This window comes from Megascapheus bottae, chromosome 27 (assembly GCF_031878675.1).
Source record: "Megascapheus bottae isolate mThoBot1 chromosome 27, mThoBot2.hap1, whole genome shotgun sequence".
In the NCBI taxonomy this organism is placed as follows: domain Eukaryota; kingdom Metazoa; phylum Chordata; class Mammalia; order Rodentia; family Geomyidae; genus Megascapheus; species Megascapheus bottae.
Window position 1 is genome coordinate 441630 of NC_143535.1, and position 288358 is coordinate 729987.

A 288358-nucleotide genomic window follows, 5' to 3' on the forward strand; every position below is an offset into this window, starting at 1 on the left:
AAAATCGGTTGGGCCAGGCCCTTCTGCTTGCTTCTGAGAGTGAAAACAATAATGTGGATCATCATACAGCAAAGGTACCTCTTCACACTGACTTTAAACGGTGAACTAACATTATCCCTAAGTACATGGGCAAGTATCCATGTTTCTGAGTCAGTGAAACAGGAAAACCCCTACTCTATCTTAATTACCCTTCAATGGGATTTCATATATTTGCCATAAGTTCCTTACTTGATAGCATTCTATAGTAAACAGACTTTCATTTGATCAGTGTATCTGGAAGTGAGAAGGATAAAATCCAGGCTCTGCTAAGAAACCTTTAGCTGTAGGCCTGAAATCCAAGGCAGGGGCAGGTAGGGAGATGGGCATGTTTTGATGTCCGACCTGGGACCATTTATGGACAAGTTTTTTCTTTCCTTGTGTTGATCTGCGGGATGGTGTTCCACTGAGATCAATGCATGGAACTGCCTTTCCTGGAGCATGGGGGAGGGGGTAGGTGGGGGAGGGGAGGTCTCCTCTGTTCTCAGTGGCATCTCTATAAGCAGCTGAAATGTCTCCCTGGCGCTGGCTCCTAGCAGTCAGGCCAATGGATGCTGCAGTGTCTGCAGTGCCCAGCCCCCTTATCCTTCCACGGAGGAGTGGACATGACTTCTGGATTCCCCAACCAAACTGCCCATGACCTGTAAGTTAATTCCTCGCTTTAAGGTGTTTCTGTGAACTCTCTGAGATGGTTTGTGTGTCCTTGGTTAGAAATCAGAGTTGTTTTCTGAGTTACTCTAAAGCTCTTGTACTCTAAGTCAGCGGTGGGACCTTCTAGCAATCAGTATGACTGAGACCTGAGAGAAGGCTGACTGCTTGGTCACTTCCCATAGACAGGCACAGGGGTTTCCATTGGAAAAGGTAGCTGCGGTGCTGGGAGGGGAGTTTTTAAAGACGTCCTTCCCTCAGCCGCTGATTTCAACACTCAGAGGCAGAAGTCTTCACTCTTGTTTAGAAGGATGTGATCGATGGATCTATCATCCATCTATCTATCTTCTATTCATCTTTCCCTTTTAATTTGTGAGCCTATTATTTATTTCATTAGTATTGATATTACTTGTTCACTATCTAATCTTCCAATTTTTTCCATGATATTTATGCTCTTGTGGTGATGAAGGGCTGGCTACGCCTGGGGCAGTGGGGCCCCACAGTGACCTGTTCAGACTATGAGCAGGAGAGTGTGGAATGCACATTCTTACCTCCTGTAGAGGTAAGATTAAAGAAGGGTATTAAATACGGTCCTTCAGGCTGTGTTGAATGAACCTGGCACCCTCTGCCAGGTCTGACCAAATGCCACAAAGCAAGCCAGGCAAGTGACCCCAAACAAAGAATCAGGCAGCTTTTCCTCAGTGCTTAGTAGGAGATTCAATACAAGCAAGCAAACTGATCTGGGCTGACAAGAGACAGGTCAGCATTTTGCTAGCACCGGAGGCTTCCTGTGGTATAAATTTGCCTCTAAGTACTTATTGGTATTAATGATTTCCCAGAGCTTTCTGTAATGTAATAATATTGTTGGTGGCTGAAAGTATGACTTCATACAACAAAGCCATTTGTGAGTTTTTAAGCTATTTTTTTTTTACACAGAGAGTCACACACAGTACAAAATGCTTGTTTATAAGGTGAATCTTTGCAGTTATGGGTACAGTTACAGCAGTGCAGGTGCATTGGTGCATTCACATGGAGTAGTTATCTTCATTGCGCTTAACACAAAGCTAAGAATGAATCATTTGTCTAAATTGCTTTCTAATCTCTGAATTAAAAAAAGAAAGAAAAAAAGTACTTGTCCCTCCTGTATAATATGTCAGGATGATAAACAATATCTACAATTAAGTAGTCTGGAATCCATAAATGGGAGGTTGTATTCTAATAGCTTTTAAGTCATAAATCATTAAGGTTCTGACTAAACATGTCCATCAAAATGTCATTATCTCAGCTTTCAGGAAAATTACGTCATCTTTGGTAATTGGCTGCCCAACAAACAGAAACTATAGATTACACCATTTTTCCAAAGATTCCTGTATTTTAATGAATAGCTGAATAAATAGACATTAATTATGAAATTCACATTAAGGTAGAAGAAAATCCAAACATTCTGGTTGCTTTATCGTTTAAATTTGACAGGAGTGTGGCTGGGAGATGCTGGCAGATGTATACAGTAACTTGGAAGAGCCACAGGATAAGAGTGTTTATATGTACATTATTTTCCTCCCCTCTTTGCATGGAGAAACACTGTTTTATAAAATAGGAAGACACACAGTAGACAAAATGCAACATGCACAGAAAAATAATCAAATCAGACATGAGAACTATGAGCTTAATAAAGAATTTGGAGCAGGAAACAAAAAAGGAAGGATTGAAACCTGGAAAGCTTTCTTACTGAGGTTTCAGTATATAAATTTGTCTAACAATTCTCTTGAGCGTTTCCAGAAATTCCTACTTGCCCACCCATACTTTAAGCTAAAAATAAACTGTCATATTATACAAAACTTTGTATATTAGCATACAAAAGGTAACAATTTACTTTTTGTATAAAATATAGCCTTTTGATAGTATATTTATTTCACATATGTATAAATATAACCCAAAGAATATGTTTTAAGTATTTCTACCAAAATATTCTTTACAAAAGTGTACAAAACAAGTAACTTGTATTTACAAATTAGCACAGAAAAGATCCTGGGCCTTGGTGCTGAGTAGGGAAAGCACCCTTGAGGCGTCTTTAGACTTGGAGGGCTTCACAGAGCTTTCCAAATGTGTTCTTGTTTCTGCTCTAATTTGCACGGATACTAACAGACGTGGACTTTTAACTGGTTTCCGTGAAGTTGCTGAGCGTATCTTCTGCCATTCTGTAACCTGGAAAATGAAACCAGTATTCTGCAGTGAATCCATCGATTCATCTTCTCGCTGTGCCCCTTGTGTGTACGGAGGCTGGCTCCTCCTCAGAGATGCACTCAGCTTGAGGAAGAAAATCTAGGTGTGGGGAAATGACAGAACACATGGCAGGTGTCACTGTGTCCAACAGAGAAGAAGCGTGTGTAGACTGACGCTAACAGACTGTATTCTTTGTGGCTCTTCAACCAAGCCAAAGAAGGAACCATCATTCTTTCTCCCAATTATGCTTTTCTCTAAACAGCATGAAAAACATTTTTTCCCCACTTATACCTGACATTCCTGCTTCTTATCTCTAATGAAAATACGATCCTTTCTAACTGCAGTTTGGGCCTCTTAACTCTCTTTCCTTATAAACCAGTTTCTTGTCATCAAAAATAATAGAAAGACGAGGCTCCATTTCCATCAGCTTGTGAAGCAGCCAATGGATGCCAGTCCCATAAGGAAAACTTCAGGCTATTAATGGCTCCATAAATTGCCTTTATGGTAGTGTCCAAGTTTTTAGATGAAATCTAATGTAGACAGTGTGCCTCCATATTCCAGCATGATTAGGAGAGGTCTTGGTTGTGGAAGTCTACATCAGGTCACCCAGTTCTGCATTCTTCTCTCATCACTAGATATAGATCCCACGGAAACATGGGGCATGTCGGGAAACTGAAAAAATGAGGGATGGATTTAGGGGACAAATTCTACAATCCACTGGGTGTTTTCTAAGTCTCTTAACTTTTTCTTTCCTTTCCAAATAAACGTGTAACATTTTGATATATCCTGCAAACTTTATGAAAATTAAATGATAAGACAGTGGAATATTAAACCACACTCATCTATGAGGGCAAACTAAGCAATCTGTTGTGATGGAGTGGAACTAGTGTCATGGGGTTTTAACGAGCTACCATCTCGGTTACATTTCTTTTGTAGGGGAGCTGGGAAAGCCTATTTTACACAGTGACACATCAGTAGGACAGTTCTGACTGGGTCGACTGGGTAACATTTCTGACGTTTGGACAGGAAAGTGTCCCCATTGTGTTACTTTCGGGTTTTAGAGTTTGAACAGGAGTTTGGACCAGAATATTCAGAGCTGCTATTGCTCTGTGCCTTCCCGTTGCAGCACTGGCACTCTTTGTGGTGCACGTGTGCAGCGCCCAGCCAGGCCTTGGTGGTGTCTTTGTCGACTGCTGCTCTTGAGTGCCGGTGGTCTGTGACCTGCCGCCCCTTCTTTACGAGTTGCTCCCCAAGATCTCGTCCAGATTGAGGTCCTTCATCCAGTCATCATGGCCAGTCTCTGTCTTCAGCAAAGAGTCGATGAAATCCACATCACTGTTTAGCACTGGGCCCACGCTGTCGGCCTGCTGGCCGAGGAAGTCAAAGGCCAGGTCACTGACAGGGTCGGCTTCTTGGAAAGCCCTGGAGCTCTGGTTGGATGAAGGAAAGCTACTGGGAGTCAGGGCTGGCGGCTGGCTGGGGCCTGTCCCAGACAGACTGAAGCCTGCCCCTGCTGGGCTCAGCAGGTTGGGTCTGAGACTCAGGGCCCCGGGGGGACCCATGGTCTGTCCGTTTAAGTTCTGACTCATTTGGCTCGCGGGTCTCATTTGCACTGCTGGTGTCAGCTGGCTTGGCAGGGCCACTGTCCTCTGGGGGGGCTGCTGGCTCCCCCCTGCCTGCTGACTGGGAGCATAGGCTGGGGGGAAGCGGGCTCCAGCCGCCCCCGAGGACACCTGCTGGCTGGCAGTGGCCTCTGGAGGGGCCCAGCTCCGTGCCGCCATGCTGGACAAGGCTGTCCCATTTGAGGGCCTCTGGCCTGGCACGCTGGCCGTGGTGTGGCTTAGATTTGGTCTCAGTTGTGAGTTGCCAATGGATCCAGCTCCAAACCCGACTGAACCAGTGACCACACTGCTGCTGTGGTTTGGCCCTGAAGTCGAGGCTCGTGACAGCACGGGGAGGCTTGGGTTTGATATCAGCTGGTCTGGCTTTCTCTGTTGGGTCACCGTATTCATCCCCCGTGTGGTGCTGTATGTGCCCGTCTGACTGCAGGCCAGACTTGGGCACACGCCTGCATTCTGGGCCACGGAGGGCAGTGGTGGTATTCTTGTCCCATGGGAAGTGGACATGAGGCTGGGGCTTTGACTGAAAATGGTGTGTGTGGAAACTGGGTTTGCCAAAGCCTGATTCGAGTTTAAACTCACTGAAGATGAGCCACCTAGGAAAGAAAAAATAATGATATTTGTTCATAACAGTCTTCTGTTGTAGAGCAACTTTCAATGCAAGAACAAGGCAAGAAAAATCAAGCATATTACACAGAAGGACCAAGTCTGCTTTGATGGGAAGGTTCACCCCGGCCTCTCCTTGACGAAGGGTTCACAGAAAGAAGGCTGAAAAGAGGGGGTCCAATGTCATAAGTTTCACACTTTTCCTCTTCCTCCTCTGTTTTTTTTTGGTTTGAGACCAGGACTTGAGCTGGGTCCCTGACACTTTCACTGAGCCACACTGCCCACCCCCGCAAAGGGTTGGTTGTTTCGTTTCTTCTCCCTCTTCTTGAGTCACAGAGATGGTGACCGCCTGTCCTGTCCTCCTGTCTGTGCCTGTGGAAACCCACGTCCCATTCCCCATCTGTTTCACCCTTGATTCAAAAGCTACTGTCACCACGTTCTGGTGCTTTCTGTCCGCTCAGAAGGCCTCTGTTCTAGGGCATGGGGCTACACTGCTTTGCTAGGGAAGACACCCCATCCCCATCGCCCCACGCCAGCTCTAGTACCTCAATCCTAACACCTCCTGAGCCCTATCTTTTCAAGTCTCAGGCCAAGGCTCAAATTCACCCTTAAGCCTTTTCTTTATTCCCACCTCGTCTCTCCAGCAGCAGCTCTCTCTGCGAGTCTCCGGCACAGACGAGATCCACAGACCTGTCAGTTAAGCTGTGGCTGGGTGGCAGGATGTGGGACGATGCCCCAGTCATATGCTGTGAGCAGGACACACAGCAGATACTGACTCATCTGTACCTGGAGGCCTCTGGGAGGTGAAAGCCGCTGAGAGAAAAGCCCCAGAGAGGCCAGTGGTGAGTTCCCCCAGGCAGGTATTTCTGCCTGTGTGTGCATTCGTGGTTCCTAAGCCAGTGGATGGCGTGGAACAGTTACATAACTAATAGAGCTTGATGGATGAATGGACGAGATCGAAGCAAAGCAAAAGCTTCGAGAAAGAGGCTTTCATGAAGTACTCTTCCCAAGGGAAGGCCAGCGGGCCCCGAGGATTGGAAATGGTGAGGAACAGAGTGCTGTTCACACAGGGAACAGCAGGGCCTCAGTTATGAGACCATCGTGTCTACAAATGCCACCGCAGGCCCGCTCTGCACGCCACGGCCACCCACCCACCACACTTGGAGAGCCGACTGCATCGTGCAGCATGCTTCCAGGAAGTGTGATAAAGAGGGAGGAGGCCAGGGCAGAGATGCTGCAGCAATGGCAGAGAGCACATGCCATGCTAATTACTTAAGCAACATCATCTTCATATTTTAGAATCTATTCCTCATCAATGCTACGAGGAAATTCAGAGAAAGATGATCGCTCTAACCTTTAACAATGCTCCGAGAAGGTGGTGTTCTTGCTTTTGTCTTTGTTGTTGGAGATGAGGTCTTTCTATGTAGGGCAGGATAGGCTCAAACTTGGAATTCTTTTGCCCCAGCCTCCCAAATGCTGGGATTACAAGTGGGTCTCACTGGACACTGCTAAAAGCAGCAGTAACAGCTTACCTTAGAAGCTGCGACCATGACAGAAAACATTTAGCTTCTTTTTTGTAGTTCTTTCCAACATTAACGTCTAGGAAGTGTGGTTCTCATTATACCAACAAGACATAAAAGCATCGCTCTGAGAACCATCAGATTGTGCTTTTGCACAAAGGCAATCTTTTGCACAAAACAAGCTTTAGGGCTACATACAGCCCAGTCTTTGTTTTAGGGTTCACAGACAACCAGTTCAGTAGAAGTTAAAAAAAAAACTGGGCAACTTACATCAATTACTCTTAACAGGAGCCCGAATGCAAACAGACTTCCCTTCTTTAGAGAATTTTCAAGCATGTGGACAATCCATTTCAAAAATATCCATTCCTGGGGGGTGTGGGGGGGAGGGAAATGGGTACCAAGACATGTGAAAGGGTATCAATGTATGTGAATTAATGCACCTTCTATCTGGCAAATATCATGTAGCCCTTTTACTAATTACAATAAAAAAATTAAAAAAAATATCCATTCCTCTTTCTCTCCTGTGGCCAGCCTCCTCTTGCCAGCAGGCACCCAGTGGAGCTGGTTTCTTTTAGCCTCCCCAGAATTGCTCAACAGTTTTCTTTAAGGTTCTTCACTGCTTTCAGAGATAGTTGCATGTGTCTCACTCTCACTCACCTTCTAACTTCTTTCCCCCTTTTCCCTTTCTTCTAACTACTCCTTTACTAGACTCCTGTTCTCTGCTTATCTTTATGACTTTCTTTGCAGATGGGGAACAGGTAAAGCAAGGGAAGAGGAGCTGGGAAACTCAAGAGGATAAATTAAAATACATGAGAAAGGATAGAATATTCTGGGCAGAAGAGATGTGAGTGGGAGCTGGGGAGACCAGGGCAGGTGCAGCACGAGCAGGAGTTCTCTCAGACTTCACAGAGTAGCTGAATGAGATTTCTTTCGGGGTAGTAAGGATAGTATTTATCACTTATTTTATATTGAGAAAGATATCAATTTCTTTTTGTGATTTTGAAAGGAATCACCTTTGATACTCTGGGGAAGTTTACGAGCTTTCCAGCGATGCCGTGGTGGTGGCACTGTCTGACAAGAAGCCTTTCCAGAGGAGCAAGCTTGTGATACGAGAGGGGGCCCAGCCTCTGCTTAGCTCCAAACCTGGGTTGGGATGCCTGGGTGGAGGGTGCATGGGCCCCAGGGCTGGGGCCTGGGGCGTGGATGCCAGGATCCAGGCCAGGATGCCAAGAAGGGAGACACTCACCTGAGTACTGGGCTGTGGGCTGGAGACTGCCCACATTTCTTCTTTGGTCTTTGTAATCTGGGGGTGGCCTTGACAAGTGTCGGTTTATCTGATCTTGTGGTGTGATTTTCTCCTTAAGGACAAACATGAAAATGCGTTAAAATTATACCATTACCTGTCTACTTAGAAACATTTATAAGTTACTCACAAAAGCAAAAGAACAATTTTGCAGTCACTGCCTGCAAATTATAAGCTTGTTTAGTAGTGATAACTCAGGGGTGCATCTTTTCCAACCTCAATGAAGTTCCTACGTGGAAGTGCTTCTACCATCACATGGCCTTTCAGGGTGGGGACAGGACCTGGTGAGACAGTATATGCCTATTTCCTCTTTTTTTACACCCCCTGTAATTAATCCTCCAAGGTACACAGGATTGTTTTCAATGAGAAGAAGAAGAAATGGAAGCTCCCTTAGGCTAGGTGATTTGCCCACAGCCAAGCAGTGGAAGAGCAGAGACAGTCCTGAGTCAGAGACTTGTTCCCGCCACACAGAGCAAGGCCCCATGCTAGTTGGTGATTCAGTTTCCTTCTAAAATCACGACCCCTTCCCGTCTCCCACGGGTGAGTTCTTCATCCACCTTTGGAGTCTTACACTGGATGAACTGGGAGGTAGGAGATGAACTAGGGAGTGCTTTCACCATTGCCCACACCCTCTGGCAAAGGCTCTGGAGCCCCTTGCTGGCTTACTCAGCATGGCCAGGATGTGGCGTCTCATAACTTAGAAACTGCCCCAGGACTTAAGTTTTTGGTGATTTAGCAATGGCTGAAGGCAGTGGAGATGTTTCTAGATTAAAAACTGTCAGCAAGTGAGGCTGACTGTCCACTGTTCGGAAAAGTAGTTATCGCCTTTTTTAGCACAAGAGGGTCATGTTTGTTTTGGGGGAGATATGTGTTTAGCCATATTTTGTCTCACTTTATCATGGCATCAGAGTGGCCAAGTGACCCACCCCGAAGTTGATATTTTACAAGATCATTTATGCCCAAAAGAGAACAAGATGACTCGGCCATGGATGTCAGACCACTCCCGACATTAAGACTGCTTTTTTCTTTTTCTTTTTTTCTGTTTTTACTTCTTCATGGGGAACATAAAGGTTTTGGAACTGCTTCACTGCAATTCTATATGCACTCTAAAGCAACTGCTATTTTCAAGTTAAAAATAATCAAGTAAGCGGGCGCTGAGGGCTCACACCTGTAATTCTAGCTTCTCACAAGGTTGAGATCTGAGGATCACCGTTTGAAGCCATCCCAGGCACAGAAGTCCAGGAGACTGTTCCCTTCAACAAACTACCACAAAACTGGAAATGGCGCTATGGCTCAAAGTGAAAGAACTTTCACTTAACCTTGAGTGAAAGAACGTAGGGATAGTGCACAGGCCCTGGGTTCAAGCCCCATAACCAACAAGAACAATAACTGCGCAGGTAGAGATGATGGTGTACTTAGGGAAATTGTGGTTAACTGAAGGCGGGGTCTGCGGCCGGCCTGGCTCGGCCGTGACTCCTCACCAGGCTGGGCGCCCTGCGCACATGCACAGCTCACACCCCTCCTCACTCTGTAGCCAGTCAGCTTCTTCCTCACCCTTCTCTCAGGGGACTCCACTTGCCTTTCCTTTAAAAACACATCTGATCGTGACATCATGACTCACACGTGTGTGTGTGTGTGTGTGTGTGTGTGTGGGAACCAAGCCTGCAGCCTCACACATGCTACACAAGTGCTCCGCCACTGAGCTTCTGAGCTTCCCTCAGAGATTTTATTTTCCTTTTCCTTTGTGCTTTGACTCCGTTCACTTGTAGATGTGCATCCCCTTTCGTGCTTCACTTGACTGACGTGTGTGAAGGGAGAGAGTGACATGTTGAGGTGGGGGCGGCACTGGAGGACAGAGAGACGGGGATGGTGTGTTCCGGTGTCCACAGAGAGTGTGGGGGACAAGCGGGTAGACAGGGAAGTGGGACTCGCACTTGGCTGGTGTTTGTGGAATGGGGCCTGCCCTTCGTAGAAGGCTTCACAGAGTGAAAATGGACACTATGCGCTCCTAGTTTCTCCACAAAGGACCCTTCATTCTGAGTCTTGACTTGGACCTCAGTGTGGGGCCGAGTGACCCCAGTGCCCCTCAGGGCTGGGGACCCGGCTTCCTAGCTCCGCTCAGCTCACTCTGCTCTGTGTATTGGTATTTTCCCCACATGCCAGAGCAGGGCAGGGCTCGTCACGGGAGGTGGTGCTTTCTGAATGGCTGCAACTCTAAGCCTATGGGATTCTTCTCTCACACCTAGGACATGCTGGTTGCAGTCTCAGGAGTTGGCAGAGAGAAGAGAACAGTAGATGGAAGTGGGGGATGGACAGGGGATCCTCTGGGGATGGACAGGGGATCCTCTGGGGATGGACAGGGGATCCTCTGGGGATGGACAGGGGATCCTCTGGGGATGGACAGGCCCAGACAGCGGGAGACAGGCGTGGGCCTTACCGCGTCAGCCAGCATCTGCTGCTGGAGGAGATGCCGCTGCTGCTGCTCTGCGATCTGCCTCTGCAGCGTCTGTTTCTTCCCCATCAGCTGCTGGTTCAGCAGTGATTGCTGGGAGCTCGTGTAGCCGCTTCCAGTGTTTGGATTCGAGCAGGCGCTGGGACTTGGACTGGGGCCGGCGCTCTGGCCTACCAGAGAGTGTTGATCCTAAAGATGGGGGAGGGGGAGAGGATTGTGAATTAAAAGAAGAAAATGCAGCCCCCAAACCAGGTCCTTAGATTACAAACATTTTTCACAGCATTAAAGTTCAAGCGTAGTGAATGGGTTGGACTTCGGAGGCTCGTTTGTGAAATGTGCAAGAAACAATTGTGCATTATAGCAGCAACAGAAGCAGGTAGGTTCCTGGGGTTAGGGTGTTGGATAACTCCACGAGACTTGGTGGTGGAATCTCTATATTGCAGAAGGCATTTATACAACCTCAAAGAAACAAAGCATACAAACACAGGCAAGATTTCAAGAACACAGAAAAACAAAATCTTTTTTCCCCTGAACTTTGCATGTATTATTGTTAATCTTACAATGAAAATGTTTTAATTCATGCATTTAAAGTTGAATAGCCATTTCAGGCAGAAGGCATTCATGCAATAAAAGACCAAACAATTCATTGACAATGAGAAAGCACTGATTAAAAAAATTGCACAGCCAGTCACCCATGGCTCACGCCTGTAATCCTAACTACTTAGGAGGCAGGGATCTGAGGATTGTGGTTCAAAGCCTGGGCGTGAAAGTCCATGAGGCTCTTATCTCCAGTAACTTACCAAAATGCTTGAAGTAGAGCTGTATTGTAGCTTAACTGAGAGCTAGCCGCAAGCCAGAACACCTCAGGAATAGCACCCCGCGCTCTGAGTGAGTTCAAGCCACAACAGAAACCCGAAACAACAGCAGCAAAATCAAACTGAAGGTAAAATAACTTCGGATCAGAGGATGCTGGCTGCCTTTTAAACAATGACAGAGATGTTTGGGGCCAGAACATTACGCCCCAGTCAACGTTCCTGATTCTCAGCGACGTGTCCGAGTGGGCAGAATGGCAGCTGTGGGTACAGGAAGACTAGGAGAATTGACTGTCCAGCAGTGAGAATTAATGCTTGCATGTATAAATCCTAGAAATCAGAAAATCACATTTTTGGTGGTACGGCGCAAGCCCAGGGCTGAAGCTGCTACCTCTGAAGCCTGTCTTCTGCCTAGCGGTGGTGGTCTCAGGGCCTAGAATCACAACACTGGAGAGGCTAAGGCAGAAGAATCACAAGTTCAAAGCCAGCCTCGGCTTTGAGGCTATAGAGAGATCCTATCCCAACTTCCCTCCATTTCACCACCAGAAAAAAAAAAAAAGCCAGGCATTTATATCCATCTGAATGCTTTTGAGCTACTGTTCATAATAATGGCTGAATGAAGAAAATGTAAGTTCCTCAGGGCTTAGTGATAATCCTTTTACGAAGAGCACAGGAGCAGACCTCTCACGCGCTCTAAGTGGTCTGAAGAGCGTCAGGAGGTCTCTGTAAGTTCTCTACGTGATAACCCTCACCTTTGGTGGGAGGAAATTGAAACAGGTTTCAGAACAAAGCGAATGAAGTCAGTGAAATGCTTAACTTTCAAGGCACCAAATCTTTTATAAATGACAAGATCTGTGGTATTCAACATATCAGCACACATGGACTACATTTTCAGAAGTTATTTATATTCAACAAACCTCATCTGTAACACTTTATCATTACTCAGATGTTAGGACATCAAAAATTCTTCACTAGAGTGACACATGTCAATATTAGCTATGCTGTGTCTTATCTGGATTATTTGTCCATATAAGATAAAGAAGGCTTATGACGAAAGCCTTCCTTCAAGCAGCTTGGCTGGGTGGTTCCTGTGACTTGTCACTGGGAACCGACCCTCGACTGGAGAGTGCTGGGTCTGGAAGCCCTTGAGGCCGAGGTTCCAGGCCCCTGAAGGAGGGGACAGCCTGGCAGCCAGCAGTGTGTACCCTTTCTCCAGCTTTCCAGCTCCCTGTGGTACTTTTTTTTTTTTTAAGGATGTACAGTTGGAATGGCAACATTTACTTAGCAGCTGGCTAGATCTAAATAACAGTTCATTTGGTATACTATCTAAGCATGTCTGAATATCTAAATGAAAACTGTGACTAAATGTAAGCCAATTGGATCCCCTTTAGAATTAAAAAATGTGGCCATTCAGCTAGCCTGAGAAGAAAACGAAACAAAGCGAAATTGCTAGCTCTCCATGAAGGCGGCAGCACCTGGGCTACAGCAATCACTGAGCACCACAGAAAGTCAAAGCCAGCCAACTACTTGCATACATATTGCCAAATAGCTGGCTTGAAAATACTTAACTGAAGTAACTAAATCCACTGCTGTGGTTGTTTCGGTATTAGCAAGAAGCAACGTGATTATCTAGTCCTGCAATCTGACTTCCATGATAGCTTCTTATTGGAGTTCATCCTACTTCCCTAAGGTTTTCCCTTCAGTTTTCTCCTCAGAAACAGCTGAGTCCATGTTACTGAGATTCTAGTATCAGTTAAAAGTTCTTTGCAAGGCATCAGGCAAGCACTAGTATCCATTTTAGATAGGTGACATGTTTCCAAACATTCTGAGGGATAATGAAAGTGTCTGAGCTCTTTGGGGATAATCCAGATGTCAGATATAATACGCTTGTGAAGTTGGCTGGCCATAGGACATGTGGAAGGGAGGGCAATTCACTTGCTTTCAAGTTAGGTAAGAAGCTTAAAAAAAACAAGCATCACTCAAGGAACACTGTGCCTTTCCCATGCACAGCACCTCAGTGCTATGACTTTCCCCTCATCACTCAGTTATGTCAGAATGTTTTCTTGTATATTTTCTTCTAATCATTTTTCAAGCAACTGGTTTTCTCCTGGATAATTACTATGCAACTTAATCATACATCGTGCTATAAAAAGTGGAGGGGTTACTATTTTCATGAGAAAAAGCATTGCAGATCTGATAATTCTACTAATTTAACTATATTTATTATTCAAAGAGCAGAGATTGTTATGTCAGGAGTGTTGGTAGAAGGTAATACTAACAAAACCAGCTGGTGTACTTAGAACGGCCCAGTCTTCAGCTTAGAAACGGTCTCTCTATACTGGCCTAGGAAAAGCAGGGAGAAGATGGTGATTCACCAGTGAGCATTTATCTCAGTGAAGAAAGGCTGTCATGTTGCTATTCAAATGTGAAAAATAACTCATAGTCTTGTATAGAGTGATTTATTTCAATATGTTTTCACCACCCCAGCATTTAAGTGAGCTATTTACAAGTGTTCAAGGACATCTCTTCAAGGACCAAGCTTACAAAATGGTCCAGTACCCCTTAACATAGATATCTATGGTCAAGGATAAGAAACCAATCACAGCTACTGAGATGAAAAAGCTGAGCGACTGAATGAAGTTCTCTGGGACACCATGAACGGAACCAGGAGCGACCGTGAGCTTCAACTGTGATTGACTCACTGCAAACTGTAATTCTCATAAGTAAAACAAACCAACTGTAGTTATATTGTTGTTGCAAACCTCCAGATTTCTTTCTTTATAACATCATTTGTTTAGTATGCAGTAGTTGTACTCGTGCATTTTATATGTGTAAGTACAATAGGTAGATATACATCTAGGCTGTATTCATGCATACACACATACACATGTTGCATGCACACACATGTATACATATATGTAGACACATGTATGTATGTATGTATGTATGTATGTATGTATGTATGTATGTATGTATGTATAGCATGATCACTTTTCCAAGAACACTGTATTTCTATTCAGATATGTAAGTGAGAAACTACTTTTCCTGTTTGGGAGGAGTTAGAGTTAAGTGATGCAAGGGGCTCTCCATGGCTGTTCCCTGCAGGTCCACAGGGTAGAATGCCAGCCTTGAGCAAAGAAGCTTAGAGAAGGCAAGAGACGTGATAATGCAGCGCTGCATTTTCATTTCTGAATACGCAGGAGTGCCAGACAGAGGAGGGGTGTGTGTGTGTGTGTGCGCGTGCATTGAAACAAGGTGTCTACCTACTTCATTTATTTAAACTTTGGTGTTTTTTGGCCCGAATCCCACACTTGCTGCGGGCTCTCCGCTTTCGGCTGGCGTGCCACTCGGTGGAAACCGCAGGCAACCCGGCCGGCAGGGTGAGGGCGCCCTACGCAGCTCGCTGCTGGCAAGGAGGGCAGAGCACTCAGACCTGCAGTGGCTCCGCGGCACAGTCCAGGCCCTGGAGCCACACAGACCCTCCTCACAGCACAGCCTGGACTTTAGACAGGCCCAGGTGAGGAATCCTGCCCCGTTCTCCTTCCTGGCTGCCCCAGCCTCTCTCCAGGCAGTCTGGCCCTGCCTTGCCGCTTCCTCCCTGGTAATTTCAAATGCTGCCAGCATCCACACAGTGGCTGTGGGCACTGGTCTTGACTTCCATTCTGAGCCTGGCAAAGTTTGAATGGACACCGGGAATGAACACATATCTGCCTCCTAGATTATGTTCAAGGACAGTGCAAGGAATTGACTGGACGCTGTTTTCTCGAGCCAGTGTCAGAAACCTGCTCTACAACAGCACAATGATAAGCTGACATAGTTTTGCTGTGTGGTGGAGTCAGAAGTGGCTCCAGTGGTAGAGTGCTAGCCTTGAGTACAAACAGGCTCAGGGACAGTGCCCAGGTTGTGAGTCTCAGGACCGGCGAAGGAAGGAAGGAAGGAGGGAGGGAGGGAGGGAGGGAGAGAGAGAAAGAGAGAGAAGGAAAGAGTGTATATAGAGTGCATTCACATCTGGGTTAAAGTCCTGGTGATTCACTCCCATCTTAAGGGCTCTGATTGCCTCATTAGTGAAATGGAGACCGGGATTAAATAAGACATATGAAGCATCGCCTGTGGATAAGGCTGAGTCAATGTGGTGACTGTTGTCAGAACTTAACCTCTGGACGCTCTGTGGTTTGAAAGCCTGGAGAAGGCCACAGCGCGTGGAGGAGCGGGGCTTGGTTAATGGCATCGCTGTTGCTCATAGACCACAGGCAGTGGGAGCTGAGCGAGAGCCCCGGTTGAGGAAAGATCCCTTCACCCAGGAAGTGCTCACTGGGGGTACATTTTTCAAGAGTAGTCCTGACAGAGAAAGCAGAAAAGTGGGAGGAGGAGGAGAAACATGGGGGAAGGAGAGAAGGAATGGCAGGGATTCGGTGTGCTATTAATACTTGAAAGCAGTTTGTATGCATATGAAAATAATTTAAAGAAAAATGGAAAAGTGACTACTTGGGGAAAACTATTAAGAGCAAACTAGTCCCTTTGTTTTTATCCGCTTAATAATAGCTATGGTTTAAATATTGGGTTTTCCTTATGTCTTTCATAGCATAGCAGGTAACGTGAGCAGTAAGTCTTACTACTTCAGTTGCCATGGGGCCTCTGCTGCAGCTGCGGTCGTAGCAGCCAGGGGCTGGTTAGAATCCCTCCACATATTCTGAGCCTGAAGCACAGACTTGGCTGGAGAGGCCGCTGGCCAGTCGCTGAGGACCAGATAACGCCAGCAAAAGGCAAAGCTATGTCCACACTCCCTTTCCTGTGTCCCCAGTCCCCACGGCAGCCCGCACAGCACTGCGCTGTCTGCCTGTTTCTGAAATCTAACTCGTGCCCGGCATCCTGGAGGATGGCGGCACTCAGGTTGAAAAAGATTTTCTTTTCCATATTAAAAATTACCTGCAGTCCATTTCTCTTGTTCCCAGCTGGCCCATCATTTCTGACTTTACTGTGTGCAGGAATCACAGTGGGATCTTGTGGCAGGCAGTAAGTGCTGGAGGGTGTGGAGGCGGAAGCCTGACTTGCTGCTGGCCCGCAGACCACACTCGGGTGCTGAGGGTGCTGAGGTGCCGTGACTAAGTGGATGGACCGTGGTGAGTGGTCAAACCGTGTGCCTGCTTCCAACCCCATCTGCATCCTCACAGGGGCAGCGGACGGAGCGGGGGCTTTACGTGTCAGATTTAAAGGGAGGAAGGGTTTCTGTGAAAATGACAAACTGCATTATCTTCGTTTAAAACTAGACTAATAGGTAACATCAGAGGACAGCTCTGCTACATGCACCTGTGTGTGTGTGTGTGTGTGTGTGTGCATAAGAGAGAAGAGGAAAGTTATCAATTGGGAAACCCTCCTTAAACCAGTCCTATCCCTCAGCAAACACAATCACCTCACGACTGTGTTCACACTGCTTGCTGGAGCTCCCGTCACACCCGCTGTCTGGGCACTCTGGTCTTCTGGCCTGAACTTGCCCGTGGAGCCCTGTCGGTGCCCCTGCTCCTCCGCCCCGGTCCAGCCGCACCGCAGGGCTTCCTGCAGCCCGGGATCCCCGCCGTGTTCTGCCTGGGCGGCATCTCCTCCATGGGCCCCTGTCCTGAATCTGTCTGAAACCCAGGTCCAATCAGGGGATTTTGTCCTAGTTCCTTGCCATTTCCATTCTGCCTGAACCACTGCAGTTAAATGGGCCATGTGAGTCGGTGCCCAGAGACGGAGCAGATGGGAGCCCGGGATTAGGGAGCAGGGGGCTCTGAGAGGGATTAGTCTCTGGTGAGTAGGAGGGCAGGGAAGGACACCGGGAAGCGGATTTTAAGAGGGCTTCTGGGCCCTATAAGCATATGCGACTGTTGAATTCAGTCCATCTTCAGGGCATCTCTGTCTGCACCCCTGAATGTACGTGGAGGATACAGCTCTAGAACTGAGGCAAGAAAAGCAGGGTTCCTTCCCAGTTCTGCCTCTTACCAGCTGCTCAGTGGCCAGGAGTGGGCAGTAGACAAAGCCTCCCTCCAGGAGGGGGGACACAGGATGTGGGGTCCTGCCGCGGGGTGCAGCAAGCCCACGCCTGGCAGGCCCAGACCTCGCAGGGCTGGAGAATACACCCTGAGGCTGCACAGAGGCTCTGCGCACGCCCGGGCTGCATGCACCGTCCTCCACGCCACAAGCATTTCCAGACTTGGAGTGAGGAGAGAAGGGCCGGTCCACGCTGGGCAGGACAGAACAGCAGGCCTGAGGCAGCGAAGTGACAAGCGGAAGACCAGCTCCGTCCCCTCGACTGCACAGTGTTTCTCCAGCCACGTCCTAGGGCGTCTGCATCTGTCCAGTCCTGTGTCACCACCACTCACCTGGGTGAAGCTACCTGAGCCATCCTCTAAGCTGCTGCATTGCTGTGTGTGTGCGCGCGCACACGTGTGTCTATGTGTGTGTGTGATAGCAACTCAAAACACACATAAAACCATTTAATTCAAAGTGACTTCATTTCTGACTGTAAACCTGCTTCTCAGTGCAGAATAGCCGGGAGAGGTCTTGGAAAAGGCTCGTCATTCAGAAAAAGTCTTGAAACTTGCTGCCAGCTCCTCATGGCAAATTTATTTTTAACATTTGACCAAAAGTTCAAAATAATGCAGGCATGACGAGAAACCTTGAAGGCCTGCGTTCTGAGGTTGTAATGGGAAGTGTCTTAAGCTGTTTTAAGCTGTTTAAGACTGGGCTGGAGAAGTTGGCCCCTGACAGTTTTGCTCGCTGAGCCATGCCTCTACCCCTCCTCTTTGGTAGCAAGGCTCCTGGCAGTCAGTAATTGGGACAAGGAGCACGCTGGCCACCGAGGGGACAGAACACATCAAGTGGAGCCCGGCACCACCTGCGGCCCTTTATATTACCACGCACGTCTGTTTCCACTGACGCCGCACATAGCGCTGGCACTTGATAGTTAATCACATGCCCTGATGGTTGAATGAAAACAGATGAATGACCTCGCTCTAAATTTCTTTTCTTGCTTCTCAGTGAATTCACTTCCCATCCCACATGCCAGGCACTTTTATCTCAAATTCTGGTCCTGAAAGTGTATATTAAAAACTATGGTCAACTCACCTCATTCTCTCAACTTTCCTTGCTTTTCCATGATACTAATGATTTTTTTTAGTTAACAAGCATGCTTCAACAATTCACTGTACATAGGATTTGCAACTAAAATGTCTAGTATAACTTCTGGCAGGCAATAGCCATTCAATAGACACCAATTATCTGTTCTTTTGCTTTCTTTTTTTCTCTTTTGTTGGCTATGGGGCTTGAACTCAGTGCCTAGGCACCGTATCTGAGCTCTTTTGCTCAGGGCTAGTGCTCTACCACTGTGGCCACAGCTCTACTTCCAGTTTTCTTGTCATTAATTGGAGTCTCACAGACTTCTGTGCTGGGGCTGGCTGTGAAACAGCCTCCTCAAATCTCAGCAATTACAGGGATGCGCCACCAGCGCCCAGCTCAGTTTCTTTCCTCTCCCCCTCCCCCTCCTTTCCCTCCCCCTCCTTCTCCCCTCCCCCTTCCCCCTCCTCCCCCTCCCCCTCCTCTCCCTCCCCCTCCTTCCCCTCCTCTCCCTTCTCCCCCTCTTCCTCCCCTCCCCCTCTTCCCCCTCTCCCTCCCCTCCCCCTCCCCCTCCTCCCCCCTCTCCTCCTCCTCCTCTTTGTTTTGGTCTGTCATGGGGTTTGAACTCAGTCAGGGCCCAGGCTCTAGATCTTTACCACTTGGAAACACAACACTTTTCTGATTATCTCTTCTTTTATTATCCATCTGATGGTCTGCATCAGACAAATATTTGATTTGGTTAGAACAAGCCATACTAAGTCTTGAGTGGGAAAAGAGTTGTTCTTCTCGTCCACAAGAGAAACAGTGGAGACGGCAGGTGGGGGAACTTTCAGGTCTCGGTGCAGCTCCAGCCCCACGTCCCGGTGGGAGTGCCAGCCCAGCCTCTGCACTGCAGACCAAGAGTGACGGGCAGCCCTCCCACACCCACAGGGCCGCCAAACCCTACATACACTGAAAGAGATAGTATTTTACTTTATTGAATGGGCAGACCACCTTAACTTGCAAAAACAAGTCTAGAAAACAACAAAAGTCAGATTGAGAAATGATAACATAGAAGAACCAAAGAGCGTAATGAACTTACATAATCAAAGAAAACCAAAGTAAGCAGGTAAGCGTCCGTTCCCTAGTTTCCTTTTGATGCTCCAAATCGAGTTCGGGGAGCCGAAACCATTCTGGTGAAATTTATCCTGCATTTCTAAGAAAGCCAATCTTCTGCACTAATTTAATTCAGGCAGGAAGAGAGGGATTCTGAGCAAACGTTTTTTTGCACATGTAGGTCTATTAGTTATGTGGCTGTTTCCTGAGAGAATGTCTTGAGAGAGTTGAAGGAAATAAAGTGGATTCAAATTTTACTACATTTATCTTCACTGAACAAGTATGTGACTGAATGGTTCCTTTAGGTTTTCTAAGGAAACCGTTATTTGATCTGACAGAGCTAGAGTATTTTTTTTCCTTCTCTTAGACTGCCATGACCTATAAGGAAATACCCAAATGTCTACATGTCTACATCTCCACATTTTTCCCCACCCCTCATGCAAGTTTAACATTTATTTGATAATTAAACTGCCTAATTTAGAATTTTGCTCGCCAACTTCAACTTCTTTCATGGCACAGATCTATGAATTAATCAGAACAAAGTAGAATGTGCTAGCCATAGTGGAAGATTTAGTTTAATTTTTCTTCTTGGCAGGAATAGATGCTCAAAAACATTGTAAGCAGACAAAACATGTAGCTGAGATTTGGGGGAAAGCTATTAAGCTCCCCCTGTAATGAACCCGGGATGCGTCTGATTATCTGCAGCAGGGCCCCTCTGCTGCGAAGCTGCTCTTGGGTGATCTGGCACGTCTCCAAGGCAGCTAATGAGTCCTAATTACTATCTTCTTTAAGAGGACTGTGACAGAACCTGCCACAGAATGCCAACTTCGGAACCTGCACATTGGGCTCTATTTTTCCTCACGATTCTCTGCATGCCCTCTTTTGCTCATGAATACGAACTTATTTCAGAGTAGTTAACAATACAGAGTTTGAAAAGGGGAATTAAAATAAAATGAAAATCTCACTCTCACGTATATTTTCACCTAATCTTGATACTCTATTTCAATAAAATCCCTTTCCTTTTTAAATTTCTTTTTAGTGCCCAAAGGAGGTAGATGTAGTTTAAAGGGAGTGGGAAATCCACCGTGCTTACTGGGGGCTTCACAGGGAATAACCTGAAATTTCAAAACCATCTCCTTGGAGATGGCTCAGCACAGAACATGGTGTTTGGGCTAACATGACGCCTGACCTAAGCCCACAGCTGCATCATGGGCAGCTGAATAACTGGGCAAATCTTGTACTCACTCTGAGCTTTGGTCTTTGCTGGCTAATATCTGACGATTAATCAGGTTGCAGTTACAGAACTTTGTTCAGTCCCTGGCATACAGTAAGAATTCAACAACTAGAAATGATTATTATCATTGTCCAGGCCAGGAAATAAATTGAGTACTGAATCTTTTTATTAAGAGAAGTTGGTGCTGACCAAAATCCATATAATAGCTGTTTAGAAGATGACCTGTAGTTCTCATTTTAGGGTTTTCATTTGTCATTGAGACCTCTCTAACTACATACAATAAAAGTGGTAATTAAGAGTCTAAATCAGGGAAGAAGGGACTTCATGCTTGAAGCTAAGTAGATAGAATTCAATCCAACTATGTTTGGTACTCACTCCGGCTCTACTGGAGTAGTAAAGCTACTTTAGATGGTAAAAGACGGCGGTCCTTTCAACTTGTATCTCTTTGATCTCGGGTAATTCTCTCAACAATCCTATGAGTAAGGGAAGAAGCCCAAACTACATAGCAGCCTGACTTAGGGTGTTAAAAACTGCCGAGACCCACAGAAATGGCACTGCTCTTGGGTTTATGAACGCACGTGCGTGTCAGTCAGCATGTCAGCGTGCAGATTCCATGCGCGAAAGTGTGGGTGGGGTGGATGGCAGGGGGTGGGGAGCTTGACGCGTGGCTGTCTGTTGGGAGGCAGCAAGTGTGCCATGCCGCTCTGCCTGGAGGTCTGCCGTGGAAGGACGGACTCTTCATGGAGACACCTGACGGGTTTCCTGGAGTATGCCATAAGGAATGGTTGGCGTGGTGTGGGCAAAGCGTGAACAGAAACAGTTTCTCCTTTCACAGGAGAGCCTGGCCTTCGATTAACTTCTTGGCTCGCTGTCCTGGAAACAGATGAAGACGGCTTGTGTCAACTGGGTTCCTGGGTGAGAGGCTGAAGCACAGGATCTCCATCTCCTCTCCTGCGGCTCGGGTCAGATGTTCCAGGACCTTCCTCACCTTTCTGTTCCTGAAGGTGACATGGTGACTCACTGGGAGTCCTTACTTTTTTTTTTTTTGCCTAGCATGTGGCCTGAAGCCCCAAATAATCTAAGGCAAAAAGTCTCAGAAGGGCATCTCCACTAGGTGATGGCTCGCCAGGGTGGAGTGAGCCAGGACCTGTTAGCATAGGACAGACCTCTGCCAGCATTCCACGCAGTTCCCTCACCAGCACTGACTAAGCAGGTGCTATGCGGAGTCCTGGAGACAGAAAGTCAGGGGAAAGCGTGTCTTACCCTGAGAAACCCCAAGATGATTCTTGTTCACATAACAAAGAACATATTTATCAGTCCACTAAAATGAAGGAGAAGGAAAAGAGGAGGAGGAAGAGGAAAAAGAAGAAGAAAAAGTTGTTTCTCAAATTCCTATAGAAGAAATGTTCACCACTTCCCTGAGTTTTAATGTTCCTCACCTGCCAGCAAAGCCTTTCCAAATGAGACTTCAACAGCAGAATGATCCTGACCTTCTGAGACCCCCCCCAAAGAGACAGAAATAATATAAACAAACATCCAGTAAAATAGAGGTGCTCAATTGCTCCTCCCCAACTTTCTTCTAATCATCCACAGGCAAAAGAAGGAAGCTGGTCTTTGTGGCAGAGAATAGACTAGCAGCTGTTCCATATCCTGCCAAGAGGAGAGAGATTTAGTATAAATAATAGCCAACGTGGTGCCCTCTGGGACTACAGACTCTGCCGCTTTTGGTGGGGGGGACGTCTGGGGGGAGAGGGCCAATGGGGAGGGATGGCACAGCCAAGGGTGAGTCAGGAGAAAACCCTATTACATTTCCCTGTGCACTTATCTTTCTATCACCTCATTAGAGCAATTGCATAATTTGACTCAATTTACAAACTAAAAGGGAAATAAGAGGCAGCAGTCTTATGAGCAGAGGCCGGCACGAGACATCAACACAGGAAGTCATGTGGGCAAACAGTTAATGTGTTTGGGAAAAATCTTTCCACTTTCTCCTCCTCTGTTTGGCATTCTGTCTGCCCCATGCTCCTTTTAGCCATATACAAGTATTTTTAATTCAGCTCATGCTTGGGTACTTTTTCAGAGCTCTTCATGGAAGGTGTTTATGGAGTTTATTATTTTATATTCTATTGGGATTAATAAAAGAGACATCATATAGTAATTCACGAGTCTCTCACCACTTGCTTTCTACTAATCCCCTTCCTAGCCAGGGGAATTCTGGAATATCTCACTGGAAATGTCATTCTGTTCACAGTTCTTGTCAGTGTCTGACTTCGAAGTTGTAACTTGAAACAGGCATACTTTAGAAGAACGCTGTCAATTAGTGTCTTAAAATTTTAATAGCACACAGAACAGCAGTGAAATTCATCGAAGATTGTCGAAGGATTGAGAAAACAGAGAGCACGTGTGTGACACTACACTTCTCTCAGACAGAGCGCAAGAAGGGGTCCTTCCGGGCCCCCAGGACAGGGGAGTTTTCGAGGGCCTGCCTTCCCAAAGCTCTCCTCTGTGTAGAGCGCAGGTGTCACGCCGGCTCCATCCTGCGACAGGGCCCCTCAGAGCCCATCAGCTGGCTTGCCTGTGTTTAAGCCTTGCATGTGGTTTTAATTTTCTATGCTTACTCTATTCCCACACAACCCTATGTCATCACTCTTTTCATTTCTCATATGTTACCTCTGCTTTTAATTTGGAGGGTTCCTGGGTATTTGTAAGATGCATTTTTAATAAAAAATTCTTTCTCAGAAGATGAGAACTTATTTTACATTTGTTATGACCACAACCTAAAGAGCTTCAGGATCTAGCGCTGTACATAAGTAGGAAGGAAGACCTTTGCTCTCATTACAAAAGTAAATGTAGAGAGTAAGTCAGGGAGAGGGCGTGCTGCCTGGGGCTCGGAGAGTCTTGACTCAGCCAGCCTGGGTCTAGTCGCTGAGCTCCTCGGCCTGTGCTCTCTGCTCACCTCACTTTGGGTTACAATTCCCTGACTGTCCAGCAGATGATGTCTGCCTGAAAACTGCATGAATCCGCTTACACGGCAGGACAAGCGGTGGTAAAACATCCCTTGAATTGACTTCTGCATTTGATACCTAGAAATGCTATTGAATGCACAAGGCAGGGAAGCAGCTTCCACCTTTTTTGTTATCTCCTCTCCCAACGCAAGCCCTGCCTGTGGAACCTTCATGGATTTCTAGGAAAACCTCAACAATTTGAAAGGAAAGCATAATCAGAATTAAAACCTAAAGATCTCTTTAAAGACTTGACACTGTAGTTAGTTCCACACGAAACAGGACATGGGCACTGGGGGAAGTTCAGGGGGAAATAGAGACTGATCTCAAACTTCCTCTGAGCGAGAGACAAGCTAAACAAACCAACCAACCAATAACTAAATAAACTAGTCGTAAAAAGAGGCAGCTTCTCTAAGTAGTGAGGGGTAAATGAACGCAGAGCTTTAGGTTCACGGTAACACAGAGGCTTTGCCCTTTTCTTCACATGGAGATGGGTGTGACTGAATGACTTCTAACATTGAACCACGGCGCTTTGTGAAGCTTGTGCACACGAGTGCACACACACACACACACACACACACACACACTCTTCCAGAGGATCCCAGGCTCCACCCTTTTGTGTCAAGCACAAAGAAGGAGAAAGAGGGAGAGACAGACACAAAGCAGCAGCCCCTGTAAGGAAGTGCCAGGCGTGATTCAAAGAAGTGGCTGGTAAACATCAACCTTAGCACGTGCGATGGGAGACGGAGCCTCGCTCACATCTGAAAGATCACGCTGTGTAAGACGATGTAGGTCAGCTTTCTACAAGAACGTGACAGGACGAAAGCAACCAAGGGAAAAGGTGAGAGTGGCTCACTTAACCAGAACAGTAGTGTTAGAAGGTTATTTAGGATCTGGTTCTCTTGTTTCATATTACTTATGAGGGCTCAGTGTTGCTTCGAGGGGTGTGTTAGGAATCAGGAGACTTTGTGTGGCCCTCCGTGATGGGAATATCCCGGCCCCTGCTCCAGCAGGGCCCTCTCACACTCGCAGGGCCCGGCAGGGTGTCTGGCACGACTGTGCCAAACAGAGCCCTGGAAGGACACCCTGACAACGCCATGGCAGAACCCTTCAGGCGTTGCTCCCTACGTCAGCTCCACGGCTCTTTTCTGAGACTGGGATGGGAGCTGAGGTTTAGAGGTGAATCCGTTTTGTTCTACCTTTGAGCACAAAAGTATAGTGGCCTGTTGGCCATTCTGTTCCGTATGTGTATAATAGAATGTAGGGTCCACGTGTGGGACTGTAGAATCGAGGCTCCCTCCCGCCCCGTCACAGTCAGCACAACGATGGCTTCTTCAGAAATGCGCTGGGCCGAAGGCTGACGTCCGCGAGCCAGTGAGATGTATGTTTGACATCTGGCTTAGTCACAAGCCTTTCTCTTTCCCCCTCAGCTGTAATTATTTTCCCAGTTCTCACTGGCGCGTGTGCAGGCGCACTCATGACAGCAAGCCCCACGCGGGAGGCACGCATCTTTTCCTTCACTCAGAAAAAGATACCTGGGCAGGACATTTTGACTGTGGACTGTGGGCTTCAAGAAAGCCCTGGGATGGGAACCTGAAATGAGCACACTGCTGCTGTGCCCCCCGCCGGCAGCAGCGTGGCAGCCCACTGCCAGCCACACGCTGTGCTCCAAGAAGAATGCAGCTTGCTTTTCGGGAAGCAACAACAACAACAACAAGTAGGATTCTTCAGTGTCAGGAAGAGAGAAGCCCATGATGTGGGGACCGGGTCACTTCTCCCGAAGACTCACCCCCGTGAGGGGACGACCAGCAGGGAGCATGCAGCGTCCCCCGGCCTGGGGGCTATCCGTGCATTTCCAGGCAGAAGCATGTGCTGTCTTGCATACAGACCTCCGGGGACCTGGGAGCAGCTCTGGCTCCCACCTGGTGGGGCCAGGAGCTGGAGGAGGGGTCTGAGCAGGAAAGGGTTGGGAAAGGACGATGTCCATTCTTCACAGAGCTACCACTGGCAAACCCAGCATCTAACTTGCCTTTCTGATGTTTTTCTTGTACAGGTACACTTCCATTTACATACATTTTCCCCTCATGCCACATCTCCAGAATCAATGCTTGTATCAATGTCTAGTATAGCCTGACGGTATTTTAAAAACAGGCCTTTCAAAATGCCTACCTGCACACAACACAGCACACCTTTACAGAAGGAACAAGGGATCATTTCTATGGAGGCCGATATTACAGTCCTGTGACTGTAATGTTTCTATTTCAGAAAGCAAGTCTAGTATATTAGCATCCACGCTTTAAAACACATGTACAGGATTCTCTTACTGCATATAGGACAAGACTAAGCAAATGAAACTCTTATGGAAATAACATCACATTTGGGTTCTTTTAAAAAATATCCTTTAAATCTGTTATTGATAAACAAAAAATTAACATAATAAAATTGCTTCAAATATTTTGTCATGGGACTCAAAGGAACTTAGGCTCAATGGTTTCCCTCATTTATCATAATCAGTAGAAACCTTGGGCTCTACTAGCAGAGATCTGCAATAGAGCAAAACCTTGTTACAAAAGGCCATATAGTATGAAGCTAATTGAAAGGACCTCCAGGATATTGAAACAAAAGCCATATAATGAGTGACTGTTGTCCTTAATGTACTATGTTAACTCTCATCTCCTTTGCTGTCCCTTGGGTATCTCATATTGTTACAGTATCTCACTTTGTTATCTGATATATTGAATTTATTTGTATTTGGATATTTGAAATTTGATAGGGAAGGGGGGAAAACCAAGACGGGGGGTGGGTGGTAGGTGGGAGGGAGGGTATGGGTACCAAGACATGTGAAAGGGTATCAATGTATGTGAATTAATGCACCTTCTATCTGGCAAATATCATGTAACCCTTTTATTAATTACAATAAAAAAAGTGAAAAAAATATTTTGTCATGGGAATCCAAGCAAAGAAAGGAAATGATAATTTATTGAGGCCTGCCATGTTTTTGACTACAGTACTTCACATGACCATGATGCTAATATGAGAATATATGACTACAACAACCTCTTATAGTTTTCATTTCAATCCCAGATTACTTATATTTCAAGGAAATAGCTTCAAATGCCATATTTTGCAAGTTTGTGGTTTCAAGTTGCTGATTTAAAAGTTTTTTTGACCTCTGGACAGAGTTTTGCCATGTTTTTTCCCCTGCTTCATTGGTCTATGAACAGGGCCACATCAAGTAAAAATTCTCTCCTAAGAAAGAGGCAGTTCTATGGAGAAAATAGCTGCCCAAGTTAGTTTTTAAAATACTTCTAACCTACTGATATTTCCGGTTCAACAAGTTTTCTTCTAAACAAAGTTAAATGCCAATGAATGTTATGTCTTAATTATCTGAGTAGCCTGAGTCATAACAATGCATCGAGCCCTTCACTTAGGGAATAGTTGTTCTCAATCCCATAAGCTGCTTTTACAAGAACCCCTACCTAGCCACTGGAGGAAAGCTCACCCTCTCCCACCTTCTCCAGTGGTGAAGTGGACTGAGTTGCTTTGACATTTTGTAAGAAAGTCTAACTTTCCAAAGATGGAGGCAGAGTGCCCATGAGGTGTCTCTGCTGCAGCTCTCACTCCACTCAAGGTGAACTTCCCTCCACTCCGCCCTGCGCTGGTTGTTTAAAAACATACATTATAGGGGCCGGGAGTTTGGCCTAGTGGTAGAGTGCTTGCCTAGCATGCACGAAGACCTGGGTTCGATTCCTTGGTACCACATACATAGCAAAAAGCCAGAAGTGGTGCTGTGGCTCAAGTGGTAGAGCTCTAGCCTTGAGAAAACCCAAGGACAGTGCTCAGGCCCTGAGCTCAAGCCCAGGACTGGCAAAAAAAACATACATTATAGCTTGAGATTTAAAATTTAGAAAGGATGTTTCTTTTTCTTTCTTTTTCTCTTTTTTCCTCTCCTTAAAAATAATTTACATTAGTTGGGGGGTTCATTGTTGCATTTCTATACTTTATTCTACATTCCAAGCAATTTCAGCCCTTTACCATCATCCCTGCTCCCTCCCAGAACAATTTCAGCAGGTGTCACTGCTCTGTTTTCATGGATGCAAATAACTTGTTTTGGTAGTGTTCAATCTCCTTCTCTTCCTTGCTGACCCAGTCTCCTCTCCTAGAACCCTTCTCTCTTTTTCACACTTCCCTCCCTCCCTCTCTCCCTCCCTCCCTCCCTCCCTCCCTTTCCCCTTTCCTTTCTCTTCCTTTCTTATTTCTTCCTTCTTTTATAAAATGATTACTGAAGGTGTTTCTAGCTTTAAGCAGTTCGTGGAGAGTGCTCCAGTTCCACCTCAGTCGATACAGGTACACTGCACATTGAGGGCGGCCTGGGGCTCCCCCAGGTGTGCTGTGCCTGGCCATGGCCACACAGCCTGCGGACCACTGCGTGGGGAGGCGCGTGGCGTGGTGGGCCTCGCTGCACAGCCAGGAGTGCGGGGCAGGGCAGTGTGCGGCACCGCCTTGGATAAGGCCTGAGCAGCTCCAGCTTATGGTCAGCTGGGCAGACATCTGTGGGGAGTGGAAGGAGGGCTGGGCCGCCTGCCTGGGGAGCTCCTCTCCCTGAAGTGCTTTAGGGTCAGGTAAGAAGGGCCAGGCTCCCATGCGGGGGCTGTGGGTGGCCGGGCAGGAGGGGAATGGCTTGTGAGGACGGGGGAGCATGGTGCGGTGCGGCAGGCTGTGGAGGGGAGCCAGAGCAGCAGGGCTCAGCTGAGGAGGAGCTGGGGGTGGGGGAAGCCTGGTTTTCTGCTGTGGACCGCCTAATAAGATTCCCAGCTCCTTAAGAGCCCGGGGTTTGCTGTCCCTCCTAGACACAAGGTCTCCTCTCCTTCCTCTGCTTCCTTGAGTCCAGCCTCCCCGTGCATGCTTACTACACAGTATACAGGAATGGTCAGCGTGACAGAGACACGGCCCCCATCCACTCGGAAGACTGCCGTGCTGGACGGCAGATTGGACTCACCACGGCCATAGGAAAACCCCTCTATCTCAGTCTGTGTTTCTCTAATTTAGTCTGTGGGAGCAAACCTGTCACAAATAAATCCCCCCGAAGGATACCGTATTTAATAAACAAAGAAAACTGAGTTATGTGAGATACAAGATTTGGGGGAACACAGAATTATATGATTTGTTCAACTTTGAAACAATCCATTTTAGGAGAAACTGCAGAAAATTTCAAGCAGTTACCCTTTTCTTCTGGGGCTTTACCATCACCAATTTGCTCTCACCTTGACTTCTTATGGGGAAGTTCTACTGACAAAGCCAGGGCCACACGCCTGTGGTGTGGAAGCTTTGGTTCAGAGTGTGTCTAGAACGTAACCAGAATGTGTTTCTTTAATGTATAACTGTGCGTCCTCACATTCCAGTGTCTCAGATGCAGGTGGCTCTGGCATTGACCCGGTGTCAGGAGATTACAGTTCTGACTGAGATTCTCTCACAGATGTTTACTGGAAACATAGCTAATGCTCACGCCACCCCTGACACTCTGAACCTAAATTTGAGCAATTTTGCACAGTTTAAATAAATTTAGCTCCCCCCCTCAGGAGCCAGAGTTGTATATGAAATGAAGGAAAAGAAGGAGACCAAGACTCCTCAATTTAAAGGAGATGGCTTTCATAATGGCCACTACAGAGGGAGTCCTGGATGGAAGCAGAGATCAGATCTCACACCTAACTGATGCTTGGCTTCATGCGATAGCACAAGGCTAAGGCTGCCCTCCTCTCCCTGGCTGCCAGCAGAAGCCAGAGGGCATTCTGCAACAGAAGTCTACAGGCTGACTTGTCTCTCAGAGGCTCTATGTCAGTTAAGCACTTCTAGACCTCAGTCCAAACCCCTTCTCTTCAGATTTGGCTCAAGATATTGATAACCATAAATTTCCATATGTATACTTCCAATCTGTAAGGACTTAAAGAGCCTGTTATGGAAACCAAGTATAATCTTTAGGGAACAGACTGTATTTAATTTCCACAATGAGTGCTGGTCTAGAGCATTAATCCTGTAATAACACTGAGTAACTTGGCTGGATTTTGTTGTATGCTTTGTGCTGTGGAACTTTCCTTCTCCTGCGTTATGGGTACAATCAACTGGTTAGCCTTGCACAACTGTTTTTGTTTTAATTCTCCTATCCCCTCGACACCGCCACTATTTCTTTTTATGTGATTTCCTTCTTGCCACACTCACATGTGATCAGCTCTACTAATCTGTCCCTACTGGGAGCAGTGACAATTTAACAGCCAGAGGCCAATGGTCTCTCAGTGGAAATGCAAGGCTTCTGAGCTAGCTGGTGTCGTGTGGCTCTTCTGCCTCTGTAGTGGCCAGGGGTGGTGCAGGGCTCTGGCTGGCTGTTTGTTGGTTGTCTACCTCGTAATTCTAGGGCCGTGCTCAGAACAGCACAGGAGTCACGGCGGCTGCCCTGCCTGTGTGGCTCTGTGCGCTGCTTCTGCCTCTGAGGAAGTGCGCTGGCCGGTGGCACTGAGAGCCAAGGGCAATGAACTTACTGGGTAGCTGAGCGTTTTCACTTGCAGGGTTCAGCATCAGTCTCACCATCTCCAGTGCTGAACTGTATTGTCTTTCATGAAATGATAATAGCATGCAACATTTTGATTTCGAACGTCCTTACATAGAAAAATAAAATAGACATCTCCATAGGTTCCCCTGTGCTGGGGTGGGTACAGGAGAGCAGGCGCTGGCCCCGGCTGACCGCTGGTTTCCGTGTATGTGCAGGGGAACCGAGGAATTGTGGTCATCTCTTATGTGAGGCTGCAGGCACTTGCACGGCACTGAAGTCTCTTCCACACTGCAGAGAGGTGAGTGTGAGGAAGGGTTCGTGGCTGAGCTGTGCAGGGGACAGCCGTGGCTACAAGGCCACCTTTGCCTCTGCACTGGGGCCTCTGCTTCTCTCTGCACAGACGCCTGCTGCGGAGGTGAGAAGAGGAATGGAGAACTACCGCGCGTCCTCATTTTTGACGTTAGCATGGTTAGCTCCCTGTGTCTGAGCAGTCAAGTGTTCTCCAATGCCTCAGCTAAACCTTGGGGAAATGCCCCTGCTTCCCCCGCTGCCTGCCATGCCAGGCCGCAGAGCATTCACACGTGATGCCATGAGCTCTGCAGGGAAGCGGGGAGCTTATTTTCCTGTGGAGTGCTCCCCTGGAAAAATACAAGTTAAATGGTAATGGCCAAAGGAAGAGGTAACAGGAAGGGAGGGCCAGAGCCTCAAGTGTGGCTCTGAATTCCACTCTTCTTCACTACAAAGACGATTATGTATTTATTTTCAGTTTGAGATGTAGAGGTGCCGGTTAGGAGCTAATAGGTTTCCCAAGGAAAATATGGACAATGTTTCCTGTTTTCCTTCTGATATAATATTCTCGTGGCGGAAACAATGCCTGTAGCATTGACATTGCGCGCTCTGGGCGGCAGGGCCGTGTAAGCAGATAGGAATCTGTGGCTCTTGTCATTAGTGAAACTACCACGTCAGGAAACAGCGCAGTGGCTTTCCATTTTCTTCAGCAAGGAGCTCAACATTATTTTGTCCTCTTTAAAGAAGCCATGCTTACAGGCATGCAGCTTGACAAGCTGAGCGGAGTCTTGTTGTCTGTCTGTCCGTCTCCCTCTCAGAGCAGGCAGGATCTCAGCATCGTCAGGAGCCCTCAACCTGCCCTCAATTATTGATCGTACAGTTAAGTGCCTACAGAGTGCCAGGTGGAAGCTGAGGATGGAGTCTGGGGAGGAAGCCCCGCGGCAGTGAGTGAGGGAACCAGCCGAGCAAAGGGAAGCTGGGAGGGGGCTGTCTGGCCGGCTTCCTACAGGATGAGATGCGGGGGGAGCCTCACTCCCCCAGCACGGCTCCCCACAGGCCCCTGGAAAGGAACCTCCTGTTCAATGGGCCGTCCACAGGTCGATGTGCGGAGCGTTTCCATCCTCGTTGAGCTGGGGCTGCAGCCCCAGTCCATTGCACCTTGGCTGAGTCTCAGAGAGGGTCGAAGAAATACAATAAAATGATGGCATGCATTTTCACAGTATGCATATGCATATGCAGAAATGCCAGCTGTGGAGAGAGGTTTTTTTGTTTTTTTTTGTTTTTTTTTTGCCAGTGCTGGGGTTTGGACTCTGGGCTTGGTGCTGTCTCTGAGCTGTTGTGCTCAGCCAGCACACTACCACTTGGGCCACAGCTCCACTTCTTCATGTTGTGGTGGTTAACTGGAGATGAGAGTCTCGTGGACTTTCCTGCCTGTCCTGGCTTCCCCCCGTCCCTTAGGCTCTCAGCCCCTGAGCAGCTAGGATTACAGGTGTGAGCCATTGGTGCCCAGCTGAACTTGACATTTTGTATGCATTTCTTGTGAACTGATGCAAATGATGGTGGAAAGCTGCTGTTGGTGCTCAGATATGCACACACACGTGCAAGCACAGACTTGACACACCTGCACACTACACACATGTGCACAGCATGAGGCACACATGAACACAGGCTTATACACACAGGTGCACACATGTACACATGCAGACATTAGCACAGCCTTTTGAGCTGCCTGCCAGCCATGCCTGCCCCGAGGAGGCCTCGACATCCGACTGCGTCCCCGGGGAAGTCGGAGGAGCCTGGCTGCCTGGAGAAAGAGCGTAGAGGCAGGCTCAGAGGGGCTCCCTACAATCCTCACCCTGACAGACATTGCAGGAACACCCCGAGGGCAGGGCTTACTCTGTGTGTGTGTGTGTGTGTGTGTGTGTGTGTGTGTGTGTGTGTGTACATGTAGATGCAGTGTGGAGGATGTATAGAAACAAGCATTCTGGGGCCCGGGAGTTTGGCCTAGCGGTTAAAGTGCTTGCCTAGCATGCACAAAGACCCGGGTTCGATTCCTCGGTATCCCACATACACAACCAAGCCGGAAAAGTGGCAGAGACAAGACTGCGACGGCGACAGAGAGCAAAAGAAGCGAGCTGAGCTGAAGTGAACAGAGCCCAACCGAGTGGTGGCCGGAGCGAGCGGGACCGGAGCGTGCGGGAGCGAGCGTGCGGGAGCGAGCCGAGCCAGAGCCAGCGAGGCCGGAGCGAGCGGGGGCCAGAGCGAGAAGGGGCCGGAGCGAGCGGGGCCAAGAGCAGGGCCGGGCAGGAGCGAGCGGGGCCAGAGCGAGCGGGGCGGGAGCGAGCGGGGCCTGAGCTAGAAAGGGGGCCTAGCGGGGCCGGAGCGAGCAGGGCCAGAAAGAGAAAGGGGCCAAAAAAAAAAAAAAAAAAAAAAAAAAAAAGAAACAAGCATTCTGCCCCCTGTGTGACGTGTGCGTGTGTGTGTGTGTGTGTGTGTGTACATACATGTAGCTGCAGTGTGGAGGATGTATAGAAACAAGCATTCTGCCCCCTGTGTGACGTGTGTGTGTGCGGGTGTGTGCGTGCAAGCATTCTGCCCCCTGTGTGATGTGTGTGTGTGCGGGTGTGTGCGTGCATGCATTCTGCCCCCTGTGTGACGTGTGTGCTTGTGTGCGTGTCTGTGTGATGCTGAGCAAGTCAGCAAGCCGCTCTCTCCCCACGGTCTCCTATTCTGAGAGCGCGTGGCCACAGCAGAGGCGGAGCCAGGCCCCTCCTCAGCCCTTCTCTGGTGAATGTATGGCTGGTGCATTCATTATCTAAGTGGAAGAAATAATTTAAATTGTTTTTTAAAATTTAATTAAACAGAGTTTTCTTTTTCAGTGTTTTGAATAGTTCTTTATCTTGTCACCTCCAATGGGTTGTTTTTCTGAATTATTATTTTTTTAACGGCTGGGCTTTGAAGCCGGAACCTGGCCCATGTGAACGACAGCCCTGGGCCGGCCAGGGTTGATGCGTTGGCTCTCCAGTCCTCTGCAGGAAGCCCAGCAGGCGCTCGGACTGTAGATAAACAAGCACAGAGACCACGGGACCTGGGAAACGGGGAAGTGTGTAAAGCCAAGGCCTCCTGGGCTGGTGGAGGGAGGTGGGAGGAGGCCCCGGCAGGATGGCACTCAGGGCCAGGAGCAGGGAGCCCAGGAGACCCTCAACACAAGCAGTGGAGCCAGCAGCTGGCCCGAGAAAGCACAGAGAGATGTCTTACAGAGCTGTTGGCTAGCGAGAGAAGACGTAGCTGGAGGCAGAAAGGCACCTCCCCAATGACTCGGCTCCTAGAGGGAGACGATGACTATAGCACCCTGCTCGTCTTCACAGAAACACGCTGACCTGCTCATCAACTGTGAAGACAGTGATGCTGCAGCCATCCCCTGCCTTTAAAACCACCTAACCAGAAGAGACACTTCCCAGCAGTGGAAACTCAGCAAGGGTCAGGCCTGGACCGTGAGGGGAAACATTGTAGGACGCAACCACAGATGACAAACGTGAACCTGTACCAAGAAGCATGCAGGAAGAGCTGCCAAGACAGCTTCTGACACAACACCAAACCTAAAGGTCATACAGTTGTCTGAGGAGGTCATGTCCCTATCTGTGGAGGTCATGCTTCCCAGTGGTGGGTCTGCACTGCAGCTGCTGTGCAGAGCCACAGGGTTTGGGGTGAGGAGGAAAGGGGAGCAGGCAGGCTCCCCCATTCTGCCCTCTGATGGCCTTGGAAATGGTTCTGCAGGTTAACAGTCATTGGCTCTGCACATTATGCTCCACTCAGATCATTGCTCGGAGAACAACGCACCACTTTATTGTTCCAACACATGGCATTAAGTGCAAATATTCCAATAGGGTTTTCTAATTAGTACCGTGAGGGCTGCCTGTGTGTGTGTGTGTGTGTGTGTCTGCTGTGCACATCTAAGTCTGGGCTCTTTCACAATGTGAAAGAGTCAAATGACTTACTTGTTCACATTATACTTCTTGGAGCTCAGTAGTCTAAATGTTTGTACTGTCTTTTGTTTCAAACCAAGAACTCCTGAATCTACAGTCGTTGTGACTGATTTTAATTAGCCATCACTGTAGAAATGTACAAATTAACATGGTGGCTTCCTTTGGAGTTCACCCAAAGAAATCACCACGCCTTCCTAGCACGCTGGTAACAACGGAAACTTATTTAGAAAAGGCAAAACGAATTAGGAGAGTGGCAGAGAAGGCTGCTTGAGTCACCTATGTTAATGCATACCACAGTCAAATGTCTGCCAGGTTTTTCTCTTAATCTTTTATATTTCCATTTTTTGGGTCAAATCTGTTTTTAACCCTAACTCTTTCCTTTTTCTAGACGGAAAGTCCATATTCAACAGGCTAAATTATCCACTAATGCATTATGTGCATAGCTCTTATTGATAGGTGCAGTTTACAGCTAAAGACCTTGAACTGAGAATAAAAGAAGCCATTTCCTAACTGGAGTTGAACCTGGTGTTATGAGCCCAAGACTAGAATATACATCTTACTGCTGTGCCCATTTTTTTAATTGAAGGATACAGGGATTTATTGTTGCCTTATGCCAACTCATTCCATTGTGCAACGAGCTATTATATCTCAGAACAGACTAAAATAGATTAGAAAGTGAAATGCCTAGTAAATAAGAGTTGTACCTGTAAAGGTTTAAGAAATAGCATGCTGACGACTGAGCTTGTTGACTTAAGAGAGCTCCCTGTACATTTTTCTTGGTACAAGCGTGGACTGTCAGGGCCAGGATGAGGTGGTGGGTGTATCTAACGGGCGCTAAGGACGTGGGCCAAAGCCTCCGGGAAGGAAAGCTCCAGGCCTTCCTCACCTTTCGGACCCAGGGTGTGAAACGGGGCCCTGGACCTTCAGGCCCCACTCACAGTGCAGGTGGTCACCACGCGTCACATGCCCGGCACCTGAATGAATGCAGTTTCTCACGACTGAGAAGCCTACTCCGAAGGCTCTTAAATCCCAATGGATGGCGCTGATGTGTGAACGAGCTTTGTTTATCACTGAAGGACAACCGTAAAAGCTCTGTGTTAAGAATTGTATCTCCCTGGGATTAGAGCTGCACAGCGTCCAGCAGCCATCAGGCTAGCGAAGGGGGCAGAGCACGGCGCTAGAGGAAGAGGAGGCATGGAAGTCCCCGGCCCAGCATTCATAGTCTCTCAAAGAAACGGACGTGTCCCTGACCACAGATGCACGGCGACTGGAACTGTGCTGGGCGCCTAGCGAGTGGTCAGTAAGCGTTCTGAATGGACATGTGGAAACGACTGCCAGCTCAGAATGGAGCAGAACTCGACAGAGCCTGGAGCCTTTGCTTCCCTGCCTCGAAACCTCGGGGTGCAGACCAGGGAAGTCTGCCTGACCTCCCCTGCCATGAGAGCTGGTTCAAGTTTTACCTCTGGCTGTGATTTCTGCCTGAGAATGCAGAGAACAGGAACCTTCAAACTGTATCACAAAAAGCCCCCGGCACCACCTTACAAACCGCTGCTACCTGCTTCCTCTGCAGTGCAGCGTTTGAGGCAGCTCTAGGCATTAATTTCTGATGCTCTGAGCAAGTGAGCTGACCTTTCTGAACCTCAGTGTCAAAAGTCTATCAGCTCATAACACATCCGTCTGGGTTATTTGTTTATGCCATCGAGTTGGTGCTGTCATTTTATTTTTTATTGTCTTTTAAGCCACACAAACTCCCTCCTGCTATTTTTTTTCCTAAGATGGTTTGGTGCTATCGTGGGGAGGTGGTGGTAGACACCTGCAATGCCAAATCGGGGAGAGGAGGAATAGGAACTTGAGGCAAGCCTGGGCTCCAGTGTGGCTTTAAAAGCTACCACAGAGGGCTGGGAGTGTGGCCTAGTGGTAGAGTGCTTGCCTAGCATGCACCAAGACCCCGGTTCAATTCCTCGGTACCACATGCATAGAAAAAAGCCAGAAGTGGTGGTGAGGCTCAAGTGGTAGAGCTCTAGCCTTGAGAAAGTCCAAGGACAGTGCTCAGGCCCTGAGCTCAAGCCCAGGACTGGCAAAAAAAAAGCTACCATAGAACCCCTCAATCTAATCATATTTCCACATGTACCTGAAACCTGCTCTGCACCCTGATCTAAGCACGGCCAGGAGAATTGAGTGTCCAACGTGAAGTTTTCTTTCCTGAACATCTGAGAAGCAATGCAAACACCTACAAAATTGTCCTGCCCTGGCCTTGACACCACGCCGGTGTCACCAAGGGCTGAGAGGCATTCAGAGCGGTCTGTAGCTTCCTCTGGACTCATCACTCCATCTCCACCCCTGGACTTCATGTCACTATGTCACCTTTGACCCAGGGCCTGTCCCCACGCTGTGGTCTCATTCCTGGGTTCTGAGTGTGCTGTGTACTTTATGACTTTGGACCTTTATGCTCCTGACACCTTCTTCCTTGAATCTAGTCTCTAAACTCGAACCCTGGCATTCTCGTCTTTGAATGGCTCTTCAGTAAGAGCATGGCTCGCCTGTGAGATGATTGAAAAATACTGAATTCACAATGATTTTCCTCTTGGAGAAAGCATGTTAGCTGATACAAGCTTTGTTTTAATTACTTTCATTGAGTAATAATAAAAAATTAGAAGTAATGAGAGCTAAAGAGATTTCTCTACCAACACCCAGGCCTCTTAAAAACAATTGCCTGATTATTTAAGACGAGAGATGTACAGAAATCTCCTTTAAAGAGGTGGAGAAATCAGCAGATCCTGGCTGGTTTACACCCAGGCTTGTATGGCATAGGAGGACCAAGTGCGGCGAGGCAGTGAGAGTGGGGTGAGGGTCTCAACACAGATTGAGGAGTTTGGCTTTAAACGAAGGAGGAAATGTATAAATACATGTTTCAGTCACAACAAACCAGCCATTTGCTGGCTGCCTGCCCTCCCAGAAGTTTGAGACATGGGAGAATTCTAAACCAAATATAGAACCCACTTAAGTTGCCTGGATCCAATGGCAGAAAAAAAATGCACACTTTCATAAGCAACCGACGATGTAGCTCTGAGTTACATCTCCCCTTTGGCGTGGAGCCCTCATGGGCCTCACTCACCCGTTGACACCGAAAATCAGGGAGGGAAGAAAGTTGTAGCCAAGAGGTAACCTCATCCCAAGGCCACCGAAGACGTTTTGTAAAATACCACATTCCATTTTTCTCCCAGGCAACTGAAGAGATGACTTGAGATCCTTCCTGACATGCAGCAACAGTGACGCCACAAGCCACACGGGGATGGCAGGGGGGGAGTAAAGGGAAATGGGTACAAGATTCCCCCACACTCAGATTCCCCTGAACACAACGACCGAGTAAACCTTGGCCAACAGATCAGCAATGGCAGCCAAGATAGCTACCGTTCCTGAGGCAAAAAGCCCCCGTGAGCAAAGCCCACGGCAAATCCCATGCTTGAAGTCGACGACGACAGGCAGAAAAGACTTCCCTAGTACCTCCATCAACATGCCCGAATCAGTCAGAGGTGTCTAATTCTCAGTCCCTTCCTTCACGCATGATTTTGGTCATGTGAAGCAGACTCGGGAAGTACTGACCAGACCGACCGACATCTGAGTGGCACCAGTTACATGAGCCTCAGAGCAGCCCTGGAGACGGCCCTGTCTATGACCAGAGCCTCAGAGCCCTCTAAGCAGCTCTGGGAGCACTGAGCGTAGTGGTGGGAGCTTACCTGTCTGTGTGGCTGGGAGACCTGACAGCCCAGGCCTGGGATGGATGGATTCTGTGCTTTCTGAAGCAGGATCTTTTGCTGGAGTGGCAGGGGTGACCTCAGTGGTGGCTGGCTGGGGAGAGGACAGCTGGACTGGGGTGTTGGCTGTGGAGGCGGCTGCTGTGTGTAGTGTAGGAGCGAAGGCTGGCTCTGGGAAGGCAGAACAGAAGGCAGCTGCTGGTTCGCTTGCTGGGTGCTAAAGTGGAACAAGGGCTTGGCGCTGCCCGGCCGGCCCTCCAGGGCCTGGTGTGGGCTGCTGAAGTTCCGGCCCACCTCCTGAGGCTTCTGCTGCAGGAGCGCGTCCAGGGGCCCTCCAGGGGCTGCCAGGCCGGCCTTGTACAGGTAGCTGGCCATGACTTTGGGCTGGTTGCTGCTCCCAGCTCCCCCCGGAACGGGGGAGCCCTGTGGGCTGAACGGCTGCTGACCAAAGTGGGGGCTGGGGATTTTCTCCTGTCCAAAGGGACCCGGAGTGGGCCCGGTGGGGGAGGGCCCGGCGGGGGAGGGCAAGGCCGGCCAGGCCGGGGTCTGGTGCCGCTGTGCCCGGGCCTGCTGCTGGCGGCTGGCCGCGATCTGCTTGAGCTGCTGGGCGTGGGACAGCTCCTGCCAGCTGGGGGCGCCCCTGCTCGCTCCAGGCGCTGTCCGTGCCTGCGCCTGGGCCTGAGGGGCTGCAGGGGTGGGGGAGGAGGCAGGAAGCCCAGCAGTGGGCACGGAGAAGGCAGGGCCTGTGGGCCGGGGGCTCAGCTGAGGGGAGCTGGAGGGGCCTTGAGTCAGGACAGGCGAGAATTCACTCTTGATCACCATCTTCTCCCCAGGCCGGGCTGTGCTTCCCTGGCCTCTGGGGCCCAGGTCCAGGTGGAAGGGGTCGTCCTGCTTGATGGTGGCATCGATCATGTGCTCCAGCTCCAGGTCGCTCATGGCTGGCACAGGGATGTTGGACAGCTCGTTGAAGAGCTCCTGCAGCTCCGGGTCCATCAGCTGCTCCCCGGGGTCATCTCCATACCTGCTCGGAAAGACACTGTCCTGGAGCCTGTGTCCGTCCAGGTGCTGGCTGCAAGACAGAGCCTCGCCGGGCTCCTTCTTCACCTCCTTCAAGCCCGCGTTGAGCAAGCCGCTGCCGGGCGAGTGAGTCGGGCGCGGCACGGCGCTGGCCGGCCTCAGGGGCCCGTGGCTCAGCGGCAGGGCCCCCGCCAGAAGCTGACTTTGCCCACGGCTGCCCTGGAGGCCGCCCTGCCCTGCTGAGAGGCCCTCCCCAGCACGGAGTCTCTTCGTATCCAGGAACGAGTCGTTGGCAAAGCCATTGGGCCGCTTGCTGCTGGCTGGAGATAGGCTGACGGCCTGCTTTCTTTTCAAGGAACCCTGGAGCTGAAGGACAGGACAGGAATAAAAACAGAGAAAAACGTCATGAGCTATCACTGCACTGTGAATGAAGAACACCACGCTGCGCATGCTCGCCTGCCCTCACGCGGGAGGAAATGAGAACTAGCCCCGAAGCACAAACAGGTGACACCAGAGGCTCCTGGAGGGACAGAGGCCACTGCGGTCCCCGTGGGCTGGCGCGCTGGTCCGTGCATGCAGGAGTTGTTCACACACTGAGATCCCGCACTGGGGCCGGCTGGCCATGCCACCCATGAGCGGTGCACACGGCTGTCGCCAGGCTGGGAAGCCCTGCACGTGCGACTGAACGCAGCCAAGTACGTCGGCCATTCCACAACCTTTAACACTGCAATGTCAATCCAGGAGCCCCAGGGCTTGCTGCGTGGACAGACAGAAGCTGTGAGGGTGGAAGCACAGATGACTTCTGTTGGCTGCGTCTAAATCGTGTAACCCCAACCCAGGTGCTGAGAGGTGGGACTGCACAGGTGCAAAGAGCTCACAGCCAGATTCGTGCAACCCTGTGTGCCACCAGAGCTGGGTAACGTCCGTGTCTGAGTCTGAGCCTTTAATGGTGGGAACAAGTAAGACTACACGCTGCACACAGGCACAAGGCTTGCTCCAGTGACACTCAGAGAAAAAGTATGGGCTGCTGTGTTCTGCAAGGGGCCTGGACGCGTGGCATGCTTGTGCAGTGAATCCACGGATGGAACAGAGCTGTGTGACCTATGTCAGCAACATCATCCCCGAGCTCAGGGACGAGGCCGTCACGCAAGACATTGTCCAAGGATAGGGAGGCGCCTTGGTCCTCTGGCAAGTCAGACCCTGGCTGATTTGTCTCTGCCAGGAGAGGCTGTGCAAGCTCCCTGTGGCCTTCTCAGCGGTCTCAACTCGCTAAATCCTTAACCTTTGCTCACAAGCAGCAGATAGACTTCCTCAATAGAAATTTCTAGAAATTCTCGCTTCCTTTCTCACTCACAGCCCCTTATTATCCTGAGAACCGGGCAGCCAAATTACGAGAAGGAAGTCAGCGTGAGGGAGGACGCTGTGCCACCGGTTCTTGTGTTTGCTCAGCCTCTGGCCCTCTCCACAGCAGTCTGAGCCATTCCCGCCCCCTCCCCTGGCAGATGAGGCAGGTCCAGCGGGGGTCACAGAGCTGTGAGGCGTCCCCGAGGGCTGCGAGGGTCCAAAGCCCAAACCATTTCTACGGCGTGGGTTGCAGTTATCTCACGTGGAGGGGCTGAGGCTCTCAGGTGGAATGGGGAGGAGCTGCCAGGGGCTGCGAGGCTGGAGCAGGGTGAGCAGCCCTTCTGCCTGCATCCGTCCTCCCCGCCCAGGCCTTTTTTCCCCACCCTGGCAGGAATGCTGGCATAACAATGGCTGGTTGGTGACCAGGGAGGGAACCTGACCCAAGCTGGGGATTTCCAGACTCAGAGAGAGCCAGACCCGGCCCTCTTTGGATGGCTGCACAGAGATTCCCCAGACTTGGAGGGAGCCGCTGCTCACTTGTTAACTAAAGCAACATGGAAGTGAATCTGCAGGAAGGGAGAAAGAGGAAACAGACAGCAGAGGCCGCGCAGCCCGAGGCGGGATCCAGCCCCACGCCGGCTCTGAGTCTTTTGGCTTTCTTCATATACCGTGGAAGGTTGATCACAAACTTCCGTCTGCCCACACTCATCTGGATTTGGCTTCTGTTCGGATGAGGTCCTGAGGCCCTTACAATTCTTACCACTCTAGATGCTGGCATTATTTCTACCCATTTCCCCCGTTTCACAGTTGAGAAAAAGTGAAGTTTGAAAACAGAGCGATTTTTTTCTAGGCCACGCACATTGTAAATGGTGACACGAGGACTCAAACAAGGACTTCCACCATGGAGGGTATGCTCGTGCGAGAGGAGCCCCAGCCACCCTCACCCTGTCCTAAGTCTGGCTGTGACGGGCGGTGCCACCCGAGGAAGACGGCTCTCCTCCATAATTACACACAGCACAGACACCACTCTCCCACCAGAAGAATGGGTGTGGGGTGGCGTTCGTCCCGTCTGGGGGGGGTGACATGAGGCCACCACAGGAGAGGAAGACTTAGGGCAGGTGTGTGTGAGACGGGATGTGGTGTGCCCAGTTTACAAAAATGTACTCGTTTATGCCAAGTTGAAAGTTAGCAGTGAGCCTCTCAGTTGAATGAATGTTTCATTGGTGACACTAACGTAGTTATCTTTATGCTATCCAGTAATAGTAGGCGAGATTTACACATTTTTTTCAGGGAAGTACACGCTTTCAAAGGCAAGCATGCTGAAGGCCCGTAGACGCTTTCTCCCGAGAACGCCTGTGCACTGGGCACTCGCAGAAGCCTCCTGTTGAGCAGAGTCTTGGAAGAACTTTACGAGCTAAGAAATTCTGACATTAAGACGACAGAGTAGTAACTGAGTGAGACGGCACAGGCGAATAGTGCCAGCACGTGGGAGGAGGAGAGTCCCCAGAAAACCCGGCTCCTCGGTAAACAGCCTTGCTTCTCTCTCCTGAAGGACTGGGGATGCAGGGAGCTGAAATGCCATCCTGGCTTCTGCTTCTCCCCGCCCCATCTCTTTCTACAAATACACGCCTTCTGCCTTCTTTGTCTCCCTGGCTGCCCTGGGAGTGGGGAGCACGTCGCATGAAGGGACAGTTCTGTCTGCAGGTCACAGTTCTTTCTCTGACTTTCATAAGCACAAGCACCAAATTTGCCATCACAGAGACTATGGATCATCTTGGTCATGTCATCTGCAACTTTTCCTCACACAGGTTTACGCTGGCTGTTCAGGGACAGGGCTGGGGACAGAGGACATTAGGAAGACCAGCCTCGAAGGTAGCACCAACCTTTGATCTGACACAGGGTCACAGAAAATAGGTTTGATCCATCTGAAAATATTCCATGATGCTGGTCCCTAAGGTTTGGACTCTGAGAAATGAGATTTGTTTAATCAGTAAATAGTGCTCTCTCTTTCTCTCTCTCTCTCTCTCTCTCTCTCTCTCTCTCTCTCTCTCTCTCTCTCTCTCTCTCTCTCTCTTTGGGGGAGCGAGGCAGCCAGTGTCATGGAGGCAAACCAGGGGCTGTGGGAGAGAGCGCTCGGCAGCCAGTGGGCACAGTTCACCCCATAAACCCAACCCCGATACGTCCCTGCAAGGCCACGCCGCCAGGTTTTAGTGAGCCCAGCAGGGCTCCAGGCTCAGGGCACAGCCCCGTAGCTGGTAGCTTCTTGTCCACAGGAGATGGACCTGACCCTGAGTTTGACTAACAGATGCTTCCCTCTGCCATCCAGGCTGGGCCAGAAACAGACAAAATGAGAATTACAAGACAATGTTACCGCTTCACCGGTAAGATTGGAATTTGTCCACTTCATCACTTATGTGCTTAGTATCAACTATGTACTCGATAAATGTGCCTACACACAGAGTTGATACTCAGAGTAGGAGAGTTAAAAACAAGGCTCGAAAACACTGCGTAAACGTTACTCTTACATAGTGGGGAAGGGGGATATGCTCAAAGCACAAACACATAAATATTTGGAAATGTCACAGAGAAACCATTCACTTGTATAACTACGTGCATTGATAATAAGAACCGCTCTTAATACATGTCAGAACTAACCACAAAGAAAGGATTTGCCAGTCTGTCTGCAAACAAAGCAAAAAGCATTAATTCTGTGCCATCCTTGCTCTGAACAGATGTCTGTTCCTTTGTAGGAAGGACGGGGCGTGGAAAGCCCACGGTCCAGAACAGCTCAAGCATCCCAGTGTTCTTCTACTGTTGCCTGGCAATCGTGGAATGCTGAAATTAAACTGAGAAGTCCCAAGTGGAGTAGCTGTCTGCTACTCCACCCAGCGTCGCTGCAGGGCGCTCCACGAGAAGCCTGTACACACCACGGATGGCTGCCGGCCCATGGGGCCAGGGCCCAGGGGCTGCTCCGGGCTGACCCTTTGCATTTAGCATGGAAAAGAACATAATACTCTATTAAAGCTGGGGGGAGGGGGGACACCAAAAAACAACCCAGCGGCTTTGTGCATGAAATACTTCAACCATGAGTCACTTTTTGCCCAAAATACATCTAAATGAGTCCAAAGTAAATGTGATGTCCACAACGCTGGCCTCTTGACTTTCCTAACTGTCCTCCTTGGCGGGACATGTGATGCACTCTGTGTCATCAATCGAGCTCGGAAGGCCCAGGCTAGAAAGCTTTCTGGAAAGGCCTGCAGCTCGTGGTCTGGCCTGCTTCCCTCCGCTTCTTTCCTTCTGTTCTTGGTAATCAGGTCTGTGGAGATAGGCACCTGCTTCATCCTGTCCCCTCTGCCCTGGCCCGGGAGGGCTCTGGGCCTGCTTGGTCTGGGGCCTTCCATGCGTCAGTGCACCGGTGCCTCTGTACCTCTGCCTGTGGTCAAGAACCACATTTCCTTTATGAGACACACCACTGATTCTTCACCATCCTTGTCCATTTGCAGAGTTGTGGGTGCTGAGGAGAGGCAGAGCCAGTGAGGATGTGCTGAGATGTTGTCATTGGTGGGAACGGGACTCATTCCAAAGTCACGGTCAGCGAGAACATTGGCAAAGCCCACACGCAGAGACAGCGTGCTGACACCATGTGAAGCGCCTTCTCTATGGGTGTCTGCACTTGGCCACTAGTGTCACAGCCAGCTACTGCGAATCCTCCAACTACATTCCGAGAACTCAGGCCACACCTGTCTCCTCTGGCCCTGAGCTCAGCATAACACATGCTTTTTCTTTGTTTTAAACTCTAAACAGACGAGTGATAATTTGGGTTTCATGCCTTTGTGTGTATGTGTGTATGTCCATCATGAGACTAGAATTCTGGACCTGGGCGCTGTCCCTGAGCTCTTCAGCTCAAGGCTACCGCCCTACCCCTTGAGCCACAGCCCCACTTCTGCTTTTCTAGTGGTTAGTTGGAGAGTCTCACAGAATTCAGTGCCTTGGCTAGCTTTGAATTGCAGAACTCAGATCTCTGTCTCTTGAGTAGCTAGGATTATAGGCGTGAACCACCTCGCCAGGCATGGGTTTCATGTCTTTTGTGTATATTGTTCTCTGCCTGATAATACACCTCCTCCTCTAAATCCTTCTTCTTCCCATCACAGGCAGCACCTTCTCCTTATATCAACCTCAAGGTGGCTCGAGTGGACACTTTCATGGCTGCCCCATCTAAAAATGTTCTTCATCACAAGCTCTTGGCTAATTCTTTTTTTTTTAGTAACTTCAAAAAATATTATTAATTAGCTTCTAAATTTTAAGTGTCTCCTATGTTACAAAATAAGCTTTGGGGAGAGATCATTTTATCATGTCCTTAGTATAATCTGGATGAATATAAAAGTAAAAAGATTATTTAAAGCAAATAGAACATTTAGGAGGGCATGCTGAGATGCTGAACTTTTCTAGTGGTGGGATGAAGAGGTATTTTTGCTTTTCACTTTGAGCCTGTCTGCTTTTTCATTTTCCCACATCGAATCTATACTACCTGTTCAATTGAGATTTCAGTAGACTTGTGTTCACTGAATCTGCCACTGGTGTTCTAAGAGCTTTCCAAGTAAAAATTGCTTGATCAAGATTAAGCCATTTCCCCACCTCCAGGAGACTGGATCAAGTTGGACATAGGACGCAAACTGAATTTCAAATGTTTTCCTGTGATCTACAATGGAAGCAAGACTTATCTAGCTATGGTTGTGAGCATCTGAAATGAGAGACAGGGAAGGCGTCCTCTGGGGAGTTGTTCTTGGCTTTGTCCCAGGAGAGGAGGGGGAGGAGCAACAGAACAGATGTAGAGGGAGGAGCCAGGAGGAGAGACTGATAGAGGGAGGAGGGAGGGTAGAGTTGGGGAGAGGAGAGGGAAGGGGTGAGTGGGGGTGGGGAGAGGAAAGGAGAAAGGGAAGAGAGAGAGAAAGAGGGAGGGAGGGGTTTCTAAAGCATCCAATACCTGATTCCAACCTTGTGCAAAATTCACTTTTCCCAGTAATTGTCTGGTGACCTTCTCACATGCAATGCTTTGGTATTATTGTTCAAGAAACTTGAAGAGTAGTCCTATTATTGTAAGGAACAGGTCCCAATTAAAGCAAAGATGTCACTCAGCCAGTAATTACTCTGGAAGTTTCCAGGAGGCCAGGGCCTGTTTTCATCTGGAGCAAGGCCTGGAGGGCCCATGGGTCCTGGTTCATCCCCAGTGCTTCCATGTCCTCCCTTGGCTTTTCCACAAGCTGTTTGGAAGCAGGGCTACTGCGTCAACAGGGTTTCCTCCTCTTTCTACCGGGGACACTGGAGGAGGTCCGGGACCCTCCTTCCCATTCCGCCCCAAAGCACACGGATGGTCTGGAACTAAGACTTCCGTGTGTAGACAGCCAGCGGCTACCAGTTCACTGGAGACAGGCGGCCGGGCCCTTCTCGAGGGAAGGCCGCTGGGCACAGCCCCTCTGGTGCTCCTGGCGCTGCCGTTCTGTCATCGCAGCAGCTGTAGCTAGGGCCCGGGTCCTGTGTGTGGCTCTGTTTGCTCTGCTGGGCTGGAAAGTGGAGCCGTGCACACGGAGTCCCAGGGCACCCAGGTCGGAAGGTTACAAAGATGCCTGTTTATGGCCGAATCAAAACCCACTAACAGCCTGGGGAATTGTACTCCAGGGTGCTTAGGCTTTTATGCCAGAAAATGAGACCTGCAAGAGCAGAGAGAGAAGTTACCCCCTTTTCCAAGAAGGCTGAATGCAGACTCTTCAGGGTGGCGCTAAAGCCCCATTATTTGTCATACATTTAGAGGAAACATTTTTTGATTACTCAAATGACACTAACTAGGAGACAATGAAGCCCTCAGACGTTCACCAGTCTTTGAAGTGAGGCCCTGCAGCAACGCCTTCCCTTTGATCTAACCAGCTGGCCCATCAGTCCAGGAGAGGCACTGTCTCCATCAGATGGACTCCAACTCTGCACGGGTGGCCATATTCTTTGGAGAAGAAAAAACCCCACCTATACTGGAAACAAAACTTGTAACAAGCCAAAACTGTGAATCAGTGGTAATCCCCCCGGCTCCGTCAACGCCATCCACCCACACCCACCAAGAACAGCTGCTTCCCAGAACACTCTGTCCTCAAAACCAGTCTTTAACCTACCATCTTAGAGCTCTTTCCTGCAAATATGATGATGAATGTTGATTCAGCATCGTCATCAGAGAGACAGCAAGAGAGTGAGCGAGAGTGAGTGAGCACTAGGTGGGGAGCATCTTGCTAGTCCCAGACGAGACGAAGCTGCCCACCGTACATGAACAGGCCTGAGACAACAGGACCTGCAAGGATGTTACGTTGTTTGAGGACGCACAGAATACTAAATGCACAGTCCTAACTCGGGAATCGCCTCATCCTCAAAACTCTTGCTGCTACCTATTCCCTTTGCCTTTTAGACACAACATGCGGCAGAATGGAACTGAGGCGAAACCCCAACTTCAACCTCGAAGATCGCTTTAACCCGAGCGGTCAGTTCAGCAGGACCAGTGCCTGGAAGACTTCGGCCCCCACCCCCAGAATTCATTTCTCCCTGGAATCTGCCTTACGATGGCACCCATGCCCGCCAGTGAGTTACGGAGGTAGTGATTTTTCCTTGCCTGTGGCCTGAGAACCGGTCATGTCCCTACCGATGCCATTCAGATCTCAGAGAGAAGGCTTTTCCTTGACCATCAGCATCAAATCCCGGCTCAAAGCTTTCCTTGGCCCTTCCAGGCGTTTGCAGGGCCACGGCAGCCACTCCACCTACCACCTAGTTTCCTGGTCAATTTAGTGATACTGAGATTCTAATGGTTGCCACATACTTTTCAGTCCCCCAGCGAAGATTACACAGGTCAGTCTGTGTCTCCAGTACATCAGAGTGGTTTAGGACTCAACGGTGCCACCGTAGACGGGATTTGACTCTGTGAGATGAAGGCTAATGGGTCATTTGCCTGCTTCCTCTGAGCCTCCTCGGTGGAAAGTCACTGAGGAAGAAATTAGAGATCAGAAACCACAAGTGCATGATCGCCCACAGAGAAGAGTGAGAGAGGGAGGGAATCGGGGAGGGGCTTCACGGCGAGGGAGGTGGCAGGAGGAGAATGGCAGACTCAAGCTGGGGCACAACGCGTGTGAGATGTGTGTGGGCATCTTAGTGTAGACCACCCCTGGCTGGCTAGACGTGTAGGAAAACAAGTGAGTGGAGAGCTCTGGGCTTCTTACAGAGTGGTAGAAGTACACATACCCATTAGATGAAGGTTGCGAGTGCCCAAAAGGAGAGGAAAAGAGAGAGGAGGTAGGACGGGCAGGTGGGGAATGTCAGTGTTGAAGACTGTCCCATGAGGGACACGGAGAGGCTCCAATCCCTGACTCAAATATCAAGTGGAAGGCGTGGTGTTTCCTCTTCCTTCTAGAGTGGTGGGGTGTACAAACCAGGAAAAGGCACATCAACACAGAGAAAGGATAGAGGGAGACCACGGGGGACGCTGGGATTGTACGCAGGCCAGCTTTGGTGTTTTTTTTTTTTTTTTTTTTTTTGCCAGTCCTGGGCTTGAGCTCAGGGCCTGAGCACTGTCCTTGGACTTTCTCAAGGCTAGAGCTCTACCACTGGAGCCTCAGCACCACTTCCGGCTTTTTTCTATGTATGTGGTACCGAGGAATCGAACCTGGGTCTTCATGCATGCTAGGCAAGCACTTTAACCACTAGGCCAAACTCCTGGCCCTTTGGTTGGGTTTTATGTCCAAATGAACACAGGGAGGTGAGAAAGTCCTGTGGAGGGAACTTTAAAAAGACAGGCGGACTCTAAGGGCAGGAGAAGCCTATTTAAAACAGCGCCTCATTGACTTTGGTACTGAAGCTATATCAAAGCACTGGGGCTAGATGTGATTGCGTGTTCAGTTAATGTCACCTACGGGAACTGCCTTGGCCAATCAGCTTCATTGTCCTGCATGGGGAAGGTCTGTCTTTTGGCTGCCCATCACCCTGTTTTATCAAGCCTATCATTTTCTCCATCAAAGAAACGATGTCCCAGTCAGCAGCCAGGGGTGGGGACCGCCCGCTGCCCCAGGCCAAGCACCCCGGGAAGTCCACCCTGTCAGCCCATCTCTCCTTTTTACCATTTGTGTTTAAAATTTTTCAGTATCATTTAGTAACATTCTTTTTCCCCTTGTATGATGTCTAGCATCACAGGTGCCTTTTTCTTCCTCTTCATTACTTTTGGCAGTAAAAAGTTGTTGTTTTTTCCTCCGGTTGACCTTTACCTGTTCCTAGCAAATTCGTCGCTTTAGGAAAGGTGCTGATGTGGCCGGCCGCACACAGACTCGATTTATCTCTGCACACAGCGGGGCGTGCAGCCCGGCTCGCGTCTCCCTCACCCATCGTGGGACCCCTCAAACCACGACTGGGAATTCACCTGGATTTCCCTGCTGTGAGAACTGAAAGAGCAGACCTCAAGTTGCTGAAACCAGGGCTCTGAAGGGGAAACGGCACCTTTCTCCAGTGGGGGAACCCTGAAAAGACGCAAAGGTGAGGTGTCTTAGGAAGATGCTGAGTTCCCATGGCCTCTCGGGGCTCGAGAGGCGCGAGCTGGGCATCTCCTCCACAGTTAAAAACAACACCCTTGGGGAAGAATCAGAGCGGTTGATTTTCCCTCTAAGGCGGGATCCTGGGAATGCAGAGCTCAGCTCGCCATGCCCAAGCCACATCCCAAGATCAGCCCCGATCCTCCCCGAGGCGGGGTGGGGGCTGGTCTGCCGGCCACCTGAGCCGGAGGAGGACCAGCGGATGTGTCATGAGTGCTTACGTGCCGTGCCGTGCCGTGCCGTTCACAAGGTGAGCGACTTCCTGAGAGAAGTTACTATAGCAACAGCCACTGGTCACAGCGCTGTCTTCCTGGAGAACTTGTGAATGCTGTGGTGAAGAGTCCAGTGCCTCATGAGGGAAGCCAGAGTGGGAGTGCAGGCTGTCTGCTGGAGCGACTTCTGAAGGTGGCCAGGGGAGCCTAGGGCCCCGGCCCCCAGCACGGCACTGCTCTGCAGCAGAGCCCTGAAAGCAACAGCACAGCCAGACGCTGGGCGCTGGGCAGAACCGGCAAGGGGCAATGCCAGGGCACAGGCTCAGGCCTTCCAGAAGAAGGCGGAAGCTGTGGTTTCTGCTCAGGGAGTTGTAGCCGTGCTGTGAGGGCAGCAGGGTGGAGGTGGGTTCACCAGGCCAGGGACCACCACAGCGCGCATCCTAAGACCACTAAGCACTAAGGACATTCTCCTTCCACTGCCTTCCCTTCTGCCCTGCTCCCTGGCAGCAGACAGCCTCCAGCCTTCCACTCCCCCCCGCACCCCCCCCAGGCCAGGGCTTCCTCCTGGGATTCTCCTTTAGGAGAATCATCAGCAACACACTCACTGTTCTTGTGCAGAGGAAGCATGTCTGTTCTGACCGAGAGCAGGAAAGGAGAACCAAGACAGAAAGTGTGTGGCCACTGCGTCCACCGCGAGCCCAGCTGCAGCCACGGCGCTCTGTGGGTCTGTCAGCTCAGTAGGTTCTTTTCTCACTATGGGAACCCATTCTGAGGGTGAGTCATGGAAAACCAGAGACCAACAGGCAACAGGCTCCACCTCGTGTCAACAGTCAGGATTCGACTGGCACTTTGCAGGGCAAAAACAAGCCGTTTTTTTTTTTTTTCATCTAGAAGATACATGAGAAGGAAGACGGCAGACTACAATAGAAAAGTCTTTAAAAGAAAAGCACTTGGTGCTTTCTTTTCCCTGATGTTTAATCATGGTGTTCAAAAGGAAATGTGCTGTGCCAAGGTTTATATGAGGAGAGCCTCACTGTCCGGCATTGTTTTATTTCAGACCATTAGCTCCTCTGGGTCTGTACTGTCAAGTTCTCTCCTTGTATATCCAGACATATGAACTCATTTTGCCATGAGAACCTCACTCTGAGCCTGACAGCCTTCCTCCAGCTCCCCACGGTGGGTAGGTGTGACTCTAGACGGAGTCACTCGGGCACCCAAACAGCTTTCACTCTGCTCCTAGCTCTTCCTCACCTTGTTACTTGAACAAAGATCACGCATTCCCTGTGGTTTACATTTGATCTGCGAGCAAAACCTGAGGACTGGCAGGCTAAATTCAGCTATAAACACCTGAGGACTTGCAGATTAGGTTCAGGGCACCCAGGTTCCAGGGAGTGAAAGTCACTGCCTCAGGGGCCTCAGAGGAAGGGGGTGGGACTTGAGTTAGCTCTCCAGAGCCCGACCACTGCAGCCCTGACAACAGCCCTGCAGGCACACAATGCTCCAGGCACCCAGGCGAGAGTGCCTGGAACCACCGCTGAGAGTGGTGCTGGAAACACCTTACTTGAGCAAATTCTGCTCTAGGAAATTTGGTAGACCTTAAAGAAAAAGGAACAATTTTTTAAAAAATCGAAAGAAATTGGTAGGCCATCTAGCTTTGTAGGATTTGACCAAAGTAATAATAAAAGCACACTGTGACTTCTGTGGGAAACTTAAATCTTTTTCAGACTTTGCCATGGGCAAGAGATACTTCAAACTGAGGCCTGTAGCAATTCCTGGAGAGGAAGCCAAGTTGAGCTGACACAAAAGGCCCATTATCTGAGCCCCCATTCTATCTTCATCTGCCCAACTCTTATCCTTCTCACTCATCCCTCCAACCAGAACCTCAGTTTCAAATGAACTCATGCCAACCAACCCCATACGTTCTCATTATTCCCCTCGTTTCTACTACTGGCTGTGTTGCTGGGAAAGCCTGAATATTTCTGACACTGAGGAAGTAGAATCTGAAATTCTGGAAAGGCTCCCACCATGAATGGGAACAGTGAGCCCCCTCTACCTTGAGCTCCTCTGGGCGATGGTGGGTCTGGGGGTGTCACTAGGAAGGGGCTGTGGTCCCTTCTCCTGCGTTACATGGCAAGGAGTGAAGACACCTGGGCTGGTAGCTCTGTTCCAGCTGGTGGAGAAGGGAATAGGAGCGGAAGAGGAGGAAGTCACAAGGGTAGCAGCTGCCTTGTCTCCCCGAGCCAGGCTCCGAGGGTTTACAATTTCTTTGTAATGGCACTCAACAGAAAGAACTTAGGAAAAAAATTCAGGTAAGAGGAGGGCACTAGAAAGGCAAGCAAATGCGGAGCAAATGAAAGTTTTTAAAACATGAGTGGGAATGTGTGTGTGTGTGTGTGTGTGTGTGTGTGTGTGTGTATGAGGGTCATGGGGCTTGAACTCGGTCTGGGCGCTGTCTCTGAGCTCTCCAGCTCAAGGCTATCGCCCTACCCTTGAGCCAAGCCCCACTTCCCATTTTCTAGAGATAAGAGATTGGAGATAAGAGTCTCAGGTCCTTTTGTGCCCAGGCTAGCTTTGAACCTTGATCCCCAGATCTCAGCCTTCCGAGTAGCTAGGATTACAGGCGTGAGCCACTGTGCCTGGCAGGAATTTTTTAAAATATAAAAATCAATCAGTAGGGCATGGGCACACGGCTAGTCTTGCAAATTCCATGACTGGGTTACAACCATGTGGCCTGGGATGTGGATGTGATCTTGGCCTTGCATGTGGCCTGAGACATGCCTGGGATGTGACATACCAGGGCTAATCATGCTGCAGAGACATTCAGCCTGGAGCATAGATCCAGGAGTGAAATGTGCCAAGACACAATCAGAAACACCACCCATCACCACCCACAGAGTAGAAATCCCAGCATACCTGATACGTAAAAATTAAATTTAACCAACAATGAGTGTATTTCCCAGTCAAGGAGCAACAGAATTAATAATGAGACCTAGAAGAGACCTAAGAAATAATATCATCTAGGACAATGCCTTTTGCCAGGTGACTACAATTCATCTCAAGGGAATTTCTATTCTCTTCTTTAATAGATCAAAGCTTTCCACAACCATCTCTGTTGCAGCAAGAAATCGTGTATTCAGGTGGGAAAGGCAAGCAGGCCCACATAACCGTGGACCGTGATTCACGGGGAATAGTATGGCCGCCAAGCTTCCGAAAGAGAGACACCTGTTCTGAGCTAGAAAGACCCAGTGCACCCTGGAAGCATTGGTAGTAATTTCTTGACAAAGATTTGTTGAACAGAGAAACACCAGAAAGCCATATGAAAGGTAGATTCATAAGGGATAGCAAAGCAGGGGGAGGGATGGAATGCACCAAAGAACAACTCAGAAGAGCAGCCATCCCTTGCCTGCTCCGCAGCGGACGGCCCCACTTGGCTCTTGCTTGGATTCACCGTATTTCCTTTCACTACTCTTGTCTTCCCAACCGGCCCTTTCCCTTCATCTCGGTTCTGATTTACAACGCTGTTATTCATCTGCGTGCGAGCGTGCCTCTGCAAGTTCCGTGGGCCCTGGCTGTGCTCAGCACGGTGCCTTCCGGCCCCTCAGGGCCAGGTGGACGGAATGCTCTCCACACTTACTTGATGAAGGGCTTTGGATGTAATTCACGCAGAGCAGCTGCAGGACCAGCAGGATGATGCAACAGGAGGGGGCTCCTGAATGGTCTCAGAGGCCCTGGCCCCATGCCCTCTGCAGGCCTAAGGGTCAGGGGTCATCTGCTCATGGTCCTTGTACTGAGGGTGGGTGGGTCTCTTTTGTGTACTTGGACGTAAAGCCAGATGCTCAGAAACCTGCACCTCTCTATGGATTGTACCTGCCTGGGAGAAACTTGCCTCCTCTGCTTATAAGCCTCCCTCCTGGCCCCTTAGATTCCACCCTGCATCTAATTGCTTTTGGATAATTACATCATTAACTGTTTGTAATGGATAATAAAAATAAATCACGTTTGTGGGGAGCTGTGGAGCAAGGTGCCAGGGCGAGCAATTTCCATCTCCTTTCCTTTCTTCCCCTGTCCTCATTCCTCCCTCCTCCAGTCTTCTGAATTAGAACTTGGGCCGAGTGGGGCCGGGATCTCAGAGTGTTAAAGGGTCTCTGGCGACCACGAGCAGTGGTGTTTGCAAACCACTGGCCCGGAGGCTGCAGTCCTTAGAGACTGGAGAAACGGGAGGAGGAAGCGAAGCTCATTACGAGCAGCTTGTGTTTGCTTAGTTCCTCAGAAGATTGCGTCTCTGATTCTAGGGCAAGTGCTGTGAGTTTGGATCTATAGGGTTGGAAAGTGGTGCAGGAAGCCTTCTGGGAGGGAGGATGAGAAAATGCAAATATGGCAACAGCCAAAGTGGGGTGTCGAGGGAAAATCTGGGGGTACTCACATCCCAGGAGAGGGAGGCCGGGAGGACGGGGGAGGACAGAGGGAGGACAGGTGCCTCAGCGCGGCCCACAGTGCAGGGTCAGCACCACGTCTCCACACGGGCGGTGAAGAGGACTCAGTGTGTGGACAGCCTGGGTCCCTGGACCCGAGCCCCAGGAAATCACTCACACTGAAGGTGGCAGGGTCCCAGGGTCCCGGGCTGCACACAGCTTAGCAGACCATCCTGCAAGGTGGCAGAGTCGACCCTGGGCTACTTGGTACGGCCACCTGCGCTCTCTGGTGTGGCTCATGACCCCTGAAGCCCTTTCGCATCTCTAGGGAGGCGAGGAAGGCACTGGGTCAAGCCCCTCCAACAAGAGCTACACCACAGCAGGCCACATTCCCCGCCACAGCCCAGAGTGGCTTCTTCTCTACCAGGGCCAGCTGGACTGGAGATAAGGCAGAAGAAAGCCCGAGGTGAGTGCAGGCTTTCCCATGAAACTCCGGGGGCCAGCGTGGGACCCAGGGGCAGAAGCTGATCCTGGCTTACAGAGGTTTCCAGCTCCACACAGAGCACTGAGAGGGACTCCTCCACGGGGAACCAGGAGCTGCCACCATGCAATGAGCACCGTGCTTTGCAAGGTGCTCCAGGAGCCCTGGTGCTAGGGGAAACTGTGGCTAGGCTCCTGCAGCCAGGTGGGCCTGGAAGGGTGGCGGTGGGGTGCCGGGTGCCGGCAGCCGGCCTGCAGCTGGTCTCCTCCTCCCTGCTCAGCCGTGGATGCTGTAGCGACCACAAATGTCTAGTCAGCATCTTGTACTGAAAGGAGAACCCCGCCTGATTATCCTGCTCTGTCATCTGGCCTTCCCTTGGGCTCCATCATCCTCTCCCTTCTCCCCCTCCCCACTCCCTCCCTCACTCTACCATGTCTTCCTCTTTACTTAGGACCTTGATTCACAGTTGTTTGTTTTACATCTTCAAAGTAAGGGAAAACAGGCCTTGGTGAGTTTTGATTTGAGAGGTAATGGCACACTTCTGGTTGGTGCCTATTTGGCTTTCATATAAGAAGGTAGGCACTTTCCTTTCAACAGATGACACTGTTCATTTTCTTCTGCAGAACAGACATTTAAAAATGCAAGAAAGCCCACTTTCTGCCTCAGTTCCTGTAAACAACTTTACACTTATTTCCAAGGTGACCTTTTGCTGGGAACAGGCTTCATGCTACTAAAATCTTGTAGAGAAGAGAAGTGAATCAATCAGAAGAACATTAAAATCACTGTATCTTGCTTTATTTACGGTATCTAGGACACCACTGAGGTTTGTGATTCCCAGGCAGCCCTGAGCAGCCTGAGTGAAGTCAATCACACCTGACTGGGGCCCTGCACGGGCAGGTCACACGGAAAACTCCACGTGGAAGCTGGTGAAGGGGAAGGAAATGTTGAGGATGCTTACGATCCGACATCCAGTACAAAAGACAGAACGCCGAGTAACTCAGCCACACTCACAGGAAACAAACGCAAATGACGCCGCCCTTGGCCACGGGAGAGAATGAGTAGGATTTAAAAACAGACTCAACTCTTTCTGGCCTTTCTTTAAAATAATAATTCCCAAGACCGAATTTTGTCGAGTGCTTTTAACATGACTAGGTCAAAAGAAGCAGATCCGACCGGTTTTTAGAAGACCTTCAGGGAAAACCTAATTTCTTTGTCTTCTTAGCAAAGACTTTCCCTGCATCTGGGTTTCCTTCAGTGCCCGTGTTTGGCCGCAGGGCTGGAGGAGACTTTCACGGGTCTGTACTCGGGAGTACGAGGAAGAACGAGTATTGCAATGTCCTCAAACTCGTCCACACTCTGGGTAACACTGTGAATACACTGGGCGTACAGCTGTGCATTGCAGTGAGCCGTGGAGGGAGGGGTACACCGTGGGGGAATTTATCTGGATAAGGAATGCTATAAACAAACGATAAAATTAGAATTAAGGGCCGGGAGTTTGGCCTAGTGGTAGAGTGCTTGCCTAGCATACACGAAGACCCAGGTTCAATTCCTCTGTACCACATACATAGAAAAAAGCCAGAAGTGGTGCTGTGGCTCCAGTGGTAGAGCTCCAGCCATGAGAAAACCCAAGGACAGTGCTCAGGCCCTGAGTTCAAGCTATGACTGGCAAAAATATTAGCCCTAACACTGAAAAAAGCTATTAAATGTGTTGGTCAGTACGCTGTTTCTAAAGCAGTGATTTTTAATCATCTTTTCATGCACTAATATTAAAAGATAGTCTCTTTGCATGACTGAATCCCCTCACGCTACATCATGTCTATATCATCAGCAAGTGTCTTTAGAGCCAGCAGGCCTTCAACACCTTACTTTGAATGATGAGGAAATGGCTGTGGTGAATGTTGTCCAACAAAGAATGCCCTTAATATATGGAGGCTAGTAAAATGACAGGGTTCGTAGATTTGTGTGATGTAAGGTCTTCTTCCTGCAACGGAGCATGGCACACCCAGAAAAGTGCTGAACTGATGCAAAATGGAACACCACAGAAGGACGGAAATGGACACCCCAAACTCCACTTGACTCCCCGGGCGAGCTCCCGCTCTGCCTGTGTCTGTGCAGCCGCTGCCCGCCTCTCCCCGAAGAGCTGCGGTGGAGGGGAGCTACTCATGCCTTCTGTAAAAGGGGTGCAAAGCGACTGTTCGTTCTCTTGTGTTCCACAGGCTTCTCAGGAAATTTAGTTTGAAACTCCATCACCCTGGATGCTGAGCTAGTCGGCCGTGCTTCTACAGGCTGCTAATGGGTCTTCCCCTAAGTGCATTTGGGAGAGTGGAGGGGGAGGGGAAGTGAATGATGGAGGTGGGCGAATTACCAGGAGCGGGTGGTGGAAGCGCTGAGCTGGGAGAACCTCTGGACCACAGTCGGCAGAACCGCGGGACGGCTTCCCGTAGAGGCCAGCGCTTGCAAAGCCCCCAGAACTGCCGAGCTCTCCCGTGAGCTGACGGGTCCGGCTCCGCCTCCACCTTTGTGTACACGAGCTGCCCTCAGAATCCTCTGCACTACACTAAGTTGCTACGACATTCATTTTCCTCAAGTCTTTGAGGAAAAGTATGAAAAGTCGTTATTCATACAGGGATTTCAGATTTCTTTAAAAATAGTTATCTCTTTATTCTGCAAGTCATATTATCCAGGTTGTCATCTGATGCTTAGAGTCCTTACAAGGAAAACATGCCAAACCCAGGGACTCATAGGACTATTTTCTGTGTGCCTGTTTGAATGCTCCACAGATCAAACCAGCCTGCCTAAGGCGTCCTTAGGCATTGCCTGCAATACGCTCAGAGACAGCACGTCCATCGACCATCCACCCAGCTCAGATTCCACGGCTCCTCCCCTCCATGCGCCACAGAAAGCCAGCCACCTCCAGCCAGGAGTCATACGGGAAGCACTCCTCCGAGAAAGGTGTGTTCTCCAATCATCTGCCCAGGTTTTTTTTCCCACCATTTATCTTTATTTTCCATAAAAGGGCATTAAACAACAGTAACAAAGAAAATCCTGATTTTTATTTTTCTATATCTTGTTAGTCCATCAGTGTCAATGGAGAAACAAAACAAAGTTTTCATTTTATTTTCTGCATTAGTCAGGTATTAAGATTCCTTTCCCCTGATAATTTTATGAGGTTTGTGACAAAATAGCAATTATTATACATGAATATTCTTTTCTTTTTTGAGGGGCTTGAATTCTGTCTGGGCCTGGGCATTATTCCTGAGTTCTTCAGTTCTAAGCTACCATGCTTTTCTAGTGGTTAACTGGAGATAAGAGGAGTCTCATGGACTTTAGTGCCTGGGCTGGCTTTGAACCTTGATCCTCAGAGCTCAGTCTCCTGAGTAGTTAGGATTACAGGCATGAGCCACTGCTCCCGGCTTATCCATGAATATTCTTTAACATATTAGATCATTTAAAATCATTTCACTTTTTCTTTCTCCTCTTTTTTCTTTCTTCTCCTCTTCCTTCGTTTCCTCATTTTCCTTCTTTCTTTCCCCCCTTGCTTTTTTTTTTTAGTGGTCGTGAGGCTTGGACACTGGGCTCTTTAGCTCAAGACTACTGCCCTACCCCTTAAATCACAGCACCACTTCCAGTTTTCTAGTGGTTAATTATCTTCCCAGTTTTTTAAATTTACAGCTGCGTGTTGCCTTTGAGACAGGCAGCCGGGAAGCTCCATTTTCCCAGGGCAATCCTCGATGATGGCAAAGACCGAAACAACACCAATGTCCAAGCAAAAGCCAAGCTGAGGACCTCTGGGCTCTCCGTGGCCTGTGGCCGCTCTGACCAGCCATACACACGGTGACGAGAGCAGACCTGGTGTGTGAGCAGCGAGGGCTGCATGGTTCTATGACGACACACAGAAAGCCTTCCACACTACGGAGGCAGCGCTCACTGAAAGCTCTGGAAGGAATGTTCGCAGGGCTCAGTGGTGGCTGCCGAGCTGTCCTAGACCTCTCGGCCTCTGTGTGCTCGGGGTCTCCTGCCCAGGGGAGGACTCCGTCCCTCTCCACATCCTCTTTTGCTCGAGTGCCCAGGCAGCAGGTTTGCTGCTTACCTGGGCCTCCACCAGACTCTCGGTAAGCACAAGAGCCAGGGAGAAAATTAAGACTCTACCCAGTTAATGTTAATTAATTTTCACATTTTTGTCTTGGCCTGATTCTTTTCTTTTCTTTTTACTATACTGTTGACAAATTGCCTTTTTTTCTGGGTAGTTACTTAATCCTCCAAAGCTTAAAATCAGTCCAAGTAACAGAGGAATAAAGAGATCCAGGAAACACTTTGCCTCTGGTAAGGTCTTGATTTTGGGCAAACACAGCACTCCCGGGATGAGTTCATCAGATACACTGATGTCATGGCTGTGGCGCGGGGGGGAGGGGGGCATGTATGTTATCTGAGAACCATTTACACAGTGGGATAATTAGGGAATTCCTAAATTGGCTCATTTTTGTGTTAGGCCAGTGTGGCTGGAGAAATACATATCCACCATTTGCCAGTGTCTCAGGTGGAGAAAATTCTAGTTGCTATTCAGTGGCATTGATATGTGAGGCCTCACAACCTTCCGTCTGAGGGCTTCTCTAATGCAGAGTCCTTGAAGCATGGTGCCCGGTGCTGGCATTATCCAGGCAAACAGTTTATTTTATCATATGTTTTACTCTTTGCAACTCCTCTCAGAATAAGGGAGGCATTACAAATGTCAAGCAATTAAACTATTCCTCTCTTCTCTTCCATTCTAGGAAGAGGCCACATCTACAAAAGCAATGCGAACAAAGCACTGAGCAGGTTATGTTGTTCCTCTTGAATCATCTCTGTGTCAGCTTTTATAAAGGTAATTTCTCCTCCTATGGTCACTGCAGCCTCAAAGATAATAGGTTTCAGAATGAGAAAACAACTTTTTTGTTTAATCTTAATGATAGGGTATCCCCGGTTTGTCTAATGAGAACCAGGAGAGCTGGATGATCTGATGTAATCAAATACCAGTTTCTATACAAAAAAGAGGAACTGTAAAATAACATAGGGTCTTGTCTAAATGAGACTTATGTGATGCCAGCTAAATGGGAAAAAATAGCATTAACCTTTTAAAACATTAATTTAGACTTTTATTGGGATACAAAAGATCCCTAGTGTCTGAAAGCAGGCATTGTCTCACTTTTTTATTCCAATAGAACTGTGGATTGAATATAACACAGCAGGGTGTGTGTTTTCTAAAGTTGGGTCATTATCAGAGTGTTCACTGCCTTTTGCCAATAACCCTTTATTTGGCAAAGTTTAAAACTGCTGACAAACGGGATTCTCCCTGAGCAGCCTTCTGTGGCAGAGGGGAAGATGCCTAATTACAGAACCTCCCTGGGCTGGGGGAGGGGGGACGCTGTGGCTGTGAGAGCTGCATCCCAGTCCTCATGCAGGAAGCCAAAGCCTCTGAGCGCAGGTCATCTCCCTCTCCTGCTCCTGTTAGCCTGGATTATTCACAATGATGCCTAGTTTTCTTCCAAACACAGGCTGCCGGGTGATCACTCTTCAGGGATCTCCCATTCCCTTAAATTTCTCCTGAAGAATTTCAGCGGCAACATTTGCTCCTGCACACTGGAGTCCCTGCTTCCTGACCTCCCCGGGGCCTGGGGGGAAGGCCTCCACCCACTGCCCCCGCCACCTGCTTCTGCCGGTGGACAGCGGAGCCCCCAGCGGCTCAACGTCTTTGAATGAAGACTGAGAACGCTCCTGTCTGCAGAAATTGCTATGGCTGTATCCTCTCCCTCTCGCTCCCCCCCTCCTCCTCATTAAATGCTGGAATATTTATGGCGTTACACTGGGCAGCAACACGCTGCTTGTGATTTTTCAAGGAAAGGATGGGAAGCCCAGGAGAAGCCTTAGGCCTGGTCTGCAAAGCGCAAGGAAGGGTGGGAAGAAGAAAGGAAGGAAGGAAGGAAGGAAGGAAGGAAGGAAGGAAGGAAGGAAGGAGGGGCGGGAGGGAGGGAGGGAGGGAGGAACACTTGTCTGGAAAATAAGACATCCAAGTGCTGCCCCTCCATTTATGAGCTGCACAACCCATCCCTTGTTGCTTAAAGCCTTCTAACATCCAACCTCTATAGCTGGAGGTATCCCAGGGCTTTTAAGAGCTGTCCACGAACACACGAATGGGAAGAATTATGTGTAAGAGCACCGTTGACCACCTGCAGACGCGGTGTCATGCACTACAGTCCCATCACTCCTGGTCCTGCATAGGAGACCATCAGGATACAAGTTTTAAATGGTTGGTTTCTGGGGTCTGACTATTGGAAGGTAACTGGCTTCGAATAGGGAATTCTATCTCCCAGATCTGGAGGCAGGCTGTGGAATTGCAGTTTTGATGAGGAAAATAATGGTGGGTCTGGCTGTCTGCACTGCTTGTCCACACTCAGAATGGTTAGGAGGAGCGGTGCGTGTGCCACTGGTAGTGGTGTCTGTGGGAGGCAGGCTGGGCAAAGGTGGACTTGTGACCCTGCCAGCTGCGGGATTCTGGGTTGAATCCCAGCGCTTGAGCCCCATCCCAAACCTTTTCGGATTAAATGCTTTTCACAAGGGGTCTTGCACACCTGGCTGTTGGTGCTTCCCGGGTAGCTGGCGTGACACGTGTGTCCCACTGCAAGCGGCTGTTGGTGGAGAGGGGGTTACAGGAACATTTCCCCAGGCTGGCTAGAGCTCCCATCCTCTCGAGCGCAGGTTTCCACGCGCTAAGGAGACAGGTACGAGCCACTGCACGCACTGAGCTTGGCTTTTAGCTGCTCCTCAGTGTCTCCAGCTGTCACCTTGAGGGTGATGGTGCAGGTGGGCTTGTGTTTGAAGTGCTCTGAACCAGCACGTGCGTGAGGCAGAAACTCTGTGAGAGTCAGGATCAGGGCATCTGAGACCTGCCGTCCAGAGTGTTCAGACATCACCACCACACAGGGTCCCTGTGCACCCGAGGTCCAGAGTGTTCAGAGATCACCACCTCACAGGGTCCCCATCCCCCTGCCGTCCAGAGTGTTCAGACATCACCACCTCACAGGGTCCCCGTCCCCCTGCCGTCCAGAGTGTTCAGACATCACCACCGCACAGGGTCCCCGTCCCCCTGCCGTCCAGAGTGTTCAGACATCACCACCGCACAGGGTCCCCGTCCCCCTGCCGTCCAGAGTGTTCAGACATCACCACCTCACAGGGTCCCCGTCCCCCTGCCGTCCCAGTGTTTTCAGACATCACCACCTCACAGGGTCCCCGACCACCTGCCGTCCCAGCGTGTTCAGACATCATCCCCTCACAGGGTCTCTGTCCACCCTTGGTCCTGTGCTTGCCATGCTGTGGGTCCCTCGTTTTCCTGAGGTCCTTTGAAGGCCTAAAGATTGCTGCTGGCCATCCCTTTTTAGTGTAGAAACATGAAGGAAAATGGTGGCAAGGCGGCTCTCTGGTCACAAGAGGGGGTGAGCTTTGGGATCAGGCTATGGTGTCTTCAGGGTGGGTCCATCCTTCAAGGCGCTCGCCTAGGAGTTGGTACCACACTCAGCGTAGCCGCGTGTAATGTGGAACTCACAGTGTCTGGCTCACTGCGGGCACTAAGTGAAGAAGCAACTGTATGAAATAATTGCATGCACAACTGGAGAATCGACACTGTGTGTACGACACAGTGGACTACCGTGCCAGCATCTCCTTTCCTATGCTGTGAGTCATGTGGCAATCACCTCCCAGGATTCTCACATCTCAAAATTTTAATTTATGTATTTGCATGGCTTAGCTTCTTATGACTGCAACAGAGCTGCACGTTTATGCTGTGATTCTTATTTTTTATACATTCTGCACTTAACGTTTTGTTGTTATTAACCTAGAATCCATGGCACTCTGTGAAATAATTCATGCATGAAAGCCTCCCTTGATCAGATATGTGAAAAACTGTATTGTTGCTTTCTCTTTAAAATAATCACAGATCTGATTTATTGCTTCTCCAGCTCAAGTAAGGATCTTTAGGATTTACCTTTACCACCAACAAAGCCTGCATATTTTAAGTAAAGAGAAAGTTTATTATCTTTTCTACCTAAGTGAAGAAAAGAAAGGACATTTAGTTAGCATTTTCCTTTTGTTCCATTGATTTTTTTTTCTCTAAAACTATGCTTGGGCAATATCCCACTGAAGCAACCTGGTAACAGGAAGAGAAAATGAGCTCTTTGTGCTCCACATGGTTTCCACACCTGGCCCTTGCAGGTTCTGAGGGAACTGTTCGGAGGAGCACAGATAGCGGGGTACACTATGTGTTGTGCCTCATTTCTGCTGCAGGACAGAGAAAAGAAGGGCCGGCGCCTGCCAGTCAATCACCTGCCACACTGTGAGGGCATTTAAGCTCAACGCCATTGAGGAGTGCAGTGCTGGCTGTTTGTGGCCAGCGCTGCGGATCAAAGCAGACCTCTGTCCCACACGAGGCTTCTCCTTTAACAACACGGTAGTGCATTTTCCTCTCTGGCGTACACAAGGCAAGCCCACCTCATCCGTCATGCCCAGACATGTTACAAGAAGCCTTCCTCCTGTTTCTTTCTACTCTGAATACATAATTATGAAACACCAATCGTGGCTGTGTCTGTTTCTTTCTTCAGTCTTATTGGGTTTTGTCTGCCTGTCGACGGCAAACATAAAGAATTGTTCTGTTCATTCATCTCCCGTGCTTTTCTTTGGGGAGTTGTCTCAGATAAAACAGTAGGTCTGATTTTGTTGGGAATGGAGCTCTGGAAGTTTCTAAGAGCAGAGCAACTATGCATATTAATCTGGGGGGAAAATGTCTCCCTTTGAGTGAGTGGAGTGGCAGGAGCACAATGGAAGTCTGTTGGTCCTGCAGCGGGTGAGCGGGAGAGGGGCGCCTGGACCCAGGGGTGCTCTCCTGTCAGTGAGCCGGCAGGAGCACGTCCCTCCTGTAGCTCTAGAATACACCCCGGCTACCCCGACAGGAGGAGGCGGAAAGCAGCCATGCAGCGTGCGTCGGGCCCTTCCTCCTGAATCACCCCTCCTTTGTCAAAGATTTGCTGAGTCTCTACTATGTGAGGAGAGTGGGATCACAGAAGTGAGAAACCTGGTCCACCTCTCCAGGGCCGCGAGACTGTAGACAGACTGGGGCCCCTGAGCACTCACGGGGCTCCTCAGCTTCCTTCCCTTGGGGTCAGAAGGGAGGGTGGCTGGGCGAGGCACTGCTTCAGCCCCTTGAGTCCTCAGAGCCATGCAGGAGTTTCTCTGGTAGGGATGGACACAGACACTGGCATTCCCTGTGGAATCAGCAGTAGGCACAACCAGGCAACAAGCCCGCACCAGAGCCCAGGGCCTGACAGTCACCGCGGCATCGTTTCATGGTAAGGCCTTCCGAGGCCGTAGGTGTGACTCGTGCTGGGGGCAGGCCTGGGAGTCACCTTTGAGACGATGGCTTTGAAGGCTGCGGGGTGTGGTGGGGTCATGGTGTCTTCCACAGAGAAGGCGAAGCCACAGCTGGGAGGTCAGGTGGCATGCTGTGGCAACATCAGTGCAGGGAAAGACAAAGCCGCATCGCGGCCCGGAGGTCAGAGGCGAGCCCAGCAGACCCCTGCTAAGGGAGGCTGGGGACAGAGGCCAGTGGTGGAACCACGAAAGCCACAAGGGATGGTCACTGCTCACACACGAACCCAGGCGAGCACAGCCCAGCTCCCTCATCTGATTTCCATGTCTTCCCAGCCTGACCTGCTCCTTGCTCCTTCAGTCTGCTCAGCTTTCATCTTGCCCTGCCTGCCACCTTTTCCACCTGTCTTTATTTTTGTGACACACTGGGCTGAGCTGAAATGCACCTCTCTGCATCTCAGCATCAAAAAGATTGCTGAGATTTCTGCTTAGTCTGTCCTGCCTTTTCCTTCTGTTAGCAGCGGACAATTCTAGACAGAGACTTGAACCCACAGGGTATCCTCTGCAGTTCCACCCTACATGGACTGAGCTTGACAGCTCATGTCAGTAACCCCAGCCATTTGGGAATGCAGAGCAGTGGGATCCTGGCTGGAGTCTGACCCTATCTGAAAAAAAGCCACCTTAACAGGTGACCAGGACTGAGGATGTGGATGATGAAGAGAAGAAAAAGCTTAGCTACTCCATACGTATTTTTAGGGTACATTGTTGAAAGGAAAGCGTTGGGTGGGAGTGTGGCCTGGCGGTAGAGTGCTGCCCTAGCCAGAAGTGGCACTGTGGCTCAAGTGGTGGGGCGCTCACCGAGCAGAAAGTGAGTCAAGACCCAGGACTAGAAAAAAAAAGTGTTTATCTAAAGACAGGAAAGAGAAGCACACGCTTCTCTCAAGAGCAAGGGAAATGTCCACCCCTCAGCAGTCCCTAGGCGACAGCCGAGAATGGCTCCTACTGGGTTTAGATGAGCAAGCTGTGAAACAAGTTACTCAAAAACCGGGCGGCTACGAAGACAAACATGGACAGAAAAGACCAGCCAATCAGTAAGTTCTGTCCAACCTCTATGTGCTAAACTTTGTAGTTTTCAATCCCCTTAAATATCTCATAGCACAAGGACAGCAGGAATTCTTTCTAGGTGTACAAAGTCCTTTCTCTCCAATCTCACAATGGAGGCTCCAGGGAACAGGGCTAGGTGCACAAGCCCGTCCAATGTTTTCTTCAGTGTTTCATGTAAAATCGTCCCAGTTTCCTGGCACAGCCGCATGCCCTCCAGAAACAATGTGTAGAGTCCATTTGTGTGAAGCAGGACGGATGCGCTGGCAGAGACTTGCAACGATTTCAGGCCAGGCCAGACGATGTTCACAGAATGCTGACGTGCGAGGAGAGGAGGTTTGCTGGGAGAATACCAACTTGGCTGCCCAGCGCAGCTCGGGCAGGTAGCCACTCGAGGTGCCCGCCACGGCCAGCAGCGGCCTACTGCCTGCACTCACAGAGGGGGCCGATTCTCCGGAGTGGAGGGGCCGGGAGAGCGCCACGGTGAAGCACAGTGACTCTAAGGACCCGGCCTGCAGCCAGTGTGCAGGGCCCCACATCCCACTCTCCAGGGGGGAGGGACTAGGAACGCGACCTTTATCCTCAGTTCATGGATGGCCAAGCTGTGGTATGGAGAGGCTCTGTGGGGATTTGACCTTCTTTTCTCAGATGTTGAGGAGCTCTGCGTGCGTTCTGACCCACTGTAAAATTCAGTGCTTGCTCCTAGGGCCATTCTTTTCTTTGGCATCGTTGATGGGCATGTGGCCTGGGCCTCAGTCTGTTCCTTGTGCTACCCTAGCAAACCACTCTGCCTGTTGGATCTTGTCTCATCTTGATAGTTTGATCATTGTGAACTCATTAGCTTTAATCCCCCATTTTTTTTTGTGGGTCATTGGGCTTGAACTCTGGGCCTGGGTGCTGTCCCTGAGCTCTTCAGCTCAAAGCTACTGCCCTACTCCTTGAGCCACCCATTTTCTGGTGGCTAATTGGAGATAAGAGTCTCAGGTCCTTTTGTGCCCGGGCTGGCTTTGAACCTTGGTGCTCAGATCTCAGCCTCCTAAGTGGTTAGGATTATAAGTGTGAGCCGCCGCGCCCGGCTTAATCCCAATGTTTTCAGAGAGGCTACATTAAAATAATAATTTTGACCACTGTGCACTGTTTGGTGCCCTGTGAAGTCTTTCACAGAAGGCCACCGAAGCCCTGGCCCTGTGTTTGTGGTGTTTTTGGCCATCAAGGTCAGTGAGGGACCGTAGGCATGCTGCTGGTCTTTGGAAGGGAGCAGGGAGGGAATTCACAGCGCTTAGGACCACACCTTGAAAAACACATCAGTGGTTGCTATTCCTTCCTGGCTGCATGCCTGCTCTTCCCTCAGCACCATGGGCACAACCAAGCACTGCAGACCAAGCACACTTGAGACTCGGTGGAAGGCTGGATGGCGCTCGGGAGCCCTGGGGGAGCCGGAGCATGTCTAGCCTGCGCCCGCGCTGCTGGGGCCCGGGGCAGAGAGGACCACGGCGGATGGAAGGCTCGCCATCCTCAGAGCCCTGCAGCCAGTCCCAGCACATGCACTGGCGGCAGACACAGGAAAGAGAAGCACACGCTTCTCTCAAAAGCAAGGGAAATGTCCACCCCTCAGCAGTCCCAGGCTCCGGAGAACGACCCGCTTCCCCGCCTGGCAGCCCTTCCTTGAGCACCTGCGGGTGTCTTATCACTGATGTCCCCACTCTGACAATGACGCGCGGGGTAACACGCCAACGTTTCTGAGGCCACCCCACAACCGTGCTTCCAGAATCGGTTGGCAGAGGCTCAGTCGTTGGGGCAGCTCAGCACAACGCCTGACCGATGCCCGCTAGCTGTGCGCCGTGCACCCTAGCTTGCTCTGTGAACAGTGCTCCCTGAAGGAAGCGTGAGGGGTGACTGCAGCCAGAACAATGGCTTGCTTGATGCATGCCCAGGCCATCTTGGCAACATGGCCTCTGAGGATCGAACGCCATCAAATATTACAAGAGGAAACACTAAAGGAAGTTGCAGCGCATAAAGAAGCCCCTGCTCTCCCCCCGTAAACCTGCAGCCGGAAAGGGCCATGGTTCCTATCTCCAGCCTCTTGAAGAGCTGGTGCACGGCCGTCTGCAGACAGGAAACGCCCGGGCTCTGAGGACCCACTCGCCTCGTTGACCCAGGGCTTCCATCGGTCCCCGTGGGCAGAGGCGGAGGGAGCTGCTTTCTCCTGACCCCTCTGCTCTGGGCCCCCCGCCACCGCAGCATGGGCTGGAGATGGCTTGTCCTGGCCTCCACCCTCACACACCACAGTTCAGTAAATTAGTCACCTGGACTTTCCATGGCCTAGCTGAAGGTCACTGTCGGGAAGCTTCAGCCAGAGACAGCCATCTCGGCAGAGCCTCTTCCTTCCCTCCCTCTTCCCCTCCCTTGGGGGAGGGAGGAAGGAGGGGAGGAGGGAGAGGAGAGGGCCTCATATCCATCTGTATTCCCAAGCTCATGACTCTCAGCTAGCTAGGAGGCAGCCCCTGCCCACCCCTGGGGCCTCCAGCCCTGAAGGGCAGCCATTGATTACCTAAGCTTTGGATGCTTTATTTTTTCCAACAAGCAAAACAAAGATACTCCACTTCTTCACAGGGTGAGCCAAGGACATGCTGACCACGTTCTGAAAACCACCACAGGGTTCTCGCCCAGAGGTTTCCTGCAGCACCACGAGCAGACCACAGCAGGTCTGCCCAGGGTGCTAAGAAGAAACGTCCCGGCCAGAGCACAGAGTCTCGGCACCCGGCTCCCTCTCTACACCAGGCAATAAAGGCCATGCCCGGCAGAATCCTCAACGCGAGGCTCTCACAGCCTGGACCCTGCAGTGACAGCGGCCGCTCCTTCTCAGGCAGCAGGCAGGGCCCACGCGGCGCGGTGGGAGCCAGGACAGCTGGCAGGGGATGGAACCCCAGTGGCGTCCTTGGCAGTGTCACCTTGACTCAGGGTGGGGGCCGGAGAGACTGATAGAGTCTGTGCTTTGCAGGGCGTCTGAAGACTCAGAAGGGAAGTCACACGTGTGGACGCCTCAACCCGGACTCACGGGCACTCACGGGACACACTTCTACAGGAAGGGCACCCGGAGGAGCCCGGGCTGCCACACACACTGTCCCGAGCGGCCGAGGTCCTCTCCGAGGGCCTTCACACACCACACGAGGCTCTGTCCACAAGGCCGTACCACCTCCACCCTCCATCTGCCCTGCCTCCCCAGGAGCGGCGTGGGAGAATAGGAGGACATGGCCGTCCTCTGAACGACCTGCACAACCCGCCTGCATGCCCTGATTCCTCAGCTGCCCACGACGCCGCCTCTATGTAGGATGCCTGCAAACCGTTTGCTCCCTGACATTGTCCCAGCAGCCATCTTGGAATCCACAGAAAAGATCTTTACAACAAGAAATGGAAGAAACCTCCCCGGAGAGAAGCAGAGTCTCCCAAAGACAGGCTACTTGCCAGACAGCCATGACTTTTACTGTGTGCCGGCCCCAGCCGCCCAGGCCTGAGAGGACGTGTGCCACCTCTGACCCCCAGAACACACCTGCGGCTGGAGCTGTTCAATTATCCCGCATAGCTCTCCCCTCCCCTCGGCTCTTTCCTCCTCATTAAATGGGAGGCAAAGTCTGCTCTCCAGGAGCGTGGGTTAAAATGCCCCCTCTCTCTGCCCTTCATGGTGACTGGCCTCCTACTTGGCAAAGGTGAGGCAGAGGTATCCGTGCTGAACACCCCAAATGAGACCCGGGCCGGGGACTCTTCCTGACTCTTCTGGGCAGGCTTCCTCCTGCTAGGGGCTAGAAGTGACCACCCTAGTTTGTATGTAGAGTTTTCTTTTCTTGTTTGGTAGACACAGGGTTTGGACTCAGGTCCTGAACTTGCTACCTAGGTGCTCTACCACTTGACCCCCAGCTATGAAGCATATGCTTCCGTTTCTGCGAGGCGCTCTCACCCGATTCTGGGTAAATGGTCGGGGGCGGGCTGACCACACAGAGGATTGTCAGAGGTGAGGCTGTCCCACCATCCTGGGACTGGTGTTGACTTTATTTTTGACAGGTGTTATCTAAATACCTCGGTGGGCACAGGGCTTGGAAGGGGGTGCCGGGCAAGCCTTTGGTTTCCCAGTCTTACTTTTCAGGAAACAAAGGAAGATTTGTCTTCTTGGGAGAAGAATGGAAAGCGGTAGGAAAGACTGAGAGCAGCACGCTGCAGGCAAGGCCGGGAGCCGGTCCTGTCCTCGGAGGGCAAAGGTGCCCCCTTCTTGTCCCCACCCACAACTGCATAAAGGGTACTGCTGTTTCTGCAGATTCACGGGTTGGAAAATACTGGTTAGTCCCCGAGGCTCTACTGAAATTCATGGATGTTCATAAACTACAAACGGCACCTGAACCGTTGTCACAGAAACCCGAGTGGGAAGCCTGGGGCAGGGAGAGGGCGCCTGGAGCCGGCCCGCTTTGTAAACTGTGCGCCCGCCTGCCCGCCCAGCCGGCTCCCGGCCCAGCCCTCGCCTGGGCCTCTCACGTTTCAGGGGCATCCTGTGGTCTCAGGGGGACCAATCAGAGCTGGGTGGCCTCACTGGCAGAGTCCTGAGTGCATTCCCAGAACCTCCACCACAAACAGCACCCAACACAGACAGCAAACAAGCCAGCAGCAATGAAAAGAGCCTGTTCCTCAGTGTGCCTGGAGACCGTGCTGGGGTGGCTTCCAGGAGAGTGGTGACGATCACAATATGAAAACGAGCCACAAGGGGATCTGCCCAGGGTCTCTCTCCTCCTCCTACCAGACCCAGTGTGACGGAGGCCATGCATACGTAGATTATGATTGGTTACAAGTCCTGTAGTGGTTATTATCTTGATTTAGGCAAAAATGGTGGTTTCAATAAGCCGCATCTCTCCCTTGCCTGGATAGAAGATCAACCTGGCGTGTGTGTTGAATCTCCAGGGAACCAGGCAGCGCGGCCTTCACACCACTCAAGATGCCATGGGGCCACTTTCGCTAGGGCCAGGGGGTCGGGAGAACGCCGGTCACGGCTCCTCCGGTCACCTCCTGTCCTCCTGCCAGGCTTCTCTTCCTTTGTGATGTTTTCACTGACATTTCAGTCAGGGGACCCAGCAGTCAGCCCAGCCGTGACACCAGCACGTTCCTTGGATGGACCCGAGTCCCAGCTCCCCTCCCCTGTTACCGAGGAGGGGGGAGCCACAGCTCCTGCCCTTTGCCCCTGCTCCCAGAACCTCATGAAACGACGGCAGACTGCCCAGTCCATCACGTGTGTGGGCACTGCTCGTGGTGTCACAGTGCATCTGTCCTCTACCCTGTGGGTTAGCCTGGGTGGGGCTGGCCTCGAGTCCACCTCCGTGCCCAGTGACTCCAGGTGAGCACTTGCCTGTGAGTTGCTGAGAGTGCTGGGATAGCCCGGGGGGACTGTGCCGTTCCCTAAGCATCTGCTCTAAAGTCCTGGAGTCAGGAGAGTGCCACCGAGAGGCCTCTGGAAATGGCCCTGCTTGGGTGAGGATCAAAGAGCCATTTGGCGGGGCTGCAGACACGGGACAGTGGAGTGCAGCGGGTCAGTCACAGAGGACACAGGCCTCTCAGGCGAGAGTCTTCAGGGTTGCTCTTCTGTTTGTATTTCTATTACCTCCTAGTACAGTCCCTTGAGAACAGCCCCAAGTTTTATTTGTTTTGTTGGGGGGGGTTGGTCCTTAATAGAGTCATATTTGACTCCATGAGATACAGCGATCCTGGAGCCCACTGGGGCGGGGTCCGGGGCCTGGCAGTGGGTCACCTGGCTCAGAACGGGGATGGGTGCTCCAGTCAGAATCACATCTGGTGGCTGCGATGTTTTACTTCCACGCTGAAGGAAGAATCTGAGGTGACGAGACTATAACGACAGGTCTATTTTATGTGCAGCAAACAAGGTGCTTCTGTGGTTTCTTGGCAATGCCGGGGCCCACGCCGGGAAAAGGGCTCCACCATGAGCTGTGCCCTCAGCTCCCCTCTTCTACCCCACTGGCCATGTGGCATGGCTTGTCCAGGCACGTCCCACGTCTTGGCTTCATCGTGATGTCTGCCGCCTTCCCCAGCCCTACACCATGGAAGGTGGGGAGGAGGTCGGAAGGTGGGGAGGAGGTCGGAAGGAGCCAATGTGAAATGCAATCGCGGGTTTGAAGGTGGGCCTCGCACTTGGCAGGCGGGGACGCTGGATCTTTCAGTGGATTAGTGCTGGCACAAGTGGCTCAGCTCCGGCTCTTCTGACCCTCGGCTCACTGCCCTCCAACCTTATCTAGACCGTCGGGCTCGTTTTCAGCTCTCATCCTTCCCATACCTCGGCTTCCCATTTGGTTAGTGAAAAAGCAAAAGGAAGCGAATGGGAGAAGTCCAGGACTTCTCCTCAGCTCTTGTGCTAGCACTGTATTTGTCACTTTTACTCTCAACTTCCTCCTTCCTTCCACGCAGAATTTTATGTTTTTTTGCTTTTGCTTTCTTATGAGGCTCACAAAAGTAATTCTTGGCACTTCCACTGGGTATAACATAAAAGTCTCCTTGGGTAGGTCTAGCACCTGCTGCATTCTGGGAGCTGTACTGGGTATCAGGGACTAGAGGCAGAAGACCCTGTTTTCACAGGATTCATGGTTGAACCCCACTGCCCTGAGCAAGGGGCGCTGGGCAGAGCTCTCCACTCGGCTTTCCTGAGTGCCAGGGGCCCCGGGCCCCGCATTATTGACTTAGATGGCCGCGCATCCCAGCTGGTCACAGGAAGCACTGCTTATGTTGCTAAGTCATTATCCTTTCCTGCCTGGATTAGTGCAGCCCCGCCATGCAGCCCTTCTGTGCTTCAGCATTGCCTCCGGGATTCGCAACTTGTGCAAAAGCCCAGCTTGAGGATGCTGGCTGGAGCCCAGGCTTCTTTCGTACACGACTGTGTGTGCCAGGCAAACGTCGCGGGCTTCCTTTACGTGGAGGGCACACTGAACTCTCTCTAGTTACCAAAAACAATCTTTAAGCAGAAATCTCTTTCCCAGTCCTTGGGCTGCCTCAGCAGTTTAAGTGTAGTCCTCCTTTACTCTGAGCAAAGACCTGGCAGAAGCCAGTTCCAGGCAGCGCCTGTCAAGAGCAGGCCGGAGACTGCAGAGGTGATTCCTGACCTAGGTCAGATCCGTGGAGCTCCGTGGAGCTCGCGGCCGTTCTGCAACACTGGTCAACATTTCATCTAACCTGAAGGAGAGGGCGTGACAATCGCCTTTAGGCCCCAGTGCAATTCTTTCCACTGTAAACTCACAAAGCTCATTTTCACAAACAAACCAGTCCTGGAGATGAACTAGAAATATTTCAAATGAGAGAGGTGGACAAGGTGGCAGCCAGGATTAGAGCCTAAGTGATGACCACATTTTCTCTAAGGACAGTTCTGGTGACTTATACCACATAACCATAGCTTCTCTGTGCATTTCTAGAAGCAATCAGGTCTCATCTGCAGGCTGTCCACCTGGGTGCTCTGAGGAAACGTCACTTTTCATGGTAGACGTCGTTCCTGAACTATATCGGGTAAGTGGGTTTTCGGTGTCAGGGCAGGAGGGGGTGTGTTGAAGAATGCTCTAAGTCCTGACGAGAACTGGATGTGTAGAACTCCAGTTTGCAGAAGCAGGTCAGAGAGTACTGCACCGCCTCTGGCGATGGGTCACTCTGTCTTGAGGACCTGTGATGGGTCACTGTTTTGAGAACCCAGCCCTGACAGTGCCAAAGTTCAGAACGGGGAGGAGCTTCAGAGATGATCTCCTCCCTTCCCGGGCTTTGCCGTGATAAAGCAAGACTGGAGGAGCAGAGACAGTCCGCCCTCAGCTACAGAACTGGCTGCACACATTTCCCATCACGAAGGAAGGTGGCCCTGACCCACCCACTGGTTTCTCCAGGCCAGGATTTTTGCCCACCGTGCTCTTACTGCTTCGCTCTTTACGTGACACAGCCCCCGACAGCCCCTTTCTGAATAGACAGCACAAGCCAAGGCTCAGCCAACACACTCCTGTTCCCGCAGCCTGATGCCGGAGAAGTCAGGCGAGGTGGGCCGGCCGGGGCTCTTCTGGGTGTTTCTCTCAAGTACTCTGTGGTCTGCTCACCTCCTACCCTACATAGGCCTTGCAATGTAATCAGGGACATCTGTTTTCTAAGAGGTCCTCGAATGTGGGAGTGTGGGAATCCTCGGGGAGGCCTGCGAAATCAGAGCGTCTATGCTCTCACTCCAGGATCCCACAGAAGGACGTGGTGGCTCTGAGGAGCAGGTGTGGAGAAATATGGCTGTACTGCCACACAGCTTTCAAATAACTAAGTGGCTGCTTCATCCACCAAACAAGGGTGGTGAAAGATGGACATTGAGCATCCATGGTTTTAAACCTACCTCTTTAAAAGGGAGTTTCATTAAAGAATAGTTCACATGCCATAAAGGTTCTTCTATTCTATTCTTCTACTGCTTCCTTAGGATAAATTCTAGAAGACCACGTGGGTCAAAGATTAAGAGCGTTTTTTTATGGCTCTGGATGATCCTGGCAAGCTATCCTGGGGGGCTCAGCAGAACAGGGGGCTCATTTCCTGATACTCCCCACAGAGAGAGAAAGAAAATAGCACTGCACTGATGCTTGTACTTCTACTTCTTTGACACCGATCGAGGCTGAATATTTTCCCCACATTATTTACTTGACAATGGTATTATGATTTCTGGTATTGCTCTGTCTTAAGCGAGGTCTCTGCCTGCCTGTATTGTCCATAGCCCAAGGCTGTGTGGCCTCAATCCCAATCAAGAGACCTCAAATCGGCCTGCGATTCTTGCGGAAGGCTGGCCTATTTCTCTGACTCTGCTTGTCCCTCACACACACACGTGTGTGTGTGTGTGTGTGTGTGTGTGTGTGTGTACACCTGCACACACACATGCAAGTGTGAAGGGCCTTCATGCACCAGGGACCCTGGAAACACCCACCAAGACTGCCAACCCCACACCAGCTTGAAGACTCCCTGACCAACCTGAGCAGGGAAGGGAATGAATTTAGATCAAGAAGAGCAGCCGTGTTTGCTCAGCCCATTTTACAGGAAGGATGACCAGTTGACTGGTTTTGCGTCTTGTTTCCTCGTGCAGGGGCACTTGATCCCTGCCTGCCTAGGACGAGCGCGGGCCCCTCTCGCGCTCACCACGGATGTCCTGCAGTGTCGGGGGCGACTTCTGTGGTCTGTGGTGCCCTGGCCTCCCCGGGGAGGAGCGTCGTGCTGGGCCGGCCAGCCCACGGTGAGCTTGCACCGTGCCCCGCACAGCCTGGCTGGTCCCAGACTTCAGCCTTGGGTTCACTCAGCTGAGCAGTTTCTGAGGAAAGTTTGGTTTTCCTCCTAAAATTCTGTGTACAAACGCTGGCATGCTTTGGGATGACAAAATGTCATCCATGGTCTGAAATCCCTGTTGTTTTCCAAGTCCGCTCCCCTTGCTCCCCTGTGATCCTGTCCATCCAGTCCCCACGCTGTATGAAGAAGGTGAGCCGAAGCCCCTGGTGGAATACTCGCTCCACGGCTGGGCTGGCATTCACCTGCGGGCAAGGACGGGTGGACTCTTCCCACGTGGCCTGCACTTCCCCTCAGCCTGCGCCCGCTCGCTCTTTCTTGCACGCTTGTCCCGGGTAACGGCCCCGCCATCGTGTGGGAGGTGTGGGTCCCCTCCCCTCAGAGCACCCTGCTTCTCGTTCTCGCAGGGGCTCTCCCCGGGGGGTCTCTAAACCTCTCACCCTGGGTCCATCAGATGTCTCTGAAATGTCTTCCAAGCCAGGGTCCTGGCTGTGTGCAGGGAACGCTGCCGCAGGGCGGGAAGGCTGTCAGTGCCCTTGCGAGGGGAGACAGGTCCCCTGCATTCCTGGTCCATGCTGGCAGCACCCCTGGCGTGACAGCCGTGAGCAGCCTGCACTGCACTCAGCTGCCCTGGAACCAGGAACACACACTGGACAGACACCAAGCGTCTTTCTTTCTCCTCCAGCCCTGACTGCCACAAACCTGTTCCGACCGGTACTTCCTTCAGAAGCTGCACCTTGCCACAGGACCTTCCCTCCTCAAAGACCTGGGGACGCCTGGTCATCACCCCTGCCCCATCCCCGGCACAGGGAAAGGTAAGCAGCAAGCCTTAGCTCAGGCCTGGGTTTCTGCCCCTACACCTTAAGGATAATGCATACGATTGTTCTAAATGTTTTCCAAGCTAAGACAATAAACACATGTCCTATGAAAGTCCATGCTTGTCTGGCTGTCCAGTAGGCATGTGACCAATGGAGCAGAAAACAGGTGCTGTCTCCATAGTTAATTCCAGCCAGACATTAAGTCCTCGCAAGTCCAGTCAGAGGAGTTGAGTTGGAGCTGACCGGTGCAGGGATGGCACACGCCGAGGGAGACAGCATTAGCTGAAGGCGGCGCCTGTCAACGAGGAAGGGGAAAGGACTCGTCATTCTTTGTCTCTGGGGGCTCTGTGGAAGCCGGGGCCCGTTTCCTTCTCAGGCCTCAACGAGAGAAACATGGCTGCTAGAGAAAGGAGTGGAAAGCATACCCTGAATCTGACCACCCCAGCTCAGGAACAGTGCTTCCCTGACAGGAATGCTTCAACAGCCACGTGCCTGAGGCCTGGGACCGAGACACGCGGGCAGCAGGTCATGCTTTCACTACAGCACAGGTCACAGCAGGACTGGGCTGGGCCCTTTCGTCTTGTACACTGGTAGAGAATAGAAGGCAGGGCAGTGATGGTGTACTGACACCCTCACAGGAGGTGGATGGTGACGGTGTACTGACACCCTCTCAGGTGGTGGGTGGTGACGGTGTACTGACACCCTCTCAGGAGGTGGTGTGGGTAGTCCCAAGAGGCATTTCACTTGTCCTGCTGTAATGTTGCACAACTTGACTCAGCTGATTTTAGTAGTCCTTTAAAAATAAGTGGTGAGAGTATTTTTCTGTGTGAACATTGCAGAATGGAGACTCCTACACCAGGAATTTAATTCTGGCTGGACTCGTGTGTGCAGAAGAGGACACAAGCACTCCCCTTCATGTCAGCCTCTCCATCTGCTGATGCTGGCACACAGGCAGAGCCAGACTTCCTTTCCTACAGGAATCCTTCATGCTGGTAGGATTCCACTTCTTTCTATTCCTTCCCTCCTCTCCCCTCCCCGGGACAGTAATTCTTGGCATTCACAAGCCACCTCTGGTTGGGTGCTTGGCCATGGGGACAGCCACCCCTCCTTCCCTCTTGGAGAGGGGCTTTGCTGGAGCAGGGGAGGGGCAGGCAGGAGCGTGCAGGGCAGACACGGGCCCAGTCCCTGGGAGGAAGTGTTCTACCACCGCTGGAGGGGGCCAGGTCTGAGGAGGGACTTTCCTATTCATACTGTGACACACAGGAAGCAAAGGCAGGGAGGAGACCTGGTAAATAAGAACTGGAGGGGCTGGGGTTTCCTTTCTCACAGGTTCTTGCAGACAGTGGGGAGCCCTGGAGATGATGTGCCGGAGCTCAGGGAAGAAGGCTAAGGCCTTGTTTTTTATTTTTTGTTGGTTTTGGGGCTTGAACTCAGGGCCTGGGCACTGTCCTTGAGACTCTGCCTGTTCAAGGCTAGCACTCGATCACTTTGAGCCCCAGTGCCAATTCCAATTTTTGAGCTGTTAATTGGAGACAATTTTTGTGCCCAGGCTGACTTTGAACTGTAATCCTCAGATCTCAGCCTCCTTAGTAGTAAGGCTTGGAGGGCAGCTCTGAGGAAGCAAGGATAAAGACATGATGGCAAAAACTGAGTTTTAGGAGCCATTCGGGCCAGCAGGACTGGAGGAGGAGTGCTGAGAAGAGAGGCAGAAGGAAGAGGAGGCCTTCTCCATCCCCCATGCTCTCCCGCTCCAACACAGGAGCACATTCTCATTAGCACAGCTTGTCTGCAAAGAGACGGGGTGTGGGGGGGCATTCATGCCGGGTCTTGACTGTTCCACTTGCAACAAGTGTGGCCACTTTCCCGCCAGCCTCTCTTTAGGCTGGGGGACAGAGGGAAGCACCCATGGATTGACCCCTCTGTGCCTGGCACTAAATGGAATGAGAGGAAAGGAGGTGGCATGCGGCTGTTCCAGCAGGTGGCCTGGCCTGGCTGCCAGTGCCCATTTCCCAGCACTGGAGGCAGCGCCACGTCACTTCTGCTCTCCTCCAGGTCTGGAATGAAGTCCCTGGTTCACCAGGTATGAGGCTGAGGTCAGTAGGTGTCTGCCTGTTCTCTCCTGGTGCAAATCCCCTGTGAACGTGGCCCTGGGACATTCCAGGCTAAGGCGATTTCTCTTATCTGGAATTTCACAGTCAACAATTATTTACTAAATTATTTACTAAACGTAAGCAGCTGGTCTCCTTGGGAAATGGCAGTCTGCTGGAGAAAGGGGACGTGTCACGCACAATCCCAAAGCACGTTTGTGGTCACACATCTTGGATGTCTGGAGGTGACAGCGACTACTCCAGCCTCCAGCTGCCGACGCGCTTGTCTGCAGGCTCGGGGAATGTCTTGCCTTGGCTTTTGGCTACAGTAGTGTTCTTGGAGCCTTCAAAGCCAAGGCTCCATTCTATACTTGCCTTTCAACATTTCCAAGCACTCTGGGTGAAGCAGCCCCTCCTAGTCAGATGTACAAAGCAGCTGGGGATAAATAGGAAGGAATGGAGGCCCTGGCTCCTGGGCTGACATCCTCTGAATTCAAGGAAGGGAGACTACATCCCCGGGGTTTTACATGCACCTCTATGTCGTCGCCTCTGTTTTGTGACCCAGAAATTTTACCATCCCTGCAAGAATAAAGGAGTGCGAGTAGAATTGCCATTCTTCATCCGGGGAAGTAGAAGCCAAATTAAACTTAGTCCTGCAATGTGAACACATAGTTCAGACACAAGCCAACAAAAACTTCCTGGGCTCTACTTGAACTGAGATTTTTTTATGGTACATAAAGGAAGCCACTGCAGTATCTATTGTCTATAGAAACCAGAGGGGTGCCACGGGCCTAGAGATCAGGGGAGGTGCCACGGGCCTAGAGATCAGGGGAGGTGCCACAGGCCTAGAGATCAGGGGAGGTGCCACGGGCCTAGAGATCAGGAGAGGTGCCACGGGCCTAGAGATCAGGAGAGGTGCCACGGGCCTAGAGATCAGGAGAAGTACCATGGGTCTAGAGACGGAAGAACCACGCAGGGGAATCAGACGTGAAGATCTATGAGGAAGCCCCGGGTAGACAGCAGCGTTAACTCCTGGTTGGACCACAGTCGTCACCGCCCCCAAGCTGCATGGTGTGCTCAGGTAGGTGAGTTCAGTTGTCACTGGCAGGAGGCCCCGAGAGGATTATGAATCATTACCTAGACCATGGCATTGGATGGGATAATGTGTCATAATAGAACGTGACTGTCCATTTTCAGGATTGAACTATATCCCAGAGGGCAGGGATGACACTGGGGAGGGGGGAGAAAGACAGAGACACAGAGACAGACAAACACAAACAGACAGACAAACACAGAGGCCAAGGATGACACAGAGAGAGGCAACAGACACGGAGGGTAGGGATGACATGGCGGGGAGGGGGGAGAGAGAGAGAGAGAGAGAGAGAGAGAGAGAGAGAGAGAGAGAGAGAGAGAGAGAGAGACCGACACAAGAGGACAGGGATGATGGGGGAGGGAGGAGAGACAGAGAGAGAGAGGCAGGCATGTTGGACAGGGTTGACAGAGAGAGAGAGAAGAAGAAGAAGAGTACAGGTGATGTGTGAGCTCATTTCTCTCACAACTTACACGGTAATTGGACAGGTTTTATCCACAATAGCATGACAGGCCACTGCCAAAATTACAGGGTGTGTCGGTGTTGACTGCTGAAAATCTGACAATGTGGGGAGCTGGGGTTTTCTTTGGGGCTGAGTTTTCTAGGCCATGAAATATGTCTTGAGATTCACTGTCATTCTCAAGAAAGATGCCACAGAGAGCGTCTGATCCCACTGCTGTTGCATGCCTCTGTATTAGACCTAAATATGATTTGCAAACCCAAGTCCCTATTTCTTCAGGGGCAACTATAGAAGACGGAATGAGGAGGAGGCAGGGGCACAACGAGCGTCCGCGAAAGTGATACCGCTTGGAGTGAATCATTTCTTCACGTTGCATAACTAGGAAAAGCTGAATATCTTGAGCCTGTGTGGGTATGTGTGTGTTTAAATAAGATCCTCTATCTGGGATACAATTTTAAATCGGACAGATCCACAATTCTGTATTTTCTAAAATAAATGAAAGCACGATGAGCACAGCATTCTTGTATTTTTCTTTCTTTTTTCCTGACATGGCCACGCTGAGACACCAAGATGTACAAACACTGTGGGAAGACACACTGAACGTGATGAGATGTGCCGTGCAGGAGGACCGGGCCTGGCGGCTCGGGATGGCCTCCAGGGCCGGGACGGGGTGGCGGGGAGGGTGTGCAGTGTCTCCCTGAGGGTGGGAGCCAGGCCGCTCACCTGACTTGGTCAGGCGGTGGAGCCAGTGCTATGGCAATGCATTTGGTCTGCAGAGTTCACTTGTCCTCAGCCAGATTGTAGGCACAGCCTCACTGTGCTGTCAGTCACGCGGCACTGAGGAGTATCAGTGAAGACTTGTCTGCAGCGGGGAGTCCCTGCGGGAGGAAAGGGAAGCTGAGCCACCATCCCCTGAAACTCCAGGCATCAGAAGACATCGGAAGAGCCATAAAAGCCAAAAACATACCAAGACCCTATCCATCGCCGGAGGGCAAGGCCCAGTCGTCTACCCTGTGTTTCTGGAGAGACGGTGCCTGCTGGCTGCTAACCCTATGCAGACTGCACGCCGGGAAGAGCAGGGACCGCAGCGGACTCCAGCAGCTCATCTCTTACAAAGTGACATGGCTCCTGGTGGAGGGGATGACGCCTTTTAGAACTCCAAATCTGACCCTCGCCTGAGTAAAGAGCCCAGGTTTAGTTGTGGAGTGGCCCTGCTGGCAGTGCTGCAGCTGCACACGGCCTGTGCACGGCGACTCTGCATCCCCGCCAAGGTCCGGCTCTGTCCCCAGTGCTCATGTCCTGGCCAGGCTCTGCAGGTCTGCACGACCCTGCTGGGGTCACAGTTCTGCGCTTGGCCAGCATGACCCCTCCTTCCCTAGGAAATGTCTAGCTCACCAGGGCTGGCTATCACCAGATCTGCCAGCTGCAGCCCTCCAATCTGAAGACAGAGTGGCTCAGATGTGCAAAAGAGAAGATATGCATAGATGCCATCCACGGCAGAGTGGAGAAAATGCCGGCATCCCTAATGACGTCGCAGAGAAAACGTCATGTCAAGGCCTCCCCGCCTTCTTTTTGCTCTTTACCTTCCAGGGTCCTTGATTTATTCAACCTCTTTCCTCAAACTCTTGATAACCTCAACACTTCCATGCTTTCCAGCCATGGCTATGTACAGGAAAGATTCTAGAAGATCTGTAGGTCACTCTCCACTGGTGGGCATTTCGTGAAGGACACAGGTCCAAGTCGTATGGCATTGTGTTGCCCTGGCTAGGGAGACGCTGCCAGTTTGAGGAGAGAGCAGTATTCAGCCGGCAGAAGAGCACTGGGCTATTTACGTAGCATGGTTAGCTCTAGAAACAGGAAGAGATGGCAATACGGGAGAGGATCCTCTAAGAGTCACAAAGAGAAGCTGTGTGTCCCGGAACACATGCAAAGCACTCATGTATTCACCAGTGTCGAATGAAGCCCCTTCCCATGTACAAAATCGAGGCTTCGGTTCCCAGAGTCAGATGTCTTATTTTTTCCTTATGGCTTATTCTGTTTCTTAGGAAATGTAAGGAACATGTATTTAACTTGCACATTTACTTTAACTGAACAGTCTTCCCATCTTTTCTGTTTATGTATACTTTGACCTGCATTTTGAGAAACATAATTTTTCCCTTTTTTTCTTTCTATCCCTTTCTTAGTCTCATGGTATCCATGTCTGCAGAAAAGGGAATGAGACCTCTGAGAGAGAGGACCCAGGCCTCCTGTTACCCAGACCCCAGAATCCTTTCTTCCCCTACCCACCATTTGTCTAAGTGGAACCCCACGGCAGGTACACAAACCCGACCTTCAAGACTGAAAATCTAGAGCTGGCCTCAAAATGAGGAATAATATGGTGATAGTTGTAGAAAAAGAGCAAGGCTCTGTAATAGCAAGCAAGGTGCTCAGTCAAATAGATGTATGGTAAGCAATGGTCAATTGAATTAGAAGTTGGGATGGTGGAGTCTGGGGAGGTGGTATGATAGTCACAGACCAAGTCCTTCCTGGTGTTTGAATTAGTGGTGCTGCCTATATCTACTTGAAGTATACATTTTAACAGTCAAAGGAAAGGTGAATTTAAGAAATTCTCCACTATTATGGAAAGGGATCTGACAGATAAATACAAATTCTGTAGTTTTGCATTCTCTTCTCTGTTTGAACCAAATGTCCTGTTTTGTTTCATCTTTGAAAAAAGGCATCTTAATGCATGGAAGTTTACTGCAAAGAGAGTAACTTTGTTAGATTAAATTATTTGTTCTCTTCCAGTTACAAGTAGAGTTGGATGAGATGAAATCTAGAAAAATCTACAAGTAAAAGCATCCCATTTTGAAACATGTTTACTTTTGTTCACAAGAGCTAAATGTGTCTCTTCTTTAGTAGCCCCAGGCCCAAGAACTAAATGTGCAATTCCTTGGGGAGAATGTAGCTAAAGGGCTGAGTCCTTGGCCCCTCCATCCCTTACTCTCAGGAAGAAGAGGGGGGAGGAGAGCTTTAAAAACTTTTCTAAAGGTAGATTCAGAATCTCTCTGGCCCTCACCCTCACAGCTTCCGGGAGATTTAAAGGAGTACGGATAAGTAGAATGTAGAGAATTAAGGAGCCTAAAATTCCAAATGGCAATACACATCATTTTGTGACACTAAAAAACAAACCCAAAACTTTAAAAATACTTAGAACCTAAATTTTTATTTTCCTGATTCTTTCCATATGGGCTGAAGATTATAACCAGCATGCACACTCGTACTCCACAAAGCAAGTCTCACTGCTTCATCTTTCCTCTCAAATACAGGCTTTTCCTCTTCTGCCCTGGCTGCACACAAGCCCCATGTCTTGCTTCTGGCCTTTGGTATACTAAAGGGAAGCAGACAACAGGGCATCTTCTTCCACAGGGCCAAGAGAACACCCGGACCACACAGCAGACATTGCTCCGCTTTGAACTCTGCCTGCGGAGACTTGAAGTCCTGACTGCCTGGAAGTGCTTGGCACCCAGTGCGAGGTGTGTGGGGGTGGGTGGGTTACCCTGGGTGGGTGGGTTACCCCCAGGGCCTGAGTGGCTGGGTAAGGGGGTGGTCTCGGAGGAAGGGCTCAGCTCAATGGGATTCTCCATCCTCTAGCAGGAGAGTTGGGGGAAGACAATCAAGCATGAGCTCGTGCCTTCAGGGCTTTGCTTCGTCTAGAAAATATTGGGTAACCTCTTGCCAAACACAGAGGCAGGAAGAGAGAGGCGCGAGGCTGTTCAGAGGTCCAGCGGGAAAGAGAGAGGAGCGAGGTGGTCCTGGGGTCCTGCAGGAAGGCGTGGCACTCACACCATCTACATACCACTCCCGGGCCCAATGTCAAGGCCAGGGCGGACCAGATGCATTTAACTGAATATTGCACTCTGGTCTCCAAACGTCTGTAACTGTAGTACAAACTTCGAGGCCCACCACCTTTGTTCTCTCACTCATTTAAGATAAGTCACAAAAGAGTTAACTTCTCTCTTCTCCCTAATCCCTAAAGCAAATAGGTTTCGTTCCAGGACTGAAATACTGTCATTATATAGATCAAGAGAATAAAACCTCCCTATCCATTTCAAAATGTATAATTTAGCACCATAGTTAGGCACCTATAAGAAAGCCAAGCAAGCCAAGCATTTTACAAAAAGCAAATCAATTAGCATTTTAATTAGTAAGTGTAAGTAAATAGTAACCATTGTTAATTAATGCTTTGTACCCTCAGCATACTGGGTGACTGCAGGCATTTTAAAAACAACAACAACAAAATGAAGGCCTTTGATAGGATTATTGCTTGTGTTTTCTTGTAGCAATCAGAGAAACTGATCATTTTGGTTGCTGGGGGTGGGGGAGGGAGAGGAAATCCCAATTCCAGGAAAATTCTGGTTCATCATTTCAAATCAGCTTCAGAAACGCATGCTACTTAAAAAGTCCTTTTTCTGGGTGACCACTGTTCTGAGCTGCAGGAATGTAACAGAACCCCCTGAAACCTGGAGAGATGCTGTTGTGGTTTTCTGCACGCTGAGGAAAGGAGTCTAGTTCAAGAAAATGGAACACAGGAACTGCATGTGTAGCCTGCCAGCCGCAATACAAGCCGGAGACACGCTTCTGGCTTGCTTAAGAGGGATTCCAGGCGGGAGGGTCCCACAGGGGCCCTCGCGTGGGTGTGCGGCAGGCACTCCGCTCACGGCGTGGATTGCCTCGTGGCTGTGCCCCGAGCTCCACACAGGAACACAGGCCTGTCTATAGCATCTCTCGTGAATAAGGATAAACAAAATGAAATCAAACCCAACGCATCCTTGACCGGTGTAGCCCAGGCGGAATCTCCGCTCTTTCCAGCCCAGCCCTCTCCTGTTTCTTTTCCTCTCCATGCACAGCACACATTCTCCAACCCCGTGGTTGCCTAGCTGTTGATAGGTTCTCTTGTATTGCTTTGTGAATGTAATTTGATGTGTTGTAGTTGGGGGCCTCGTTTCGGAGTCCTCTGCTGCAGATGGGGGCTGTTAGGCTTTGAGGCTGTCAGTAAAAAGCCAGCGGAAAAGCGGGCCTGGAAGGGAGGCTGGTGTGTGCAGAGCCCCCTGCCACCCTCCACCGTGGCTCCCAGCACCTTCTCCCCAGCAGATGGCAAACCAAACAAGCTCATGTCCAGGGAGATCCCGCTCACCTCAACACAACTTTAAACAACAGGAAATGAATTGGGGTCACTTTTTGTAGCTGTAAATTCAGTCTTAGCAATTCTGACCTCCATGAACACAGCCAGCATTTCAAAGTCATTCTCACCATCACTGTGACTCTTTGGGGGCTAGGAAGCAATCGTGGGGGAGAGAGAAGAGAGTCCTTCCCAGGCCTCAGCCCCACCCTCTGGGAAGAGCAGGGGATGAGCATCTGTCACCTGCATCATCTCCACCGCCTGTCAACCACCAGTGCCCACCACGTGCCTGTGGGGCACAAGTTGGAGCATAGCCGGCCTGTCCGCGGGGAGCCCATGGTCTGGCTGGACAGGGCTCAGCCATAGCAGTGGCAGCAAGCCTGGTGTGAACACTAGCCTGAAGTCCCAGGGGCCCCCTGAGAGGACGGAACTGAAGACCTGGAGAGGAAGCGGATGTGTAGGAGTTGGCTGGGTGGTGTGAAAGTGAAGATGTGAGCAAAGCTCCCCGAGGACAAGGAATGTGACACACTTGAGGAAGTGGGAATGTTATCTGGAGACTCAGCTGAGTAAGCAAACACCAGTGCTGGAGGCAGTGGAAAGCTATTGAAGGGATTAACTAGGAGGTTATGATCTAGTCTCATTGAAAAAGCTCATCCAAGGCTCTGGTGGGATGGTGGAAGACAGAGCCTGGCCGACTTGTGAGAGGGTTATCAGCTGATCACTGACTGACTGAGCGAAGCCCTCCCAAGACGGAAGTCTGCTTTCCCAGAGTTCACAGGACCTCAGGAATGCTCGGAGGACCACACAGCTCTCCCTACGCAGTGCCTTAGGCCATCTCACTGACCTGGGATTTCTTGTAGGACCAGCTGTGGACATCCAGACCTCTCCACACTCGGTATTCTTTAAGAAAGTGCTTCCCCCGTTTCTTCGGCCTACACTGGGTTAGGCCCAGGGCAGGGACAGCCCCACACACCCCGGTCCTTTCCCACAGACATGCTGGCTCTCATGTCTCCCTCCAGTGTGGCTTTCAGGACTGCAAAGGGACCCATTAGTGAATGGAGAGCTGAGAGGAGGTCATGGCTTCTCACTGGCTAGGCTGCAGAGGAGGGCAGGGTCCCTCTTCCTTTCTTCAGAGACCACACTAACCCCGATTTGTGGCTGGTCACAGAGGTGACCAAGATGAAAGCAGTATTCCCAGCCACTCCTGGAAACAGGGCTGAACATGTAACCAGATCTGCGTGGACATCTACTGTGACTTGGGACAGGGACAGGTCCCTAAGTAGAGAGTCAAACCACCCCCAGGCAGGGAAGTCCACAGGGAGTCCTGTTCTGTGAAGTGTCCTCCTTTTCATTTACAAGATGTTTTCCATGTTTCCCCCAGAGGTTTGCCAGCACTGGGGCTTGATCCCTGCCCAGATGGCTTTTTACAGACAGAGTGCGCTCGCAGCCTTAAAGCCTGGCGGGTGATCTACCACGGGAGCCCAGCTCCACTTCTGGCTCCTCACTGATGGGCTGTCTTTGAAATTGGGAACCTCAGCGGGGACCTCAGTCTCCGCTGGGATTACAGGCGTAAGCCACTGGTGTCCGGCTAGTTTGTATTTTCTGTCATTGCCAAACCTAACTCTGACTGATACACTTTTCTTATTCCAGATAATTTATTTCTATCAATGTACCCTTCACACACACACACACACACACACACACACACACACACACACACACACACAGTTTTTTTATTCTTTTCCCCTTAAGTTACTACAAAGTCGCATGCTTCTCTCCAGAATGACTCCTTACCATTCTTTACAGGCAGATCGAGTTTAAGGGAGCAGGAGATGAGTGGTGATGCCTTGGGCAGGGGCTCCATTCCTAAAAGAATTTCCCTTCTGTAAGACCCCAGCGATTGCTTCAACCTGTAGGCCTCTGAGCAAGGCCCACAGCACTGAGGACCTGGTGCAGGGTTTTTTTGGGAGCTGTGAGATGGGGGCAGGGCGGGGCCGTGGTGACTTCCCTCTGAGACTCACTGCTCCTCCTATTCTAGTTTTCCCCCAGTTCAGATACCCAGAAGCACAGTTTTGCTAAAAGCGAATTCTGTTAAATCAGAAGGGTTTCTGTTGTGATGTCACTCTCTGAGGAGGTGAGTGAAATAATGAGCAGGAGCCCCTCTGTGCTTCACCATTCGCACAAATGCCAAAATGAGGACGAATGCTTTATCAGGCATGGCTTATCTTCCTGTTTCACCTAATGGCTATGGCTTACTAGCATGAAGCAGGCCTTGCTGGAATGGCCTCTGGAGGGTTTGGGGGGGTGGAGCTGGGAGTCCCCTGGGGCATGTCAAGAAGTAACCACAGTGGCTGAGGACGTCAGGTCTTTTTTTTTTTTTTGCCAGTCCTGGCCTTGAGCTCAGGGCCTGAGCACTGTCCTTGGACTTTCTCAAGGCTAGAGCTCTACCACTTGAGCCTAAGCACCACTTTCCGCTTTTTTCTATGTATGTGGTACTGAGGAATCGAACCCGGGTCTCCATGCATGCTAGGCAAGCACTCTACCACCAGGCCAGACTCCCGGCCCCAGGACTTCAGTTTTGATTGCCCCACAAGGCAGGCGGATGACAGATCAGTCACACAGAGGATGCCAACGCAGTCCTAGCCAGGGAGGGCCCACCATGAAGCCATCTTAGGTTCTCTGCAGCTCACTTGATGCTGGACACAGGGCCACAGCGGAGCTCACGTGGCCCACAGAAGTGGAAACACTCGGCAGTGTGGATGTGCTGAGACCCCATCGGTCTCTCCCTTCAGGCCTCAGAGTACATGCAGTTCTCCTAACAAGCCTCTAGTGCAAGCTCCTTCCTTTTCTTGTGTCTCCAGGAGGAATGAACGGAATCTCTCTTGGGACCCATCCTGTGGCGAAATGCAAAATAAGAACAAAAGTTCCCACATTTGGAAAGCTCAGCCTGACAGATTTCGTCAGGGAGAGGTGTCTGAAGTTGGTGGATTCTTCACAATGCACTCCTGCAATCTACATCCTGGGAACTTGTGTCTGTGGCACTGCAGAGCTTGGAGTGGAGGGGGAGGGGAGAGTGAAGCACCAGCCAGCAAAAGAATGTGTCCTCCCTGCCCCTTGCCAACGACCTGGACCCGAGGTAACCATGGAGGAGGAAACAAAATTGCCATCAACTGCAGATAACAAAAGTAACAAAGATAATAAGCTTGTGTGCTGCTTTGGTCTATGACTTGGAAGCCATATTGTCTAAGAAAACAATGACTTTCACTTCTTTTGAAATAAAAAAAAGACTTTTTCTTTTCTATTTTTAAATAAAAATAGTAGAAACCTCATTCACGTATTACAATAAATGTGAAATACAATGAAGGAAATTTCCATTGACTAATCTTCAAAGCAGTGGGACGTTTGGATAATTGTAACTGCTTATCATAATTACTGATGCCTTCTTGATGAATCTGTAACACATTTCTCTCTGCTGTGAAAACAGAAATAATCTCTGAGTATCAAGAATAGAAGGAGAATGAGTAGCAGAGGAGGAGAAAGAAGACATTTGGTTGCCTGAAGGGATGTGATTTCTCTAATTACAGCAGTATGTAAGGAGGGGACTGCAGGCTCACATGAGAGCACCAGCTGTGAGCAGAAAAGGTGAATGAGCAGGAAGCCCTGAGTTCAAATGCTAGTTCTGGCACAAAATAGCAGAAGCACAACCTTATTTGTAGCCAAACAAATGAAAGTATTAGTGAAAAAAATAGAAATACTTGTGCATATCAAGTAGAGTCCCATGACGGATGGAGAGCCCTTGGAAAGCAGTGCAGCGGGACCACAGTAAGGTGAGGGCAGGCCTGGGGCACCTACACAGGAGGAGAAGGTGGAGAGTTTCTGCTTTCCAGCATCGTGGATGAGCTAGGAAAAGGCCTGAGGCAGAGGGAGGAGCACGTAGGCTGTCTGTCCCTGACACACGGAAGGGCACGCCTGGTCGCCAGCCATGGATGGACAGAAGGAGGACCAGGCACTCTGTAGGAAAATACTCCTGCTTCCACACATTTCTCCAAAAGGAGGCAAAAGCAGAGGTGTGGAGGGGTGGAAGTATTGTTAAGGGAAAAGAGGATTTGGCGAGCGCCATGTTCAGAGGGTGCTGTGCCTGCGCGGATCTGCACAGGAACAGTCACGTGGCATGGAACAGGCATCAACCGCGAGGAACGAATGGATAGTTGCCTGGATTAAAATGTTAGCTCTCTCTAAAAGACAGACATTTTGATAATTCTTCTAATGGTTTCACTGTGGATATACTAATCAACTGTTTCTGTCCTGCTGGCTTAGCAAAAGAATGTAGCAAGTCAAATCAGATTACAGCCACACAATGTAGAACATGTTAATTGTCAAATCTGGCCCTGTATTTATCAGGTTGCATTCACAGTTCATCAACATCCACATTCTTAAAGATTCTGGTCACTGGGCAAACTGTTAGAAGCAAGGCACTACGAAAAGATGAAAAAGGCAGAGGCTGGCGCCCTTCCCTGAGGGCTGTGGCATCGATGTGGGCACAGCCTCGAGCTGGGACCTTCCCGGCCGACCTCGGCAGTGACCAGAGACAGACAGAATCCAACTTCAGACTCCTGACATCAGCCAGGGTCCGCCATGAATGGAAATACTGAGCTGACAGAAGGACCGCTTTACCAGAATTTCAGCATCGTCATCTCAGTACCAAGAGCAGAGTCGCACATTTCAGCTGAACTCTCACCTTCCTCCTACTGTGTTCCTGGGCGGTTGGGCTGGAAGTTGAACCCCCGAATCTAGACAATTTGTGGAGGGATTAGGACCCATTGTCCAATCCTGGGGCTCAGGCTGGTCAGAGACGCTGTCTCCACTCTCACCCACCCTGCACAGCGGCTACCACTGAAGGAGAAAGACCACTGAGGGCAGAGACTCATTTGGACACCCACATCGGCCAGCCCCCCCCCCCCCACTGCCTCCATATCCCCGCTGTTCCACCCGGAGCATGTGGTGTGTGCCGCTCTCTGCTAGCCAGCAACTACCAAAGAGTAAGACAGGGCATCTGCCCAGCAGAGCCTCAGTGTCTGGATGAAGACAGACCTGCAGACAAAGACACAGTGCTCTGCGTAAGAGCTGCAGCAGAAATATGAGACAGTAGGAAAACAAACAGTATGGAGGCCCATCCGCTGTTAATGAATTGTTGACACAGCCTTCCTAGGACAATCAAGTTAATTATAGTCAAGGCAACCAAGAGGTCACTGAATTACGGGCTCATAATTCTACTGATATGTTTATACAGAGGAAAGCACTGCATGAACAGGTCCCAGCAAAGACCTCAACTATTTTCTAAGTACTTTTAAGCCACAATTCACATTAGAAATGATTCAGCGCCTTCACCTAACGGGGAGAGGAAACTACTTCTGTGCACGTAGTCACTTAGTAACAGGGGAGCACAGGGTCCACAAGGAGGACAGAGGCCTGTGAGAGGCGACTGTCGTCACCCTTGAATGGCATCATCTTCTTTTCCACGCTCACCGATGCTCCTGTTTTTCATCCTTGCTTGTCTGGCGTTGATTAGCGGGACGCATCCCTGTATCTCTCGCTTAGGAGGGGGTTTCCTCTCCCTAGGCAGGGTGTGATTTCTGATCTCATAATGTGTGAATTTTACAGTATGATGTCAACATGGTGAAACGCGGAACCATCTGGTTGCCACAGCACCCTCTACTCCCAGCTGCGAATTGTTCTCTTTGAGCGACTATGTCAGCGACCTAATTGCTGCCATCAGCTGTTTGGTCAGTAACAGCTTCTGGAGTGCATTCGGGCTGCCATCTACTGGCATCTCGTCCAGTCATTCTTCCAAGCCCAGTCCCTGCTACGTACTACCCACAGGCCTTCCTGACCCGGTGTGGCCACCCCTGGCAGCCGCGGCCCAGCCGTGCAGCCAGCATCTACCGTGCAGGGTCTGGCGTGTCCTGGGCGGCACATCTGGGTGCAAATGTCAAGAAGGCAAGGCCGCGCCCTTCGAGAAGCTCAGGCTCAGTTGAGCTCGGCACACCCGACTTCTCCCGCCTAAGACCGGGTCCCAGCGTGCCCGCCTGGCACGCAGCGGCCTCGGGGGTGTGATTCCCAGAGCTGGGCTGTAGCCTGTGGTGCTGGGGGGGGGGGCACTAAGGCTCGGATCAGGGCAAACCGCACGGCTGCCTTTGCCAGGGCCTCTGCAGCTGCCTTCTGTCTTCAGCTCCCGGCTGAGGGCAATGGGCTATCCGCCCCTGGAACCTGGTATTCTCAGAAGTCACCAGATGTCTCTTTCTGCTCCACCTTCTTTGCAATTCTCAAGAAGCTTCCTTGATACCTGGCTTAGGGCAAAAACTTGAGCATCAAGTGATGATTTGTCTTTAAAATCTTGGATGTTTTGCTCACATTGTCTACAGAAGTCCTAAGGATAAAATGTCCACATAGTTAGCCAGGCACAGTCATTCACTCCTGTAATTCTAGCAACTCAGAAGGCTGAGATCTGAGGATTGCAGTTCAAAGCTGGCCCAGGCACTAAAGTCTCTGAGGCTCTTATCTCCAATTAACCACCAGAAAATCGGAAGCGGCACTGTGGCTCAAGGGATAAGGGAGGTAGCCTTGAGCAGAAGAGCTCAGGGACAGTGCCCAGGCCCAGAGCTCAAATCCCACAATCAACAAAAAAATTGCCCACATATTTAACAAGGTTCACCTGCACACATAAAGAAAAATGGCTAAATGTGGTATAGGGTAGAAAACGTGTATTATAGCAATAGCTGACGAGTGTTTCCAGATCAGTGTTTCGATGGAATTGATTTTCTGTATTAAGCAGATTCAGCACTGAAGTTCTTTTATGTAGAAATAGCTCCTTAATCTTTTTAAAATGCTCTGTGAACACAGGAAATATGTCTGGCTTACATGTCATTAAATGTAAGTTTGTTACCAGGCGCTCGTGGCTCATGCCTATGCACAAGCTACTTGGGAGGCTGAAATGAAAACGATCTCATTCTGAGTCCGTCCTGGGCAGAGAAGTCCGTAAGACTCCATCTCCAAACTAGCCAGCAAAAACCAGGGCTGGGGGCATGACTCAATGGCAGTACACCAGCTGAATCAACAAGTTGAACAAGCAAAACCTTGAGTTCAGTAGCACACGGCGGCGGGGGGGAGGGGAGTTAATTCAGGCAACAAGGATATTCATGTGACAGATCAGTAGTATAATACATGCCAGTTCTTGTGGGCTTCAGAAGCGCCAGTGCACTGCCTGGAGGTGTACTGCCAGGTGACCCCCTGGCTGCCAGCGTGTCAGTATTTAGCACTATTTGTTCAGTTATCCCTATTTGTTAAGACAGCCTTGCTTTTGATTCTTGCTATAAACTTTGCATACAGTAAAGACAGATTGGGGGAGGGGGTAGTAAAAGGAACATTGGGGATGGTGGAATAATGGGTCTTCATAAAATACTGTTGGATAAAAGAAAGAAAAACGATATAGACTGTAAAGTATTAGGAGAAGAAAAGGAGGAGGGACGCCTCCTGGAAACACACAGGAAAGGTAAACCCCCTTAGTCTGTCAAGGTAATTTAGGAAACAACATGAAGGCCACTTCCCTTTTAGTTTTCACGAAAGAAACTTACTGTGCCGTCTAGAAAAGAACCTGCTCTCCTGAACCGGGACGGCTGGAGTGCCCCAGAGCCTCGGAGAGGCTGCGTCTGTGCCTTTCCTGGGTGCCCCTCACTGGCACCAGTAAGTCGTTTCCACTTTTGCACACTCACCTCCCAAGGTCTTCATGGTCCACACGGCAACTCTGTCCAGACACTCACTATTCAAGGCCAGCAAGTGACTTAGCATGCCTTTGGGAAGGGGTGCTGGTGGCTCTAAATTACCAAACTGGTTGGTAAACAGAGGTCACTTTAACATCTCTTTATCCTTAAATAAAGTTAGTGGTAAACAAGCCACGCTAGCTAGCTAGCCAGGAATGATGTCCGTTTGTATTCTTGCTGGGCGCTGCCCCTGTGCCTGTGCTTGCCTTGGCGGGGTGTCTCCAGACATGCCAGCCCACACTCAGGCCCTGGTGCTCTGCTGGCTCTGAGGGATGGCACCCCGGAGCCCTGTCAATGGATTCAGAATAAAGCAGAGCTCAAATCAGCTTTGCAGTGTGAAGTTCACCTGCTCCCTGTCCAGGGGAGTAGGGGCAGGGATGTGAGGAAATCAGAGAGGCTCAAAACACAAGCAATCACACCTCCAGCCCTGGGTTCTGAGCTGCCTTTGTCACACTCAGGAGGTGCTGTCAGAGTTTTATTTTTTTATTAAAGGTCTGTGCCCTGGTCATCTCTAAATAGACGCCTCTCACAGAGCCAGCAAAGAGCAGCATTTCTGCTTTTCCTTGCTTATTTTTAAGCCCCCATTTCCTCCTCAGGAAATGGTGCATGTTTAGAGGAAGTTGTCTTCCTGTTTTTTCCATACTAACACTCTTCCAAGGTTTATTTCTAAGTTCCAAAACTGAGATACTCCAGCATTTAGTGCAAGTTCTTTTTACCCACTGGCCACATTTCTTTACACCAGTGCTTTTCAAAAGATTCATTTCCCATAGTCAAAAAAAGTATTATTAGTCTAATTCCTCCTTCTCTGCTCTCAAGCACTATGTCCTTTCTCAATCTAAGCTTAGCTGACAAATAGGACAGCACTGGGCATACCCACTGGGGTTATTCTGTCAAAATTCTTTGCAAAATTGATCAATTCTTAGTTTCCCAGTACAAAAGTAAGTTGATAGGGCACTTGCTTTTTATTATTTCTGTGTTGTGATACAAACACAATGCTCTTGCTTGGCTTCTTGCTCAAGGCGGGTGTTCTATCTCTCAAGTCACACCTTCACTCTTAGCTTTCTGCTGGTTAACTGGAAATACGAGTCTCATGGACTTTGCTCCTGGGCTGGCCTTGAATTGTGATCCTCAGATCTCAGCCTCCTGAGTAGCTAGGATTCCAGGCCCGAGCCACCAGTGCCAGGCTTATAACCTAACTTCTCATGCTATTTACTTAGGCATTAATATATATGTAGGCAGAATTGGCTATAGAATAATAAGCCTGAAGTTTGACGTTCTTTTATCTCTTCCTCTTCTACAGCTTCATAGATGGACGACTTCCAGAAATCACCTGCTAGGCTGACTTTACCCTTTTCCTAGAATACTTCAGGGTTATATCTTTACTGGTCTTTGGATCTTATATAATAATCACAAAGTTTGAAACCAGAGTGGCTTAAGTAGTGAAACAATCATTTAAAAACAAGTTAAGTTAAAGTCAAATAAGCTTAAAAGATATCTGAAAACCACCGAAAGTCAAAGCACACAAATCTTTTGGGAATCCTTACTTTAAAATCCTAGCACCTTGCTAGGAGAGGAAGGGTATTTATGGGAAGACTTGTTGTTAGTCTGTGGTATATTAGGTAAATTATGATGAATTAGTGTAGAGGTCAAACATTTAACTACGAAGGTAGAATGAAAAAGTATTCCTTGGATTTTGGGAATAGTGATGAACGCATTAACTCAGCAATCATTTATTTACTAGACTCCTTCTGTGTGCAAAGCATTATCTGGTATGACAGGGCTTTGGAGACAGGCAAGTCTGCAATCTGACAAGCTCAGCATCTTGTTGGGGAGAGAGAGACGTGACAGTATAATGGGAAATTATGCAGGCACAGAAGACAGGACAAATAACTGTGTGGGGGGATCTAAAAGACCACCTTTCACAAGAGCCACCTTGTGGGGTCCCCAGGTGGGTTTTTAAGGAAGGGAGGTGACAGGGTGGCAGGGCCACGGAGGGGGAAGCCACACACACTCCTCATGGTAAAGGCTCCACCATGGATGGAACGTCACAGCCCACAGCAGAGGAGGCGGAGAGGGCACAGGGAGGGTGGAAACTTTGCTCGCTAGCAGACAAATGGGGACTCTTCTATTGGGAAGAAGGCTCTGTCAGAGTTCTCCAATAGAAGAGAGAGAAAGACAAAATCTGGTTTAGAAATAAGAGCGAATCATAATGGAGAGACGTTAGGAAGCTATTGATAATAGATATGATAATATGATGATACAAGAGGAAAAGAGAGGGGAGCGAAGCCGAGCCTACTTCATGGCAACAGGAAGGAAGGCCGGCTCCAACAGGTAACTCAAGATAAAACAAAAAAGATTTGGAAGCAAGATGGATATGGAGCGGGCTATGGGTTCAGATGTCTGATTAGTGAGCCTGCAGAAGGGCAGCTGAGAGAGTGTGTGTGCATGTGCATGCTTGTATGTGCTTCTGTGTGTGTCTGTGTGCATATTTATGTGTGTGTGTGTGTGCAGGTGGGTGTGCATGGAGCAGGGATTAGCAGGCTCCTTTGTAGATGTGATACATTTGGTGTGAGACACAGGCAAAGATGTCTCAGAGGCATTTGGATCTGAAGGCCAAGAGGAAAATTTAGATCAAATAAAACAGATCTAGGAAACTGGAGAAAGGAGAGATAGTGAGAGCCCAATGGAGACTCCCAAAGGAAGACCTAGGACAGAACCCCAGAGAACAGGACCCAGCAAGGGAGGAGCGGACTGAGGGCCAGCGGCCGTCGGGAAGGCCAAGCCATGGGGGTGCAGCCGCTGTGCTGGGCTTCTCAGCGATCCCACTGACATAATGAACAAATGAGCTACCCATACTGAATAAAAAATGTTTCCCCAAATTAAGAGGACATGGGGATTTCAGCGATGCAGACTCCTTGTAGTGCTCAGAAGTGTTTATTCATGGAATTGGCAAGACTCTTCATAACCCAGGCCTGGGCTCCCTCGTCTTGTAAGGAGGGCACAGTGGTGACATGACGGAACCCCTCATGGGGGCCCGTGAGGGGCAACAATCCCAGCCTGCACTACAGGCAAGGTGGGACAACCACAAACACAAGACCCTCAGGAGCTCAGCCACACAGGTGGCAGGCGACAAGCAGCAGACGTGGTATTTCTTACCACAAAACCCAGGTGCCGTTTCCACAGATGCTCAGCCTGAAAGAAGCTGTGGCCGGGGATCAAGTTTATGTCTTTGAAAGGTCAGTGAGTACATTGCATTAGCAAACATTAACTCTGTGGCCAAAATTCATATCTTGGAAAGAAACTACTGTTACTCTTAAAAGTGTGTGAGATATCTATCCCTCCTAGAAATCACAGCGCCACGGACAGAAATCCCCAGAGCCACTGCCACAGGAAGCAGAGGTGGCAGGTCAGTACAGCACTCTGAAAAGCAGTGGCTTCCTCTCCAGCCTCCTCCTAGAAAATCCTCCTGGGAAAGGGCTGGTATTTCCTCGTCCCAGGACAGCGTGGAAAAGGCGGGCAGTCCCTCCACCCCCGTGAACCACGGAGGGAAGCCACAGCGCTCTGGGCTTTTCTTTGCCTTTAGGATGGCCCTTGAAACAACTTAGGAAAAGTCAGAAAAGAACCTTTTCCCCTTCTTACAAGTGATCTGTTCTCTGAGGGAGACGGGAAGGACTTGACAGACTCCAGACACAGGAGCAGAGAGCTTTGCAAAGAAACATTAGACAAAAGAGATCAGGTTCAAGTGGACCCCAGCGTCCAACTGCAACTTCAGATTGTTCTCATTCCCCGCCTTGGAAGGAAGAGACATTGTAAAGTGCACACCTCACAGTGGGGTTGTTTTCTCGCAGTACGCACACAGCATGGACACTGGAACAACAGGGTGAATGAATGCTCCTAGGACGAGAAAAGGCACATTTCTACCACGGGTGTTTTGAGGCCGTGCCAGGTATCCAGGTAAGCTGATAAGGTATATAAAGCACCTATTTTCTGGTCAAGTAAGGTTTCTATAATGTCAAACTTCACAGCTTTATTAGCCTAATCTTTAAGTGTAGCACATTACATCATGAGAGATACCTTATTTCTCTTTCCTTTTCCTATCTGGAAAAAGGTTAAGTGAGTTGATATCCTCAAGCAGAAGACTATGCAGAAGAAATTCGTATCAGAGAATTTTTATTCTAATTCCTATGTGCACAGTGTGGCGAGACAAAATATAAGCCCCGTTATGTCTGAATTTCAAACAATGGGACTTTTCCATCTGAAGTATATCCTGTTCAACGTTTGAGCTATACTGGTACTAAAACTCCAAGGCCGTCAGTGAGGCCGGCTTGAGGGAAGACAGGAGCTCTGCACTTTCTCCCACTGCGCGCCCGGCCTCCACACCCATCACTCTCCCCTTGGTATGTTCACAACCTGGCAGAGTCCCCGAGGACACCCTGGCCCAGGCCTCTGAGAAGCCGGCGTCTGCGGGGCCCGGTCTCGGCTTCCCAGAGCTCAGTGGCTCATCCCTACTGCTCAGTAAAAACAGGACCAGTGAGCAGTGGATGGTGCACGCAGTCAGCTCCTGGAAGAACTACGAAACGGAGCGGTGATTGGTGGTGATTAGCGTCCTATGTTACGTCACGTGCATATATCAAATGTACTACTCCCGTGTCTCCTGTTTCTTCAGTGTTTTTTCCAGGCCTATGAAAGTCATGTGCAGAGCCAAGCACTGCCCAGAGATGCCTCACAGCCCCCCAGCCTCCCTCCTTCCCTCCTCCGAAGGCTCACTACTTCTCTGCACTCCTTCACAGCCATAAACCGAAGCCACTGGCCTTGGCCTGGGCTGTGTTTGAGACCACGTGAGGATCAGGAGAATGTGAACTGCCCTGAAGATCTGCTTCCTGAGAGGCCCGGACCTGGCAAGCCTCCCGAGCTGCCTCACGCTTCCTGCTCTGCTCATTAGGACTTTTGCTGCCTCTCTAGTTTTCTCAGTCATCAGTGAGGAAGTTACACAACTTTAAAAGCCAAGCCAAGTGGGGGGCTTTACTGCACTCCGAAATACCTATATATATCCTTACTGGAGCCTAAAGCATGAAGCGGGAAGTGCTCTCCGAAAGGCAAACGACAGCTTGGCCTCCTGGAGACAGGCTATCTTCTTACACTGGAACATGCTAGCAAACAAGATACGTTTCAAGTATATCCATATAACCCTCTGCTGTTTTTTGTTTTTTCCTAAAACCCAAAATAAAAACCCTATATAAAAAGGGCAAAGATGAAGAAGCACTCAGAGGCAGTCAGTCTCCAAACGGGTCTGAGCACAGTCCTTGGGCTTTCTCCTCAAGGCCAGAACTCCAGCCTCAGTGCCACTTCCAGCTTTTTCCTAGGTATGTGGTACCAGTCTGTACTTTTTTGTGCTTTTTGTGCTATTTTCTGAGCAGGCCCGAGGTGATCCCAGCACAGGCTGCTCATCAGCACACTCCCACATTCATTCATGAGGATTTCACCCCAGCTGACGCCACAAAGGCATCTCGGGGTCTGGTGGCTTGGACGTAGAGCGACTGGCCCACCACGCCTTCGTGCTGCTATTGAATCCTCCAGTCAACCAGTAGCTGCAGAGCCATCCCACACTTTCTAAGGCTCAGCCCTGAGCCGCTCCTCCTGTGTCAGAGCACAGTCCCCACCACCCAGCAGCCCTGTGTCCCTGTCACTGTGGGAGCAGCGGGACCCGGAGGGGGCCGGTCCGCACCCAGAGCTGGACGGCACCCAGACATGAGGAACCACCCAAGAAGCTGTACAGTGCCCTTCAGCACAGCGTCCTGGTCACTGCCCCGCTCTCTCACCCCACAGCTGTGTCTGTGTCCTGCACCCTGTGGCCCTGGTTTCCAAGGTCTTGGAGCCCATGGATGTGACCTGCTGCTGTGCTGGCAGGCTGGTCGGCACACATGGGTCCCCTCTGCTGCTGCTGCTGCCAGTGTGAGAGGGGCCTCTGAGAGGCCGAGCTTTCTCCAGAGGCCCCTCCCGGGGCCAGGCCCTCTCCTGTACGCCACACATTTTCTAAATGCAATCATTAAAGACCCAGGCCCACTTGGAATGTGCACTCCAACCTGGGGGCACCTGCTCTCCACCTGCTCTCATGAGCAGCACCTCACAGCTCCAGCACAAGCCTCTCCTGTCTCCTGTGTGGAGACTCGAGGCCTCCTCTGAGTCCAGAAAGGTCCTCTGCTTCTCCTGCTGTCACAGGACACTTCTCTGGAGGACTACATGGCGCTGAGCCACAGAGACCACAGAGACACTTTGGGTAAGAAAAGACGCCATCTGTGTTCTCAGCAGGAGTGTGTGCAGGGGTGGTGGAGGGGACACTTCTGACAGGAGCACAGGCCCCGTGGCTCTGCAGCTTCCACGTTCTGGTGACGGTCTGCCTGAGCTGGCTTTGAAACTCCAAGGAACACAGCGTGAGCCTCTGGAGTCTGGCTCTAATCAATCCATCAATTGATCTGTTTATTTCTGAATTGGTTGAGTCTACTCCAGAGGCACAAAATGGAAATAAAGACAAAGTTGTGTCATTGCTCAGATTTTTGTTCTCATAGTTTTAAGGTTTTTTTTTTTTTTAATAGCGTTGCATATATTTTAAGAAAGTTTCAGATTTCTTACTGACAAACTGAAAACTATGAAATGTTGAGCCATTTAAAGTAATAGATGATTTATTTAAATACGTTGGATTTCCATAATGGTCTGTCTCCACCGCTCCTCATATCTACCAATCATTTGCTTCTTTCCCTTCACAGGTGGACTCTGACTTCCTCCCACCCAGTAGAGGACTGGCCGAGAGGACCCCTCACACACAGGAAGGAAAAAGAAGCTTGGGTGGGAAACTTGGTCAAGAGGGTGCTGCAGCTCTTCCCCTGCTCTGGGGGAAGCCAGCGGCCAGCTCCAGGGACTAACGGTGTCAGCCGCCTCATGATGGGCGGGTGGGCCTTAACCCAAGACCATCAAGCCGAGGGCTCCAGGCCCCCGCGGAGCCCTGCGAGGGGCTGCTGCTGTCCTGTGCGGTACCGTCTCTCTCACCGTGGGTTCTCAAGCTGTCCTAAATCCACAATCATCCATCTCCTGACCTGCATCCAAACCTGACCTGCATACCAGCTACTGTGACCTAGAAGGAGGACGTGACCGTCACTCCTTCAGTGGATAACGTGTTCTCCAAATGCTTACTAAGTGTCGCTTGTCAGCCAACCGCTGTGCCATCCTGTAAACGTGAAGACAGAGTGTGGCAGGTGTTCTTAATGGCTACCTATCCCGCCAGCGTTCCAATCTCATTTACCCTTCCCACCTCATTCACTGCAAGCAACTTGGAGCATGAAGCCAACCTGAGAAGCCCTTCCTGTGTAAGAAGTTATTTAAGAATGATCTTACTTTTGTATTAGGATAAGAATTGGAGTGGACTTGGAGAAAAGACTCAGGCCAGTTGTAGCTTAGCAGGTAAGTCCCAAACAATGTCAGGCCTGCCAAACAGGCCTTCAAAGGAAAGGCAGGTGACAGGGTTTTGTGAAATGGTCCGCCCGTTTATCACAGCAGCCCTTGCCTCTACAGCGTGTCAGAGCTGAAGGACAGTGGCACTGATGGGAAGGAAAATATCCCATTAGTAAAACGTCCTCTAATTAACACTAATCCATTCCCTGGAAATGCTGCTGGAGAGAGAAGATTTTTTCCCCCCCTCATGCCAAACTGCTAAGCATTAATTTGGAAAATTTTCCATTTTCATTTCAAGGAATATGAAAAAGCTTTACTTAGCAAAAATTAAACATGAATCTATTTCCTAGTGGATATAAGATATAAAGATAAAACTTTTATAGGCAATGCCAATTCCTAATTGAGCATATCAGTGAAAAGCCACCCTCTGACCTGAATCTCCATCCTTCCTTTTCTTTATCATGAAAATCTATTTATTAAGCACATAATTACAGGTCACTAAGAGATCACAAAGACTGCTTCCTTACAGCCCGTAAGTCAGATAAAATTAGCAGAAAATACATCCACTAGAATTGCTTAAAGACTAGTGAAAATGTCTTATTACAATTCCACTTGGGAAACCTTAGGAAATTTCATGTCCAACTGATGCATCTGAAGCACAGCAAATGTGACTTCGTGGTCACCTTATACAACAAAAGGCATTTGGTTATGGGGCTTGTGAAGGACATTTTCCTCTCCCACTGTTCCCTCGTGGGTAAAATAGAGCTATTAATCATAATACCATCCATAGACTGGCTTACTCCTGTCATAAGCTCAATGCAGAGAGTTCATACAGTATGTTTAGCTTAATTCTGAGCACAGAGTGGGTATTTATTTATTTAACTATTTTGTTTATTTATATATTGTGTGTTTCTGTTGTGGGGCTTGAACTCCAGGCATGGGCACTGTGCCTGAGCGCATTTTCTCAAGGCTAGCACTCTATCACTTTGAACCACAGGTCCACTTCAGGTTTTCTGGTAGTTTATTGGAGGAAATAGTCTGTTGGACTTTCCTGCCCTGGTAGCTTTGAACTAGGATCCTCAAGTCTCAGCCTAGAGTAGCTAGAACTATAGGCATGAGCCTTCAGCACCTGCCTGGTACTTATTATTGTTGTTAGTATTAATGTCTCTGTCTTTACAAATGGACTCACTACAAACTCATTTGTCCAGGTACTTTCCTTCTTGTTCTGTAGGCAGGGGAGAAAGGGCTCATAGGACATCTCTGTTCTCTGGACCCATGCTGTGTCTGGTAGCCTGGTTTTGGTGACGGCTAGTTTCCTATGGCCTTTGCAATCTGGCTTTCTCCTGAAATCAGCTAATTCCAGACCCTCCTTACAGACACCACAAGGTTGAATCCTTGGTTTTCTGTAGCTTTCTGGAAATTTCTCATGCTTTTCTCCTTCACAAGAGTACCAGATTCCCAGGATTTAACGCAAGTTCTCTGAAGATTGGCCAGAAGAATAACAAGGTCATTCAAAGATGGTTCCACTTGACTAACTTCTACATGCTGTCCCCAGAACAGCCGTGGACTCCTGACGAATCCAGAGACTGGGAAGACAAGGGGTGACCAGCTGATCATGGCGGCAGAGCCTGTCACCCCAGCTACACAGGAGGTAGAGATAGAGAGGATCCCAATGCAAGGCCAGGCTCAGGTGAGAAGTCTGGGAGACCCTATCTCAACAAGCAAGGCAGGTGTGCCTGCACCCTCAGCTACATGGGGGGAGCAGGGAAGCCCGAGGCCAGCCCCAAGCAAAAGCATGAGACCCTGTCTGGGATCTGGCCACAGCACACAGGGTTCCCTCTGAGGTTCCCTGATGGGGTGCCCACCTAGCTTCCTGAGGTCATTCAGTCACTGAGAGGAACAGGGAGATGGCTCCCCAGCTGCTCAGTCAGTTGGACGAGGCCAACCAAGACAGGCCTGATTTGCTGGACAGGGCGACTGCGAGCCCTGTTCTGGTGGCGCTGTTGTTGGCAGGCAGGAGTCCGCGTCACAGTGTGGAAGCCTGCTGGGGTAGGTATTGGGAGCGCTGGGTTCTCTTCCATGAAACTATGCTCATGGATTCTCTCAAAAATTTGTCTTTGATATTTTAAAAATATATTAACTATTTTCTGAAACAATGCCTACTTTTAGTTAAAACATAAAAGCTCTTTATCTCCTCACTTCCAAAAATGTGGCGTTGCAATCTATGGAAATAGATTTAGTTCAGGGTTAAAATCAAGACAAAAGAAAAAGCAGTTTCCCAGGGGAAAAAACGCAACAAAAGACTTTCACTTCTTACTAAATAACTTAAGAATGTCTGAACAGAAACATTCCAAACCTGACTAGTGCCAGAATTCCCCAGATAAGTAAAGGGAGGGAGAAAAAAACACCATCTAAGTCCTTAGCACCAAGGGGTTGATGGATGGATGGCAGGAAGGAAACAGCGGGTGATCAAAATGTTGTCTAACACATGAGGAAATCAATCGTCACCATTTCCAGGAATGTGAGTAACACATCTGGGTGCTCTAATTAAACTTGTTTTGCAAACAATGCGTGCTGTCCTACTGGGATCCCATCTTTCTTTTCAGGAGGCTCTCCACACCCAAAAGCCCCACAGAGGCCTGTGCTCTACCTTCCTGAGCCCACAGCCCACCCTCCTCCCGTAGCTCACGGTGAGCACCCAGACATAGAAATAAATACTCAGTGTTATCTACTACCATCCTTGAATACATACCAGTTGGCTGAATCACTTAAGAACTTATAATTGGCTTTTGTCAAACCAATAGAGAAGAAACATTTGGGAGAGTTCTCCATTTCAGAAAAGTAAAGTTTCAGTATAAGAAATTTTCTATTATTTGGAGACAATGGGGATCCTGGGTTGCAGAAGATTCTAGTTACTTCAGTGCCCACTTCTAGTTACTTCAGAGTATTCTGTCTTGCAAAATTACAGATAGATAAGAAAGGCAGAAGATGGACAGATATGCACAACAGAAATTTATTTATGATGTTTCGGTGTCCTAGAATCAGTGAAACTTTCTCTTAAACTATATAGCATTTAGGATGCAAATGTTATTTTTACCAGCAAGTTTTCAGAATTATTATTCTCAATAAAATAACCTGGTAATTGAAATAGCTTTAAAAAAAGAAAAAAAAGGATATTTAGGTCTGGGAGTTTGGCCTAGTGGTTAAAATGCTTGCCTAGCATGCACGAAGACCTGGGTTCAATTCCTTGGTACCACATACATAGAAAAAAGCTGGAAGTGGTGCTGAGGCTCAAGTGGTAGAGCTCTGGTGTTGAGAAAGTCCAAGGTCAGTGCTCAGGCCCTGAGTTCAAGCCCAGGACTGGCAAAAAAAGGATATTTAATGAAATATGAACTGTTTAGTGAAAATCTTTTTCAAAATCTGACTTTTTCAAAGTCTTTGGTCTCCTTTTTAGAAAGCAAATCCTGAGATGCTTAGAATTTGGAATGGTGACTATAGATAGACATAACTAGTACAGAATAGTCTACTGACAAGGACAGAATATGGATGCAATTACATTTTTGCAAAACCTTACAGTTTACAAAAATACACTGAGGTTAATATCTGAAAAATTTGTGTGTTTTCTCTGTCAGATATCTAGATATCTAGATAGATAGATAATTTATGTGTGTATATACGTATTTATATTTCTTGTTCTCAATTTAAAGGTAGTACTTCACTTGGTCTTTTAAGAATTTATACACATCATCTTTCAGTGATTTACATATGTTTCTTTTCAATGTCGTGATAAGAAGCAGTGTGATGTGGGAAGGATGAGGCTGTTCTGAGCTACCTCTAGCTCCTGCTGTAGCAATGAAAGCTTCCTGGGTTGGAATGACACGTAAAATGATTCGCTGAGAAGCCTGTGGAGGCAGTGCCTCTTGGGTTTCCTGGTCCAGGTGTGCCCATATCAGATGATGCTGATTCTGTCGGGGTCACTGCCAGCCTGCAGGGTCTCCACAGGTCCTGGGGTGGCTCTCAGAGTCCAGGATAATGCTAAATGTAACATGCTGCAAGATGTATGGAACAGATTTGGCATCTTTGGCTAAATGAAATGGTAGCTTTCTGCCAACATAAGGGTTTTATAATACATCATCATGTTCACTTCTGCATTCCTTTCATCTCTAATGCTTTCATGGTCATGTGAGATCACTAAATGCTCAGGTTCTGAGCTACATCTACACATTCAGTGAATCAGGAAATACTGGAAAACTGTGTTTTGTGAGACTCTCATGCCAAACCTAGACATGTTGTAAACATTTAGCCACAAATGCATGGGCATGATTAAGAATGGGACTAAGATTTTAATGATCTGAAATGTATCTAAGAGAATCTATAAACAATATTCATCACCAAAATTGAAACAACACTGTTAAGGCAAGATTATTACATTGAGTGGGGGGGGGGAATACGGGTACCAAGACATGTGAAAGGGTATCAATGTATGTGAATTAATGCACCTTCTATCTGGCAAATATCATGTAACCCTTTTACTAATTACAATAAAAAAAAGATTATTACATTGCGTTCATTTTGGAGACTAATCGAACCCTAAGAAAGAATACTTGACTGTAACTAATTCCTAGTAAAAAGTAACTAGTCAATAAATTCTCTTTGGATACTTCCCAAAGCATTTACAGATAGATAAAACTATTATCTTTGAAAATTCAATATTCATATTAGGGAACATTATGTATTCATGTGGGGTTTTTCCATTTATTATAAAATCACAGCATGGGTGAGATAAAGAAGGAAACAGAAAAGAATGAAGTGCTTTGTTCCAGATGCAAACCCTCTGTACCGCGTTCTGGAATTGGTGAGGGCCCCAGAGCAGAGTGAAGGCAGCAGAGTGAAATGTAGAAAAGCCAGTGGGGACTCAGATAGGGAAGCTGAGGCAGGAGCTGTATTTACAGGCTCAGAAGTGGGCAACAAAGCCAGCATGCCAGCCTCCTCTCCATTCCTTGACTCACATTATAGCGGCCGACTTTGCATCCCCACTCAGGTATTGCTGCTGAACTGAGCAGAATATACATATACATATACATATACATATACATATACATATACGTATACACATATACACATAATATATATCCAGAGAATAATATATTTCCTAAAGGACTGTTTCCAACAGTTAGCTGCTGGGAAGCTGGCCTTAGTAAAAGCTAGACTAATTTAACTTCAGCATATCTGAAGACACTGAACCCACCAAAAGGTTTAATGGGAAAAGAGGTTTTAAACCTAACACATTTATTGCCAGGATATTTTCTAACTTGTCTCTCAAAGATGACTCTTGCTCTCTGTGTCTTCCTTCCCTCCCTCTCTGTCTCTGTCTGTCTGTCTGTCTCTGTCTCTCTCTCTGTCTCTCTGTGTCTCCCTCTCTCTCTGTCTCCCTTTCTCATATACACAGCCTCTTCCATACACATGTACACACCTGCAAACTTAAAGAAACATAAACTTTTCTTTATGATCCAAGAGCAATTGTGCATCAAAATTTAGAGCTGTTTTGGAAAATGTTTACTTCATGCCCATTTTTTAGCTGCTATTAAGCCATAAAACTCTGGAATCATGCTTTTGAAAAAGAAGTATGTGCTTAGCTTGTTCTGAGATTTCCCCAGTTAATATCATCTAGCTGGGATCATGAAGAGCTGTTGTTGTGAGTATTCTCAGCTTCTGAACGACGTTCAGAAACACAGGTCTTCCACCTCTAAGGTAAGGGCAGCACAAAGCCAGTCCTGATGAGTGACTCTTCAACACTGAGACATTCTCATTACAGCCTTTTCCTTGGAAAGCTATAAAGAGAGCCAGTTATTCCTGAGTCAGAACAGCAATTCTCATCTAACAGCACCCTGGACCTATGAAAAATTGATATTCTCCATGATAGATCAGATTTGGGATGTGGCTGGTAAAGAAGCTGCCAACTGCATTTCCAAACTCACTGTGTCCTTTAGTTCTGGGGTGAAGGTGAGCAAGCTGTGAGCCCTGGCCAGATGCGGCCCCCGAGCATGGTTTAGAGTTCTCAGGGAACACGGACACACACTTCTGTTTACACATTGTCTCGGGTTAATCAGAGGCACCAGGAAGGGACCTAGGCGTGCTGATCAGGGCCATTTGGTTCAGGAAGCCTCTGGCCTTGAACAGAGCACATCTGCAAATCCTCTATCTTTTGCCTGAATGTCAGGGATCCCGTGAGCTCCGTGAGCATCTGGTTCTTCCTGAAATGGCCCTGGACAATTCTGTGCTCCATGGGATGGAGACCTTTCTTCTTAACTGGTACACTTGGTGCACATCAATTGAAAAAGAGGTCTTTCTGCAACAACCCAGTAGACACGAAAGTTCCTACTCTATCAGGTTAGGTAAGCGTCAGCCAGTGCTTCCTCTAAGGCCTGGCCCAGCCCCCACCTTCCTCAGGCTGCCAGAATGAGTGTTCTCTCCCTGCTGTGCTGTGTAAGTGAGCCCCACTCCCGCAGCTCTGGGTCCCCAGGAAAATGACAGGAGGTGTCATGCCAGAAAAGCACCTTTGAATTTGGGACAAAGGCAAGCTTCATGCTCACTGTCAAAACCTCAGATGTCTCGGGCACAGTCTGCAGGCACCGTCTACATGGTAGAGCCCCCCTCCCCCTCCACACCTCTGACAGGACCTACCACGGGTGTGGCGGGGGTGGGTGCAGCAGGAACTGGCTTTGGCCTCCAGCATCTCCACAACTGCAGGTCCAGTGCAGTTGTCTCAACAGAATAGAAAAACTGTGTTATCTTTAACACAAAACCACTTAATTTTAAACAGACGGCAGAAAATGCAATGGGCTGCTGCTGGATTCCTGTTATCTTTCACATACATATTTTCCTTCTGCCTGACTAAGGTGTCTGGGTGCCTTGGGGTATCCGAACAAGAGGTGATTGGTTCTCAGTCTCCACGGGGGGAGATTTTGAATATGGACAAACATACATAGAATTCAGAAAGCACAAGGAATGAAGAGTACTGTTCACTTTAAAACGTTGCGTTTAGCCCAGAAAGAAGTGCCTTTTAAATGGAACTACTTGCGAAGTTTCATGAAACCTGCAAACTTGGCTGCCAGGTTCCAGACACACACACATACTCCGCGCTTACCACACCATGTGGAGAGAAACCTTGAGCCGGATGCATATGCCAAAATGGATTGAAAAGTCCAAGCTGGCATCTCTGCGTGGGGGGAGGGGACTTCCAGAAGCCAGGCTGCAGTGGCGCTAAGCTGATGACCTCCCCGTGCAGCCCCTGGCATCGGCAGTTCAAAGAGCTTACCTTCTCTGCCTGGCCTGGCAGAGCTCTTCTCATCCTCTCAGATCCCCTCTAAGTCCCATGTCTGCGGTCTGACTTCCCACAGAGCCCTGGACGTACAGGGGCTCGTTTTGAACACCTTCCTGATGACCTCAGCTGGGATGAGCTCTACCTGCCTGGACTCCTCTGAGACTCACTGCCCACACAATTAGCACCGTATCATCCTTGGCTCTAATGGCCCCAGTCTGTAACAGCCTCACTTCTTTATAATTGTTTTGTGCCAGCTGGTTTTCTTTCTCAAATTAGGCAGGCACGAACGTGACTGTCTTCCATAATATTTAGCCAATGGTTAGATGCAGAGTGAACATCCCAGAGAAGGAAAACTTTCCTTTCCTTCCAGACAACAGAAGTTTGCACATGGCTTGAAAGGTTGAGCAGTTTCCTGGATGTGTGGTGGGTGATTGCAATCTGAACTTTTGTAGTAGCAATAGTAGTAGGGAAAAACAGTTGAGATCTCAATGGGAAGCTTTTACTAAGCTCATGGGATAAGGCATTGTTTCAGTTATTGTTTACAGCACAATATGTAAACACAAAAAGGAGGAGCTAAGCAAACAAGGAAGGGAATGCCCAGCACTCACTCCCAGCAACAGTATGGAATTTCATCAATCAGCAACGGGTCAAATAGGATCAAACCTAGCAACTCATCCTTCATTCACTAATATAATAATTATGCTTCAAATCTGGGAAATCACATAATTGTGCATTTGGAAAATGACATAATCTTTTCTAGCAGGTCTTGTTCCTTCAAGGATCACAAATTTTTGTAGTTCACACCTTGCTCATTACTTGAGATGTTTCTGTTATGAAAGGAATCTGTCTAGCTAATATATATCATAATATACATTTTGGCTACATCCTGTCAACCCAAACATTTGTTTCAACTAGATGCATCCATGAGGTTGAGTTAGTCTATTCATAAAATTTGGGAAAGGGCTCACTGTTTTGCTTGCTGTCACTGCATAGACTCTAATGCTTCTTTTGCACAAAATTAGTACGTAACTGGTCAAGTAATGAAAGAAGCTTTTGCACAGTCTAGGCCAGCTGGTAATCTAGGAGAATTAGACCTGAAATACCTGACTCTGAGGATAAGCAATTAGTACAGAGCTTTGGCTGTTTGGCTGTGGGTTTCATTAATATGGAAGAGACAATAAAACTGTGATTGACACCATTCTAGAGCTTGATTTCACATTTCATGTGAGGATACCCCACAAATGAACTCAGAGAGGGCTGGAAGGAGAAAAACACAGCCAAACCCCAGCCAAGGAAAATATTCCTGTTGTGTTTCAAGTCAAATAACACATTCTTTACTTCTAAAAGACAGTTTTTTTTCTGTAAATAGTTAACTCTGGAAATGATTTGTGAGATTAGAAGAAAAGTCAATTTAGAATGAAATCTCTGCTCTGGGTCCAAGCCATGGGTCTTCACACTGCTGAGACCGCTCTGCACCTGTACTCTCGTGAAGACATCCAGCCCAGCTCCTGAACACCAGCTCCCCTCCCGCTGTGCCTCTAATAAGGCAGATAAACTGTCATTGATAGACAAGAGATATCGAAGTAGGTTGACATTTTAAGAGTGCAGGAATTCCTACAAGAGTTAAGTCAAGACATATAAACAAAGCCAGATGCAGGTGGCTGAGAGTTGGAGGACTTTGGTTCAAGTTAACCAGCAAAACGCCAGACTAGTAGATTACCAGCCATGACCAAGGAAAAGCTGAATGAATGTGCAAGGCCCTGAGGTCACACTCTATGACCAGTACAAAAACAGGTAAGTAAGTAAGTAAATAAATAAATAAGATACACAAACATTCAAATGTCCAGTAAGAACAAAACAAGTCAGGTAAAGAATCTGTCTATAAAATGGAATAGAAGATTACTGAGACACAGATTAAATAGAACTGGAGAGAATGGAACGCAAAAGGGAATTATTGTAAGAGTTGTTCTCCAAAAAATACTTATATAGCTGCTCTGGGCTTCAGGGGTCTGTGGAGAAAACATATTTGGGGCAAAGTCCAATTCAGAAACAATGAGTAACCCTAGGACTGGATTGAAGAAGCATAGACCAGCAGCTAGGGCCAAGAAGCAACTGAATGGCAGCTAAGAGGCATATCGTGCCAACATTTTAAAGCTGGAATTGAATAATAGTCTCTCTGGTACTAACTGAGCCACCACCCAGCTCGGAGTCTGTATTGTGTCATAAAAAATAGTAACAGTAACTAGAGCCTGTAGCAGAAAGGGTATCATGTCCTGGATGTCAAGTCTCTGCACTTATGATGTCAGGAATTGAACCCAGAGCTTCACACATGCCAAACACGCTCTCTACCTTGGAACTACAGTTCCAAGCCTTCATTTCTGAGCAGAGCTCTTCTTTTTGGTAAAATAGGTAGACTTGATTTGTAGAGACCAATGAGATGAAGGAAAAGCTTCTCATTACAGGATTCATAGACACCGTCGTCAGTTACAGGTTATGAGGAAATACTAACCAATAACCTTTTTCTTTGTAGTGAGACAGCACTTGGATGCATAATCTACACACAAAGACAACAAAACTAGAGGCCTGTGCTTTAGAGTGTTAAAGTACAATGAAACGGAAAACTTGATTAGCTGTTCTATTTTATACTGTATTCTTTCCCAAGGTTTTCCTCACATATAAAAAAGTAAATAATCTGGCTTGTTTTTTCACAGTATAAAGAAAAGCCAACGGACTGTCTATGTCAGTGTTATACACTTAGTGGAGTTACTAGTATTTTTGCAAAACTCTGGCACAGCTCAAGTTTAAATGCAATTACCACATTATAATCTTGGTGAGACCAATGATTCCAAATAAGTCTCTGATGGAGAAATGAGAGTTCCTACCCAATGAAAACTGCCAACAGAAAGGTTATATTATAGAAAAATGAAGTAACATTGAAGTGCCAAATAACCATAAATTTCCTTTCCAAAGCATACAGTATATATACACAAACTGAAAAAAGTTATAATTAAGATGTCTAATTCTCCTGAAATAGCACTCTAATATATAATAATTCATCATAGGCCATGTAGGCAGGCTGGCTCGAAGGCTTCTCCCAACACCGTGAACTAGAAAAGCTATTGGATTCAATGTGTTGTTTTGGCAAATCCTTTCCAATTATGAAGACAAACACTGTGGTGTGGTCCGAAGATTCTGGATTCATTTGATCTCCAGCATCTTAAGTTCTGAGAGGAAGCCTGATGTGTGGTTTCTGTGTGACAGGACAGGTGTTATCGCTGTTGGCCAGCTCTCTGTCCCTGCAGCAGACATGACGGTGAAGGTCACACAGCAGCAGAGTCCCAAACCCTCACGTCCTGCTGAGATATCACTGCATCACAGTATTCAGACCCAAATGAATGCCCCCCTTGTGGGGTTTATGAAACTGTTGGAACATTTTAAAATATGCAAGTGTCACTGTGGCGGGAGCTAGTTCATGTGCTTTACTTGGGGACATATCTTTTCTCAGGTACAACATCAAGCTTTGGTTTTTGTTAGTTCTGTGTTCTTGCTTTTGGCTGTGGGCACTTGGTTTATGCTTTAGAAGCCACATGGGTGTGACTAGAACAGAAAGCTAGGTATCAACACTGCGAGGGCCACAGCACTTTCTGTACTCAGAAGGAATTAACTGACTCTGTTCCTCAGAAAGACTGGGTAATGTAACCACCAAATAAAAACTTGGGGGGGGGGCTGAAGTGATACCCCCAATTTCTGTTACTTAGTTAATAAATGTAAGATTTAGTAAAGACAAGTAGCTTGTATTATGTCTTTTAGAGTCTCAATATTTTCAGTCTTTCTGAAACTTATTTGAGAATGTTGTGAAGAAACAAGACAGGGAGAAAAGGTTCTTTAAAATCTCTAGAGAGCTTTTTTTTTTTTTAATGGCCATTCAGTCTTATTTTGCAATGGCTCTGGTTGTGAAATCATCAGGACTGAAAAACAGTGGGTTTTAGTGACAAGATGTCCTGAAGGCTGCGAGTGTAAACAAACTAAATTCATTAAGACAGAGAAACCGAGGTGGCAGATTTCATCATAAAAGAAGGAAAACATTTTCCAGATGAATTATAGGTAAGGCACGGCTGTTTCATTATAAGGTCTGTTTCTACAGGCTGAACAGAACATTTCAACTGGCTCAGTTCATGAAAGCCATCTGCACCTGCTCACAATGCAGCTTAAAGGAAAAGGAAATCAGTGCCAAGGACTTCAACTTCTACAGACAATAAGGGTGGAGTCTGGCACTCAGGCGCCATGAAGGAGGAAGAGTATGATGAAGGATAGGGTGTGATGTTTTTAACTACTAATAAATAATAATCTAGAATCAGCACACAGAATTATTTCAATTTTATCTGGGGCAGCTGAGCTATCTGATCTAGTCGTATGTTTAAAAGTTAGCTGATTAAACATCAGTTAAATGGGACTTTCTTTTATGTAGCCTAGGGTTGAATGAATTGCTGGTGGGAAACTTGAGCTCATGAATTCAATAAAAAGATCCTTTCATTTGTGAGAGCTGCTTCCTGCCTGATTCCTTCAGACATCTGCTCTCTAGTGCAGGGAAACACACACAGAGGCACAGGCATCAGACATAGACACACACACACAGATGTCAGACATAGACACACACACAGACACAGATGTCAGACATAGACACACACACAGACATCAGACATAGACACACACACAGACACCAGACACAGACACACACACAGACATCACACACACACACACACACACAGGCATCAGACATAGACACACACACAGACACCAGACACAGACACACACACAGACATCACACACACACACACACACACACAGGCATCAGACATAGACATACACACAGACATCAGACATAGACACACACACAGACATCAGACACACACACACATAGGCATCAGACATAGACACACACACAGACATCAGACACACACACACACACACATAGGCATCAGACATAGACACACACACAGACATCAGACATAGACACACACACAGACACCAGACACAGACACACACACAGACATCACACACACACACACACACAGGCATCAGACATAGACACACACACAGACACCAGACACAGACACACACACAGACATCACACACACACACACACACAGGCATCAGACATAGACATACACACAGACATCAGACATAGACACACACACAGACATCAGACACACACACACACACAGACATCAGACATAGACACACACACAGACATCAGACACACACACACACACACATAGGCATCAGACATAGACACACACACAGACATCAGACACACACACACACACAGGCATCAGACATAGACACACACACAGACATCAGACATAGACACACAGACATCAGACACACACACACACACACACAGACGTCAGACATAGACACACACACACACAGACATCAGACATAGACAGACACACACAGACATCAGACATAGACAGACACACAGACATCAGACATAGACACACACACAGACATCAGACATAGACACACACACAGACATCAGACATAGACACACACACATGTCCTGTGGTCACCTGGATGGCACACTTGTGGCCTAGCTCATGTCCTTCTGTGGTCACCTGGACGGCACACTTGTGGCCTAGCTCACGTCCTTCTGTGGTCACCTGGATGGCACACTTGTGGCCTAGCTCACGTCCTTCTGTGGTCACCTGAGCCGCACTTCAAACTTCACTCTGTGCACTGCACATTCTGCGAGCCTCTGAGGGATGACATGGCAGTGGTGGTGCTGGACACTGCACACCACAGAGACTCGCCAGGAAGACCAATGGATAGACACAGCCCAGAACGGGATCCAGGGCCATCTACTGCCATTCCAGGAGAACGGTGTCCTGTGTGACCGGCCAGTCCAGGCTATCTCTGCCCCCGAGATCTGAGGAACTGACCGCCACCTCCCTCAGACTCCTCCTGCCCAGGGGAACAAGGCAGAGGCTTACCACTGCTTGCGTTGGTGTCCATGTGTAGCATGATCAAAAGAATAACTGCACAGAGGGGAGTTCTGCAAAGACAGAGATCCTATGTGATCTTTCTTACACAAGGCCCTCAGTGTGTTTCTGGGAATTTTCTGATTTGTTCTGTCGACTGGAGCGGCGGGTTACAAGAGGAGACCAGAAAACTTTCAATAATATCTCCTGATCCCTCTCAAATGGAGTCAGTTCCACACACCTCTGTAGCCTGGAGACATGTGTGTAGATATGTGTGCATATATATATGTGTATATATATGTGTGTATATATATATATTCAGTTTGATGACGTCTAAGGAAAGAGAAGATCATGCAAGGTTCAGTCAAGAAAAACATATAAAGTATCCAAACATGTGAAGAGAAGAATTCCAGGTCAGGAGTTCAGTGGCCAAAAATAATGTTCCCAAGCATTTCAATCCTTCCTACACATTTTTGCTTAGCATCTCATTCTTCCACCCGGCCTGCGTGCAGGAAACCTAGATGGACTGGGGGTGTGACAAGGCCGAGGGCAACGTGCAGCATCGTTCTTTTTATGAGAGACTGGAACCTTCCATGGAGTCAAGGTGGTTGTCTGAATTCGATTTTGTCCATGCTGCGGATGCTTCTGCTCTTGGCCATGCAGGGCAGAAGGCACCTGAAGGAAAACAAAACCTGGGGCCAGGTCCTTGTCCTGCCTCCTAGCATGGCCCCAACCATGGTCCTTCTAAGTCCTTCTGCGTCCACGCTATGTCCTGGCTGGGATGACCGGCAGGCATCGCCATGGACAGCTGTTGTGCCTTGAGGTAGGGTCATCTTGCTGATTGTTTTTGGCCTTCACTGTCGTTGAACTCTGAGCCTTCCACACAGCTAGGACAACAGGCAGGAGCACAGTTTTAAGTGCTCAATTGACACGTTCATGTTGGACTTGGTCCTTGACTTCCAGCTATAAATGAATGAGCATGCTAGTGCCACGTTCTAGGCTGCCGACACTTCCTCTCTGGGGAGGCACTTCTGAGGGGACAGGTGCTCTCAGGAGGGGCACTGATGGGCACTTCTGTACATTAATTACACAATGTGGAGGAGTTCATGGTGGCATTTCCATACAGGCACACAATATACTTTCAGCTCTTCCTTTGTGGGTCTGGGGATTAGACTCCGGGATGGGAGTCTGCCAGGCAAGTATGCCAACACCTTTCAAAAGAGGCATTTCTATATGGGAAAGAATTGTAATCTCCAGATGCCTGCTTTATCACTGAAATTTGGGGATGCAGTTGGAAACTTAGGAAACTTCCTTCCTCATCACTAAATTAACAGTTTTAGTCAAGCCCAAAAGCCAAGAAAGTTCCACCTTGTATATGGGCAAGGATCCAAACATGTTACGAGGTGCTAGAAGTTCTGTCCTGGTGGAAATTTCGCAGAAGCACTTGGGGCAAAAGGAGCCTACCTACATGAGCACAATAAACTCTTAAATGTAAGCTGGAGACACAAGAATAATCCTAGATATCAGGGTACATTTCTATTTTGCTTTGTGTACTTTGTCCTACAAAACTACATGTTTTATGTTATTGGTGAGTGTGTGTGTGTGTGTGTGTGAGTGTGTGTGAGTGTGTGTGTGCATGTGTGTGTTCTCCCTACTCTTGTCCCTATGTCTCTCTCGTTAGACAGACACACATACTGACATACTGGTAGATCATGGAGTTAGCCGGTATATACTGAGTGCTAAAATGTACTACACACGGTTAACAGCTACGGCCTACATCTACACCAAGTGTTTCACAGGTCCTTCTCCCGTCCCCACCATAGAAGTGACCCAGGGCCTCTGTCCTTCTCAGTCCTGCACAGCTGCTCACTGTGAGGAGAAGGCAGGCCTGGGCAGGCCGGGGACGACTGGCCTTGCTGGCATTCGGAGGAGGCACCTGAAGCCCAGAGCTCATGGGAGTTTTGCCTGAGGTCCCACCTGCAGCCGGGACTAACGGCCTGGCCTAGACTAACGGCCTGGCCCAGACTCGTGCACAGCAGTCAGACCTCTGTGGTGACCTCAGGCAACCGTACCCCAAAGCCTTCTCCTCACCAGCGATGTTGCCAGCACGACCACCTGTGTCTTCCAGGGAAGGACTGTGTGTGTGCAGGGCTACCCTGCTCAGAGGCCTGGGTGGACTGCAGTTGTGGTGCTGGCAGGCGAGCGTGGCTTCTGTCTTCCTCTGGCTGTGTTACATGGTTCCGGTAAATACTCAGCCTCCTCCAGGCACGTGGCTCACCTTACAATTATTTTGCATACTATGCCAAGCGAAAAAAGCCTCAGCTCACCATAGACACTCAAAACAGGAACAAAAAGCACACCGAAAGTGATTTTGCGTCTGTATGTCAAGATGCCCCCTCCCCATAGCTCCCTCGGCGGGAGCTTCCTGATCCACTTTGAGTTTCTAAGAATTCACCTGATGCAGCTTGGTGGAGAAGAGAGTCAATGCTAAAATTGCTATTGAAAGCCACCCCAGGTGTGCTAACGTGACAAATGCTAAGGGATTTAGGCATTCCACTGATCTGGGAATCCAAACTCCCCCTCTTTCTTGCCAGCAGACGAGGAGTTATAAAATCTACTCAAAGAGGTCTTGTAGACGTCATAGCTTGTTGATTACTAGAAGCAGGTAGAGTGCCTCCAGTCTTCTTACCAAGCAGCTAAGGGTGTTATTTCTGTACGAGAACAAGTACTGCCTCTTTATGTACATACCACACTGACACAAAAGGTCTTCCTCAACTCCTGGGATGCTCATTTAGCATCAGGAGAGAAATACCCAGGACGTAAACCCCATCTTTCTTCTAGAAGAGGCGAGGTTGTTCCAGAGCATTTTTTTAGATGATTTATATGATCTGACAGCAGGCCGGTAAATTCTCCCTTAGGATTTACGGTGTAATTTTCAGCCCTCTGACAGCTCTGTTTAATCCCACCGTGTGTCTCTGATCAGAGAACCACAATGACTTGGGGACATCACAGGTGTCTCATGGCTGCTCCCAGCCTCTCCGTGACAGTCAACCAAGCTTATCACCACGGTCTGTATGCTGCCTGCTACTCTCTGATGAACAGCACAGGATAACTCTTTAGAAAGGCACACAAGATTCAAGACAAGGCACTGAAAGAATTACTTGAATGTTGTTTGTAAAAGAAAAAAAAACTTGCATGCGACTTCTGAGGAAAAGCTAGTATTGCTACTGGGATTATTTTCAAAGACATGAGGAAAGTGAATTGAAACTTAGAAGCTGCCGGAGACTTTCATTCCTGATAACATTCTCCTAATTCTATGCAAATAGCAACAGACTTTCTAGAAAGAGCTCTGCAGTAAGTCACACACATGAGCCTCAGCAGTAACACAAAACATCCTTTGTTGCCGGACGTGAGAGAAACACACTGGCTTCTAAAAACAGCCGTGGGAAGGAAGTGGAAGAACCTCAGTGGGGAGTGGGAGTGCCGAAGGAATGTTGTAATCCTTTTCTTTTTCTCTTTCTCAACTTGTAAGCTCTGTGGCCCTTAATAGTAGGGCAGTAGTTCAATTTCCGGGAGATTTCTTTCCTTTTCTGTAGGTGCAACACCAGCCAGGTAGTTTTGAAAATCCTGATGGAAATATGTTGATCTTCTGCCATTAAACTGGATCGAGTTTAAAAGTTCTTTCAAAAAAAAAAAAAATCAAAGGAACTCAAAACACCTGCATTTGGTTCTGATTTCACACATCTCAAAACAAAGGAGTTTGCCAAAACAAGAATTAAGAGAGAGCCAAGACAGGTAAGCCAAGTACTGCTTAAAACTGCAACACGATGGAGAGAAACCTGGCAGAGGAGGTGGTGATGCCTCCCTCCTGAGAGTGCTTAAACTCTTCTAATCCCTGCACACGGTGGTATGGGTGCCCTGTCATGGCCAGGCTGCCACAGAGCTGTCACATATCTCACAGTGAGATTGCAGGACTGGAAGCTAACTCCAGAGAAGGCTAAGCATGGCTCCCATTAACCCCCCGAGCCTTCAGACGCGGAGGTGAGGCTCTGCAGGGTGAATGCCTAGCCTGTAGCCATGAGACCAAGGTAGTAAGTAAATGTGTTCCGTCTACATCTCCAGCCCCTTCTCCCTTGCAATGAAGCTATTTTCACTTCCTTTTCTTTATGATTTTGGTTGTCTTACAAACAGTGACATACAGGTAGAAACTGACCCAGGGGTTCTGAGAAGGCAGGAGCTTTCCCATAAGCTGGAAGGAACTTAGTGCAGGGTATTTTTCCTTTTTGCCCTGGGAGCCTGTGCTTGGGGTAGCTGGGGCTGTTCCCAGGTGATGAGCTCACTAAGCAGAAGCTTAGGAGCGCAGGACAGATCACTATGCAGCCTGGGCCTGGCTTCATCTCATCTGAAACCCTGGGCTCTTCTCAGATTGTGCTTCGTCTGGATAATTCCCCTTTCTGTGAACATTGTTGTTGTGACTGTGAAGTTCAGGTCCAGAGCTGAAATGGGAATCCTGAGGCCAGTGCTCTGACTTCCTGTTGCACGCTCTGTCTGGCTGATCTCCAACTGTCTTGTGCCACTGGGTGCCCCATGCCCAGGCTGCCACAGATTCTGCGTTCATCCCTCTGCCTGAGACCCTTCTTCCTACCGTCTAGGTCCCAGCTGACACACACAGAAGCCTGTCCTGTCCTTCTAAAATCAGCCCCACTCCCTGACATGCTTACAGGCACCCCAAGTTGTCCTCTGCGGCTTTATTCCAATTTGGAACAAAGTAGAGAATGCCTCTCCTTCCACAGCCCCCGGTAAGCGCATGAGGCTGAGAACTCCGTTTCTACTTGTACACAGAGTAGGCTGTCTGTGTTTATGGATGATTTTCCTACCCTCAATTATCTCTTGGTGACCAGATGAGGACAGGAAGCCATGCATTTTTCACATCTGCAAGCCCAGAAGCGTGTCGGCCTGAACTACAGCTTGTGGGGACTCTGTTACATACCATAGATATCTCAGCAGAAAGGAAGGAAGAGGAGCTGGAACCCAGAGGCCATCCCACTCAGACAGCATTCCTTAGGGCTTCTGCTCCCAACACATAGGGGCAATCTCAGAATCAGAAGAACATGGTGGACCCTGGAGTTGGGAATTGCAAGGGAGAGCAGGGATTGTCTTGCAAAACCATGAATTCCAGCAGACCAAATATGGGCGCAATGCACAACAAAGTATTTTCCATGTTCCCAAGTTCTGCATACAGTATTCGGAAGACTCTGCCATGGGAAAACATTTCTCATTGTATAGAAGAGTTTCAGGATAATGTTGCAATGTATATAAATTTTGTTTTATTGCCAAAATTCTGATAGCCCATTTATTCTCTTAAGCAAGGGGTGACTGGCTTGCATCCTTTGTTTAAAATCACAGAATTCTGTGATCTTTGAACCCTTTCTTCTTCTCTAGCAGTTGATCTTTTAATGCTTTTTTAAAATTTGTGGTGGGTCATGGGGCTTGGTCTCGGCCTGGGCGCTGTCCCTGAGCTCTTCAGCTCAAGGCTACCACCCCACCCTTGAGCCAAGTCTCACTTCTGTTTTCTAAGAGTCTATGGTCCTTTTGTGCCCAGTCTGGCTTTGAACCTTGATCCTCAGATCTCAGTATCCTGAGTAGCTAGGATTATAGGTGTGAGCCACCGCGCCCGGCAGGGTTGATTTTTTTTTTTGTTTTTGTTTTTTTGGCCAGTCCTGGGTTTGAACTCAGAGCCTGTCCACTGTTCTTGAGTTTTCTCAAGACTAGCAATCTACCACTTGAGTCACAGCGCAACTTGTGGCTTTTTCTGTGTATGTTGTACCAAGGACTCAAACCCAGAGCTTCATGCATGCTAGGCAGGCAGTCTACCACTAGGCCACACTCTAGGCCCCTCTTTTTATACTCTTTTCTCCATTAATAAACTGAAAATCCTTCAGAGGAGGAGTCTTGTGACTTCTTTAATTTTAGAATTATAACATGGAACAGGTCCTGATGCTGATATGAACCTACACTATCTTTTCACAAAATGCACAGGTACATAAGGTATTTAGTAAACACAAACCAAACTGAAACTTTGATACTTTCAAGTTATTTGTTCAGTCAGCATAATCACAGACTCCACAATCTAAGAAAGTCTTTGTTATGGAGGAAAATTTGGGGTGGGGAGCCTTTGGTCTTCCAAGATGGTGTGAATGAAGTGGCACCCTTTTTTCTCATGTGCTCAAAAGTGGAAGTACTCTACCCTCCAGTGTTTCCCCACCTGTCATGGTGACCACCCTTCTGCTTCTTCTCCCTGGAGAGCACTGCAGTGATGGGAACAGAATAAAGCTAGGAGGAAGAGAAGAGGAGACAGATGTCACAGAGACAAAGAGCAGACCGGGAAGAAGAGAAAAGGGGACAGGGAAGCCTGGTGGAGACCCAGGGACGTCAGCCAGCTTCCGCTGCACTTCTGTCTCTGGTAAAAGTGCCTGCATGTCATCAGCGTCTACCTGATCCTAAGTATGGCCTGCCAGCGGTTAGGCCATAATTAATTTGTAAAGAAATTACTCTGGAACTAAAAGTCTTTTGTTTTTCCTGTGACCTGTTTGTGGCTTTGGAATCCTCAGGTTCAAAGGACAGGAACAGACAGTCTTTAACGAGATCAGCGCACAGTGAGCACAATCTACTTTTATATTTACAGAAGATGAAACTTTCGTGTACCTTGTTAATCTACACGAGTGTGTTGTAAATATCCCATGTTTTCATCTGCATATTGTACTAATTGAGTATATGTCAGTGCTACCTTCAGTTCCTGAAAAGAATCTTACCCCCATGTGGCATGGAACCATAAAAAGGAAACATACCAATGAGTGGCAAGGAAAAAAAGCGTTCTCCTCCACGACATACATTCTGTTTTCTAGTACCTTAAAAAAGAATGAAACAGAAAGCGGCATCCTGAAGACGCTTGCGTGTGTTTAAAACCACATCCTGTTGTTGTCTGCCACCTTGGCATGAGGAGCAGGGGTGAATGTTCACTTTAGGTTCCACATTAGCTGATACCTTTGGTGAGCTTCTCCAGAAAGAAGAATCACATTCCTGGGGTGGGCAAGCCGGCTCCAGCCCACCCCTGCCAGCATGGCCCACTGCAGAAACGCGTGGGGTCATGACACAGCAGCCACACGGAGTCCAGCCCAGATTCCTAGAGTCTAAATCACTCTGGAGTGGAGGCTCGGCTCTGCCTTGGGCCTAGAAGACATTTACAGCAGCAAGGAGCTGGCGAGTGGGAATCAGCCAGTAAGAGCAGGAGCAGCATGGGCTCTTGTTCTTTTCCTCTTTCTCTGGTGAAGTACATGCGCTTTTGCTTCAGGTGCAGGAAGCTACAGAAGCAGGAGGACTTGTGGCCCAGGAGGAAAAAAAAAATGATGGGCGAAATAGGATTTAAAAAACTCTAACTATGCAAAACTCTTTCAAAGGGTGCACACAATTGAGCAACCCTATTGAGCGAGGGGTGCTGTTTTAACAGTGCCTCCACCTACCACCAAACCAGCAGCCATCTGCATGTCTTTTCCATTTCTAAAGGAGACCAGCCTCCTTCAAGATGTTCCATAAACTCAGCCTTGTTTTTCCTCTTCTTCTGAAAGGCATGTGTTGATAGACTACAGGGAATAGATTAAGATTTATTCTTCAGAAGGCATTTTTCCCCTTGCAACTGTGAGTCAGCCTTCCTTGGAAGAAAAGCCAGGCAAGGGAGTTGAATGCGCTTTGCCCCCGAGCTTCCCTCCCAATCACTCTTTGAAATGGAAGCTGTGGAGAGTGGAGACAAGCTTGTCTCCATCTGGAAGCGTTTATACAGAGGTGTCCCAAGCTCCAGTTGTGTGCCTGGACTTTCCATTGATGAACTACCGTCCTTTCTCCCATGTGTGTGCTGAGGACAACTGTTGGAAAATCTATTTTATCGGGCAATCCAGAGGCTCCTTCATATTCCTCTAGTCCAGGAAGGCAAACTGGACCCAGAGATGTCTCCAGCATCCACAGTAATCGTCCTCAAAGGGTTGGGTCGGGAGAGAGCCCAGGCTCGATCCTAAGGAAGCTGCTTCTGACCTGTGAGGCAGGATGTGGCCCCGCAAAGCACCCAAGGCAGACACCCAGTGCAGCGCCACCGGCTTTTTATCCTTGGTGCTAGTGTTTGTAAAGAATGGTCTGGTGTCCCTCATCTTCCTGGGGATGGAATGAAGACACCTGAATGCTTTGCAGGCATCCAGAATATTCTAAAAGGCATTCAAGTTTGAGGAGCTGTGTTGCTAAAAGAATGAAATGGAGGCCTGGCTACACTGGAAATTATGGAGAAGATATTAGGATAGAGTGAAGATTTCAGTCACAAATATAGTTCTTTCCTTCTCCAGCTGTGCCGATTGATAGGCATTAGTCATGACATGATGTATCAACGTAACCCTCAGTACTTTATTTATGTGTGAATAAAATTCCCAAGAATCAAAGTGGAAAACCTTCCTCAAGATTCTGATTCTTGCTCATTCTGTTTCTCCTGCTAGTTAGTCCCTATTTGTTCTAACTTTTTAGCCATTTTTATTTTGCTTCTTTAATGTCCTTCTTTAATGTCCAAAAAAAGGAAAGCCTTTAGATAAACTGAAAGTCTCACCTTCTTGCATTTTCTATCTTCTTTTCAATGCTATCCTCCATAAATCAACTGAAAGATTCACATGTACGTTGCATCTGTGTGCTTATTGATCTCTATGTGAGTAGGCTTGATAGCAACCAACATAGCATTCGTTACTGGAAAACTGCCTGCCTAGCCATTTAGAAAAATAGTCAGGAAATTCTGGTTCATGTATCTGGTCTGTGTACTCTATGTTATTATAAAACCTACATCTCAAGAGAACTTTATTTACCCTATGAATAAGTAGATTACTATCTCCTTAATAGTAATGATTATTTAGCTTTTGTTTATTCCTAATCAGTAAAATGATATGTCTAACTCCACTCTGTTTTAAATACATTTCCCATGACTGCTCAAAGTGGGAATAAAGCCTAAGAGAAAGAACAACATTGTTTGTTAATGTTTCAAAGCCAATAGGGCCATTTAAAGGACAAGATAAAACAAACTAGAATAAACATAATGAATAAAAACAGGTTAAAGCCATTATAATTCCAACAACTTAGCAGCAATATTAGTCATCATTATTTCATCACAATACTATGTTCAGCATTTCTAAAATGTTTCTCAATAAAAAAAAGTTCATGAAGCTTACAAAACATTAAACTAGAAAGAACTGGCCACCGCACCTCTAGAGTGAGGGTGGGGACCAGGGGTGGGCAACTCCAGTCACCCACAGGGAGGGCCAGGAAGGTCTGGAGAGGAGCGAAGGTGTGCTTCTCGCCTTCCTGGCATGGGCCCGTCCGCCTTAGCCCAGGGAAATTGCTCAGAGGCTCGGCTGGGGCTCCTTGGCTGAAGGAACCCTGTTATTCCTAAAACTGGCTATTGTCATCAGAAAAGCTCCTAGCAGGGTGTCAGGAGACCTGAGTGTGTGTTCCTTCACCCATTGTGCCTGTCTCAATGTGTCTCCCTGAGCTTGCCTGCATGTTAACCAATCTGTGGGATTTCTGTGAAGGAACAGATAGAACAGAAATCCTTCTGATGAAAACGGAATGCTGGTTATAGTTACAGTTCAAAGGGGAACCAAATGGCTGCTTCAGTTGCTATGGCCTGAGTTGTGTGTCCCTGCGTGGGCTAGCACGCTACCTTTGCTCATACTGTGTTCAGCTACTATTTGTTCCCAAGTTCACAGGCAGAGGTGCATAGCCCAGCTACAAGTTCACAGCTCCATAACCCTCTCATGACCCCTGAAAGAACAAGATGTGGTTGGCAGCTGCAAAATGAGTCGCAGAGCATGGAACCTGCCATTTCCTTTGTTGTTGTTTTTTTTTTGGGCAGTCCTAGGGCTTGAACTCAGGGCCTGAGCACTGTCCTTGGTAAGCTAGAGCTCTACCCCTTCAAAGAATCACCTCCGGCCTTTACTATGTATGTGGTACCAAGGAATTGAACCCAGGACTTCATGTATGTTAGGCAAGCACTCTACCACAAGGCCAAACTCCCAGCCCCCCCTTTTTTGTGGGTCATGGGGCTTGAACTTGGCCTAGGTGCTGTCCCTGAGCTCTTCAGCCCAAGGCTACCACCCTACCCTTGAGCCAAGCCCCACTTCCCGTTTTCTAGAGGTTATTGGAGATAAGATTCTCACATCCTTTTGTGCCTGGGCTGGCTCTGAACCTTGATCCTCAGATCTCAGCCTCCTGAGTAGCTAGGATTACAGGTGTGAGCCACCGTGCCTGCTTCTGCCATTCCCTTTTTGATAAGAGCCAGCCCTGCTACCCGGTTCAGTCTCTGGAAACTCTGACTCCTGTGTGGTGCTGGGCACGTCATCTGCAAGCCAACCCTCCCGCTGGCGAGGATGTGCCCTGGAACAGACGGTGGCAAAAATAGCTCATTTGAACACAGTATATAACAGCATGTACAAATATGCTGCACGGCTGAGCCTGAGTTCTCTCTGCTTGTTGACATGTCCTGTTCCTTTGTGTCACCCACACAAAACTGTTCTGTGAGGACTCAGGCTCTATTCCTGTCCTCTTAGTCACCCTGTGCAAGGCATTTTCTCTCTCTTAGCTTTATTTTGCCTATCTTGGAATCCTGCCTCAATTGTTGTACCATGCTGAAGTTTCCAAATTTAGCTTATAAAGGAGATCCACAGAGTAAGCCTTATAAATTACACTAGCCAATACTACTGAAATGAAAAGCTGACTGTATTCCAAATCAGTACTTTTAATATTTAGAAAAGTGACTACCACACTCTACATCTTGGTTCTACACAGGGTCCTTATTTGCAGAGACACAATGAATTTACAAACCATGTTGATCTCCAGCTATAAAAAAATGCACTCTTCTGTCAGGAGAGGAGCTTGAAGAATGAGCCCTTCTGGATTCCAAAGAATTAGCAAGTGGCCAAGACTTAATACGGACTACAACATTAACCTAAGGAGACCAACACATTTCAGATTATTACCCAAATAAACTACTGTTTACTCCTCAGCACAAGAAACAGATAGCGTCATCCCCTCGGTGATGGAATACTCAAGGCACGTTAATTTAGACACATGTAAGGCATAGCAAACTCCAACCTCACTGAAAGCTAAGTCTCCCCCAGAGTGTGTCATATACCTGTTCCGGGGACAGACAGTTTTTAAGAGAACATGTGGACGGTCAAGTTCCCACAGCCTCCTCTGAAGGGCGCGTATGCAGTGCAGAATATCACAGATGTGCATATGTATGCCTATGAGGAAAAGGCAAATTTCTTTGCAGATGCAGCAAATTAACTGGCTATTGGGCTTTTGTGGGAAATACATAGAATTCGGTAAAAATAATGGGATGTATTAATGGAGTCAAGGCTAAACCAATGATGAAGCACAGAAAAGCATTCAGGATTCCTGCAGAGATGAGCTGGCTTAAGTAAGACAATAGAAAATTGATGTCTCCATTAAATGAACTTCCTTTCCCACATATAAAGTCTGAAGTAGAAATGGGCAAAAAAGAGGGGAAATATGTGAGCATAGATGCTTAATTCAGCCAACACAAACATAGCATACTAATTTCAACACAATGTGAAATTGCACAGCATTTAGCTAGAGGACAAACAGGGAAGGATAAAAGGAGAAGGAGGAAGAGGAGGAGGAAGTGGCAGCAAGAAGAAAAAGGGAGAAAAGAGGGTGGTAGAGGAGGAGGAGACAAAGATGAAGAAGACAGGAGAAGAAAGAAGGAAGAAGGACGAAGAAAGAAAAGGAGAAGGAGGAGGAGGAGGAGGAGGAGGAGGAGGAGGAGGAGGAGGAGGAAAACACAATGGCAACATCAACTTTTCCTACAATTTCCCTAAGGCAAGCAAAGATGAAACTTAATAAAACAAGTGAAATGTAATCGCTCACTGCTTACTGCAGATGGCATGCAAGGTGCTACATTCTCAGCTCATCATTAACCAGCCAGTGCAGCCCAGAGGAGCAAAGAGGGACTGACCGGGAGAACTCTAATGGAGAAAAAGTAGGAAAAGCCTGGTCTGACCCTCCCTGTGGCGCTCATCTCCTTGGTGCCTAGCTCCAGCTGGCTGTGCTGCATCATCTTGGAAGCCTGTCCCCCAGGTGCAGGGCTCTCTGGGCTCTCTGGGGGCATCTGAGTCTACTGTGTATGCAGTGAGGGGGGATCTGCCTGTGATTGCTTATTCAGCCTTTTGCTAGTTTTTTTTTTTTTGTGGGTGTGCTGTTTGGACCAACAACAGTTTCTTTACAACAGAAAGGGCATAGGCACCTGTTGAACAAATTGGAAATGTGAATTTTGACTTCACTGGGACTCAGGAAACATGGAGATGGTTTTCTCTTTATGACAGGCACCTATGCTCAGACCAGGCTGGACACTCTCTCTGCTCTCTAGGACACTGGACTGGGATCAATCTCTGAAAACCGAGACACCTAGTCACAAAGTTAGAAATCAGTGCAATTTGGGACATCACAATCCACTTAATTCATGTCATGGCAGGCCCGTCACATGGTCATAGATCACTCAGAAATTTAAAATTCCCTGTTCATGAAGCTGGTTAAAGAAATTTGGTGGATCACTTTGTGATGGGAATTTTATGGAGGGTATGACTAAACCAGAGTGACTGTGAATCTGCGAGTGCAGAGCAGAGAGATTTTGGTAAGCTGTATGTGTTTGCCTTGGCTGTTCAGCTTCCAGGCTACCCTCCGTCTTCTACAGGGTCCTGCCTGTCTCTGTGACCTCTAAATACACGACCTCCACACCTCAGAGACCTCCCGCAGTGCTTCCTGACTTCTAATGAAATCTGTGATTTCATGTGGAGGTGACTAATAGATTTGTATCTCAAGCCCAGATATCTCCCTTCCACTCCAACTCCTGGCCAAAGACATCTCCTGAGATGCCCGAGACGTGTCCAAAGCTGAGCTACTCATCTTTTCCTAAAAACTTGATCCTCCAGTTTTCCCTTAAATAAAGAGCAACCCATCTCTCCAGTTCTCCTGGTGAAAAGATTGCCATCTTCCTTGATTTTTCTGTTGATCAACTTTATCTCTTATCCATTAAAATTTCTGCTGTCCCTCTCAGGTATCCAGACTCTAACACATTACTCATTTCTACCACTGACATCTGTTCCAAGGCTCTATTCCTTATCAGATTATTATCATGGCTGCTTATGTCATCTCCTTCAGTCCTTTCAAAACACCATAGCCAGAAAGATCCATTTATAGTCTCAGCCAGCTCATGCTACTTCTCTGCTTAAGACCCTCATTTAAATGAACAAAAGCTGAAATCTTGTTAGCATTTACGAGGTCCCATACAGTGCTCACCAGATAACATTCCATCTTTGATACCAACTCCATTCTTACTGTGTCAGCCTTGTGGGCCCCTGGGTCCTGGACCATCCAAGGACGCCTACTCCCTACTGCCCACCTTCAGAATTTCCTTTTGTTCAGCACCTGGAGTTCTTCCCCTCACACCTTCTTACCCTAACCCCACATCCCTACAATGCTTGCTCAGATGCCATCTTCTCAGGGAGGCGCTATAACCTTCCCCTTTAAAATTCTCTCTCCTTTTCTGACTTTTGGACATTTAACACCTATGCACTTTACTTTTGCCCACTAGGCTGTAAGTTCCATGCTTCTTAGACATGTGCTTGCTCCAAGTGGCTTGCACACAGTAGGAACTGGATGGATAGAAACATTCGTGTATGCTTACATTTTGATTGCTAGGCTTCCAAGTCCAGAGGAAACAGCTCCGTGATTTCACATGAGTGCCCACCATACCAGCGTCAGATTTTTCATACAGACTTCAAAATCTTAAACAGCCGATGGCCAGAAACTAACCAATTTTTGGAAAGCAGGATAGACATGTTAAAAACATGTAAACATCTTCCCAGGGAAATCTCAGAAGCAGTGAACCAGGCTAAATGCCATGCTCTTGGCAAGGCTGTTTTGCACAGGTTGGAAATTTGAGGAAGCATCGAAAGTCAGTATGCACCTGTAATTAGCCTGAAAGTGGTCACACACACACACACACACACACACACACACACACACTCACACACACTGGCACTGTGCCCTGTGCCTTTGAAGACCTGGAATGCTGTGTTACAGGTTTTCTCCAAAACAGATTCATTTACTTAACTTTATTCTGACCCTTTAACTTCCAACTTGCTGTACAGTTAGGCTAGTTAAGTCTTCCATTTAGACAACTCACTTTGTGTTACAATCTGGGCCTAAATAGAAGCAATAAAAAAAAATGACCGAGTACCTTTCTGTTTTGCAAAAGTCTGGTTCTGACCCATGAAGATGTTTATATATGCAAATTGTACTGGCAGCACATCTGCTTAGCCTTTAGCTGTACCCAGTCCCCTGCCACCTGCATGCCACTCATGCAGAGTCAGGTTCTGTTTTATTTTTTCCTTGCGTGCTTCAATGCAAAAAGTGTTTATGGGATACTCATTGCATTAAAGTTTGTTTCACAGAAGCATGTGGGAAGTCAGAACAGACATCCTGTCCCACTGAAAAGCAAGATACAACAATGGAAAGCAATCTGAGTTGTGCACCATCCACAAATCAAGGCAATCATCTTGGTCTTTTCCATGTGTTTATTCTCCCTAAAAAAGCCACAAGTAATTCTGAAGAGTATTTACTCCTTGAAAAGAGTTACCTATTCATTTTGATGGCCCCACTTAAATTGAACACGACCAAATTTACTAGGCTTTACCAGTATTTGACTTGGAAAAAATTACACTAGCCTCAAGTAGCAATTGCATGCAAATGAAAGCAATTTACCGTCATTTGGTTAAACAAATAAAAAATTTTGGAAAGCTCTTCTTGTCCTGGAGCTTTCATCCCTTTCTCTTTATTTTTATACTCCCTTTCTATAGCAAATTATTCCCTGCAAGCCTAAAAGAGAAAACAAAGTCGAACATGAAAACAAATGGCGTGTGTACAGGGGTTGGAGAATGGCTTAAGTCCTGATTTTTTCAGGTGCAGGAAGGGGGTGTGGCCCGACTCATAAAGCACCTGCCTTCTCCAGGGCCCAGGAGGTTCTCCACATCCAGCCTGTGTCCCAGGAAAGCAGCAGCCGTTCCTAGACCTCCCCATCTCCAACTGTTCACAACTACTAGATTCTGGCTGTTGTGGGAGTCACGTTTTCATGCTTACATTTTTGTCATGTGTAACTCCCATCTACTATAGATAGTTTCATCGTGTTCTTGTCTCCTTGTTTTCTTGGTATTTTCATTCATTCTTAAACATCTTTTAAAACAGTTTTACTCTTCTCATTTGTAAGCATCTTTACTCATATCCTTTCATCTATAGTATAGTTTTCCTTTGTTATACACACACACACACACACTTTTTTTTTTTTGCCAGCCCTGGGGACTGAACTCAGGGACTCTTTGCTGTCCTTGGGCACCTTGTGCTCAAGGTCAGCACACTGCCAGTAGAGCCACAGCTCCACTTTCAGTTCTTTCTATGCATGTGGTACCAAGGACTTGAACCCAGGTCTTCATACATGCTAGGCAAGCACTCTACCACTAGGCCAAACTCCTGGCCCCTTTGTTACATTTTTATTTCTGTTCCTAACCATAAAATTTTAGGGCATTTCTTCTTTTCTTTTTTTAATTCTTTATGGATCATGAGGTTATTTCTATTATGAAATTCAAGCAAAAGAAATTAGGTCATGTATCAACTAAACAGCATAAAAATACATTGGAAAAATAAAGTATAATTCAAAAACAAGATACAAATCATTCGTAGCTCTTAATTTTTGCTCTTTCCTACATTTTAGGTGTATGTTTAATTCTAGGAAAGCTTTCATGGGTTTTGTAAATCCTCAGTCACCAGAATTCAAAGACAAGATCACTATATATATGTTGGTTAATTTCGGACCTGAGTTTTGTTGCATATATGTATGTATTAAACATGGTGCTTTGGAAACTACAGATTACATGTGATATTTTGAAAACTATATTTCTAATCAGTTCAGTATTCCATTGACCTAATTCCATGTTAAATGTACATATATCATCTTTATTTTAATGGTTGTATCATCTGCCCTCGTATAGATGCCCTGTGAATTCAGTTTTAATGGTTTAATGGTTTCATCATCTCCCTTCTACAAAGACTTGTGATTCCCCTCTTGGAGGATATCTAGGTTATATCTTCCTTTCTACTATTATAAAAATTCTCCAGACTCCACACAGATTCCTTTGAAATGACTGAAAATATATTGGTGAACTAGTTCTAGGATACTAAGGTTCTTTTTTAGTCTTGTCTTGTTGAGGAATTCAACATGCAAGCCCTTCAAGTGAAAACTAATCATTAATGCTATTGTATGTAAAATAGATATTACGTACAATATATGTCATTGTAATCTGATGCTAGAAAAGTGTGGAAAACCTGTTCCTGATCTAGTCACTTACTCCAGTTTAAACATTTCTGCTGTTTCTACTATTTGTAGTAGCTCTTGACACAAGATGCATGCTACAATCCAATAAAAATGCCCATCTTTATCTCAGCTTTGGCTACCTAGTAGGATTTTATCCTCTGTTCTTCACGCTGAGTAAGAGCGAAACGTGTGACATGGCCAGGAGACCTGCTTTCCACCTCCTGCACTCACAGCCTGGGGACAGAGGGGCAGCACTGGCTGGGGAAGCCTGGCCAGGGCATGGGTCAGGGCTCCTAACCCAACTCAACGAGGGTGGAGGAGGTCAGTTTTCATGCCGGGCCTGAGCCTGAGGGCACCTGGGGTACTCCATGTTGGTTGAAAGGGGGTGGAACCTGCAAGTCTTCAGGGAAAGTGAACTCATAACAGAGCAGCCACCACTTTCCCGGTCCAGTCTCCATTTCTAGGGCACAGCACCCCCTGAGAGGCAGACAGACGTAGGGGGCCGCTGTGCCGGATTCCTCCTTCAGACCCATTGCTTCACGAGGCTTTCACTGAGGCTGACCACTGCCCTGGAGCTCGCCTCTTATTCTCCAACAGGATGCTCTCTGTCTGACAGGGAGGACAGGAAGAACCATTCCTTATGTTTGGCAGGGCTCAACTTTTCAGAAACTTGGCCTAAATTCCAGAACAGAACAGTCACACGGGGCTGCATCTAAGGAAAACAGTACCCTTGTCTGTCCTTGAACAGGGCAGCCTCCAAAACTCAGAATGCGGCCTGGGTCAAGCCAGCTTGTACTGACTGCAGTTAAAAGGTCAAGTTGCAGCCAAATAAGATTTTACTCTTGACACAGAGTGTAAGGAGCTCCTGGAATCTGTGTAGTTAAATGGACTCATATTTTTAGATGTCTGCCTTTAAAATTCTAATCCCATGGACACAGCTTGAGAATGATATCAAAAAGAAGACGAAAGATAACTGATGTCTTTCCATTTCCATAATGATTTCTCTCTTTCCTCCAAGATAAACAAGTGTTATAGCTTCTCAAGTTAGGGGGAAAGAAAGGAAGGGCTTCTAATCCCTGTTCTGTGCAGTCAGAGCACAAATCTCCACTCGTAAAGTACGGTGACAAATATCGCAAGATTCATTTGCGTATCTGCTATCTGGCACTCAGGTGTAGGGGACCGTGCACAGTACCAGGCGCAGGTGTCAGACATCTGTAATCCTTGCTACACAGGAGGCTGAGGTCTGAGGTAGGTGGTTCAAAGGCAGCCCAGGCAGGAAAGCCCAGGAGGCTTATCTCTAATTAACTCCTAGAAAACCAGAAGTAGCGCTGTCCCTCAAAGTGGTACAGTACTAGCCCTGAGTGAAAAAGCTTAGAGACAGTGATCAGGCCCTGAGCTTAAGCCCCATGACTGCAAAAACAAAAAACAAAAATTAAGAAACACACACGTGCTCACATGGGCATGCATGTGTGCACGTGCACACAAATACACAGACACACAGACACACACAGACACACACACACACAAACCTGAGACTGTGGTGTCTAAAATAATTTAAAGTGAAATAGAGATTTCTGTAGCATTCAATCGTGGCTTACTAATCCGGTGTGCTGAAAGAGCTAATGAGGTAGCAGAGCTGTGGTAGAGAGCAAATATTCCAGAAATGCTGCTGTCCCTCTGTGTCAGGGTTGTTGTTCTTTTGCTTCTTTTTAAAAACCGGCAGGAAGTCATTCTCACCCTCCTGGGAGCATCAGGATCATGGAGAGAACTTGCCAGACAAGCCAGAGACCTTCCTTGGTGTCTCCAATTCTTAGATCTGTGGTCAGGTCCAACAGTTTGCATGGCTCGCAAATCCCCTGGGATATTGCATCTGTCCTTCAGACCCCACCCTCAAGACCACTGCCCTGAAAACAGCTCGGGTACTTAGAGAAACAGAGATTATTACCAAATATCACATAGCAGATACAGATAGGTAAAGTGTGCTTAAAAAATCATACTAGTTTAAAAAAAATAAGAAGAATACCACTTTATATAGACCTGACCTTTGGTAAGCCCAGGCAATTCCTTCCCATGTGCAGTGAATCACTCCTTCATGTGCGTTTTGTGCTCTGGAAAAAGTAAAACAGATTCCACACCATTTCCCAAGGGCTGCGCTGTGGAGAGCCATGCAAAACCATTGAAATAGCGGTCTGCCTGTAAGGAGCTCAGGGTTCAGCGTAGCAGACAGTCGAGCAAACCAGCACTTGGAGTTCAGTGTTGATCAGCTAGCTACTACACAAGGTCAAGCTGGCAACTCAGAGAGGAGGTGTGTCATAAAGCTTTGTCTATTAAGATGGCCACAAGTTACTGGGTTGTGAAGGCTGCATAGTGCTAGAGAGGATCTGAAAGGAAGAGCTTTCTGCACAGAGGCCTCAAATATCCGTCACTTTTGAGAGCTGCCAGTATCTTTGCTCAGGAATGGATTGTGGATCGGTGAGGATGTGCCAGATTGCTGCCAGTGGTACTGGGCACGAGTCTCAGTTTGTGTGGGGAGTGGGGTAAGGCAGGAGAAGATGGGGTTATAGAAGGCAGTCTAGGGTATCCTCCAGTTTATCCCCCATGGCTCCCTGGGGTCTGAGCAGGGCAGCAGGAGGTGCTGGTTGGAGGGAAAGTCTTCCCACGCCTGTCAGCTGAATTAGCAACCCAGGTGATCCGAAACATTAAATACAACTTTGACCTTTATAAAGGGATAGTATTCATGTTTGCAGCAAAGTAGAGTGAATGCATAGTTTGAAACCTCCGGGTCTACCAGACAATCATAACAAATCAGAACCTTGAAAAACAAGGATCAAGCCGGGAGCTGGTGGCTCATACCTGTAATCCCAGCTACTCAGAGGCTGGGATCTGAGGATCGCAGTTCAAAGCTAGCCTGGGCAGAGAAGTCCTCGTGAGACTCTTCTCTTGAACCGGAAGTGGCATTGTGTCTCAAGTGGTAGAGTTCTAGCCTTGAGCACAAAGAGGCTGGGGGACAGCATGCAAGGGCACTGAGTTCACGCCCTACAACTGGCCAAAAAGAAAAATGAAAATAATGACTGCATATCTGTAACCCCATCCCAAATGTCTTGCTGCACAGGGAGCTTCACAAAATTCTCTTTCTTTTGGTGTTCCTGGGGAAAGGCAAGTCATCTGAATTGCACATTAATTTACAATTAGAAAGTTCATTTTAAGTATAACTTAAAAATTTTTTTGCCAGTTCTGGGGCTTGAACTCAGGGCCTGAGCACTGTCCTTGGACTTTCTCAAGGCTAGAGCTCTACCACTTGAGCCTCAGCACCATTTCTGACTTTTTTCTATGTATGTGGTACCGAGGAATCAAACTTGGGTCTTTGTGCATGCTATGCAAGCACTTTAACCACTAGGCCAAACTCCTGGCCCATTTTAAGTCTAACTTTTTAAGGATTATATTTACCAAGCATAACAAAGAATATTGACATCTACTCTCACAGATGTGGCCTAGGCCTTTGGAATAAAAGCAGAATTGAAGATTGTAGCAATTTTACAATCCTTTGGCCTCTAGAAAGTTGCAAACACCCTCACTTAATGCTAGATTACATGGCATATTGGTGCTTTTCTTTTTAACAATATTTCTTTGAGTTGCACAGGAAAAACTGAGTTTTCTTGGTATGGATTAGGTAGAAAATTCTGCTATGACAATTAAGACAAATGAGGTATCATTTCACTACAATCTGTAATCACATGACTTTTGTAATTCAAACATAAATGTCATCAGTAAATAATCCTCAAGACTGGAACGTGAGCAGAGACAACCTCCCACTGTTCCTCCTCTGTTTCTCTTTAGCTTTAAAATACACACTTGAGACATTTCTTCCCTTATATTCTCCTTTAAAGGCCACTTTCTAGCAGACAATTCGACTAACTGCAGTGTTTTTCCATACATGATGCCAGGGAATAGAAGCAGGCGAGATAGTTTCTTATATGATATAATTGTTTCCATTAAAAACTCAGGAAAGCAGGAACTAGCCCATCAACAAAGGCAAACAAAAGATTGTGTAATCCATGAACTCTAACTTTTGATCACTTATAAAATTAAAAGCTAAATAAGCCATAAACTAGAGATGGAAACTGTCAAGGTACAGGGTTTAGGTTACACTCCCCCCACTACCGCCCCGGTTCAACGAGGATATGTTGAACTCTGCTGGATTTTTTACCCAGTACCAAAACCAGGATCATAATCAGCCTTATCTAGTTCAATCTAACATGAATCTACTAACCAGATATTGTGTAACATATTTATTCGTTAGCACATTTGTGGGGGATGTGTGTTTGTGTGTGTGTGTGTGTGTGTGTGTGTGTGTGTGTGTGTGTGTATGTGTCTTTCCTCCATATCTACCACAGCGCTTGTCATGAGTGACAGAAGAGAATATCAAGAACTCATGGAAGTCAGAGGAGAAATGGCTCAAAGGGTAAAGTGCCAGCCTGGCAAGCTTGAGGACCTAGGTTCAAAACCTAGTACTCAGAGAAAAGAAAAAGAAGATGCCCCTACACAAATGAAAATAAAACACAAGCACCATTTAATCATCCTTTCAAAAAAAAGTTAAAAATAATAATAACAAATGATTTCTTTTGCTCCCTTAGAGCTTAAAATCGCTGGTGCAGAACATCCAACTTGAAAAATCTTCACAAATATGGTAAATGAGGTAGAGCCTATTGTATTAAAGACTTACAACAGAGAGACTTAACTTACAAACCCATTGGAAGAGCCACTGTCTGTCCTTTATGTGCTAAAGTTGGATTCACAGGGTGGCCACTCTTCATTTGGTGCTACTGGGGTTTCAACTGAGGGGCTCATGCTCCCTTGGCCCAAACCACCACTGCTGGCATTTCTACTACAGCATTCACCGTGAATATTTATTTTTACATTTACCTCCTCATTCTGAAAATAAATCCAAGTAGGGGCAGAAGGAAATTTAATTTTTTGAACTTATTCTTGACATAGAAAATGAGCCCAGAATATAGCAGATAGTGGGTATTAATAAATATTAAATATCATAATTTATTTTTATCCTTTTTTGTATCTGGGCCTTGAATTCAGGGTCTCAAATTCCCATTCAGCTTCCTTGCTCTCTGCTGCACTCTACCACTTAAGCCATACCTGTAGCCCAGAAATTTGCTGCTAAGTTGGTGGTTGAATCTCACAGCTTTGTTGCTCAGGTTGGCTTTGAACCTGGATCCTTTACCTCTGGAGTAGCGAGGGTGACCAGTGTCAGCCACCAGCTCCCACCTTTTGTTTTTTAAATTTATCATTATTATCATTATTATAGGTTTGTCACAAAATGAGCTTCTACTTAAAGCTTATTGAATACATTGGTATGCTAACTCCCCAATGTACATCAAACAAGTATATATATATGACCTGGGCTTTGAAAATAGCCTTTGCTCCATGTAAATTCCCTAACCTGGCCTGTGTTTCCTAATCAATTTGTGGGATAGGAAACCATTTATTCAGGGACACAGCAACTGAAATGTATCTTTCCACAGTTACCACATCAGCCAGAATTCCAAGATGTCTCCAAGTTCACAGGCCACCAGAAACAGCAGCCTGAGGACTGCTCTAGAGACGAAATGACTTAAGTGGGGATAGTATGCAAAATAACCAGTGTCTAGCACTCATCAGATCCAAAGAAGAGGATAGCAATTATCACCATCACGTAGCTTCACTAAAAGGCCCCCAGACAACCTGTTAGGAAAAGAGCGCTAGGTCCCAGGCATGTGTGAAAAGCAATAACATCTGCAAATGCTCTTTAACAAATGACCACAGCCAAAAATATCTGTCTGTCTGTCTGTCTATCTGTCTATCTCCCAAAAAGAAATTCATGGTAACTAAGAGGTCCTCTGGGGGAAATTCATTAGATGAAATACCTCCGGACGATGAAGGGAGGGCTGTATTCTCAACACATATGTCTATTTCCCTCCTTGGATGGGACTTTAAAAAGTCAAGTTCAAAGTTTGATGTCTTATTCGTGGCTAGAATCTTTCTAGTCATCTTTTGACCAGACCTAGACATCTGGAGAAAAATTAAGCTAAAGAAAAGTTAATTTTACATAGATACTTATGAAATATCTATTTTCATTTCCATCTTGTCTTCTTTAGTTTAGAAATTTCTAACAGAGAATGAAGTTTCTTGTTTTAGGATCAAAACACATATAACCTGAGTGGTCTGAAGAGACCAAAGTAGTATAAATGAGTTACATTATGGTCGTGACTTAGCTTCCCGAGTATGATAATCGAGGGTTTACATTACCTGCCAATGTTCTTGACATAAAAATGCTCTTCTTTTATATATTTTATTGCTTAATTTCTTATAAGGCCATCAAATGGCTAAACAAGGAAAACTAGTCTACCATTTTATTACTAAGTTACAAAGTTCATAAAAGACAAAGTTTACTATTTGAATCATTCAATATGTTTTGCTGGCACCTTGGTGGGTGGAGATGCTGAACCCTGAAAGAGCCTCACATAAACTCTGGAAGCAGGATGGTATCCTGATGCTTTGGAATATGATGCTTCTGACATATTTACACTGGATATTATGAATTTGAATGACATAACATGGAAACCACCTGAAAAACCACAGGAAACGCTCTTTGTTCAGTACATGGAAATACTTGGTGGCAAACACACACACACACACACACACACACACACCCTAAAATTCAGAAAAAGAACCTAAGGCTCAGAGAAAGTATGCAGTGTTTGTTTGTTTGTTTTTGGTCGTGGGGCTTGACCTCTGGGCATGGGCACTGTCTCTGAGGTCTTCCACTCAAAGCTGAGCCACAGCACCACTTCCACACAGTGTCTTTTAATGAGATCAGCGTATTGTTACTTAAGGCTGGATACCTAGGTTTTTAGACTAAGTTAACTGATTACAATCTAGAACAAGGTGTGAAACAGAAAAACACATTTTCCAACTGGCCTGAATAATGAAAGACAAACTACCAAGTTGAAGATAACCATTCTGTACTACTAAGTTTGACTCTTCAGTCATGCCCAATGTAAATTTAAACTAATTTAATTATTTTCAAAAAGTATGGAAAAATTGAATTTATTTTTATACTGTACATGTTAGTGAAAGTATAATCTGGAAGGATTATACTTAAGCAGAGAATCAAGAACTGGAAGTTGAAGATATACTTTTCCAACCAATAAACCAAGTCAATGCATGTTGAGTTCTTATGGTAATTAATTCTGTATATTTCTAACTATATGAGTGTGGCTGCACACTTATGGTCAAAAGCTGCCATGGAAGTAAGGTACCTACTACCTGACGAATGTAACTGTAACCCCTCTATACATTATCCTGACCAAAAACAAAACAAAACCATCTTTGGGACCTACATTCAATTTTAGTTCTTTAGTCCTACAATGGCAGAATTGTTTTTTTTTTTTTTTAAGTGACTTGGAGGTTATATCAAAACACTTGTTGTACCTGGAACTTGGCTTCTCAAACTATCACTTGGAAAAACACAGGTGTGTTTAGATAACAACTTTTTGATTAATCCTTTTAACTTCGCAGGGCCTAAATAACACCACTTTTATTTAACCGTGAGTGTATTAGGCCTCAAGGGTAACTATACACTTCAATAACGATCCAGCTGGCAAAATGTAAAAACGAAAGAACAGCTCTTCCTACTAACGTTGCCCTGCGTCTTCACAGGGACTGGTGGGGTCCCCTATGACTCAGGAACAAATGAATGCCCAACCTGTAGCTGCTTAGAGATTAGAAATAAAGAGACTAGGATTTTAATATACCCATACACTCAATTATACACTCTTACAATTATTTATTTTTGGTCTCCAGAAGTGGAAGGTAGGAGTATGGGATATGCTGATTATCATTAAGCAGGCTGCTCCAGGCATTTATTCAAACTCATAGAAACGAATCAACCTTAGGGAGTTCTGAGGAATGTGTGGAACAGGAGATGTAGGTAGAATGCTAGATGGCTGCTCTTCTATGTGGCACCATGTGCTAGTTTGCTATACCTGACTTCCTCAGCCGCCAGGAACACGTGCACACACACCCAAAGATGCAGAATTTCTTTCACTGGTTATTTCTGAGAACTTTTATTGACTACATGTCTGTTTTTTTAAAAATTGCTTAAAATGTTTGGAAGGAATCAGTACGAATCCTGGATAAATTAAAAACAATTAAGGCTAGAAAGGACCTTAGAAGCCCTATAACCTCTCCCACTTCTCTACACTGTGTCAGCAGTGTGTGATTCCTTCTGTGCTCTTTAGTAGAGGAAAATGGAGGCCACTGGAACACATCTCCATCGCTGACACTGTTCTGTCTCTGGTAAACGGGGGCATGCTGGCACTTTGGGCCATGGACACTTACTGGCTTTTATTCTCCCCAAAGCTTCTCTTGCTTTCAGGTAATAAGCTGAGCTGGGAGTGAGGTGCAGTGCGTCTTTCAACCCAGTCGAGTGCATTTGATTTACCACACCACTGCACAAAATGGCACCCTGGTGGCTGGAAGGAGCCAGTGGGGAGAATGTGGCTCATTAAATAGTAATTGATGCTGTAACTACTAATGTGAGTGCTGCTGCCAAAAGAACTGTGTTGCTTCTGTCCTGCTCCTGTGGTTGAAAGCAAGTCCAGCACCTCCCCGGGGGCCACGTCCAATCACCAAGGCAGCCAGGAGAGGCTCAGGGTTCAAGACCACACTCCACCACTTCCATCACTTACACCTCCTCACATCTCTCAAATCCTGCAAATTTAGATGTCTGAGGTTTGCCTCTGAGTCCCAACTTCCTTACGTGGCAGTTTCAGGTAGAAGTTTGTGAAGCAGGGTTTCTCCGTGCTGCTGTCACAAGGCACTCTGCCACCTGCCCCAGTCTCTGTCTGTGGGGCTTTCTGGTTTGTTCTACCTTGATGTAATAGTTCTAATGCTGCTTATCAGGCTCATAAATTTATATAGAGCAACATGCTTTTTTATGGGAGAGTCTGACCACATTCTGAAGGCAGTCTGGAAGTAAGTTATATTTCATGCTGTTGGAACTTCAGAAAAAAGTCACATCTAGGCAAGTGAAATTGTATTTTCTTCCTCCCCTCATTTTAGTGTCTCTATCTTTTATTTTAAAGAAGGCTTCTGGCATTGTGTGTCAAAGGAGCTATTTGCAGTTTATACCTGCTCTTCCTCCTGTGTGTATGCATGTGATGTGTGCATATGCACACAGATTTGTGTGTATTTAACTTTTTTATTCAGAAAATTCCAGCCACGATCTCTCTTCAGGGTCTGAGTGTGTCAATCTGACTGTCCCTTGAAAGGACAACCATTTTCTAGTCTGATCCTTACCTTCCAGACACAGCAGCCGCTGCTGCACTGTGGTGGGAAGCCGGGCAGCTGGCTGTCCCTGCATAGGCCTTGATCCACACATGACTTTACTCAGGGCTTCTGCGTCCATTCTTAAACTTGTTCAGATAGGAAAACTATTCCTGGGACTCTTTTGGAATGCCTCACTAGCAAAGGTGTCTCACTACTCAGTGAAGAGTAGGTCACCCTTCGCAGGCTACGCTCATGCACCATGGCTGGGTGGGTCTCAGTGAAGTTAGCTCCTTTCTCTCCTGTTGATTGTATTTACTGTTAAATTAAACAGTGCACAATGGAATTGGCCCAATGTAAAAATTTCCCTTCTCACAGAATCATAACAATTTTAGATTGTACACAAATGCAGAATCCATAGCAAGAAGAGCATCCTGAGAGAGGAGAAAGTACATTTTCTTCTACTAAATGTTCACTACGCATTGACCACTAAACTAAGAACTACACTTTTCTCACTTAATCCTTATGTGATTCTCTGTATGAGTGGGAAAACTGAGGCCAGGAGCCACTCCTCTCACCTACCCTTACAGTTACTATAGCACCACAGGCAATGTTCTTTCTGCCATTCTCCTCTTCCGCTTCTTGCTTGTATAGAGATTTCCTTTTGTATCTGTTGCCAAAAATGCTTTCAGCTGGGCTAGTTATTCTGTAAGACTATCTGGTTCCTTTGCAGTCATTCTCTAATCGTTTTCTATGCCTCTATTCTCTCGAGGGTGTCAGAATAGTGCTATCATTATGGTAGGCAAATTCATGAATAAGACTGCTCTTCTAACAGCACAGTGTATATTCACAGGACTGAAATGAAAAAAGTGGTAAGACTGGGAGGGAAGTCTAGCTGCCTTGCAGAAGGCAGCCATGAGCACAAAAGAGACCTCTGTAAATCAGTACAATTTAGAAAAAGCCCTGTTGTATGGGCTGATCATTGTTTATGGATTTTCTATTTGACACTTGATTTCTTCAAATACTTTCCTGTCTTTTAGAAGCAAAGTAAAAATGTAGACATATCACTTGGTCCAAGGACGTTTTAAAAATAACTTCTCTAAAGTCACAGACAACCACATGACCCTTTAAAAGAATGGAATGGCTATCACGTTTTTACTATTACAGCATTCATAATTCAAGTTCCTGCCCAGTTCACTAAAATCATTGGGCATAGGAAAGACTTGAAGCATTTTGTCTGGTAAGGTGGCATGAGCCCATAATCCCAGCTATTTGCTAGGTAGAGAATTTGGAGTCTTGGTTTGAGGCTAGCCAAGAAAGAAATGTTCAAGAGACTTTGTCTCAACTAATGGCTAGGTGCATGACTCATGCCTGTCATTCTCCATAACACAAGGAAGCACCAATAGAAGGACTGCAACCCAGGCTGGCCAGGGCATAAAGCAAGACCCACCTTGAAATAACCAAGAACAAGTGGCTGGAGGCACAGCTCAAGACAGATCACCTGCTTAGCCAGCCCAAGGTCTGTACCAATCCTAGGACACTGAGCTCAGTACCTCAAAAAATTTAAAAATTGAAACATTTAAATTCATTTATCCAATAGAACTGTGCATTTGTGCCAGACAAAGATATTATTTTTTAATTTCAATATAACTAGATAGATAGAATTATATATTTGAAATCAGTCAACAGGGTGAATAATTTTCCTCAGTCTTTAAAATGCTGTAAGAGAGTAAATGCTGCATTTTTGGTCATCTGAAGGGTGTTAAATCACCTGATTTTTCTGATGCATACTACAATAATAATGATTAAAATGTCAAATGCTTTGCTAAAAGAAAAGGCCTGAAGCACAGCAAACTGAGAGGAAATAGCAACCGTAGCAACAGCAAAATACCAACCGTAAAGATGTAAGAGGCAGAGATCCTCAGCAATGTTAGTTTAATGCCTGAACAGTGCCCCTGTGATGTGGGTTTTGTGGGGCCCTTCCCACGGGAAATCCAATCGGAAGACACAATCCAATCTCAACAGACCATTAAGGTTTCAGATTAAAACAAAACGTAGAAGATTTTATACGTGGGACAAAGAGGAAAAATGGAAAGCTCCACTGAATTCTACATGACTCAGATGAGCAGAGCCTGGGATTGTGGTGACTGGGTGAACAGTTTTACCTCAAGTCTGGCAGCCTAGTGGTTGACAAACCAATTTCTTAGCCTTTATGTCACCTTGGCTCTTCAGGCCAGAACTCTTTTATTGCAACGAGTAAATAAATGGTGAATGTTCAAAGTTCAGAAATTGCTAGGGAAGGAAACCAACTAATTTTAAGTATTATTTTCATCATTAGCTTAGGCTTCATTTTAAAACAATTCTTCACAAGAGCGATCTGCTGGTTCTTAATTATTTTTCTTCTAAAGTAGTTTTGCTCCATAGAAATAAACACAGTAAGTGCACAAAGGTTTGGGGAAAGTCAGACAAATGCCAAGCTTGAACACTCTCCCTCTACAAAAGAAAAGAAACAACCCCCCCACCCCGGAGATAATATCACAAGTGGCTGGACTTTGAATTTCCTCTCCTTTGGAACAGAAGTGATTTCAAGGCAAAACTAACTCTAGGAAGAAAATATTTACTGACTTTTTAAAATGCAGCTCATGTGCCCACCTGTTATACCAAAATTACTATGTAAATGAGGTAGGAAGGACAAAGTAACAATCATTTTAGGAAAAGCTGTCATTTTTCTCAGTTTGTAGCAGCAGGATCCAGGTCTGGCTACGGCTGATTGTCTTTCTGTAAGAACTGTGCAGGACAAGGAGAGCCAGTGTCTGATTACACAAGAAACAAATGGTAGTGTAGCTATTACTCAAATTTCTTATGATTCGCCTGTAACACTCACTGTGGTTCTTATAAACCCCCCAACTGTAGCTTTCAAACGTTTCTCATCGCAAGAATACATTTAATACTATATCCCAGCACACATCGCATGTTCAGAGAGTTTCAGACAAGAATCCTCCCTCCGTGGGGAACATGCTTCTCTTTAGTTGTTGTCCCACTTTATAAAATATTGACTGCAACTCACTAAATTGATTTTATCACCAACTAATAGATCATGGCTGATAAGTGGAAAAGTATAATCAGAAAGTTCTTAAATTCCAGGAAGGAAAATTCACAGTGAAATACAGAGTGAGACTAAACAAGAGAAGAACTTGAGCCGCTGCCATTAAGCAACAGGTATTATTTAACCAAGACAGACACCGGTGCCTTGATGATGGCACTGTACCTTTATGCCCTCGTTGAAGTGAGCGTATGATCTTAAGCAGACGCAGCTCACAGAGGCTGGGAGACACCTGGCAGAAAGCCACTAGGGTGGCCTGTCTTTGGAGCAGGAATCCCACGCAGTACTCCTCCTGATTGTCAATGGGAACTTCAGAGCTGCCCCCATATTTTATCATCCTTAGGCTGGGTTATTCAGGCATTTTGTGGACTACATGAGCCCCCATTCCATGCCCTTGTAATGAATTCCTTCCTTGATTTGTCAGAGCCTGCGTCTGTTGCTTACAACCAAAGAATAACATACCAAGTCACTTCTGTCATAATTGATGTATGTTACTCTATGGATAGGTAAATTTAGTTAATTCTTTTCCTGCTGTACACTCAGTTCATTTTGAGGGCTGGTGTTATTATCATAAATAACTCTGATCCTTATGATTATTTTCAAGCATATCACTTTTCCCCCCATATTTTGGATTCTTTCCTCTGATTCCGAGAAGTGAAATTACTGAGGCAAAGGGCAGAGAGATTATTATAGCTCTTCAAAGATATTGCCAAAATGCTTTCTAAAAGGATTCTGCCAATTTATAATTAATTCAAGGGCTCATGTTTTGTTTTTTTTTTTAAATCAAGCTTCCAGTCAACAATGACCAATTGTTGACATTGTACTACCAAGATTTCCTAACATTCTACTTGCAAAAGTAGAGCATATACTTTGTACATTCCATATTGAAGTAAAACTTCCTACACAGGCCTCATAATCCTTTCCCAGTTAGTGGTATGTTCATTAACTTCAAAGATACATTATGCAATTTATCAATCTAGAAACTGTTGTAATGTCAGAATATCATGTAATCTCCGAGTATAACTGATGTTCTCTTTTTTGTTAATCCTGCTAGAATTTAAATAATCTCTATAATGACATGGCAAATTTTCTTCATATAAAATATACTCTGGAAATGTGTGTGTGTGTGTGTGTGTGTGTGTGTGTGTGTGTCTGTGCGTGCGCGCGCGCGTGCGTGTTTGGTGTGTGATTGTGACCCATCTAGAAATTTATGAATGAAAAGAAAATAAAGAGGTCTATTTTCATTTCTTCCTTTGAATTATTTCAATGCTAAGAGTTAATTTTAGCAGTAATGACCCAGCAGCCAGTTTTTGGACAAGACAGGCCCGATACAAGTGATAAAGTGGCTATCCTATAAGGACAGATCCGGGAAAATGAGTCTAAGTGGGCCACAGACGGGCGCAGGCATGCAGGCTGCCTTCGTTTGGCTTGGTACCCACGGAAGACATGGGTAGAAACGTGGGCCTCCACAGCCCCTTTGGATCAGTGTCCAGGCTCTGAGGAAGGGCGCTGGCTGCAGAGCCAGGCCTCTCTCACTCCCTGCATTCAGAGGGCCAGGCAGATTTCTTTCCTCCTGACAGAAGACCAGCTGGGAAGTTTAGAATTGTAGATATGGACAGAGAATGTCATTTAAAGATATCTTGATACAAGAGTGACATTTTTAGCAAATTAACTGGCAAAAGGACAGAGGATGTGTAAAGGGGATGTGGCCAGCTTGGAAGTGCCACAATATTAAAACACAAATTGGGAACATGGCTGAGGTATACCTAGAATACATAATAAATATCTCTACCTTGGACAAGGACAAAGAAAGCTAGGGTTTCTGCTCTGGTACTGTCACATGTTCTGTTGTTTAGACCTCTAGTATGACTCAACCACTTGGTAAAAATTCTAAAGTCCTGAAATCTACAATTGCCTTGACTGTAATTAAAACTCTGAAATATTAGTTCAAGAAATTGTTGTTTGTGGGCCGGGAGTTTGGCCTAGTGGTTAAAGTGCTTGCCTAGCATGCATGAAGACCCGGGTTCGATTCCTTGGTACCACATACATAGAAAAAGCCAGAAGTGGTGCTGAGGCTCAAGTGGTAGAGTTCTAGCCTGGAGAAAAGTCCAAGGTCAGTGCTCAGGCCCTGAGCTCAAGCCCAGGACTGGCAAAAAAAAAAGAAATTGTTGTTTGCATATAAGGAACTAGAGCTATACTATTTGTAACAACTGCTTAATAGCTTTCTCAGACCAAAAACACTACTTCAATCTATTTTTTGGTAACTTCTAATTTTTAAGGAAATATTCATAAAGTGTTTTAAAATAGTGCAGAGACAATAAAATCACCAGTGGTTGCCAAAAGTCAGGAGGGAAGAGGAGGAAGAACACACAGAACATAAGCAGGGAAATACACAACAGTGCATGTATGAGGTTGAATATAATGTTACTCTCCCTGTGACACTGTAATGGCACGTATATGAGGTTAGATGTGTTACTCTGTGAGATACCATAATGGTGAGTGGATGTTTTGAAATCCTTGGACTGTACAGGATGAGCCAGGAGACTTACTGGCAATGATGGTTGACAGAACAAATGTACCTTGGGCAGAGGATGACGATGGAAGAGGGTGTGCATGTGAGGGCGCAGTGGAGAATGAGGAATCGTTACTCTATTTTACTGCTTCAAAATGTTCTATTCAAGTACCAGTAATACAAAAAGCGAGGATTTATCTTACATTAGAATACATGCAAGACTATCCTGCATGGGGAAAAAACTCCTCATCAATTGTCTAATTGCCAAATATCGACAAATGACAACTCCCCATGTTATCTAGCATCGAAAAATAATTTTATATGTTAGAAAATTTCTATGTTAGAAAATTTACTTCCACAATTGTGTAATTATTCTGAATGGTAGCAGATGAAAACGTCTGTCTCTATGTAAAGTGTGTCTCTCTACAGTCAGATCGTGTAAAAATAAATAGCTCACCTGGCAACCCAATAAAACTTCAGGGAACAAATACCAGTGTAAACACTGTGAAAATGTTCCCGAACATTCAGAATGTTTCACAGGCAATGTTGACCCTAATCCTTTAGAATAGGAAGCATCCCTTCCTGTGTGCTGTGCCACAAGGCATCGTGGCTTCCTCTATGGACATGTATTTCCTTCAAGTCTGTCAATGAAATGCTTTCTGGAAGAAATGGAGCACTCTTGTTGTGCTTATGCGCCCAGACCGATGGAAGGAAGAAGAGTTAACATGCTGACATCTGTTTTAGGCTAAAAATGGAAATTGTGAAGTTCTCTCCTCTTCCAAGAGTTCCCTGGAATGGATCAAAAAGTTTCAAAAGACTTGGCTCCAAGTGAACTTCCAAGCAACATCTACACCACACAACATGGAAAAGGGACTTGACATCAACCTCCGAACTCAGGCTGTGTGGACTCCTGTGGAGAGGCTGTGGAGAGCTTCTTTGTGATCTCAAAGGACACATGGTGTGCAGAGTTCCAGAACGTCCTCTCTGTGAACCTGTGCAGGACATTTTCACAGATCCCCTGGGAAAGCTCTTTGCCTTTGGCATGGATGGACCATGACTGAACAAATGCAGGGCCCGGTCATGTGGTAACAACCACGGTTCAGATGATGGAAATGGGCAATGCCTAAATCAGCGAGGCCAAGAAATGTCTGGAGATGAGTTTAAAAGAAATCCCATCCCACTAAACCAATTTAGCCTGTGACATTACGCTCTCCTACGGCTGAGGTGAGATGAGCTGGGCTTTGTGGAGGGAGTGGTTCAGAGCACCCTGTTCTTTACAAGGGACATTTACGTGTAACGTAGAAACGTTGTTTGGCTTTTGAGTTGGGGTGAGCATAAGAAATTGACTTGGGCTTTCTTCAAAGTGACAAGATCAAACCCAAAGACTACCAAAATGTTGTGTTGTTCATTTCCAAGTTGAAATAAAGCATAGTGTGACTATCCAGAGCATTACCTCTCCCTAATTAAAGCAGGCCTGCCCTCTGAATCGCTGCAGAGAATGCCGCTCTGCACGCTCACTCAGGGCTGTAATAAGTCACAAGAGCTTGGCATTCAGCCCAACAAAACACAAACTCTCCTGAAGTCCTGAGTTTCCCATGGCTGCTTCACAGTCAGCAACACAGAAGACAACTGCCCCAGTCCCCACCCCTCTCCCCCTTTCTAAAAGCAGGCCACAACACTGCAGCCAGCTCCTAGAACTGTGCTAAGTATCATCTATGAAAGGAGATCAAGTTGCTTCTGGTGCCCAACTGAAGTGCAGGAAGGCTGACTTCTGCTTTCACTTTAAAAGCCCAGGGAGAGGGCTGCATGTACAGACCAAAGGATTCCCGCGCCTTCCACCCTGATTACCAATTGCCCGGCTCTGCCTCCATACAAAACTCCCATTCACTTCCAGCCCAGGGGCTCTGGGCAGCAGCCAGGGGCAAAAATGCCTTCTTAAAGCGGCAGTTCCCCCACATTCCTGAAGCTGCAGAGATGGAGCTGCTTTCTCCAAATCGCGTTCACTCTGTCCTGAAGGGTGTGGGCTGAGCAGCACACAGGGCCCTCAGTAGGTCACCACAGGGCCGCTTTCTCCAGATGCAGATAAGAATCAGGGGTGCAAGGTAACAAGCGCCTGGGATTCCACAAATCTCCTGCGGAAGACATCCATTGTGTAAAAGAATCTGATTTTCTGTCCATGGAGAGCATGCCCAGGAAGGCTCCGGGCCAGAACTGACACAAAGCAAAGGAAATGAGTGGCCTCTGACTCACAGATGGGTGGCCATCACTGCTGTGAGAGTGAAGGGGTGTTCTTACTTCACGTGACCACACACGCTGGTCGACACACCGTGGAATCACAGTACAACCTGCACGGGGAGGACTTGACTTCTGTATAATTCTAGATGCAGGACTTATGCAGTGTTATAGATCACATTTGGGGTTAACCAATATCATGACTGGAATCAAAAATTACTGAGGAAGTTTCATTTCACCACCGTCAAATCTGGGGAGTTCGTCCATGCAATAAAGAATATATAGTACCCATAACAACAACATATGGAAGTGATTATTCTGAGATGTTTCAACAATACCCTAAACCACTGAGGGTAAGTGCTGTGATTTGCTAAACAATAGCAGAATTTTGAAGTGTAACGGAAGCCTTTTGAACATACATCTGGGTGACTGGTGTGTCATTCAAGAGTCTATGTGTTTAAATACTAACCCCTTTCTAGTGACAACTTAAATAATTATGGCATTACTCTGGATTCTGGCATCAACATTTCCCCTACTACATACCCAATCATATTTTATTCCCTTTTATCTAGTCATTTTCAAAACCCCTTAATCTAATTATGTTCTAATTTTTATCACTAAGAAACTTACTTCAGGCATAAAATATTAAGCTAAAAAACAAAGGTAGAGGCTACAGTTTCTCTATCATCTCTGAGTACAACTCTCAAAATTATTTTCATGACTAATTCCTACTCCTTGATGTCTCAGCTTAAAATTTAAAGAATGACTCTATGGTTAAAAACAAGAATGGCTTTCTATTTCTAGTGTAGTTTTCTGTAATTTTTGTTTGTTTCTAGTTCATTAGAATGTAAAATTCCTTGAAGTTAGGAACCATATAACTACCTTGATATCTTTTACATAGTAGATAGTGAACAGATTGATACCTATTGACAAATCAGTCTCACATGTAGGTAGATGTAGTAAAGCATACATGTGCCACATACATTTTGTTTGGTGTGATCCTGTCCTGATATGAAATTGCTGCAACATAAATCCACTGAAGTGAAAGAAAAAGAATTCATTGGCTAAGTTCAGAAAAACAGAGAGAGAAAGAACCGAATGTCCTTAGTGGTGTTACAATACAACGTCTTATCGGTATGCCTTGGATGTTAAGATGAATGTTACTGAATCCTTGCTGAAATGAGTAATCTACTGTGTCTGACTTCATATGAGATCTGGAATGCCGTGTGTGTTTTGGAATAGATTCCTGACAATACCTTCATACTCAGAAGCCATGCTTCAAAACTCCCTTCAATTTCATGTGATAGATGTGATTTAGTCAAAAGACTAGTAAGTACATGATTTATTCTGCTCTCAAGTACTTACTTACAACTACACTGCCCATGTGGAAAGCTGCATATGACTTGGTATCAAGATCACTGGGATCATATAATGGATGGTATAGTGATGATGGTGATACGTGATGATGATGATGGTTTGGTGATGATGTGGTAACGAAGGTGATAGTGATGATGGTGATGTGATGACCTGGTGATGATGATAATGTGGTGTTGACAATAGTGATGATGGTGATGATTATATTTGACATTGTTTAGCCCCATAACTACCCCTGTTAGGCAGGTCCTAGTTCATCACTATTTGATAGAGGGGAATTAAAGCCTTAAATAATTTTTCTCAATTTGCTGAATTAATAAATAATAAAGCTTCAGTTCTACTGCTCAAGGTCTAACTGCTGAGATATTGGACACCCTGCAAGACTCTGAAATTCAGAGGACAGGGAAGGTGAGCACTTATTTCTTGTTCTTTTAAACTTGCAAGTCATATTTGGCACCAAGAAGTCATAAAAATGATTCAGGTTATGCTGTGACCATGTTACAAAGGAAATTCTACTATAGACAAATTATTCTAAAAAATGGTGAAAATTACCATGGCTGTGTCAGAGTTAGAATTTTTCCCACCCAATAATCTAAAGAGCAGTATGAAAAAAGTCAGTTACTTAGAAGGGATAAACTATTAAAACCTCCTTTTAGATCAATTTTGCTTAAGAAAAGTAACCAGTGTCCACCATTTCATCAAGCGGGTGACCTTGAGGATGATTGGAGCATGGCACTTCACACCTCAGGGCAGCCCAAGACTGCCAGAAGCATCAACTCTCCCAAGGCATCTTTCATGTTACCACAATGTTGCATATGGGCTGATATTTTTAGTACACTAAAAAAAGGCACTCTAACTCTTCATACAGCAGGTCTCACAGGGTAACTTCTCTAGTAGACAAATGGTTAAAGCAAAAGCCGTATGAGCATTTTCTCTCTACTCCTTGGGTTTGCATGGCCACGGGGTCAGTAATTCCAACACAGCTGTGTGGTAGGAGGCCAGGCACTGGGTAGATATGGTGGCTCGTGCTGATAACCCTAGCACTTGGAAGGCTGGAGCAAAATTGTGAGTGAGCGGTCAGTGTGAAGTATATGGTCATAGTTTGTCTCAGAGACTGGGTTAGATTTCACTGCCTTGACCCTGGGCTCTGTACAGGACACTGGGCACCTTCTTGGATCTCAGAGCCCTGTGTAAAAAGAGAAAGCATATTCCTGGCCTGCTGCAGACTAACGAGGGGAACGGAAGAAGCAGCTGCAGTCCAGGAAGAGCACAAGTTAGACAGCTGCACTGGCTTCTTCTCTAAAGCCACCACTGGCTTTCCTTGGGTGTCTGAGATGCTCGTGCCACCTCTCCTCTCTAGTCAAATTGTGGTGTACAGAGTATCTCCAGGCTTGAGTGCCGTTTTCACCGACATGTGACACAACCTGCCACCTCTGCCAGGAGGGAAAGTAGCAGAGTCTTCAGTGGATCTGGAGACACAGTAGCTCAACGGGAGCCACACAGCTGAGCCCAGCAAAGATGTTTCTTGAGTTTCCAAGTGCCAGGGTGAAGTTCAACTCACAGTTCACTTGTAGAAACAGTGCTAAAGGAAAAGCTATCTCGAGTTAGACATCTTTACTTATAAGCTCTACAGTCCAACTTGCCTCGAATTAGGTGGAATGTGAATTAGGTGAGGTTGGATTTCATTCTGAGCTGGGCAATTGGAAACAATCCCTACATTTGCTTTTCACATGACTTCTTGTATGTCCTTTTTGATCAGGTGGCCTACTTCTACTAGTGTACTATTTGATCTTAAGCACAAAGGTACTCTTCCTTTCAGTATAGCATGTAACCATATAAAGACTACTACAGATACCATACAAAGCTTATGCAACTGGAATGTGAGGATGGCCCATATTTCTCTGTCTCACAAAGGATAAGTCTGAAGCCAAAGATAAAATGTCTCAGGCAAAGTCCTATGCTGTTTTATTTTTTAATCATCCAATGAATATCCAAAACAATGGGCTTTTGTGTATGAGAACTAATTCCCATTCTGCACTGGGGAACTTCAAACACCATAGGATTCACTTTGCAGCGGCTTCATGTCACAATGACAAGCCCAGACAGCTCTCCCCATAAGAGGTGCAGTAAATATTTCAAAGCTAAGTAGGCTAATTTTAACAATAGTTGTGAAGCTATGTGCTAAAATGAATTCCACCATAGGAGATCGAGGAGAGGGAACATAAAAGCAATACTCAGGCCATAGACTACAGCTTTTATTGTGATAGAACGTATGTGATAGAATATGTGTATGTGCATGTATATATGAGTGTATAAGTGCATTCATGTTGTCAATGCTGGCACCATTATCAAGTGAGAGTCATGCTATCTATTTTTACCTGCTATAAAAATTATCCTTAAAAAAGACTTGGAAAAAATAATAGTGAAGTAAGTTAGACCCAAAGGAACATAGGCTCAATGGTTTCCCTCATTTGTAATAATTAGTATACATGGAGGACTTTCCTAGCAGAGGATTATAATAGCTCAAAACCTATGTACATAAGGTCATATAGGATGAGACTAAATGAAATGAACTCTAGGATATGGAAACAAGAGGTTTGTCTTGTGTGATTCCTGTTCTTAATGTACTATGTTATTTCTTTTCTCTTTTTTTGCCTTTATGGTTAATTTCATGTTGTTACTGTATCTGACTCTGTTACCTGGTATGTTGTATATACATTTATTTGTTTATTTGAAATAGGGAAGGGAAGAGGGGAAATGAGATGATCGGAAGGGGGAGGGGGAGGGAAATGGGGACAAAAACATGAGAAGGGGTATCAATGTGCGAGAAGTAATACACCTTCTACCTGATGAATGTAACTGTAAACCCTCTATACATTATCCAGACAATACAATTAAAAATGATCCTTAGAGAGTTTTCTTATCAGAAATGAGTTTCTGATGCATACATAGATGCTTTAGTTGTAATTTAGTTATTAAATCTTACACTAGTTATATGCAGTCAGAGCTCCTCTTTCCTCAGGAGAACACTCAGCTTTCTACCCTACCCCAAAAAGCATGACTAGACAAAATAACAATCCCTTTTTGGTCCTTGTGATACTGTGTTTGAACTCAGGACCCTATGCTTGCTGAGCAGGTACTCTCACTTGTGCCACTCATACCCAGCTCATCTTGCTTTGGTTTATTTTTCAGATAGGTTCCTGAGCTTTTACCTGGGCTATGTCCCAGATGGCCCTCCTGCCTCGCTGGCGTGACAGGTGTGGCTCATCACCCCAAACAATCATTTTTAAATGAGGGCTTGGATGTGTTGGCTAATGCAAACTATTTTACAGGCAGAGCCTTAGTTTTGCAAACATCAAATCACTATTTCCTCTATTTTACATGCGAAGGAAACAAGTATAGAGGTTCTATCTATGCAAGATTCCAGACAGCTATGATTCATAACCCTGTCTCCTTGACTCCTGAAACCAACAGTCTGATTCTGTGAGGCTCACAAAGCCTCATGATTCAGAACTGGGACTTACAGAAGAAGCTGTCAGAAATGTGAATCCTGGGTGTTCACTGGGGGTCTAGTGTGGAGAGGGCGGCACTCTACAATGCTCTCTCTGAGTGACTGCAGGCTCCCTGGAACTTACCAGCCTTTGCTGAAGTCACAGCCTCAATCAACTCAACCCCCACATCCTTTCCTGGTCAAGGCTCACCACATATTCTGGACACCCAAAATCTTTCAGTGCCCCAGCCAGCCTCTCCTCCCAGGAGTTGCCCCATTCCTGGAACTGACTTCCTTCCTCTTTTCTAGTCTGCTTCCTTCCATTAAAGGCTATGGATTTCTGTTGAGATTGAAAAGCAGAGCAACCCCACTAAAAGGCTCCCGATAGGTACTGGTTCTTTCATTTACCCAATAACTAACTGGTAAAGTGTTCTGGGGAAGTGACCATATCATTTGAGATACATTCAAAATTTGAAAAACAAAGATACCTGATACTTTACTAAAGAATGTGTACACTGGGGGTCTGACAGCATAAGTGTGCATTCTCTACATGTTTCTAAAACACTGTATGCAGTTCCATTCCAGGGAAACCAGTGATTTACATACTGTGAAACATGCTTGATCAAAGACATTAGTAATTCATTCTGTGATTCTGTATTTGAATTTGTTTGTTTTCTTCCCATAATGGGATCTTTGGGATGGGGCAAGGGTATGGAAAAAAAAATCTCCACAAACTGATCCAGGATTTTTTCATGAAGTGAACTTTCTGAGGCCTCCTGAGGGTAGATCTGCTGAGACCTCACTTAGATGATGAGATTTAAAGATGGAAAATGTCAGCAGAAGTCAGGGTAGCTTCCAGCTTGTGCCTCCCAAACGGATCCACAGCTGCCTTTTCAAAGCCTCTGGCCATAGGAGGATCTCCGAGTACCTCAAAGACAACACCCTCAACAGCAGGGTAGTTGGGAAGCATTTTTCATTATCTCAATAGGCCCTCTCTCCTGAGAAGAACAGTGTGTTTAACATTTCCTCATACCACAGATTCTTTGTCAGGAGGCCTCACCCACTCCCCAACCATATTACCACGCTTCCTGTGGGCTGGTGACCCTTCTATGTGAGAGGTACAATAGGCATTCACATGGGGGAACTGCCACCTCCTCTAGGTTTCAACTCCTGCTAAGGTCACCTAAAGCCCAGAAATACCTGTCAATGAGTAGATGAGTTCAGCTTTTCCTCCCTTTTCCAAAATGCCTCCCTAATTTCTGCACAGAGCCAGGCACTACGTTTCTATAAGAATGTTTAGAAGATAACATAGATTCACTTTGTCTCCAGAATAAATATATGGCACAGAATCAGCCTTATCTCCAGAGTATGCACAGGGGAAATTGACACAGAAGGGGTAGGAGTGACAGGGGCAGGGGCAAAGGTGCTAGGGGCAGGCAGGTGTCTACCTCTGCCCCACTGTGCCCCAGACCACAGGACAGAAAGGAGCAAAGTTGCCATGCTGACCTGGAAGCTGACATCACAGTAGCCAGTGAGAAACTGGGATCCTGTCCCCAAATTACAAAAACATCCAACAATGCTTCTGCTGAATGCGACTGAGTGAAGGCTCTGTGCTCCGCAGGCAGGAGAAGGCCTCTGACATCCATCGACTGATGCTCTCTAACCCGATTTCAACAATGGAGGTTGCACTGGGCTCTAGAGAGTGTGTGTGCCCTGGAGGGAGACTGACCCCATCCATGGCACACAGTGGGTGAGGAGTACTCATTCAGAAGATGAGGGACCAGCGGGTACCAAAGGGAAGGACACGACTGAGGGGAAACCATGGATGTAAATAATACTTGCAACCATTCCATTAACACTGTTGATAAACTATCTTTATGTTTATCTAGCTCACTTTACACTTACATTTTCATTCGGCCTACTATCTCCTAGGACTGAATTTCCCATATGCTTCTATAAACTTGACCTTCTACTTTCCTAATGCTATCTCTTTCAGACTTTAAAAACTAGTGTTTATGTCCTGGAATCCAGGCTTCCACACTCCCTGTTTCTTTCCTGTATTCTTTTAGGTTTTTATCTCTTTGGATTCTGAGAGTACTCACATTCTCACAGCCAGTGGGGCACAGTCCCCTTGCTGATATCTTGAAGGCCTAGCCAGGAACAGAGACACATGGTCTGTCACTGCAGACTTTTGGCTGGAAGCTCAACTATGTACCTTGTCCCAGTGTCACTGCTTTGAGGAAGAGGAGGGGGACCCTGTATCTCTACAACACAACTTCGCATCTCATTTCTTCCCAGTGCTTGCCAGCGCGCATCAGCAAGTGCATGCCAGCTATTAAGGCTGCTGGAAGCACTGACAAACCAAGATAGGCAGTTTCTGTCACATGGAGATAACCATGCTATCATTTGACAAGATATCGTCTTCTGATTCTTCTGAAAAATAGAATGGAGAAATATCTGGTTCTTTGCATTTCAGTTGGGTTAAATATGCCACTGAATATTCTGGAAGGATGAATACCCTGTGTTCTAGAAGAGAGCAGGTTGGGGTATTTGTGCACCATTCCCAAGCAACTAGTCTCACCCACTGCGGGTACCACAGGACACAGTGGAGGAAAACTGCAAGGTGGTGTTTATATGCAAAAGAGGGTGACACCACAACAGGAAAAACAAGTAAACAGACACAAGTGACAGTACATGCTCCAAAGAAAACAAGGAAAGGCCAAGAGATGGAATGTGGGGAGAAGCCTTCATAGAGGGGGTGCTCATTGGGCTGCTGGTGAGGTGACATGTGCCCGTTAAGCGAGGTAGCCGGGGGATGTGCAGGAGAACAGCCTGATGGGGAGATCTGAGTCTCTCAGGGAGGCACGGTCCACACAGACACATGCTGTGTAGTAAGGAAGCAGCCATGAAGGCTGAGCTTCATTCGAAGGGCAACAGGAGGCAAATGAAGGGTTTTGCACAAAGGTAAACAAGAACAATTTTGTGTTATAAGGATGTCTCTTGTTCTTGGGTCTTAACATCTACAGAAGGGAGATGGTGATGTGGTTAGTGCCAATGATAGAGAAAGGGTATGACTCTCAACAGGGTAAGATGGTGCCCAATGGGACATTCAAGCTGTGTCTTGGAGACTGAGTTGAGAAAGCAACCCAGGAATCTTCTGAAGTCAGACAGTTAGACTCCTCCCCACCACCATGTCCTCTACACTTGGTGGACAGCCCCTCCCCTTAAGAGTTAAGCACTCAGTATCTTGGTATTCATCATCCACCCCAGCCCTCTGGTTTTACTTGTCCTTCAGCTTCAGGCTTGCATTCCTCAGATACTCCTAGGTGCTCTGTTCCTGCTTGCGTTCTGAAATGGTTCCTGTGGTGAAAGCAGCTCATTGTTCCATTCACATTCCACGGGCAGCCAGAGTCTCCATGGAAGGAAAACACCTTCACAGACCTCCAGTCTGGTGCCTTTCAAGACACCACAATGCCACTAGAAACACCAGGAGCTTTACCACATGTATGGTATAGTGAAAGTGCTTCATCTCTGACCTTCACAAATACCTAGAATGTTTCAGGCGAGGTGACTTCAAACCCTCCCCAAACAGAGTTACCATAAGGCCTAGGTTTCTAAATGTTGCAGACCTCTTGACCTAGGCTTTCTAAAGCCACAGTCCGGAATTCTGGCACGTTTCCCGTGACTGACATACACAGCTATGTTTGAGAACCAAAACCCTGGAAGCTGTAATTACCTCCTAGTTAAAAAAAAATAAAGAGGTGTTCTAACTTGATTAACTTAGAAAACTGGTAGACTTCAGGGAGAAAAAAGGCTATTCCTGGGGCCAGGAGTGTGGCCTAGTCACCTAGCATGCACAAAACCCTGGGTACCACATAAATGGAAAAAGCCAGAAGTGGTGCCATGGCTCAAGTGGTAGAGTGCTAGCCTTGAGAAAACCCAAGGACAGTGCCCAGGACTCGAGAGAAAGAAAGAGAGAGAGAGAGAGAGAGAGAGAGAGACAGACAGACAGACAAACAGACAGACAGACAGACAGACAGACAGAAAGGGTTATTCTTGAGAGTTTTCAATATGTTAAATATTACATTTGATATGCTAGTCTCACAAGTAGGTATTACTTCCATGACTAGGTTTTGGGTTAGGTTAGAAATACCATCCTTTGCTGTCCAAGGGGCAGTCAGTGTCAGTCAGACTCAGGAGCATCTGCACCCTGCAGGGCACCCTCCTCCTTTCATTTCAAACTAGTTGTAGCCTATGGCTGTCTCAGGATTGGTTGCCCTTGTTCCTGTCTTCCCATGTTTCTAGGGATTCTGGATGGACCATGCATACATTTCCTGGCAATGAGGCCTATGAGATGAAGGAATAATACGTCCCACTCTACCAAAACATGCTTGCTGACTGAATTCCTGTCTTTCTCCTGAGGCTGACAGCGTCCGGGGTCCCTTGTCTCTCACTGCCAGTTTCTCTACTGTTATCAATACTACTACAGAAGAAAAAAGAAAAGCCGTGGCAGGGAAGGGCTACCGAGGCCTGGGCCGAAGGAAATGGGGATTTCTAGTCCAGGTGCCTGAGACTGACAAAATGAGACCGAGACCCTGGAGAGTGTGTGTCTGCTGACAGAGGCTTGTTAACATACCATATTCCACAGGAATATCACAAGAAGGATTTGCATTTGGAAAGTGCTCTCCAAATGGTAAACTTGTGTTGATAAATAAAAAGACATAGTCAGTGAACCCCCCATAGAATTCTTCTTCCAGACTCCTAATAATACCAGAATAGTCCCAGCTCTGACACTGACAGGGGAGACTGCTTTGAGAGTAAAGTTATGCCTCTTATTCTCCTGGACATTCTGGATTCAACTGGGAGCCATTTCTGCCAGTAACTTGGGTAATGAGTCTTGTTAATGTATTAATACAGAGTCAGATAGAAGAATGGGCAGGTAAAACTGAGTAGTCTCTAAGAACCAGATCCTGTGATAAGAGCTTTGGGTCACTGGTTGCTTACAACTCCCAGAAAGGTGTTATCGTTATTTTAGAAACATGACGAATCAAACAATATGTCCAAGAGAGCACAGTAAGAAGCAAGCAGGAGGGTTATGACTCAAACGCAAGATGTTCTGACTCCCAAACTGTAGTTACTGTAATGTCCTTAACTCTCAAGTAAAGTGCTTCCCCTCCTCATTTTAGCCATCAGAGAAGCTATGGCTTGGAGCTAATAAAATAACACACTCACTGGAGAGATGATACTGTTGTGGATTTCTTTCTAAAAACTTATTGCCAGTAGATACAGGAAGTTCCTTTCCTGTTTCCTTCTGAAGCTGGTCAAGGGCAACTCTTGCCTGAAACAATGGTTTGAGGTCCCTATACTTATCCTAATTACAAGAGTCCACTGACCCCTGGGGACTCACTATGGAAACAGTGATTATAGCTACTTAAAACAGAATGCAAGACTCCTGGAGAGGAAGGTTTTACTTTACTTTCTGATATAATCTTTCAGCAAAAGGCCTGGTATGGATGACACTGGTTGACCAAATTTTAAATAACAATGGTACAGCCTTCTTTAATAATTTACACCATTAACTAGTATTTATGAATATGTGAAGTCGCCTCAAAGGTGGTCCCAGTGATCCTGCCTTCTGGTGCTCACCTTCTCACATGGTCTTCCACACAGTTTCCAGTTTGGACTTAGAGAAAGACTGTGACTTCTGAAATGTATCAACATTGGGTTCTTCTATCTGGGTCACTGTCTCTGGGGAAAGCCAGTGGTTGGGACTTGAGAAACTGAGATGCCCTGCCAATAACCACGTGAGTGAATGTGGAAGCAGATCCTGAGCCCTCAGTCAAGCTTTTGAGGTGACGCAGCTGCAGCCAATACCTGGACTGATTCCTTATACAAGACCCTGGGCCAGCTAACCTACCCCGCAGCTACCCAATTCCTGACCCTTAGATAAATATGTTGTTTTCAGCATTTAAGTTTTGTTATGTAGGATAGATAATGGATACAGTTAGCTAATTTCACCATCTTGTTAACATGGCAACTGGAATCTCACTTTGCAACAACCAAAAACCCAAGCTACCAGAGAATTTTAAGTGCTTGATTTGACAGAGAGTTTTCGTCTCCTAACAGCTATTTAGAACATAAGAGGTATTCCTGAACAGATGTGCTGCAGTGGTATAGCCCAGATGTGATGTTCTTTCCTCCCCAGAAGGAAAGAAGACAATGTGTGCATTTTAGGAAAAGTTTCCCAGAGACATCAATCTTTGTTTTACTTTAGTTTTTAAAACTTAAGACTTATTTGAAGGATATAATCTTAAAATAGTACAATCAGATAATTTTCATATTGTAATAAGTATCACAAATCCATTATTTCTTCTGTGGAGTACAAAAATTTGCTTAACATTACTTTTAGAGTCTTAAAGTTCAATCTCTTCAACCTTCAAATTCCCGATCCTCCTGTTTTAAGCCTGTAAGCCACAACCTCATCAAAACATTAAAATGTGTTTTGTTACACTGGATGTAATTCTTTTGACAGATCAAAATATTAGATGTATGGTTAATACTTCTTTCACCAAATTCCTGTGTCCATGTGTGCATATATATGTATATATATACTTATATATACACATATTTATATATACACATATATATGTATATATACATGTGCATTTATATATATATATATATATATATATATATGGTCCTCACATCAATAGCCCATCAACACATGTATGAAAGCTAATGGTAAGGTTGACATTGTATTTGTATTCTTCTAATGAGACTAGTGAAGGCTCTAGAATTTAGAATATGCTGGAAATACACCTACTTAGGTAGAAATACAACTACTTAGGTAGAAAACTGGACTGAAGTCTGTGTAGTCTGCTTGGTTGTCTGTGTCGTGCAGCACAAGTTTGATGAGCATTTGTCAAAGAGACATGACTTGGCCATTCTATTTCTTCCTCCCCTCAAATTAGCAATATGACTGGACCATCAAAAAAAGCAACTAAATGACATTTTATTTATTTATTTTTTGGTTAACAATCACAAAGAGTTTTGTGTTAGAAGTATGTAAAAATAATCCTGGATGCTGAGCTTTTATTCTGCATTTTTTCATCATAACAGCTTTTCAACAGCTAAGATGCGTTGAGTAAATATGAATAAAGAAACTGAGCTCCCAGCCACAGCACATGTTTACAACTAAGTTAAAGGCCCTTAAAAATAGGGCGTTTGATGGTCTGCTGCCAAAATAGGAACTCTAGCAGCCCAGAATGCACAGCTAATAATAATACTCAGTGTGGCTTTGAAAATCCCCAAGAGGGAGATGCAGTACAGCTTTTTTTCAATTCACCAAGAAGTTCCTCACCATGAGTGGAGATACCAAGTTCACATCTGAGGTCAAGGTGGGAAGAGAAGTCTGAAAATGGTGAGAAGTCACTTAAGAATGAAGTGAAAAATGTATTGGACTGGGCTTTAAACTAAATGCAATAGAGAATAAAAATAACTCAGTTGCTATCTAAGGATCACTGGCCTTTTGCCTAGATAGATAACAAAATAAATAACGAAGACTAGGGAAATATGTTAGGCATGAAGCTAGCTATATTTGCTTTCTGATCAGATTCCTGAAACTGGATGAATAGACACAGAAAAAAGGAAGACTATGCAGGCTTCTGGGGTGCTGCTTGTGTAGAATGGAGATCCACATAATAGCCTTGCTGTTGGTGGAATCTTGGTCCCCTCATGTGCTAGGGTTCAGGTTCTTTGGTTCTTAAAACCTGTGGAGACTCTAAGGACACTGTGGAAAGATCATCATTGAAAACACACACAAGCCACTGCACACAATCCACGATCGGCTTTCTAGATAGAGAACTCCTCTAGAAGCTACATCTCTTATCTAGTAGCATAAAAATTGCTGCTGATAAAAAGGAAAGCACTGTGCAAGAAATCCTAGATACTGCCCACTCACCCTTATTTCTACAGCCTAGCATCTCAACACATATTTGCTAAAACAAACAAACAAACAAATAAATGTGATTCTTCAAGGCAAGTCCCATTGATCCCCTCAAATGAAGGCCATTATTTCTCCCATGCACAGTCTGCCTCTGCCTCCACCCCAGGAGGCATTCCTCCAGAATGCATGCACATCTCCAGTTCTCAGATAAGAGGGGCTGGACCAGAGCAATCTGATTGCTCTGGAAGAGGAGAGGACAGCTGCAAATAACTTCACAAAACAAGCACCTGTAGAAAACTAAAGCTGGATCCTTATATGTCACCCTGCACCAGAATTAATTCCAGATGGACCAAAGACCTTAAAGTAAAAGCAGATACCCTGAAAACTTTACAGGAAGGATTAGGAGATACACTAGGTCTCCTTGGCAGAGGTCGAAACTTTCTTAATAAAGACCCAGAAACAGAACAATTAGAGAAAGTTTGGACAAATGGGACTGCATTAAACTGCAGAGCTTCTATATGGCAAAGGACATAGCTAGCAAATTAACTAGAAAACCTACAGAGAGGGAGAAGATCTTCACTAGCCATACAACAGACAAAGGCCTCAGATCTTAAATATACCTACAGCTCAAAAAATTGAATCTCTCAAAAAACAAATAAAGAAACAACCATCCCATCTAAAGACTTAGAGAGACTTCTCTGAGGAGGAAATAAGAATGGCCTACATACATGATATCTCTGGCCATAAAAGAAATGCAAATCAAAAATCTCAACTTTGAGATTCCACCTCAGTTCAGCAGAATGGCCATTATCAAGAAATCTAATAACAACAGACGCTGGAGGGGATGTGGCCAGGAAGGATCACTACTACACTGTTGGTGGGAGTGTAAACTCATTCATCACTATGGAAAGCACTATGGTGATTCCTCAAAAGACTAAACATAGAGCTCCCCTATGACCCAGCAATTCCACTACTTGGAATTTTCCCAAATGTCCAGAAACAAGAGCATACTAAATCCACTAGCACAACGATGTTCATTGCAACATTATTTACCACAGCTAAGATATGGAACCGACCCAGATGCCCCTCAGTAGATGAATGGGTCAAGAAGATGTGGTACTTATACACAGTGAAATTCTATGCTGCCCTCAGAAAGAACGACATCACCACATTTGTAAGGAAATGGAAAGCTTAGAAAAAATCATATTAAGTGAAATAAGCCAGACTCAAAGGAACCTAGGCTCCATGGCTTCCCTCATTTGTCATAATTAGTACATATCTAGGACTCTCCTAGCAAAGGATCACAATACCTCAAAAGCTATGTATATGTGCTCATACAGGATGAGACTAAATGAAATGAACTCTAGGATATGGAAACAAGGGGTTTATCTTTGTGACTGTTGTTCTTATGTACTATGTGAAGTTATTTCTTTTCTCTTTTTCCCACTTATGGTTAATCTCATGTGGTTACTGTATCTGTCTTTGTTACCTGGTATATTGTATATATGTTTATTTATTTGAAAAAGGGAAGGGAAGGGAAGGGAGAAAACAAGATGATTGGGTGGGGATGAGAGGAGGGAAAGGGGGACAAAAACATGAGAAGGGGTATAAGTGTTGAAGAAGTAATGTGTCCATTACCTGACAAATGTTATTGTAACTCCTTATACATTATCCTGACAATAAAATACCATTAAAAAAAAAAAAGAACTTCACTGGGCCAGGAGTTTGGCCTGGTGATAGAGTGTTTGCCTAGCATGCATGAAGGCCTGGGTTCAATTGCTCAATACCATATACATAGAAAAAATCCAGAAGTGGTGCTGAGGCTCAAATGGTGGAGCTCGGGCCTTGAGAAAGTCCAAGGACAGTGCTCAGGCCTTGAGCTCAAGCCCGGGACTGGCCAAAAACAAAACAAAACAAAAAAACAGAGAAACCTTATCGCTATATTCAGGGATAGTCCCTAGTGCAAATCTTCAAGGCACTTTCCAGAAAGTTAATTAACTTATTTAAGCTTGTTCTATGAAGCAAATTTTACTCCACTTTTAGTGTAGTCAGTTCTGGTTTATTTCTCTTTTGGATTAGCACTTCATCTGGAGTCTTAGTGAAGATAGTCCAGGTTTGAATTCCCAAACTGAGAAGCCATTCCTAGAGGCCATTCAGCTAGGGTTGCCCATACCCTGCACAGTTCTCTTTTCCACTGAGCTTAGCTACACTGCCTTGTGGCCTCTTCAGAACCATCTAGCTGTGGCTACTCAAATCTGCCCTGGAATGCTGCCTGAAGCCCACATGCCAATCATGGACCTATGCATGTCCAAGAACCTTCTAAATTTTCAAAAGCAGGATTAGGGCAACTAACTTAAAGAGGAACCTGTAGCCTGTGGGCTTCCCTCTGAATTATATCTACATCTAGATATCTAGTTAGGTCTGAATTATACTGGCACTTAGATAACTAGTTAGGTCTGGTTGTCAGTGACTTTCAGATGTCTTACTGCAAGTGGGCTCCAAATCAGATCCAGGTCAGAGGTGAGCTGCAGTCTAACCTTGGCCATGTGCAATTTTCTTCTACGCATAGTGTCAAACAGTGGTTTGAACTGTGGAGATTGCATTAACCTGTTTAATTTCTGATTTTACTGCTTATGGCCAAATAGTAGCATGTTCCTTCGGCACAGGCCTTAATTTTCTGACCTGTACAGTGGGAATAATCGCATAGTGTAAATAGAAGGCCATAAATAAAAATCTAAATAACTTAGAATAGCATCTGACATATTAAACACTACGCTTTTTTTAATGTGGTAAGACAAAAGGTAACTTGAAGATCAATGTTGTATACATTTAGAGCACTGGACATATAATCGGAGAAACGTAAAGTGCTGTGGTTCTTTCAAAACTATGGTCAACATTAGTTCATCATTTGCTACATGCTTTACTAGATGGGTGATATGGCCATACATACTGCAAATAAAAGTATATAAAGCACATCTTCACCTGGAAACAAAAACTTACTAATTATGAGCTACCACTTTTCTCTTGGCACTAAGAAAACACTCATCCACTTTAAAAATACATAGTCTCCTCTTAGATATGAAATGAATTTTATTTATTTTTTTGCCAGTCCTGGGCTTAAGCTCAGGGCCTGAGCACTGTCCTTGGACTTTCTCAAGGCTAGAGCTCTACTACCTGAGCCTCAGCACCACTTCTGGCTTTTTTCTATGTATGTGGTACCAAGGAATTGAACCCGGGTCTTTATGCATTCTAGGCAAGCACTCTACCACTAGGCCAAACTCCCGGCCCATGAAATGAATTTTAAAGAATTCTTCTCAGAAAAGAGCTCATGATCTTTCCCTTAAGTTCAGTCTAAGATATTCCAAAATAAGCAACAGTAAAAAGAAATGCTTAAGAGACCAATCTTGGTTCCAAAGAGAATGTGCTTCTCCAACTCAAGATCAAATTTCTCTTCTTAATGATCTGTAGCTCTCTCCTGAGACCTGCAGTTGACTACCAAGCATAACAAGAAACATGTAGACCTTTTAAAAACTGAAGTGTTTCCTCACCTTACTTTGTTTTCCTCCAAATTAATGATTTAAACTTCCTTTCTTCTAGGCTTGGTGTGCCAGGGTGTTGGATATCCTCATTCTACTCATGGTTGCCATTCTTTTAGAGCGAGTCACTGCTTCAGCTTGTGTGGAGGTGAGCCTCCAGGTCCTATCCAGCTGCTAGTACAGTTGAAGATTTGGGACTTGGCTCAACACAGACAACTGTGTCCCATCACAGGAACAGGAGCCCCAAGAGTAGATTAATGGTCACAAAAGGGTTCGGCAAGAACAAACGGGTTTGTCCCACCCGTCCTTGAAATGGAAGTGCCAGCACCCCAGAAAACCTTGAGATGTCTATGCATACAGGCCACACACTACAAATGAGCTCTTCAAAAACAGGATTTGATGCCAGGCACCAGTGACCTGAAATCCTGGCTACTCCAGAGGCTGAGATATGAGGATCATTGGTTCAAAGCCAAGCCAGGCAGGAAAGTCTGTGAGAATCTTAACTGCAATTGACCCGAAAAGAGCCAGAACTGGAGCTAGCCTTGAACAAAAAAGCTCAAAGACAGTGCCCAGGCCTTGAGTTCAAGACCTAGGACTGGCATACATGAAAAAAATAGGATTTTATGATCATTTTCAACTTATTTGTGAACAACAAATGCCTGTATTGATAGCTTGCAGATAGCAGAGTTTCTGTGAGGACAATATGAACATGTACAGGTGAGGTGTTACTGTGACTACTGCATGTGCACATCACCTTCATTTTACACTTCCTGACATCACGTGGTGCTTTACCTCCCAGTGTCCTGATGCCAATTCCAAGATAGTTATTTTCTCTCTTTCTTTTGCCCCTCTCTCTCTTTCTTTTTTCCCTTTCTTTCCCTCCCTTCCTTCCCTTCTTCCTTCCCTTTCTTTGTTTCTTTCAATCTTGCTTGTTTGCTTGCTTTCTTGCTCTCTCTCTTCTTCCCTCTGTCTGTCTCTTTTCCCCCTTTTGCAATGTTGTATATAAAACCTAGGAAGTCAATCAACTAGTGAGTTAGTGAGTTGCATCCCAACCCCTTGTTCCTATTTCCAAAGAGAAATTATCTTCTCTACTAAAGAAAATTTCCACTAGATTTTCTTGAATTCTCAAGTCCTGTGACTTCTGACAAAGTGAGCACAGTAGCGCTGAGGCATGGAAGATGTGACACAAGTGTATTTTTCCCTCCAAGATCAGAATCACCACTTCATACAGATGTGCCAAGGCAGCCCAGTTCTGTACCATCCCATATTCAGGCTTGGAACAACCGTGACGAAGAGGTCTCTTGGAAGTGTGTGTGTGTGTGTGTGTGTGTGTGTGTGTGTGTGTGTGTGTGTGTGTGTGTGTGTGTGTGTTTATGGTTCTCACTTCCCACCTTCCAGAGCTCTTCCCAGATTTGTTTTAACTAACCCAAATCAATCACATTAAGTAAGGAATGAGTAGGTAAATTTGTCTTATGTCTTTGTTTACTGCCTGTCTCTCCCCCATTAAAATGTAAACCATATCAAAACAAAAATTGATTCTCTCTGCTAGGTGTCAGTGGCTTACTCCTGTAATCCTAGCTTCTCAGAAAACTAGAGGATTAAAGTTCAAATCCAAGCTAGGCAGAAAAGTTTAAATGACTCTCCCCAACCAGCAAAAATGCCTGACTGGAGGTGCAGTTCAAAGTGTAGTGTGCCAGCTTTGAGCAAGAAAGCTGAGCAAGAGTAAGAAACTTTGTAAAGCCCTGAGTTCAAGCCTTAACACTACTGACACACACACACACACACACACACACACACACACACACACACAGAGAAATTGTTCTATCTTTTGTGGCACAAGGTAGCACCAGGTCAATTATGGTGTAGGGACACTGTATCTGTAACTCTGGCCTATCATCCATTTCCTTACACCAACTAACATTTTTCTCATGCTAGGGGTGAGGCTTTAGAATTTGAAACTGGGAAACATTTTAGGAGATTATCTAGTCTAAGAATTTTTCATAGAAGCCCTGCTTTACACAGACATACAGAGACAGAAACAGGCAGACAGACAGACAGACACACGGGGACACACACACACACACACACACACACACACACACACACACACACACATTAGATATATAACTAAATTGTAGGCAGGGACCCCAGAGTCCTGCCATAACTGTCTCTTTCTTTCCTAACCCCTGTCTCTGAAAGACATCTCTAGCTTAAAAGCCACTAGGCTTATTATCATTGATCCAACAAACATGTCAAGAACTGCTGAAGGTATGAGACAGAGACAGTGAACAAAACTGCTAAGATCTCCATCTTGTGGCACTTATAGTCCTCTGAGGGGAAGAGGAATGCATGAAGAGAAATAGAATAAGCAGAAATTCAGACAGTGATCAAAGTTATGAAGAAAAGAAAACTTCAACGGGAGCAGTGCTAGAAAATTTGGGGGAGAAGGAGATGGTCCCTGGTGTCTACCCTAATTAGGGCAGCCAAGGCAGTCTCTCTAGGAGTGGTATTTGAGCTGAGTGCTGTGTGACAAGATAATCTAGCTAGGCAAAGTGCTGAGGAATCCAATCTCCGGGGTTGCAGATAGATACGAAGAAGCAAAGCTTGCCATGATGATACCTTGTTAGCTAAAGCATGGACCAGGATGAAAGTTTCCTGTTAGTCCACATTTATCCATGAAATATGCTCTTTCTCCCTCCTCTAGATTCTGAAAATTGGCAGGATCTTGTTTTGTACAGCAGTTTCCTTTAAATATTCTTTGAAATATATCTTCACTTCTTATCTAAAACTCCCATAGGTAATCACCTGTGTAAATATATGCATAAGAAGCATAGTAAACAAAGTATGTGTGTGTATGTGTGTGTGTGTGTTTGTGTGTGTGTGTGTGTGTGAGAGAGAGAGAGAGAGAGAGAGAGAGAGAGAGAGAGAGAGAGAGAGAGAGAAGAGAGAGAGAGAGAGAGAGAGAGAGCGCAAGGGAGGGAGGGATTGGGGCTTGAGATATTTTCTAAGCAAAGGTAAGATTTAATGTATAGAAAAAGAAAGGAAACTTGATTTTCTTTCTTTTCATATTTTAAGAAAGAAAAGCTATGTTGCATAACATCAAGATAGTTCCCTCTGAATATCCTGACCAAAAAAAATTCCAAGGTGTTGAGAAGCAACGGAGGGGGAAAATATAATTATCTCTATGAGTGACTCTGTCCTTTAAAACAACATGAGATAACAACCAAGACCAAATGACTCTGGCTTTATGCTGCTTACATCTTGTTTTGTTAGGGAAAGTACACCGGTTGGAGTAGAGCTCAAACATGATCCAAAGACCCCAAAACTCTTCACATTGTAAAGATGTACTCGGAAGTGCTGTCTGTGCTCCGACTACATTTAAGGATAGAGAAGGGGCGTGTGCAAGCAAATTCTTTGGATTTACTATTTATTTTGCAAAATCTTCCTTTGTTGGGAGCAGAAGCGCGTTTCTTTTTCCTTCTTCTCCCAGTTCTGTTAAATCCTGGAGCAGAGCTGAATTTTAAGGGCTTAGGGCCACCCTTGGGAAATAGGTGATTACTCTCTGCTTAGGGTGTTAGTGATAAGAGGGGGGAAAAAGAAGCCATGGATTCAATTCCCCTCCCCCAGGCCAGTTTCTCAGTGACTCTCTTTTATAGTTCCCCTTTAAAGCGGAAGCATATTTAAAAAATGGAGTGGTGACATGTATAAAATCCCATCCGTCAATCTGCACTTTTCAATTGTTATGTGTCTGGGCGGTGAGGGAAAGAGGGGGTGGAGAGAACAGCTAGACAGATACATACAATTCCTGAGCAAAAAGTCTACAGGAATACTTTACTTTTCACTTTATATTTACATTTCATGTAATTATTCCACAGTAGTACTTAGGAGATTTGTTTTTACCTCCATAGAAGTGTTACCAGTGTAGCTGGGGGAATTTGGAGGAAGTCAATGTTCCCTGTGAAAATAAGTGTAATGAATCAAAATACTCCTACAACTAGCTGTGTTTCTTACACTGGAAGCTCACACCCACACACAGTCAGAGATGGTGAGTGTTCATTACATCCTGGAAGGATGCTGAGCCTTTCTCATGGCTGGGGCTAGTGCCCAAGAAGATGTGAGACCCTCCTTCACCTGTTTTTCTTTTACTTTTTTTACACAGAGAATTAAGGAAAGACTGAAATTAAGAAACAAATGAAAACTACTGTGGAACTATTAGGAGTATCATATTGAAAGACATGAAATAACCTAATCCACTCACCAAGAGCTTCTTTTTCTCCAAGGAAAAAAGTAAATACCAAAGAAGCAAAGACCTTGATTGTGGTGCACTATGAGTTCTGAACAGATTTGAACACCAGACTCTCACAGGATAGCACTGGAAACTACACCAAGTAAGCAAACTACATTCCTTCTTTCTCCACTCACATATTGCAAAGGATGAGATGGAGACAATGAAGCCATTTCCTAGAAAAAGACAATGAATTGTCAGTGTTGAAGCAGCACACTTGCAGTGTCACATTGAGCTTCTTCCTCCCCCACTGCTGAGCAGAGACCAGCTCACAAAGTCTTCTGTGACCCGGAGGATCAAATGCAATCATGCTGCCCATATATATTTGCTGTGCTGTTTGACTCTCCCAAGGGCAGCATCCAAGTACAAGGGAGCGACATCTTTATGAGGCTAACCCTTTTCTGTTGTAAGGGTAGACTACACACAAGGCGGATGTGGTTCCTGACGCGTAACAAGAATCAGGGAAATGTGGTAGTTGGGAAGAATGACAGCACCAGGCCATCATCCAGGACAGAACAAAAAATAAGTGAACTGTTCAGGGGAGCTATGGACTGAGGAAGGCTAGGAAAAGGGTGATATGCATGCAGGAAAAGGAAGATGACAAAGGAAGGGTAACGAATTCTAACATAGGGCCAAGGCAAAAAGAGCGAGGAGATGAGTGTGTGCTGAGCTCTGTTGTGTGCTGGAGGAACAACATTTGAGGCTCTTTCATAAACTATCTCATTTAACCCCCACAGACTTTTGAGAGAGAATTATCCCTAAAAGCAGAGAGTGAAGCTCAAAGATGTGAAGTAACCCATCTGAGGTAGCACAGACGAGAAAGCAGAGCACCTCTGCTATGGTTTACTAGCTTTGATTTAGCTAACCTTTGCTTGGCTGTATTATGAACCTCTCCAATGTGCATGGCCTTGAACAGTGAAGGTTGCTTAGTGATATCTCTGCTGTTTCACTTGGCTTGCTTGCGTGGCTGTACTGAATAGAGGGCTGGCTGGGCCACACATGTTCAAGGGTATGGGATGGGAATGTGGCTCTTTGCTGGGTATACATGTCTAGGCATGCAGAATAGAGGCGGGGGAACCTTTGAATATGCGTCCTTTTGTCGTTTCTGTGACATAGTCTCAAAGGATGTCACAAGGTCATGCAAGATTCAAAGGAGATGGCATATATATACATATACATACGTATATATGAAAAGTATCAATGTAATATTGCAATGAGTATGTAAGATGGAAGGAATTATGGTTATTTAGAAAACTATCAATTTTAAGAATAGGTTTATTAAAAAGAAAACCTTCGTAAAACAATTACTTTGCCTAGATGTGAGAGAAGTAAGGCTCTGGTTCTAGCTCTACTGCTCTGGAATATTGGGAGGGATTTGTTTTTGTTTTTGTTTTTTAAGGAGCTCTAGTTTCTTTGCCTGTGGAAATAGGGTTTGGCCTGTTTTCTCTTTAAGGGCTCATACAAGTCTATAAATTGTACATAGTGGCCTATTTTGGGGGCAATATGGACTGGCCCTCTAGGGGGATGGGCCGAATAGAGACAAGAGAGGGCTAGAAGTGACATGGCTTATAATTTGCAGCATGCTCCTTTTCATTGCTGTGAGTACAGCGTCAGGGAGGGAGCAGTGAGACAGGGAAACTCCCTCCTGTACATGGCTGTTATCCTACATGATCTGGCTGGTGCTCTGTTTTCATTTATTATATGCTAAGCAGATTAAAGTACACGTTCTTACTCTAAGGGCTTCTGGACCTATTTAGACACAACAATTCCCATGAAGCACCATCACACCAGCTAAGCAGACAGCGAGGTGAAAAGACTCCTGAGCATTCTCTTCCTCGGGGAAATGCTTAGCTTGGAGCTCTTTCAAAAAGATATTGTTGCCTCATCTATGGAAGATCAGGTTCCCAAGGAGAAAACCAATGTTTAATTTAGCACAAAGACAGCTCAGAATCTCTCTCTGGGGGACTGAGCTTGCAAACAGATCCACATGCAAAAAAAAAAAAAAAAAAAAAAAACCCAAAGTGAGAAAAGGAAGCTCTCTTTGGTGCAATGCTTGGAGGACTTAGATCCAACTTGACTAAGCTGCTGCCTCTCTGTTGCTTCTGTCAGTACTGCTGCTCTTTCCTGATCTCTTTTATGCTTGCACTTTGCAATTTTTCCAACACTTCTGTCAAACAACCAAACGGGAGAATAACGAGCTCATACCCTTGCTGCCTGAAATTACAGTGTGCTATGGCAATCAGCTGTACAAGCCTTAGCTGGTTTAGCAAGTCTCTGTCAGCTTAGTCTTAAGTGAACAAGAGCAGTAACAAAAAACTTGATTTCTCAGCTGCTCAGCCAGAGCATTTTTAATTTTTATATAATTCAGACTCCAGAGTCCTTTGGAAAAGAGCAGCTTCTCTAGAAGGATCCAGCATGGCACAGTACACAGTGTATTCAATGAAGCTGCTTCTTTGTAACATGGTAACCATGACTTTAAGAGAGTATAACACATAACCAACAGATTCCAGGCAGTTAGCAGCTGCAGCAGATTTTTGGTTTAACTATTAAAAAAATTTAGATAGCGATGTCATTAATTTTCTGTTCAGATTCATCGGAACTACCTGAAAACAACAAGGTTGTTGACTGTGAACTGTATGTGGGTAGGATGCACTAATACAATTCAGGCACATTTCTGACAGAAGAGAATTTTGACATGGCATGTTCGTGATCCCATAGTACTTATGAACCTGCCAAAATGAGTCATGAAAATAAAGAACACCATTAAAAACAAAAACAACAACAACAAAAACTCCAACTGACTGTGATGCTACATTTCCATGTGAAAAAGGGAAAGAAAATCTAAGTTTCGATGACAGAGAACAAAAAATTTTTGACTACATTCTTTGTTGTGAGTTAGAACCAATAAATTCAGCAAAATATCACATAACAAAGGACAAAGAATATTCTTATTCTAATACAATTATTGTAACAGAAATACCATATCCCCTCCCCCCCAGCACTGTGCTGAGCATGGAACTCAGGACGTTGTACATACTAAGCAAGCACTCTACCATCGGGCTATATCTCCAGCCCCTGGCATCCTGCTTTCTGATTAAAAGCAGACTGAATTTTGCAGGACTTCCTTAGGTTTCTTGTGGAAAGTCACATTTGAGGAGTACTGAGCAGTGAAAAGGTTCCTAGCCAAGAACCACATTGAGTCTCCTGGTCAAGGTTAGAAAGAGGGCTGCTTTGTGCTGCCTGTTCCCTTGCAGATTCCTCAGCAGCCTTATTCCGGATGTAGTTTTCAAAAGCATAAATATAAATTTTCATAGCAAGAAGCTTCTAACCTTTTGCGACTCAGGGGCTATATTCACTTAATAACTATCCATTGCAAATTAAAAATTTAATCAAATGCATTAGGTTGGGCTACTCTCAGAATTCAAAACTCTGAATGTAGAGTACACATTTCTCATCTACCCTAAGCCCACACTTCACGGCTGCTTTGGAACTGCGTGGCAATCCAGACTATATTCTAGACATGTGGGTCAACACTCCGGTCCGGTCAAGCTCTAAGACTGTGGGCCTGAGAATCCTAGGTTTTCAAGGTGTTAATTGGTTATGTCCTCAAGAAGGAAATTAACTTGCTCTGGGGAGATTAAATCTATCCCTCACCCCAGCCCCCCCCCCCCGAAGGAAATGGGGTAGTGTGGCACCTTCCCTTCACCAGTCATTTGCAGTAAGTATCAAAACAAAGCACAATGTCCTTCCTGGTTGCACAGATACCTCAGCAAGTCCAAGCAGAACAGAAGCTTTGCTTCTGCTTCTTTTACTTTCCCTTCTGTGTCTAGCCAGTGTACTTTTAAACCTCTCCTTCCAGTGCCAAAGGCCATGTCATGCTGTACATAACTCAGGGTGAATGGGAGAAGTGTGTAAATAGCAAGGCAAATTAAACAGCTCAAGGGACTTGAAGATAGGTAGCACAGAACACTTAGGCAGTGTGCTCTGAGAAGAGTCTGCTGCAGGGGAAATGTAATACTTGTCTTCAAGTACATGAAGGATTGTTATTGCTTCATAGCTCAGCAGCTATGAAGCCTCCTCTGAGCCTTCCTCATTCCACTTTTTTTTTTTAACCAGGGCTGTGGATGAGTCGGTCTCCTCAACCACTCTAGGCAAGCACTGCTCCATCTCTGCTCTCCAACACTGCTTCACACCCTCTCACATATCTGACCCGACCCCCAGGTCCTCCACACCTTGCCATTCTCCCTGCCCCCTGGCCTGCCAAAGCCTGGGCATGAATCTCTCCTCTACCAATGATGTCCAGCACTTGTATTCTGTGCACCTATGGCACATCAGACACCAAGTCCTTTGTCAAATATCTCTAGTTTTACTCTGTAGATAGAGATATTGGTCCTGAATAAAGAATGCTATTTCCAAGCCAGGTGCTGGTGGCTCACGCCTGTAATCCTAGCTACTTAGGAGGCCGAGATCTGAGGATCAAGGTTCAAAGCCAGCCTGAGCACAAAAGTCTATGAGATTCTTATCTCCAATTTACCACCAGAAACCTGGAAGTGGTGCCATGGCCTAAGTGGTAGGGCATTGGCCTTGAACTGAAGAACTCAGGGATGGTGCCCAGGCCCCACGACCAAGGAAAAAATGTTATTCTCTAAACTTGTGTAGCAAGAGGTATGGGCTATGGGTCTAAACATGGGGTTAACTGAAAATCTGTGCTTCAGATCCTCCATGTGCTAAGTCTCTTCCCAGGTTTTTGCTGGCAGGACCCAAATATGCCACAAATGTGTCCTGTATATTGTAGGCCTTCTTTTCTCCGATTTCCTATTCTGGGTTTGGATAGTCCACCTGGTCAGCACATTTACTGACCACCCTTGAGGTGGTCTTTATTTCTCCGTTAGACTCTACGTAAGCAGGGGTGAGGTCCAGCTGCGTTCCCCTTCTCTTCCCACACAGCCGCCTGGGGCATCAGAGAGACTTACTCACATGAAAATGCAAAAGGAAGAGTCCAGTGTTTCTTCTGTTTGCATGAATGTTGTAAAAGGGGACAAGGAGAGGATGGACTACATTCACACAGGCTTATCTGTTGTGAACAACAGACACAAATGGCTTTTTCTGGCAATACTTTCCAGGTTTTTTCAGGCCAGAAAAAAAAAACATTAAAAAAAAAAAGAAACAGCTTATCATGGCTAGTATTGTAGTCATATTTAATTGCTATGTCTGAGAACATCTGCAAGTCCAGGTTTAAGATCTTGAGACTTAAAAATAATTACAGGGATAGGGAAGTCATAAGTGTTAAAAGTTTAAGATTTAGAAAAAAAATTGAGTATCATTTAACAATAGCATTATGTTGAAGAAAACAGATGTAGTCTCTCTATAAAAACATAGACGCAAACAAACATGTCATTTATGTTATAGTTCCACCTTGCAGCCAGGGCAAGATATCTGTGAGCTTTTGATAACTTCTCTATCTTCTTAAACCCTCTACCTATCTTTACTTCAAAGAAGTGGTAATCCTGAATAGAAGGGGGCCCTCCCTTCATTTCTTCATTCTAAACAACAACAACAGGAAAAAATGGGTCATTTCTTCAGGAAATGATGGCTGCAAATATAAAGAATGTAACTACTCCCATCACTGTCCTAAGACAGGTGTTTATTTACCCTGAGGACCCCCACTTGCAGCTTTCAAATTTTGAGCTGCCAGTTGGAAACCTAATCATCAATTTAAAACAACCAGGAAACGCTGACAATTATTTAATTTGTTTGACTTTCTTGAGTGATTAGCATTTTAGAGAATTCATTTCACTTTCCCATTCTACGTGTGTAAACAACTTTTCTAATATTCCTTACAGGCTCTGGGACCGCACCTTTGCACAGGCTGCATATCCATCCAGGCCCTGGAAGACTCAGAAGACTTTCAGGACACTGATGGTTTAAGGAGAACTTCCTGGGGACCTCAGGGGCTCTCTCTTATCTTGACATCATTAAATTAGAAGTGCCAAAGCCCTCTGTTGACAACAAAAGCTATGGCACCATTTAAACAGACAACTGAAAGCTGAATTCACTTTTAATCTCTGGGAAATCTATAGTATTATGCACTGTTTGGCTGCTCACTGTGAGCAATGCATTTCTGCAGGGGTTTTGTTCCCCTGAAGCCCATTCAGAAACAGAGGTTCATTTGCTTCACTCAGCAAGGGAGGGCAGCAGCTAAGCTCTCCCTTCTCAGTTTTGCAGACGACTGCATAGTGACTGGTCCTGCTCATCCTGCTGGTCACTGACCAGGCAGCACAAAGCTAGGTAGGTGATCCAGAACCCTTCTCTGATCTCGTTCTCTTGTCCACACCACGTGAGAGAAAGAAAAATCATCACTGAGGCCAGAGATGCTAGAAACTACTCCGCTACCCATCTAGGCACAATCTAGGCAACAGAAAAAGAGCTTGACTCAGGCAAAAGGGAAAGGAAGTCTAATCTTACTGTCCCGTGGACCAGCAGTTACTCAGCTCCACAGTTCATTCAAAGATTCCACCATAGTTCAGCAGAGTTAGTGTCTACAGCCTACTCCAAGAGGCTAGGAAAGCAGATCTGCTCCAAGTTTACCAGCTCAGCCCTCCAAAAGGTCTTGTCACTGCAGCCTCGGCAGCAGTGGGGCTTTCCTGAAACTTGTACTTGAGCTAAATGAAGAAACTGGCTGACTAAGGGCTCAGAATTAGGTTCTCAATGTAGACAGAATTAGAACTGGTGTGAAGGTGATTCTTTCATTGTTATTGAAATGTGGGCTATTGAAAGGATCCGAACATTATATATTCTTTGTAATAGAATACCCCTTCAAGCTGACATTATCCCACTGAACAGAAGCTGTTCTTTCACCTTGTTCAGCAAAAACCACCCACTATCGATAGGTGTTTTACTCGGCCATCTGTAGAAAGCAGCTTCCATCTGAGGACAGAGAACACATTTGTGTGTAGAGGATCAATAGTTTCCCTTGTCCTCCAGAGGGCTTTCCAGCCACTTAGAGCATACACGTTAACCACTAAAATGATATATTCAGCACATCCAGATTCCATAAATCTGGTCGTGGAGACAGCTGTAATAAAACTAAGAAAGAATTTTCACGCTTGCTCTGAGCAGAGCCTTTGTAAATTAACATTGTCTCGGAGTCAGAGAGCAGTGAGACTGCCCTGTGTCCTGGGCTTAGTGAATCACTCCCCAAAGCCAGCCCTTGCTCTGACACAATGTTATCACGTTAGTCCAGCACTTGCATCACCGTCCCTTTGTAGGATGCAGAGCAACAAGGCACATTTACTAGCCAACATGGAGAGGGAATTTCCAATAACGCAAAGGGGAGAGGACGTGTGTGCATGAACTCTCAAAATGCCATGAATTTTCAGTGGATATTTAACATTGGGTGAAAGCTGTCTGTCCTTCCTGGTTTATTCTAGTCTAGACCTTCCATTATCAAGACTACACTCATAGAGACAGAACATTCCAAGGATGTGTTTCAGGAGATGCTTGGTGAGGAAAAGGGAGAAAGTGCCCTCTGAGAACTGTGTGGCAGAGCACACACTTTTGGCTTTTGTAGCTGCCTTTAGTGGAGGAAGGCAGAATAGTTTCCTTGCTTCTCTGCCTGCAGGGACATTGCTATGGTAAAGTCACAACCACCACAGGAGTTAGTTTCACTTCTTACCCCAAAACACGCTGGAAAAAGAGACAACCTTGTCTTACTTCCAAGATAGACAAGAGCAAAAGCCAGAAAACCAAGGACATAAGGTCATGCCACCTTCCCTGCAAAGAATGAGAACACCCATGCTGTGGACCCATTGTGGGCCCTGACACCCGGGGTAGAGGTCAGTCTCCCTGCTCGAGGTTTGCCTGTGCCTCATACTCAGAATTATCCCCAGAAACTCTTACCAAGAGACTGAGGTTCACAAAGGCATCTTATTGGGAGCCTTGCAGACGGATTATAAACTTACTGGGACAATAAAGGCATTTAGTTACTTTTGGCTGCAGATACCATGACACACACATAATCACAAACGTCATTCTTCTCATCATTCAAGCAGTTCTTTACCCTCCTTCTTCATCCAAGCTTCTCTCTTTCTCAAAGCACACTCCCACTGCTCTGCTGGGGATATGCAGGGAGAAGCTGAGATGGAGAAGGTGGCAGAGAAGGAAATAGGCTTGGAAGCTCCCGTGGAGTGCCTCAGGCTCACTGCACTCATGGAAAAGCAGTGCACTGTGCATCTTGGCTAAGGTAGGCATTGTTTATCTGGCGCTGGTGTCCAGGAGTTACAGTTCTAGGCAACCCAAGCAGATTGGATGGAAGAAGAGAGGAGAACCACCTTGGAAACCAGAGCTTCTGAAACACTACCGTCACTGACCCGGGGCAGGGATGCCAAGAGTTAGAGAGACGCACCCTGAGGCCCTAAACTTCCTTGGGAGGAGGAGCTCACCACAGTGCCATCATTTGTTTGAGCAGTTACAGAACTTTGGGAGCTCTTGGAACTCAGAGGGACATCCACAGCTCTGCATGGCAGGGCTCTACCTTCTACCCAAAGGCCACAGGCTCAGCAGCTTGGAGAAAACCAGCACATACCAGGCAGAGATGGTCACCTGACTGGGACTGGCACCAAGAATCAATGATTCAGGGGAGACTCCCTGTGGGTAGGGCGTGTCTGTGCCTCGAGGAAGCAGTTCCAGTCAGAAACTTAGTCAGAACTCTGGGGCTGCATTTGCTGACACTGGGAGTGGCTGGAGACAAGGTGCTTCCAGGGGTGGTGAGGGCCTGCCCGTTCACCTCGTGTGGAGTCAGCATACTGGTGTGTCTAGAACCACATCAGATGTGGTGGCAGACATCCCCGGGGGAGAGCAGGGAGCTGACCGCTTAAGGAACATCCTCACCGCCTTTGGGAACACCTCGGCATCTCTCAACCATCCAGGAAGAGGGGGCTCCAGGGGGAGAGGGGCGCAGGGCAGGGGGAGGTGACTTTGACAGCAGTCCACCGAGCTGAGGGGTGCTGTCAGGCCAGCTGGGCCCCATCAGAGATGGGGCTTTGCATAAACCGAGGACCACCGTCATCCGGTCGGGATAACCCGGCCGACGGCCCTGTGGCCCTGGACCAGCCGAGTGCAGACCACACCTCACACCCTGGCCTCCCTCATGGCCACCTCCCCTCCATGGCCACAGTGACCCACACCACCAGAGCAAGAACAAGAGAAAAGCCGTGCCTTACCGCGATCAGGGCCGAGTTCCTCTGGTCCCCCGAGGTCGGGGCTGGCGGCGGCGGGTCCCCATTAATCCCAAGGCTGGCACCGTTGTGGCTGCTGTTCAGTGGGTGCTGCTGGCGATGGAGGGGGTCCGGCGCTGGCGGGGGTCCTGCGGACCCTGCCTGGGAGGTGGCGGCAGGGGCGGGCGGCGGAGCTGGGCCCGCGGCGGTCGCCGTGGCGGTGGTGGGGGCGGCCTTGGCATGCTTGCCAGCCCTTCTGGCCCCCTGGCCTTGCTGCACCAGGCTCAGGAGCTGCAGAGTGCTCTCCCTCTCCCGGTCCGAGCTCTCGGCCCGGCCTCGCTCGTAGCGGCCCTCGCAGCTCAGGTGGTGCTGGCGGCAGACGGCGATCCGGGCCCGCAGGCGCTCCACGATGGCACTGTGCACTCTTGGGGTGACCGAGCCCCCTCCAGGGAGCCCCGCCCCGGAGACCCCCCCCAGCCCGCCCGCGGGGGCCTGCGGGGGCGCTGTGTCCCCCATCTCCGTGGGACGGCGGCTGCTGCTGGCCAGTGCCCTCAGATCTGGGTTAGGCCCGGTGGGCTCAGCGCCCAGGGCTGCATGGACGCAGGTCTTCGGGGGGGCGGGCGGGGGCGTTCGACGGAATGGTGGAGAGGAGGCGCAGAAGCCGGGCGGAGGGGTGGACTGGAGGCGCGGGAGGAGTCGGGAGGTGGTGGGCTTCTATCCCACCCGAGGCACCTGGAGAGCCGGGCGGAGCCAGGCGGTGGGGCCTCCGGACAGCTCTCCGCGGGCACCTTTGTGCCAGCGTCCACGCGGCCAGCTGTCCTCACTTTTCCTCGGGCTGCTTTGCAATCCAGGCGCTGCCTCCTGGTGTTTTAAGTTTTTCCTCCTCTCCCCTGGCCGCTCTCCGCCTGGGGACCGCAGCGTCGTCTTCTGCCCTGTCCCGTCGCTGCTGGTCTCCGACACCAAGCCCCCCGCCCCTACCAGCGCAAGTCCTCGTTCCTCTACCCGAGGTGGTAACCCACCAACAGAGCGCCCTCAACACCGACTTTTTCTCTTCTGTGAAAGGTGATTATTTCTTATCCCCAGCTCTATTCTAACACAGCAGCAGGAGACAAACTCTTCTGAGAGTAATTTACAAAAGATGGTCACACTTACAAACTTCCAGCAAATGGCACAGAGTGCTGTCCAGCCACTTTTCTGTCCACTTTTGTAATGCCATCCCCGGCCAGTGGATCCGAGGGTCTGCCTGGCGAGCAGCAATGTGGTTCTATCTCTTGTAGTGCTCCGCTTTATAAATGGAAAAGAAAAAAAAAAGTAGCTTCTATTTTCCTTTCTCTTTCTCGGCTGCTGTTAGGCGCTTTGCTGACACTGGCTCCCGCCCGAAGTCACAGCGATACACTGGCTTTCATTGTGCTGTGATAGGAAAGGGAGAGGGAGGGGGGAGAGAGAGAGAGAGACAGAGGGAGAGGGAGAGGGAGAGAGGAGGGAGGGGAGAGAGATAGGGAGAAACAGAGGGACAGGGAGAGAGCAAGAGCGAGAGCGAGCCAGCAAGCTGCAGATGGGGAGGGGGGACGCTCAGGGCTCCCTGGTGGAAGGCTGGTGCCACTGCTCCAAGTGAGTAATTTGCCAGGCCTGCGGAAAGAGCAAGGCAGAGGGCCTCCCAGTGGCTACGAGGTGAATCCCAGAGCCTAGGCTTCTCAACCTCCCCCTCAGCTCAGCCCAACCTGGGTAACGTGGGGAGGACTGGGGAAAGTCCCCAACCTCTATGCAACCATTCCACCAGCTCCAAAAGGCTAAGAAATTCCCAGCCAGGGGATGTGTTTTCCCTTCCAGGCCTGCATCATGCCCACCCTGAGGACAGGATGTTCATTTTTCAATCTATAGTAAACGACACCGCTGAGCACACTAGCTGGGTTCACACTGGGAAGTGCTCATTAGTCCAGCCAGGGGCCTGGTGGGTTACTGCTGGAGCATGAGAGGGCTGTCTACGGAAGGTACTGTACCTGCCTGCTGGTGTGTCTCTGGCTACATCCATCTGGTAGTCACAGCAATCCAGTACGGATAATAAAATACTTTATGAGGATGGCATTGCTGGAAGGAAAGAAAAGATTGCTTTGAAATTTAATTGTCTAGGACAAAACCAAATGCAAGGTTATCAAAATGTTTGACTTGCTATGCAATAAAGAAGTTTAATAACAACACAAATCAAGTATCTCTCTTATGAAAACACTTAACTCTCTACTGACGATACCTTCCTGAAATAAATTCCATGCCACTGGCATGGTTCTGCTAGTCATGATCAATTACGGAACATAAACTAAGGTGAATGTAAGTCCAAAAATAATCCAGGCATCCTAATTTGGAAGTCATTTGGACCCCATCAATGGAGTTTTATTAATTTAAATCAAGTCTAATATTTTGATAATATGACCCTGCTTCAAAATGAACTATAGATAAGAATGAACTAACTCAATGGACATATCTCAAGATTACCTATGTTCATAGTTTAATCTGCCATCGTCTAGGCCTGCTTTCATCTAGAATCCTACAACCTCTGGAATGTTGGCTTGGAAATAAAAATTAACTACCCTCAGATAGAATACAGGCATTACAAATGTTTCAGATTTTGGAGATTTTTAGGTTTTGGAATGTTAACATGGGTGTTCACCAGCTAAACATCCTTAATTCAAAAATCCAAAATGTATGTCAGCTCTCAAAAAGTTTCAGCTATTCAGGAAGATCAAGAGTTCAAGGTCATCTTGGCACATTTAGTAAACTCTATCTTAACAGGAAAAAAAAGGCTGGGGTATGGATCAAGCAGTAGAACACTTGACTAACATACAGGAGTCCCTGTGTTTAATGTTAAACATTCAGTGTCAAAGATAAAGGGGGAAATAACCACTACATTCCAGTATTGGCATAAAAATTTCTGTGTAATCAGGTATCATGACAGCCGATAGCTCATTCCTGTACCTATTTGAAGACAGAGAGTAAGAAGCTAACCAACAGCCAGACTCTGAGGCAAGAACACTGGATGAATGAACATTGAGGTGGTTTTTTTTTGGCCATGGCTCACCAACTTAGACGACAGTAGACAAACAAAATTAGAGAAGTTTATTTAATATTCCAAAAGGTAATGCACAGATCTGGATAGGGATTTAGCAATAAAAACATAAAGATACTAGTTTAATTATATATATATATATATATTTTTTTTTGCCAGTCGTGGGGCTTGAACTCAGGGCCTGAGCACTGTCCTTGGGCTTTCCTCAAGAGTAGAGCTCTACCATTTGAGCCACAGCACCATTCCTGGCTTTTCTATGTATGTGGTACTGAGGAATCAAACCCGGGTCTTTGTGCATGCTAAGCAAGCACTCTACCGCTAGGCTAAACTCCCGGCCCATAATTATATTTTTAAGTTACAATATAGTTCTCCAAAATTTAAAGGGCACGAACGCCTCATTCATTTGATAGTCATCTCTTAAACAGACATTGTTACATAACTTTAAAATACATTTATAGAGTTAAAATTGCAAATCTATATTCTTCATGTACATCAGGTAAGTTTTATTAGACTGTAGAGGACCATCTCAGACTTTACATGAGCAGATATTTTGCCATGAAGATACACATACAATATATAAATGTCACATGATACAGAAAAACATCATCCATAATCTTCATATTTACAGGTATGTATAAAATCTTCTTCGAACGAAACGGGCTAAAAGTCAACCTTTTCATCTTGAAAGTAATCTGCAGAATTGAGATAGTCTTGAAGTTGAACATATTTCTGCATATGCAATAGAAAAGCTTGTTATTCCAAACAGTGAAGATAAATTAGCCATTTTCAAACTATAGACACAAATTGGAACAAGTCTATTTCATGTTTGTAACAAAATTCATTTTATTTAAATGATTAGGAGATAAATTTCAAATAAGGATTCCTAACAGCATTAGAAAGAAATCAAACAGTACTATTATTCATATCATGCCTGTCTTATTTTCTAGTACCATACTGATAGTAAAAAATGCAATGACTTTAAAAAGAGTTCAGAAGAGGAGACACAAGCAGTTGAAACCAGAAGAAACTGGTTGTTAAATGGTCCCGTGACACAACATTTGTTAGGTAAACTGTTAGTGGTGAAGGTTTCCGTACGAAACAATAGCTCACCAAAGTTGACATCCCAAGGATGTGTGGATCTGATAAGCTGAGTTTCCCAGAGAAAGGTTAGATCACACCCAAGACACTAAGTATAAAACCATGAGATCCTAGGCTAATGAACTGAGCTGTGATTTGACAAATAATGAGATAGTGAAACACTTGGGTACAGCAAGGGACTGATATGACCTAGGCAAAGTGCTCACTATAAACTAGGGGATGTGTGAGGACCTAAATTTAAACCCCACCGCCACCACTTTCTCCATCTCCCTACCCCAAGAAGGGAAAGAGCAAAATAATAAACTTACTAGGACCATTTAGCAATTAATTATAGAGCCCATGATAATAAATTAAGCTGTCTTGTTGCCTAGGATGGCTTAAATGCCAAATGCCAGAATTGAATGATGGTAATGAAGATGAAGGAAAAACAACAACAGCAACAGCAAAAACAAGCTAAGGAGTTAAGGGTGAAACAGATTTTAAGGTGAGTAGGTAGAAAAACCTTAGAGTTTCTTCACAGAAAGACTGGAGGAGCAAAAAAGATTGAGTTCAGTTTGGAACATACAGAGTTCCAAAGTGGTTGCTTCAGTTGAGATTAAATTCTCTAATCACTTCATGTCTCATGAATTCTGGAGGATCTATTCCCAAGAGATGGAAGGTCCCAAATGACCTAGAATTTTATGGGAGTGCTTTTCCACTAGGCAAGGCCATCAAGCCCTTTTGCATATTCTCAAGATTCCAACTCCATGGCTATTTAGGGCATTTCCTGGCTCAGACACAGACAGGTTTCATTAGATACCGGTAATCAGATACTTTAGGACTAGAAATATAGATGTTAAAAGTTTCAGTGTTTTATGTTCTTTGTATTATCTTTACATTGTTTTCTCATTAAGTTCACTTTGGAAAATGAAAATCTGTTGTACTGAAAAAGGAAATTAAATCTCTCCTCAGTTTTATTTCAAGTAATAGGCAATATTAATCAACAATTTTCTAATTCTAGGTCCTGTACTACATACTTGAAGTGTATTATTTTATCTCAAAACCAAAATCCTAATTAATACTTAGTTTGTGCTTTACAGATGAGAAGATCTTAGGATTAGAGAAATAATGTAACTTGAGTCCAAATTCTAATACTAGGAAGTGGTAGTACACATACAAGAACACATGCTTTTAATATAATAGCACACACTTTGTGTTTTTAAGGGTAGGAGGGTGATGGCTTTCATGAAAAGAAAACAAAGGGAAAGTGAAACACAAAAGGCAGTTAACATTACTCTAAGACATAGCTCTCATAGTTCTTCATAGACATTAAGAGAGTTTGGGTCTTATTTTAATAATGAAGATTATCTCTTACAATACCAGATGTGCCTACTGATAAAAATAGCTGAGATTACGGGAATGCAGTGTGAGCAGACAGTCAGAACACAAAAGGAATCTGGAGTCTGTAGTCTGAGGTAGCAGACTGGACCCACAGGAAGGGATGGGCCTTGCAAGGAATCCTGGGAAAGGGTCAGAACCTGGTGAAACAGGTACCATTAAACTTCAGTTCTCATCTCTACTTCACCAAAGGATCAGGCTTACACCTATAATCCTAGCTACTCCGAAGGCTGAGGTCTGAGGATCGTGGTTTGAAGCCAGCCTGGGAAGGAAGTCCATGAGACTATTATCTCCAACCAACAACTTAAAAACCAAAAGTGACACCATGGCTCCGTGTGTTAGAATGCCAGCCTTGACAAGAGCTCTGGGAGCTGGGAGCATGGCCTAATGGCAAGAGTGCTTGCCTAGCATGCACAAATTCCTGGGTTCGATTCCTTGGTACCACATACACAGAAAAAGCTGGAAGTGGTGGTGTGGCTCAGGTGGTAGAGAGCTAGCCTTGAGAAAGTCCAAGGATAGTAGTCAGAACCTGAGTTCAAGTCCCAGGACTGGCCAAAAGAAAAAAGAGCTCTGGTACCGCCCAGGCCCTGAGGTTCAACCCCATGACAGACCAAAAAACAAAAAAGAATCTTTAATACATCAGTGCATAATACCCTACGTATTTCTTCTTTTATTTGACAAGCTTCTAGATTATTCTGACATAATTAAGGGCAGGATTTTGAGACACATTAATTGAAGGAAAAAGAAGTTTTAAGTGAAGAAATTGGAAGATTAAGGGAAAGGACAGGTTTCTAATTACAATGTATTTGTGTAGAAATATGCTTAAAATGTACTGCAGAGGCCAGGAGTTTGGCCTAGTGGTAGGGTGCTTGACTAGCATGATGAAGACACAGGTTTGATGCCTCAGTACCACATACATAGAAAAAAGCCAGAAGTGGTGTTGCAGTGCAAGTGGTAGAGTTCTAGCCTGGAGAAAAAACCCAAGGCCAGTGCTCAGGCCCTGAGCTCAAGGCCAAGGACTGGCAAAACAAAACAACAAAACAAAAACAAACGTACTTCAAACATAACTATATGTCACAGATACATATCAATCTATATAACATTATGTCTATAGAGTATATATCCCATCATATATATATATATATATATATTTTTTTTTTTTTTTGCCAGTCCTGGGCTTGAGCTCAGGGCCTGAGCACTGTCCTTGGACTTTCTCAAGGCTAGAGCTCTACCACTTGAGCCTCAGCACCACTTCCGGCTTTTTTCTATATATGTGGTACTGAGGAATCGAACCCGGGTCTTCATGCATGCTAGGCAAGCGCTTTAACCACTAGGCCAAACTCCCGGCCCCCCATCATATATTTTTATGTCTATGTATCTATGACATATAAACCTTCATCTTAATTTTAATTATGTTCTAAAATCTATGTGCCAGTGGTTGTATATAGAGAATCCCCTCTTGAATACTTGTAAAGCATGACATTTGAAATATGATGTAAAAATCAATGTTAATAAAATCTTAAAAAAAATAACTGTAAACCTAATTGGATGTTTCTGTTGAAGTTTTCTTCACTTCGTAGTGTTCATGTGTCTTCTTAATTCTCCATCTCCACCACCACCACCATCTCCTCCTCCTCCTCCTCCTCCTCCTCTTTCCCATACCAATAATCTCACTTTAACTGCCCAGACTCCATCGAATTTTATGTCTTTCACTTTTTGAACTCAGGGCTATGGACTTGCTAGTTAAGTACTGCACTGCATGAGCTGCAGCCTTCTACTTCTTTTTCTTTTCTTCCAGTCCTGGGGCTTGAACTCAGGGTCCGGGTACTGTCGTTGAGCTTTCTCAAAGCTAGCACTCTACCACTTGAGCCACAGCACCATTACTGGCTTTTTCTGTGTATGTGGTACCAAGAAATCAAACCCAGGGCTTTGTGCATCCTAGGCAAGCACTCTACCACTAGGCCATACACCTAGTCCCTACTTTATTCTTAATGAAAACATGTTAGAATTTTTCCAAAGATATTTTAGAATGAGATACATATTATCATTTGTTTTGTATATTTCAATTTTACGATAATTTTCTTATCATTTGTTCTTTTCTTGGCTGCTGTGTGTGTGTGTGTGTGTGTGTGTGTGTGTGTGTGTGTGTGTGTGTGTGTGTGTGTGTTCGCATGCGCATGAGCACACCATTCCTGGGCCTTGAATTTGGGGCCTGGGCAATATCACTGAGCTTCTTTTGCTCAACCACGCTGTTCCTAGGCCTGAATTTAGGGCCTGAACACTATCACCAAGCTTCCTTTCCTCAAAGCTAGTACCATTTGAGCCACAGCTCCACATCTGGCTTTATTGGTAGTTTATTGGAGATAGGAATTTCAGACTGCAATCGGATTAGCATTCTTGGCATACTCCATGGACATCTGCAAATGCTCTGTGAGCAGACTAGAGCTTATGAGCTGCTAGTTGATCTTCAGGGATCCAGTGCACTCTTTATCCCCCTCTCCCCCCAATTTATCCCTGAGATCAAATGTAGTGACCAACAGAAGATGGGAGAACTGAAATGAATGTTGTGATCTGAACCTTCTGCACCTCTCCCCCATGAGTGTCATGTGAACGGGCAGTCGAGATCTTGTCCTCAGTGGCACCAGGTGCCTTTCGGGTTACAAGAACTATTCTAAAGAATAGGAAGCAAACAGATGGACATGAGTTCCGCATGTTGTCAAAGAAAATCAGGAGACTGCCTGGCGTGGTGTCTCACGCCTGCAATCCTAGCTACTCAGGAGGCCAAGATCTGAGGATCGTGATTCAAAGCTAGCCTGGGCACTGAAGTTCAGAAGACTCATATCTCCAACTAACCACCAGAAAACCTGAAATGGCACTGTGGCTCAAAGTGGTAGGGCACTAGCTTTGAGCTGAAGAGCCCAGGGACAATGCCCAGGCCCAGAGTTCAAGGCCTATGACTAACAAAAAAATAAAAGAAAATCAGGGCATCTCATATATGTATAAGAAGTCTGTGTAATAGCTAAAGCACCGAAGAACAGTCTTATTGTTAAAAATTGTATCTACTTCAGGGTTAGACAATGGTAAACATGAAAGGAATGAGTAGAAGAGAGAAAGTACAAAAACAAGACAAGAGAGGATCCTGGGTGTCACTGTCTTGTAATCACTTGTTTCTAGGCTCCAGGGTCTATAAAAAAAGACAGTTCTTTAGCTTTACCTTTTCAATCCAGCCACTTTTTTCTGATTGACTGAAAATTCTTTCCACAGTGTCTTTAACCTGTTCACCCTCAACTTCTTCTGTCTTTGCCAGGAAGCAACATTCTTGGTACAGTTGGAATTTAAAATGTTTTAGTTTATGATAAATTCTTGTGCGGTTGACACAAATTCTGCCCACAGTAAACACCTAAAACAAGAGACAAACATAATCATCTTGGCTATGAAGGGTATAATATAGTAATGAATATGTAGTTTTCACATTTTCTTTAATAGTACAATATAATAAATACATTATTAACTTATCTTACCTGTTTCTTTAATGGCTTCTTTGTCTTTAATTTACAGAATCAGTCAACAAAAACTTAGCACCTGTCATGCTCAAGTATTGAGGTAGATACTGGTGATGGATAAGTGAAAGACCTATTACCTGCATTAAGGAGTTTACAGTCTAGTGAGAAAGATAAATTATAAAACAATGAATCAAGAACCATGCAAGAGATGTTAAGTAAAAGATGTAAGTGAAAGGTGTACTTAACCAGCTGGAGAATCAACTTCTCCAAGCTAGTGACCCTCAAAAACACAGCCAAGTTTGGGAAAGAAGAGAAAAATGGTAGAAAGATGGGCACCACGGAACTGCATGGATATGCTACTGTGCTAAAATGTCTGGGTTAGGAAAATATCCTGACCATAAGCAAGCAACAAGCAAACAAACAAACTCTGTACCAATATTAAGTATCAGTAGGTTTTAATTAATATCCTCAAAACATGTGAAGTATGAAAAATAAATTGGGGTTTAAGCATATTTTTGGACCAATGTATCATATGCGAATGTTACATAAACACATTATCTGCTAACTGGAATTTTAATTTTATATATTTAAACAGAGTAGGATTATAAAATCAAAACCATTCTTTTGTATAACATTAACCAACCAGAACATTTTTTTCCACAATGTTTTGAGTGGTAATAGTTTGTTATACATACCCACAGGTAAAATAGGAAGACAGCATTATTGACTACTCAAAGCAAATAAATTTAGCATACAATATTTCCCTCACTGTAGAAAAGATATCAGAAGAGATCTGAACATTATGAAGTTATCAACTATAATATGACATAGTAACCTAAAGAAAGATATGAACTTCTTTCTAACATATGTACTTGGTCTATGCTTAATTTAGTTCACTGATGGATGATACTTTCACAAATTCTGTACAACTACTGTGGTATAGTTTTTAATATTTATCTACGGAACTTGTTCTGTGACAAAAAAAGCTAAACTTTTCTTCACATACATAGGTGATGATATTCAATAGATGAGCCCAGAGTATGTTGGCAAAAACAAATTTAAGTCATAACATAGTGATTGGCAAGTCATGTTTGGTGCATTTTCTTATGAAGATAATATTTTGGACATTTTTATGGCCTTTTTAAAACTCCAAAAAGTTGTGAAAAGCATGTTCTGATTTCTTTTCATGATTTGATGCCAAATTCTCTTCCTTTAAAAAACACATTTTTTTTTTTTTTTGCCAGTCCTGGGGTTTGAACCTAGGGCCTGAGCTCTGTCCTTGGGCTTTATGATACTTGCAAACTTTACTGCCCCAGAAGGATGTGATCAACTATATTTTTCAGTAGAAATGAGGAATCATACTATCTCACTTAGGAGAATTTAAATCAATAATATTTCCACCACCTAATAACAGGAATGATTTAGAGATAACTCTGGTCTCTTTCCTACCCATCCATCATCCATACTCCATGCACACGCAAAGGAAGTGCTTAATACTCACACTTCCGCGTTTATAAGTACATGCCTCACTCTCTGAAATAACATGATCTCTGTACTTTTCTTTCCTTGTACTCTTTCCCCTTGTTCTGTCTTCACTATTTGTGAAAATTACTGAGGACTTCGTATGCAAGCTCATGCGTGGAACATTTCAAAACTCCTGAAGACTGGCACTAGAGAATGGAATACCTGCTTGTCGTGTGACATAAAGTCGTCTGCCTTCATAGTCCTGGAGTTGTACAGCCTTCCTGACAAGTGCACAGAGTACCGGCAGTAGCGGTGCAGCCCACAGGCCTGACACGTACAATTTTCAGCATTCTTTGGAAGGATACTTACAGCAGAATAATTTTCAACTCGTTCCTGAAAACAAAAACGCAATAGAGTTTAAGATCAAAAATAAGAATCTATCCCAAATAAAACAGATCTTAATGAAACTGTAAATGTAAAACTCATTGATATTTCTTACTTCGATACTGAGCATAGAGTCAATGTTTTACAAGGTGTTGTTAAATTAAGAGAAACATTTTTAATTTTGTCTAGTGAGTGAAAAGAAACTGGATTGGGAAGAATAACTTTTATCTTTTTCATATTTATAAGTTACTGCTAAGTATTGTTGTTGATATATATTGAAATGTAGATTTCTACATCTCTTGTCCTGATGGACTGTAATACAGCTGAACTAACAATGCATAAACAGAAAAAACACATAACATGCATAATAAGCTGCACTGAGCTGTACAGTTACAGTGTCCAAGAATTTCTGCTTATACTTTGGGTCTATGCTAGCCATTACTTTAGCAGTTGGTAGTGTCGAATAGGTTTTGCCATAGCATTTGATGTACACATAATGAATACACTGTTAGCATAATTAATCTATACTCACGTCTTCCAGTAGCCAGAAAATTATTAATTATCCAAAACCACAGATTCTTTCCCAGACTGTGATTCAAAACATGGCTCTCTTTCTGTTCTTTGTATTTCTCCTGCTTATAGCTCCTCCAGACTTAGAGGCTGAGATTCAGATATCTTAAGGTGACTAGCTACTTTCTGCCTCTGTGGCATTCAGTGAAACCCTGGCCCAGGTAACAGTTCTCAGCTTGGTTTCCAGAGTGACTACAGGAAGCAGAACACTCTTGATGATTCCTACTAGACAGGCTGACAAATACACTTTGCTGGGTCAAATGACTGAGATTATAGAAGTGTCGATTCTATTATTTCTTTATGTTCAGCAGTAGAATTAGTTTACTCCAAGTTGTTATAGTCCCCCCATCTCTAATCAGTCTATGTAGCTCACAGCTATCATTCCAGCATGGGTTTTTCCAAACCCTCTGTAACCTGTCACAGTGCAGGAAAGCATATTATGACCTAGAACATGCTAGGATCTCTTGGTCCATGTAATTGCCAGCTTTTACCTAATTTTTCTAAATTATACTTTCCTCATTTAAAAAATAGTGATAATGGTGACTTCCTCATGTGTTACTTCATAGAATAAATACACTTTACATGTAATTCTTGGCGAACGTTGCATGTTCTACAGTTTTTCTTTTTCCTCTCCCACCCCTCCCCCAGTACTGGGCTTTGAATACAGGGTATTGAACTTGCTAGACCATCTTGTCTATAACCTAAGACCTTTTTACTTTAATGTTGCTTTTTTTTTATTGTCACTACGATCTTCTTACCTATATCTTTTGTCCAGTTGGAATTAACAGACATATAACCCCACATCTGTTTTTGTTATTTTTATTGAGGTCTGCTAATTTTTTTTCTCCAGCTGACTTTGGAATGCAATTGCTACAGCCCAAGTAGCTAGGATTATAGGTGTGTACCACCACATCTAGTCTTACTGTTTATTTATTACAAAAACAATATTTATGCTACATTATAAGGGCTGTGCTATAAATTTTATGCTTCAAGGAAATAAACATTTCCCTTCAAATTGACAAATGTTCTTTCTATCTGAGGAAGAAACTTGGGCTTGAGAGCGGTTTAATAATGTACATCAAATCAAAAAGATTTATATGGTAGTCACTCTTCAACTTGAAGTCTTGTGATTCTGTAATTGCATAGATATCTCGCAAACCTAGTAATTTACTGCCAATTTACTACCAGCTAACTTAAAAGCTGAACTGGATGAAATGTAGTCTTCTAAGAGAAATGTGCCCCACTCTCAGGCCTTTTGTACTTCATTATTTGAATAAGGTCTCCAGCTCTTGGCTGGTCCCAGCATCCTTAGGCCACTAAGCCCTAGAGACGTTCTAAACTATATTTCTCAGAATGACCTAACTATTAGATAACTATTACTTGTCTATTAGTATATGCTCATATGTATGGATCAAAATAATGATAGCCTTTCCAATAGGTGAGGAGAAATAAGCTGACAAAGGTCAGTGCATTGGAAGACTACTGCACATGACTGAAGGCAGGCGAGGTCTACAGTAGCCATCTCCCCCAAAGTGTGCAAGAGTCACAAAGCACGTACCTTGTATTGCTCTTTCCATCGACTTCTAGAAACTAAGTTCTCTAGACGAGGCTGAATAAAGCGATCATCCAAATAGTGAAGAGATGTCAACATTTCTTTTGCGTATGATTTTTGCCTGGTACCATCTGACAAGGGATTGATAACAGTAATAAAAAAAAAAACCACCAATCATGGGACTGGGAGTTTGGCCTAGTGGTAGAGTGCTTGCGTAGCATGCACAAAGACCCGGGTTCGATTCCTCGGTACCCCACCTACATAGCAAAAAGCCGGAAGAGGTGCTGAGGCTCAAGTGGTAGAGCTCTAGCCTTGAGAAAGTCCAAGGATAATGCTCAGGCTCTAAGCTCAAGCCCAGGACTGGCAAAAAACAAACAAAAACCAAAAAACAATCATTCTGTCCATCATTCTGAAAAAAATCAACCGAATATTTAAGGACCTTTTCCTAGAGTATTAAGAAGACACTTGGTTGAAAATACTTTAAGTTACAAAAAAGAAAAAGAAAACCTGAAAACACTCATTTCTTCAGAATACAAGGGGAAAAACTTTTAGAGTATTTTCTGATAAGTCAGATTTAAGAGACTGGCAAGCTATCTTGTATTCTCTTATACAAAGTTGGCCTGGGTTAACCTTGAATTCCAGATCAAAGTTCCAAGTCAGCTTTTGACTCTCTTCAAATGGCTCTGTTCTGCGGATCTAGTGGTAGCTCCTTGTGCCAACAAAGCAGAATTTTCCTTTGGCTAGACATTTTCCTCATTCTTCCTTTGCACGCCACGCTCACTTCTGTCTTCCTGATTTGGTTCATACTGCATTCTCTATTTATACACATCTGTTAGCCTGACACAGTGGGTAACGCCTGTAATCCTACCTACTAAGGAGGCTGAGATCTGAGGATTGTGGTTCAAAGCTAGCCAAGGCACCAAAGACTGTGAGACTTTTATCTACAATTAACCAGCAGAAAACCACTAGAAAAAAGTGGCACTGAGGCTCAAGGGGTAGGGCTGAAGAGCTCAGGCTCAGAATTCAAACCTCATGACCAACAAAACAACAACAACAACACATTTGTCATGGTCTTTTTGCTTCTATCATTTTTAAAATTCTACTAAGGAATCTTATAAATGATGTCAGTGCATGCTAACCTGAACTCATTTCTCTACCTTCTCTTGGAACTCACTGCACTTCGGCTCTACAGGCCTTCTAAATCATTCTTGAACACAGGAAACTCTTCCCCGGGGGTCTCAGTGCTTGCTGTGCTCTCTGTGCTACATGGCTACAACCTTCACTTCAAGTCTATTTAAAGTTAGCCCTGGGAGATACTCTCTGATCAACCTTTGCTCTATACTCTTCCCCTACAGCACGGACTTTTCTGTTAGTAAAGGGATTATATTCATTTTGCATGAAAGCATAAGATGCCATGAAAGTGACATTCCAAAAACTCAAGAGAAGCTGGGCCAGCACATGGATGCTGTGCACTGCTGTTTTAGGAGTTTATTTCCTCAAATTCATAAAAAGCTCTTTGGGTACATGGGTCTGTCATGTTCTCATTTTTTACTTATCTCAAATGATAAATCCAAGGAACTTTTCACTCAACTCTATTTTTTGGTGGGGTGCATCCTAGAAGAAACAGCTAATAAGTCTTAAGAATGGTTCTCCTTGATTTTGCTTAATCTAACTTTAAAAGTGATGGATTAACCATTAGGGAAAAACAAATTTTAATGTTCCATTTACACTGTGAACTTACCATACAATGTTCCCAGAAAAGATTCATCTAAAGCGTTGATCAGAAGAGCCCTCACAACTCTTTCAAAGTGAGCATAGTGATCGCTGAAAGAATCTGAAATTAATTAAAAAATAAATACTACAATCAAGCGGACAAAGCTCTCTGGAATAGACATGGTCAGTGGTAGGAAACTGGGAGTATCCACAGTCAGCTGACTGAGCCTGTAGCTGCCTTGGAGACTTGGCTCCCTAAGCAAATCCCCATCATCCAAATTTATTTGCTTCTAATACAGTTTCAGACATTATTTTAAATGTTCTCAACCTTGCTAAGGAAAAATTTATTAAGAACACTAGAAATTACAATTGTGATAAACTTGCATGTGCTACTGTGAACTTGATAGACTTCTGAAGTTTCTCAATATCAGAGAATTGTTCTGATAAGTGGTGGTATTAATAAATGTAACATTTTAAAAATCATACAGTAAAATATGTCATGATTTTAAATATCTGCATAATCCACTGCACCAGTCTTTTCCAAATGACTAAGGTATTGTTACAAAATTATACATGGATATGATAAAGTATCATATGTCTTGTATGAAACTAGCATTATAAAGTGCTCTAAAGCAGGACATGGTGATTCATGCCTGTAATCCTAGCTACTTAGGAGTCTGAGATCTGAGGATCACAGTTCAAAGCGAGCTCAGCACTAAAGTCCATGAGACTCTTACCTCCAATGAATCACTTGAAAACAGGGGAAGTGGGGTTGTGGCTCAAGTGGTAGGGCAGTAGCCTTGAGCTGAAGAACTCAGCGACAGCACCCAGGCACAGAGTTCAAGCCCCATGACCCACAAAAAAAAATACTCTCAAAACACTCCTTCCCTTTTTAGCTCACTATCCGTCTGAGGAAAACTATTAGCATATACTATAACAAAGTGGCACATCATGACAGACTAACTGCAAAACAGGTGTAAGACTCTAGCTACCTTCCTACAGTAAAGAAGACAAAGTTCACTTAGGCTCCTGTGGCTGTCTGCAATCACAGCCGCTGAGGAGGCTGAGACCTGGAGGATCTTTTTTAAAGCTAGCTCAAGCAGAAAAGTCTCTGAGACTTTATCTCAATTAACCATCAAAATATCAATTGAAGGCATGGTTCAAGTGGAAGACTGTCAGTAATGAGCAAGAAAGCTGAGGGAAAGAGCAAGGCCCTGAGATCAAGCTTCAGTACTGCCAAAAAAGGGCTAGGATTGCAAAACAATAGCACTCTCCTAATTTTTAGAAAATATAGTCTTTATTTCATGAAATGTTTATATTGATGTAATGAGTATTTTAAATAAAGAGATTAAAGAATTTTAAATTGTATTTCTAGTGGGTGGTTCACACCTGTGATCCTAGCTACTCAGGAGGCTGAGATCTGGTTCAAGCTCAACCCAGCACTAAAGAACTAAAGAATGTGAGACTCTTTTCTTCAATTAACCATTAGAAAATAGGAAGTGGGGGTGTGGCTCAAGGGGTAGGGTGGTAGTCTTGAGCTGAAGAGCTTAGGGACAATGTGAAAGCCTAGAGTTCAAGCCCCATGATCCACACACACAAAAACCCCCCATATTTCTATAGTGGTAAACATCGGTAGAAATGCTAGAAATAAAGACTTGTGGGGATCAACATATTTTAAGATGGAAAAGATTTTTTGAGAGCATTGGAATAGTGCATTTAAGATATCTGAAAATGAAACTAAACCAATGTAATATTAAAAAGTTGACTTGCTTATTTGTAAATTTGAGCAAGTTATAAAATGTTACCTTGATATTTAAACTTACAAAGAGAATTCTGTTTTACTAATTTCAGTTGTGATGTCAATTTTTCTCCTGGTTCACTTTTATACTCGTCACTCTCTTCATCTTGTACTACAAAGTCATCGATAATATAATCATCTCCATCTTCAGAAATGTTTTCATCTTCATTGTCATCCTCATTGCCACTTGGGCAAGATTCTTTTTCAGAGTCCTAATTAAGATAAATGTTTCCGTAAATTGGGCCAGTGTGGATATAAATTTGGAAGGTTATAACTGAGTTAAAATTACGCAGAATTAAGCTCATATTTTTAAGATTAAAATTAGAGAATTTTATCATGTTGAATGGTAAACTTATTAGGAAGATTATGCCTCAGTTAAGTGGTACAAAATGTTTAAGATTGTAAGCATTTAAGAACAGGAAAGACCAGGTAAAACAGTACTCTTATAATTCTAAAAAAGTGAGGAAAAAAAGTGAGAAACAGGCTCAGAATAAAACAATACTATTGGGTACAACCATGCAATTAAACATGTTCAGGGATATTTGAATAATAGATTCTGGATTTACTGAAGATAAAATCTAGTACTTTGGCATTTATAAAAATTAAATACTCTTAAATAAACTTAAAAACAATAATACCACCAACAAAATACAACACACCTCAAAATCTCTACCACTACTGCATCTCTGAGAAGACCTTTGTTTTGAGAGTTCTTTTAACTTCTGGAGCTGTCTTCTCTTTCGGGCAGCTACTGATTTTTCAGGGGTTTCTGGCTCCATTTCCACTGAGGAGCAATCATCATCCTCAACCACTCTTTGTGGACGTTTAATGCCTACTTTTCTAACTACGACATCACTGTCATTCTCACTGTCAGTGCTGTCATACATCGTAGTGGCATTTCTTTTTCTCTTCCCTCGCTTGATGCATTCTTCATCACTGTGTTTGTGGAGCTCCTCCTCCTCTTGACTCAGAGGCTTGCTATGACCTGGTAAGTCAGTAAGTTTTGTATTGTTCATTTCTTCCTCTTCTTCCTCAATTGTTAAACCACTGCCAGTGTAAGTGCTTCCTTCACTCTCAACATTGGTTAGAGTAAGCTCTCTTTCATTCGTTTGTGTTTCATTATCAAGATGATCCTTGCTAGTATTAAGTTCTTCTTTACTATCAACACTTTCCTCACTACTAAACTCTTCCTCCCTATCCAGCTCTTCATCACTGTCACATAGCTGTGAGATACTTCTCTTAGTCCGCCGCCAGTCAATTCGAGATTTTTGTTCAGGCACTTGAGTTTCAGAGTATTTCCTTGTTTCATGTGTTCTAACATGGACCATTTTCATGAAAACTTCTGCAAAATAAAGTTATTAGGAATAACAGACTGCAGCAATGAATTTATAGATGACATACATCATCTTTATATGATTTTATTAAATGATCCACTAAGGTAAAAATCACATAAAATATCTGGGTAAAGAAGTCTGAATACTGTAAAGATAAAATTATAAACCATAATTACTGAACATCTATGAAACTATTACACGAATATTTCCCAAATCGTGCTTCATGTTGAACTGAAAGGAATACAAAGAAAAAGCATGTTCCTGGAGCCTTCAGGAAGTACTTGTATGGAGGGAAAAGAAATAAAAATGAAACTTCAGACTCAAAGGAGGAGACGGGAATAGAAAAGTAGAATGAGATTTCCAAGGTGATCAATCATCTTTTAGGCAAAGGTGGAGTTTGAGTAGCAAAATGACATGAATTATAAAGAATCATAAGAAAGGTTATAAAGTAGTAATTGACATAATAAGAGGCAACAGTGAAATGGTGAAAGAGAACCTAGACAGTACACTGACAGCCTCAATGTACCTTAGTAAGGTAGTAGTAGGGTTAGATATGGTACAACCCAACAGAAAATTTACTAAAAATCCAATAGTACAGTCAAGTGGATAAAACAAGGAAGTTTCACGGTGAAGCAGTGCATGACTTTGGGAAGAAATCCAGAGCTCTGTTTCTGATGTTAAAAGAAAGGGTGAATTCCATTAAAATGATCACAAGCATATATTAAAGGAGGAATCAAGAAAATTAGAAAATCAGAATCATTTTCTGGTTGCTGTGGGCTAGAAACATGATCATAATATGATGACACTGACCTTATACCTGTGTATAAGAGCTTATAGAATTTAATCATTAGTCCCCTGCAAAGAAATGACCTTAAGAGTATTCCAGGATTTCTACCATGTACAAAATATTCCTGGATTTTTTTCTATAAAAGATAGCATGAAAAAACCTATAGAAACAAAAATAAAAATCTAAGGGGTATATATATATATATATATATGAACTGTTAGCAGTTTCCAACTATTATTAAGGACTTTCATAAGTATGTGAGACATACTCTGAAAGAGATGCCAAAACATTGAAGTTAATTTTTTGTTTGTGTGCAGTGAGGTATTTCTGGACAAGATTTATAGCCAGAATGATTTCTTGGGAGAAGAAAGATGATACCACTGATTAGATTGTACAAATCCTGGTATTTTTAGTTTGTCAGTCGTGGGGCTTGAACTTCTGGGCCTGGGTGCTGTCCCTGAGCTCTTCAGCTCAAGGCTACTACCCTACCCCTTGCGCCAAATTGCCACTTTCAGTTTTCTAGTGGTTAACTAGAGATAAGAGTCTCAACAGTCTTTAGTGTATAGTGCCCACTCTGGCTTTGAACCATGATCCTCATATCTCAGCTAGGATTATAGGCATGAGCCACTGCACCCAGTTTAAATCCTGGTATTTTTATAAGCCAATGTCTCTTGTCTATAATGGTAACACCTCTAACAGTCAGAGCAGAAGTTGAAATACTATACCCTAGAAATTATATTTATGGTGTAAATAATAATTGCTACAAGATAACATAATAGCAATTTCAAATTCTAGTCATTAGGCTGATGAGTCTGTTATCTGAAATTATATTTTGGTTGCAGAATACTTATATTAAAATGAAAAAAATGAACAAAAATGTCAGATGTGTGATTACTCTTTAAAACTTCTTATATTATTCAAGGAAATGTTCTTTACAATATATCCACCTAATTTCTGCTCTGAGTTTGAAAAGATGATGTTCCTTGAACAGATACTAGATAGGTTAGGGAACTTATATTTTGAAGCCATGCAAAACAAACAAGTTTTTGGAAGCAAATACATTAAATTTGCATAAGCCAGTGTTCATTACACTGTAATAAGCCTTTCTTATAAATGTGTTTGAATTGAGAGAAATAATGAAAAACACTGATGATGAATGACAAATATGGTTTCAATAGGTATACTGTAGCAAACGTGGACAGTAAGAAATGTGAAAAATCATTTTACTAGTACCTCAAATAAATTTATACACACTAGATGACTCTCAAAAAATAACACACTCACCTAATTTATCAGGAGGCTGAGATCTCAGGATCTCAGTTTGAAGCCAGGCTGGGAAGGAATGTCTATGAGGCTCTTCAAGTAACCACCAGAAAATCAGAACTGGCACTGTGGCTCAAGTAGTGAGTGCTAGCCTTGAGCAAAAGAGCTCAGGGATAGTGCCCTGGCATTGAGTTCAAGCCCACAACCAAACATCCCACTAAAAAACCCCCAAAAAGATGCTCAGAAAGTTATAATGTTATTTCTAGGACAATGGTAAAAAGATGATTACTATTAAAAAGACTGACATCTGTAGGTAGTTAAGAAATAAAAGGGCTGGGGAATGTTGATTAGTGGTAAAGTGCTTGCTTGCCTGGAATGCATGTAGGCCCTGGGTTTGATTCCTCAGTACCACATAAATGAGAAAGTAATTTTAAAAATTAAAAAAAGAAATTCCCCTAAATTTTTTGTTTCATTTCATAATTATTCACCCTTATTCTTAAATCTTGACAAGAATCCTCCAGAGAACATGCCATATGTTTTTATTTATAAATATCAAAGGCAAGGACACAAGAGTGTAAATGACTTACCCAAGATCACAATGCCTGCTAGTGAGAAACTGGGATTAGAAACCAGGCCTCCTGACACTTCGTCCAGTGGGACACAATGACTGCTGCCGATATATTTGTATAAAGGTTACACCTGTAAAATATTACCATCATCTTAATATCTCACTTATGCTGTTTTACATTTAGAAAATAGCCATCAAAATGGTCCAGAGTTTACAAATATGCCTTTCCTATCATGTAACTAGCTAAATTTTAGCACAGATAAGTTTGGTCAGACACTTTTGCAAATTATTTATCCACTGAGCAGGGAAAAAAATATAAAAGAGATGAACATTGGCAGACTTCTCTCCACTATTTTACTGATGACATTGATCACATACTTTAAGGGATACCCCAATGAGTTCACAAGTAAAGATTTTAAAGAAAGGCAGACTTTGATTTAAAAAATATTGAATCTGAATGCTTGAGGCAACATATATTTATTTCAAATAAAGGATTTTATTTGACCCAACAAAAACTGTCAGAGTTTCAACTTCAAAACTATTAATAAGGTAAAAAATATTGTCATTGCAAGAGGAAATAGAAACATAGTAGACTCCTATTGGTACTTTCTGAGCCTCTTCACTATATTAGACTGGGGAGGGATGATTGATGGCAGAAGGAAAAGGAGAATGAACCTGGGGAGAGAAATGAGCATGGAAAGCCAGGTTGAAGGGAAAGAAAGGTATGTCTCTAAGATTTACTCAGAAAAAACATCTGTGTAAATGGATGTAATTCCTATATATGCTCAGCACACACCCAACTTCTTCAAATGAGATTTTTATTGAGCTTCTGTAATAATACCTCACCTTTAGCTAAAAACAAGACTCCAACCAGAAAGCAAGAAGTGAAGGGAGAGGATTAATACTATACTGTTTCATGGCTGCTTAGTGGAGATGCACATAATACCGGTATGAGTCCTGCCAACAATGGAGATTAAAAGCCATCACATCAATTGTGTTCTTTGTCTCACAGTTCTGCAACTCCACAACTAAAAGAAGGTTCCGAGAGGGTGTCACTTGAGTCTCTCACCAGAGTATCTTTTCCTCCACATCTTGGGGCCCGGAGGGTGCCGAACAAGCAGGCGGCAGTTGTCACGCACAGCATTTGGAGGTCAGTGGAACCCTAGACTGTTTATCTGGAACTCCACCAGAAAGGGCTCGCTCTTGTTGGTAAACTGTGCCCCTCCTTGGTGTTGGGAAGGGGGTCAAGGACCTGGCTATCAGATCCGTATCCAAATGCCGGCACCCGCTGGGAGCAGTGGCCTCGCGAGATGAGATAATGTAGACGCCCCCAGGCTGCGCGAATTCCTGGGGACGCTCGGAAGCAGGGAGCTGTCAGCTCCGGGCCGGGTCCTCGCGTTGTCGCAGCCCCTCCTCTGACCACCCTGGGTAGGAGGGACGCCAGAGAAGCGGAAAGGGCCCCAGGACACCCGCAGCCCTGCGGTGGCTCCCGGGGGTGGGCGAGCCGCCCCAGGCGCTGTCCCCGCCACGTCCCCGCGACACCCGGCCCGGGACGCCGAGGGAGGGCCTGGCACCCCGAGGCCGCCGCCTGGAGGCCGAGTCCGGAGCCGGGCTCTCCAGGCCGTGAGCCTGCTCAGGCGGACAACCGGGGCGCGGCGTCCTCGCCCGCGCGGCCGCGGAGCGGGGCTGAGGGGCGCGGAGCTGACGGGCGACACTCAGCGGTAACTCACTCTCGCCCACCAGGAGAGGCGCTGGGGGCGCGCCAGGGTAAGGAGCCGTCAGCGGCCCGAGCCGCAGCGGGACCCGCCGACACCGCCCTCCCGCTCTCACCTTTCAAAGCGCCTCCGCCCCCGCCTCTCCCTACTTCCGGGCGCGCAGAAGACGCCACGCCCACTTCCGGCTCGCGGGGGAAGTCCCGCCTCCGGGAGGAACAGGGGGCGGGGCAGCGAGGCTGCTTCCGGGAGCGAGCGCCGGGGAGGGGCGGCGCCGCGCGGCTGTCAGCAGCGGTGGACTCGAGGTAGCAGGGGCTCGGGACGGCCCCGCCGTGGGTCCTCGGGAACTGTGGGGCCGGGCCCAGGGCCGGAGGAGGACGGGGACCGTGCGAGGGCGAGGGCCGGACGCCGGGGGCCGGGAGCCCGGGGCGGGGGTCGGCGGGGGCCGGGAGCCCGGGCGGGGGTCGGCGGGGGCCGGAATCCCCGGGCGGGGGTCGGCGGGGGCCGGGAGCCCGGGGCGGGGGTCGGCGGGGGGGAGAGCGAGCCCGAACCCTGGCCGCGGAGGTCGTGAACCTGTCGGGCACTCGGGGTCTCTCCCACTGTCCCCCGGTTTACAGGTCGGCCCCCCGCCCCCCAAGCCCTCTCCTCCACCCGGCGGGCCGGTGGCTGTGAAGCTGGCAGGACGCTCTGAAGTGGGAACGACCCGGGCCGCCATGTCGGGGAAACGGAAGCGCGTGGTGTTGACCATTAAAGACAAACTGGACATCATCAAGAAACTCGAGGACGGGGGCTCGTCCAAGCAGCTGGCCGTGGTCTACGGGATCGGGGAAACCACCGTCAGGGACATCAGGAAGAACAAGGAGAAGATCATCACTTACGCCAGCAGCTCGGATTCCACCAGCCTCCTGGCCAAGAGGAAGTCCATGAAGCCGTCCATGTACGAGGAGCTGGACCGAGCCATGCTCGAGTGGTTCAACCAGCAGAGGGCGAAAGGGAACCCAGTGTCGGGACCAATTTGTGCCAAAAGGGCAGAGTTCTTCTTCTACGCTTTGGGAATGGACGGTGATTTTAACCCTTCCGCTGGCTGGTTAACCCGTTTTAAGCAGAGGCACAGCATCAGAGAGATCAACATTAGGAACGAGAGATTAAATGGGGATGGGGCTGCCGTGGAAGATTTCTGTAACAACTTCCGAGATTTTGTTGAGCGAGAGAATTTGCAGCCTGACCAGATCTACAATGCAGATGAAACTGGGCTGTTTTGGAAGTGCCTCCCCGCCAGGACTTCAGGTATCAAAGGAAAATGTTCTGTCCCCAGGCACAGGCCACTGGAAGAAAGAGTCACTGTCATGTGTTGTGCCAATGCCACAGGTCTGCACAAACTTAAACTCTGTGTAGTGGGCAGAGCGAAGAAACCTCGCTCTTTCAAATCAACAGATACTGTAAATCTGCCAGTTTCTTACTTCAGCCAAAGAGGTGCATGGATGGACCTTTCCATTTTCCGCCAGTGGTTCGATAGGATTTTTGTTCCACAGGTTCGAGAGTACTTGAGATCCAGAGGCCTGCCTGAGAAGGCGGTGCTGTTGTTAGATAATTCGCCAACACATCCAAATGAAAACGTCCTGAGGTCAGATGATGGTCAAATATTTGCTAAATATTTACCAGCTAATGTGGCTCCACTGGTTCAGCCCCTGGATCAGGGGGTCATAGCAGCCGTGAAAAGGAACTATCGTGCGGGCCTCCTCCAGAACAATCTAGAAGAAGGCAATGACCTGAAGTCATTCTGGAAGAAGCTGACCCTGCTGGACGCACTGTACGAAGTAGCCATGGCATGGAACTTGGTGAAGCCAGTCACCATTAGCAGAGCTTGGAAGCAGATTCTCCCCACGGCAGAGGAGAAGGATGGGTTAGACTTTGATGAAGAAGATATTTCTGTAGCTACTGTGGCCGCACTTTTACAGCACACCAGAGGACTGGAAAGCCCGACTGCTGAGAACATTGAAAGATGGCTTGAAGTGGACAGTACTGAGCCGGGTTATGAGGTGTTAACGGATAGTGCAATCATCAAGAGAGCACAAGGCCAGACAGATGAATCCAGTGGAAATGAGGAGGAGGACTCAGAGTTGGTTCCAGAGAAACATATAGATCATGCAGCTGCCCTCCAGTGGACTGAGAATTTGTTAGATTATCTAGAACAACAAGGTGATATGATTCTACCTGATAGGCTGGTCATACGTAAACTTCGAGCCACCATCAGGAATAAACAGAAGATGACAAACACGAGTCAGTAATGACATTTAATTTCATCATTGTTCTAGGTAAATAAATGGTATTTGTGACACTTAATCACTAAACAATGTACTTTCTTTTTCTCCATGTTCACCACTGTCCTGTGAAGTATATCTAAAGCAGTTACATGGTTCATAATGTATTTTTGTCTTTATTTGTGCTTGTGGTCAGAAGCTGATCTATATAGATATAAGTTACAAGTCTGTGTCCGTTCATTTTTGCAGATCAGCAGTCATTACTCTGTAACAGTAACATTCCCCAGATTCTCTAGCAAAAGTTAGAGAGAGCCAGGTACTGATGGCTCTCTGCTGTTGGAATCCTAGCTACTCAGGAGGCTGCCATTAAGAGACTGCAGTTTAAAGCCAGCCCGGGCAGAAAAAATCCAAGAGACTATATTTGTAGTTAATCAGCAGACAAATTGGACTGGGAGTATGTCTTAATTGGCAGAGTATCAGATATTAGCAAAAAAAACTGAGAGAATGAAGCCCTGGGCTCAAGCCTGCTGTAAAAGCACCACAAAAGCAAAAAACAGAAAAAAAACTACCAAGAAAAACAGCAGATTGAGCACTTCCCTGAAGTCTTTTTGCATGAATTGTGATGGCTGCTATGGCAATCTTAAATGGTTGCTCTGTGTCTATTAATAGGCTGACAAGATTAGAAAGATCCATATTGTTAGATTTTTAAAATGGCCATAATAATTAAAAATCAAGTTATAATCTATGAATTACTAAATAATTTAAAGCATATTTCCATTTTCTTACATTTGTGTGGGTAGCAAGGAGTAGATATAATACTGGAAATGAACTAAGTATATCAAATGTAATAAGGATTTAAAGGCAATTGGAAAGCTGATATGTAATAGGTATTCTATTCAATTCATATGTAGGAGACAGTTTTTCTGGTAACTTTTAAGTTTATGTGAATTGAATGAATACGTTTGTTTTAGTGTGGCCTTTATGATAAATTGGGTAACACATAGAATTATTCATCTGATGAAAGCATAAATTCTGTAATGTTACATTTAAAGATATGAACACCCACTTATATTTGGGAACATCTTGGGACTTTGAAAAGATACTGTTTTTTTTTTGTCTATTTAATGAATACTTGGATACTTACTAAGCATTTTGTCACAACTGGCTGTTTTACTTTATATGAAAAGGAAAAGCAATGTTATTATTTTAAATAAATCCTGTATTTTTGTCCTGACTGGCAAGCCCCAGAGAGAAGGAAATTGCATTGTTTATTGCTCTGACACTTCTAAGAGGTTCAAAACATTGAAAATATTTTGCAAATGTTAAAATAAGTATAATTTATAATTTAAAATTTAAATGGTTCCATGTTTAGATCCAGTATTAAAAAAGTATAGTTTTTCATAGTCATTTTTGAAAGATTTAGTTTTTCATTGAAATAACTTTATAGTTGTTTTCTTAGAATTCTAAAGCTTTGAAAAGTTTTTAAACTTTCTATAATCTCTGTTAACTGACATATATATTCACATATGTCTAGATTTTTTTGACAGACTTATTTAAAATAGAAGTGTTTAAATTTTCTTCATTGTATGAATTGCCTCAGTGTTCAGGATGAAATATTACATATGTATACATATTGATTCAGATATAAATCCTGCTATTAAATAAAATGTATATAACATAATAAAATAATTTTTCTAATGAAACATGTGCTACAAAGCTCCCTTAATTTGTGTCTAGATTTACCAAAATGCAACTGTATCAGAGCGAACAGTACTGTTAAGGTGTGATTTTAAGCATTACTGTGTGTGTGTTCTCTGATTCTGCTTAGCAAATGTGTAGTGACAATCCTTTCTTACTACACATCAGGTAACTCTGTGGGAGGATGAACAGTTCAAGAAGCAGATCTGTTTTAGGTTTGGTGGTGGTCTTCAGGAAAACTGGAGAGCTGGCACAGTGCCGCCAACGTGGAAGTCTGGCTCTGGCAGAGGTCTGGAAACCACTGCTGCTCATTGCATGTGAGCATGAAGTTCTCAGCTCCAACAGGACAAAGGAAAAAGCTCCCAGGGAAACAAGCTACTGAGAAGGGCAGAGGTTAAGTTCAGCCGGAAGAAGGGTGATGGGGTTAGGAAGGTGAAATCAAGGTAGCCAGGTGAGGTGTGCTTTGTAGTGCCGCCCACCACTGTGTCCTTGGCTGCTGGGTCACCTGTGGGCCCTGTAATTTCTACTTTTGCCTTTTCTCACCTGTGCAATGTTAGTGCCAGGTTAAATGCACTTAGTTGTTAGTGCCACTTGACAGGTGTTGGTACTAAAGTCAAATCATTTGTTCCTGCTTCCTAGGTTGGTGGTACCTCACTCAGGGCTGTTCAGAGATTAGCCATGGGGGTGAGGGAGTGGCCTCGTGTGTACATAGCTTTGGGTTCAATCTCCAGTACTGTGAGAAGCAGGTTAGTTGCTGGATTGTGTGTTCTCACACACCTTTCCGGGTATTTTTCTTTCCTCCCTCATTGATAAGCCAGACACAGTACTCCCCCAAAGCTTCCTACACTTCTAGTAGCCAAGAACTTGGTGAGAATGTGTTCATTTCCAGGGGCTAACAAGAGAAGGTAGTTCCTCTTCCTGAGGAATTTTATCCTGGCGGGAGCCAGAGGATTTGTGATGAATGTAGGATTCTTCGTCATGCTTAAGTCCAGGGAATCAGAACTCCTTTCTTCTGTATGCTCCACTGCTAGCAACAGTGGTTACCTTCTGTAAGAGTCTCAAGACCAAGGTAGTAAAGCAAACATAAAAACTTAGTTTCACTGTGAGCTCACCAAATGCAGACAAAACAAGATATTATAAACTAAGGAAATCTAGATGTCATTTGCTTATGTATTCCATCGCTAACTTCCGTAAAGCTCTGCACTGTAAGCTTTGTGGTCCTGATTTTTGCCACACAATCTGAATAATAATCCATTTCAGTTATCTGTGTGAAACACGATCTCTTTGCCTTCACAAATCCAGATTTATATCTTCAATTGAGAAGTAGGATTTAAGTCTGGAAGAGAATTACACAGTTGTTGCTTTGTGGATTCTCCATTGGCATAATCTAGCTACTCATCTCTATTAACCACCTCCTCCCACTCCAGTTATGACCAAACGACTATGTTTTCAGTTACTGCCAAATATCCAGAGAGGTCAGAATTGTCCCTGGTGAGAACAAATACTCTCCAAATACAAGGCAAAGGGTGCTAGTCTACACTCTTACATTACGGAAAATACTGTTGACAAAAATGTTTGGTTACTGTCCCTTCCCGGTGTCTGGTGGTTACTTCTTTAGTACCCGTTTTCTAATCACAAAGACCACATCCTAGGTTTTTTGTTGTTGTTACATTAGCACCACACTTCTTTATTGTCAGGGTGACGTTTAGAGAGGTTACAGTTACATTCGTCAGGTAGTGGGTACATTACCGATACCCCTTCTCAATTTTTGTTCCACTATCCCTCCCCCACCCCTACCAATCACCTTGTTTTCCCTTTCCCTTCCCTATTTCAAATCAAGAAATAAACGAATGTACAATATACCAGGTAACCAAGTCAGACACGGTAAAACATGATAAACCATAAGGGAGAAAACAGAAAATAACTTCACATAGTACGTTGAGAACAACAATCACAAGGATAAACCTCTTGTTTCCACATTCTGCAGCTCATTTTGCTTAGCCTCCTCCTACGTGACCATATATACATAGCTTTTGAGCTCTTGTGCTCCTCTGCTAGGAGAATCCTAGATGTGTACTAATTATTACAAGCACCCCATTTCCTCTTTCTGTTTTGGTGGTACCGAAGGTTGAATTCAGGGCTTCGCTCAGGGCCTGTAGTGCCTTTTCCCTCTGGGTCTGGCTTTCTGACAGGTTGGCCTGGATTGTAACCCTTGTAGTCCTGGATGGCACGCATGCATCACCATGCCCCCTTGTCTTGTGGGATGAGACCTCATGAGCTTTGATTGCCTCTATGGGTCAAGAACTGCCACCCTCCCACGCTCAGTCTCTGGTGTAACAGGCACGACAAGACACACCCCTGCGTGTGCTTCAGCGGTTGGGAGGAGGTTTCCCAGTTTTGAAGGAACTGGGCAGAGTCCTGCTCTTCTCCTCCCAAATAGTCAAGATGACAGGTGTGCGCCACCGACACCCAGTGCTTCTTTCTTGTCTTAGTTGAGACAAACACCCAATTTCAAAGTGTTTTGCTGAACAGTCATGTGATGTCAGGCCTGCTCAGAAGTCTAGGCCTTTTCTATCTTGTGATTTTGCAACTGGGAAACATTTAGAATTCTCTGTATCCAATTAGGAAGGAAAAGAGGAAATGGAACATTACATGCTTGTTTCACTTCCTCCAGAAGTGGGATACTTTTCTGTGCACACTGGTAAGAATTAGTGATCTGACCTGCACATAGTGCTTGGGGTGCGATGAGCAGATGACCCAGGGGTCAGATGGGATGGGGTGAATGAACCAGGATAGAGGAATGGGATTAGGGGGACCAACCCAGGAGTGGGGTGGGGGTGAGGATGATCTGGGGGTCAGGTGGGATGGGGTGAATGAATCAGGATGGAGGAATGGGATTGGGGGTGGTGTGAATGACTCTTTGTATATGGTATGAGAGGAAACTCCATACAAAAGAAAAATGCAAACAGCCAACACAAAAGCAACCATAACCCACATTCCAACAACACATTTTATAATGGCTGTGCTTGTAACAATTTTGTTTCATTGAAGGTTTTGCTTTTAACTTCATGGACGGTGTGTAAACCTTTTTTTTTTTTTAATTTTGACAAACAGTATTTTATATGGTCAGAGGCACATAGTCCTGTGTAATTAATTGATCCTATCCTGGTGTACCTTATACCTATGAGAGAAAACATGTACCACTGGTCTCTTTGAGCTCAGTTTATGTCACTTAAGATGATTTGTTCTAGGTTCATCCATTTGGAAGTCTTAATTTTTTTTTTTTTACCACAAAAGTCTGAAAGGCTTCAGAAGCATTTTAAACAAAGAGCACAAACCAAAATTAAATCCCTAGTACACTGTAAATGGAGAAACATCTCCATCTTGTGGTATTTCAGAATATTGACTGTTTAAAAATTATATATATATATATATAGCATTTTGGTTTGAAGTAGTTCTGAGTACAAATCATATTAAATTATTGTAAGCACACAGGAGAATAGGCACACGGAAAACAACCTACAGTTTCTCAGCCCATTAAATTTCTAATGGAAGATAAAATTATCTTAACGGGTGAGTTTTACTAGTAAGTAGCCAAGCTTTGGTTTTCCAGCGTTTACCTTTGCTCATTTGGCTCAGCAAGAATGGAGCGGTACTCTTGCACCTGTATCTAGTTTAAGTTTGTTGGCTACAGGTTTTGTGTGTAATTGCAATTCCCTCTCATTTCCTTGCACTGTGTAGTGTACCAAGAAATGAGGGCCTGATTCTCCTGAGCAGGCTTCCAGGACGACCCACGAGGACAGACCCTGCTGCCTGTCTGCACAGAGTTTAAAGGTAGGTGCTGGGGAGTGTAACTGTCTTTTCTGTTCTGTATTCTTGGCATTCCTGTAGTTGACTTGGCTCTTTCACTTAAGAAATTTACTTCCTATCATTTCAGAATTTGTTACTTACTAGTGGTTCTAATGTGTAGCTAGGAAAGAGGTACAACTCCTAGAAAGAGGGATCAGGTCTAGTGGGGGTAGAGACAAACACAGGAGATACACTTTCAAAAACAAAGATACACACAAGTTACTAATAAGAATTCTGCAGAATCATCCCCCCGCCCATGATATGAAAATGATTATAAAGAGGGAACTAATTGGGAACAAAGTGATGGGTTGGAGAAAGGAGAGTGTTGGATTGGGTGAACATCACAGAAGTACATTATATGCATGATATATAATAAATATACATTTTAAAATGGGTATAGAGGGGACATAAATATAGTCGAAAGAACATTATATGTCTGTATATAAATATAGTAACTAGACCCCTCTATATAACTAATTCCTGCCACAAAAGCAAAACCCAACATACCTACATATTAAAATGCTTGTTTTTATAATGTTCATGCAAATTTCTTGTCTTCTAAAAAGATTTCATATCAGTGGAACTGAAAATTGAATGAATGATTTTGGAAGGTATGGAAGAGAGGTGGAGTGGAGCAGCTTACTTCATCAGGAGATGGGGGATGAGGGAGAGGAGTGGGAGAGAGAGGAGAGAGAGGGAGAGAAAGAACGGGAGGGAGGGAGTGTGTGAGAGTGAGAGAACAAAATTAATGGGCTCGTTTAAGTCATAGTTATTTATCACAGTTGTAGTGAGAGGCCAGGTAGTTTGGTATTTAACTGCTGCTTAGTTTACCTGGATTCTCCCTGTTCACTTCTGGGATTGTATTTTTTTATTTTTGTCTTCTTTATTATCAAGTTGCCGTTTGGGGTGAAGTTGCACTTGCCCCGGGAGAAAGAGGCCAGTCCGTCGTAGCTCCTGACATTGCATCGTCCTCCCACCACCCTGCCTCTGACTCGCGCGTCTCACAACCTCGTGAGCAGTGCTTTTCCATGATGGGTATTAGTACTGTTTCATCCCTGACTTCCATAGGCGCACCACCTCGTCCCCGCATTGGATATTGGTACCACTGGTATTCATTTCCTAATTGTGTCCCAAGCTGACAAGAGAGGCTCTCAGCAGACATTTCTGTGGCCTTGGTCTGTGCAAGTTCTTCACCTTTCTGGGTCCTTGCAATCAGCGCCGTCCTTTACTGGGTAACGTCAGTGTGCTTCCGAGTCGATCCGACTCTGGTGAAGGGGAGGCAGCCATGAGCTGCCAGGTGACTGCTGTCCTCTGCTCTCAAGCGCACTGCATCCCGAGCACACTCTGACACCTCAGATGCATGCTTCAGAGGGAGTAGAACAGCAGAGTGAAAACTCAGTGAGAACTTGAAAAGGGGTGTGGGATGAATAATTCTCATCCCTAACATAAGAACTAGTCTTTCCCGCTCTTAGGGTGGCTGGGTGCAAGGAGCCGAGGGACGGAGGAGAGGCAGGCACAGTGGAATTCGTAGAAAGTGAGGTTGATAGACTGTGGCCGGAAGAATTATGGCAGATGTTTGTGGAATGGAAATAGGAGCTAGAAGGCGTCATGACGGTGGTTAGGAGGAAGAAGATTCTAGAGCCATGCAGATTCCAGGAAATTCCTGTCTCTGTGTTTGGTTTTGTTTGGTGAAGCAGTCTCGCTGTGGTGGGCAGTCCTGTCTCAGCCCCGAGGGCTGGAATTATAGGTATGTGCCCTCATGTCTAGCCACAGGTCTGTTTTCTAGGTCAGTGGTCTGTTTTGATTTAGGTTACATTATTTTTAAATACTGTATTCACTGATGTTCTTTGTCATATCACATCTGATGATTGAAGGAGATAATGAATGGGCTGGCACAAAGCTTTGCCTGCTATAGAGAAGTTCTTTATACGGTGTTATGGATCATTAAGATTACTAAGTGAACACAAACTTGTTAGCCATTAGGCTAAGTTCAGAGTATAAAAAGTGCTTACATAATGAGGCCAGGGGAGTGTGGGAAGGGGAAGGAAGCCCGTGCTCTCTCCAGGGCTGCCCGCAGCATCTGGAGCCTGAGGCTCAGCAGCCATTTTGTTGCCATGAGGAAAAAAATAAAAGCCCAGGATTTCTAGGAATACTCATGACAGGCAGGAAAGTAAAAGAAATGTAATGAGAGAAAAATCAAGAGAGACGAATCCTAAGGCAGTGTATGTCCTCTGAGCCATGAGGTCAGGCTTGCCTGCAGTTGTTCAGGCTGCTGGGGTTTCTAGCTCTGGAGCCTATTACCCTGCTTGCACCCTGGTGTTCCTAGCTGCTAGCAACAGAGAGGAGAGACTGAAATGCAAAGTAACCGCCCTGCCTTTCAGGTTTTTTGATTTAAAGAAGGCATTCCCTCCTTAAAGGTAGACATGATGCCTGGGGCTGTGCTGCCAGTTACCAGACAGGGGCAGAGAGCTGAAGCCAAGAGGCGAGAGCTGGCCTCTCCTGACGCCAGGAGCTGGTCACAGGGCCAACGCACATTTTCTTTAAAGAACCGGACTCGTGTTCTGGATGTTCTGTAAGGCAGAAGTTTCAGGCCCAGGTGTGGTCTGGCCTGGCTTCAGGACACAGGCCTCTCCCATGTCCTCCCCGGTCTTCCTGTGCATGTGTCCGTCCTCGTCCCTCCTCACGACAGGAGGGTACACCCTAGAGACGGCATGCCCACTGAGTGCCCATCTGGGGCCAGGCCTTCAGTTATGGATGCCGAGGACACAGAATTCAGCCATAATGCTTTTCCCTGCAGGAAAGAACACCTCCAGTCGGCCTCGTTGGGGATTCTTTTGTTAATATTTTAGAGGTGAAATAACAGTTATACCCCGTGGAGGAAACTTTTCTTTTCAGATACATTTTCTATGAGGAGATAGAAAAGATAGTATGTGAGGTCATGTTTTGATAAAACTCGTATTTTGTGAGAGAAGGGCATTTGTAGACCAAGTTGTTTGGCTTCTGAGTGCAGGCAATATAGATTGCTTCTTCTCTACTTAAAGAAAGACTTCTTTCGCAGAAGTCTGAGGAATGAATTTAAGGCTTTAATAGCTTATAGAAAGATCACTGGAAAAAACACGAAAAAATAATAGAAAAGAATGCATTGTGGATAGGAAGCCATGGCAACTGACCAGAACAGGAGTTCCTGTATCTCCTGAAAGCCCCAAACAAACAAATGAGCAAACACCCCACAAACAAACAACACAACAGCAAAAACCCATTCTTTAATCTCTAAGACCAGAGTGCTCTTTTCCATGCTAATACTCGAGCTGGTAATCGTGACTGTTAAGGTTTTCAACCACATAGGGGAGACAGGTGCCTTTTGGGGACCACAATGCAGTGTCTCCCCAGGGGTGAAGGGTAGATTCTGAGCAGCACAGCAAGAACAGAAATTTATCCCCAGGAGCTGGTAAGAATAGTCAGATTTTAAAATGTAGCCCAGGACTTGTTTTCTAATTATTTCTAATTTCCCACAGAAGAAATCATATATGAAATGAGATTTGAGTAATAAAAAAGCGTGGTATTTGAAAACTATCCATATAGATACAATAAAGCTATAATGAATGTTTCCTCCTAGGATTTTAATACAAGGCCTGCTCCTATGATCTCTGCATGGATTATGCTGCCTCTTCTAATGGGATTTTAGCATTTACTGGGGGCTGGAGAAGGAGAGACCCAATAGAGCAGAAGCAGCAGGTGCACACCTGGCTCTTGCTGGTGGAGCCCATTACCATGGTGATTCTTAATTAACACATCACACCAGGCCTGCATTGACACCAGCAAAAATGAGGTGGCCCTGACCTTGATGAATACAATTGTAATCATTGTGGAAATATTGAGAGGAAAGACTTAGGTATTTCTTCTTGGTGATTGCACTGACTTGTAATCAATAACAAAGAAAAATTTAAATTGCAAATTTTTCAAGCTCCAGTCCCAGGGTAAAAATGTTATTCCTTCCAGGGTAAAAATAAAATGGAAACTATGTGATAGTTGGGAGCAAACGATGGCATACTATTATTTTTATGAAAGGAGAATTAATTGTTGGGTATTTTTCAATATCAAAGAAATTTCTGCCACAAGAAAAAAGAGCATAATATGAGCCCTATATTTCTAAAAATCCAAGCTTTTACCATATCCCTGAGTCCAGATTAAGGGACAAAAATGAGGAAAATACTGGCTCCCCGCTGTTGAAGTCGAAGCTTTTGTGCTCCACTAGAGGGCGTGCCTGTCCTTCTCTCTCTGAAGCCTTTGGGAGGCCACCACAGGCCAACACTGCAGACAAGATGCCTGACAGTTGATAGGGGACGGGGCGCAGAGGGTGAATAACCAGAAACACCTACAATTCTGGACAGATTTTTTTCCCTCACACCTAACGCTCCATTGGTTCCTATGCAAAATTGTGCGTGGAAAACAGGCTGAAAGGACTTAGCAGCTCTATTACTCTTGAATGTACTTACACATTTCTGTTCTCACAGACAGTTGTATCTCTGCTGCTTGGTTTGACTTGTATTTAAGTAAACTTCATCTCAATCACTGCAGTTTTATGACTTTGTGTGATGCCTCACAGGGCAAAGTCAAATAGTCCATTAGGTTCCTTTGCTTTCTATACTAAGCGATGAACACATAATTTATCCCACAAAAATTCTGTTCATTGTCCTAGCTTTCTGGGGTTGGTCTAGCATGCCTAAACTCTGAGGTCATATTCATTTCTGGTTGTTTTGGTGCTGCACATGCTAGATTGTATTATTCTTTTGAAAAATCTTTATCTGGTTACGATGGGAGGACAAGTTCATACTGGATGAATGCAGAGGAATGTGGGAAGGCGTACAGATGCCACTCTCAGCCACGGCCTTCAGCCACCCTTTGTGCTTCCTTGCTCTTCTCCTCTGCCCTGAGATTGCTTTCTCCTGGAAGCTGGATCCCTGGCTGTGCACATGTGGCATATGGCCTAGTGCTATCCTGCTGCTAAGTCAGGAAATGTGACCACTGTTCCAGTTGCTAGGATTCTGGGGTTGCTTCTTGAATGGCGGCAAGCTAATGTAGAAGTTGACATGCAAAGTGGGAAGGAGGGGTGGTAGTAAAGGTGGACATGGCAACAGGGAGATGTCCGAAGGAACTTCCATAATTGGGAAGGTTTCCTGGGGTGACAGCTGGCCCAGTGGACCTGCAGCCTTTCAGCCATGATAGTAGTGCTAAATGGACATTGGGGGCCTAGCTGTCCCTCCTCTACCTCCTCCTGTGAGGGGTGTTCGGTGGTACTGGGGTGAGCGTGGGCGCAGCTGTCTCCCTCAGCTGCCTGCCTGTCTCAGGACTGGAGGTGCAGCGGTCACGGGGCACCCTCTGGCTGCGTGGAGTCCTGCCCCTTTCCTGAAAGAGGCCCATGGCTTTAGATCATAAAAGCTCTCTTCCTGACTTTTGCAGGCCAGATTGGCTAAGGCACTGCCATGGACATTTCCCAGCTGTTTCCCCCTCATGCTCAGGGCAAGCTTCCCTGCAAATTGTATATTTCCTTCACTAAGAGCTTCTTGTGGTCACTTGCTTTGGTGTGGACTCCTGCCATGCATCTCTGGCAGGGGCCGTGTCAGAGCGTCGAGTCCTGACTTCAGCCAAATGTACCATTTTTCTGCTGTGCCATAAATGTGCCATTCTTCCTTTTTTTTAAAAAAAAAACTGGTGTGTGTGTGTGTGTGAGAGAGTGAGAGAGAGAGAGAGAGAGAGAGAGAGAGAGAGAGAGAGAGAGAGAGAGAGAGAGAGAGAGAGAGAGAGAGAGAGAAGGGAGGGGCGAGGGAGGGTGAGCGAGAGGAGCGAGAGAGTGAAAATGAGGAACAAGTTTCTCTGCTGTGAAATGTGAACAGTACTATTTCAGTACTACTGATCAGCAAAAAGTGTCCCTCTGCCTTGTTTGTGCCTTCCTGCCATCCGCCGGCACTGTCACATGCCATTTCTGTGTGTTTGTCCCCTGGCGTCTCAGCAGGGCCAGTAATGGTGAAAATTGTCATCTTTACATGGACCAGACCAGCAATGAGTCTGCGGCATGTCCCGTCTCCACACGTCCTGGGTGGGAATACGAGAATCACGTGGTTTATGGGGCTTGCTCAAAGCCACCAACCAGGGAATGCAGAGCACGGACCTGGACCTGAAGGTCTGACGTCAAAACCTGCCATTCCCTCACACAGCACCTTGCGTTCTTGGGCCTTTCCCATGAGTGTCCTGCAGTGGCTCTTGGCTCCTTCCCTGCCTCCATCCTTCACAGTTTTCTGGTGGCTAATTGGAGAGAAGAGTGTCAGGGATGTTAGAGCCCAGGATGGCTTTGAACCAGGATCCTCAGATAGCCTCCTGAGAAGCTAGGATTACAGGCCTGAGCCACTGGCACACGTCCTTTGTAGTTGTTTTTGATTTTGGTACCTTTTTCTCGTATGTAATCTGTTTTGGGGAGGGTAGAGAGAGGTCAAAGAAATGGAAGGACAAAGGGCGAACATAATGTTATTCAGTAGACACAGTGTAGAAAACGCACTACACTGCTTGTGTGGGTGTGGAGGTGGCGGAACGGGTAGAAGGGAAGAGGGGACACTCTCAAAAGGAAATGTACTCATTCCCTGACTTACGTAACTCTCATCCCTTGGTCCACCAGCTTTGCAATAACCATACAAATACTTGTTCCATCGATGAATGAACAAACTAAAAAATTCTTCTTAGATACATTGAACCAGGAAATCTTGAATATGAAGGTACTAAAAACAATTACATTTATTGTTTCCTAATTTAGGTATGTTTCAGAGTCAACATTTGAGCTTTAAAACTACAGGTACACAGGCCTAGAATCCTGGCGACCTTATCTTGTAGGCTGGTGATTCTGGCTGGCTCCAACAAGTGATTTTGAAGTGGAGCTAAATAGAGAAGGTACATTTAATTTACTTACACTGTATAAGTACATTCTTACTTGATTTGATTTTCTATTTCTCCATCATTGCCTCTTTGGGAAATATGCAGAAAGCAGAATGTGAGGATTCTTGTCTGCTCAGTTCCTCAGAGATCACTGGCTGTGATCTCTAGCTTACTTCTGCACTGAGGGCTGTGTTAGTGTTATATATACATATGTGCATACATACATACATATACATAAATTATATCTTGTATATATAATATGTATTTTTTCTTCAAAAAGAGAGTTTTTTCTGTACCTCTTCTCCGATATTATTAGATATAGATTCTCTTAGAAAATTGGGCCCTAAATTCCATGAATGGTACAAGCTATTTAATGCTGAAACATTTTCAGTAAATGGGAGGCAGAGAGTCAGAGACCTGGATTCCTCTGTGGGTGAGTCAGCCCTTGGCCTCCAGGTTCAGTTCCCTTCCCTGTAGTCTAAGCGGAGGGACTCAGGGCTGGCTCTCAGGCCTTGCTGTGACACGGGCCTGAGCGTGAGCCCTGGGCCTGGGGAGCTACAGACTGACTTCAGCCTTCACGCTTCTCTCCTTCCTCTAAATGCCCAGTAGCGTCCTCAGCAACACAAGCCCAAGTGTGTTTTATTGTTCTCTTCTGGTTTTTTTTTTTAGATGATTCCATGTTGATTGTAGTATTTCATTCACTGGTGCCCATCTGAAAACGTAGTGAGGAAATGGAGAAGAAAATAAATGTAAAGACTCATAGATTTTTAGAGTTAGACATTGCTTCTGGGATACCTGACCTTGCCCTTCATGCTGAGTGGGGGTGGAGACCTGGAGAAACTTGTGGACTCTCAGAGCAACTGCCTTTCTTCTGTGGGGATGTCGGTTATTAACATTGTTACTAACAAAACTGGCCATGTCATAGTCGTTTGCTATGAGGTATTTCCAGGTAGCAATTTGATTCTTTTATATTGAGGCTTGTTTCTGCATTTCTCACCAATACCAGAAAGTATCTTACCCAGGGGTCTCTAAACACACGTATGATAATTACTGAGGAGAATGCCATGCTCCTGGGCTACCATCCTTTTAGAGAGGAGGGGAGGAATTTAGTAAGGGAAAGTAGTTCAAGGTCATTTAAAAAATCTCATTAATCAGGGTAGGAGAACTAGCTAATCATCTCAGTTCAGCCATGCATACTTTGCCTGATATAAAAGAGTGGGTTATTGTGATGACTATTTTTTAGCAAGGAGGAAATGATGAGATTAACATTTCTTGTTTAAAGTTAAGAATAAAGCACGTGGATGCAGCCATCTGGTAATTGTCAGTTGTGAGGTGAAAGGACCTGGGTCTCTTCAGAGCCAGCTCAGCTTGTCTCTGCCACACACACTGAGTGGCATTGTCTGGGTCCACTCCTTTCAGATGACTCTCACCCATTAGACATTGTTGGCCTCAGGCTACAAGGAGATCCAAGAGAGTCTCCGGTTCTAATAATAACGATGGACATTTCCTCCTGAGACATTAGAGCATTTTATGATCATTAGTCAAATCATTTAAAATTAATTAGAAACGTGTCTGGCTACATGGTGGTGGTGTGGCACTCGTAACTCCTGGGTGCCTCTGGTGGAAAGTCCACCCCAGAGGCACTGGGGTATCTAGGCACCAATGGGCATTCCTCAGGGAGTGCTGCCAAACACCCTACAAGGTGCAAAACAATTATTTGACTCAAAATATTCATAATGCTCAGGCTGAGTCATCTTGCTTTATGATACGATTCTCAGAATGTCACTTTGTACGCATAGAAAACCTTCTTTCCTATTGGTCTGAATCTGCTGGGGTTGATCTCTAACAAACGAGGGTTTGAAACCAAGTTCCTCTGCTTATGACCACACTTTTACTAGTCAAAGGTGTGACCTGAATTTTCCTCTTTAAATGGCATGAGGGCTCTCGGACCAGATGCTGTTTGTCTGACATAAAATGAATAAGGAAGAATTTTGATCAGAATTCTAATTCCTTGTGCTGTTTTTGTCTCCAGCATTTAGGTCTACGAGTAGTTTTCATGAGTCGCTTAGTAAATAGCCTTGTAGAACCAGCCCAGACACAGGCTGTGGTGGGTAGCAGGCCAGTTTGTGTACTTTGCCATTACTGATTTAGGACTTCCAATGCTAATTCTATCTTTAGTTACTGTTTGTGGTAGCTACCGATGGGGAAATGAGAGAGAAATGTTCTTCTTTTAAAAGTTAAAATCAAGTCTGTGCCTGTAATTCCCAGTACACTGTGATTTTGCCTTTAAATGTAATCTCCAAAAAGCTGTAATGGCAAATTAGTTTCTTTCTATTAGTTAAGTGATTATACACCAATCAGAACTGGATACACACACACACTATTAAGTTTATAATTATATTTGCAAATTTCACAGTCCACTTGATCTTCCTTCAGGACTCCTTGAGTGCTCTGTGACTCGTTTTTCTGAAGAGAGTGCTTTGCAGAACATTTCTGCATGGTTATCTTGGGAGGACTATTTAGAGTCAGGCTCCAAGATGAATCCATAGCCGAGACACTCACACGGTCTTCCTAACACAGGCCTGTGGCCAGAAGTCAGTGTAACACCTTACTACAGATGGTCATGCTTTGGTGAAGGCCCATTGTCTCTGACCATGTCTTAGTGTACAGGACTTGGAATTTGCCATGGCCTGGCGATGACGCAGCGCCAGGTTTAGGACAACAGTTCCAGTGTCAAGGGAGCTGCAGAGGGCTGGGATTCCCGGACCTTGCCTAGTGAACAAGTTATAGGGAAAGAGAGTGTATTTGTTGTTGTCATCTTTTCATGGTACACTTTGTCATTTACATCACAGTTCTGTAGTAATGCAGCTTCCTATCGCACAAATCCAGTTGTAATCATGAGGAACCTGCTATGTTCTTCAATTTGCAGCCACCAAATCCAGTAGAAAGAAGCTCCAGCGGTGTATAGCAAGTAGAGAAGATAGCTTGCTTTGGAATACCAGCCGGACCTCTCTGGGATCTTGGTGGAGCCTGGAGTCAGACAGGCCATTCCCAGGTCTGGGGCTTTGTTAGTGTGGTGTGGATGACTTCACTGGGCCTGGGTGTCCTCGTCAAGTGAAGGGGAAGCAGTAGACATAGACCAGTGTGCTTACATGCGGAGCCCTGTCCCATTAGTTGGGCAGCATCAGGTAAGCCTTCACTCACCTGGCCCTCTGCTTCTCCGTGGACAGAGAAGATGGGAATCTGCCTGCTTTGAAAACTGGATTTGTAACCCTCAGGAAGTGCTTAGTGAATAACAAGGTCACCACCAATGCCCCACCTTCCTCACCCTCACCACCATCATCGTCGGGGGATAGATGGCAAGCACTCCAACCCCGTGATGCCTTTTGGAAGCGATTGGCTCTGTTAGGATAGTATGTCCACCAGAAAGCCTCAGTTTGATATATATATATTACCTTGTTTATGTGTCTAATGGTAAACTTTAAGAATGGTCAAAGTTGGCAGAAAATACTCTGCACAAAAGCCTTCCTGCACCTTCAGGAACACAACAAACCAAGACCCGAGTGTCCCTGCTAACTGTCTGTAACCGAGGCTTGCAAGCTTTTCTTATCTGCTATACATCGTGGACATTTTCTTTGAATTAATTCCATTTACACAGTCCAGAGATGCTTCGTGAATCCTTCCCATTGCTTCTCTGTTTATACATCCCAAGCGCACACCTTTGGCCCCCTCTGCCACGGGCTGAGCTGTTCCTGACCCTCATTTAGCTCGAGGTCAGCTGTGTCTGTAACACACTCTTTGTTGTTCCATAATACCACTTGTTTCTTACTTTGAATTTTTATACTTTGTTTCTCATTTCAAAACACACTCTGGGACCAGTTGAAGGTCAATATTTTCATTTCTGCCTCCTTTTGCTACCTGAGTCATTTAGTAATCGAATTTTATCTTTACTCCTGGTGGCTGTGTATCTGTGGATATGATGAAAAGCGCCGCCACCTCCCCTCTTCTGCACAGATGAGTGAGTGGAGAAAATGCCAAAAAGCTTCCAGGCCAAGGATAGTCTTTTACGTGAGGTTTAAAGGTTGCAGGATGTGAACCGCTGCTGTGAGTGGACACAAAGAGCCTCAGGAGCTGAAGGCCTCTTCAGCAGACTTGGAGCGAGGTAGCCAGGCATGCCAGCGGGGCACGCTCGTTCTAAGCCTTGAAGTGACGAGCATGTTCCTCCATTAAAGGGCCTCACCACCCAGCAGAGTCTACCCTACAAAGTTCTGCTCCCAGAGTCCTGGACGTAAGGTCTTACAGCCAAGCCTCAACCCGTGAGAATTCTGAAGCTCTCCAGTGAAGCCACACGCGCAGTCTGTATTTATGATCACTGTTACTGTTTAATTGACACATAGTAATGATGCCTATTTATGAGGCAGTAAAACATCTTTTCTTTGATCTATTTTGAAATATACAATATGCATAAGTTGGAGACAGGAGGATCATGATTTGAGGCCAGCCTAGCAAAAGTAGTGGCACCCTATATCAGGAAAAACCTGTCAGGGTGGCACATAACTGTAGTCTTGGCATCCTGGGCAAAAAATGTGAGACCTCATCTAGGAAACAGCAACAAAACTCAAGCAAAGATGGGGCCCTGAGTTTAAAGTCTGGGTATTTCAGTAGTATTAAAATAACAATAATTATTATGTATAAAGCAGCATTATATTTTATTTTAGGATGTTAAATTAACACGTTAGCAATACTGTTGCAAAAAGAGCCACCTTACATTAACAAATGATAACAAAACTTGTTTAATTATTGTCCCCCCGCTCTGTCAGAATTCGTTGAAAGCACAGTGCTTCCATTTCCAATTCCACCTGTGACCGTGGCGGCGATGTTAGAGGGAGGGTGAGGTGTATTGTCAGCTCTCCCAACTCCTGGGGGACTAGGAAGCAGCATGGGACCTTATCTTGGGATTTGTCACACTAATTGGCCCAGGGCTTGAGCACATGAGGCCCACAATAAATAGTTGTCCAGTTGACTTGAGTTTGGGATCGAGTGCATTAGCGCATATACCATCCCTTTGCGCCAGACGAGACCACAGGGTTACTGGGTCCCGGTGTGGGGAGAAGGAGAAGGGGAGGCATGGGTAATGGATCCTGAGAGACATTGAAAGCTAACAAGTGGGGTTTTAACGTCAAACGACATTTTACAAGTAACCTAAAGGGCTACTAAATTTCTATAAAACATTTAATAAGACAAAGGGAAAAAAGACTCAGAGGAACAAACCAGGGATATAACTGTGCTTCTGGTTAGGATCTAGAAAGGGGGGAGGGCAAGGCCGGGTTCTGAGAACTCACACCTGAGGAGATGCCTGGAATCCCACCTTCCATCTATGAACACGTGGCAGGGTGGACGAGGGTGCGCCACTTGCTGCAGCTTGAACATGTGAGCGTATCCAGTAGGAACGTGTGAGCTGACAAGCTTTACTGTACTTGTCAATGCCTGTCAATTTTACCATGTAATGGGTTGCACTGTGGCCTTTCCATGCATGGATAAATGGTGTATTGACTACCTAGCCTCCTACCATGTGCTCTCCTCTCCCCGATTCCCTCCTCATCTCTTCCCCTCCCCCTCCCCCACCATCTCCATACTCACTATTCCTTCACTTTCTCCATTATCCTCCACTACCTTTAGGATGCCATTAACATTTCACGCTTCCACCACATACAGAAGTGATCTCTCTGTGTCTTAGTATGATGACCTCTAGTTCATCCATTTCTCTACAAATGACATGCTTTCATTTTCCTTATAGTTAATGACCCCATGTTGTGGCAGTGTTTTTGTCTGTCTGTCTCTGTGTCCACCCATCCATCCATTCATCCATTTACCATCTATATATACAGCCATCTACTCTTGTCAGCTGGTACCTAGCTAGCTATTGTGAGTAGTGCTGCAATAAATATGAGTATGTAAATACCTCATATAAATATATATGTACTTAGATTTGTTTGGGTATATAGTTAAAAGTGATATAGCTGAAACCTAAGATAGTTCTGTATAGTTGGAAGGCACTTTGACTAAAAACCATACAAATTAATAGTGAAATAATCCACACACACACACACACACACACACACACACACATATGTTTCTATGGTCAGTGATTTCTTCTTGATACTCTTCTCTCTTGCCTTCCAACTACAGAAAAGGGGACAGGCAAGAAATAAATTGTTTAGGGGATTTATAAGTAAACATTGCTGATAAGGACATGCAGTGTCATTTGGTGTGGAGGAGGAGCAGAGCTCTGGGGATGTCTGTGACAGGCTAATCAAGTGAGGTGGAGACAAGGGGAACTGTGCAGAAGAGTCCACGCCGTGCCGGTGCCCCTCCTCCTGGCTTGACTGAAGTGGGCTCTCTGCCCATTCATGCTAGTATCTCTTGAGTTGTATCTGCTGAAACACAATTTAGATGGTTTTAAAGAAGTTATTAATGATTTTTACATCATATTTTAAATGACAAGCTTAACATACAAGTGTTCAAGGAGGGAATCTCCATGTGCAATCACTGGGACTTAGTATTTAGAACTAAATCACAATTAGGCTAAGGGTTTCTATGTCATAGAAACATATTAATTTATGAAGTAAAACATTATGTCTATAGAGTCATAGGTTTTTATATCTGTATAGTTATGTTTGTATTTCCATTACCATGTCCGTAGCTTTGGGTATGCAGATATTGAGTCCTCGCTCTTGTACTCTTTGGATTTAATAGCCGCATATTAAGGATACCATGCGCCTCTCGATCCTTAGGTCTTGACTTGTTTTTTTAAACCTTCTTTTGAGGAAATTCTAACAACTTTAAGAAATAGACCAAGATAGACAGCTTTAATACAGTAGGGGAGGAGAATTTAAGCTAATGTATCAGAGAGGGAAATGTTAATGTATGCTTGCTATAGTCTGTAACTTCTTGTGGTGTAAAATGATGAGGCTTTGTTCTCACCCGGCCACATGTCCACCTTGGGTTGGGGATGCTGCCCTCCCGAGGCCATCACATCAGGACATTTTGGCCATGGAAGAAGGAAATGACTTTCGGATGGGCATCATGACCCTGTCTATCATAACATGGAGTCAACACCCAGCAAGTTTTCTTCATGACACGCCATGTGGCTCCTGAACACCAAGGGGGGAGCAGTTGTTCTTAATCAAAAAAGTCCTTGAATCAAGAGCGAGTAGCTGATCTGTCTCCCGGTGAACACCTACGTGACTGAACAAGCGCTGATGGCCATGACACCATTGTTGTTTGAAACGGCAGCTAAGGTATATTCACAGCAGCCATTAATTCATGGCAATTTCACTAAACAGAATCTTACTACCCTGAGGCTGAAAAATGTTGTTTGGCCTCAGTCTGGACTCGGCTACCGCTAGGAGGTGCTCCCAGTCCACTGTTCCTCAGGCCTTCCCCTCTGCTGGGAGAATCTCCTTTTCATTGTCTTTGATGCCAGGTGATGTGGGGATTATAGGACAAGTACCCCCCCCTCCCCTCCCCTTTTTCACATATTTCTAATTTCTTTGGTATTAGAAGAGTTTTGAAAATGTTTCAGGTTTCTCATTATTTAATTCTAGTCACCTCCATTTGGTAATAGGCATATATTATGTGTCTGTCATATATATATGTATATATATGCATATATGTATACTTATTTTTGAGTGAGTGAAAAACAAATCTTGGCTTTTTTTTCTTTTTCTTTTTTCTTGATCGGTTCTTAACTGATGGAAAAGACTTTCTGGTCTTCATTCAGAAGATTTTAATAACAAGTTTAAGGACCAATCCTCATTTTCACATTTGCTTTTAAACTAAATTTCCATTAATCTTTTCAAGGAGTGTCTCAATTTTATGTTTTCCATGTTGAGATTGAGAAATACTTGCCTTTTTAGCTCTATACATTTCCGAGAGCATATTCTCTTTGTATTGTTTTTTGTATGCACCTGGGCATACTTTGTTCTCATCCAGTTTTTAAAAAATAGCCTGGAAATGTGGCACACAGCAACTGTGACACATTGATAATGTTGCAATCTGTCCCCTAGAAATACGAGATCACCAGGTCCAGATCTGCCTTATAAATTATTGCAGTCAATGCTGTGGTGGTAAATGTTTAATAGCCAGCTCTCTGGGAAAAAAAATAAAAATGCCCCGATTTATGGTGCTTCCCAATGTCTCCTCATAGGGCAGACGCGTTACCGGCCTGAGATCGTAACACTGGAGTCGTGAGGGGATGCAGTAAACCGTCTCTGGCGTGCCAGCTCCAGCACTGCACTGATCACAGGTGCTAGCTTACCAAGCATTCTGCCGTTTTCAAAAAAGCAGTGCCATCCTTCTAGTCTCTCTTATGTATTCTAAATGCCTTGATGGCAGTTCTCTGCTCCAGGATACCATTTTGTCACTGGGACAGGCAACATCACGCCAAGTAGCAGCAGAGCCTGTCCATCAGTGGCTTCAAGGAAGAGGTGTCCGGTTCCTGTCCCCAACAGCCATGGGTGTGACAGGCTGCGTGTGGCCTGGGCTCCACACGTGGACGCAGTACCAGGGCCTGCAACATTTCAAATCAGCCCCAGAGAAAAGAGGCTCAGGAATGCCTCTTCTGTTCACAATTCTTGGCCAGAATTTATGACAGGGCCATGAGGAGGAAGGGAAGTAACCTGGGAGGCAGAGAACAGAAAATACTTGATTATAACACCGATGGGCGTCACAAGTTCTCTCTTCTTCCTTCCCCTCTCTCCCTCCCTCCCTCCCTCCCTCCCTCCCCCCCAGCTCCTTCCATTTCATTGTAATATTCCCATATATGCGTATAGCATACTTGGATGAAATTCATTTTTGATCCAATTTTTCTTAAATGTTTTAAATTTTTTCAATATTTCTGCTAGCATCTCTCTCTCAATCTCATATACGTACATCTCTGTGCTTCTTCTGAAAAATCTGGTTTATGCTAGGCAGAGAGGCCTAGTCACAACATTCTCCATGTGGAGGGTTCCGAGGGTACCCATCTCTGAAAACGCAGTGGCTCCCCTTCCCTTCTGATTGATGGGTGCGACACTACTGCTCAGTTATCTTGCTCGCTGTGGGCTTGGGGAGTGACTTCTGTCCCCTGCCAATGTCAGTGGGAGGAGGGCAGATCCTGTGTCAGAGTTGGGTCCCTCTGCTGCCCTGTGTGTGGGCAGCTCTGAGAGGGTGCCGTGCAGTTACGCATGGGTGCTTATTTGGCAAATGAATGCTAGGCTATCAACTACGGTTTGTTAGTTTGTTTTGGAAGAAAGATACTCCAGAGGAGCAGAGAGAACAGTTGCATCTCTGGCAAGAGCGGATTCTCCCAGGACTTACGGAGGTCAGAGGGGCTGCGCCAGATGTAGAGCAGAAGGAACTGTGTGAGCTTGGAAAGGGAAGCTGAAAGGAAACGTCAGGAGCAAGCCAGGAAATGGTTTGTAAACTGAAAAATGGAAGAGTAGAGTGTGCTTCTGTTCACTTTGTGAGGCGAAGCCTGCCGTTCCGCGGGCAGCCGAGAACGAAGGGGAGGTTCTCTGCCTGATTCCTCCCTCTGACCTGTCACCCCAGGGCGAGACGGAGCCACGCTTCCTCCATGCCAGCAGAAGAGCATCCGTGTCCCACGTGAACATGGGCACCGGTGCCCCCACGCAAACACACGCCATGCTTCCTACACAGGAACACAGGAACATGCTTCCACACACAAATACTGGAACATACTATACTTGAACAGGTGAACATGCGCTGACATGCGAATATATGAGCGTACTGTACGTGAACACGGAACATACTGTCTACATATGAATACAGCCGCTAGAGCGCCTGCACACAAACACAGGAGCATGGTTCCTGCCCGTGAACAGGGAACACGCTTCCGACATTCTTCCTGCACACGGCACGGGAGCCGCCCTTCTTACACCTGAACCTTTAGTGGACACGCCCTAGGCGAGCCACAGCCAGCACTCCTACGTGTCTTCTTACAGTGGCAGTTAGTGACAGCTCAGATAAAACCCATTCCCTGAGGCCCAGATGCCCCCTCTGAGTCTCCTGCTCCCCCCAGCTTGGGTGGAGCCGTCATGGGGCAGCCGTCATGGGGCCTCTCGAGCTGGGGCCCCCCTGGGGAGGGGGCAAAATCATAGCCCCAGGATCCGTGGACATGGAGATGATATCAAACCACAGGCAGAGCAGGGCGGGTCTCTTCTGGGGTGAGGATGCATTTTGGCGGGAGCCTTTTAAAGCTGTTTCCCTCATTCTGCCTTCCTGTCCCTTTCCTATGCCATGAGTCTGTCCTGTGACGCTGCCCTGTCTCCATGCCCCGTGCCTGGGTGGTGGAGCTGATGTTTGCTCCTTTCTGTGTCCTGCTGGCAGAGGCTCCCTTGGCTGCTCTAACAAAAATCGCCCCAGCCGGCACCCCAAATCCCACTCGTGTTTCTCCTCTGCACTGGCCACCATCTAAAACCTAAGTTGCTTTTGCTTTGTGCTGATCGTATGTTCCATGAAGTTTCGTGACTGCTTCCTCTACACACGTGTTCTTTACTTTCGGAGCAGTATTTTGCACTTAGTAGATATTTATTTTGAATAAACGCGTCAGCTTGTATGTTGTGTTTGCCTGGGCCTCCGAAGCCACCTTCTCAGACTACAGACGTTCTCTGGAATAATGCTGAGGCTATGGCAGGTTTGTGCACTTGTCACAAACAAAGCTGGTTGCCTTACTTCCTTGCAATTTACAATACCACGTTTGTGTTGGTAAGCCCTAGACTGGACGTCTTTAGAACTGAAAACAGGGCGCTCCCTTTACGTGAGTGAGGGGAAGAGTAAGTGAGGGAAAGGGTGACGTCATGTTGAACTCTTCAGAACAGATCAAGAGCCAGTTTGTCCCTGGAAAAACAGATTAGCCTAGATATTTCTTATCTACTTGAGTGACATTGAATCAAAATTGCCAGGCTTACTGAGTTCTTTATTACCCAAGAAAACCAATGCCCATAGCATACTTTGTTTATAGAGAAGCTTCCATATGCCCAGTTATAAACCATGTAAAACACCCGTCAGCCGACAGTCATACACGCTGACTTCAACCTCATGTCCCGAGGCACACTGTGTGCTGAGCGCTGTGCCCGGCCCCTTACATTGCGCTATGCTGTGTAGCAGAGGAGGCCTGGGGTCTGGTCACTCAGGGAGAGTGGGCGATAGAATGCCTGACAGACGTCTCATTGTTCAAAATGTGCCTGTCTATAACACAAATTGCCCTTAATTTCTAACTAAACAACTCTCAGGGATGTAAAGGAAATGTGAATGACTTCGGGCGACGGACGTGACTCCCTTGATTTCTGCTCACTGTGGATGGCGACCCATTTCTGTCTCATGGTCTCTGCACTCAGGGCTGTCGACCATGTCTGTGCAGTTGGCCCCTGCCAGGGCCAGGTGGTGAGGAGTGTTGTTCCTTAAGTTAGATAGCAGTGCTGAAGAGCAGTCCATCCAGTGGCAAATGGAAAGATTTACATGAAGTAGTAATAGCACATTAATCTCGCTCGGTATGCCTGGATTTGGAAACTGGTAAGTAGGTAAAATGCAAATAGCATGTAGAGGAACGGGCTGTTACTGTGGGAAAGAGGACACGATCAGAGACTTGATAGATACTTTAGAACTGTTTTCTCTGAGCAATTAAAAAAAAACTTACTGTTGCAGCTCACAACCCCACTTCAGTTTTGACAACCAACTTTGGAATGCTTAATGGTCTAGAAAGAAGTCTTTACTAAAGACATAATCACACTGGAAGGGGTTCCCTCCTAAGACATTTCCAGAACATGAGCTTTTGGAAGACTGTGTTGATGTGGCTGTTTATACTACCACGTGAGTCTCAGTGATTGAGGATAAATTTCTAATGTTTTTGCTCACGGTTGCTTTAGATCTGCCCATGTTGCAACATCGTGATCTAATACACGTTTGAGTATTTTGAGCAGGCAAAGAGGTCGATATAATTCAAGGTATGGCATTTTCTCATTTTTGTTTTAGTGTGCATTTATATATAGGAAACGAGTGCTTTTTATCATTTCCTAGCAGTGCAATTTTAAGCCTGCAAAGAACATTTGGTCTTCAGTCTTTGCAAGTGTGCCTATAAAGTAGATGAGGGATGCTGATGAGATACGAAACTTTCTCCTTGGTTAATGAAGGGTATCTAACGTTCTTCTTTATCATCACCTTGCTACATTTACATCTGTCTTTCTAAAGATGGAAATTAACTGCACTTGGTTAAGTTGAAACTTTGGAATGCACCCAACAGGAAGCGGATTCTGAAATCCAGGGGCCAAATTTACAAAGTAAAAGCATTTTCTTCTCTCATAGCTCAAAAGTTAACTTTTAAATCATGTCCCCATGGGCCGGGAGTTTGGCCTAGTGGTTAAAGTGCTTGCCTAGCATGCATGAAGACCCAGGTTCGATTCCTCGGTACCACATACATAGAAAAAAAAAGCTGGAAGTGGTGCTGAGGCTCAGGTGGTAGAGCTCTAGCCTTGAGAAAGTCCAAGGATAATGCTCAGGCCCTGAGCTCAAGCCCAGGACTGGCAAAAAATAAATAAATAAATAAATCATGTCCCTTCTTTTTTTCTTGGCCATGAAGCACTTCTCCAACAATCTTCCAGTTCCAGACATGGTGAGTGATCTTCCTTTGAAGATCTCCGTCGAAGGTCCCATGAAATCACGCCGCTTGTTTGGCACTGCTCCATTTCTTGTTTGCTGCTTATGTGTGCGACGTTCTACCTTCCAGCCCCTGCTCCCTGGCTCAGGAAAGCTGAGTGGCTAACAGGTCGTGCTGCCCTGTGCTGCACTGACCCCTGAGACACACAGAATGGAGCTTCGTGGTCAGAGAGGAATCTGCTGGCCGCTGCAACCTCCAAGTTCACGAGGCAAGTGAGCGTTTCTCCTTGTAAGTTGGTTCTGGAAAGCTGACTAACATAATATATGTACTTTTTCTAAAGCTGTGACCCTCACTCCTTCATACGGTTTGTGCGAAGCGTTAACAAATGGAAGCTTGTGTCATCATCATTCCTATGAGTTCCTTGTGCATGTTTTCACAAACTCATCTGATCACGGAATCTTCTTTTTCCCCTTCTTCTTCTGACCTAGCACGTGAATAAACGTCCAGAGAACAGGCTGGGTGGATGTTCTTAGATATGTTCTGAGATGAGCAGTGTACAACACGTGCTCTTGATTGATGATATCCTTTCACGCTTTAGCTCTCTCCACATATTTATTACCAAATATTTAAGCCTACAGTGGAATAGAAGTGATAGGATTTTAAACACATTTTTTCACTTTCATAAACGCCTGTGCTCCTACTTTCCTCTTCTGTATGTAGACCCTAGAAACTTTCAAACTCCAGAGTCTGTGACAGTTCAGCCTGAAATAACTTCATCATAGGTGACATAATAATAACGTCCCTCTACTATACAGCTTAGAAACACCCGCTGAATGATATTTAAAATGTATACTCTGCGGTGTTTCCGTAGCTACTTTTGAAAGTCTAGGATCTAGGCAGGTGTGTGGCTCACACCTGTAATCTCAGCGACTATGGAGGCAGAGATCAAGAGTGTTATGGTTTGAGGCCAAGGCAGGATAAAAGTAAGCACAGGTAGGAGAATCACCGTCCGAGGCCAGCCTGGGCCCCGAGATGAGACCCTCTCTAAGGAAAGTCTAAGCACCTCTCCGTCCACGTGTAAGGCCCAGCGTTCATTGCATCCCCTGTGTGTCTCACAGACATGATGCCGGGCGCGCAAGAGGAGACACGCTCGTTTTGTTCAGTGAAGGGATGAGCCGGTGAGTGGGAGGACGGAGGGCCGTGGAGATGGACTAGGAAGGTTCATCTTGAATGTCTTGGTCCTGGAAATCTAAAAATACTTTCTTTGCCTCCCTAACGCCCGTCGACGCCTCGAGACCTCATTATTTTATTTTTAGAAGGCGTGATCGATACCCCAGCTGCAGCAGAGGACTCTCTGTGCGACTTCGGTGCTGAACACATTACTTAGCCAATGCTAACTCAGGGACTTGAGGGTGCTTAGCAAAAGTGCTGAGGCCCAACACATCAATGTGACAGAAACCAATCAAGAAGCAACCACCTATTAACCTTGGCATCGCGCAGTCTGAGGAGCTCTTAGCCTTGGCTGGGCTTGGGGACCTGTAAAAATAAATCAAAACAAAACAGCTGTTAACTCTGAAACCCTTTCGATTACCTCCCAGGAGTTTGTATTCTTGGAGACAACAACCTGCTAACAAACCCTGGCCCCGCTGCTTGCTTGTGATACAAGGTCGAGGATTACTTGAAATCTTTAAAAATCTCAATTTCCTCCTTTGTTAAACCAGGCCAATTTTTTCTGTTCTTCAATATTGTGTCCGAATTAAGTGGAAAGAAAACCGTATCTCAAAAGTGCTTTCACACGGTCTGTATGCTGCACATAAGGGCATGCTGCTTCCCTTGGGAAAATATGATCTACAAATCTAAATGAACATCATATCAATTTATTTATTAACAAATTAATATACTTGGATTATCTTTAATCTCTTTTTTTGCAAACCTTTAAAAAGTTATATGGTTGATTAACTTAGAATCAATTTCAACAAGACCTGCCAGAGAAGGAAGAAGAAAAAAAATGCACATTTTTACATAATTTTCTCTCTCGATGCCATTTACTTTTCAAACCAGAGATCTGGAAATGTCAATAGTCAGAAAACGAACCTAAAACAGAAATGAAAAGAGAAAGGAGCCCTCAGAGCAGGCCAGAGTCTCCCCGTGTGGAGGGCCAGCCCTGGCAGAGGCGTTGGGCTCTCCTGTGCACGGTAAAGTGCTCCCATGTCATGACTGTGTCTGTGTTTCTAGATGGAGAGGGAAAGACAAGCACTTATTACATTCCTTCTTCTCAGTGTTAGAGCTGTCAGACAGTCCCATCTCCTGACACTCCAGGAAAGAGAATGGCCTCTGTGAGTGGTGCTGTTTTCATGAAGGGTGAGCTTGGGCGCTGGGAGGCGGGTTTATTGTGGGCTTCCCTGAAGGAGGAGCCTGAGCACTGGGAAGTGATTTTATTGTGGGTTTGAGGACACTGTGCATTCTTCTGGAAGAGGTAACAGAACTTTAAAAGAACACGCATGAATTAGATAAGCAGGTACTTTACCAAAAAGCAGGATTTTTGTCTAGCTGAGTCATTTCTGTCCATCCCCCAACTGGGCACTGTGTGCCTGAGCTTCTCTTTTATCTCAGGGCGGGGGCTCTGCTGCTTTGAGCCACATTTCTACTTCTGACTTTTTGGTGGTTAATTGGAGGTCAGTGGACTTTCCTGACGCAGTCTGCAGACCCCAGCCTCCTGCGTAGCTGGGATTACAGCGATGAGCCACTGGAGTCCAACATCCTTCTGACTAGCCTTTAGAATAATGATCCTGTCGTGGGGCTGGTGGGAGGGACTCAAGGTCACGGGGTTGGGCCAAGGACAAAAGGAAGTCCCTTTAGCAGGAAGAAATAAGGGAGAAGACTGAGGAACAAACAGCTTATTCTGAGTTTGTGACCATCCAGCTTTGCTCTCTCAAGATGGTCAGCGACTCAGTGAGGATGCTCCCAGGATGTTCCGCCATTCAAACAGACAGCAAAGGATTGTCTATCTGCCCTTGCTTGTGCCATTGTGATTTCCTAACAAGAGGTAAGCTCCTCCCAGGACTTGGAGCAGACTGGGTGCTGGGCGCATGGCCAGGGCCTGGGCCTGGGTCTGGGCTACCCTCCCCCCACCCCCGTGCCTTGGGGGAGGGGAAGGGACATGTGCACCAGCAAGGGTACCTTTGTTGTAGCAGGAAAGAATTCGTGTGTTTTCCTGTTGTATGTTTTTCTTCATCTTAAAATCAATGACACACAACCCATGTGCATTTTGAGATACTGTTGGTGGGCACAGTAGTTTTGGAGCTGGAGTATTTCATAAAATTTTCCTGCCAATTGTGTGTGTGTGTGTGTGTGTGTGTGTGTGTGTGTGTGTGTGTCATGGGACTTGAACTCTGGGCCTGGGCTCTGTCCCTGAGCTCTTCAGTAGCTAGGATTACAGGCATGAGCCACCACGCCCAGCTTTTCCTGCCAAATTTTTAAGAGAACAATAGATTAACTTATGCTCGTTAATGAGATAAATCATTGGTCAAAGCCACCAAAATGTATAATAACAAATGCATGTGAACAATGCCATGGCACAGTAAAAGCCTCTCTGTCCTCTGCTTTCCTCACACGTGTCTTATCAGCCTCTCAGCCTCCAGCAGCCCGCTTTGCAATCTCAGAGAACAATCATTTCCCAAGAAACAACAAAGAGAGAGTGTGTTCCACACCTGTATATTACACATACAGATTAATGTCCAAGCGCCTAAGAAGTGATTGCTAGCAAAACCTTTGTGGGAGAGCAGTTCATTTCCTTTTTTACATTGTTTGGAGAACATTGTTCCTGGATCTCAAGTCTCAAAAATATATTTCCCTTGCTACACAGGAACTGCTTTGTTTTTCAGTGTTTCTGAGAAGCTGTTATGAGTCTGACATATGATGCATGTGAAGCATTCAGATACTTGGCAGATGCAATGTAGCTATTATGATTGAAACCAGCCCAGAAACTCCTTCTTCGGGCCCTTATATGAAAGACTTTGACCTATATCATCAATTTAGAGGTCCACAGCTTCACACTGAATTTCACTAAGGATTTCCAAGCTCATGAGTAAGTCCGTAAAGATTTCTCCTCAATATAATTTTTGTTACTTCCTGAAATAAATTGTAGATATATCTTTTCTGAGAATGTTTGCTCAGATGATCAAAGTTAGAGGGAAAACTTTTATGGGTCAGCACGTCCCATGTTTCCCGACTGACTGAATAGAAACATTGTAGATTCGCAGTGTACTGTCTGCACATGGCCATGTTTGTGAAAAGGCACAAAAGTGCTCATCCTAAGAGCAGCTGGTTTAGATTCCATCACCCTTGTCACTACCTCCCGGTCAGGGGCACTGGATGGCGCTGGGCTGTTAGAATCAAGGAGGAAGGGGGGTTGTGGGTATGTTCAGTTTGGCTTTGGTGTGGCGTTAGCATGGCTTTTGGTCAATCCTGGGTATAGATAAGTGGTTGGCAACAATCTAAGGAGAGAGGCGCCTGCCCACACTGGCTGAAACAGCATCCTGGGTGACATGTGGAAAGCAAGGGACTGTAGGAATTGGAACTGGGGTACAGGGGTGGCAGAGAAGACAAATGAGAAAATTAGAAGCAGAAAGCTACCTTGGACAGAATTTTCCAAACACCAGATTGTGTGAAATTTTAGGTAGAAACTTCAATGCCCATTAATATCTGGTCAGAATGATTCTGTCTTATCTGTAAAACACCTGATAGCGAAATATATAATTACAAATATGCCATTCGTGTTTAAACTTTAAGACAGGAATTGCTTAATCTAGAATTTCTTGAAGTTCATAGGAAGTATGAACATTGAGTATTGTGGTCAGCAGTGTATATATCTATAGTAGTTCATCTATGTAAGAAAAAATGAAGACATTGTTTCTTAAATTCAACAACTTCCTAAGAGGTCCAATGACATTATAATGAGGTATAATGCTAAAAGAAAATCTTATAAATTACCAATAACCAAGCCAAATTTTAATGTTCTAGGCTAGAGGAGAGACTAAGTTACCCATTCATCACTCTATAGAAAATATTACAAAATTGTTAACATATGAAGAATTAACCAAAGATTATCTAGTCAAGTGTGTAGGAGAAAAGATGCAGAGTGTAGTTAAATTAGGGGGAAAAGTTTCTTGTTTTTCTATATGTTATGACGTTGGTAGAATTTGTCAAGTTTCAACTATGTATCTTTAGTTCTCATTCTAAAGATATGTTAGCTTCAAACAATTTTCTTAAGGGCTTTCCTCAAACTCATATTCCATTGTAGTTGCTGATTTTCCTGAAGATTTTGCAGATGGAGGTATAAGTTATGCATAATGGAGTGCATACATGTTATTGTAGTGTCTAACGCTTGTCAGGTTTATGTGTCCCTGCACCACCGTTGAGCTCATGGAATAGTCTGGTTCTGTGAGCTCCCAGTGGGGTCCCATGGAGTTGACTGCTTACTTCCTGCTGTAGGAAGTTGCGGATCTGCTTTATTTCACTGTAGCTTAGATTTGTCTTTCCTAAGGGTTCGTGTAAGGTGAATCACGACAGTATGGCCCTTTTACGACTTGCTTCTTCTGAGCAGCTGTAATGTGTGGAGAATCAATAGTTAATTCCTTCTTATTGCTAAGATTCCTTGACAAACAGTTGAGGTGTGTCCATTTTTGCTGGTTATAAAGAAATGCTTTTATATATCCAGAAATAATACCTGCAGTTGAATGTTGGGTCATGTTGACAGTATACACTGAAGAATATTTATCTTTTAATTACTTTGTAGAGTCTTTTCATATTTAGTTATATTTTTCATGCCTTTACTCAACAACCAGGTGTGGGATGCACTGAGCGAGGTGCCAGGGAATGAGGTGAGCACAGCACAAGGCTCACCGCAAGAGCAAAGCCCACATGTTTGAAGGGAGAAACTCTCAAGCTCGGGAGTCAGGAAGTCTCACACTTGGTCTGGAAGGGGATCTGGACTTGGCTGTCCGGGGAAACTTCAGGGTGAGAGGCTCGAGGGCCTGGGGAGCACGGTGGTGAGGTGTTACAGGCTGTTGACGCAGTGGGCGAAGAGGGTGGGATGTCCTGTCGTCCTTTGCACGACAGGAACCTGTTCTCCCCTCCCCACTGGGCCCGCTCCCCAGTCCCCGCATGCTTGTGTGAGCTTTGTGTGTCCTTCTCGGCTGCTGGTTAGGATTCGTCGTGGGTGATGGGCTGTGTGCTGCAATGCCTGCTTCTCCTCAGGGCACTGGGAGAATGAATGAGCAAATGAGAATGAATGAATTGACCTAGGATCATGAAGACCTCTTTATCAAAGGCCTACAGGATGACCTCTATGGAGGCACATTGGAAATACATGTTTATTTCTCTACTGAAGCAAGCTCATGCGTGTAATCTTCTTATGAGCTTGATTTATTAGTTTTGGTTGTTTTTTTTACAATCAATACTGATTTCATGGCTTCATGGACTTTGGAGTGGTCTGCATGGATGGTTGAGGTGGTCTGATGTGAATGGATCAACTCTGCTTTTATTCCCAGGATGTTGTGATAAAATTGGCCTTAGGACTGTAGTGCAGAAAAAATATTGCTTGGTTTAAAAGAAGCTAGAAATCCTTATACATTGTGAGCTGCCCATTTTGGGCCATGAACAGATGCTGTGTTTTACTAATGGTTGTTTTAATTTCCACCAGATTTCATAGAATTCTAATTTCTTCTTAATCTTTATTTACACAGGCTTAAATAGACTCAGAGGTTACCTTTTTTTAATGAAAAGGTGACACGTTATTGTATTTAGAAGTAGCAATTATTCTATTACCTATTCATGTTTGTAATGACAAAGAAAATATACAATGAGATAAGAAGGATGTCAAGAGTTTGGAAAAACTGAGTGAGAGTTGAATAAATTATGGAAATGAGATATTTTGAATTATGAAGGAATTAAAATTGGAACGTGCGTTTAGCCAACTTAGAAAACACTTTCGTGAGGGAGTGAGGCAACGCAAATATTTCTCCTTGGACCTGAGTGATATGAACTGTCTCAGGCAGTGAGAGAAGCATTATCTTCCCAGTTAAAATATTTTCTCAAAACCTCGTAATTTCAAATCACTACTTCTTAGCTCTCTGCTAGCCAGGGCACCAATTAGTAGGTCTTTAAATGCATGCTACCACTGATACCTTTCTCACTGGGACTATCACTGACATCCAACAAGGAAGAAGTAAAATTTCAAATTGTGATGGAAGTATCCAAGGCAACGTGAAGAGACAGGCATTTTAATTTGCTTGTTCCTTGGGGAGGATATGTATCAAAATACCACGCTGCATCCACTCAGCATTGAAGACAAAATGAAAAATTTAAGAATAATGAAAGCTAAAGATGAAATTGGTTAGAAATTAATCTGCAGTGGCTGGCTGGCAAGTGACTGGATATCTGTCCTTCGCAACAACCATGAGCAGGGGCAGTGAGGGGGACAGTCGTGGGGAAACCCTCCTGTGTGTGACTCTCAAGTCACGGTGTTATTCAAACAGCAAGTTCAACAATTCCAGGACAGTGGAGTTGTGTGCACGTCTCCAGAGATGTTTTTGAAAACAATGGCGCCCATCTCTTCGATCATGCATATTGTAATTAACTATTTTTCTTCCTTCCTCATTTGTGAATTTTCCAAGCATAAATTAGTTTGTTTGGGGAAACTTTTGGATATTCCTCAGAGTTTTTCATCTTTGAACTCAGTTTTAATCCTGATCTTGCCTATGAAGTGCTTAAAAATGTTCCAGAATCACTTTTTAAAAAGCAATTTAAGTTTTATTGATCTGCAGAGCTTGAGTTTCAAATGCGCAGATAGGCACTCAAATGCATTTTAGTAATAAATGTTTCAAAACTAGATAGCTTGAGAGTTACTAAAGAGAAAATTAACTTTCAGAGTAAATCTGTTGTGAGATTGAGGAGGTAGTTGTGATAATTTGGGATTGTGTATTTGGTGAGAATGCACTTTTTTTTTTTTTTTTATCTTGTTAGCTTTTGTACCAAAAAGTATATTTATTTGACTCATTTTTACAGCACTACTATTGTGTTAGATGAAGGATATATAAATACAAACATTCCCTCCCTTACATAGCTTGTATCCTAATAGAAAAGAGCCATATGTAAATAAATAAAAGTTGTGCAGCATTTTCCTGGCCAGTGTAATGGCGCGAAATCACATGAGGCCAAGCTATGAAAGTGGATAATTCCTCTGGCCTCCTTGTCTACAGGCTGGGTGTTTTGTTAGTGCCTGTTTGAGGGGTGAGCATTCAGTGACCCCCCCAGGGCTCCATCCCCCTGCTGTTCTAATCACTCCTGGTGTCTCACTGTCATGCAGAAAGTGGCCCCAAGGGAGCTTCAAGAGACAAATGCAGGAGAAAAGCCTTTTCTAAGCTGAGGAGCAAACGTGGGCCGCCCCTCCCCTGGGCTCCCCTGGGCGAGGCCCTCGCCCTTCCTTGCCAGGCTGGAGGGGCTGGCGGCCACTGCTCTTTGAGTCCAGTGTTGGTGGAAGAGCTTTGTGATGCTGGGCGGGGCGTGTGCCGGCAGGAAGCATGGATTTGCGAGCTGTCCCGTCTGCCCGCTGCAAGTGATCCCTACCTTGCTGGGTTTTTCTTTTTTCTGTGAGAATCTTGTGGTTAGGAATCTTATTCATCCCAGGTAAATTTCTAACAAATGAGGAGCAAAGGACACAGCCTTTGGACCTCTTGGTAAGAAGAGCAAACACAGAGAAAGAGAGGGAAGAAAGGGAGGCGAAAGTGTTGAGCAATGGGAAGAGTGAGATTTTAGAGTGCCCAGGACATTAGCCTGCACGCAGATCCTGAACAACGCCAAGTACATTTTGCTGCTTTCTTTATGTTGTATTCCAGTTAAGTTTCCATTGAATGTAGTGGTACAGATGGGTAAATTATCAGGAAGTTGGCATCTAGAGTGATATATCTTTTTTCTTTTTTTTTTTGCCAGTCCTGGGCTTGAGCTCAGGGCCTGAGCACTGTCCTTGGACTTTCTCAAGGCTAGAACTCTACCACTTGAGCCTCAGCACCACTTCTGGCTTTGTTCTATGTATGTGGTACCGAGGAATCGAACCTGGGTCTTCATGCATGCTAGGCAAGCACTTTAACCACTAGGCCAAACTCCCAGCCCTAGAGTGATATCTCTGCAGGGGTAAGGACTTGGTTCTCTCTCTCTCTCTCTCTCTCTCTCTCTCTCTCTCTCTCTCTCTCTCTCTCTCTCTCTCTCTCTCTCTCTCTCTCTCTCTCTCTCCCTCCCTCCCTCCCTCCCTCCCTCCCTCTCTCTCTCTCTCTCTCTCTCTCTCTCTCTCTCTCTCTCCCTCCCTCCCTCCCTCCCTCTCTCTCTCTCTCTCTCTCTGGCATTTCCAGCTACGACTACAACGTGTTCATGTTTCCAGCTCTCTATGTCAGCTTCTTCTGTTCAGGTCTCAGCTCCTCCACTTGCATCACCTTGAAGCCTCTAGAATTCTAGCCCCTTCCTTCATTCCTCTGGCCCGTGTCTCTCTCTGCTGGTGACATTTGTGTCTCCTGCAGTTCCTGTTTACACTGATGGCAGTGGCCTTACCTTCCCCTCCCTGCTCTTCCAGCACTTCAAGTGCCCATGTAATTAATTTCTCCTATTAACTTCTCTCTATTGAATTACCTCTGGTGGTAATTCTGTTTCTTGCCTGCGCACTGACTAATGTAACGAGTGGATGATGGATGCTTTGTTGCTATGCCTGGTCTTTGGCTAAGAATTTCTGGGGCAAAGAAAGTTCTGGAAAGCCTTTGATTATTACTATCATAAAGTGTAGCCAATGAGATGATTTTTGACAAGTATTATTTACAATGTGTAGCTATTTCCAAGGCAATTTGGTGCAAGGTGGTGTTCTATGCCTCCAGTACTGGTTTGCACCTTCCTGTGGTTTCAACAATTACTGAGGGACAGTTGCACACAACTAAACAAATATGAGCAAGTTGTTTCATGTCTTCCCTGTGTTTCCTTCTCCACACAAGGGGATAGAGGTAGCTTTCCTTTTTGTATTTTCTTACTGCCGACCACAATGTTTCACAAAGAGTAGAGCCTACATTTTTGTTAGAGTCACAATATTTTTATTAAAGCCAAGACCATTCTCTTGGACATAGACTCACTTTTTACTTTTTGCTTTCTTTCACTTATTTATTTCTTTACCAGGCAAGAGGAAAGAAATCACAGAGGCATGACAATGCTGTGATTATGTGATGTGAAGAAAAACTCCTTCAATGTGTTTCCTTTGGACTACGCTCAGATATACTTGTCTCGTAACTGCAGTTGTAGCCAAGTTCGTCCTTGGTGTTATGCATTTCATTTCTTTCCCCAGCATCCATTTGATTGTCTTATCCCTTTCTGTTCTAAGCAGCTCGTAGGAATTCATTCTTCCTTGGCCTGAGCGTGACTCGGTGTCTCCCTCATAGAAATGTCAGGAATGTCCTCCAGTGGGAATTCATTGCTGTTTTGTTTGTAGCTCTCTAGGTGCTTGTCAGTGAGTGATTTTCATGTCTTATTGCCTACTAATTTTTGAGCATTTCCAGAGTAGAAATGCCTCGTTATTGCGTGGCCATTTTGCTCATGGCTTATGTTCTACCTCTTGAACCATGGCTCCACTTCTGGCTTTTTGTTGGTTGATTGGAACTGCAGAGTATTGGGGATTGTCCAGGTGGGTGAAAACTGTAATTCTCAGACGTCAGCCTTGAGTACTTAGGGTTATAGACATGAGCCCCCAGTATCCTGCTTGCTTGTTTGCATTCTCTTTCTCTCTCTGTTTCTCCCTGTGTCTCTCTGTCTCTGTCTCTGTCTCTCTCTCTCTTTCTCTCCCTCCCTCCCTCCCTCCCTTCCTCCTTTCTTTTAGACAAAGGCCAGAGACTTCAATCAGAACCTCCCTTTAGGTTTTCAGAACCTAGAACATCCCATGGCTCGAATGCACGGCAATCTGTGCATCAGAAATGCAGACCATTTGACTGTGTAACCAGTGGAGTGCCTGCTGTGCCTCACCACCACTAACTGCATAAGCCTTGAGCCTGAGACCTCCAGAGAAGGAGCTGTTCTGTCTATAATCTCTAAGTTCTTTGGTGTGCCACCTTTCCAGCAAACCTGTTTTCTTTGTCCTAACGTGGCTCAGGCCTATGGCTTTTGTGGGTGGTGAGTTTTGTGTGATGCTTCACCCACTGTGAGCTCTCGAGAGGAGGAGAACCATAACCCGGCATCTCCTTTTACTCTGTGTTGAATTCTTGTTTTTCCACAACATAGCACTTTCAAAATACTTCACAGACATCGTAGGGGTTCAGCAAATTCTTGTTGATTGTGGAAGAACTTGGGAAGTTTCAGAAGGTCATCTACTACCATGCTTACCTTCTGGAGATCTAAGCTATTTTTGTGTCACGCTTAAGAAAAGCAAGTCATAGAGCCATACTGACTACTGATGCATTTTCAGATATACAAAATAAAATAACATTTTATTAGCTTCAGATGGGATAATGTTGTGAAGCTGATTGCTAATCCTTTTGGCACTGTAACACACATACAGGTGTAACGTATTTCTCAGTTGTGGAGCTCAAGGAAAAGTATGTATAGACTACGTATGGGTATAACTTTGTAATTATCCTGTATCAGAATCCTGAAGAGTGACTTGAGCAGAGTTAGCAGAGATGACCTGCCAAGTTGGGAGGAGAGCGAATGGAGAAAAGGTAGAGGCCTGGCCTGGGCCTCGAGGCCTTCACCAGGAAACAGAGCTGTGGGCCCACCTGGAGGGGAGTGGGGGCTCTGCTACAGCTCTAGCCCATCCATGGTTTGTAGGAGCAAGAGAGCAAGGGGAAGCATTTTACTCTCCTCACGCCTCTGGGACTGCTGATTCCTCTCACTGAGTGAACTCAGTGGAAGGCTGGGGGTGTGACTTGTCTTACATAGCTTCAGAGTCTCAGCACATGGTAACCGAGGGTCAAGGGCAACCAGACAGCAGGTGGGTGGGGGGTGGGGGGGAGGGGAACTGTATTGACTGGTCTTCCCCTTAGGTGTGTGTGACAGTGTGGGGTGGAGATCTGGGGACTGGGCTTCCCCTTAGGTGTGTGTGACAGCTGGGGGGGGGTGGAGATCTGGGGACTGGGCTTCCCCTTAGGTGTGTGTGACAGTGTGGGGGTGGAGATCTGGGGACTGGGCTTCCCCTTAGGTGTGTGTGACAGCTGGGGGGGGGTGGAGATCTGGGCACTGGGCTTCCCCTTAGGTGCGTCTGACTTCCCTTGTTCCCAGACAAGGACTGGTGTTTCCATGCAGAAACCATTTCCTAGTGAACTCAGGTTCTACTTAAGATGTCCATAGTGCTTAGTTCTTTGGTGAGCAAAGCTAGTTGTGAATTAATCCCTACCAAATAATTTTAAAGTGGTCTTGTTCAATCTAGGAATGAAGATTCATAAATCCTTAAAATGCCATCCTGCCTCTTAATCAGGTTTACCTCAATTATGTAACATATTTGGCATTTCTTATTTATATTTTAATTTTTTTCTTTTGTGGGTCATGGGGCTTGAACTGGACCTGGGTGCTGCCCCTGAGCTCTTCAGATCAAGGCTACCACCCTACCCTTGAGCCAAGCCCCACTTCCCATTTTCTAGAGCTTAATTGGAGACAAGAGTCTCAGGTCCTTTTATGCCTGGGCTGGCTTTGAACCTTGATCCTCACATCTCAGCCTCCTGAGTAGCTAGGATTATATTTTAATTTTTATGGTCTACCCCCTCCCCCAAGCCTGGAGTGATGGGGTGGACCTGGTGTAGACCTGGAGACTCGCTCTGCCAGGGCCCGCTCAGCAGAGGAATGCTGACAACTCATCCTTTTCTAAGGCTGCAGACTTTAATTTCTAAGTGGGTCTGGAGAATTGGACCGATTACACAATACTCGTGCTTTGTCTTTTTAACTCCAACTTTTTCTGAGGTAATTTATCCTCTAATCCTTTACTCATTCTGTTCTTGCTTGGACTATTTCCAGTTTCTTCACATTCCTTTAAATACAGCTTAACTATTACAAAGAGCTATTCTGGGAAATCACTACTTAAAGAAAAAGTGTGAAAGCATTTAAAAGTTTTAAATGGCCACATAGATGTTAAAAATGAAACGTTCCTGTCTAATAATGCTGAGAGTGGAACTGAAGTCAATTAAATTACATCAGGTCAGCGCATAAAACCTTGAATGAGAGTCAAGCAAATCACAATCCAAGAAAGAAGCCTTCGTAAGAGGTGATTGCAGAGAGCCACAAAACTCCAAGAGCATGCCTGCTCATGCAGAGCCCTAGAAACTGTCCCGTGCCAGGAGAGCCCGCTGCATCCTGGGAGCTGTGCACACCAGCTGAAATGATCTCCATGGTAAGGAACGAGAGGTTTTGTTTTGGGGGTGGTTTTCCTTCTCCTTTCTTTTTTAGTGTACCGTTTTCAGTTATTTCTATTGCCTTTCGTTTCTTTTCCTCCTTTGCTATAGTCCCTGTGACCACTGCTCCTGATCTCAGCACCCTTTGTCCTGCCCAGAAGTTCATTTGATTTGAGGAGGGGAAGGGGACCACAGAGTCAGTCAGAACCAATGCAACAGCAAGACTGGCAGGCAAGGTGTTGGAAACTCAGAAGGCCAAGAGGGAGGAGATGAGGGAAGACACGGCCGGTGGGAAGGAAATGTGCTCTTACCTTACTCACGGAATTGTAACCCCTCCACACATCCCCTGTCAATGACATGTTACAAAAGAAACTTCTGGACCAAGAAAGCAAAAAGCAAAAGGAAAGAAAGCAGACACTCCTGCCAGCCTCCCACACTGTGGCTCTGCCCTGCGGTTCCGTGGCTGGAGCTGGGCGAGGGGTTGGGTTATAATAACTGGGAGGATCTAGGGATGCGTTCACATAACTCCCCTCTCAGGCATCCGCCTGCCCCTTTTTATAAAGAAGCGGTTGGGATTTTGACAGGAATTGTATTGACTCTATCGATCAAATAACGCTGCGTTATACCACAGCCCATTGCTGGGGTATATCTTCTCATTCACTCAGGTTTTCCAATTTCTTCCAGCAATGTTCCGAAGTTTTCTAAATAGCATTCTTCTATATATTTTGTTGAATTTATTGCTAGATATTTTAGAGTTTTTCCTGTTACTGTAAAATGTATTGATTTTTAAAAAATTTTCAATCTCTAGTGTTGCTAGTATAACCAAATACAATTTTTTTGACCTGTACCATAAGACTTGGTTGAATTCATACACTAGATCCAGGAGTCCTTGACTATAATCGTTTGGATTTTCTATGAATGTGTCCAGACACGAGCTGCTTCTCACGGGAGCTCACCACGAAGAGATAGACAAGTGTAGTCAGCGATGAAAACCAATGTATGTCACTTGAAAATGGCTTCAAGCATCCTTTGACTCTGTTCCTTTTCTACTTCCTTTTCAGGCTTTCCTTACCTCGAATGTTCCTGAAGAATGCAGGAAGTCCTTGGCCAGCTCTCCTGGGTCTCCAGGTCAGTCTACGTTGGAGAGATGGTGGGGGTTTATGCTGGGATTTAATGAGGGTCACACTTGCCTAGGTAGGTTACAGGAAAGAAATCACGGTCGCCGGCATCATTGAATGTCTGATGTCTCTAAGATATAATGGGGATCTAATGGTGTATAAATAAATGATACTTCTGGAAAAGGATTACAATTCAACTGGGAGATAAGATGTAACCATCTTTGGTAGTTCAGCATTCAGGAGATTCAGAGAGTGATAGCAAGGCCTGGGAATCTGAAGGCAGGTGTTGGGTGCCTGGCAATGCCAGATAAGCCTCACAGACTCATCCTTCACATGCCAGAAGACATCTTGACAACGGTGGGATCCTATAGATCAAAGTCCATGCCTTTTCGAATTGTTTATGAAGTGGCTGACACGGGATTAGGACTTTATGAATAGCTTGTAAACAGAGATAAGAGGTGATGGAATAGGACTCAGGATATTTTTTGTCTAAGAAGAAGAAGAGTTATGAGAAATAGTAAGAACCAAGAAGATACGATAAAATAGGGAGAACAGACTGGGAGCATCTACAGATATATGTATCATTAGTGGGTGCTTTCCAGTAGCAGAGAGCTATTAATGTAGCTGGAGAAAAGTGGCAATGACCTGAAGACAAAAGAAAAACCTTCTGTCATTGTGAGGGGATGGCTGCAAATCCATTGTCTGCCTGCCTGAGTAAAGCATATTGCTGCTGGAAAATTGTTTTGCTATTATGCATTTTAGCACAAATGGACCATAGAAGGTTCTCATGGTCTTGGTGGCTTCTGGCCGTGGGTAGATGCTCACGGGAAGGAAAGCTCATGCAGGCCTGTGGAGCGGTCCCGGGGGCCTGAGCGGCTCGACTCCCTTCCAGGCACCCGTCCCTGAGTGCACCCAAATGCTTACTGACAAGATCGTGCTCTAGGGTCATAAAATGTCATGGTAGTAATGAAAATTCCGTGAGAAAGGTACTTGAGAACAGCTGTCAGCACATTCTCTCTGCTCGGAGGAGTGACGCAGAGGAGAGCAGAGCATTGTCTTCTGTGCCAAGCGCTTTGATGACTAGAATTTTCAGAGTAGAGCGGAGGAAACTCCAGGGTGGCAGATCTGGCTGAGTTTGGTTGGGAGGGAGGGGTCTCTGTGACTGCCATGAGACTGCCTGCACAGGAAGCAATGTTTTCCAACTTTTGAAAACCAGAATGGTTGAAAAGTGCTTTGGGTTATTATGGACAAAGCTGTTGGCAGGTATGTGTCTTGAATAAATGAACGAGTTTGTAATTACACATCTGAAACTGAGAGAGCCAAACTGTGGCTGGCGCCCTGCAGGAGCGGAGGCTGGGCCCACGGCTTTGGAGATGTGCTCACAGAGCTCAGGTCTAAATTAAGTCGTTATTTTCCTGTCACTCCACATTGATTTGTGTATGAATTATATTTTCTACCACTTGGAATTGTTTTTTTTTGTGAACTCTAATTATTTGGCACAAGATGATATAGCAGTATTCCAAATTCATTCTCCAAGGAGAGACGCCAGAAAGACTTCAGAGCATTGGGTTGTGTAAAGATGATTCTTCCTTTCAAAGGCATTTACTCATTCATTCACCCACTCATTCACTCATTCATTCACTCACTCATTCAACATTATCAAAGAAAATCTATATGCCGGCATCTATGGAAGACTCACAGTCGGAGATACGTGTCTGCACTTTGGAGAATGAATAATTCAGATGTCTGGCCATCTGACGAGGCATGTGGGTGCCTCCTGTTGTTTTCAGTGAATTGATGATACAGAGTTCAAGGCAATCCTACCAGGGCAGAGTTGAAAACTTTTCCATCGCTTCATAGTTTTCAAGAAAAAAAAAAGCAAATTTCTTTTTCCCAGAAATATTACTTCTTATAGACTGAATGCTTATTGTGCAGCTAGGCACCAAACTAAATGTACATAGGTTAATTTTAACCGAGAAAAATCTAAGTATAGGTAAATTACAGATGCAGAAAATAAGGTTAGAGCAAGTAAATGTACTTTGCACATTAAATTAGTAAGTGTTATTTTTTTCTGTGCGGGGCACCACACCTGGGTGGTAAGCACGCTCAGAAAGTGTCACATTCATAGACTCAGCAGTCGACCACAGAGCCAAGATACTCCAAGGAATTGAGCCTCAAAGCTTCAGTACTTGTCAAGTCATTCATTCTTTGACAGATCTCATAGTTCCTGTGAGGGATTAGAATTAGAACCACAGCTATCCTATGCTTTATTTTGTATCCTCACTCCCTGTCATGTTTTTTTCCACACATTTTTATTTTTACATAAATGGTTTCTTACATCAGCTTTAATTCAGCCATGATTTATTTAGCTCTTGTTCAATGCCATGATAGTTTGAGAAACTGGAGATTATTACACTATTAAAATGACACATTCAGACCTTCTTTTTATGTGGTCTGTGTCCTACTGAGATTCGGAAGCAAATAATGAGAAGTTATAAGGTGGGTACCGTTGGGAACCTAGAGCCGGGGCTGCAACAGTGGCATCACCGTGGATGAGCGCGGGGCCCTTTGTGGAGGAGACGTGCGAACACTAGTTGAGCTCAAAGGATGAGGACAGACCATTCGCCCAATGGGTGGATGAAAACTTGGAGTTGTCCTCTGCTTCCCCCTTGATTGCTAGGCATCCATCGAAGTCCTGATTCTATTCTAAGGACGCAGCCTCCCTCGAATCCCCTGGAGTTCCCGTGTCCATTCTAGCAGAATGCGCCCGCTGTCTGACCGTTGTTGATACTCACTGCCCTCCGTCCCTTCCACTAACGTGAGGGGCAAAGCGATCACCTGTCTACGTCTGTGCCACGATATCTGCTACAAGGCTGACTTAGCACTTAGCAAGCACCTTCTGTGAATATTTGTGAAGGGGCAGTGGTGGAGGTGGGAAGGGACTTCAAGTGGAGCTTATAAACCTGCTAATGACTGAACAGTTCTCTACGTGCTCAGAGATGCTTAAAGTGTGGGTCTTCATAAACAACTCTGGGGCCGGCAGTGTGGCCTAGTAGTAGAGTGCTTGCCTAGCATGCACGAAGACCCGGGTTCAATTCCTCAGTATTACATACATAGAAAAAGCCAGAAATGGTGCTGAGGCTCAAGTGGTAGAGCTCTAGCCTTGAGAAAGTCCAAGGATAGTGCTCAGGCCCTGAGCTCAAGTCCAGGACTGGCAAAAAAAAAAAAAAAAGACACTATGTTTCCCTCACATTGTATTTATATTCTTAAGTCAAACTGGATTGATTTAACTAAGTTAAGAAGTTTTACTTGGCATGGACCAATCTGCTCCATTTGTGTTTGTAAACTGTCAGCTGAGTTGGTCTTATGCTCAGGAAAAGCAGAGGGACTGCTAATGTGGAGAGCTTGACTCAACATCCTCTGGGGGACACACACACACACACACACACACACACACGAGCGACAATGACTCAACAACCTTGCCGGCTTGCAAAGGCAGCATGCTACATAGAGAGATTCAGGAACCCTTTCCTTATAGCATTATTTTGTGCTTGAAAGTAAACGTATAGAAAACTCTACAGGGTTAATACAATAATGCATATCAATAGCATAATAGACTTAAACTAAATTAGGGTAATGTAGTTTTCTGAATCTGGAAAATGATTTCGCTTTATATGTGATTTCAAATTGCAATTTTCCTGGATTGTATTATTTTGCTGATTATATTGAATCACAAAAATATTCTTCTCCATTTGATTCTGAGTAATTTAACACAGAAGATACTGTTTATCTGCCATTAAATTATAATGCTACTTTCTTCAGAAGCAATTCATTTTAATGTATTTATAGACTTAAAATATTTATGATCTATTTTCTACCATATTTATTAAGATCAGAAATTGGGATAATTTTAATTTGACAAGAATAACAAATTTATAAAACTCAGCACCATACTATGATTCAAATGACACTCCTAAATGCTTTGTGGAAACGTAAGACTGATCTCTGGGGAAAAAGCTACAGAAATTTCCTTTGGTGAGGGCTGTTTTAGAAAGAACTCCGGGATGACGAGCTCCTTAGGAATGGTGCACTTTGCACGTTGAAGCATGGACTGTGGTACGTTCATTGCCAAGTACAGAGCAATCACTCACCATTACGTTCTAGTGACTGGAGGCTATTTTTGGTGTCCCGCCTAACGCTTGTAAAGATGGATTTGTCCCTGGGCTGCATGTCCGATAAGCAGATTGAAGAGGTTGGAGATGTGACAGATATAGACAGACCATTGATTTTCACTCATGGAACATAAAACACAGCCGCATCTCAAGATCCTGTGGTGAGTGCCTTAAATTGCCCGCCAAGTAGATAGCACTCAGGGTCCCGGGCCAAGCACATGAATCCCAAACAAACGTCATCGTCATCGTGCATGGGTTTGGGATGGTGCCTGCCCTCGGGAGACACAGGGTGCTCCAGCCTCCCCTCATCTGTCTGTCACGAGGTCTCATCCTACATGCTGAGAAGCATGTGGCAGCTCCTTAGGAAGACAGCTGTGTTTACTGGTAGGAAGAGGTGCTAATATATATATATATATATATATATATATTCACATATATTACATTGTTTGTATTATCATATCAGATCATAGCATATCATATATATTACATTGTATTATCCTTTTTTAAAATTTTGTTTTACAACCTTACTTGTACAAATTTATGAGATAGTGTTGGTTGAGAGTGGGGAAGAACTTAGCAACAAAAGGGGACTTACCTGACAGGACATTTTATTTGGCAAGTGGAGGGAGCCCCCGGATTCTGATGCCAGTGAGATAGAATGGGTTGTGCCCAGTCCGGGCTGTGAGTCGAGGATCCACACTCACTCCACGATCAGGCCCACAGAGGGACAGCTCTGCTCTCCCCGAGGAACGTCAAAACACGGAGAACTGTCTACCGTATGGAGGAGAGAAAACTTAGAACTGGTCACTTGAGTTAGGTCCTTTCCAGTTACTTGTTGATGGCGCCTTTACAAACTATTCGTGTCTGAAAACCAGCAATCACTGGGAACCCAGCATCCTAGTTAAATCAGAAAGGATAAAGCATTGTGGCAGTGTTCATCACCCTCACTATGTTCAAGTTGTAGCTTATTTTCACTTCTTTTGCTTAGTTCCTTTTCAGTTGACTATTCCTATAATTCTACAGGTTAGCATGTCTTCTTGTCATTAGCTGGTCTCTACCCGCCAGTGTGTCCTGACAATGGTAAACTGGCAGGCGGGGTGAGGGTTTTATGGAAGAACCTCAGATTTCTACAGTTAGATGCCTAAAATGCACATAAAATTATAATTACAAAAGTAATCGTGTCACTTTAAATACATCTGTGCATTTTTAGTGTGAAAAATTGCTAATGGTCTTTGTTTCTATGTATAAAATAGTAATGTGCTCTGACACTGGGAAATGAAGTGAGATTAGATGACTGTTGTGCCTGGAGTGAGATTCCTCCAGACAAAGAGCTGAGCTGGGGAGATGGTGGCTGGGAGAGGGTGGCTGGGAGAGGAGGGGGCTGGGAGAGGAGGGGGCTGGGAGAGGAGGGGGCTGGGAGAGGAGGGGCTGGGAGAGGAGGGGGCTGGGAGAGGAGGGTGGCTGGGAGAGGAGGGGGCTGGGAGAGGAGGGGGCTGGGAGAGGAGGGGCTGGGAGAGGAGGGGGCTGGGAGAGGAGAGGGCTGGGAGAGGAGGGTGGCTGGAGATGGGCTCACCAACAGTGACATGACAGCTTTCAGGGCCATTTCTTTCCCCATTGCTTCCCCTTAATTTTACTGTAAAGTCCAAGCTGATGGAATGCGTCAGATTTCCTGGGATTAAATGAATCAGCTGAGTGCAGGACCAAATTTCCAGCTCCTTGCACAAGTCTCTCATGTAATGGTGGGGATACACAGTCCCCTCCAGGGATGGACAGGGCGCATGTCCAGGAGGAAAGCTCCCACCCGGGGTCTTCACTCAGAGCCTGGGCCTGGGTTCCAGCTTGGGCCTCGACCCCTACTGACTTCTGTTCCTTTAATTCCTTCAGACCTGGAGGCAGCCAAGGAAGCAGGAAGGGTCAGGGGCTGCTGCCGGGTTATAGCAGAGTGTGTGTGTGTGTGTGTGTGTGTGTGTGTGTGTGTAGGTGTGTATAGGTATGTGTGTAAGTGTGTGTGTAGGTGTGTGTAGGTGTGCTCGTGTGTGTAGGTGTGTGTAGGTGTGCTCGTGTGTGTAGGTGTGTGTAGGTGTGTGTAGGTGTGCTCGTGTGTGTAGGTGTGTGTAGGTGTGTGTAGGTGTGCTCGTGTGTGTAGGTGTGTGTAGGTATGCTCTTGTGTAGGTATGTGTGCAGGTGTGTATAGGTATGTGTGTAGGTTTGTGTAAGTGTGCTCATGTGTGTGTATTGGTGTGTGTGTAGGTGTGTGTGTAGGTGTGCTCGTGTGTGTAGGTGTGTGTAGGTGTGCTCGTGTGTGTAGGTGTGTATAGGTGTGTGTGTAGGTGTGTGTAGGTGTGCTCGTGTGTATAGGTGTGTGTGTAGGTGTGTGTGTAGGTGTGCTCGTGTGTGTAGGTGTGTGTGTAGGTGTGCTCGTGTGTATAGGTGTGTGTGTAGGTGTGTGTGTAGGTGTGCTCGTGTGTGTAGGTGTGTGTAGGTGTGCTCGTGTGTGTAGGTGTGCTCGTGTGTGTAGGTGTGTGTAGGTGTGTATAGGTGTGTGTAGGTGTGTGTAGGTGTGCTCGTGTGTGTAGGTGTGTGTGTAGGTGTGCTCGTGTGTGTGGGTGTGTGTGTAGGTGTGTGTAGGTGTGTGTGTAGGTGTGTGTGTAGGTGTGCTCGTGTGTGTAGGTGTGTATAGGTGTGTGTAGGTGCTGTGGATGGATGGGCACAGGCTCTGGCAGCTCCTGTTTTCACTCGGAACAGTTATGAATGGCTTCTTGCCCCCTGAAGAACAGGGGCTCTTCATTTCCACACGAAAGCCAGGCAGACAGACAGACAGACAACAGGCCCAGAAGGTGTCAGAGCACATGCTGTGTTGTTCCAGCAAACGTCCCGTGCATTTGGACTCTTCGTTTGTGGTGCATTTTAGTTGTATATTTGGATTCCTAGCTATCAAAACATACACTGAATTATAAAGAGATGAGCTTGAACGTAACAGATGGTAAATTAAGCACTAACATCAAATAGATGGGTGTTAATGTGAAGCATTGCTTTTATTAGGGATGTTGGAATTTTTGCACTCAGTAAATCTTGGTTAATGTTAAAACTCCTTAGAAGGTGCCTGTATGTATGCTTTTAATTAATTAGGCTTTAATTTTGGAAATTACTTAAAAATATACAAACTGTCATAAGGTGACCCAAATACTGTACCAGGGAGTGAAATAAGTCAACACATCCACGTTCTGTGTGATTCAGAGAGTGCCCTGGATAGGCCAGGGGACCGGCTGGGATTTGAAGATCATGGTTCAGCTCCAGCCTGGGATGGGAATCTGAGCAACAACAAGGTCTGCTCTCTCAATCGTGGCTTCCTTCACCGTTTCTTTCACAATCATGTTGTGTATGATATGGGTGGGATTCTATAGTAGTCTCCTGACCTCAGTGTTAAGACTGTGAACTGCATTTGTGTTCTTCGCGTTAGCTGGAGTTTATTCATTTTGATTGCCATACACATCTTTACCAAGTGACGACGTGAGGCTGTCTACCCACTCTCCTGGGTAGGCATTCGAGTTGTTTCTAGTTTTTAGTTATTACACGGAGCATCGTGAATATTCTTGAACACATCTTTTCTAGTTCACGCCTCTGTGGCCATGTCTCTAGAACAGCACTTTTGTGTTGTGAGACTTGTCACCAGTGTGAGGCACCGATTTTACTGACCAGGTCTTTGAACGGATTGGTTCACATGGTTGCCATGACAACTCTGTGTATGAGTTATGGCTCTTACAGTTTTCTTCTTTTGTTTGGGAGGGGAAATCTGAGGGATTTGGATTCAACAAGTGCTCCCTGATCACTGGTGTTGATACACATCGAAAACTTTTTAGAATGGGGTTGTAAACGACAATATAGTATCTGATTCACATCTTTAAAGGTTTTGTCACCCTCCCGTGAGTCGAAATGGTGTTATTTGGAGCAGTAAACATGTAAGATCGTTAAAACAAGCCAACAGAAAAAAATGTGGTTAGGCATTTCTAATCAGATGCAAAACAGAGGGATCTCTCCCTCCCTCTCCAGCTTCCTCCCTCCCTCCTCCCCTCCTCCCTCCTCCCTGCCTTCTCCCTTCCTCTTTCCCTCCTTCTCTTCTCTTCCTCCCTCCCTTCCCCCCTGCTCTTCTCACCTTTCCTTCCTTGTTCCTTTTCTCCTCATCCTCTCTTGCCCCCTCCCTTTCCCTCCCTCCCTCCCTCCCTCCCTCCCTCCCTTATCTCTCCTCATCTCTTTCTTCTTGTTTTCCTGTAACTTCTATGTCCAAATAGGCTGACAAGGTTTAATGAGATGCAGTTGCAGGTCCTTCGGTGTTTGCATGAGAAGAAGCTGTCTATACACCATCAGTGTTTTACGTATGATGTCGATGGACGTGACCCATTCTGGAATTTGAATAAGCTTAATTGTCCAGGAAAAATAATCCTTTAGATGTCAAAATATACAGTTTATCATAGGTCTTCATCAGCTGTTGTTCAATATCTTTAGATGTCAAAGTGTACAGTTTATCATGGGTCTTCATCGGCTGTTGTTCAATATCTTTAGATGTCAACGTGTACAGTTTATCATGGGTCTTCATCGGCTGTTGTTCAATATCTTTAGATGTCAACGTGTGCAGTTTATCATGGGTCTTCATCGGCTGTTGTTCAATATCTTTAGATGTCAACGTGTGCAGTTTATCATGGGTCTTCATCGGCTGTTGTTCAATATCTTTAGATGTCAACGTGTGCAGTTTATCCTAGGTCTTCATCAGCTGTTGTTCAATATCTTTAGATGTCAAAGTGTACAGTTTATCATAGGTCTTCATCAGCTGTTGTTCAATATCTTTAGATGTCAAAGTGTACAGTTTATCCTAGGTCTTCATCAGCTGTTGTTCAATATCTTTAGATGTCAAAGTGTACAGTTTATCCTAGGTCTTCATCAGCTGTTGTTCAATATCTTTAGATGTCAAAGTGTACAGTTTATCATAGGTCTTCATCAGCTGTTGTTCAATATCTTTAGATGTCAACGTGTACAGTTTATCCTGGGTCTTCATCAGCTGTTGTTCAATATCTTTAGATGTCAAAGTGTACAGTTTATCCTGGGTCTTCATCAGCTGTTGTTCAATATCTTTAGATGTCAAAGTGTACAGTTTATCATGGGTCTTCATCGGCTGTTGTTCAATATCTTTAGATGTCAACGTGTACAGTTTATCATGGGTCTTCATCGGCTGTTGTTCAATATCTTTAGATGTCAACGTGTACAGTTTATCATAGGTCTTCATCGGCTGTTGTTCAATATCTTTAGATGTCAACGTGTACAGTTTATCATGGGTCTTCATCGGCTGTTGTTCAATATCTTTAGATGTCAACGTGTACAGTTTATCATGGGTCTTCATCGGCTGTTGTTCAATATCTTTAGATGTCAACGTGTACAGTTTATCATGGGTCTTCATCAGCTGTTGTTCAATATCTTTAGATGTCAAAGTGTACAGTTTATCATGGGTCTTCATCAGCTGTTGTTCAATATCTTTAGATGTCAAAGTGTACAGTTTATCATGGGTCTTCATCAGCTGTTGTTCAATATCTTTAGATGTCAAAGTGTACAGTTTATCATGGGTCTTCATCAGCTGTTGTTCAATATCTTTAGATGTCAACGTGTACAGTTTATCATGGGTCTTCATCGGCTGTTGTTCAATATCTTTAGATGTCAACGTGTACAGTTTATCATAGGTCTTCATCGGCTGTTGTTCAATATCTTTAGATGTCAACGTGTACAGTTTATCATAGGTCTTCATCGGCTGTTGTTCAATATCTTTAGATGTCAACGTGTGCAGTTTATCATGGGTCTTCATCGGCTGTTGTTCAATATCTTTAGATGTCAACGTGTACAGTTTATCATGGGTCTTCATCGGCTGTTGTTCAATATCTTTAGATGTCAACGTGTGCAGTTTATCATGGGTCTTCATCAGCTGTTGTTCAATATCTTTAGATGTCAACGTGTACAGTTTATCCTAGGTCTTCATCAGCTGTTGTTCAATATCTTTAGATGTCAACGTGTACAGTTTATCATAGGTCTTCATCAGCTGTTGTTCAATATCTTTAGATGTCAACGTGTACAGTTTATCCTAGGTCTTCATCAGCTGTTGTTCAATATCTTTAGATGTCAACGTGTACAGTTTATCATAGGTCTTCATCAGCTGTTGTTCAATATCTTTAGATGTCAACGTGTACAGTTTATCATAGGTCTTCATCAGCTGTTGTTCAATATCTTTAGATGTCAACGTGTACAGTTTATCATAGGTCTTCATCAGCTGTTGTTCAATATCTTTTCCTAGTTGTGCACACACTTCCCTTTGGTGGCTTGTCAGTTATGTCACCAAGAAAGCAGTCTTCTTGCATTGCTGGAGATAAAGCTTTCATTTTCATTTTCTTATTTATTTGTTTGTTTATTTAAGTATTTATTTGTGGTGGGTCATGGGGCTTGAACTCAGCCTGGCACTGTTCCTGAGCTCTTCAGCTCAAGGCTACCACCCTATTCTTGAGCTAAGCCCCCACTTCATTTTTTAAAATTTTTTTCATATATTTTTATTGTAATTAATAGAAGGGGTACATGATATTTGCCAGATAGATGGTGCATTAATTCCCATACTTCGAAACCCTTTCACATGTCTTGGTCCCCATTTCCCACTTCATTTTTTAGAGATTAATTGGAGATAAGAGTCTCAAAGTCTTTTGTTCCCTGGCTGGCTCTGACCCTTGATCCTCAGATCTCAGCCTCCTGAGTAGCTAGGATTACAGGCGTGAGCCACTGTGCCCAGCTCATTTTCATTTTCAAGGCATTGAAATATAAATTGTATATTATGGTGTAACCTGAGTGTTTGTCTAATTAAAGAAGAAAGTTGATAATTTACCAGTTATATTACTGAGAACTGCTGGAATCTGTCTCCAAAGTTCACAGTAGAATGGGAGACAATTATATTACTGAGCTTAATTACACTTTGGAAAAGCTTCTTTAATTATTATTTTGTGTGTCATTCAAAGAGGATGCACACAAATATCTACATATCTCTACATAATACTGATAACTTTATTTTTAAGGGTTGGGCTGTGTTACCCCTTACAGCTGGTGGTAATTCAGACGCACAAGGCTGGAAGAGAAACCAATGGGTTTCTCTTACAGGAGTCAGGTAAGCACAGACTCTGTGCATTTTTGTACAACTGCAAGTTTGACTCCAAGATTTAACAGACAAAACAGAAGGTGTTCACAGAGTCTAGAGAAGCCCTGGGTCGCACGGCCAGGAGTCTGAACCACGTCTCTGCAGTGACCGGGTAGCCCAGACAAGGAGATGGCCTCACAGGGCTGTGAGAGTGCTGCAAAAGGAAGGAGGCCATCACACCACTGGACCAGTGCCTAGAGTGTGCTGTGCCAGGATATTAGTTTAGTGACGGACAAATTCCAGACCAAGATGCTTCCCAGGGTCCCACTTCCCCGGAATAATTGTGTTGACAGCCAGGGAGAAGGAAGGCAGTGGGCTGGCGGCCGTCCCGCAGAGGGCATGTATGGGAAAACCAAGCCCATCAGTTAGCAGCCTCTGACTGGATGAAGGGTGACCTGGTGGGATTGGCGGAGGCTTCATTGCTTAGTTACAGGACTATCCATTAAGGTTAGGTTACATTTATTAGGTTAAATTCACATCGAACCAGGGTATGACAGAGGCTGCTCTTGTGGCCATACTTTTGGGTTGGTTTGGGGCTCTTTCTTTGGTTCAGTTCAACGTTTTAAGAAAGGACATCATTAATCAAGCTGGGTATGGCTGTTAAAAATGCCATTTCAGAGTTGCAGGGCAGCTCAGTCAGGGTTTTACAAGGAAGCACAGTGAGTCGAGTCTTTCGCTGAATTCCTGGTTATTATACCATGTAGACCTCACAGTGTATTTTGCAACATGGCAAAGCAAGTGGATAAGTGGGTGAGTGGGTGTGGGCCTCTTCTCGACACCTAGGGGGCTAGCTGCCGCCATACCCCTAAAAGAAGGCCAACCAGTCCAGTCGTGACTCTTGAGAATGAGAAAATACCTACTCCTCTTAAGAGAATAAAGAACAGTGGGATACAGTCCCATGAGGAGGAGCTCGTGGAGAACTTTGCTTGACTAATTTACAGATGAGAAAACATGCTTCAGTGGTTTGTCAGAGCAGTGCCACGAGAAATTAATACACAATCAAAGGAAACCGGAAGGCTCCGATTTTTGTAGATTCAGAGCTAGGCCCTCATTTATTCCTCTAGTTTTCTCTTAATAGTTCAGCACTTAATGCCATATAGCAATTCCATTAGCGCTTTGATCAGACCAGTAATATAAACTCGAGCCCTCTGCAAAAGCCTCACTGCCCTAAAGAGTCAGTAATTCGCCAAATGGCTTTTAGAGTTTTGCTTGGATTCATCACAGTACAAGTAAAAATTAATTACCCCCACATTTCAGCAACGCTATAATATCAGGGTGTCAAAACACATCTTTCTAAATGGCATTTTGTAGTATCACACTGGATGTGGGGTTGGCTATAAAGGTGATTTGTGGAAACCGTTAATGAAGCACTAGACCTAATTGACTTCCTTCAGCTTTATGACAACATAAAAAAGTTCTGCACTCATGACGATAATTCTTTTCAACTTCTCCAGTTAGAAATCCATGGCTGTATATTTTTCCAGTGAGGCAAAACTTACTGTTTCTTAGAATTTGAAAGCCAGCGTTGGCTAAGGAATAATGCAGCAGACGAGGCTCCTTTGGTCAGCATCTCTGTTTTTGGTGGAGGAGTCCCTACTCCTTCTGTCTCTGGGGAATGTCTTGTGCAAACCAGTGCTCTGATAGTGGGCACACTTAAGAATGAAGGAGTGGTTCTGTTTAGTTACCAGCACGACTGATTCATGAAAGAATTCATCACAGGAAGATCTATTTTCCTTATAGATACTAGATTCTAAGCAGGATGGATTTTTCTTTGAGACTTTGCTCAGATAATCAACCTGTTAATATCTGAAAATGGGATATACATTTACAAATAATCATTAGTTTTTATATTTTTCTGTGGTGTTTTGTTTTCCAGCTGTCCTGAGACTTGGACTTGGGGCCTCTTTCTTGCTGTGCAGGGGCTCTTCCACTGGAGCCATCTTTTAGCTGTCTTTCAGGTCTGCTCCCACATTTCTACCAGAGTTGTGCTTAGATTGCGATTGTCCTACATTGGTCTCCCACGGAGTGAGTGGGACCGAGCACGCCCGTCTTGTTTGTTGAGATGGGGTCTTCCCTTCCCTCTCTGTGTGACCCTGATCCTTCTTTCTAGTCTCCTGCCTTCCAAGCAGCTGGGATTGTGAGTTACTATGGGGTTCTTTCCATCCTGTGCACTTAAAAGACACTGCTTAACAAGGTGGATGAGTCATATATTAGTAGAGCTGGAGAGACAAAACCATACTTCATAGAAGGCAGTCACAAAATACACAGATGGATTGTTTGACAAAACATTCATGATGGAGAGGAGAGAGTCCTCAGCTCTCCTGGGCTTCCCATGCTGCAGAACCCAGCGTCATCGAGTTGTAGGCCCACCCTCTGCTCCTGTATGAGCCGCGCTTAGCTCTGGAGACCTCTCTCTGGTCCTTTCAGATGGAACCCTGCCATCTCAGAATGAGCAGAGGCTCATCAGCATCTCCCCCTCTCACAGCACGAGTGCTGCTTCAGTTCCCTCTCCCGCTTGGGAAAGAACGTTTACAGTAAGTAACCAGCGTTGCAAAACAAAACAAAACCCTTAACTACATGCATTGGTGACTTCCGTAGGCTTTGTACAATAATGAAGCGGCATTGACCTGCAGGAAGAGGAGCCCGTTGGCCGCCTGCGGAGAGGAGTGGTCGCAGGATACTTGAGAGAGAGTCAAGAGGAATTGCAAACGCCAGATTCTCCGCCTCCCCTGACATGGTGCCCGGGAGAGGGGCACGCTGTAGGAGCTAAGCAGGGGACCCCGGAGCAGCCAAAGGATCAGGAGCAGCCTTCGAGAAGGCTTCCTCTCACCCTTCCTTGGTACCCCGTCAGGGACAGAGTTTAGTACACTTGTCTGACACCCCAGGATGCTGTGGGGGAGCAGGGAGCAGACTGGGCATGACCCCGTGGCAGGAGACTTCTGGAAGGAGGAGACAGACGCCAGACCTCATCAGCCTAGGACTGGAGTCGCTCACAGCTTCCCACCAAAGCCAGGATCACTAAGATTTATGACTTTAATTATGAGCAAGAGCCATTGCCAGGAATTAAGTAGATGGATGGGCTGCCATGCTTCTAGAGTCAGGGTGTGGAAAACCCTCAAGTGGGGAGCAGGGGCCCAAGGCAGTGTGAGTCCCGGGGTGGAGGACGGCGTCTCACAACGTGGGAGGTCGGGGAAGCAAGGAGTATACTTCTCTTCTTGGTTTCCCAGAGCAACGCTGAGTCTTTGCTTTGGAAGTGGGAGGAAAGCTGGTGGACGGTTATGAAGGGTGGTGTGGACAGAGGCGGTGGCGCTGCCACGTGGATGCCTCCCGGGACAGAGGAGGTTGCCACGTGGAGAAACAGTGGCGTGTGCGGACATGGGTGTGTGGGGGGTAGCAGGCCAGGGCACACATGAACTCTTCCCAACATCTGACACGTCCACTCCTCCACACCTGAAACAAGGCGGGAAGAAAACGGCCCTGCAGAGCGCATTCATTTTGAATTTGTGTCCATTGCACCTGTGTTTTTCTGCATGGTATTTCATGTCTAACCAGAGCAGCCCTTTGTGCTAATTTATGTGCATTCATACGGTCTATACGTGTATATATATTTAGATAAAGATAATTGTACTTTCTGGAAACGAAATGTGTCTAATGCCTCATTTAAGATTCAGTGGACTTTTGCTTGCTTCAGTAAGTTTTCTATTAAATTACAACCATTAGTGCTAGTTCTTCACCCTAAAGGAAACCAATAAAATCGCTGGAACTAACAAAGTCATTTCCAACAGCAAGCTCCCTGTGAAGGGAACTTCTGATGACTGGTAGAATGATCCAGAACAGAATGGCTCCAGAGCGGCCCATTTCAGAGCTGTACACACACCCGAACCACAGCCAGCCGCACAATGGCTCCTTCCGTGGTCCCAGCGATCCTTGAATGTCAGCAGAGAAGGAAAGGGACATGCCTGGAGGCACGAACAAGAATGTCTTCAGGTTTTCACGATGGAGCGTGGTGGCCGTGTGCGACCACAAACAGAAGCCATTTTCTCTGATTTGCCCACACGATCCGGCATCTGCCTGCCTGGCAAGTTCTGCTGTGCCTCTAGCCCTGGGCCAAGCACTGAGGTAACTTACATCCCTGCTGGGGTAGCTCCACAAGAGATGGCTTTGGATTGGCTGAATTAAGGGCTGCTTTCTTTCCAACGAAACTGTATGTCTGAAGCAACTCCAAGTCAAATGTCTGCCCAAATCAGATGAAGATAAGCAGCAAATCCCACTGCTTTTCTTAAGAGTGAGTGCCAACCTGGGACACTGGTGTCACACAACTGTGGACTGTGGGTTCTCCCCAAAACACACACTGCACAAACAGGTCCTGAAAACCCGCAGGGTACAATTTACTTAACAGACCCATAGATACACAGAACACACACACACACACACCATGTATATATATCTGTGTGTACACTATATACATGTGTAATACACCCCATCTATAATAACACACATGTGTTATAGTTATTATCTATCTGACGGTTCAGTTGCTCCTTTGGTTGAAATCGAATCCAGATCCTGACATTCATTGTCTGTGCTTCTTCGAGAGATAATGGATTGACCTTCTTTGATTTATTTCTACTTATTTCTTTGTCAGACAGTGTGCTTGGGTTTGAATTCAGGGGCCAGGTGTCTGTCTGGCACCCTCAGCTACACCTTCAGCCTCTTCGGGGTGTGTGTAGTGGAAGGGAACTGGCAGTCCTGGAGTTTCACTGTTCTCATTCCGTGTATGTCAGGCCCAAGAGTGAGAAGAGTCGTCTCATGCCGGGCAGCCCCGCAGGAGGAGACAGGGCAGGGTGCTGGCTGGCGCGGAGGGCATGAGAGAAGGTGACGCAGAGTCCCTTTGAGGCTGCTGCTCATACTCACACGCTTAGACGCTCTGTGTTCCGTGAGGACCTACGTGAGCATTCTCCCTCTGTAGCGCAGGGTCCGAGAGGTTATAATTTCTTGTTGACGTGTGCCCGCTCTTCTTGGAGCAGAGCTAGGTGCAGTGTGAGGAGGGTCTCTGAGACCCTGCAAACCCAGATGCAGATCCGGAGCCGCCATGCAGACCTGACGACCTGGTGGCTAGGGCGGCGTCTGGTTCTGGTGGGGCCCCTGGAGAACCCACCACCAGAGGCGGAGCTTTGAACTGCTTCCTGCTCTGCTTGCTCTCCCCTGCCCCGTGCTGACCAGCCCGCTTCCTTCCTGACGGCATCCCGTCTCCTCCAGAAGCAGGCCTCCTCCACGCAGCCGGCCCGACCCCCTCGCCTGCGTCTTGTGGTTCTCTTACAATCACCACGTTTTATTTTAATCTCCCCCCCGCCATGGGTAGCTGGTGTCTCTGTTTTTTCTCTCTTGCGGTATAAAATGATGGAAAAGCCATCAAGTCAGTTTTCCTGAAGCCACCCTCTGGCCCTGTCTTCGGGTAAGGCTGCTCTTCAAGCGACACAGCACTGAGCCACCGCAGGCATGGACGAGCATGACCATCTGGGTTTTACAATGATTATTTCAGCAGAACGGGAAGGAAGGGGAGACCCCTGCACGTCCTCACTGAGTGGGGACACAAAGCAGAGGGAAGACAGGACAGTGGGCTTCAAGGCCTATTTGGCAATCATGTCTGTAGCCTTCCCAGAGGCTTCACGCAGGACCAACACCAAGGTAACTGCCAGGCTGGGTCCTGGTGGCTCGTCAGTGCCATCCAGACAGAAGAACGACGCCTCGCAGAGGCCCCGATAAATACCCCGGGCATGTTCACTCAGGACACAAAGAGGCTCCATGAAATAGGGAGAAACAAGAAAGCAGGGTTCTCTGTTGCTGTGGGAGACTAAACATATTTTAACCACTGCAGTTTTATTTATGAGGCTTTGGTGGTGGGGTGTTTTATGCAGAACCAATGTGCTAATATTATGAAGTATGGCAATTGCTCTTGTGAATCGATCAGCTAGTTCAATTTTTGAAATAGTTAGAAAAGCATTAAATAGAATTAAAAAGGGCAGCATTCTAAATCGTCCTGGTGACGCTGTAATGCTGCATTTTAGTTCCATGAAATAAGGTTCTGGCTGCTGGAGAGGCTATAATGAGGTCTTAGTTGTATTTTTGTCCTATTTTATTATTGCCTTCAGGCAGGCTACAAGCTTTATGAATTTTTGCTCACCAGAGCAGATATTTGGGGAAGGAAGACTTTTTCTCTCCATATTTACTACGTTTTCATACTTTAAACTTGACTTAAACTAACAGAACTAAACAGACTCTTAGGCATAGCTTTAAAAAACAGCACTCGAAAATCAAGTTCAATATTCACTTTCATATCTCACTCTTTCATAGTTCTTTTACATGCAAAAATATTTAAAAATTCTCCAACATAGCATTTTTAGAAAATAACTATACATTTTCTTAGATTATTGTCTCTGATTGTAAGGTACTCCCTTGCTGCTCTGGCAAAACAATTCTTTGATTTTCTAAGATGGGAATATTTTTGTTTGTGAGACCTTTTACATTCCTCTTGCCCAGGGCCCACAACTCTGTATGGTTTTCATTGTGCCTGTGTGCTGGTATTAGGGCTTGAACTCAGAGCCTTGCACTCTGCTCCTCTGTGGTCTCTGTTTCTCTGACAGGCTCTGTCCCTTTCTCTCTCTATCTCTCTCTCTCTCTGCTGATAGCTCACTTGAGCCATGCCTCCAGCTCTGTCTTTCTGCTAGCTAATTACAGATGAGTTTCAGATTTGTCTGCTCAGGCTGGTTTCAAACTACCACCCTCAGATGTGGGCCTCCTGAGCAGCTACGATTCTAGATGTGAGCCTTTGTATGTGATCCATCAATATGTTTTTATCTTGCAACTAAAAAATAATATTATCTTACATGGCATGAGAATTCCGTGAAGATTAAGTTTTAGTGTCCATCAAGCTTATTGTTGTTTCCCTACATATCCAATCTCCATGCCAGATCTTACCAGTGAGGGAGAGGAAGGGGAAGTTTAGAAAGCTCCCTTCTTGGCTGAAATTCACAAAGTTTGTTGGGGTTGTAGTAGAGGTAGTGGTGGAGGGTGGGCCAATTATCTGTGAGTTAAGGCTGGCAGCAGAGGCCCTCCGTTGAATGGCAGCAGAGAGGGCATGGGGCTCTGGGCTTGGGGCCTGGATGGCAGTAGGTGGTAAAAAGCTGGGTCTTCTTCTATTATTAAAGTCCTCTAATTGGGAACAATTGCTCCCTAAAACAAGGGGTGTACTCAAAACTACAATTGCACATGAATAAACATTATTCTCTTCCTTCATTGACCGATTTTGTTGTGTTTCTGGGGGAGGCTGGCTCAGCTAATGCATTCAAGTTTGAAACCAGTGCTAACTCAGTCACCTGTGAGCTTATTACCCCCCTGCTGGCATTTGCTAAATAAGCTACTTTCCCTCAGAAAACAAGCCTATTGTTAAGATTCAACCTGTAGGGGTGGAAGTGTTTCCCCTGTGATAATTTTTTGGGTTTTGGCTGAATGTTTCTTCTGACTATAAACACATCCAATCACAGGAGATTGTTTTGGTAGAGATTGTTTTCAAAGGGAGCAGCACAGGTAACTGAAGGATGTCGTAAGGTAAACATTTCCTCATAGACAAACTCTTGCACGATTATTGGAGGCACACATCTAATGAAGTATTCTTGTTCCGGCCACATGCAGGCCCTTCGTGTGCTTCTTTGGGATGGTGACATTTCTTTGACACTTTGTATTATCATCATAATTAGCACTTTGTGAGTGTCTCTTGCTCATGGTGTAAGTTTGGAAGCTGGAGAGGAAGTACTTAGCTTTATAAAATAATTTTTCCCGCACACAGTCCCTTTGAGGTCATCCTGTGTAAGACTTGCTTTCTCTCTCTCCAAAACTGAGATGAAAGTTTGATTTCTTCATGATTATGTGAAATGATACTGAATGTTAATAAAAATCCATTTTTGTGGGTGGATTGACAGAGTCCTGCAGTGAGTAATTATTTTTTTTTGTGGACTATTATAAATCAAGTTTCCATGGGTAGGTGTAAATAAAAGTGGTAAAGGAAGAATACATGAACTCATTGTGGAAGTCTTTTGGGGGGCCATTGTGAAACACTCTGGCTGCTGAAGTGAATAGTAGCACATTGTCACTCAGTTTGGTCACCTCTCTCTAGTAACGAGAAAGAAAAAAGCCAATAAGGTGTAGTGGGCATAAAGGCTGAAGGAATAATCTCAGTATTGCGATGTTGTCACCAGAAGACACAGCTCGGAAGGCATTCCTCAGTGGATGTGGAGCTCTTATTGTCTGCTCGTGGAATTTGACTGTTTTGCAAGGTGTCATTAGAGCTTTGTGACTGACACAGCCCTGGGCGGAGCTGAGTCATAGCTCAACAGAAAAGCAGTGATTACCTATACTCTGATTAGCTTACAAATCAAGGCAAGTCTCTCCCGAAGACCAAAAAGCCTGAATAGCATTGATTTAGAAATTAAATGGGTGCTTTAGACAAATTGGGCCGTAATCAAAGATGTAGAGGAGATGATTGATGGTTTTCGGAGCTACACCTATGTGGAAAAACCCCCCAAACCGAGGCACGTTTTCAGAGCCTCTTTTCTAAGTGAGTGAAGGGCGGTTGGTGCTGAGTGTGTCTCACAGACGATTTCAGCGGTATATACCATCGAGTTCTTAATATGGTAATGCATTTCCATAAAGGGAAAATAATGAAAATTTCCCCTGAAAAATGTGAATAAAACAAGAATGGCAACGAACCCTTGTACTTGGCATTTTACTGGAGTTTTAAATGTAGTATCAACATTTAAGGAAATTAAGAATGTAAAGCTAGGACTGGAGAGAAAGGAATAAAGGACTCACACATGGGTTCCATGTTCATTACATAGCACAAACACCTACGGGCCCAGTGCTGCGTGCTCGCAAACCCAGCCACCCGGGAGGTAGACGTGAAGGGGCCCCCGACAGAAGGCATGTGACCCTATCCAAAAAATAAGGGGAGTCCTGACTCATTTCTTTCAGATAAAGTGCTTGCCTGGCTGTAAGAGGCCCTGAGTTCAAACCCTAGGACTGCCTGTCCATCTGCAGTAAATGTTACAGTTAAGAAATGAATGAGCAATTTCCCCACATACAGGGTTCATCTCCAACATTTAATTGTATTTCTGTCTATCCATTCAAGCAGCTGGAAGATGCCACTGTAGGAGCCACACAAGAAACAACAAAAACCTAAGTGCTGAAATGCGAGAACCCTGCAGAAACAGGCAGAGAACTGAGATTCATCCTCTTGATGAGTGGAAAGCATAGTGACGTTGCTTTTGTCTGTTTTGCATTACATATCTCAAAATACGGGTTACATTGGAGACAGCAGTCTCACACAGAGTCAGCAGGAAAACGCTGAACATACCAACAGGGTCAGCGCTCCAGACCGAGTCCAGGCTCCGGCCACGGCCTCACACAGCCTTCCTCCTTCCTGTGAAGTAATGCACCTTCTATCTGGTGAATATAATGTAACCCTTCTATTAATTACAATAAAAATATATGGAAAAATTCACCTGGAAAGGTCACTGCAGATGTTCTAGAAATAGAATAAAATAAGCAAAGATGCGCATTCTTCTTTCTTTAGTCATTCAATAACAAAATGTCATGCTTTAAGAGTCTCTGTATACAGTTAACAGAGCACTGTAAAAGGAAATCTGGGCGACACAGGCAGAATTCTCCCTCTAAAATATGAGCATCCTATTCAATTTTATGTTCATAAGCATCAACTTATTTATTGCCTCTCACAAGTTGTATTTATGCAAGCTTGGATCGATTACTTATGCTCCCCTGAATATAGATATAGAAATGGAAACTAAATGATAATTTATGATCCTATCGATCCTCATGGGAGGAATGCCCTGCGTCTGTGCTTGGAATCCACTTGAGAGAACATTTTTGTCTTGCCTCACAGTGCTGGCAGGTCCCCTCTGGGGCTGGGTAAACCCACAGCACCTAGGCCTGAGGAGAGGCAGGGGGTCAGGTGGGGGTCTGGGGCAGGGAGCCAGGTCAGTCACCTCTTGGTGCCTAGATGCAAACGGGCGACTGAAGCTGGCATCTCACAACCCACCGCAGGCCCACATGCCGTCTCCAGAGGCGAGGGAGCAGTAAGCTCAAAACTCAACCCACTCTTATAATTTTAAAGCCTGTTCATTTTGCTGGTATTTTTTCTGGCTATGTGCACATTTTCCCTGATTCTTACCTTGTCTGATTTTAGTGATTGCATGTTGGTCCTTATAGATGAAAAGATCTAAGTAGACTTTTTTTTTTATTGTCTTCCTTTAATAGTTGCTGAGTTTTATCCTGGGAGGCAGATACAATTAGTTATATTACCATAATCTCAAAATACTCTTCCATTCATTATCAGTCAGTACATGTGTGTGTGTGTGTATATATATATATATATGTATATAGGTGTATATTTCAGATTTCTTGTTTCCCAAGACAATAGCTCTCAAATGTCTTAGGTATGGAACTCCTTTACCTTCTTAAAATCTGTGGTGAACTCAGGGTTGGGATGTGGCTTAGTGGCAGAGCACTTGCATAGAATGTGCAAAGTCCTGTAACATACTCAGAAAAGATTTTTTAGATGTGATACTCTCTACCATAAGTACTATGTTGGAAGTCAAAATGGAGAAATTTTAATGCCCATAACAAGAAACCATAAAACATAATAATGATAAATACATTCCATACAAAATAAATGTTTTGATAAAAATAACTATTTTCCTAAACAAAACTCAGTGGGGAAAAGGGCAATGTTTCCTTCTGAAAGCTTGTTTAGCATCTGCTGGATAGAAAACAGTGGAGTCCCCTATCTAATTATGCGTCTAATATCTTGCTTTAATTATGGCATGGAAAATGAAGATTTACCTACATATATACCTTGAAGAAGGAGGAGAAATTACCAGTTTCTGCATATACATTCAGACATTTAACTTTGATACGGGTAGTTGATCTTAGCAGGCAGGTATAAGGGAGAATCTGAATGCATTTCGGTAATGTTTCAGATTTGTCACCTATCAAAATCCCTGGGTCATTTGAGTCACCTTCCCCCATTCGCATTCCCAGCACTGAGTGTGTATGACTTGAAGGAGGCCGGCTCATGAATTACGATGTTTCCTTATACACCGCAGGGCACTTATCGTCACTGCAGCATACATGTGCCTGGAGAGAGACGGGGTTCCAGAATAACCTTTTCAACCTGAAAGCGTGGATTTTCTCACTGGCTGCAGATGCCATCAGCTGTCTCGTTGAAGACGCAGGTTCACTTGCTTACGCCATTCTGGGGATATGCTGTTGTTTGTTTCTTGCTAGTGGTTTTGAGGCTTGCACACAGGCCCGGGGCAAGCTGGACAAGCCCTGTGCTACTGAACCTCAAATCTAGCTACACTTTTTTATTTTCTTTCACCAATGTTTTATTCAAGCAAAAACGGTCCATTAAAAAAACATGAGTGTCAACTTGTGGCTGGAGTTATTGTATGGAAACTCTTCTTTTTGAGCTATCCATTGTATTTTGTTATGCCATCGATGCTTCTCATATATATACAAAGACTATGAATAATATATGCACAGCATCAAAATTTAATAAAATTAAGAAATGACACTGCTTCATCAAGGACATTCTGAGGCTGGACCGAATAATAATACGTGGGGATTTTTTGTTGTTGTAGTGCGAGGCAGAGGAGCACCTGCCATCTCAGTGGGCTTTGGAGTTGTGGCAGATATTAGGATGAGAGCTGTTTGCTTATCTTTTATTTCTGTCCTTTAGCACGAATGTCAGCATAGTGGAAATGGCGAGATGTGTTGGTATTGCCGGGAAGCGGTCTTGACTGTGTACACTGTTGACCGCCTGATGTCCCCGTGAGGGCCATGAACAAGGATGTGGACAACTCCAGCTCAGGGAAGGGGCCTCAGCCCCAGGGCCTGGCCCTTCTGCTGTCCACCGAGCCTCTGGGTCATGGAGACGCCCTCACCAGCTCTGGAATTCTGCTTCCTGCAGTCATTCTTGCCACCGGGGAGCCTGGACCAGAACCCACAGTGAGGCCTCACCAGTCTCACCCTCCTGCACCCAGCCCTTCTCCACTGCAGAGTCGGGGCCATGAGCCCTTCCCACAGAGCAGGCTGCTCATCTCAGCCTCTGCAGCCCCTCAAGGCCCCATGTCTGCACCGGGTGCCCAGGGAGAGAGCAGCGGGAAGGAGGGGGTGGAGGAAGGGGACCCCTGAGGTGGGTGCCTTCCCTTGCTTTCCACCTTTAGGCATGGTGGTCTGCTGTCCAGTGTCTGGGGAGAATTGCTTAGTGTGTTTTGTCACGGTTCACAATTGGGTATTGCACAAGGTAAGAGTAGTTCAAGTGGCTCTGAGACATAGAGTTGGACTCTCGGGGGATTAAAGAAGCCGTGTCATTGATACCTATACATCAACATTTTTCATGTATATACATGTATACGTATGTGCACATATGTGTCTATGTATACCGACGACAAACCCGTGTAGAGAGAACTATCAACCTCTCAGGTGTGTCTGGGACTGGAGTCAGGGCCCCATGCTTGCTGGCCAGGTGATGTGCTTCCTGCTTGAGCTAGGACCGCAGCCCCGGGCGAGTTGGTGGCTCAGGCCTTGCTGAGTGTCCATGCTGGCCTCCCTGCGACCCACCCATCCGGGCTTCCTTGTGCTGCTGGGGAGGACGGGTGGTGCCCCTCACCCTTGGCTGGCCGCAGCCTGGCCATGTGCCTTTGGTTATAGGCTCGAGCTGCAGGTGCTCTGAGCTGAGTGGTCTCCTCTCCCTCCCAGGGAAGAGTTAGGTCCCAAGAAAAATTGTTGATATAGAAGGGCCAAACCTAATGTCCCCACGAAGCCATCTATTAACATTTTTATCTGGCTAAAGTCTTATGGAGAACCAGTATCCTGAACACACAGATAATTAATGCATTTTTACACTGAATTCACAGTGCACCAGTGTCTATAGTAATAAGAATTCTTGGTTGACATATGGGAAACTGTCAGAATGACCCTATGGCAACCTACTATGTGGCATTTATTATCCTCAACATAAAGACGTAGAGAGAATGTACCCTGCCCCATCAGCATGGATGCCAATCTGAAAAGGCATCCTGTTTTATGAATAATTTTGTGTCAATTGCTTCTAAATTAGATCTATATTTCCCCTGTGAATTCTTAATTAGTATCTTTGCTCCCATCTAATTTAAATTTAACATTTTTGTTTCCTTTGCACAAATTCTATTTTTGTATGACTCTGAAATGCACTTTTTAAAAGGATGTTTTCAAAGGGTCCAGATGGTACCAATAATTATTTATTATCTTTAGCTTCTGCCATTATCTGTCACCCAATCTGTGGCATTATAAATCTTGTTCAGTGCTCAGCGTTGCTGTGGCAATTAAATGAAGAAATGCTATGTAATAAGTTCAGAGGAATGCAGCACATTACAGAGGTGGAACTATTTTCAGTGCTTTAATTAAAAGCCTGATGACTGTGCTGGCTTCGTGTTGGGGCTTTGTGAGTCGCTGCCTGACTCTTGACTCTGATCTTCCCTCTCATCTCTAAGTCACCGCGCAGTGCTCCAGCGCCACCCCCACCCCCTGCCCCTGTCACCCTATCTCCATCTGTGTGTGAGACTGGAGGGAGGCAGGGCAGGAGTGTTTGCGCTGGATTGATGAGTGCTTCTGGTCCTCCAGTTAATGTTCACTTGGCGATCAGAGAGTTCTTTCTGTCCTGGAGCACTGGTTCTAGTGCTATTTTGACTCTGGAACCAAACTCACAGTCTATGCTCAGCTCCACCAACTCCTTTGGTCTCGGGATGTACCCTGGGGTCAGACAGAGTGCTTATCCTCCAAGCCGCCCTGCAGACAGAACCACGCGGGGGAGTTCCCTTACCGTAAACCCGTGCTTACGTGCAGGTAAACTGCCTCTTGTTGGGAGTTTCCTGATCTCTTTGGTTGGTCAGCAGGCGCACTTCCTTGGTTAAAATTTGACTTGACATTCATTTGTCATAGAGGGGTGTTCTGTTGTGACATTTCCACATATGCACACCATGCATGTTGGACAAATTTGCCTTCCTCCCAGGCCACCCCCAAGTGCAGAACTCCCTCCAAGTGTGACTTAAACTTTGATCTTTCACCAGGGTGAGACTGGAAGTCCTGGGATAAAACTTAGTTGTTGTTGCTGGGTTTTTTTTTTACCCTATTTTTTTTTTTTCTTCTTTCTTGCTTCTTTCTTTTCTTTTCTTTTTTTGTCATTGGGCTTGAACCCTGAGCCTGGACACTGTCCCCGAGCTCTTCAGCTCAAGGCTAGCACTCTACCCCTTGAGCCACGGAACCACTTCCAGTTTTACTGGTGGTTAATTGGAGATAATAGTCTTATGGATTCTCATGCTGGGCTGGCTTTGAACCCCAGTCCGCAGATCTCCGCCTCCTGAGTAGCGAGGGTGACAGGCGTGAGCACCTGGCTCTTTTTTTAAACCACATTTCTTTGTGTCAGTAGTATCTACAGAGAATGCTGGGTGGCACAGGCCTGACGTGGCACAGGCATGGGGTAGGCACAGGCCCCATGTGGGCACAGGCACAGGCCATGCTGAGCTGGAACTTTGCCTTTGTGATCTGAGCTCAGCGCTCTTCAAGTCAGGAAAAGGAAATCACCCAGGCCACACAGCCAGTGGGTGACAGAGTCGTGGACAAGGCGGCCTTTCCTTCCAGGAACCTCCCCATCCTGCTCAGGGCTATTCCCTTTCTCTTCGTGAGCTCTCCTCAATACCCAGTCTCCAGAAAAAAAAATATATATATATCAAAGAGAACTTTCTGAAAATGCAGTTGAATGGAGCAGAATGCCACCCACTGCTCTTAGAGTTTCAGCCTAGAGCTCGTTCTTACCCATCATCATACAAGCCAGAGTTTAACCATAATTGACTGTCCTGGGATTTCAAAGGCAATGACATCAAACCAATTGTTTCTTGCCGCATGTTTGCTTACTGAAAACTGAAATGGTGTGGTTAATAAAAATAATGTAGTATTGGTTAGGAAGTTTGAGATTCTTGGTGGATACCAAAATATCAAAATGTCAGTTTTCCTCCCCTTTCTACAAGGATCATGTATCCTTCAAGGCTGCAGTTCCCTGCGTCCCCAGGACTGGGTGTCAGGCAGAGAAATGGAAATCAACAGCTTGACTGGCTCTCACGTAGCTGTGAACACAGGGAAGAGATGAAAATACCCCGTAACAGTTTGTAAACCACTGGTCCCCAGGGGTCTGGGGTCCCCCGAGACTCTGTCTTTTAAACATCACGTTTTCGATAAGAAACACAGAGTCACGTGGGTGTGGTAGAGAAAGACAGGTGTGGGTGAGGTCCAGGATTGTCCTTCCACTAAGAGTGGGAGCGGAGTGCAGTGGTCCTTCTCCTGAGCCCCGGTTTCCCTCATGTCAGAGGCCAGGGGACGAAGCCAGGGAAAGTGCAGCGGAAGTACCCAGCAAAATGCCCGGAGCGTCACTCACAGTGGCTCTCGGTCATTGCTGTTGGTCCGGTGCTCATGAGGACAGTATTTGAACAGTGATAATCACCATAGCACGTGGTCTGCTCAGGGGTGAGTGTTCAGAGGAATGGATGCAGGGTCGTAGACTCACACTGTATGGCTCTAGGTTGTGTTTAGCTTCCCGAATGTGCACATTTGTAATGGTTGTTTCTACCGTTTCTTCTCTGTCTACTGAGAAAGTCCTTCTCCCTATTGCTGTGCTTCAAATCTTACTCTTCCATCGGCACGCCTCCCAATAGCAACCTCCTCCTGCGTTCTCACGTGGGCTTACTCTCGGGACCTGTAGGCCTTCAGGACCCAGGACTACGCCCTTGCTATGTACACGAGCGAGCTCTGACCACACTGCGAGGACCACGAATGTTGCGAGCTGGCTCCTGAGGAGAGATGCAGAGGGGAAATGACACGGAGGCACCGGGATTCGATGGCAGACTCTGAGGTTCCTTAGCTGGCATTGCCCAGGGCTTTCTCAGCCTCCATTTCTTCACCTGAGAAAATAGTTGTTTTTGTCTCTTAGAATTCAATAAAGGATCAACTAAGATAAAATGTGAAATAAGTTGTACAGGTCCTGGTGCTCAGTACAAGATACATTTTTCCCTCCCTTGAAAAGCCTTAGATGAAATGAATCACAAAAAGAATAGGTTCTTAAGTATCTCATAGACAAAATATTCAAAGATGGGCAATAGTTTATGAATACAGGTCACTTGATACTTGAAAAGGACCCGATGTGCTGATGAAAATTATTAGAACATGGTGTTCATAAGACAAAAATCTCACAGAACAAGCACTTGTTAACATCTGGGTAATGTCCAGCACAGAGCTAGGTGAGCAAGAGGAAGGTGTCAGCCTGCGATACAGTTCTTTTTACTTCTAAGTTCTTGGTCCTCAAGTGACACAAAATCAATGGAAGGCTGACAGCTGTTAGGTAAGGCATGTAACATGGATTCAGGAAGTCAGGAACATCTGTGAAGCAGTGGTGGCGTCTGAGGGACCTGGTTTCTCACCTGTCCTCCCAGGCTGGGGCAGAAACTGGCTCAAGAAAATGGGAGGGAGGGGGTTGTCCTGTCACCAGCTAATGCTGGTCGGAGCAGATTGCACTTCTGAACTCTGGAATAATAAATGATAAAGTGCAGTAACGGTTAAGCCATGCACCTGTAGTACAAGGGTATAAACGTAAGAACATACCGTATTCCTTCTTGTTAGGTTCTATCCTCACTGCTGCTATGCCTTTGGGAACTTTCGTACCCTTGTACGAATCTCCTGGCATCCCTCTATCGCCTCCATTTCAGTCCTATTTTTGTGTCCCGCTGCTGATCAGATCATAGCTTGACAGTTTCTCTTCTTTATTACCCAGCCTCATTAAAGCAATGATAGCCTTTCCCCAAAATTATGATAATCAGTTTGTCTCTCCCCAGGAAACCATGTCACTTTTAATTAGGTCTAAAATCATCTCTTCAGCAGGGCCCCAGGCCTTCATCCTGCTGCTCCTTCTCTGGCTCTGCTCCCTGCTGGACGGAAACTGCTTCCTCAAACCCCTGCCCGCGCCACCCCTCTGCGGGCTCCGGGCCTCGTCCCCTTCAAAAGCCCAGTTACAACCCCACCCCTCTATGCAATTCTCTTCCAAATTTCAGTTTTCTATTCACCTTCTCTGATAAGCCTCTCCAGTTCTCCAGATATCTTCCCTTTAGCATTTTCTCAGTGGTTTTGTTTTAATAGTGACATTCATAGAGCACACATGAATACGTGTACACACGTGTACACACGCTATCATGAGACATTGCGTGTAGACCAGCGTCTCTTGAAGAATTTCTTTCATATGTGCTTTAAAGGAAATGGATTCAGTTCTGTTGAGAAAATGGCTTTCTTGTGGTTATTTTTATTGATAACAGGCAGAGAGGTAAACTACTTGCCTGGAGAGAAGCGTGTGTGTGTGTGTGTGTGTGTGTGTGTGTGTGTGTGTGTGTGTGTGTGGGTGGGTATGCCTGTGTGTTTTAACATATATTTTGCTGCTCCGTGCCAGGTGGACCTGTACAACCAGACCATATATTTGTCATCCATCTGCCAGATTTTAGAATACCCAGGAGTTTTCTCCACTCTTGGATCTTGAACTCAGGGCCTGGGCACTGTCCCCGAGCTTCTTGTGCTCAAGGCCAGTGCTCTACCTTGTGATCCACAGTGACAGTTCTGGCTCTTTCTGTGCATGTGTACCAAGGAACAGAGCCCAGGGCTTCCTGCATGGAAGGCACACACCCTAGCACCAGGCCCCGCTCCCAGCCCTGCTCGCGGTTCGGCTTTCCACTTTTGACGGGCATATGCTACCACTCCATCACTTCACAGGACCCAGGGACTCTGCAGAATGACTTATAACACAGGAGTTCTGGTATTTTCTACATGTGATTTACGTCTACATGCATTTGTATCTCCTATCAGCAGCTGTGATCTCCAAGAGCACAGGGAACCTTTTGTCTCTGCTGCACCACTGCCTTCCCGGTGAACTGCACACAGACACAACTCCACACATGTTTGTTGACTACTACACAATGTATGTAGGGTAAGCATGTTTGCTGAAGGCACTGCACGCAGTGGTATTTCCTTCCAGTCCTCATCTGCAAAGGCAGGCGATGGGCTCCTTCCCTGGAGAAAATCTCCATCACCTCCAGTCCAGTGCCTTTGCCTGACTCTGCCTTGTAACTCTTGGCGCTCACAGTGCAGCATTGTGCTCGGTGCTGTGGCACGCTCAGGAGCACGCATGTTCTCATCCCTGGGACACGCATGTTCTCATCCCCAGAGCACACATGTTCTTATCCCCAGAGCATGCATGTTCTCATCCCCAGAGCACACATGTTCTCATCCCTGGGACACGCATGTTCTCATCCCCAGAGCACGCATGTTCTCATCCTCAGAGCACGCATGTTCTCATCCCCAGAGCACGCATGTTCTCATCCCCAGGGCACGCATGTTCTCATCCCCAGAGCACACATGTTCTCATCCCTGGGACACGCATGTTCTCATCCCCAGAGCACGCATGTTCTCATCCCCAGAGCACGCATGTTCTCATCCCTGGGACACGCATGTTCTCATCCCTGGGACACGCATGTTCTCATCCCCAGAGCACGCATGTTCTCATCCCCAGAGCACACATGTTCTCATCCCCAGAGCACACATGTTCTCATCCCTGGGACACGCATGTTCTCATCCCCAGGGCACCATGTTCTCATCCCCAGAACACACATGTTCTCATCCCCAGAGCACGCATGTTCTCATCCCCAGAGCACACATGTTCTCATCCCCAGAGCACGCATGTTCTCATCCTCAGAACATACATGTTCTCATCCCCAGGACATGCATGTTCTCATCCTCAGAGAACGCATGTTGTCATCCCCAAACACACATGTTCTCATCCCCAGAGCACGCATGTTCTCATCCCCAGAGCACGCATGTTCTCATCCCCAGAGCACGCATGTTCTCATCCTCAGAACATACATGTTCTCATCCCCAGGACATGCATGTTCTCATCCTCAGAGAACGCATGTTGTCATCCCCAAACACACATGTTCTCATCCCCAGAGCACGCATGTTCTCATCCCCAGAGCACGCATGTTCTCATCCCTGGGACACGCATGTTCTCATCCCTGGGACACGCATGTTCTCATCCCCAGAGCACGCATGTTCTCATCCCCAGAGCACACATGTTCTCATCCCCAGAGCACACATGTTCTCATCCCTGGGACACGCATGTTCTCATCCCCAGGGCACCATGTTCTCATCCCCAGAACACACATGTTCTCATCCCCAGAGCACGCATGTTCTCATCCCCAGGGCACGCATGTTCTCATCCCCAGAGCACGCATGTTCTCATCCCCAGAGCACACATGTTCTCATCCCTGGGACACGCATGTTCTCATCCCCAGAGCACGCATGTTCTCATCCCCAGAGCACGCATGTTCTCATCCCCAGAGCACACATGTTCTCATCCCCAGAGCACACATGTTCTCATCCCTGGGACACGCATGTTCTCATCCCCAGGGCACCATGTTCTCATCCCCAGAACACACATGTTCTCATCCCCAGAGCACGCATGTTCTCATCCCCAGAGCACGCATGTTCTCATCCCCAGAGCACGCATGTTCTCATCCTCAGAACATACATGTTCTCATCCCCAGGACATGCATGTTCTCATCCTCAGAGAACGCATGTTGTCATCCCCAAACACACATGTTCTCATCCCCAGAGCACGCATGTTCTCATCCCCAGAGCACGCATGTTCTCATCCCCAGAGCACGCATGTTCTCATCCTCAGAACATACATGTTCTCATCCCCAGGACATGCATGTTCTCATCCTCAGAGAACGCATGTTGTCATCCCCAAACACACATGTTCTCATCCCCAGAGCACGCATGTTCTCATCCCCAGAGCACGCATGTTCTCATCCCCAGAGCATGCATGTTCTCATCCCCGGGACACGCATGTCCTCATCCCCAGGGCACACGTGCCATCCCCCCAGGGCACGCTCGCCTCCGGGCCCAGGAGCAGCCCAGCCTCTCCTCCAGGCCCCTTGACTCGCCATTCCTGCCGATTGTGGTCACTGCTGGGTCGATGGCGCTTTCCTTCCTGCGCCTGATGACACCAATTATTTTTTATTCCCCACCAGGTGTTTATATGCCGCTGTCCTGCTTCAGCCAGAGGCGTAAGGCCTATCAGTCTTGTTGTCTGTTAAATTTACTTTGAAAGCTTGATGTTTTGTTCTAAGACCTCAGTGTTGTTTCTCTTTCTTTAGATATTTTCTTCTCATACTGTAATTGTGTTTTCTTGTCTCTTTTGATGTGGAAGTGTCTGCACTTGACACCCTTGTCAGAATGTTTTCTTTATTTCTAATATTTTATAGTAAATGTCACTCTGGTTGTGCCATTGTGTCATAATAAGTGTCACATTCTCACTTGTGATGTTTAGCATTTGTCCTGTTCCTGACACACACACAAGACAATCTATCAAATACTTTTCCGGACTCCAGAGCCTCAAAGAGTGAGAGAGAAGCCTTGCCTCCTGGCAGTTCTGCCAGCTGCTCCCAAGGTGCTCTGAATATATATTAAAAAAAGAACTAAAACAGAGAAAAGTTTCTTATACCTGTACACTTTCCAGATTGTTTATTAAATTAGGGAATTAGGCATTTCTACACATTGGTGTTTTTTATCATGTTAAAAACATGGTTGTAGTTATAAATGTTTTCTACAGTCTCATTTGAATGTGATGGCTTTCTTTAATGGAAGCTGTATGTATAATGAGTTTAGGTAGCAAAATTCTTTTCATGATAGCAAAAATTCTTTTTTTCTGTAGTTTTAAGAAAAAGTTCTTTTGAACTAATGTGGTTGTAAAAGAATATATAGGTATTAGAATTCTGTAAGGATTAATTATATTTTGAGGGGGAAATTAAAGATTTCCTTCTGTTCTAATGGATTATATAAGTAAATTATTCATGAGTAAGGGGGTATTCCACTCCCAGAAGCTATAGGCTGGCTTGGAGAATGTGACTCTGAGTTATGTGGCTATTTTTCTGGAATATACAATTAGCAGTAACTCAGCATTCATGTCTTTCCTTTTTTCCTTTTGATTTTGGAAGCAATGCCACTTCGGAAGAGTAAAATTTCTTTCACCCTCTGACGCTTCGGAAAATGCCACACGCTTATGGGAAAACTTCGCCCACTGGACTGTGTGGTCTTTATCCAAACTTCGTTTCTGATGCTTCCCCTGGGGGCCTTAGTGTAGCCACTCACTTCCTCAGGAGCTGCGTTAAAAATCAAGCTCTGTTTTGGTGGTGTTTTTTTTTTCATAACAGGACATTGGAGATTCACATTTTGTATCAGCCAGGCTAGAGAAAACTACAATGAAGACCGGACTGAATGGAGTATAACTTAGGGCAATGGCAGACCCACCTTAAGAATCCAGTTTTCCAGAGTTCATCCTTTCTCCTCAGGTGTGGAACCTCTCCAGGACGTTATGTAGGAATGGAAGGGAGGAGTAGGAGCCTTAGATTGTCACCAAGCCCCTGGGTGTGGAGCTCAGCGGCCTGGCTCACCTGAGGTCCTCTGTATTCAGTTTGGCCCATCTGTGGCTGTGCTGTAGCAAGACCCGGGCTTTTCCTGAGGAAGGGAGAAAAAACCAAAACAACAGGGCCCAGGCTGGCTTCACTTGTTATTTCAGTGCGTTAACGCAAGCACTTAGTGTTTATTATACCAATTAATTATCTCCCTGTTTATTTTGTACAATTATTTACTTTTACTTAGTGGGTAGATAATGAATTCCTGTTGATAGAAGAGGGATAAAAGAGCAATTAAAAACCATCTGAAACCATGGCTCGGGACTCAGGGTTTCGGTGGCAGAGTTCGAGGCTGAGGCTGCATGGGCTGCGTGGCTCGGGCGGGGGTGAGCTGGCCTTGGAGTTTGTGCTTGTTGGGCATCCGTTCTGCTTCCTGCATTCCTGAGTGATGGCTGCTGCTGCTGCTGGAATCTGGGCACAGTGCTTTTTCTCTTGGGCGGCACGGGCGTGGACGCTGACATCGCTGATGTGTTTACACACGTCATCAGATGCTTCCGAGCGGCTGCCTATGGAAAGGTGACGTTTTGAAAAACAAATGCATGGCTCTCAAGATGTCATTACAAGATGAGGATAGTCACAACCGGAATTTTAAAGTGAGCGTCCAAGTGTCTTTAAAACAAGAAAAGAAAAAGAACTGCTGTATCTAGGCAAACGAGTCGCTAGGCTGCATTTTCCCCGATGTCACCCTGTGAATCGCTGAGGGTAAGTACTTCAGGTGTTTCGGGAGTTGGGTCAATCAGTCGTTAGTCATCGTCATGGATCCCCATGGTCTCCTCCCGACTCTGGGGTCTCAGCAGGAAGGCCAGGACATCAGGAACCTGCATTCTGACCTCTGCCAGCCCAGGTCCTCCCCTGCTGCCTGGCCTTTCAGGGGTACAGTGGGGTGGGGGCTCCGTGAACCCCGAGGACGCGCTGCAGTGCCTGTCTTCACGCCTGGAGTGCACGTGTTTTCCAGCACTCGCTCGGCCTGCCCCGCAGGGCCATTACCAGATGACACGCTGCCTGCTGAGGGAATACAGGAGGGAAAGGCAGAGAGCACTTGCTCTGGGAGCACCCAGGGAGCGCCCAGGGAGCACTGCGTCAAGGGAAACTCGGGTCTGCTCCTCCTGCTGCGGCCCGTTTTATTTCTGCAGCGCGCTACCATCAGCACCTTCAGGCCAGGCGCCCCCAGGGCCGGCGGCCTCTCCCGCCCAGCTGGCGGGAGCTGCGTCATCGCCGCTTCCCCGTCGCTGCTGCTGTCCTCGCTGGCCACCTGTGAAGCCCAAAGACAGCACGGCGACTGGCCGTCCTGCCACCGTGGCCGCGCAGCAGTGGACAGCTGGCTCGGGGTTCTGGCCCTCCTGGCACGGTTCTTTCATTGTGAAGCACACAGTGCTTCCGTGGCCCACGCGCTAACCAGGGCACTTGTAAACCCACCTTCCCTGCACAGTGACCGGGCTGAAGAAAACCCCGAAGCTTCCTTTGAGCTAGAGAGGAAAGAAGCCATTGGGAGGCAGCTGCTACGAATTCCAGCAGGTTGCGCGCTTTTTAAACTCTCCACTTTGGAAGATCTTGCAGAGCTGAGGATGGCGGCTCTGAGCTCACAGGCGGAGGCCAGGAGCTGCGGGTGACCTGACCATCGAGAACCAGAGATGAGGAGAGGGAAGCCGTGGATCCGCTCGAGTTCGAACCTGCAACGTGGCCTTATCACCTCCGACCTCATGCCACCCTTTGCACACAGGCATGCGTCTGCTGCTTCACGCTGCGGTCTGCGGCTGCACTCGGCACGGGCACCCGGAGTCCCCGGTTCTCCCTCCCTCCCTCCAGGGAAGGCCGAGCCTGCCTCCGGAGCTCCCGTCCCCAGGGCCCCTTTGGTGTCCTGTCCGCACACTAGCTTGATCATCTCCTGCCGGTGGCATCTTCTTGTCCTGCCTTGTGTCTTGCCCCTTCTCTTTTTCTTCTGCACAATTCCAATGTGTCCTTCTCCAGTGTTGGCCTTTAGCACTTGTGTCCAGGCTCCTGAGAATCCCTTTAAACACATGGTGACACGGACTTCTTGTCCTCCATGGCTGCACACGGGGCCACCAACCCCAGGCCACATACACAGGGCCAAGCACTGTGATAATTCTGGCTTGGAAGTAAGAAAGAACTAAATTAGAAATTGTGGCTTACTAACTCCTTTGCCTAGGAAAGTTGCCCTCTCTAAACCATAGTTTACTCATACATAAGACTGAGAGTATCTTCATAATGCAGTTGTTATTAGAACTAAGCGAGAAATTATCTGCTAGGCGTAGAGTGTGCCACTTGATGCAATGCGTAAATCCTTAGCAAATGCTGGCATTAACGACGTGTGTGTGCATTACCCAGGGCCTGGACTCACTCTGCCTTTAAGATCTATTATCTTCCCTTTTATAAGCACCTCTATGCCTCTCACTTCTGCCGCTTAATCATTGAAATGATTGTCTTCATTTATTACTTCTAGGTTCAGCTGTCTCTTTCTTCTCTGTGGGCCGTTTCCATGATGCACGTGCTAACAGGTACTGCAGGTGGTCTTGTACCCTTGACTCTCAGCCTGGGTATTTCTCAGCGGCTCCAGTTGTCTTTACTCTGTATTTCAGGTCTATATTTCTAAGTCTATATATCTTCTGGAATGTTGCGTGTTTCTTAATGAATATCTACATATTTATCTTTTTAAAGTCTAGCTGGCCCTTCATCGATGACCGGAAAAACTATTTCATGTTAAGTTATTCCAGATATACTTAATGTGACTCTAATTCTCCTATATTTTCTACTTTTATCATATCACCAATGTCATTTTAGTGAGATTAATAGATGAAGATACTATTCATCTCTTGAAGCTTTTACTTGCAACCCTTATTATTCTATCCTCAACTTGGCATCGGAAAAGTAGTTTAAATCTTCCTGCCAAGAGAAAGATGTAATAATCTCAACTTGTTAAGCACTAGGGAATCTATTATTATTATTATTATCATCATCATCATCATTGTCACTGTTTCGTTAAAGTGCTTCCATTTAGCAGGGCTGCCTTGTGAATGTTGTTGGGCAGGAGATTCTTGTGATCTTGAGTCAAACCAGGAAGTCCTTCTGTAGGGCTGTGGTGAGCACTGTCTGTGATCTTTCATTGCACATGGCTTTTACTATCAGCGGACACCAAGGGGGATGGCAAGCCACCGTTCTTCCTCTTGCTCTTCCACTAACACATTTCAAGTCGCTGCTACTGAAACCCCAATTCTAGTCCCGGGTTCTTCATACACACAACCTACTTTCATGCCCCGAAACTGACAAGGACGGCTAGGGCCCCGTCCGTAGTGTTCTTGAAGTCAGGATTAACCTGCTCACATTAGTTTCACCCACACTCGGTGGAAGAGTGGAGGCGCTGGCCAGATGTGGCTGTGTGCCCTGCCTCCGTGATGCCACAGTCTCACTAAACCCAGGAGCAGGCTCGGAGTGCAGAGGTCCTGCTTTCTGTAATCTCAGAGTTGGGGATTAAAAGAGTCTATTTATGAAGTTTGGGAGGGAACAGTGGGGCATTATTTCATCCCGTTCACATTCTGTCAACCTTGAGGAGGAGGAATAGGAGTGGTTGTCGCTTGGTCTCAAGAGATCTACAGACCAGAGCATGGACTGTTTTGATACATTCCTCGAGGTAAAGTATAGGAAATACTGGCTTTGGGGAGGCTGCTCTTCATGTTGTAGAACCAGGGAAAGCACTGGACAAACGGGTTTCAAAGGAGAAAATGCTGTGTTTTTCTCTCTTGGACTGGAGGAATCCAGTTAGTTTCCCCGAGGGACCCCCACGAGGGATCCCCACATCTGCAGCGGGTGTCCCACGTCTCCCGTGGCAGACGGACAGATGGAAGTTCTAACCTTTGTACAGGTTATGCCATTCCAAACGGGCAGGAGCTCAATCTGTTTACGGATAAAGCCATTCACTCCAGGGTCTTTTCTCTTGAGAAGGATGATCTTTTCTCCTACAGGAATGTAAAACATACTTCACAGTGCTATTTCTCTGGCTACTTTTAGGTCAAATTTAAAAACAAATGGAGAAGCTTTTGCCCAAAATATCAATGAGTACTGCAATTAGTTCTGATACATAAATGAATTTTTCAGGAGGAAAAACTAACAACCTATACAATTCTAACATCTGAAAATATATTACTGGCCAGTTGGGTAGGAAATGAAATTATGTGTTTTGCTAAGTCCCTCACCTTCTTGTTGTGGTGGAAGGTCAGGACAGGTGGCTTTTATTTGGGGGCGGGGGATATGGTTTGGCTTAATTTAATTTATTTTATTGTTGGTGCAAAAATGTATAGGGGTTAACCGTTACATTTGTCAGGTAATGGGTACATTACTTCTCAAACATTGATACACCTTCTCACGTTTTTGTCCCCATTTCCCTTCCCTCGTCCCCTCCCAATTATCTTATTTTCCCCCCTTCCCATCCCTATTTCAAATAAATATATATATGTATATATAATATACCAGCTAGCAATGTCAGATAGAGTAACCACATGAGATTAACCATAAGTAGAAAAAAAGCAAAAAATAATTTAATCCGAAACATTTTTCACCTCATGTGAGCTTTGTAAAAGGTGTTACCAAGCGAAAATTACCAAGAGCACATTATCGGTCTGGCTGCGCCTTTGTGGGGTTGTACCTGTCTGTTTTGTTGGTGCTGGGGATTGAGCCCAGGGCATCGGCAAGTTAAATACTCCACCGCTAAGCTACTCTTCCTGCCTCCTGGGGATTTGCTTCTTTAAAATGTTTTGTTAAATTCTCTTTGTAAATAAGAGATGAGTGAGACGTTTTTTTCTTTGAGAATATCAGAAATACATTAAAACCCAGTAAATGTATGTGCACTAACTTCTTCAGCACAGTTCAACGCTGACACAGAGTTAAGCTCACTCCTCGGTACTTTACCCACAGTAGACAGGAGGGGTGGATTATGTTTCCTATTTTTCAGCCACAAAGTCTCAGTTTTCAATTTGGGGTACAATTAGGAGTGTTATAAAAGATTTTTATGATCATTTTTCTCCAGTCTCAGAACCAATTATTGTGCTATTTGTATATGCAGCAAATTATTCTGGTATTAGTCATTTCCTCTATATGCTTCTTGCTCAGATTGGGCTACAATAAATCACAGCCACATTCACAGAGTATTACATCCGCTTTTCATAATCTACTGTAGTAGCCAAGTTCAGTTACTTAATTGGTGTCAGTCAGAGGGTGGCGTCTTTTTCCTGTGGTTGAAAGAGTGTTTCTAAATCTCACGTGTGTTCGATGATCGGACTTGAATGAGGCAGTTGTTCCTTGGAGACCCAGAGAGATACAGGTTCAGACAGGGGGTGGGGGTGGCAGAGAGATGGAGTGAGTTACTGAGTCAGCTTTCCATGCCCTCGAATGTCAGAGGCAAATGACCACAGAGCGTGGAGGTAACTGGAGTTGCCTCTTAGCTGCAGCGGGAGTGGCCACAGGTAATACGGAGAAGCAGACCATCACAGGGGTCTCACTGAGTGTCCCAGGCGTGAAAGTGGGCTCTGAGGCCTGAGTACTGGAGGAGTAGGAAGGGGGGTGCTGTGAACCCCCCTCACCCATGGGCCTCCTCACCCATGGGCCTCCCTGCTGGTCAAGGCCCGGAGAAAACGCCTGCTTACTTGACCCCTTGGTGTCCCCCCCCCTTCTCCTCCCCCCATCCCTCCAGCTCCAGCCTCGTTTCTCAGGGCTGCCTCTTCCTGTAAGCTCGTCCTCCATGGGCAGCCTCTCCTCCTCCTCCTGTGCTCACGGTGGTACTCTGTGCCACACGAGCGTTGCCAGCTCACGCTTCAGTGTGGCAGTGCCACAATCAGCTGGCAGTTCTGTGCATGTCTCGCAGGGAGCTCGGGTTTGGCATGTCGAAAACGGAGCCTGTGAGTTCTCCATACTTAGATGGCGCTGCTGTCCTTCCAGTGGTGAAAGCAGAGCTGGGGCTCTGTAAATGTCTTCACACCCAAAGTAAAACGCGAGCAACTCCCACTCCAAGTCCTTCAGAGCTGTGGAAGGGAGAGTCCTCCCTAGACAGGAGCAAGCGTCCCACGCATTCGCAACCTGCCCCTCCCCTTGGACGTTGTCCTCTAAGAGAACAGGAGAGAAAGTCACAGGGCAGGGCTGAGGAAGGACTGGGCTCCAGCCCTGGTCTCCCTGGGAAAATCAGTCAACCATTCGACGCGGTTGCTTTTCATCGGCGAGGGAAGAGGGTACAACACCATGTGTTCCTCTCCACACCCTGTTTCCAGGACGAAAACCACGCATTACTTGGGGAAGAGTTAGCATGGAATCCAACGAGGAATTTGAGTTCAGAAAATGTGGTTTCTAACGGGAACATATTTCCGGTGAAAAGTCCAGTGAGTGAACTCCAGGCAGGAGCACTGGGATGGAGAGAGGTGCAGAGCGTGGGACAGGATTTGAGCATGAGAGCAGCCATTGCCTTCCAGAACCACTTGGACATTTGACTTCATTGATGGTTGCTTAGGAGTTTGTTGGAAGGGAGTGTCCTCACCTTTGGGGATAACATTACCAGGTTAAACACACCCCACGAGCCGGGTATCCTTGCACTGCTCTCACCACAAGGGGAGCCTCAGACGGGAAGACATGGGGGTCTGAAGTGAACAACTCAGTGACCAATTCATATGTAACGGTGGTTTGACTGCCTCTGATCTCCACCCTCAGGCTGGCAGGAGCTCAGGGGACAGTTGACCAAAGAATGTGGATCACAGGTTTCTCTCTCCTCAAGATGGACTTTTATGTCTTTAAAACTGGTTGGGCCAAGAGCACGGCCTCGTGGCAGAGTGCTCGCCTATTATGCACAAAGCCCTAGGTCTGATTCTTCGGTACCACATACACAGAAAAAGCCAGAAGTGGCGCTGTGGCTCAAGTGGCAGAACTCTAGCCTTGAGCAAAAAGTGTCCAAGGACAGTGCCCAGGCCCTGAGTTCAAGGCCCACGGCTGGCAAAAAAAACCCCAAAACCCTGTTTGATTCACTTAGGAAAGATGTGCAAACCTGGAATGCTTCAGAGCTCGTCAGGGTCAAGCACTGTGCACTGCTCTGTGGTGGCGTTTATATCCCAGGACCTGTGCAAGCCACGGAGTCAAAGAATGGAAGTTCCAGGTCCTTCCAACGAAGGCACACAGAGACGCACACAGGCGGAGGACTGTATTGTATTTAGGAAGCAATCTTTCACGTTACATTTCTGAAACTACAAATCTGCTTCCTTAGCTTCTGCCTAAGACCCCAGAGTGGCAGAGCCATTGGAATCCCAGCTGGCCCCTTCTCTGGGGCAGCAGGGAGTCCTGTCGTCCTCCCTCCTGCCTCACCTTCTTTAACACACAGGATATATGGTGAAAGTGATCATAGTATTTATTCTAGGGTGCTGATTACATAGATGTCACCTCCGAAGTGTGGGCTGTCCCTCAGGAGAGCCTTGGGTAGCAGTGTGTCTCGGGAGACCTCCCAGGAATTCTAAGTGCAGAATCCTTAGGGGCTTTTCCCTGCAGTTTGAAGTTCTGACTACTAGATGGCAATGTTTTGATACAGATAGCTAAGACATGTGCCAACACTTTTAGAGAAATGGAAGACTAAAACTTGGCCCTGTAGACTAGGGCCTTGTTTTTATATCAAATAATAATTAAAAACATTACTTAGCTGAACAGTGAGTCATTGACTTACACAATTTAAGAATTTGATATTTAACAAAAACTAAATCATACTCTGGATACTCCCTGCTGCCCTCAATTCCCATGTCCTGCCACATTTCAGGACATACTGGGGAAGGTTTTTAATCCTTTCTGAATGTCCTTCTGGAATCAAAGTTCATCTAAGACATTGATTAGGTCCTGAAAAGTAAAATTCACCACCGATAGGAAAAGTTTATTTCCTAGACAATTTTTACTTTTTAAATTTAATTTTATTGCCAAGGTGATATGCAGAGGGTTTACAATAACATGCATAAGATATTTCTGGACAATTGTTAAAATTAATTACACTAATTTTAAAAAAAAGAAAGCCCCATCCTTTGGTAGGCCCCACCTGCAGAGACTATATCAGCCCTAGAGGAAGCTGAGCTGGTGTGGACTGAGATAGCCCTGAGACAGTCCTGAGACAGTCCTGAGATGGTCCTGGGACAGTGCTGAGATAGTCCTGAAATGGCCCCTGAGATGGTGGTGAGAAGGTCCTGAGATGGTGTGAGATGGTCCTGAGATGGTCCTGAGATGGTGCTGAGATGGTCCTGAGATGGTGCTGAGATGCTGCTGAGATGGTCCTGAGATGGTCCTGAGATGGTGCTGAGATGGTGCTGAGATGGTCCTGAGATGGTGATGAGATGGTCCTGAGATGGTCCTGAGATGGTGCTGAGATGGTGCTGAGATGGTCCTGAGATGGTGCTGAGATGGTGCTGAGATGGTCCTGCGATGGTGCTGAGATGGTGCTGAGATGGTCCTGAGATGGTGCTGAGATGGTCCTGAGATGGTTCTGAGATGGTCCTGAGATGGTGCTGAGATGGTGCTGAGATGGTCCTGAGATGTCCTGAGATGGTGCTGAGATGGTCCTGAGATGGTCCTGAGATGGTGCTGAGATGGTGCTGAGATGGTGATGAGATGGTGCTGAGATGGTCCTGCGATGGTGCTGAGATGGTCCTGCGATGGTGCTGAGATGGTGCTGAGATGGTCCTGAGATGGTGCTGAGATGGTCCTGAGATGGTCCTGAGATGGTCCTGAGATGGTGCTGAGATGGTCCTGAGATGGTCCTGAGATGGTGCTGAGATGGTCCTGAGATGGTGCTGAGATGGTGCTGAGATGGTCCTGAGATGGTGCTGAGATGGTCCTGAGATGGTGATGAGATGGTCCTGAGATGGTCCTGAGATGGTGCTGAGATGTCCTGAGATGGTGATGAGATGGTCCTGAGATGGTGCTGAGATGGTGCTGAGATGGTCCTGAGATGGTCCTGAGATGGTCCTGAGATGGTGATGAGATGGTCCTGAGATGGTGCTGAGATGGTCCTGAGATGGTGCTGAGATGGTCCTGAGATGGTGCTGAGATGGTCCTGAGATGGTCCTGAGATTGTGCTGAGATGGTGCTGAGATGGTGATGAGATGGTCCTGAGATGGTCCTGAGATGGTGCTGAGATGGTCCTGAGATGGTCCTGAGATGGTCCTAAGATGGTGCTGAGATGGTCCTGAGATGGTCCTGAGATGGTGCTGAGATGGTCCTGAGATGGTGCTGAGATGGTACTGAGATGGTCCTGAGATGGTGCTGAGATGGTCCTGAGATGGTGATGAGATGGTCCTGAGATGGTGATGAGATGGTCCTGAGATGGTGCTGAGATGGTGCTGAGATGGTGATGAGATGGTCCTGCGATGGTGCTGAGATGGTGCTGAGATGGTCCTGAGATGGTCCTGAGATGGTGCTAAGATGGTCCTGAGATGGTGCTGAGATGGTGCTGAGATGGTGATCAGATGGTCCTGAGATGGTCCTGAGATGGTGCTGAGATGGTGATGAGATGGTTCTGAGATGGTCCTGAGATGGTCCTGAGATGGTGCTAAGATGGTCCTGAGATGCTGCTGAGATGGTCCTGAGATGGTGCTGAGATGGTGCTGAGATGGTCCTGAGATGGTGCTGAGATGGTGATGAGATGGTTCTGAGATGGTCCTGAGATGGTCCTGAGATGGTGCTGAGATGGTACTGAGATGCTGCTGAGATGGTCCTGAGATGGTGCTGAGATGGTCCTGAGATGGTCCTGAGATGGTGCTGAGATGGTGCTGAGATGGTGATCAGATGGTCCTGAGATGGTCCTGAGATGGTGCTGAGATGGTGATGAGATGGTTCTGAGATGGTCCTGAGATGGTCCTGAGATGGTCCTGAGATGGTGCTGAGATGGTGCTGAGATGGTCCTGAGATGGTGCTGAGATGGTCCTGAGATGGTCCTGAGATGGTTCTGAGATGGTCCTGAGATGGTGCTGAGATGGTGCTGAGATGTCCTGAGATGGTGCTGAGATGGTGCTGAGATGGTCCTGCGATGGTCCTGAGATGGTCCTGAGATGGTGATGAGATGGTGCTGAGATGGTCCTGAGATGGTGCTGAGATGGTCCTGAGATGGTCCTGAGATGGTGCTGAGATGGTCCTGAGATGGTCCTGAGATGGTGATGAGATGGTCCTGAGATGGTCCTGAGATGGTGCTGAGATGGTGATGAGATGGTCCTGAGATGGTTCTGAGATGGTCCTGAGATGGTGCTGAGATGGTGCTGAGATGGTCCTGAGATGGTCCTGAGATGGTGCTGAGATGGTGATGAGATGGTCCTGAGATGGTGCTGAGATGGTCCTGAGATGGTCCTGAGATGGTGCTGAGATGGTGATGAGATGGTTCTGAGATGGTGCTGAGATGGTCCTGAGATGGTCCTGAGATGGTGCTGAGATGGTGCTGAGATGGTCCTGAGATGGTGCTGAGATGGTCCTGAGATGGTGCTGAGATGGTCCTGCGATGGTGCTGAGATGGTGCTGAGATGGTGCTGAGATGGTCCTGAGATGGTCCTGAGATGGTGCTGAGATGGTGCTGAGATGGTCCTGAGATGGTGATGAGATGGTGTTGAGATGGTGCTGAGATGGTCCTGAGATGGTGCTGAGATGGTGCTGAGATGGTCTGAGATGGTGCTGAGATGGTCCTGAGATGGTGCTGAGATGGTCCTGAGATGGTCCTGAGATGGTCCTGAGATGGTGCTGAGATGGTCCTGAGATGGTCCTGAGATGGTGCTGAGATGGTGCTGAGATGGTCCTGAGATGGTCCTGAGATGGTGCTGAGATGGTGCTGAGATGGTCCTGCGATGGTGCTGAGATGGTGCTGAGATGGTCCTGAGATGGTGCTGAGATGGTCCTGAGATGGTTCTGAGATGGTCCTGAGATGGTGCTGAGATGGTGCTGAGATGGTCCTGAGATGTCCTGAGATGGTGCTGAGATGGTCCTGAGATGGTCCTGAGATGGTGCTGAGATGGTGCTGAGATGGTGATGAGATGGTGCTGAGATGGTCCTGCGATGGTGCTGAGATGGTCCTGCGATGGTGCTGAGATGGTGCTGAGATGGTCCTGAGATGGTGCTGAGATGGTCCTGAGATGGTCCTGAGATGGTGCTGAGATGGTCCTGAGATGGTCCTGAGATGGTGCTGAGATGGTCCTGAGATGGTGCTGAGATGGTGCTGAGATGGTCCTGAGATGGTGCTGAGATGGTCCTGAGATGGTGATGAGATGGTCCTGAGATGGTCCTGAGATGGTGCTGAGATGTCCTGAGATGGTGATGAGATGGTCCTGAGATGGTGCTGAGATGGTGCTGAGATGGTCCTGAGATGGTCCTGAGATGGTCCTGAGATGGTGATGAGATGGTCCTGAGATGGTCCTGAGATTGTGCTGAGATGGTCCTGAGATGGTGATGAGATGGTCCTGAGATGGTGCTGAGATGGTCCTGAGATGGTCCTGAGATTGTGCTGAGATGGTGCTGAGATGGTGATGAGATGGTCCTGAGATGGTCCTGAGATGGTGCTGAGATGGTCTTGAGATGGTGCTGAGATGGTCCTGAGATGGTCCTGAGATGGTGCTGAGATGGTGCTGAGATGGTCCTGAGATGGTGATGAGATGGTCCTGAGATGGTGCTGAGATGGTCCTGAGATGGTCCTGAGATTGTGCTGAGATGGTGCTGAGATGGTGATGAGATGGTCCTGAGATGGTCCTGAGATGGTGCTGAGATGGTCCTGAGATGGTCCTGAGATGGTCTTGAGATGGTGCTGAGATGGTCCTGAGATGGTCCTGAGATGGTGCTGAGATGGTGCTGAGATGGTCCTGAGATGGTGATGAGATGGTCCTGAGATGGTGATGAGATGGTCCTGAGATGGTGCTGAGATGGTGCTGAGATGGTGATGAGATGGTCCTGCGATGGTGCTGAGATGGTGCTGAGATGGTCCTGAGATGGTCCTGAGATGGTGCTAAGATGGTCCTGAGATGGTGCTGAGATGGTGCTGAGATGGTGATCAGATGGTCCTGAGATGGTCCTGAGATGGTCCTGAGATGGTGATGAGATGGTTCTGAGATGGTCCTGAGATGGTCCTGAGATGGTGCTGAGATGGTACTGAGATGCTGCTGAGATGGTCCTGAGATGGTGCTGAGATGGTGTTGAGATGGTCCTGAGATGGTGCTGAGATGGTGATGAGATGGTTCTGAGATGGTCCTGAGATGGTCCTGAGATGGTGCTGAGATGGTACTGAGATGCTGCTGAGATGGTCCTGAGATGGTGCTGAGATGGTACTGAGATGCTGCTGAGATGGTCCTGAGATGGTGCTGAGATGGTCCTGAGATGGTCCTGAGATGGTGCTGAGATGGTCCTGAGATGGTGCTGAGATGGTCCTGAGATGGTGCTGAGATGGTGCTGAGATGGTCCTGAGATGGTGATGAGATGGTGTTGAGATGGTGCTGAGATGGTCCTGAGATGGTGCTGAGATGGTGCTGAGATGGTCCTGAGATGGTGCTGAGATGGTCCTGAGATGGTCCTGAGATGGTGCTGAGATGGTCCTGAGATGGTCCTGAGATGGTGCTGAGATGGTCCTGAGATGGTCCTGAGATGGTGCTGAGATGGTGCTGAGATGGTCCTGAGATGGTCCTGAGATGGTGCTGAGATGGTGCTGAGATGGTCCTGCGATGGTGCTGAGATGGTGCTGAGATGGTCCTGAGATGGTGCTGAGATGGTCCTGAGATGGTTCTGAGATGGTCCTGAGATGGTGCTGAGATGGTGCTGAGATGGTCCTGAGATGTCCTGAGATGGTGCTGAGATGGTCCTGAGATGGTCCTGAGATGGTGCTGAGATGGTGCTGAGATGGTGATGAGATGGTGCTGAGATGGTCCTGCGATGGTGCTGAGATGGTCCTGCGATGGTGCTGAGATGGTGCTGAGATGGTCCTGAGATGGTGCTGAGATGGTCCTGAGATGGTCCTGAGATGGTGCTGAGATGGTCCTGAGATGGTCCTGAGATGGTGCTGAGATGGTCCTGAGATGGTGCTGAGATGGTGCTGAGATGGTCCTGAGATGGTGCTGAGATGGTCCTGAGATGGTGATGAGATGGTCCTGAGATGGTCCTGAGATGGTGCTGAGATGGTCCTGAGATGGTCCTGAAATGGTGCTGAGATGGTGATGAGATGGTTCTGAGATGGTGCTGAGATGGTCCTGAGATGGTCCTGAGATGGTGCTGAGATGGTGCTGAGATGTCCTGAGATTGTGCTGAGATGGTCCTGAGATGGTGATGAGATGGTCCTGAGATGGTGCTGAGATGGTCCTGAGATGGCCTGAGATGGTGCTGAGATGGTCCTGAGATGGTGCTGAGATGGTGCTGAGATGGTCCTGAGATGGTCCTGAGATGGTGCTGAGATGGTCCTGAGATGGTGCTGAGATGGTCCTGAGATGGTGCTGAGATGGTGCTGAGATGTCCTGAGATGGTCCTGAGATGGTGCTGAGATGGTGCTGAGATGGTCCTGAGATGGTCCTGAGATGGTCCTGAGATGGTCCTGAGATGGTGCTGAGATGGTCCTGAGATGGTGCTGAGATGGTCCTGAGATGGTGCTGAGATGGTGCTGAGATGTCCTGAGATGGTCCTGAGATGGTGCTGAGATGGTCCAGAGATGGTCCTGAGATGGTGCTGAGATGGTCCTGAGATGGTCCTGAGATGGTGATGAGATGGTCCTGAGATGGTGCTGAGATGGTCCTGAGATGGTGCTGAGATGTTGCTGAGATGGTCCTGAGATGTCCTGAGATGGTCCTGAGATGGTCCTGAGATGGTCCTGAGATGGTGCTGAGATGGTCCTGAGATGGTGCTGAGATGGTCCTGAGATGTCCTGAGATGGTCCTGAGATGGTGCTGAGATGGTGCTGAGATGGTCCTGAGATGGTGCTGAGATGGTGCTGAGATGGTCCTGAGATGGTGCTGAGATGGTCCTGAGATGGTGCTGAGATGGTGCTGAGATGTCCTGAGATGGTCCTGAGATGGTGCTGAGATGGTCCAGAGATGGTCCTGAGATGGTGCTGAGATGGTCCTGAGATGGTCCTGAGATGGTGCTGAGATGGTGCTGAGATGGTCCTGAGATGGTGCTGAGATGGTGCTGAGATGGTCCTGAGATGGTGCTGAGATGGTCCTGAGATGGTGCTGAGATGGTGCTGAGATGTCCTGAGATGGTCCTGAGATGGTGCTGAGATGGTCCAGAGATGGTCCTGAGATGGTGCTGAGATGGTCCTGAGATGGTCCTGAGATGGTGATGAGATGGTCCTGAGATGGTGCTGAGATGGTCCTGAGATGGTTCTGAGATGGTCCTGAGATGGTGCTGAGATGGTGCTGAGATGGTCCTGAGATGTCCTGAGATGGTCCTGAGATGGTCCTGAGATGGTCCTGAGATGGTGCTGAGATGGTCCTGAGATGGTGCTGAGATGGTCCTGAGATGTCCTGAGATGGTGCTGAGATGGTGCTGAGATGGTGATGAGATGGTCCTGCGATGGTCCTGAGATGGTCCTGAGATGGTGCTGAGATGGTCCTGAGGTGGTCATGAGATGGTCCTGAGATGGTGCTGAGATGGTCCTGAGATGGTGCTGAGATGGTGCTGAGATGGTCCTGAGATGGTGCTGAGATGGTCCTGAGATGGTCCTGAGATGGTGCTGAGATGGTGCTGAGATGGTCCTGAGATGGTCCTGAGATGGTGATGAGATGGTGCTGAGATGGTGCTGAGATGGTCCTGAGATGGTGCTGAGATGGTGCTGAGATGGTTCTGAGATGGTGCTGAGATGGTGCTGAGATGGTCCTGAGATGGTGCTGAGATGGTCCTGAGATGGTGCTGAGATGGTCCTGAGATGGTGCTGAGATGGTGCTGAGATGGTCCTGAGATGGTGCTGAGATGGTCCTGAGATGGTCCTGAGATGGTGCTGAGATGGTCCTGAGATGGTGATGAGATGGTGCTGAGATGGTCCTGAGATGGTGCTGAGATGGTCCTGAGATGGTCCTGAGATGGTGCTGAGATGGTGCTGAGATGGTCCTGAGATGGTGCTGAGATGGTGATGAGATGGTCCTGAGATGGTCCTGAGATGGTGCTGAGATGGTCCTGAGATGGTCCTGAGATGGTGCTGAGATGGTCCTGAGATGGTGCTGAGATGGTGCTGAGATGGTCCTGAGATGGTGCTGAGATGGTGCTGAGATGGTCCTGAGATGGTGCTGAGATGGTCCTGAGATGGTTCTGAGATGGTCCTGAGATGGTGCTGAGATGGTCCTGAGATGTCCTGAGATGGTGCTGAGATGGTGATGTGATGGTCCTGAGATGGTCCTGAGATGGTCCTGAGATGGTCCTAGATGGTCCTGAGATGGTGCTGAGATGGTGATGAGATGGTCCTGAGATGGTGCTGAGATTGTGCTGAG

The 288358-nt window shown here is 46.1% G+C and overlaps 3 protein-coding genes and 1 long non-coding RNA gene across 7 annotated transcripts; 2 read left to right on the plus strand and 2 right to left on the minus strand.

The window, feature by feature from the left end:
• Positions 1-2157: 2157 nt before the first annotated feature.
• Maml2 (mastermind like transcriptional coactivator 2) lies at positions 2158-176730 on the minus strand. The gene is made up of 5 exons (XM_090319229.1): positions 175765-176730; positions 38198-39598; positions 10393-10596; positions 7899-8010; positions 2158-5122 (listed from the first exon to the last, which is right to left on the minus strand). The coding sequence occupies exons 1-5, from the start codon at positions 176272-176274 to the stop codon at positions 4143-4145; spliced, it is 3207 nt and encodes a 1068-aa protein (XP_090175355.1). The 5' UTR covers positions 176275-176730; the 3' UTR covers positions 2158-4142.
• LOC150045392 (uncharacterized) lies at positions 74551-79055 on the plus strand. Its single transcript, XR_016532783.1, has 3 exons — positions 74551-74908; positions 75751-75903; positions 78828-79055. It is a non-coding gene; the product is annotated as an uncharacterized LOC150045392 (long non-coding RNA).
• Positions 176731-176740: 10 nt separating the features above from the next.
• Positions 176741-193615, minus strand: Ccdc82 (coiled-coil domain containing 82). Of its 4 annotated transcripts, none has more exons than XM_090319228.1 (7): positions 192938-193615; positions 192304-192490; positions 190509-190601; positions 188774-188898; positions 184509-184694; positions 177759-177846; positions 176741-177042 (listed from the first exon to the last, which is right to left on the minus strand). In XM_090319228.1, the coding sequence occupies exons 1-6, from the start codon at positions 193610-193612 to the stop codon at positions 177781-177783; spliced, it is 1332 nt and encodes a 443-aa protein (XP_090175354.1). In that variant the 5' UTR covers positions 193613-193615; the 3' UTR covers positions 176741-177042; positions 177759-177780. The 4 variants fall into 4 exon arrangements, with proteins under 4 accessions (XP_090175354.1, XP_090175353.1, XP_090175352.1 ...); XM_090319227.1 differs by lacking the exon at positions 176741-177042 and adding an exon at positions 179446-179548 and having other exon boundaries at positions 177780-177846; XM_090319226.1 differs by lacking the exons at positions 176741-177042; positions 177759-177846 and adding an exon at positions 179299-179548.
• A 4789-nt stretch (positions 193616-198404) lies between these two features.
• Jrkl (JRK like) lies at positions 198405-200285 on the plus strand. The gene has a single exon (XM_090319230.1). It carries the CDS (start codon positions 198656-198658, stop codon positions 200228-200230), a length of 1575 nt encoding a protein of 524 aa, XP_090175356.1. The 5' UTR covers positions 198405-198655; the 3' UTR covers positions 200231-200285.
• Positions 200286-288358: the final 88073 nt, after the last annotated feature.

Excerpts from the sequence above, each read along its gene's own strand:
- Ccdc82 (XM_090319225.1), bottom strand. The coding sequence starts at position 193,612 with ATGAAAATGGTCCATGTTAGAACACATGAAACAAGGAAATACTCTGAA. Across the intron at positions 190,602-192,303 it reads AGTAAAACAGAATTCTCTTT|ATTCTTTCAGCGATCACTAT; the intron begins GTAAGTTTAAAT and ends AATTAATTTCAG. Across the intron at positions 188,899-190,508 it reads TTTTCTGGGAACATTGTATG|ATGGTACCAGGCAAAAATCA; the intron begins GTAAGTTCACAG and ends ATCCCTTGTCAG.
- Maml2 (XM_090319229.1), bottom strand. The coding sequence starts at position 176,274 with ATGGGGGACACAGCGCCCCCGCAGGCCCCCGCGGGCGGGCTGGGGGGG. Across the intron at positions 10,597-38,197 it reads TCTCCCAGCCACACAGACAG|GATCAACACTCTCTGGTAGG; the intron begins GTAAGCTCCCAC and ends CCCCATCTTTAG. Across the intron at positions 5,123-7,898 it reads GCCCACAGCCCAGTACTCAG|GTGGCTCATCTTCAGTGAGT; the intron begins GTGAGTGTCTCC and ends TTTCTTTCCTAG.
- Jrkl (XM_090319230.1), top strand. The coding sequence starts at position 198,656 with ATGTCGGGGAAACGGAAGCGCGTGGTGTTGACCATTAAAGACAAACTG.